Source organism: Colletotrichum costaricense (genome assembly GCF_030867565.1).
Source record: "Colletotrichum costaricense strain IMI 309622 chromosome Unknown Scaffold_5.1, whole genome shotgun sequence".
NCBI lineage: Eukaryota > Fungi > Ascomycota > Sordariomycetes > Glomerellales > Glomerellaceae > Colletotrichum > Colletotrichum costaricense.
The window spans coordinates 1,459,273-1,727,886 of record NW_026848234.1 but is presented as its reverse complement, the minus strand read 5'-3'; the positions used below and the strand labels follow the sequence as shown (position 1 = coordinate 1,727,886).

The window sequence follows — 268,614 nt, the reverse complement described above, 5'->3', positions numbered from 1 at the left end:
CGGGATCAGCCAGACCTCGTTTCTGGGCCCGGTCTTGTCAGTGCCCGCCGCCCAGGCCACGACTTGCGAAGACTCTAGGCGGCCCGGCCAAGGTCAGCGGACGGAAAGGAACTGCTATTGCAGTACTAATGTGCAGCGAGCCACGGATTGTCGAAGGGTGTCCCATGTCACCATCACATTCTGACCCTCGACCGCCCACGCTACTTACTACTATGTATATCCATCCAGTCTCCAGAGCGTTTGGACTCGACCAGGGCACAAAGGATGGGAGGCAAGTACCTAAGGTACATCTAACCCCAATGAAGTGCCTTTTTCTAATTTTTTGATAGTACCTATCCATTTCCAGGCAGCCTACCTTACCTATACATCTCGACAGTCTGCGACTCGGAACTACGATATGCTCGCTCCAGGCCTACCTACTATCGAAAGCTTGCCGAGGGGCTAGCGATGTCTATCAACGCTCTTACGTCATTTACACTGGCCACTGCGACCCGGAAGCTAACCCCACGAAAAAAAAAAAAAAAAAAAAGCATCAGGAACTCGTCAGTCGCCAGTCTACTAACTACGAGCGAGACACGGAGCGACAAGTTCTTCCAACATCAGTGAGAACATCGCTCCTCCTCAACAAAAACATAAGAGTACCAAGAAATCTAGGGATCACGGCGCAAGGCAGCCTTGTGACCAGGCAGATTTGGTGCGGCACGCCATCCGAAGCTAGGAGGGTGGGTGGCTCAGTACAATGACAGGCCGTGACATCCCCGGGCGGCCTTGTCATCCGCCCCTCATCCTTGTCACCCGAGACAGCTGGTCAGCTTTCAAGAAGACAAAGATACCCCGCGGACACATTTCAAGAGGAGGACAGTTCAGGAGAAGGTGAAGAGGTGCGAGAAAGCGCGCGCAGCCCCTGAGGCGGTTTGAGCCGGGTTTGCGCAGCAGGCGCGGAAACGGACAAACGAGTCATCACGCAACCATCCACGCGGAGGCTAGGTATGTGTTAAGGTATTGTTTAACCCTCGGGAGAGGCCAAGCTAGCATTCTTGACATTCTTGACAGATCAGACGGCGTCCGTGGCGCAAGACTTCAAAGATGCATCGCGTCCATCACTCACCGTTTGAACCCTGGAAGCTTCTGCCCCGCATCATCGCAGCCTGGTGTCGTCATGGCACAGGTAGGCAATTACAGTTGCGCCCAATCCCATCGTTCCCCTGCACTATGTGCTGCTAGGCCATATTCTGGAGGCTGGAGTCTCTCGGGAAGCGCGAAGAAACACTCCCAGCGAGAAATGCCCCCACATTGGCCCTGGTCTGGCCTCGTGGTCGATCGAGACGAGGTTGCCCAAGACACTTTCTAGTCGCTACCTTACAAGTCACCAGAGAGCCCAAAACTCCATCGCCAACTCTGTCATCATTTGATTAATTGTTTCGCGGGAGAAAGAAATCGGCGTGTTGGGATGGGCCCTGCTTATCTGCCACGACATGGCGCCCACTGCCAAGTTCCAACTTTCTTTGACTCTGCGAACACTGCTGGGACTCTGGAAGGGAAACCGATTAGTTTCCCCCGGATCTGCTTCCAGGGAATGCTGCCTTAATTTGCTGCATTAAGAGTGTTCTTCCAAGGCCAGTGTGCCATCGGGAAACCTCATCGACATTGGTCCCTTCCAACCAGGCTAAACCGGCACTCGACCATGACCTGCAGGAAAACCCCCCTCCTCTCAGTGGCTCATCTGCACCGCCCACGCGTGCGGCAACGAACTGCTCGCTCGCCGTCTTTGTCCCTATGAAGTACGGAGTTTCCAGAGATCCCGAGGCCTCCCAAGCCTCCCAAGGCCCGGAGGATGGAGCTTGCTGGAGGCGCAGAGCCGCGCGAGTGCCCGCCTGCCCGCGTCCTGTCGCGGCTTGTCGTCGTAGCAGGTTCACCATTGGCCCGGAGGCATTCCATCAGAGATGGGGCTCCACGGCCTGCATCGCCGCGCCTCCCGGGGATCACCGACGTCCCGGGCAGCAGTTGACTGGAACTCTGCCAAGCACGATTCACGTATTCAAGGTTAATGGGGCCTTTTGCTACGAGCATCGAACTAGGTCACAACGCGTGGAACAGAATCGATTTGATGAAAAAGATGTATTGGCATGATAATCAACTATAACCATGGTATCAAAAAATCCAGCCAATCCAACACTCAGGGCCTCAACTGGAAATGTAGATTGCAGGCAAACCTGACCGTCTTGTTAGCCGACTGTATACGTCCAGGACTGAGCAAACAAAAAGGTAACAAGTAATGTCGTTTCAGAATTTTCAGTGTGAATAAAAATCATTTAATAAGATATCAAATACAAATGGAGATTAATCCAAATCATCTTTAAGACGATGGGGAACAGTGTGCATGAAGAAAAAAACATTACATACCTTCAGTGGTGCTAGAGGATCAGACGGCGCCTACAGATTGTTTTCAACCTTTAAAGCCACAAGTAGCCAGACTAAGACTTTCGTGTTGGTTCGTTGGATAATTCCTCTGCTCGCGCGTCTGATCCTCCAGAGGTGTCGGCATATGTTGGTTTTCTTGGTGTTGGACGAGAGGGAAGCTATCTTGAAAAATTCTGCGGCGGCTGCGATTTTATTTATCAGGTGACGTGGGTCAGTGTTATGTAAGCGAGATTTCCGACAGTCTGGCGCACGTTCCACTTTTTCTGGCTCTGAGGCTCTCAGGACTAAACGCTGAGCCAGCTTTCAATACCATGGCAATTTTCATCAAATCCGAAAGTTCCGTCTAGAAGCCATCGGCCTTGAGTTGTCTAGTCAGCTGGTGTCTGAAATCATACTTTCAAGAGCCTAGTTTTTTTTTAGTTTTTTTTTTTTTTTTTTCTTAGAAAAATAAATTAATAAACTCCCTAGCTTGGGTCGCTTTCCAACATGTCTAACTAATGTGAGGCATATGTCAAGCCTCGGTGGGGCTGATGGGACGAGCATCTCAACCACACGGACTTCGTGGGCAGGTTTTGAGGATGTTTATCCGCGGTGAGAAAACCTGGGAAATTCATCAACGGATATTCCGCTGAAAAAGTCTCAGCTGTTGTGGTCAGAACCAGCACGGGTCTGGCTTTGATGTGGCAAAATGGCTCTGCGTGGATATTTATTCGAGAAGTATCTTCCCGCGGTGCTACGAGAGAAGTTCCTCGGACCCTGATTGTAAGCTAACGTTGTATACTGCATGGTTCGTACTTCATGACGAATACCCGAGCTGTTGCAGTACTGAGATTTCTCTGGCCTGTCAACAAACGCAACTTCTTCACTTCCCTACGTGTTGGTCCCGGAGTATGGAATCTCATGGTGGGAGGACCAACCTTCTCTGGGGGCAAAGGGCCTCTTCGGAAGGCTGTGATAGACCATGTGCCTCTTTCCGTGGTTCTTTCTTGGATTTAGGGTTACGACTGCTCCAAGAGGCTGCTATCATCCAGGGGTGGTGAACTGTTTGGGTTCCCAGTGCCGTCTGTTGGTAAGTGTCGCGAAGTTTCATGCACAGTCCTTGAGGTGAGGAGACTTTTGCCAGATGCTGTGTTTGGTATGGATCATTTAACAAGCCATGTGAAGCCTGCCTGTTTCATTTGGCCTGATAGCCGTGATGACTTACCAAGGCAGTCCGTTAGGGCCAAAGACAGCTTTTGGATCAATGTCTCTATAGGTGGCTGTAGCTCTTACCTAGGTAGGTAGCTTAGAAACCTCCGAGAGACCAGTCAGAGATGTTGCCCTGATGGACGTCTCTGATCGTTCGGGGCCGGCTACGGCTCTTCGTCAGTGGAGACAGTCGGCTTTTTCTTAGTACCGTTGAATGGCATTAGGCATGTAAATGGAACCAAGAGCTCATGAAGAATGTCAAGCTCCATACATGATTGCGTGCTTTGCGTGTCAATGGTGCAATACATTCATCCACTACCGACTCCAGGGTAGGAATCTCGTTGACGTTGGTCGATCCGATCCGGCACCCGGTAGCCCCCCACTGACAGGATCCGCGCGACGGACATTATCCGGACCTTGCACGCCGGTTCTCCATCGGCGGGGAGTCATGAAACTGCAGAAATTTCTCCATGGCGAATTCACGCTTGCCGTCATCCCAACATACCCTGGCACTGCAGACTGGACTTAGCAATTGAAGTACACTTGGGGTTGCAAGAAAGGTCACGGCGGGTTTGCTGCTTTCTGAACTTTCTCTCATTGCTCTTTGCTTGAGATTTCCCGATCCTGCCAGCGACCGATCCCCCCCACAGTCAATCACATTGTTTCATGTTCCTGGAAGCATTCCATCCAATCCCGGCTACTCTCCAAATCAAGTAAAGCAGCATTTCCAACAAACCTTCCCAACAGAGTTCCATTCAAGTCAACCAACCGGCACACACCATGAGCAGCCCGCGCTCCCGGCCCCGCTTCTCAGACGATGAAGTCGGCAGAGCACGAGCCAACCCTCCGAACCCGGCATCACCGCCGCCCCCGTACTACTCCGACCCGGACTCAGAAACCACCACCGCCACCGTGGCCACGCCTCGCGAAGACCAACCGCTCCTCCGCGACCCAGCCGCCGCCATCGAGGCCGGCGAGTCATGGAAGCCGCCACGAGGGTTCCTCTGGATCGAGCTGGCTATTATGGCCAACGTCTTCCTCTACGGGTTTGATGGGACCATCACGGCGGCGACGTACGCCGTCATCAGCTCCGAGTTTGACGCCGCGAACACGGCGAGCTGGCTGACGACGTCGTACCTCGTCACCAGCACCGCGTTCCAGCCGCTGTACGGGCGGTTTTCTGACATTTTCGGGCGGAGGGTGTGTTTCTTTGTTAGTAGTATCTCGTTCGGGCTTGGCTGTCTTGGTTGCGGGCTGGCGGGCGACGTGGTGCTTCTCAACTGCATGCGCGCTCTGACTGGGTTTGGAGGCGGTGGTCTTATGACGATGGGTGAGTTTACCAGTCCACTTGCTCTCAAATCTGCCCCCAAAAAAATGCTGCGTCGAAGGGGGACTAATATTGAGAAAATAGCCACGATTGTCAACTCGGACATGATTCCCTTCCGCGAGAGAGGCATGTACCAGGCCCTCCAGAACGGCATGTTCGGCTTCGGCGCCGTGGCTGGTGCTTCGTTTGGTGGCTCCATTGCCGACCACATCGGCTGGCGCTGGTGCTTCTTGCTGCAGGTGCCTGTCTCCATCATGGCACTTACTCTAGGGGCCCTGGTGATCAAGAACCCCGAGGGCGGGTTCGATATTGACACCAACGACTGGAGGGCCATATGGTCAAGGGTGGACGTTTCTGGAGCACTGCTTCTGGTTGTAGCCATCTCCGTGCAGCTCGTCGGCCTGAGCTTGGGCGGCAACGAGCTTCCGTGGGGTAGTCCCATCGTCATCGGCACGCTCGTGGGTAGTGTGCTTTTATTGGCGTTGTTTGTGCTCGTCGAGGCGCGGACAAAGGCCATTCCCGTCATTCCACTGAGGATGCTCCGGGGAAAGTTGCCCATTTTTACGCAGATTTCCAATGTTTGCGCGGGACTCGCGGCGTATGCGGTACGTAGACCTCACATGGACTAGCCATACACTGCTCGAAACGTTGGCTTTATGATTGCTAATATGACTGTGACTATAGTACCTTTTCATGCTTCCGCTCTTCTTCCAGGTAGTGTTGCTTGACTCGGCGACTAAAGCTGGCGCGAGACTGGCGATCCCATCACTTGCCACGCCTCTCGGGGGTCTATTTGCGGGCATTGTCATGTCTCGCTGGGGCAAGCTCATCTGGCTCGTCCGAGCTGGCGCATTCCTGATGCTGTTCGGCAATTCACTCGTCACTGCCCTCCAATTTCAGGACTCGCAGTGGAAGTATCTCGTTTACATCTTTCCAGCGAATTTGGGTCAGGGTATCATCTACCCCGCGATTCTCTTCACGACGCTGGCCTCGTTTGACCACGCCGGTGAGTATCTTCTTGAATTAATCAGTCAATTGTAGCATGAGTCCAACCCAAACTGAACTGACACCGCCTCAATTAACATAGATCACGCAGTTTCAGCTTCTACGGTGTATCTCGTTCGCTCTTTGGGCACAGTCTGGGGCGTGGCGATAACTTCTGCCATCGTGCAGACAACGCTCAGTGTGCGACTACCCGAAGTCCTCGGCGACATCCCCGATAAGTCGAGAGTATGTTTCCTTCCTGTCACTACTAGTATGGTCTTTATGAGTGGAAATGACCCCGTTACTGACAAAAGCTCTTCTCAACTCAGCTCATCGACGAGATTCGGCATTCCGTGACAGCCCTCAAGACCCTACCTGCAGAGGTGCGCTTACCCGCTCGCCATGTCTACTATGAGGGCATCCGGTATGCCTTCGCCGCCTCTACCACGTTTGCCGGAATCGCTCTCATCGCTGCACTTTTCGCAAGCCCGCGCGGTCTGCGTAGCACTCACAAGTAGACCATTGCCGGGCTGAAGGGGCTGACTGCAGCTTCAAGCTCTGTTATACTGTGTAGTGGGACTATGTCAGCAGACCTCTGGGTAAAGAGTATCGAAGCGCGAACACAATTATCAATATGTATTAGCTCTTCGCAAAATACCCAGTTCAAGAAGTCAAAGCATGCCATGAGGGACACTCAGACCGGTATCGACTGAGAAGATATCTGATTTATGGCAACTCAGAGACCCTCTAGTTCTAGCTTACGCAGATAACTTTGTGTGGCACCCAACATTTCTGATTCAATGAAAAGATTATGCCAGCTTCAATCTCTTGGAGGGGAGGCAGTGGGGTGGATCTGCTTGTATCTCTTTAAAGGCGCCTTTCGACAACTGTACATGCTGCTTTCTGGCTTATCATTGGCATCATAGAAACCTCCGGCGCAAGGTCTTTTTTATCGCCAGGCTGGCATATCAATTCAATTTGATTCGTTCGAGCTTGGCTATTGGTGCTACTAGAATACTTTCTTACTTGCCCCCGTATTCGCGCTTATCTACTTACTCCCCGTAGGATCTATGCCCTGGTCTCGTTCAATGTTGCACACAATATGCGCCACTTCCTTTCCCGTTCTACTTTTATCAACCTGCCTTGACTCCTTTTCAGGCTCCGCCACACAACCACACTTGGAACCCAAAGGGTCGCTTGCATACAAAAGAACCCCACGTGAATTGCAACCGATAGACGCCCAACTGCCAGCCTGATCGACTTTTTGACTTGGGAAGGGCTATCGAGACGAATACAACCACTGCAAACTCTCAGTCGGCATGGCATGGCCATCTCCATCCTTCCTCGATGGGTATGACCGGCACGACAGTCTCATTTGCAGTGAAACTTCAACACAGCATCCATAAAAGTGAACAGTGACAAATTGAAATGGTGTAGCCACTCAAGACCATGTCTTGTGTGCTGCCAACTGCGGTGGCCCGTTGGTGAAGCGAGACTGTATCAAAGCCGGGCGCTGAAGTAAATCAATTTTCAAGTCGCACCTGCAAAGCATGTCCCTACTTGATGCTGATCTGGACCGCAGCAAGGCACTGCAAAACCCAAAGAAGGAGGGAGGACTGCACGTCTTCCTGATAGTCCGCCCCCCCCCCCCCTTCAAATGTAATACTCTGTCACAGCCTGATGTCGAAGATCGAGGAAGAGCGCATAAGGAGCGACCCAAACCCATAAGTACCAGGCTCCCACGCTCATTACCGTCTCACTCCCTTACCTCGAGTTTCGGCATTGTGCTCGAGGATCCTGGACACCGGCAAAATGAACATCTTTTCGTTCCTTTTCGTGCTTAGCTTGGCACGGAATGCTTTCGCCGCCGATGGTACCAACACGAAGTTCACATACCCCGTGAAACCGGCCGGTCTTGAAGGCCCCACGTTCGAATCAGGCCAGAATGTCGTCTTCAACTGGACGACAGATGCTGACAAGCTTAACTTGCTTCTGTGGACAAACAAGAACACCCGATCAATCACGTTAGGAAGTTAGTTCTGTCCGAATTAGTATCGCTTGGCTTTGGGCATTGAAGACTAACTACGTTATATCGTTAGAGGGCATCTTGTCCAAGTCCTTCACTTGGACAGTAGACTTTTATGCCTTTTCGAAGACCGATCCACCGAGCGACACTTTCTATTTTCTCGGGCTCTTCGTTGATGGCGCGACGGGCTCTTCAGATCAATCTACAAAATTCTTCATCGCACTACCCGACGGAAGTGAATCCGAGTCCACTTCAACTACAACAATCATCACTCCTTCGCCGACGAGTGATTCGGCAACCACAACTTCATTAGAAAGCTCTTCAGCAACGGCAGCAAGTGTTACTGCGACGTCCGGCTCCGGCACCGAAGGTCTCGGCGCAGGTGCCATAGCCGGTATCGTTATCGGAGCTGTTCTGGGAGTAGGCCTATCCGTTTGTGCAGGAATTCTGCTGGCGAGGAGGAGATACCGGGCGAAAAGCGCCCTTGATGATCAAGGAGCTGACCAGGGAGAAATCTACGTTTCTCCAAAGGTCACTATGGACGCCAAATACCATTCGCCTCCTGTGCAAGAGGCACCCGGAGACGAAAATGTTACTCGGTCACCGCCACCAGTCGAGCTTGGATAGGTCTCACGCGAAAACCAGAAATCTTATGGTCGGGTTCGCCGTATAACCTTGGGCATGGCATTCCCTGCGCCATCGACATTGTGAATTGCTGAAGGACTCAGTAGTTATGAACTGGATTTGCTTTTGCGTACTTGATCATGGCGCATCGCAAAAGACGTCTGAATAATTGAGATATGACAAGATGTAGACGAACGCCTCCATTTTTGGCAAATATTCAATTTCCTTCCTCGATGATCAGTAGAATGTGATGTCAGATTGGAACTCCCTTAGAAAGAAGTTCGGGATGCTGAAGATCTGAGATGGGGTTATTCGCTCGATTTCGTTGCCTGATGAACCCAGCTACTGGCGCTGCCCCAAGTTCAAATCGACTCAGCAAGGAGTCCGATTGTCAACCTTAAGGTCCCTCGCTGCGACCGAGTCGCTCTGTTTCCACTCGGTGACTTCTGAAGTTTGCGACGCGAAGTGTAATAGCGGGCGGCATCGCATAATTGTGAGCAACCCGGTCGGCCGATCGGCCGATGAGACTGGCTGCGCGATCTACCTGCTGGAAGCCGACAGACCCGGTTGCAAAACATCCAGATTGCGCATTTCAAGACACAAATATCACAATTTTTGAGCTTCTTATGATAAGAAGGCTTATCAAAATCCCTCACCGGATGACTCAAGTTTAACATTGTAGTTCAAGTGAAGAGCGATGACGGATACATGTCAAAGTGGCCGAAGTGCCAAGCTTAAAAGACCGGCGATGCTAACAGTTCATCTCCTTCTCATTCTCGAACAGATTAGTTTCAAAGAAAAGATCTGATCCGACAACTACTTTTGTTCCTTTACGAACTGGGAATTGCGCTTTTGAAATGTCCGCAAAAAAGATTCTCGTCCTTGGAAGCGGCCTGGTGGCCAAGCCATGTATCGAATATCTACTTCGCAGTGAGAAGAACAAGTTGACAATAGGTATCCCATTTCACTTCCTTTGGAGACAACCATCAGGTGTAACTCATACTTTTTGTAATAGCTTGTCGAACCCTTTCGACAGCCGAAAGTTTGGTTTCAAATCACCCCCGAGCCAGCGCTATTTCTCTGGATGTGGCATCTCCAGACCTCGATAGCCTTGTGGCATCTCATGACCTGGTAATCTCGCTTGTCCCATTCATTCATCACCAGACCGTTGTCGAAGCAGGCATACGCGGCAAAACTCATGTCGTGACTACAAGCTACGTGTCTCCGGCGATGAGGGAACTGGAATCTGAAGTTAAGGCTGCCGGGATCACTGTTTTGAATGAAGTTGGCCTCGATCCTGGTAGGACATGATTCTTCACAGCACTAAAGATCATTAAGCTCATGCATGAACCCCTAGGAATCGACCACCTCTACGCTATTCGTATCATTGATGAAGTCCATGGCAAGGGAGGAAAAGTACAAGCAACCCGACTACATGTTCACTCACTACCCTTTTTCACTTAGCTAACGAATGCAAACGGCAGATCAAGGAATTCCATTCGTACGCCGGTGGCCTCCCAGCCCCAGAGTGCTCCGACAACCCCCTGCGCTTCAAGTTCTCCTGGTCTCCCCGAGGCTCGCTACTTGCCCAGCTCAATCCGGCATCCTACCTCCAGAATGGTCAGGTCGTTGAGGTTTCCCGCGAGGATCTCATGAAGCAGGCCAAGCCGTACCATGTGATGGACGGGTACTCGTTTCTCGCATATCCTAATCGGGACTCCGTCCCTTTTCGGGAGTTTTATAGAATTCCTGAAGCGGAGACGATTGTGCGCGGGTCGCTGCGGTATGAAGGGAACCCGACTTTCGTGGCGGCGTTGACGAAGCTCGGATTGCTGGACACGCAGCCACTGACATGGCTGGAGAAGGATACTGATGGTTTGATGTTGCGGGAGGTTTTCGGACGGGCTGTTGGTGCTGCCGGGACTGATGAAGAGTAAGTCATTCAAGCAAACATGCTACTAGTTCAGGCTGAAATACTGATGTATCAAAAAGGACACTTACCACCCGCATTGATGAGATTTGCGAAATTCCGGACATCACTGAGAGCAACAGAATCATTGACGGCCTGCGATGGATCGGACTCTTTTCCGACAAGCCGGCAACCCTCCGCGGCAATCTCCTAGACACACTGTGTGCGGAACTCGAAAGGCTCATGAGCTATCAGCCCGATGAGAGAGATCTGGTCATGCTCCAGCACAGATTCATTGTTGAGTGGAAGGATGGTAGTAGAGTAAGCATGCACGCCGCAACTCCCCCCCCCCCTCTCTCCAATCAAGTCAAAATCTGACGGTGACCCGCGTGAATAGGAGACAATCACATCGACACTGGAGCTCTTCGGAGAACCTGGTGGGCATTCAGCCATGGCCAGGACCGTAGGTGTTACCTGCGGTATTGCTACCCAGCTATTACTGGACGGGGAACCTGCTTTGAATGTGCCGGGGGTGTTGGCACCCTACACTTCAGAGATCTGTGACCCCATTCGCAAGTTACTCGAGAAGGAGGGGATTAGCATGGTAGAAAAGACACTCTGATGAGTACGGACGGGAGAACCCCCTTCACGATCGAGATAGCTCCGTAAGACTGGCATCACGCACCATATTGTGGTCAATAAAGGCTCGATCTTTCTTTCGCTTTATCTTGTGTTAGCTTTCGCCAAATCCAAACATCTTGACACTGTTTCTCCAGGCCGCATCAGCAACTTCATCCACACTCAACCCCTTGAGCCCCGCCACGACAAAAGCCACCCTGTCCATGGTACAACTCTCATTTCTCCCCTTCACCATGAGACCCAACTCGAACTTGTCCTTCTTCTTGCTCTGCGGCAAAGCCGACGCGTTACCAAGATACCTCTTCGCCACCTCCGAGCCCGCCGGTATCTCACCCCACGGTGCATCCGTCTCGATTTGTAAGCGCTCCAACGGAATATCGCGCACCATCTCTAAGCTTTCCCTGTCCTGGAAGCTGAAGCCGTTGACACTGACGTCGAAGCCGAGCTCCACCAGGGTTCTCATCTGAGCCGAGGCGCCCACAAAGGAGTGTACCAGCCCGCGGCGGGGGAGGTTAGGGAGGTATAGCTTGATGATCTCCACGAAGTCATCGTACGCAGCGCGACAATGGAGAAACAGGGGCAAATCCAGCTTTTCCTCGACAAAAAGGTCCAACTGCCGCTTAAAAGTACGAATCTGCGCCTCCTTGGACGCGTGGTTCAGGCGGTCATAGTCCAGCCCCAACTCGCCAAACGCAGCCAACGGCGATGGATTGCCTTCCGATGTGGAGCTCAACGTTTCGCGGACGACCTCCGCTAATTTTTTGAAATGACCTTCCTCGCCGCCATCTTCTTCAGCATCGGGCTCTGCGGCGTGATACGGATGGATGCCAATCGTCACGAAACACGTCCCCGCTGGCCGCGATCTGGCAATGGAGAGATTCTTGGCTGCGTCGCTGAGGAACATGCCCGTGAGCATCACCTTGTCGACGCCTGCGGCCGAGGCGCGGTCGAGGACGGCGTCAAAGTCTGGTTGGTGGTATTGTTTTCCCCTGTAGAAGCCGGCGAAATCTTTTGCTGTTGCTGTCACTGCGACCTAGTGTTGGTGTGTGAGATTTAACTTGAAGTCATGATGTAGGCAGATAACAATCGCATGTAGTTTCGTGATGGGGGCTTTGGGGCTCGTGAACTTACATCTGCGAATCGAAGTTTGGTCTTGGGTTTGGGGGGTGCGTTTGCCGGGAAGCCGGCAAGCAGGTCCGACGTCATGACTATGAGTGTTATGACTTATTGGAAAATTACAGGTTGAATTGTGATTTATCCTGACTATATCAGAGGCTTCGACTGAGCGTTAAGCGATCCCATTGATATGTTTTGCTAGCTAGGAGGTGTTTCTCTTAGTCCCTCCTGGGATTCCCCCGTGTTCCCCCCGCTTCGGTGGGAGATAGGCTAGTGGACCCGATGGCTTGGCGGGGCCGGTCTCGGCCGGACCGGCTTTCGGCTCTGGGACCTGCAACGAATTACCTCCAGATGATGAGTATAAGCATTTTCCTAACTTATGATTTATTGGACTAGTCTTTGTTCCACATGTCTCTTTCGCATCTTATCTTGATCCTGCTTTGGTTTTTGGCGTGCAAGTTTCTCGTATCGTTTTGGAGTGATTCGCACAAGAAAAGCATGATTGTTGCAGCAGTTGAGACACTGTATATGTATTTCATAACAAACTTTGATAGATTCTAATGAGACGATCAAGAGACTGTGGCTAGATTGAGGAGTAAGATAAGGTATTGAGCTCATGGAGCCTATTCCTCCTGCGTACGTTGTTGCAACTTCATAGTGGCGCAACGCTTCAAGATGTCAAAACCCAAGTAGTAGATAGTCCATCTCGCGTAGGACATCTCGCGTAGGACGGCACTTGAACATGGCATTAAATAGAACATCCTGTCATACAATGTATACATAGATCCCGCTTCAAGCCAATTCCTTCTCAAGCGCATCAGCCATCTCCCCCAACGTATCAAACTTCCAATCAAACACCTCGCGATCCCTATTCCCCATCACCGCCCCAGGCCTCACAATCCAAGACGACTTGATACCGGCCTCCTTGGCCGGATGGTGATCATGGAACTGACTCTGCGCCGTCTGCAGCACCTGCTCCTTCTCAACCCCAAACCTCTCCTTCACCTCGCGCAGCATATACGTAAAGTTGCGCTGGTCGGGCTTATACGAACCGACATCCTGCGCCGTGACAACAAGATCAAACGGCACGCCCGCCAGCGGCCCCGCGTTGCTGAGCGCAAACGAGTCCCGGTCGACGTTGGAGAGGACGACGAGCTTGTAGTACTTGCCCAGCCGGCGGAGGGCGTCGACCGTGTCCGGGAACGCGGGCCAGGAGCCGACGGAGTCGCCAAATGCCTTTGAGGCTTCGGCGGACGGGGGCGGGGATGCGAGGCCGAGCTTAGCAGCGATTTGGGGGTGGATCGTGGTGAGGAGCTGGGCGTAGGGGAGGTCTGGGGTTCGGGCCTGTTGCGCGGCTTCGCATTCGTGGTAGGTGTCCAGGAGGTGCTTGCGGGTGAAGTCGGTGCGGTTGTTCGCGTCTAGGAGGGGTTGAAGAGCTGTTAGGGCGCCTGTTTCCCAGTCGATCAATGTGCCATAGACGTCAAAGGTTAGGACGCGGAAGTCTTTGAGGCTGGTCATGGTGGAATGGATTTTGGTATTATTGTTATTGTTGATAGGATTCAATCTTTTGGGCGTACTTGTGCGGGGTCAAACCTGATCGGCGGTGTTTAATTGATAGACTGCTGAACCCCAAAGTGCAACTCTCTTTTTATATTTACCAACTTTCGCCGGATTCCACAGACCGGCTCTATCTGCACTTTGAAAAAATAACATTTACTGGCCAGTCTTCTGCTATGGGCATGAAGCTATCGACACGCAAGTAGCCTCCACCTCGCAAGGGCGCGCGATGTCATCATGTCAGTCGGAAAGTGAAGGCGAGGACACGGCCCACCGCTCCGTCCGGATCGCAGTCCGGCCCGATTGGACAATGGCGTTGGGTGGAGTCGCGGCACCGGCCCGGTGACCGGATGTGACCGGCACCGCTTCAGCCTACCGCCGCGTAAGACGGCTGGACTTAGACCTGGAGAACCGAGTTCTTCGATTGCACTGACTTGCGTGCTGCTGGTTCAGGAGTGACGAAATTACTGATCAAGCCTTTGCCCACGAGGAGATCAAATACGTCTAAAAGCCATGTAAGAGCTGGTCAAATTACGACTGAGCTAACAAGCAACCCTACGTTGCGGAATGCCCTGTCACTGGTAGTTTCGATCGGGTAATTTGTTTGGTATCAGTATCGCAATGCGGTTTCTGCCTGCAATCCTTGAGTTCGGCTTATGCCGGGGGATGAATATCAAGATATGTGCTACGTTCAAGGTTCTTGCGACTTTATTGTACAGCAATTTTACACGGCGACTGACAACCAGCGACAGTGTTACTTCCTTACATCTAAACGTCGTGATTGAATGTAGCACTCCCTCAAGCGCAGAAGCTCTGGTTAGCACCTCAGCCTCCAGATACCAGCGAGGTCGCAGGTTGCGCCGGGACGTTTTCCCTCCATGTCCAGACACTCCTAGAGTTCGGAAACGAGATGTGTTTTTGCGTGTATGTGGAAAAATGGGACGTCGTCAAAAGATTGAGGAACCAATGAGGATTGGTACCATTGCATCCCGCAAACTAGTTGTTTCAATGAGGTGCACCACTTTGCTTGCACTGAAAGATCACACAGACCAACAATCGAAGAAGGACAAGCCCTTGTAAGTTGGACCCTGCGGCTCAACCAACCCACGGACATTGGGTCAATCTTGACGTCGCGCGAGCAAAAGTAAGGCTCATCGAGCCCAAGCTCTCAGGTCATGTGTAACACTGTCTAACCAAAGCTGCATAGATACTATGAGCAGTCAGAAATGCTTCAGAGCACTGCTCAACCTTGGCTGACAGTCAACTGCAGCCTCGATGCCTCCAAACACTGGTGCCTGTTTGGCGAGCACATCCAATTGTCCTGTCTGCGCGACGAGCCTCAACTTGAAGAACGCCTTGGGAATATGTCAAGAAGGGTCGCATCAACCTATTTGGGTACTGCAGAGTGGATCTCCCAGCATGTCCTTGGCACGACGTCGCATTGTTCGGTGTGCAATGCTATGCTGCCCGCATTATCGTATGATGGAGAAGAGCCAACACCAGCTCCTCGCCTTGTCGCCAGGCTCGGGCATGTTGATCTAGAGAGTCGTCTGGCACTACGGCTGATGGCCAACCCCTCTTCGTAGGATTCAGAGATCGACCATCCTGGGCAGGGAGACGACTTATAACGATCTTCGGGCTTATGCCATGCCCGGCCGGAAAGCCTCGTATTCGGCTGTCAAGTACTGGAAGGGCTCTCTAGTTCCCCGTTGACGCATTTTTTATACCGATAATGCTGGATAGTGTTACGATCGGTACGGTCGGAAGCTGTGTGATTCGATTGGAAAATCATCGTGCACACAGCTTTACAGCAACTTGAAGGCTGTATTGTCGAAATGATGACTTGTTTATGATTACTGTTCACCGGCAGTTTCAGCGCCGACGAATCTGGTGTTGACGGCGACGATCGCAGCAGCCTTGTGTTCCAAAAATCCGGGACCAACAGAAAAGGGAAGGGTCCAGGGTTCATCTGGATCGTTGAAGAACTCGAGATCCTAGATATATAAGAAACCCTGGTCAGCAATGACTGGCAGACACTCGCCATCCCCGCATGCTCGCCTCGAAGTCGCGAGCGGCGATCGACATGATCTGCACCGCTTGGCTGCTAGAAATCACCGACGCCTTACCTTACCCACCAGGGTTCATCCATGGAGGAAGCTGAATTTGCCAGGAAGCCACGAGGGTAGGTCCCATTCCAGCATGTCCGGAAACGAAGATGGCGATGAGATGGACCTGCAGAAACTGCAGCCTAGTCCCGTCACTGGATCTCGCAGCGAATTGATCCATAGTCGAGAAGTGACTGGCGAATGATGGCCAACAGAAACTCCATTCGAAAAAGGGCGTGCAGTAGAGAGAGAATCAAAAGACTCGATTAAGGTCGTTCCGACGCATATAGCGACTTCCGACGGTGATTCGTGGTTGCAGGTGGCGGGATTATTGCGGACGTGTGAGGCGAACCGTCATGGGGTTGCCGCCGTCCGCCTCACTTTGCCTATCTCCTGCAGGCTCACCACCCCCAACCTGTAAGGTGGAACACACCCAGATGGATGGGTTCCCACCCTGGTGAGAACCGACATTGCAAAGGCCGTATGTGGCGTCTGTCCTTGCATGCAGGCCTTGTAGAGGCAGGTTCTGACGACTGAGAAGCCGGAGCGGTGAGGATACCGACAAGAGCTGTGCCGAAAAGGCAAGACAAAGTGCTCCTTTTGTCTTGCTTGGTGCAATAACATGCCTGGGGAACTCGTAATATCGACTCCGTTGCAGCGTACGAGGATTGGCACCCCGAATCATCGTATTGTTGGCGAAGATAAATACCTTGTTCTTCCTCCTGATCGCCAATATTTCACGATGACTTGCGCCATCTTGCTCGTTCAATGCGCTCAGGCAGACAGCTCATATTTTCCATGCCCAAACATCTGCCATGCCTTCGTCAACAGAGATGAACAGATACTGGATTCCCCGGTTGGATATTCACAAGAAGATCATCACTCAAGAGCTTCCCTATTATCTCGGGCCAGATGCAACGGTCAGGCCGTACACAAATGAGGTGTGAATATCTCATTCACGATGACTGAGACGCCTCTCACAGCACCTACAGGGAGAAGATGGATTCCTCATCACCACTCCAGGCCCTTGCTTGACAGATGTGAGCTTGCCGCTTGGTTCTTTCCCCCATCTTTTGTTCTTCAGCGGTGCAGAATTTGCTGATCATCGTCTCTGCATATAGGAGCAGATCGACGATATCTGTAGGAAGTCCAAAGAAGTATGGGAGCGCCAGGCGGCCATTAGAGCCCAAGAAGCAGACAAGCCCCTCAAAAGACCGTTGCATCAGCCGGTGGTGATATCCCGAGGGTCAAACGACTCGTCAAAAAGGAGACATGACGCACACCGAAGCCACGAGCGACATCGACGTTACGACGACAGGCGGCGGGAGTGAAGTCGGGTGGATCGGTGGAGTCGACTGTGGTGAATGAGATCTCGCATTGGGCCAGGTCTTTGGATCTAGGCATTTGAATATTAAGGCGTTGCAGGCGGTCGGGTTAGCCCTTTCATGCATACGGAAGGAATTTGTGGGATTCGATGATTCGAGGCATGCGCAAAAGGTCGCGTCTCTTGTGAGGGGGGTCGAGTTGTGTGGCCTGGTGGCCGCAGCAAACGGTGGACCCGACCAAACACTCGTTCTTTTGACTGGATGGGCGTCAGGCGAAACGAAGCAGTATTATAACCAGATTTTTGTTTGATTGGGACGAGAAGAGTATGTGTCCCGAAATCACCCAGCAGCAGTCTGCCATCTGGCATTTTTTTGGGGGGGTCCAATGGTAACAGCAAAATCTCCGAGGTTCTTTACGCGCTGCTCCTTTTTGGTATGTGTATGCGGAATTGTTGCAAGAGGCGCGCATCAGAGTGCAGCGCCAGCGGATGCCATGAGCACGCGTTTCCTCAACCAGATACCTAATTGGCGTGTGCTTGCCTTCCAGAATAGACAAGGTGCATTTATACCGGACCAAATCGTCGCTGTGAGCTAGTAGCACATTCATGCGGGCCGAGAATGTTTGTTCAATGGAAACCTTTGACAGGATGGCGTGGCTGACATGATGATCGGACCGTGCTCGGTCGCGAATGCTGAAAGAAAAGCCCATCTTCAGTCCCATTGTAAGATCTCTTATCCATACCTGTTGGTTCGTGGCATGCGTGACGAATTGGACGAGACACGGGAGCCTGGGTGCGGTAGTGAGCATGACACGTCTGCCTACATTGTTACCGAAGCCAATGTCCGCTTCCTCTCAGGTCAGGCGGCAGCTTATGGTAGTAGATGGTGTGCCTCGTCTTCCCCAACGGGTGGCATGGATTCATCTAGACTCTACTTCAAGTTGTTGCGAAGGAAGCTTCGTATCGCTGAAGGTTGAGAGGGCCAGCGGGCCAGAGCATGATTGCCTGGACGGCGGCTATACGTGGTTCACGGGTCGTCCCTTTGGCCCGCGTTCCCGGGGGAGCGGGCGTGAGATAGCCAACCACATTTACCCACTCGCCGATGCGTGTCTGGTTTGAAGTCATGGTACTGAGTAAGAGTTGAATGTCAACCAATACACTGATATCGGATCCTTTGGGGAACCTATGCTCTAGCGTGAGCACAGCTGATTGCGTCGAGTACGCAGTTACACTGATGGCAATTAGTATGGTTACCAACGGACGACTTTTGACATAGGACGAGAGCGAATCATCGATCAAAGTCAGAAGTGGGCGAAAAATATCAAAACTTACCACCCGAGAAATCTGACCTTATCGCCCTGTGGTCGAGCCGGCAAGTCTGACAAGAGACAAAGCTGAGAAGGCAGCGGGCCTCTAGACATGGCTTAGGTGATTGTTAGTTGCTCAGGCCTCGAACAATATGCATCACTGCTTGGCCAAGTCGAAGGTAAGTTCCAGTCAGGTTGTGGATGAAGTGATTTAGACAACGATCATCTGAGGCTGCCGGGTAGTGTATGTCTGAAGGACGTTGTGCGTGAAATCAACTTTGTAGTTTCCCCGGCTACCTTCCTATACGATATAAAGGTAGGTACGAATTACTCACTGAGGCGGAAGGGAACGGTGAATGGCGACAGCTGCTGGCGGCTGCAACTTTGGTCACTGGGCCGCGTGCACTCTAGGTACCTTAGGTAAGGTACTTATCGGTGATAAGATATGTCTTATCTGGATCAACCTTGGAAGTCACCACCAAGGTGGCCTGTCACGCGGGCGTCTCACATGATCGGCTGAACCGCGGCTAAATCAGGCGGCAGCGCTGTTGCTGGGCACAACCGCCGTCATCGCTTGCCCACTAAACGGCGTCGCTGAGCCAGTCGGGAGCTTGCATCATACCTACCTACCGACTACCTATCTGACTCTATCTATCAGCCTTCCAACTATCAACTTGGCGACAACTTGACTTGAGCGAGCCGCGGGTGTTCGTCGCGTGATTTAGAAATTACTGGCAACTCCGCCTATCAGTAGGCCTTCGCTAAATTTGCAGCTCGTTGACGACGACGAGTGCCCGCTTGTTTCCCGTTTCGGTACCCCGCCATCAAACTTCGGTCGAGTGCCACGCAACCCCGGAATACGGCTGCCTTCAAACGATCGCTGCCTGCGCACAACCTCATAAACGACCGGAATCCATTCGATTTACTCGATTAATACTAGCAAACCCGAAACTTCAACACCTCTGATCATGTCTGGCGTCTGGGGCTGGTTTGGCGGTGGTGGTGGCGCCAAGAAGAAGAACGATGCCAAAGATGCAATCCTCGGCCTTAGGGTCCAGCTTGATATGCTGCAAAAGAGAGAGAAGCATCTTCAAACGTTGATGGACGAACAAGATACTATTGCGAGGAAGAACGTCAACACAAACAAGAACGGTAACTTATCTGAGCAATCGAGACTGTGGGGAGACTAGATGCTGACGGGATATCGTAATAGCCGCAAAGGCTGCCTTGCGTCGCAAGAAGGGCCACGAACACAGCCTCGAACAGACTATTTCGCAAATCACGACACTCGAGTCCCAAATCAACGCTATCGAGTCGGCGAATATCAACCGCGAGACGCTGTTGGCGATGGAGAAGGCTGGCCAGGCCATGAAGGGTATTCACGGCAAGCTCACCGTGGACAAGGTGGACCAAACAATGTACGTTTCGAAGGTTGTAAGCCAGTGCGAAAGACAAATGCTGACTACGAGAACAGGGAGGATCTCCGCGAACAAAATGCGCTTAGCGAGGAAATTGTCAACGCTATCACAACGGGCCAGACCGATAACATTATCGACGAGGACCTGGAGGATGAGCTGGATCAAATGCAGCAGGAGGCTTTGGACGAGCAAATGGTGGGCACTGGCACTGTGCCTGTGTCAGACCGCGTTCACCAGATGCCTGCCGCCGCGAACGGACCAAGTAAGGAGATCCCACGTTCTGAGATCATGATAAGAGTGATGTACTGACGTGATAATTCAGTCAAAGGCAAGGCGCAAGCTGTCGAAGAGGACGACGAAGAGGCCGAGCTCCGCAAGCTGCAGGCGGAGATGGCCATGTAAAGGAGTCAGGTGTGAGGCGATCCTGTGGGGATGGCCGAGAACGATGGCATAGCATTCCTGGTTCGGGATGGAGCTTCTAGAGGCTTTGCATGAGAATTGCGGCGCGATGGGATAAGCAGGTCGAACATCACAGCTGCCCAGAGAAGTGGATACCGTACGACACACTCGATATACACGAACATGCTCACTACCAACAACGGATACGACTCCGAAGCGGTCCTCTTTCACATGTTTCTCAGCTACCTGCCCCTCTTTCTCAGACCTGTCTACTGGCGTTGGCGTTTTGGGTTACGTGGGTGCCATTCGATAGGAATCTCGCGGTTGCGGAAGCTGATGGGAGGGAGTTTGACAAGCTTTTCTGGTTTGCTGGAGTGGCACTTTTTACAGTCTACGAGTACTACGCACACCTCACTTTTTTCATAGAAGACATATTGATTGTTGTTGAGAAGCTATTGCAGCACTGGCGCCTTTTCCCTTGCCGGACAAGACAAGATACGTGGGGACTAATGCATCGGAAGCGCTGCCGCGTTGGAGCGATGTGTAGTTCGGTGAGCAAACGGGCGAGAAGCGGGCGAGACATGCTGTCGCCGGCCCACCGGCAGTGCCAAGTTCGCTGTCTCAAAGAGGTCCCCACCGGACCGGGACCGGGACAGGAGCCATTCCTCACGTGTCTCGGCACACCGCCAGTCGTCAGGAGTGACCGATCGCGAGCCGGAGTACTGGTGGCCCACGATCACTCTGCCCTCCGTGGCACTGTTACGGACCTGCTGTGTTGAGGTAGGTGGCGGGTGTCGATTCTGCGGGGCACTCGGCTGCCTCTTTCCGACTCATGTAATTCTATGGACTTATGGACAGGATCTTTGATGTGAACCCGGGACCTTATCATTGTGATCACGATGTGGGCTGGGTCATCGTAAGAGGTCAAATGAGGCTTTCTTACACGATCAATGCAAGCTCGGTCAACGGGCACCGGAGTTTTCTGCGGTGTCTTGCGGATGGAAGTACCAGAAATTTAGGGCGGTTGGGCTGTCAGGAGAGCCTTCGAAGGCCCAGCACAATGAGAATATAGAGGGCCGGAAGAGTGGATTTTTTTCGAGATGCTTTGAAAGTATTTTCCATCACCGTCATGGCGAATTTGCCTACAATATTGGGCTGTGACGGGGACACCGATACATGCTTCTTATCGAGTCCCACATACGCGGCTTATTTGAGCACCTATGGACAGGCTTCACAACTTTTTCTGAGAGCCAAACCTTGGAATGCGCCAACTCAAAGAGTCAGGCCTCAAGGCCGGTCGTTGGTTGTTCGGGTTCTACCAGGGTGCTGGGGCTTACCTAAGTGGGCTCGTGAGGTATCAATGGCCAGGGCAGGCACTGTAAAGTTGCAGGTGTTGGCGCCTGCCACATGCTACACCGAAATTCCCAGCGGTGAGAGCAGGCACGTTAGTGACTCTTATTAAGGTAGTGTAGCAACGTCATTCCCAACACGCTGGCTGTGACGTGACGGCGACCAATGCTTCCTTACCGAAGAAAGTGAAACCATCTTCCTGGCAAAAGCTCGGGTCAGGAGTCAGGACTGCCAACTCAATTTCTTCCCTTGGTCTTCCCTCTTCCGCCTCCTGCAAACATTTTCATGGATGGGTCTTCTTTCGCATAAACAACAAAACAATCGACGATGAGCCTTATCCACCGCAATTGAGCGCCCGTTGTGACAGTCCACGACACCGATCAACAGCTGGTTCAATTCACGACCATGTACCCGACGATTACTTGACCTTCCTGGTAATATCAGTATACGTATCAGCCTCGGAATCGCGATGGCTTCCCTCGCAACCTCGATGCTTCCCCAGCCCAGATGCTGCCAACCCATTCTTTCCATCGGTCACCAGTCTTCGATCATCGGTCCTCAGGTCCGCCCAATACCACCAGCCATGCTGCCTGCCGCCCTCCCAGCGCCCAACCGCCGACTCGTGTACGGCCCCATTGATTCTTTCTCTTATGCCCAGTGGCATGTAGTCGGACCAAGTCGGGTTCTTGCAGGGCACCAATCGCACCGACGCCATCATTGCGGCACACAACCTATGTACGCATCTCCTCGGGCTAGACTGGGCTACTGCACCTCTCAGACACTGACCTCGGGAGGAGCCATGCCATCCCGTCCCATCCCATATCGACGTCGGCCCAACCTCCGCCCACCTTACCAACTCCCTCTCACCAAAATTTTCGCCCGAACACTCCATTCGGCGGTTACATTAGATGGCACAGCAAGTGGTTCCACGGAAGACGCTTTGCTGACATGACATGGTCATCGCGGCATTGTATTCCTCGCATTTGCACGCCGACGTTGCTCCTTACTTCCTCGCAGACAGCCGAAGAAAACAGCCCGTTGCAAGCCGTCGCCCAATCCAAATCCACCACTCTTCTGCTGGTGCTACTGTCACTGTCACTGCAGTCACATCCGCCCCTCCCGCCAGCCGTGGTCCGGGCCTCTACTGCATGGATCTTCACAGACGAGCCTCACCCAGGCGAGCCACGTTGCACCTCGCTGACCGGGGGTTTAATGGCCGATGAGAAACAAACCGCGCTCTACTCCAACCCCCACCATTGACATGCCAGCCGCCGGTGAGCGTCTATCGAAGGAAAGTGCCGGTCAGCGAGTGGCCATGTGCACAATCATAACGGCCTCTCGACGCCTTCTAACTACTTCTAGCCAGACCGCGGCTTCTCCCTTGCCCAGCCTCAGTCTCTTCGAATATCATGAATGACGGGAAGAAGGTTGGGCTTACCCTCCACTATGTTCCAGGAACCACCTTTCCGTCGGCAATCGTTTCCTTATGTCTCGCCAGGCGCGATGAGTACCTGTGCATACAAGGATATGCCTGGCCCTAGTGGACCGGCCCATCGACCTACCCTGCTCCGGCCGCCCGATGCGTGCGAGTGCACTGGGCCGGAAATCGACGACCAGCGCAGCACAGCAATTATTAGCTCATAGCCGCTGAGTGGAGGGATGCTTGACAATTGACACTTCATTGAACCCAAAAAATTCCCTCGTCCTCAGAAGAGTCTTGGGGAGCCTAAGCCCTTTCGAGCCCTTTTCAGGCCAAGTACGAATACATTTGACCTCCTCAGTACTATCCATCCATCGTCGCTTTATGAAGATCATTGGTGGACAGGCGCTGCGCCTTGTTGTTTTGTGGTCTCTCGGTCTATTCCAATGCCTCACCGCAAAGACTGACCCGTAGGCTTCTTTCCCCCATGGCATCCGCAATGATGTTGGCTTCTATAGATAAAAGTCAAGCGACAATACTCATCCGATAGAATCAATGGACTTCGACGGTACGGCGGTAGCGGTATGTCATCTTGAGACTTAGGTACGGCCCTATGAGACTACGAAAAGGGACAAGACCACAAAAAGTAAACCACATATCCCGGGAAAAAATCACCGACGTTCATGCCCGGCCTGGTTGAGCCCGTCTCATTATGCGGGCTGGTCGCTCGCTTCCAATCGCATCGTCGTTGGGCAGCCATCAACCCTCCTCCTTGTCTCCTTGTCCGTCTGATGTCCCAGGTCCAATTCTGTTCCTCTGCCTCGCCTCATGTCACATCATTTATCACATCACTCAAGCTCCCAAAACCCAGAAACCGCACTCCCCAGTCCAACCCAATTGCGACGTGGCGCCAGTGCTTGTTCCGCCTCACTTGAGCCAATGGCCCTCAAGCACGCACGACAGTGATCACTTGGACTCTGAGACTGCCACAATTTGTCTCCATTCGTGGGGACAGCGTGGGGTAGGCCTGTGTCAGGGACCCCTTACTCCCGCACCTTGAACCCTGCTACAGACCAGTGATGCTTGTGATGTTTGGCACTGCTAGGAAAGCTCCCCCCTGCTTCTCGAGAATCTACTTTTCTTCCCACAGTTTAGCCCAATTGTGTCCTCCTGGGATGGTCGTAGTCGGGACGCATCTCGTCACTCTTGGTCCCTTATTTCTCAACTCTATCCAGTGTCAAGCCGAGACAAGAAACCTGTTGCTTCCTTGTCATAACTGCCCATTGCACTTTTGTCTGTTGTTTACACCACAACACGGTCTCACAGGCGACAAGATACCTCACAATACATCCTTTTGAGTCTCGCGATACCAGCCCAAGAGACTCGAACTTCTTACTCCGGCTTGGGCACCGCACTATCACAAGAAAATTGAGAACTTGTCAAGAAAAGAACCCCCAATCTCATCTCTCGCCAACGACAGCCGTCCACGTGCGCCAAAGACAACATCAGACCATCTCCCCGGATCAGCATTGATCAACTTTTGCGAAACAAGGACCCCCATAATCCACGAGTCCTGGAAGCATGAATTCGGAAGAACCAGTCGATTTCTGCCCCTACCGGCAGAACCTTGATTGGAACCATGTCCAAACCCAAGATTTCTCCAACATCCAGTATTTCCAACCTTCAGATTCAGAGCTGGAAAATGGTAAGTCACTTTAGATTGCGCTTTGAGTATTGCATTAGCACGCCTAACCCCTTCATCTTACAGACGGCGACGTATATGCCAATGGCGTGACGTATCCTTCACAACCTGCACAAGCCAGCAGCAGCAGTAAAAAGAGCAAGAAGAAGGCAAAGAAGGACAAGAAGGCAGCACAGTACACCTATGAAGAGCCATCGGCTGTCGCCCCTGAGCTTCCCACGCCTGGACCGCCTCAAGACAACGGCATAGCCGAAGACGAGTGGCCGACACAATCCTCAAAAAAGGACAAGAAGAAGAAGAAGAAGGGCAAAAAGGAGGAAATTGCTGCACCTCCGCCACCTCCGCCTCCGCCACCCGTAGAAGCCGAGCCCGAACCGGAACCTGAGCTTGAACCCGAGCTTGACCCTGAGCCCGAGCCCGAGCCTACGCCTGAACCGATAAAAGAGAAACAGATCGTTGCAGAGGAGGCACCCGTGTCTCCGACGAAGACGAAGGAATCTTCCAAAAAGGACAAGGAAAAGGACAAGAAGAAAGAAAAGAAGAAGAAAAAGAAGGGCAAGGGCGGAAAAGACGCCGAACCAGAGCCGGTCGAGAGCTCAAGATCGATCCCCCCTCCGCCGCCGCCACCCCCGGTAGAGGACGCCAAACCGCCAAAGATGGAGGATGCTCCAGCTCCGCCTCCGGAGACCATCATTGAGGCGAAGGAGGAGCCGCCGGCCGTCGAAGCTGAACTTGAGCCGGCTGCTAACCGAAGCCTGGATGACGCCAAAGTCGATGACACGGTAGCGACGGAAAGATCGCCAGACGCTGCTGAGGCCATTGCAGAGGCAACGGAGTCGGCTGTTGTAGATCCAGCTCCCGCCGAAGCTCCTGTTGAAGCTTCTGTTGAAGCTGCAACAGAAGACAGCCAAGACAACGCAGCCGATGCACCAGCAGAAGTGGCCCCCGAGGCAATAGAGGCTACACCTGAAGCTTCCACTGAGGAGGTTGCAACTGAAGAGCCCACAACAGTTCAAGCAGAGCCTATTGCAGCGGAACCTCAGACCGAGGACACACCACCTGCCGAAGCTGTTCCCGAGGCTTCTGAGGCACAGGCTGAAGCCGAAGCTGACAAGGAAGCGGACAGCAAGCCTGGAGACGCAACTCCTGCCGATGCACCTGCTGATGCAGTCCCCGAAACAACCGCAGAGACACCGGCAGAGGAAAAGTCCGAAGAGTCCGCACCTACACTAGAGGATGCTGCACCTGTTACCGATGAAGTCAAGCCCGAGGAGTCCACAGTCTCAGAGTCGACCCCTAACGCGCCCGCCGATGCAGAGCCTGAGACTGTTGCACCAGCAGAGGAGCCCGCCAGTGAACCTTCAGCTGAGCCTGTATCGGAAGAGGCTGCACCTGTTGCGGATGCTGCGGCTGATGCCACAGTCGAAGCTGAGTCGGGAGACGCTGCTCCCGTCGAGGAGAAAGCAGCTGATGAGGCCCCTGTCGAGTTAAAACCTGACGATTCTGCGCCAGCTCCGGAAGAGACTGCAGCTGCTGAAGAGCCAGTTACTGAGACTTCAGCTGAAGATAAGCCGAAGGACGCTGCTCCTGCGGATGAGCCCGTCACCGAGACTTCCGAAGAGCCAAAACCAGAGGATGCTGCCCCTGCGGAGCCTGCGGCCGAAGCTTCCGTTGACGCCGAGCCTGCGGCAGACGTCGCAGAGGAGGCTCAGCCGGATGACGCTGCCGCTGCTGATGGGCCTGCTACCGATGCTCCTGCCGATGCTCCGATTGATGCTCCGATTGATGCCCCTGTTGACACCACAGCTGAAGAACCCGCGCCTGCGGAAGAACCTGCTGCTGCCGATGTCAAGCCTGAGGACCCCGCCCCCGAGGAGGCACATGTAGAGGCTTCGCCTGAGGAGTCCCCTGCTCCTGCTGCCCCTGCGGCCGAAGAAACTTCCGAGGCCAAGACGGAGGATGCTCCTTTTTCCGAAGAACCGGCTGCCGAACCCGTTGCCGGCGAAGCATCTGATGAACCAGCTCCAGCTGAGCCCTCAGCCGAGCCTTCGGTTGAGGCAGTGGAAGAAACGACCTCCGAGGAGCCAATGCCGGAAGAAGCATCGACGGAGGCAACTACTTCGACGGAGGCCAGTGCTGAAACGGAGGAATCTTCAGTTCCTTCTGAGGTCGCTAAAGAGGCTGAAACAGCCGAGCCTGGACCGGCTGAGATTGATGTCGCTGATGCTCCGGCTGAAGTGGCCGCCGAAACTCCGGCAGCTGAAGAAGCAGTGTCATCAGAAGAGGTCCCGGTTGAAGCTGCGGCTGAGACGCCAGTTGTGGAGGATGCAGCCGAAGCCGCAGTCGTCGGGGCAGATGCTCCCGCGGATGATGCTGTGAAGCCCGAAGAAGCTGAACCAGTTCCCGCTGCCTCAGAGGAAGCACCAGTACCTGATGCTCCGGCTGACGCACCCGAGCCTGCAAAGGTTCCGACTGAGACACCTGATGCTCCAGCTGAAGCAGCTGAAAGCGAAGAATCCTCCCCGGCTGAGACGGCCGACGTCAAGGAAGACGCAGCACCTGCTGTGGCCGAACCTGCGGCTATCCCAGAAGATGCAACAACCACTGATGCAGCTGCTGAAGATCCCAAGTCTGACGACACCACCGTGGAGGCAGAACCAGCAGCACCACAAGAAGAGACTGCCCCGACTAGCGAAGATGCGCCAGTTTCTGTTGGTGCTGATGAAAAGCCCGTTGAGCCAGCCACTGCGGCCGAGCCGGCCGAAGAGCAGCCGGCCGCTGCAGATAAGGAAGCCGACTCGGCAACTCAGACGGCAGAGACCGAGGCCGAGCCTCCGGTCGCTGAGGCGGTCGGGGCAGCAGTCGAAGCAGACGCTGATCCTGCGGGCGCTCCTGAGCCTGTCGTAGAGACAGCAAAGGCTGACGATGCCGAGCCTCCTAAGGAGTCTGAACCCGAAGGTGACGCCGAAGCCTCCAAGAAGGTTGAAGCTGAGCCTTCCACGGAGGTTGCAGAGAGCGCTCAACCTGAACCCCCCAATAAATCAGAGCCCGAGGCCGCGGATGATGCCCCGCCCGATGCTCCGGAGACGGTCGAGACAGCCGCCGAAGAGACAAAAGAGCCTGAGTCAGAACCTGTGCAGGAGGAGGAATCCCCTGCTCCCAAGGAAGAGGACGTCCCTCCTGCAGAACCTGAGGCGGAGGCTCCCGAGGACGAAGAAGATGGCGTTGCAAGCGTTGAACCAGAGGCTTCTGAGCCAGTCGAGGCTGAAGGTGATGCCCTTAAAGAGGCAGCAGTGGAAGCTGCGGCAGATGATGCTGCCGTAGATGAGCCTGCCGCGGTTCCTGAGGTTGAAGCTACGGAGAAGCCTGCTGCGGAAGCTGCGGCAGAGGTTGAGGCTCCTATTGACGCGGCCCCTGAAGACGCTTCTGAGAGCACTGCTGAGGTCGTTCCCGAGACTTCTCCTAAGGATGCTCCCGAAGTCACTCCCGAGGTTGCTCCGGAGGCTGCTCCGGAGGCCGAAACTGAGGCAGCGACAGCTGCAGTTGAAGCTGATGCTACCAAGGCCGCCGAAATTGAGGCTGTTGTTGAGCCTAACACTGCTCCTGAGACTACACCAGTGGAAGCTGAGCCAGCTGCAGCCGAGTCAGAGGCACCGAAAGAGGACGAAGCTGCTGCCACGCCAGAGGATACCCCAGCGGACGCTCCAGAAGCCCCTAAGGAAGCCGATATCGAAACCGCAGACGCTGCTGCCGCTGATGCATCTAGGGATGCCGCCGCCACGGACGACGCAGCTGTCTCAACTGAAGGTATGGACGGATACGAAATCATCAGCGACGGCAAAGAATTTAGTTTCACCGTGGAAATTCTCTCCCCAGGGACCAAGGATACTAAAGAAGAAACAGAACCTGCCGCTGAAGCCGAAGCCACGCCCGAAGATGCCAAAGCTGAAGAGGCAATTTCCGATCCCGCCCCGGAGGAGCCGATTACCGCCGTTGCCGAAGTGGACGCCGAGCTAAAAGCTCCTGAGGAGACCCCAGCCGAACCGCCCGCCGATGCTGCTGAGCCCGAAACCAATCCTGAGGAGCCCAAAGCCGAAGCTGCCGAGACGGAAACCGCACCTGAGCCCGAGACCACCGCGGAGACTGCAGTTGTGGAGCTAGAGGCACCTGCCGCTGCTGAGGATCCCAAGCCGGAGCCGGCGGCTAAGGCAGAACCGGAGTCGACTCCCGAGACTAACGACGAAGTCCCATGTGCGGACCCGGCCCCAGATGCCAAGGAGCTCGAACCGGAGACGACTCCAGATGCACAAGAACCTGAGCCGCCAACTGTGGAAGCTCCAGAGCCCGAGGCCGAGGCCGCCACCGAGACCTCTGCTCCTGCCCCTGAAGAACCTGTTCCGGAGACGGCTGCAGAGACGGCCGAAGATGCTGGTGAGGCGCCTCCTGATGCTGATGCTGCTGCTGCTGCTGCTGCTGCTGCTACTCCCGAACCTGAGGTTCAACCTGAAGACTCCGCCGCGGCTGAGGTCGCGGAGCCTGCGCCCGAAGCAGCTGCTCCCGCGGATCACAACGAACCAGCCGCCAAGGTCGAGGGTGATGCTGAGATTAAGGATTCTGAGCCTGAAGCGCCAGCAGCAGAGCCTGAAGGGGAGACGGCACCAGCTGAGGCAGCGTCTGAGGCCGAGGAGACCAAGGAGCCCGAAGCAGAAGCTGTCCCTGAAGCTTCTTCTGAGGCGAAGGAGGTCGATCCTGCTGCTGAGCCTATCCCCGAAGCTGAACCCGCTGCTGAAGCTGAACCCGCTGCTGAAGCTGAACCCGCTGCTGAAGCTGAACCCGCTGCTGAAGCAGATCCTGCCGCCAAATCTAAAGACGAGGCCGAGGCCGACGTGCCCGCTGTTGCTGAGCTAGAGGAGGCAGCGCCTGTTCCGGAGACTGTGGCCGATGAAGTCAAAGAGCCTGCCGCTGAGCCTGCTACCGAGCCTGCGGCGGAATCCGCTGCGGAAGCTGAGCCATCTTCTGATGTAAAAGAGGCAGAATCCGAGACTGATGCTGTGACTGAAGCAGACGTCAAGGAACCTGAGGGTGAGGCTGCGGCTGAGCCTGATGACGCTCCTGCGACTGAGGCTGTTTCTGAGGTTGAGGTCGCTGCTGAGCCCGCCGCTGCTCCTGAAGCGGAAGCGGCTATCGAAACTCAAGAGCCCGCACCTGAACTCCCTGCTGAGGCAGTGGCTGAGGAACTCGAGTCTGCCCCTGCTCCCCCTGCCGAAGAAGCTGAAGCAACTGAAGCTGAGGTCGAAGTGGCAGAAGCCAAAGAAGCAGAGCCCGCGGCTGAGGCGGAACCTACTACAGAGGCGGAGCCTGCTGCAGACGCCGTTGATCCTGCTCCTGCTCCTGAGTCAAATGACCTTGAACCTGAATCGGAACCTACTCCGGCCGATGCTGCTCCGGCTGAAGAAGCTGCTGATGTTACGGACGCGGTTCCAGAGCCGGAGGCGCCAGCAGCGACCGAAGAGGCCAAAGAACCCGAAACCGCTGCTGTAGAAGTTGCCGCAGCTGAAGTCAACGATCCTCAGCCCCAGACCGAGGTTGTCGAGGAGGCGAAGGATGCTGCCGCTGAGCCGCCTGCCGTCCCAATTGAAGCTGCTCCTGAAACCGAAGAGGCTCAAGCCAATCCGCCCGCTGTGGTGGAGGAACCTGCCGAAGCGGAGCCTGAACCGGTGTCTGAGCCAGCTGCGGAAGAGACAAAGGAGCCTGAACTCGCCGAAGCTCTCGCGGAGGCGAATCACGCTGCCGCAGTTGAAGAAACGCCAGCACCGGAAGCTGAGCCTGCTCAGGAGACTGAGGCCCCCGATGGAGATGCCGCGGCTGAACCGGCTGAAGAGCCTACGCCTGCTGAGGAACCTGCATCGACAGAAGATTCTGCACCTGCGCCTGCGCCTGTTGAGCCAGAGGCACCAGTTGAGCCAGAGGCACCAGTTGAGCCAGAAGCGTCCGCTGAGCCAGAGAAGCCTGATGAAGCAGCAGCTGTTGAAGCTTCTGCTCCGGCCGAAGAGTCTGCACCAGCGGAAGAACCCGCATCAACTGAGGAACCAGCGGTGGCTGAGGAGCCTGCTCCCGCTGAAGAACCTGCACCTGTTGATACAGAAGCGCCCGCGGAGCCGGAAGCTGCTGCAGAAGCTGCTGTTGAAGAATCTGCGCCAGTTGAGGAGCCTGTTCCCGCTGAACCAGAGGCTCCGGCTGAGCCAGAAGCACCAGCTGAGCCAGAGGAGCCTGCTGAAGCAGCTGTTGAGTCTGCTGCAGTTGAAGATGCGGCTGCTGCTGAACCGGACCCACCAGTCGAAGAACCTGTCCCTGTCGAGTCAGAGCCATCTGTCGAGGCAGATGTCGAGGCACCCGCAACGGCTGAAACAGAAGACCACACTGCAGAAATCGCAGCGGCTGCAGTGGCGGCGGCGGCAGTAGCCACGGGAGCGGCGGTGGCGGTGGCAGCAGATGGTGAACAGACGCGGTCTTTGGATGCTGAGGAAAGCAAGGATAGGGTGGGACCAATTGCCTCTGATGCGAGGGAGGCAGAGAAATCAGGTGAGAATTCCCCTCCTTCTCCTAATCCCGATTCCCCCGATGGAGAGGCACGGGAAGGACGGGATGGCCAAGATCCCGAGGACGTCGAACCGGAACCCGTCGCGGAGCCTGCCGAGGACAACGCCCCGGAGCCGGAATCCATGGAACCTGTCGAGGAGAACGAGGAAGTGATGCCCGCCGAAGCTGCCGAAGGAGACGCCCCGGAAGAGCCAACTGCCGAGGTTCAGGAGAGCCAAGATGCGGTCGGCGAAGAGCCTGCTGTTGAGGAAGCTGCCCTACCACCCTCGGACGAGCTACCATCTGCCACTGATGAAGCGTCACCACCATCTGTCGAGGAGCCTTCTGTCGAAGACACCGAGTCACCAGATCAAGACGACGCTGAAGTCGCCGCAGATGAAACGCCCACTGAGCAGCCTTTGGAGGAACCAGCCCTCGAAGACACCACTGTCGAGGCTGAACTCACTGAACTAGCATCGGACGAACCAGCTCCCGCAGAAGAGACAGCTCCAGCCGAACCTGCTTCCGACGAGACCATCTTAACTGAGTCTCCGCCAGAGGAGGCAGTCGCCGAGGAACCTACTCCAGAAGAAGCTTCACCCGAAGAGCCTGTAGCTACAGTAGAAGAATCGGTCGTGGAGGAGCCGCCTCTTGAGGAGGCTCCTGCATCTGAGACTGCTCCCGAGACAATAGCAGAGAAGCCCGAGCAAGTCGAAGATACATCCACAGAGATCGCCGCCGCTTCCGAAGAGGTTCCAGCAGATGCAGTGCCCGAGGAGCCAGCGGCTGAGGAAGCTCCACCAGAAGAGCCAGACCAAGCACCAGAGACTCCAGCTGAATCTGCACCCGAAGAGGCCATCTTAGGGGAGTCCGTCGCTGAGCCCGCCGATGAGCCCGCTGCTGAGCCTGCACCAGAAGTCGTCTCCGAAGAGCCCACCATGGAGGATGCCTCTCCTGGAGAGTCCACACCTGAGCCTGCACCAGCAGAGCCTGCCCCCGAGGAGGCGACTCTGGGTGAAGCTACTCCAGAAGCCACGCCAGAAGACTCCCCAGCAGCCGAGATACCTCCTGAGGACGCCGTTTCTGAGGAGCCTTCTCCAGAGGGGCCTGCCTCTGAAGCGAATTCTCCCGAAGAAGCCATTCCTGAGGAAGCCGTCCCCGAAGAGGTCGCCTCCGCAGAGCCTGCCCCCGAAGTAGCTGCTCCTGAAGAAGTCATTGCCGAGCCCGAAGAAATCACTACCGAGTCTACTCCTGAGGAGCTTACCCCTCAAGAGCCCACTCCCGAAGCTGCGCCTGAGGAGGTTGTCTCTGAAGAAGTCGCCCCTGAAGAAGCTGTTCCCGAAGAGCCTGCTCCCGAAGTTGCTGCTCTTGATGAAACCGTCTCTGAAGAACCTGTCTCCGAGGAGCCTTCTCCTGAGGCGGCGGATGCCGCGCCTATAAAGGTTGAGGAAGCACCCGAAGATACACCGGCAGCCTCCGAAGAACCCGCCTCAGAAGCTCCCGTCAACCCCGATGACACTCCTGAAGACGCCCCTGCAGGAGAACCTGCAGAGCCCGACGCAACTGAGGAGGCATCAACTCTAGAGGCGAACGCCAATGGGCCCGAAGAAACAGTACAGACACCGGATGACAAGGCGGAGCCTGCTGATAGCGACGAGACAATTGATAAGGACGCACTCATTGCTGGAGCCGCCGTCGCTGGTGTTGCTGCTGCAGCTGGCTCGTTTGCTGCCAATGCTATCAAAGACTCAGACGACGAAGCTACGGCTAGAGAAGCTCCCGGTCCCGCTGCAGCAGACGCAATGTCACGTCGCAGCTCATCGGACAAATTGACGCAGACTTTGGATAATATATCGGCCCTGGACACAATCACCATGGCGGACCAAAAGGACTCGGACGTGGACGCCAACTTCAGCCCCGTGCAGCGAGACGGATTCTCGGACTGCGGAACGCAAACCGATGGCTCAGTATGGGGCCTCCGGCCCTCGACTCCCGCCGTGGTTCTCCCTGAGCTTTCCATATCACCGGCCGCCAAGGATAGGGCGAGGGCTCTCAGACGGCAGCGCAAGGTTTCCATCAAGCAAGCGGAGGAACTCATCGCGGCTGCTGTGGTCATCTACGCCACAGCCGAAACTCTTCGTCCACCCATGAGCCCATCATCTCAGAGCAGCTCGCAACTCATCAAGGCAATGCCCAGCTGGGAAAAAATGGACATCAAACCGAAAAAGGCCTTTTTCTGGAGGGTTCTACCAGGCCTTCTTTCCAGACGCAGGAGTACTACCACTACGGGAGCGGATAAAACTAGCAGGCTTGATACTAACTACTTTACAGAGAAGAAGGAAGCAGAGCGCGAGAGGCACCGACGACGACGCCATTCCTCAACCCACCACCCTTCATCATTCTCAAGCCGTAGTCGAGGCGAAGACGAAAGTAGAGACCACGAGAGTAGCAGACGCCACTCGCACGCATCACATCACTCAAGTCGACGACACCGAACTGACAGCGAGCGATCTCTCCGATCCGGCGAATCTGTGCCTCGAAGTCCGCCAGGCCCTATCAAGAGACAAGACAGCGGTTTCGAAGAGAGCCCCCATCCTCATTCCCAGTCCCGTCATCGCAGCGAACGTAGCGAGCGGAGTGGGCGAAGCGAACGGAGCGAGAAGACCGAGAAAAGTGAGAGAAGCCACCACCACCACCACCGCAGTGAGCGTACGCCTGAGGAGCAGGCTGCCCATGATCGACGCAAAGAGGAGCGGCGACTCCGGGAGAAAGAGCGCGAACGCGATGCCGATCGTGACAGACCGAAAGACAGGCACCGCGAAAAGGAGCGCGAGCGCGAACTCCAACGTGAGGTCAACCGCGAGAACGAGGAAAGAGAGCGTTCGCGTCGCAAGGGCAAGGAGCCTGAGACTATCGCCAAATCTGAGGATACGCCCGAGCGCAGTCATCACCGCTCTCGTCGCTACAGCACGTCAGAGTATCAGCGCCCGCACCGCACCCTCAGCAAGAGAGAATCCATGGAGCCTGCGCCAGAGAAGCCCCGGCGATTCTTCAGCGTCAGAGGCGAAGGTACGACCGGATCCAAGTTCCCTCCCCAGGACCCCCCGGCGCCAGCCACGCCAAAGGACGACATGCCAATGGATGACAATGCAGGACGACAAGAGTCTACTCCCACACGCGACACTCCCAAGCGATCGAGCACAACGCGGGACAAGCACAGGCACAGAGACAGATCCGAAGGCGGAGGCGGTGCCAAATTGCAAAAGGTTCGCGACGAGGTCGCCGAAGAAGCTCGCAGAGACGCTCGCAGGGCTGCGGAGAAGGCCGAACGGGCTGCCGCAAAAGCAGCTGAAAGGGCCGAAAGGCATGAGAGAACCGAGAGGGGCGAGAGGGTTGATAGACTCGAGAGACCCGAGAGATCCGAGAGACCTGAGAGGGCTGAGAGGGCTGAGACAGCCGACAAGCCGAGATCAAAGCACTCGGACGACTCTCGGCGCCGCGCTCGTGTGGAAGACAGGAGGAGGGAGGACGACAAGGCTAAAGAGAAGGAGAAGTCAAAAGGGATCAAGGGCGTGTTCAAGCGTCTCTTCAACTAATGACTTGGGATGTGCGTGTAATGATTCTACGACGATGAGTGTACGCGGACCATATGTTTCACGGGAACGGTATTAGAGTGTCATGATTTTTTTTTTTTCTTTTTGAGATTTCTTGGTTATTTGGGAGGCGTTCACTGAGAATGGCTGGATGATGTCTTGATGATCTTGACGATGAATTCCATTTTTTCTAATGGTTAATCGTTTCATGATTAATGTATTTGAGAACTGAATATTAAATGTCTGATGAGCTTTCTTGAATTCACACTGGAAACGGTGTAGTCAATATCTTTGAAATGTGCCTCAATAATAACATGCTGAGAAAACGACAAGAGTCGCGAATGAGACGGATGGCGAGATGTTCTGTGGAAATTGTCCTATCGTGAATCCGCCCGTCGGACTTTCTGCGTGATATTTCCGTCTTGAGTCCGTTGGCGCGCAAGCGGGATGTGGGTTCACCGTTCTCGTGAGTTTCTCTCGTGACCTGGCTGGGCAAATGTCTCGGCCGAGTGAGGTCGCGATGTCCCGCCCCGATCCCCCCCGGCGAGAAAATGTTCTCTGGTGTTGCATCTTACTAAAGAAGTCAATTTGAATTACAATAGAGGTAATCGAAACTATTGAACCTTGTTCAGATGAGCCATCTTGACAGTTTTCGATTCAATGTTCAGGTGTCTCCCTCTGTATTCACGCCGCGGATGTGATACCTAGTGCTCAGGGGTTGATAGGCTCGGGATCCGGATTGTGGGTTTCCGCCCCGCGTTCCTCAGTAGTGTCCTTTGTAAAATGTATGCCTATCTCTTCTCTCTTCAACCTCGAGCGACTCTTTTTTCGCATGTGAAACTCTTGATGTTACTGCAGTCTACTCTTCGCCATGATTCCCAGCCTTATCTTCTCTGCCCTCCGCAATCTACCTTCCTGCCTGCGATACTCCGTAAAGTTCCAGTCCAAAAGACCCGGACACGGAGGGCGCGCCTCCCGGATTGTGGGGCCCAGTCCCTCCCCGCCCGTACCTACCCCCGCCAGCCCGAACGGCCCGCTAGCGGCACTCTTTTCCCACCTCCCCCTTGCCTTTCCCTCCCCCTTCCCCCTTCCCCCTTCCCTTAGTTCTAGTAGTTCCTGACGATCTTTTCCTCCAAAGACCAACCACACAACAATAGCAAGAAAGCAAAATCAAGAAAAAAACAACATCTGGTGACGGAGATGTTTAGTCCATTTGAAGAAGGTCGGTTGGCTAAAAGTACTTGATTCAAACTTACCTCCGTTTTGTTTCTGCACGCACCGGCCACCCCAGTCATGTGGCACGGGAGGTGCTTACCTTACCAGTACCTTACCTCACCTTATGTTTCTTAACCCCCGGGGAAGGGCGGTCCGCGGGCAACATGTCCCGGGATGTGGGGTTTCCCCAGCAGAACGACGTCCATTGACCGCCGGTTCAAGCCTTCAAGGTTCTATCTCTTTACTGTGTAACCGTACTCTCCTCTCCTCTTTCTCGCTCTCATCTCTCTCTCTCTCTCTCTCTCTGGCTGGCTTCTCTTGCCTATATTTTAGGCGGCAGGAACGCTTAGGGTTAAGCGCCCGTCGCCCACTGGCTGCGTATGCTTGACGCTTCTCTGAGGCACGTAGGCGCTCGAGGGTGAGAATTGTAAGAAGACAGATAGATACAGAAAGTGTGTGTGTATGTGCGCCTGCGTGAGCTATGTCAAGGTTGTGTATGCGCGTATATGTGTGTGTGTGTGCCATGTTGGGCCTCACTGCCTCGATCATCGATGAAGATGCATCTCGGCTCGCAGGACTTCCCAAGATCTCGTAAATCCCAGGCAATGAAAACCCGCAAAAACCGATAAACACTTCTCGATGAAACTCTCACAGTTCAAACGCTGACTGGTCCCTCGTTTACGGATGATTCGGTTGTTATCGTTGGGTCTCGTGTCTCGTTCAGCTCATTTAAACTACATACGCGTCCCCCCCGCCTCGGTTGCTGCCGCCAGGGCCGACAAGGTCAAAAAATGAAAAAGGCTTGTTTTCTATCCAAGGGTTCTGGATACAGGGCATTTTGATAAAGATAATCTATCTTTACCCGGCATGGATGATGAAGTAGCGTCTCAAGCCCTATTTTCAAGCGTCAAGCGATGCATGGGTTGTATGGGTTTCTGTTAGTCTTGTTTGTCGGCTATCCAGGCTGCAGCCTTGCGTTGGGGACGGGCTGTGAGAGGTACGGATAGTCACGCGGACACAGAAAACCGATAATTTAGTGCTTCTGCATGTTGCATGTGCATTACCTCTCTGTCCACCCTAGTTTGACACCGGAGAAGCATTACCTATTCAGGTCCCGTTGCCTATCTGCGGACTGCTTGGAAGTTTTTCTGCCCTCTCGAGTTTGTTCGCCTTTCAGAGTGGAGTACCCTGCGAGTATTTACGCGAGAACCATGGCAGTTTGGTAGATAGGCAGACAGAACCGAGGCGTGTCAACGTGGGTTTCGATTTCCACTTTCCAAGGAGCTGGAAGTCGTCAGGTTTTCTGCCCAAGGCTCCGGACGTCGTTGTCGGAAGCCCTTGTTCGACATATCCCCATTGGACCGCTTGAAATGGTTTTCGCAGCTTGTCATCGTGTAAGGCGCATTCTTTGTCAGACTTCTTACCCTTGCCTTGTGGATTCAATATATCCGGTCAAGCTACAAGCATACCTGCAGACACTGCCGCGATGAACCGAACCAGACGTGGGCTCCCTTGTTCCTGGACTTTCTTATTAACGCCGTTGTCTACAGTCTGTAAGCTGACGCCCCTCAAGAGTCTGCAGCGGAAATATGTAACCCCTTCTCGGCTTTCATCTGTTTTCATTTGACCGTTGTTTTGGAATCAGGCCTGTCAAATGTCATATTATGTCAGTCTGTACTTACCGGGCAGGGGACAACAATAGGTGTGGCGTACAGATACTGATATGGGCATCTACTCGGCCCGCTTAGCCTTAGATGAAGAGCCACGCCCCGAAAACGCGTTTTTCCAAGAATTGTTCTGACGCCTGCGTGTCTCCGCCAGGGGAACGAACGCGAGGGGTGTAGGGAAAGGATGGTGTAAGACGACACCGCCCCAAATCTCTCAGCCTTTGGTGATCGGCCATCGCGATGTCGAATTTGAGCAGCCCTCAGCTCAAGATGCATCATATCCCCTGCTAAGAGCTCTTGCGGGCGGTCCCGCCATCCCGTCAGGCCGAGGGCGCTGTACAAGTCTATTCCTTTCGGCCTGGTCCGGATCATCCTCAGCACCCCTCTTCCCGCCCTTTTCAGCTGCCCCCCTCGAAAAGCATATCGAATATCGAGTCTTGCCCTGGACGTATGGACGCGTGTACACACCGGATAGCCAACCTTGTTTGGGAGCAGTAGCCAGCATGTTGCTATCGTGAGAAACTGTCAACTGTCAGTTTCCGGTGTGAGTTCCTGCGTCTCTTGGCAGAAAAAAGGTTGTCTGCATGGCGGGAACCGCGGATGAAAATGGAGGGGTCCTCCAGAAACTCGCCTATCCAGCTTTGACAACCGACGATAGCGGGGCAAGACCGAAGTACCATCCAAGCACCAAAGCAAGAGACGAGGCCGGTGGCAAATTGAAGGTGGCAGTCGATACTTCAGATGCGCATTTTTGATTTTCGAGCCTTGGAGTTTTGGAATGGTTGTCTAATCCACCGTAGCCGCCCGATCCTTGGGTCAGCTGCTAGCGCGAGGCCTCGCTCCCTCTCTAGTCTCTATGTCGGCATATCGGAGAAGTGGCTGGATCCGTTCTTCGTAATATTCAATGCGATTTGTTATAGCGTCGTCGTATTGCATTCCCTGCCGCTCATTTCGATGAATAGCAGAAAAATCGGACGGAGAGGCCATTAGCTTGGCCAGCTCGTGCTATCACGGGCTCCTCGCAACTCTCGTAAACCGCAGTTGTCTAACACCCATGCCGCTTACGAAGGGCAAAAAAGTAAAAAAGCTGTCGATTTTCAATTCGTATTTGACTCATGCGGCTCGTGCGGATGCTCCCGTAAAGTCAAAATTAGAGAAAAGAGCATAGAGCAAGCGGGGTGCAGTTGTGCCAAGACCATGGAGCACGGGGCGGGATATCTCGGTGAACGATCATGGCCCGAGGCCGAGAATCCGCCAAGTCGATGGTTATGGCCGGAACACACGGACCAAGACTTGTTGGTGGCCGAAGGCCGTGATGAGAGCACACGGAAATTTTGTTTGTGGACCTGACTATCCTGTGATAGTGACTGCTTCGCATTAGGATATTGTGACGGAGAAACCCAAGGGGTTGCTTAGATGGTCTGCTGCAGGTGTACGGGTTGCGGGCGTGTCAGGAGTCAAGAGCATAGTATTCGATCCAGGGGAAACGGCGGTGAAAGCAAGTGATCGTATGTATTGCGTCTGGGCCGTATTCGCCGAGTCCTACCACAAAGACAGCGCTTCTTCGAGGTAGTAGACGCTGGGACGTGATTCGGTTCGGCAGATGAAATATTGGCCCATGGACTCCCTGAGCTCTGCAGATGTCTGAATCATTCGCTCTTCTCACTTGAGCAAAGGAAGCCAGCCGTTATGTGGCCGGCATGTGACCTATACGACTAGGTTAGAGTTCCTATACCATCGTATCAGTGGATCGATTGCGAGAATGTTCGGCATGAACCTCGAAGAGGCGGCAGGCAATCCAGAGAGTCTAAGGATTAAGCATATACACTGTTGCTTTTTGGGAGCTCGCAATCCCCCCATGAATGAATTTCGGGAGCAACCGATAAAGTACACACCAACGAACGGCGATCGATGACCCGTCGAGCTGAACTCTGGAAGAAGGTTATCTCGAAGGGGGGTATAGAGGGGCAGAGGCGAAATTTGATGCGAGCGACTTCGGCAGCACCGTGATGGAGAGGTTGGAGATGCCAAGACTTTATTGCCTATTCCGGCCATGGGAGACGAACAAAAATGGAGATCCGGCGATGGCGGCGAATCTCCGGATGACGGTACGGTGTTATCGACGAGATGATGTTACTTGATGGTGACATGTTCTCGCTATTCTGAGGTGGTTGAAGTTGGATGATGGTGGGTTCAAGGAAGATAGCAGAGTGTCGTTCCGTCGATGAGGTGAAGTTTGCTGCAAGCGGCGATGTCGTCGTTACACTGGGCAACCCGCGGATTGAATCCCGCGAGAACGGAGTACTGTGTAGGTGTAGTGAGCGGACGAGGTTTGGGCTGGGAGGAAGTTGCAGTCCGTGGTTGTGGTCGTCGTCGTCGTCGTCGTCGAAATGGCGGCTCAGGGTAGCCCCTGGCGCCGGTGAGCTAAGACATTCCGGTAGTAGTGCCATGCAATGCGGGAACCGGCATTTGTCTAGCGCTGTGCACTGTCCGCTAACGCACCCTTGCGGGGGGCCACGCTGGTGGGCTCTAAAAGAGGTAGCATCCAGAGATGAGGCTTGCGCGGCCAAGCAGGGGTGAAGGGGTGGCAGGACAGACTCAGACTTGGGAACTTGGGATCTTGGGAAGGGGAAGAAGGAGTAAAGTCTGAATGGGTGGATCATTGGGTGACAGGGGAAGTTTCGGAGGCGAGGTTCTTGCCATTGGCACTTTGCGATGTTTTCTGCCATTGTCCACAGTTCATCCTCCTCTCCTCCATCCTCCATGATACCATACATCGATACTCCTCCATCTTCAACCACCCATCATCCATCACCCATCATCCATCACCCATCATACCCCCCTGCTTCAGATACATGTACCCACAAACCCAACAGCAAAACATCGCCAGCCGACATCTTTGACAAGCACATGAGCCTCCCCTCGTGCTCTCGTACCCTGTCAACGCCGCCAAACCCCACTCCCTTCTTGCTCGACAGGACACAAAGACAAGGGTGTATAGCTATCGGGGGAGGGCTCCGTTCTTTCTTCCTCTTCTCACTTGCATAATGGATCCTGCCAACCTACACGAGGCTAGCATCTCACCTGCGTCAGGCGTCCCTCTTCTGTCTGTCTCTCTCTCTCGCGCTATCTCCATACCTATCTCTCCGTCACCAACGGCCAGCCAACCGCCCCTCTCCTGTCTTGAGTGTACCAACCCCCCCTGCTCTTTGCGTGCCTACTGACCATTGATACTCCCTTGGCCCCCCGCAGGGAGCCAGGGACTACGTACGCAATCGCAGTCCGATGGTGCTTCCCGCAAATGGCGCCTAAGCCCGCTACGGAGACTTGACGGGAGCTTCTTCTAATCAAGCATACTTTGCGCGCTTGCAAGATGATAACGAGATTGAATTCAGAGTCTAATTACCAAGAGGAAAAGAGTCGTGCTGATCCGGCACACGAGAAGCGCTCGCTCTCGGTTCTGGTTGCCATTCCAGCCGTGGAAGCTGCTTGATGGTTGATTTCCACGTACTCCGTTGTTCGCAACAGCCCCTCCCTCGTCATCGATAATCGAGATACTGCGGGTGATCCTACATTCGGAACCAGGTCTTGGTCTTGCCGTCCCATGTTCGCACTTCGTCAACTCTTGGGTCTCTCTTCGCGTCTTTCGTCCCGAATCTTGACGATGTGTTTCCCCTGATCAGCCAACGTTCGCCGCTGTCAATGGCACTTAACCCCACGATAGGGGGCTTCCAACGCAGTGAACGCCGCCCAACACACGTGGGACTGGCAAAAACATGCGGCGTTACCGTTGCACTGAGTCCGAGACTTCCCAGCAAGCGCGTCTCAAAGACAGCTTTGCGCGGGGGAGCCAGACGAGCTGCAGCTAGGACGGTAGGACCTGCAAACATCAAACAATTTCCACCGCCGTTGGAGGCTTGACGTTGCTTTTTCCGAGTCAGAGGCTCAACATAGTTGCAAACGCCACCGGTCACCGAATCTCTATTGTTTTACGATTATTTCCCTTCTCCGTGTGTTCCAGCAAGGCTGCAACCTCGTTAGGGTATACAGTATACTCCATTCAGAAGTCTTTGTCTTGGCCACTGGGAAACTAGCCGTGTTGGCTTGAATCTTCTCCATATCACCCTGACCCCCCACCCCACACTTTACTTCCCTTGTCCCTTTTTGACGCGCCCATGCCATATCGAACGGTTTTCGTTTTGACGCCGTTGCATTGGATGACGTTGACCGCGGCCACAATGGGGCCCCGGCGGCTTAAAGGATGGGATATCCTTGCCAAGACGCGTCTGCTCGTCCGCCCATACGCAGCGGAGCAACGCCACAGATTCGGACGTCGAACGGTTCAACAGCAATTTTTGCGCTCTTCTGCTATATCCCGTCTTATCATACTACTGGCCCGATCAGAGCTTTCTCGCCGTCAATGTTTCCATCCAGCCTATTACGCTAACCGCCAACGGGGTTTCCCGCGTAATGCTTGGCTTTCGGCTCTATCTTATTGGGCAGCCAAGATAGGAACATCCCCCTTCTCCCCCATCTAGTTTGGGCACGATGAGGCTCCTAAAGTCTAGGTTTCTTAGTGGTGAGGATCCCTATTAGTCAAACCATGATGCCGAATTAGGCATGGCTCATCTCAAGGACATTTCTCCGGTCCTGATCGCCGTTGAACAAGACAACCCACGGACATGGAAGACGTCAATGTCATTCCATGTTTCGTTCGCTTCGTTCGGAGTAATCCATTGCAGAAGAAACAACGGCGCACGGGGTTCGGGCCTGATGACACTCTGTATCCGTACCCGCGGGGCTAATGCAGCCACACAAGCACGGTTTCGATAGTCCTGCCTGTCTGCTGTAGCCTGTACGGGCTACAGATACGCGTCAGCCAGTTTCGAGCACTTGTTTCGATGGGGAAAGAAGACGCTGACTACAGAGAGAGTCGTAGACGAACCTCATTCTGAATCGACTAAGCATGTGGACGGACTTGGCGATCAACGACAAATCTCCATCTTGTTCCCACCCTCACCGGTGTCTTACTTGCCTAGCCGCCTGAACTTCAGACGAGGGCATGACGGGCCAAGAATATGGGGACCTCTCTTGCCCTGCCTCCTTTGACAAAGCTGCAAATTTCAACGCACATATTCACCGGAATGGCGCCTATATGCAGGCTTACATGATCCATGTAGGACATCCATATCGAACTGGGCTCAGGGGAGGGGAGGGGGGGTTCGTCAAAGTGGCCCACCGGAATAAGGGAAACAACGCCCGACGATGGTTTTCGGCAGCAGAAAGCGAGAAAGTGAGCGCAGCATGGATCCTTGTGACTGACAGCAGACCCTCCTTTTCTCTCAACGTTGGTTTTCGACAAGGGTACCGATTCCTCGTATAGGCACAATGTTCGATAGTTGCCAGCCAAGCATGGAGTTCGTCCACCGGAGTCGATGTCACGGCCGAGCGGCCGAGTAACCGACGACACTCCTCCTTCACATCTCACCAAACCTACCTGGTCGAACGAGCGATGTGCCTCCCATGTGGATGTGGGCGCGCCGTCTCTTCGAGTCAGGGGTGGTCGGCCTCTGGCACCGAACTAGGCCCTCAGAGCGCAACATCGAAGGGAACGCTGCAAGTTGGGATTGCGAATTCAGTGATTCACAATCGGGGTATCTCGTTCTAGCCAAGACGGCGTCAAACTTGGCGAGAGAGACCCTCTATTCGTCCAGCCTGTCTGTTCGTGATGGGCTCGAAAGCTCGTGTTCGATTTCTATAAGACGAGGCAAGTCTGCCCGTCTCTGGAGTGAAAGTTATCTTAGCCACCATCACTCGCTTCTTCAAGCCTCGGTCTTCCTTCCTTCCATCATCATCTTGCCTTCATTCGTTTTTGAGGCAGTTTCTCACACAATCACTCGTTGATTCTCAAACTTTCCAATCGTTTATTCTACATTCGTTCTGTAGTACATCGCTTCTCGCCATGTATAAACGCTCAATTTTAGGATGCTTCGCGCTCCTGTTCCCTGCCTTGATCTCAGGCGCCCCTTCGTCTGCTGCTCCGAGCACACTTGAAAAGCGTCAAGACTGCGTCTTTGACTCCGCCCTCAACCCTTCTTGCTGGGATGGCACCCACGATCTCTCGACCAACTGGTACGAGGAGGCTCCCAACACGGGCGTCATCCGCGAGTACTGGTTCGAGGTCACGAACACCACCATGGCTCCTGACGGCGTTGAGCGCATGGTTCTTTCCATCAACGGAACTGTTCCTGGACCTACCATCATTGCTGACTGGGGTGACACTGTTGGTAAGTGTTTCTGATATCAAGGAGCTTAAGGTGTTTTTGAGTTTACTAACATCATCATCTCAGTCGTCCACGTCAAGAACTCTCTTCAGAACAACGGCACCAGCATTCACTTCCACGGTATCCGCCAGAACTACACCAACGAGGCTGACGGCGTTGCTTCCATCACTCAATGCCCTACTGCTCCCGGCGACTCCATCACCTACACCTGGCACGCTTCCCAGTACGGCACGTCCTGGTACCACAGCCACTTTGCTCTCCAGGCCTGGTAAGATCATTGTTCCACAAAGCTTCGCATCTCTCGACATGAACCTAACAAGCTCGAACAGGAACGGTGTCTTTGGCGGAATGATTGTCCACGGTCCCGCTTCGGCCCCCTACGACGAGGATCTCGGCACAATCGTTCTGAGCGACTGGTTCCACCGCACCACCGACGAGCTTTACGAAGAAGCCGCCAGCAACGGCCCGCCCCGCGCCCAGACCGGTCTCATCAACGGCACAGGCATGTACGACGGCGCCGGCTCCCGCTTCACCACGGCCTTCGAGGCCGGCAAGTCCTACCGCATGCGCCTCGTCAACGCCGCCATCGACACCATGTGGAAGTTCATGGTTGACAACCACACTCTCGAGGTCATCTCGGCCGACTTCGTCCCCATGAACCCTTACAACACCACTGCCGTCTCCATCGGCATCGGCCAGCGCTACGACGTTATCGTCCGCGCCACCGAGAGCACCGGCGACTACTGGCTCCGCGCCATCCCCCAGCTCACCTGCAGTGAGAACGAGAACACGCTCGACATCAAGGGCATCGTCCGCTACGACTCTACTTCCACTGCCGACCCCACTTCCGAGGCGCACACTTACATGGACAACTGCCTCGACGAGAGCATGTCCAACCTCGTTCCTGTTGTCGCTCTCGAAGCCGGCCAGCAGACCTACGACGACACCCTCACCGTCGGTCTCCAGACCGTCAGCAGCCAGTTCAAGTGGACTCTGAACAACAGCACCTTCCTCTCCGACTGGGACTACCCTAGTAAGCCTCCCTTCCACAAATATGCAACGGCAATATGATACTAACATTTGACAACCAGCCGTCGAACAGGTCCTCGGAGGCAACGACACCTTCTCCACCCAGCAAAACATCGTCCACCTCGACCAGGCCAACGTCTGGGTGCACTTCATCATCCAGAACCCCATCGGCCTCGCCCACCCCATCCACCTTCACGGCCACGACTTCTGGGTCCTCGCCCAGGCCACGGGCACCTACGACTCCTCCGTCGCACTGCAGACCGTCAACGCGCCCCGCCGCGACGTCGCCATGCTGCCCGGCTCCGGGTACCTCGTCATCGGATTCTACACCGACAACCCAGGTGTCTGGCTGATGCACTGCCACGTGAGTCCTTTTCGCCGCCCTTCAATACACTTTCGATTTCCCATATACTGACATTATCACAGATTGGCTGGCACACTTCCCTCGGCTTCGCGCTCCAGCTCATCGAGCGTCCCACCGAGATCGCGGCCATCACCAACGAGGATACCCTCAACAGCACCTGCGCCAACTGGAGGACCTATGCCGAGGAGGAGTCTGTTCACCAGGAGGACTCTGGTGTCTAAGTCGCTCCATCTCCGCCCGGTCATCCACTGCACACACGCACACATGCACACACTTCAACACTCTTGCACATAACAAACGACAAATAACGTCATGAAATGTTCTCCTATGTCACAGATCTCCATCTCTTAATCCGGGAGTTTTTGGGTAAACACACAGTAATTGTTTTTTGTACATTCCTTATTTCTCCTATCTTGTATATATAATCATAATACAAAGGTTGCAACCCCATGGAATGCTCTCCAATGGCCGAATCAATGTCTGATTGATGATTTTGTTTGCTTTACCTCATTGCTTTGGCGAATTATTCGGCCCCGGCACTCTAGTCCCCCCCCCCCCCACCCCGGTGTTGTCTGGCTTCGCCGGTCGTCCGGCCCCCGCGGAGCCGCAAGTCTGGGCCGAAAGCTTGGTTCCGCTCGGCTTTCCATCTTGATTAAAGTGCCGAGCCGGTAAAGTGGAACATACCCTCTTGGTCTTTTGTGGAGACGCTCGGTTCCCGTTTCGGTGCCGTGCCGGCCCATGTGCCGGCTTTAGCTGAACACCCCCAATATGTACTCGTAGAGCCGGTCCAATCATGAGATAGACAGACCCAAAACCATGCCGTCATTCGTTTCAATATCCCAACGACCAGTCTGCCAACATGTCGAATTCCGTGGGTAGTTCGCTTGAATTATCTGCGTTATCGACATGATTGGTCACGAGCAGAGATCAAGCTTCTTCGTTCCCATGCGGCACAGCAAAAAAGCTGTCGCCCCCAAAGCTCCCCTTTCGGGTGCCGTCATCGCCCCGAACTCAACCTTTCTTTCTGGCGTAACCCCTTTCACCGCAATCGTTCGATATACATCTTGCAACTTGGTTTCCGCAAATGGTTGCGGAGTTACTCCGCCCCTCCACCCCGGTCATTCGTCTCGACTCCCAGCGCTTCTCCCCCCATTTCCCCGCATCATTTCGCCTCCAACCCCGGATTTCGGATGGTCATGGAATGGATACGTGAACGCTTTTCCGTGCGTGGGGATCTCCTAGGGGCCAACGAGCCGTTTGCATTTCAAGCTTAACGCTGAGCTGTCATTTGGTGCTTTTCTGTTTCTGGACTCTTACTCCGAACGCGAGAACGAAAAATGGAGTCTTGGCTTGATACTCTTCGTATGATGTCGTGTGATTTGATAGGTTGGTAGATTGATGAGGAAAAAAGCAATTAGTGATCGATGCCGAGTGGTTGGGAAAAGGATTCGGATGCAGCTTCATAGATTCACTCGGTTGTTACTCACCTGACATCTCATAGCTTGTCTTTCAACGAGACATATTTCGATGATTCTTCCATCACTGGTGTGTGAGCATTCACTTCGCCATGACTGAGGAGGTCAGTCGGTACTTATCGGACCGATGTCGACTACCGCCGCGGGGACTACTTTGGAGATGCGGAGAGAATACAGTAACGAAGAGCTAGTGGAGAGATCTTCATCACTACAGTCAAGAAGCAGTACCTACTTTCCCCCGGTCTCGATTGTGAATGGCTGGGAATATGTAACCCCATCGCTCAGAGGGGTGGTAGTGGAACGGTGATTATCCCGACATGGGGAAAAGCTGGGACGAAACCACCCATGCATGCCGCTCTTTTCGCTTTTTCCGCTGCGGGAAGCCATGTGCCATATCTGGGGTAATGTGCGGAGTTAAAAAAGAGGTAGGTCCGCTGCGCAATTGAGTTAAAACATCGCCTACTAGTACCTTACTTGAGGACGGGACTACTGTCACGCACATACTCAATCACCAGCGAGACGGAGTGAAACGAAGTGTTCTTGTGAGGGCAGACAGACCCCGAATCAACCGTCCGTCCAATCTACAACTCTCCAAGGAAGGCTCCCCCAAAGATCACGACAACTGTTGGGGGAATAAAGATGGCAGACGGGAAGCAGTCCGAGGTGGACCACGCCTCACTACATCACGAACACCGCGCCGGCGACCTGGAAGATGTGCCGCCAAAGCTCTCTCTCGAAGCCGAGAGGCGCGGGCTGCAGCCGCCGCCCATTGTCGCGGCCATGTCGCATGAATACCGCGTCGAGCTTGAGAAGAAGCTGAAGCGCAAGGTGGACATTCGCTTGCTTCCCATGATTGTTCTTATGTACATCTTGTAAGTAAAGAAAGGAGATTGTTATTCTAATTATTTTTCTCGCAAATACAATGTTGCTTTGCGGTTCTTGGCCGAGAGTATCTGCTGACCTATGAATTCGTAGGAACTACATTGACAGGAACAACATCGCCGCGGCGCGTCTGGCGGGTTTGGAGCGGGATCTCAATCTCGACCCGAATTCGAACCAGTTCCAGACGGCTGTGAGTATCTTGTTTGTCGGATATCTTCTCATGCAGGTGCCTTCGAATCTGTTTCTCAATAAGATTGGGAAGCCTGCGCTGTACCTGCCAACATGTGTAAGTAGGAACTCGCTTATTCCACTTCAGAAACCGTACAATCAAATGCCATTCCATAAATTGCTAACGAAACGCAAATTACAGATGGTAATCTGGGGCGTCATCTCCGCCGCGACAGCCGCCTGCCGCAACTACGCAGGCCTCCTCGTAATCCGCTTCGTCCTCGGCTTCGTCGAGGCCGCTTACTTCCCGGGCTGCCTGTACTACCTCTCCTGCTGGTACACGCGCGAGGAGCTCGGCCTGCGCACGACAATTCTCTACACAGGCTCCCTCATCTCGGGCGCCTTTTCGGGCCTCATCTCGGCGGGTATCACGGGCAACATGGACGGCGCGCGCGGGCTCGGCGCCTGGCAGTGGCTGTTCCTCATCGAAGGGGTCGTGACCGTCGGCGTTGCGTTTGCGGCCTTTTTTGTGCTGCCCAATTTTCCGCGGACGACGTCGTGGTTGAGCGAGGAGGAGACGGCGCTCGCGGTCTGGAGGCTGGAGGAGGATATCGGCGAGGATGATTGGAAGAATAGCGGGGAGCAGACGTTTTGGCACGGGTTCAAGACGGCGTTGGAGGATGTCAAGACGTGGATTCTGGTAAGCCATATTCCCACTCTTCCCTCATTTGCATGGACTAACACACTTTATTCCAGTTGGTCCTCATCTTCTGCATCGTCGCCTCGGCCTCCATCACAAACTTCTTCCCCACCGTCGTCCAGACCCTCGGCTACAACTCCGTAATCTCCCTCCTCCTGACCTGCCCGCCCTACGTTCTCTGCGTCATCACGACCTGCATCAACGCCTGGCACGCCGACCGCACGGGCGAGCGCTACTTCCACATTGTCGTGCCCCTCTGCGTCGCCATGGCGGCCTTCATCCTCGGCGCCGCAACGCACGCGACCGCCCCGCGCTACGTCGCCATGATGCTTCTCGTTCCCGGCGTCTACACGGGCTACACCACGGCGCTGGCCTGGATCAGCAACACCCTGCCGCGCCCTCCCGCCAAGAGAGCCGCCGCGCTGGCGTTTATAAATGCCGTTAGTAACTGCAGTAGTATTTACGCGAGTTACTTGTACCCCAAGAAGGATAGCCCGCAGTACACGGCGGCGTTTATTCACAACTGCGTTGCGTGCTTTATTGCCATTTGCGCGGCGACGGTATTGAGGTTTGTGTTGGTGGGGTTGAATCGCAAGTTGGAGAGGGGGGAGCACGTCGAGGGGGCTATCAATGCTGCGCCGGGAGAGGCGGCGGCGCATGGATTCCGATTCAAGATATGAGCAATTGACATGAATCCTGTCAAAGGAGTGCGCAGATCCAGCAAGGAGAGAAATCAATGTAGGGATTCGCGCTAGACATGACCTGATAGGTTTGTAGATAGTCGTTATTAACCAGCCCGAACAAAAGAAAAGCCAAGTTCGATGTTGAATGATAAGGGTACCCCTGAATAGCCTCCTGCTTACGCAGGTCACAGTAACTTTAATCTTCTATAATGCGGCTGGTAGTCCAGTATTAGGTACGCATCTCAAAACTCCCTGTTATAAGAACTCTTATCAGTCAATTATGTTGTGAATAGACGCTAGAGCCCCAGATGATCAAGCAAACTGTCCACTACGGCTTCAGTATCGTCGGTTGCGAGGGCAGAGTCAACTCATTCGACATCAGGGTAGATGCTCCCTCATCATATCATTCCAATGGCCTTCGTTTCCAAAGATCAAACTAGAGCATCAGGGCTAGAGACGCAAAGCGCACCGGGTCGAAGTTGGGAGACACCATCTCAAGTTGGATTCGCCAATTCTATGGGACATTGCAAAAACATCAGAAGACAAGAACATGAGACCAGCTGGCTCGCTGACCACAGTTTTCGAGGTTTCGAGTCGCGAAGTATCAGTCGGACGACAATGAGCTGACAGCGCTCAGAGAGAAATTCTCCAGAGGTATGTGGGTAGCATTATAATGTACCCGGATGCAACTTTAGGAAATCAACGTTGTTTCAAGGCCATCGAGGTTGTATTGAAGAGATTGTCAGTGTCTGTTTCTCACATGAGCTGTCGAGCCAATCGCAGGTTGAGCAATTTCCCAGGCCAGAGCAAGAGGTGTTACCTAGAATGACGGATTCTTTGAGAGATGGTGCCAGCATCTACGAGACTACGGCCAGACTCAAGAGTTGGTGGAGCGTGAGAGCCAAAAGTGTGAGGAACGATCTCGATTGCCTCACGCACACATTAGTAGGTCAGTCAATGTCACAAGCATGTGACTGCCCAATCATCCTGACGACCAGACGACGTGTGCAGTATAGAGTCAGTGCTGCATGAACATGTTGGACAAAAGACGACAAGCGCAATTAGAACACCTAGATGAGCTGAAACACTTTCATCGCATAGGCTGCCCTCATTGGGGTTCTTCCAACGGCGAATCACTGACACGCTGTCCTTTTCTTCCTCTGCTCTGGAGAAGATGGAGGTCTTGATTGAGTTGGAGGGGGAGAGCCGGTTGATGCGAATTAGAGCTCCCATCCCTGCGCCCATCCAGTACTGCTTATTTTTGAGTTCGTTCTAGAAGACGAGGTTTTCTTCCTGCAGAAGGGTGTCTGGGCTATTTGGTTCTAGTTCTCTGGGCAAGGAGTTTAAAAGTCCGGCTTGGCTGGGCTCGCGATCGTTATTCGGATCAGACCCACGTTTCGGGGTGTCAGTTCGCAGTCGTAGGCTTTTACAACCGGCGGGATGATCCGCCTGTTTGGGTCCAACTTGCTATATGACGGAAGAGTGCAGTACTGGATTGGGTGATTGGTCATGAGGTTCTGACGCCGAGGGCATAACAAGGAAGACGGGCAAGAACATGGGATGACGAACCCAAGTGACTGCTGGAAAAGGATGGGATGTACATGAGAAAGTTCAATAATTCCAATTTCTCATTTCTAGACTTTCCCCATTCGCTTGACAACTTGCTGCTCTGATTACAACTACCACTGCACTTCCTCCATCGTTGACGACCGTGCTACAATGCCACACTGGCGCCGTTGAAACAAGCCCCGAGTTTCGGACCTTTTGCCGGCGGCGGCCGCCGGTGCGGCGTTACAGTGGGAACGCCAGTGCTGAAAAGAGACCGTTTCGGGGTCTTTTCTTCCCAGACCGGATACTTGAGATGTTGAGAGAACCCCTCCCTCCCTGCGCTTGTCTGACAATGTCCTACCGCGTGGGATAGTCCCACGTGTAATGAATGACCTAAATACATTCTAAGGATGGCTTATATAAGTTGTTCTCCTCCATCTGCCATTCCATCTTGGCTACTTAGCTAATGAAGGACGTGCAACATGTCACTTGAATAAACAGACTTTCTTCTGAAAATCAAAAGTCATCACTCAAGACTCCTCCGCGCCCCGTGTCGACATCCATACTTCACTCTCGCTCGGGACACTTGAACTCACGCACTACTCACTTTGTCAACTGAGTTGCCAACTTCGCGAGCATCCTCATTTCTCGGCATCTACCCCGGGTGGGCTTCTCATGCGGAGCACAAACTCCACTAGCGCCAGTTTTCCCCGTCCACATCCTGCTCCGTACCGCGCCGTTCACTTATCGACCTACCTCTCTCGGTAACCACCCTGGGAAGCCTGAACCTAGGCATTACGTACAGGATCATTATATCTTCAACGCTCAAGTTCTGACCTATCCTATTGACTGCTGCTCCTCCTTAACCGACTACCGGCATTATATCCCCCGTCGACTGGACAACCTGATCCCTCTTCATCGGCTAGATTCCCCGAAAACCTGGACCCGGACTAAGGGGGACTAATCTATCTGTGTACCTGTCCTTGCGCATTCCCATCTCCGAACTCGCTGCACATTACGCCCTTGTTTGACAGACGCCATCTACATTTTTCAGAGGTCTCATACAAATCATTGACCTTTGATTATTTATTCTCCCAAAGAAACTGAAACAACATCGCCTTTCATCTCATAATACGTCCTCTGGCCCCCTATTCAGACTTGCCCCGCCATCTCATCATCACCACCGTTCCCTATCGGTTATCGCGATCGATAACCCCGCACCGCGCGCGACTCACCATGCCCCTCACCAGCGAGTCCCTCCACTCGGCGCAAGCAAGCGAATTCTCAAAGTTCGCTAGCCGACGGAGTGTCGTTCACAGCACAAAGGGAATCGTATCATGCACGCAGCCGCTGGCCGCAAAATGCGGTATCGAAATTCTCCAAGCTGGCGGTAATGCCGCTGTAAGTCGCGCCTCACTCTGCCGAGTCAATATATCCACGATCAAGACTAACAGCAAGTGATCAGGATGCCGCCGTTGCAGTTGGTTAGTCGAACCACCCGGTTTATCGGCGTCCTCGAAATGAAGCAATCATTTTGAAAAGTGAAACCAGATCGCTAATGAATATGCCTTGTTTCTAGCTGCCGGACTGAACATGACAGAGCCGTGCTCCACTGGCATCGGCGGTGACATGTTCATCCTCTTCTACGATGCAGCAACCAAGAAGGTCTCGGCCATGAACGGCTCCGGCCGTTCGGCTCAGAAGTCAACGCTCGAGACCATCCGCAAGGACCTCGGCATCAAGGAGGGCGCATCGGGCAAGATCCCCATGAAGAGCGTCCACGCCGTGACCGTCCCCGGTGCCGCCTCAGGCTGGGTCGACACCATTGAGCGTTTTGGCAGCGGCAAGGTCTCCCTCGAGCGTGTGCTGTCCCCGGCTATCGAGCTAGGAGAGAAGGGATTCCCCGTCTCGGAGCTGACGAGCCACTACGTACGTTCTCAAATCTTCTATGATCCCAGATTTCAAGTCGTGTGTAGATAATTATCTAGATGTGGTTACTGAAACCTTTGATAGTGGAACACAGCAGAGCCTCAGATCAGAGAGGCGTCTCCTAACTTTGCAGAGATGTTGAAAAAGGACCCCAAGGCGTCAGACGGCGTGAGAGCGCCCAACCCCGGCGAGATCATGAAGAACCCCACCCTGGCGCAGACCTTCCGCACTCTCGCAAAGGAGGGCAAGAAGGGCTTCTACACGGGGCGCATCGCCGAAGAGCTGGTCAAGGTCGTCAAGGATCTCGGCGGCCACCTGGAACTCGACGATCTGGCCCAGCACCTCGAGCTGGGAAGCGAGCCCGTCGACCCAATCTCACTCAAGTTCAAGCCTGCCCTCCAAAAGGAGGCCAACGGCGCATCTTCCGGCGGCGGCGGCGACGGTGCCGTCGAGGTCTGGGAGCACCCGCCCAACGGCCAGGGCATCGTCGCCCTCATGGCCCTCGGCATCATCCAGGAGCTCCAGGACTCGGGCGTCGTCCCCGCCTGGTCCGCAGAAGACCACAACACGGCGCCCTACCTCCACGCCATCATCGAGGCCCTCCGCCTCGGCTTCACCGACGCGAGCTGGTACGTCACGGACCCCAACGTCGTCACCGTGCCCTCGGCCGGCCTCATCTCGCGCGAGTACTCGGCCGCCCGCGCAAAGCTCTTCGACCCGACAAAGGCCATGCAGAAGCTCCACGTCGGTGAGCCCCCCAAACACGTCTCCCCCGCCCTCCAGAGCAGCGACACCGTCTACTTCTCCGTCTCGGACGAGCACGGCAACGCCGCGTCCTTCATCAACAGCAACTACGGCGGTTTCGGCACCTGCATCATCCCCAAGGGCTGCGGCTTCACGCTGCAGAACCGCGGCGCCAACTTCAGCCTCGACGCGGACCACCCCAACAGGCTGGCGCCCGGGAAGCGGCCCTACCACACCATCATCCCCGGCATGGTGACCAATGCGGCCGACGGGTCGCTGCACAGCGCTTTCGGCGTCATGGGCGGGTTCATGCAGCCCCAGGGCCACGTGCAGGTCCTCCTCGGCCAGCTGGTCGCGGGTCTCACGCCGCAGCAGACGCTCGATGCGCCGCGCGTGTGTATCGTTGCGGGCCTGCCCGAGAGGGACGCCGACTTTGACTGGACTGTCAGCGTGGAGGAGGGCATGCCGGAGGAGACGGTGGAGGGTCTGCGGAAGCTCGGGCACAAGGTTGAGGTGGTTACCGGATCTGAGAGGGGGCTGTTTGGCCGCGGGCAGATCATTAGACATACCGTCGATACGGTTGAGGGGACGGGCGTGTGGTCTGCGGGAAGTGACCCGCGCGGTGACGGTGCTGCGTACCCGGCACTCTAAGGTGCCCTGAGGTCGAGTTTTCAGATAATTTGTAGCCGTAATATTATGACCATGATGTGGAAAATGGGACTGGAGCTAGTCTTCTGTCATTCGAAAGGTACGACTGTCATAGTATTCATCCCATATTCATCATTGAGGTTCCTAGTCACCCGGTCACCGTATATTCGACGCAGCGTTCAAACCTATCACTAAGCGACTCGGGGTAGGTGCCGAGGGGTTCATGGGAGAAGACCCGAGTGTGGATCTCAGTCCCTTCGAACATCATATTTCGACGTTTAGTATTTTGTTCGATCCCATTATCGAGGAACCGTCTTTTGCTTCTTTGAGTCACTTGCCTCCGTGCAGCATGCCAACCAACGATGGTGCCTATCGGTTACAATAGGTTCGCCTTTGGATCTTGATTGCGCGAAAGAATCTCGCTGTATCGAAACGCCAGCCTCTGGGTTTCTCTCGCGATATCTTCACTTGATTGCGTAGGAGGAAAAGGGGATCGCATCGCCGCACCCACCTACCACATCATCCTTTCAACATGACTTTCAGCTGCGTAAAAAGGAGTACATGATTAAAAGTGTTTAGGTCTTTGCCAATAAATACCACTCTATTTCCTCCGGCTATGATCCACGCATAGCTTGCCGCTTTCCTTTAGTATGATACAGTTGTACAATTCTCAACGCTTTTCCAGCGCGGGATTTCTGGCTTTCCTTTGCTCTTACTCCTTCTTCTCGCCCTCGCCCTCGGTCTCGGCAAGGACCTTCTTCTCCTCGAGAAGCTTGGCCAGCTCGCCGTTCTGGTGCATGGAAACGAGAATATCGCACCCGCCGACAAACTCCTTGTCGACGTAGAGTTGGGGGATCGTGGGCCAGTCAGAGAACTCCTTGATACCTATTCACAAACACCAAAGGTCAGCGTTCCGTTCACTCCAATGCAAAAGTCCAGGCCAGCGCGTTTGCTTCGAGTTGCTGTGCAGAGCGTATCGACATACCTTGACGCAGCTCGGGATCGGCCAGGACGTTGAAGGCGGCAAACTTGGAGGGGTCGACGCCCTGGAGGCCGAGGATCTGGATCGAGGCGCGGGAGAAGCCGCACTGGGGGGTCTCGGGGGTTCCCTTCATGAAGAGCACGACGGGCGCGGAGCCGACGGCGTTCTCGATGGCCTGCTTCGTCTCGTCGGAGATGAGGCGGTGCTGGGTGAGGAAGGGGAGCGGGGCCCGGAAGGCGATTGGGCGCGCCGCCGGCCGGACGGCTTGCCTTGCGAAATTCTGTGAAAAGACAAACACACCAATGATTAGCGATTGCGCACCAGGACGGTAAGAGCTGTTAAGACTATTCTTGGAATCGAGTCTGAACTCACTGAGCGGAGGAACGTCCTTGAGAACATATTGGCTGTGGAGTGGGTGTGTTGAAGGGGTGGTCAACGGGGGGAGGCAGTTGATGAGAAATGCGAAAATGTCATGGGATTGCGGAATGGGTGATGTAATCCGAGGTGTGGTTCCCGGTGAGGGAGCTTGGGCCTTTGCTCACCGACGTCACCGACGTCGGACTCCATGTGGGCTGCCCGGAGCGCCAATCAGTGTACGGCAAATGTCATCCCCCCAGCCCAAGCTCACGATACCCATCTCGGGTACTCTGATTCTGACTGCTCTCTCGATCATTCTAAAAGGCGTTGAACGAACGAATCTGCCTGATTGATTACAGTACGCCCCCTTTCTTTTCCTCTCGCTCAGCCCGCTCCAAACCGACGGATCTTCTCCTTCACTATGTGCATACGTAGCACATGCATAGCGATTCGGTCTAACATATCTTGTTGGTTATAGACCCATGGATCATCGTAGGGGTGGGGGGGGGGGGGGGGGCAACTGGGTAACCGCCTTCGTACAGCATGAAAAGATACGTGGAACAAGAACTTGACAGAAGCAATCTAAAAAGAATGCCGTGCTTGCTGGGACTATGTGCTATAACCAAGTCTCCACGCCGTGCCTGTCGTCATCCGCAAGTGGCCTTCTCACTTACTGCTTTCGTTTCTATCTATTTTCTCAATGCCTTGATGGCTAGGTGAGCTAAAGAGAGAACGGTCATACAAATGAGATCAGACACACCAAGAGGACAACCTCATTTGAATTTCTTCCGATAACTTCTTATGTGACACGGTATCACAGGCCAAGCCTTGCCTCCGTCACCTTGACTATGTCCTCCCACGACATCATCGCACCGCCCCCCGTGTCACCGCAAGCAAGCGTCTTCTCAATCGGTCTCAACACCTCAAACCACGACCACTCCTCCTCGAGCACCTTGACCTGCTTTGCAGTGATGGGATGCGCATACATGGCCGAGTTCATCGCGGTAGCCACGAGGATCTTCTTCTTCCGGCCGTCGATGAGTCCATCCGCATCCCATGCTCGGACCACACTCGTCTACAGAAGAATTAGCAACGGTGCAGTACGTAAATATTAGTTGTTCGATGCTCACCAGAAGGTTGTCTGAGAAGCCGTTGACGATTTTAGCCAATGTGTTTGCCGAGAGTGGCGCGATGAGCATTAGATCAGCCCCTGCACGAGTAAGTAGACGTTAGCAAACGCGAGCAAGTGAAAACATGGCACAGAAATATCTCGACTTACACCGCCGCAACTCGATATGCAGAATCGACGAACCCCGCCGCCAAGGTTGCACCCACTCGTCCGCGTCCAAGTGAATGCCTTCAACATTCGGCAGTGCTCTTATTGCGGCAAGAGAGGGCTGCTCCTCTGTTGAACCGTTCAGGAACTCTGTTGCCGAAGCCGTGAGGATGACTCTGATGGCGAGGTTCTTGTGGTGGCCGAGGGCCTTGATGATGTTGGGCAGTTTGATTGTGGCAACCGAGCCGCTGGCGCATAGTAGAAGATGGGTCTTGCCATCGGAGCGGGATGCCGCGACTGCTGCGGCCGGATCGTCTGTGACGCCCACTTTGGACATTTTGAAGTCAAGTTGGACGCTGTAGAGTCTCTGACAGTAACGTATACTAGACAGTGTACGCCGTGGAAAATGGTCGTTGCGGACGCGGAGAGTGCCAAAACGTGGCTATCCGTCGCCTTCCGCGAATAGCGGATTCTCTGATCGTGGCGTGCTTTCGTCAAACTGAAACCAAACTTAAGCCTCTTTTCCTTTCACTTAAAGTGCGTCTAAGGGGGAAGTCGCGCCTCGTTTTGACGGTGCTGCTCAGAGGTTTAGCTTGTGAGTCATATGGGGAATACCGTGATTGAATCTCTCATTCCAATGATCGAGCGAGATGAAACTGAGAGTATATTTCCATGGCATCCTAAAGATGATGATGAAAGCAGGAGATGCTTCAAGATGGCAAAGGTGTAACAAGAGCTCAAGGGTTCAACTGGGTGCTTCTCCACTCTAGAGTCAGAACCAGAAGGAAGACTTACGTGTGAGACCGATTTGCGCGTGTTTCTTGGGACAAAACTGCTATAGTGTTTTGGCTAGACAAGGAGCTTGGCTTGTGAGAATCTGGCACCGATAGCTTATAGATACCTTGGATTCCAGAGTAGTGTGTGAGACGAAGCAAGTTCCGACGGGCTGGGATGTGTAAGTCGAGGCCGTTGGGGACTCGCCGTTCTTAGTAATCTTTCGGAGGTACCTCAATCATGGGATCAGATCGGCCCCACCACCGCGCCGGGACGTTCTGGAATCTTACCAACAGTGCAGCAGCGGGCATTCAACGACGGACGTTTGGCACAAGCAAACAAAGTACACGAACTTCATGCAGGTATTCGTCTTAGAAGCTTCTCAATATTACTGCAACTTGTTTGGACTATAAAAGTGGCGGGGGTCAATCTGAACCAATCTTGGTCCCTCGGACTTCGCTATCCAAGCTGGCTGACAAGATTCTGTGTAAGGTTCTTCTGACTTTGATTCAATCGTCTTACATACTGCCATCAAGTGATCGCACTTTGCAATCAATGGCGAATGTCACTATCATTTCATACTTGCCGACCCAAAAGGGTGCAGAACGGATGAACTGTAGCGATTAGCTAACGCGGTTTGACAGGCAGCGTAGATCTCATTGGCCAATCATGATTAGACCCACGAACCCGGACGTTTTGCGGGGTCCCAAATTTTTTTGACGGAGAGCGCAAGCCCATGTCCGACCAAAAAAATAAAAAGTCCAATTCTTGCACGGCCGAAACACGCATATTCCGAGGGAGCGAGCCACGATTAAAAAAAAAGTATCATGGCGGCGGGCAGCAGCACATCTTCCTCCCTGACGTCAAATACCCTCACATTTGCGCCCGGCATGGCCGCTCAGCTCCCCAACGGCGGCGTCGTCGACGTAAAGGCCCTCTTCGACAACCTGGACGCCCAGAACCGACACGCCTTTCTCCAGCCGCCGCCCGCGATCCCGTCCGCCTCTCTGCAGGTCGTTAAGGACACGCTCGATGCGTTCGCCGGCCAGATTAGCGACGAGCAGCTGCGCCTGCTGAAGGAGGCGACGAAGAAGCGCAAGCGGGCTGACGGCGGCGGCGCGAGACCCGATGTTCTCAAGATTCGCAAGGTCCATGTCGACGGGTTCGAGACGAGCCAGGTCTGGCAGCAGGCCCGTCGTATCATTCAGAGCGCTTTGAACCACTCCAAGGAGACACTACAGGAGCTCGAGGACCGGAATGAGGTTGTCACGAACGAGGACAATGGTTCAGAGAGCTCTATTCTCTCTTTCGAGACGGCTTCCGAAGATATCGACGACGACGAAGAGGGCTCCAGTGACGAGGAAGAGCTGTCAGGCTCTGATCTGGAGGACGTCGAAGAGGACTCTGATGCGGAGGAGCTTGAGGGCTCGGACGTTGAGGGTCTCACGGGTGATCTCGAAGACATGGACGAAGACGACGAGGAAGAAGAGGACGATGAGGAGGAATACGTTGAGGATCCCAACGGTCTCAACGACGGTTTCTTCTCAATCGACGCCTTCAACAAGCAAACCCAGTGGTTCGAAGAGCAGGATGCGCGAGGAGACCCCAACACGGACGCCAACAGCGACGACGAAGATATCGACTGGAACGCCGACCCCATGGCACCATCAGCCAAGTCCAGCTCATCAAAAAACAAGGACACGGACATGGATATGGAAGACGACGCCGGCTCGGACGAGGAGGACTCGGAAGACGACGGGCCCACATTCGGCGACATGGACCTCAACGCCCCCGAGGGTGCCAGTGATGACGAGGACATGGACGACGCCATGGACAACGAGGAGGAGGAGTTCAACGCGAACGGCATCTACTTCAAGGACTTCTTCGCGCCGCCGGCGAAGAAGGCGTCCAAGGACGGCAAATACAAGAAGAACAAGTCCGTGCGGTTCGCGCCCAAGGCAGTCCAGGAGGAGGACGTCGAGCGCGCCATGGCGGACGTCAAGAAGGACCTCTTTGACGACGACTCTGACCACGGAGACGACTCGGACGACGCCCTGTCCGACGCCTCGGCGGGCGACCCGCGGTCGCGCCGGTCCGCGCACGAGAGGCGCCAGGCCAAGCTCGCCGAGGAGATCCGCAAGCTCGAGGCCGAGTCGGTCGCCAAGCGCCAGTGGACCTTGACCGGTGAGGCGTCCGCCGCCGAGCGCCCGATGAACTCGCTGCTCGAGGAGGACATGTCGTTTGAGCACCTGGGCAAGCCCGTCCCCATCATCACGGCCGAGGTCAGCGAGAGCATCGAGGAGCTCATCAAGCGGAGGATCCTGGCGCAGGACTTTGACGAGGTCACCCGGCGCCGGCCCGGCGCGGAGAACATGCCCGAGAACACGCGCCGGGGCCTGGTCGAGCTGGACGACTCCAAGTCCGGCAAGGGCCTGGCGGAGATTTACGAGGAGGAGCACATCAAGAACGCGGACCCGGACAACTACGTCAGCAAGTCGGACGAGAAGCTCGCCAAGGAAGAGGCGGAGATCGAGCGCATGTGGAAGGACCTGAGCGCCAAGCTGGACTCGCTGAGCAACTGGCACTACAAGCCCAAGGCGGCGGCGCCGTCGCTGACGGTGGTGTCGGACGCGGCGACGATCGCGATGGAGGACGCGCAGCCGGCGACGGCGCAGGGGGTCAGCGGCGGGCAGAGCATGATTGCGCCGCAGGAGGTGTACAAGGCCGGCAGGGAGACGGCGGAGAAGGGCGAGGTGGTGCTGGGCAAGAGCGGCCTGCCGATGGCGCGGGAGGAGATGTCGCGGGAGGACAAGGCGCGGCGGCGCCGGCGGGAGAAGGAGAGGATCCGCAAGGCGGGCGGGACGGACAAGAAGCCGCTCAGCAAGAAGGCGCAGATGCAGAAGGACACGATGGCGGATTTGAAGAAGGGCGGGGTCAAGGTGATCAACCGCAAGGGCGAGGTTGTCGGGCTCGACGGGAACAAGGCCAAGGCGGAGGTCAAGGCGACGAGCAGCAGCTTCAAGTTGTAGAGGGGTTCACGAGTCACATCATAGAGCATGTTGTCGCTGCGGTCGACGTCGTCGTCGTCGTCGTCGTCGTCGTTGTCGAGATGTGGAGCAGCTATAGAGGAGGCAACTTTCCGGGACCGGCGTTGAGGCTCACGGGATATTGGAACCGACGTCTGGAGAACAAGACGACAAAAGCTCCAGCGAGTAATTTTCTCATGTATCACAATGCATATAGTACCCGGTCACTTGGGGACGAATCAAAAGTTTGGCAATGGACTTGACATCACTCACTTGCCTACCTACCCTTACCTAGCGGACTAGTTTCCTCGCCTATCTTAAGGTACCTCAAGATAGGTAGGTAAGGTAGGTAAAGGCGTAGCAGGCCATAAAGGCCGACGGTGATTATCGTCGCGCGCGCGCGCGGGGGGAGGTTTGCCAAGGAAGGCATAAGGGAACCAGTCCGCAGCCGGCCGGACGAGATGACAAACAGAAACGGCCAACACGGCTCTGGTACTCCGTATTTCCCGTGTGTCGAACCTTACCTTACTCAAGGGAGCAATCCGACCCGATCCCGGCAGAATCTGCTTAATCAGGGTTCCGAATCGCAGGTTGCAGCAGCGCCGAACAAGTCCGAATGGCGAGGGGGGCCACTGGAGGGGGGTTACAGTCCTGCAGAACTGGACCCCGCGAAAGGGGAGCCCGAGAAGAGCCCAAGGGGGACTTGGTCGGGCAGGGATGAACATCGCCAAGGGGGGGTTATACTTCGTAGTCGACCAATGACCTTGCGGAGAATGCACCTTTGTCAGTTTGGTCAGCGGTCATTCCCACTGTGGCCACGGTGCATTGACCGCGGCGCCGACCGTCAGGTCCCTGTGCGGTCCAGTCCAGTCCATGACTCCCAATTCTTGCCGCCCACACCTTTGGGGGAAGAAAGAGGCTAAGAGAAAAGTCATTACGAGTGAGAATTTGCAGCGGGTATCCGCCGAGGAAATACGAGTTAAAAAGGTAGAAAGGGTGGTTGTTTGGAAATGAGGATTGCAGAATCGCTGGTTGGGCCAATTTGTCCCCATCCCAGAGGTCCTAGGAGTAACTGTACTCCGTATGTACGGAGTAATGCAGCGTCAGCATTTCCAACCACCACCCCCTTGTCGCTTCTGTCACTCTGGCGTCTGCCGTGTCTGCCTTTTTCCCATCTATGTCATGCTCGTGATTGTGAGTGTCAACTTTTTTTTAATTGCGTAGATGGGGGCGGGGATGCTTTTTTAGCCGCCGCTTTCGGACCCCTAAATCCACGGGCACCCTACCTTGCCTTACATATTTGTACCTTGCCTCTTCATTTTCGCCGTAAACGTAAGCACAACAGAGACAAGAGATCTGATAAAGATCTGTAGGCAAAGAATCGTACATCTCCGTCCCAGGACCCTTTTCCCGACGTCCACTTAATTACTTACCTTCCCCCCCCCCCCTCCTCTCCTCCCGCTCCCCTCCCATTACGCGCTCCACGTCCATCGACATACAACAAGAAGGCCTCACTTCAATCCTCGTCTACTCCCGTACCCGACCCCGAACCAAACCCACCGCCAGAACCAGGACCTACGCAATACCGTGTGACAACCCTTGCCAGATTACAGTGTCCACCCCGCCGACCCCTCACCCTTTCCACGCTTATCAAGCACCGCCATCCTACAGTACGTTCACAACCCGCTACACAGTTCTTGTGGTTTTTATTTTTATTTTTTTTTTCTCTCTTGCCGTCCTTCTTGGTCATTGACTAATCCAAGCCAGGAACTTCCTCAAATCAATTCCGCAAAAAGAACGCAACCGCACAACCTCTCTTTATCCTATACAACCTTTCCCGAACCCCCTTCACATTTTCCCCCCCCGTCTCCCACCGACAATCTTCACACACACCGCAAAGAACGAAGAGAAAAAAACACTTCGCACTCCACCAAAAGAGTCACCCATCTCCCCAAAATGGCACCCTCCTTCGTGACCCTCGACACAACCCCCGACTTCGACTTCACCCCCGCCACCACAACCACAACCGCAACCACCGCACCCGCGATGCACTCCCCAACCCGCACCCTCCTCCTCGCGCCCCCCTCCGTAGCGTCCCACCCCCACAAGCTCCAATCCCTCCTCGCAACCCACGACCGCGCCACAACAGACCTCCAGATGCTCGACCGCCTCGCCGCCCGCCTCGTCGCCCTCCCCCCCGCAACCTACGACGCCGTCCTCGTCCTCACAGACGCGGACGGCTCCCGCGTCGAATCCACCGCCCTCCTGGCGCGAGACCGCGGCGCGGTCCTCTCCGCCGTCGCGGAGTCCCTCAAGCCCGGCGCCCACGTCAGGGCGCAAGACGGCGGCAACCTCGCAAACGACCCCGCCGTCGCGCGCGAGGCCGTCCTCGCCGGTCTCGTTTCGGCCGGCGGCGGCTTCACGAAGCCGGACTACGGTGAAGACCAGGTCGTTTCGTTGAGCTTTGGCAACAAGAAGAAGCTCGGCGTCGTCAACGGCGACGGCGCCGTCTCGCTCGACAACGGAGGCGCCGTGTCCTTGAACAGCAAGCCCTCCACCGCGCCCCCGGTCTCCGCGCCCCCCGCGGGCGTAGGCTTCGTCGACTTCAGCGACGACCTCGACATGGACGACGACGGCGACGACGACGACCTCATTGACGAGGACACCCTCCTCACGGACGCAGACCTCTCGCGCCCCATCAACATCCGTACGTCAACTCCCATTCACCCCATTTCCTCTCCCCTCTCTCTCCCTCCCTCTTCAAGGGGGGACCCTCCCCCCAAAGCAGCAACGCAACTAACAAAACCCCCCTCAAAACAGCCCCCGAATGCGCCCCCAAAGCAGGAAAACGCCGCCGCGCCTGCAAAGACTGCACCTGCGGCCTAGCAGAGCGCCTCGCAGCCGAGGACGACGCCGCCCGCGCCTCCGCCGACAAAGCCCTCGCCGCCGCGTCCGCCGCAGTCAAGCTCGGCGCGGACGACCTCGCCGAGGTCGACTTCACCGTCCAAGGAAAAGTAGGCTCCTGCGGGAACTGCGCCCTCGGCGACGCCTTCCGGTGCGACGGCTGCCCCTACATCGGTCTCCCGCCCTTCAAGCCCGGCGAGGAGGTGCGGATCCTCAATAACGATATCCAGTTGTAAAAAAAAAGGCAACTCTTTTCTCCCATCTCACACACTTCAACTGTCAATACTCTTTCTTTTTTCCGGGGACAACAACAACAAGACAATCGACTGGCGTTTACAAAGTCATGGTACGGAAGGGAAAGCCTGGCACATACAACACACACACATATATCCATCTGCAAGATGCACGTCGTTTTACACGAGGGTGTTGGGGGAACATCAAATCATTGGGTGGCGGTTCGGTTCATTGGGCGAACAAAGTCAAATTGGTACTTTTCAAAAGGGCGCTTTCATTTGAGAAAGAGGGCGTTTGGGCGTAGGACAAAATGGACAACTCTAGTCTGATTAGACTTTGAGAAGAGATACAAATCATTGGCATAGGACAAAGGCACGACTCGCATGGGGAAACTGTAGATGCATCCTTCAAGTATCAGGCCGTAGCCAAGACGAAAAATAACCAAATTTTCCCTATGGAACGAAAAAAATATCTTCTTGCTTCTATCCTTATTCAGACATCGCATAAAACTCCGTTTCCGTGCTGAAGCCTAATGTTCATTCATCCTCTGCCCTTTGAAAAAAGATAACCTTCGCTAGACTTTCCATGCATTGTTTGGAGGAGCATCAATGATAGTGTTCGACCTGTGCCAACCTCGCATATCATTGCAAAGCTGCCGTTGACTCTCTTACCGCGCTGAGCGGCTGCCGTTTGCTCTGGAGGGCTTCTCATGAGCCTCATCATCGCTATCGCCTCCCACACTGTAGCGGTCTTTATCCATCGTTGGTGTCGTTACGTGCAAGTCGTCCAGTTCGCTCTCATCGAAATCGCCCGTCTCAACGTCACGACCAGTCCTCCGATCACGGAATCCCTCGAGACCACGCGCGGCGCCTCTTTGAGTGGTAGGAGGGGTGTTGCCCATAATGCCAGAGTATCCCCTGCGCTTGCGGCGCTCCTTCCAGACGTACCAACCCCAAGCACCCGCTGCGATGATAACAATGATGAGGACAATCTCGCCCGAGCGGTAGTATGCCTTCCATTTCGCATCGTCCAGCTTCTTCTGCGTTTCCTCGTCGTCGGAGGTGCTGTTGCCAATGTTGCCGACCGAGGTGGCTGGGCCGGTCTCGCCGTCGAGTCGGGAGTCGGTAGGCGTGCCGCCAACAGAGCTGATGTCGACCTTCATGACACGGTCAAGCATATCGCGACTTCGGCGAGCGTAGTCGAAGGGCACCATGTGAGAAGAGTTGTAGAAGAGAATGTAGGTGAGGTTGCGGGCCTCCTGCCAGAAACCAGCAGCTTCACCCTCGACCGTCCAGTCGCGGCGAGGAGCCCAGTTGCCGGGAGTAAGCTCGAAACCCTTGCCACCATTCCATTCCATGTCGCCAATCATCTGTTCAGTTCCCATGTGGTTGCAGATAAGATCCTCGGCGCCGGAGAACAAAACAATGGGAACCTCCTTGAGGAGATCGGGAAGGAAATCTCTCGACGGTGCAGAGTTGGGAGCTCTGAAAGCGGCACCAACGGCACCGTTGCATTCCTTCCATCCGGTGTTCTTTTGGGGGTTAATGTGCAGGGCGTTGACAACTTCGGTTTTGCGCAAGTAGGGAGTAACGTTGACCAAGTCTGGGGGCCAGTTCATGCCGCACGAGGGGTAGGTGTCGCGGAGGCGAATGTCGTACATGTTGATGCATTCGCGCTCGCCCTTGGAGTTCACCTTGGCGGTCTGCTCGAGCAAGCTCTGCAAGACAGCCTCGCACTCGGAGAAATCGACAGTGTTTGTGACGGCCAGCGAGGTGCGGCAAATGCGCCATTGCTGCTCCAACTTCAACGCGACAGGGGATCCCGTCTCGATGAGCTTCTTCTCGTATGCGTATTTCAAGTAGGCGTCGTATTGCTCCTTGGGAGAAATCCAAGCGTTGCCCATGATCAGGCCCTTGAGCTGCCAAATGTGCTTCGTGCCAGGCTTCTTGTTTCTCTCAAGGATGTGCTTCGCAATGTAAGGAATGTGCTGACCGGCATACGATTCACCAGCGATGTAGAGCTGCAGAGTTGTTAACCCAGTTCTAAGCAGTTGCGTTTCAAATACAGTATACTCACGTCGTCATGTTCGTACTCGGGGAACATGGCAAACCACTTTTCGAGGAATGCAACAAATTGGTCGGCCATCTCGGGGAGCTCGTGCAGATAGCTATCGGTATCGACGTAACTAAAGCCGGTACCGACGGGGTTGTCGACGAAGAGCAGGTTGGCGAACTCGTTCCATGAGCCGTTGTTGTACTCGAGGTTGTCCTTATCCTTGACTCGGTATGGACCGATTTCCATCAGGGCGCCATCCTCGGAACTGCATCCTGGACCGCCGTTCAACCAAATCACAGTGCGCTGCTTGTTGGCGATGTGCTGGTTCTGGAAGTGCCAGAAGAAGAGGTTTCCGTTGTGTTCTGGTGTTACTTCGACGTGGCTGTGATGAAACGCGCGTCAGCTTTGGATAGCTCTCCTGTTTACGAATGCCTCTTCGTTTATTCCACAGGGATCAAAAAGGGAAAATGATGAAGTGCTGCAGGCGCGGCAACTTCGGAGAACAACGTACCCAGCGTGCATCTTAATAAAAGGCTCCTTGGGTGCGCCGGGCAGTTCGTGGACAAAGTAATCGGCGGCGCTCTGGGCGGCGACGGCGGGCGTCCATGATGCCAGCGCAAGCAAGATCGCTGGCACCATCGAGAGGATAGCCATGATGGGGGAAGTGTGTGGCCTCCCCGAGGCTACCTGGGTCGGATTAGGTAGATAGAGTTACGGATGTGTTCCAACCCGCGATTTCATAGAGGCGTCGTCTTTCCCCCCAACAATGAAAAGGTCGAAGAAGAGAAAGTCCACGATCCGTAGCAGGACGGACGCGTGTTTTGCAGATTAAGGTGGTTGTTTGAAGGGAGGGCGGACGTTCGGGAGGGAGAGAAAGATGGGAAAGGAAGGAGAAGTGGAAAAAAAAGAACGATGCGCAAATGGTCAAGGTGCAGTTGGATTGAATTATCCAGGAGTAGGACCTGAGCCGTGGACCCCAAGGCGAGAGAGCGGAAGTTACAGCTCAGATCTGAAATGTGTACTTTCCGTGCCATCCTGTCCCCGAGTCTTCCCCCAGTCGGTTCGATTCGTCCGCCCACCCCCCCGGCCGCGCACTCTTCCCGTTCAATCCTCAGGCTGAGAACCAGTCAGCCAGTCCACTACCATCAGCCATGAGTTACCCCTGCCTGCTGTTCCGCCTACCAAAATAGGCTGGCGCAAGTGGAGGCACTGGAGGGCAAGAGAGAGGGAGTGAGGGAGCGGGCGGGCGTGGGCACAGACGTGGAAGGAATTGGGGTTCCCGTCGCCTTTCCTGTTATCGCCCAGCGGATGGTAGCGCAGCCGAATGGTGCCGCAGGGAACGACGGAGAGAGTCTGCCCTGCTCTGAGCCTGTCGCAAGTCTCCAAACAGGGGCTTCTCTTAGCAGTCTAGACTCTCACTCACGCAAGACTCCAGTGTGTGAAGTCGGTGGCTTCCTCAGCTACCACCACCTTATTGATAGGTACTCCAGAGCCCAGGGAGTACTGCTGCCCATGCCGCCATGCGTGGCGTCCGCTAGGGCTAGTCGGGCGCTCAACGGACCGCGCGTTTCTCGTTTTCGACCGGCTCCCACCGATTACCGGCTTACTGATTGATTATGACGGTGCATTAAAGTGTCGATAGATCAACAATGAACTGAAGTCAAGTCTGTACGACGATGAGATGAACTCACCGATGCAGCTGAGTGTTGAGTGCCGTAGGTAGAGCAAAGACCTCCACCTCCATCTTTTTCTACCTTGGCTTCGTCGATCGAACCCCCTTTTTTGTTTTTATTTTGCTTCTTCTGCCATTCTTTACAACTGCCAGACCGGGACCGACCCGGGATGACATGCTCATCATGCTCAGGAGCCGTCAGGATACCGGTCAGGTTACATGTAGACAGTCATACGCGTGGAACACTAGAAACTCCCCTTGGCACCCATCCGAAGCACAGATCGCCCGGGTTGCTGGGCTCGGAGACCCGGCTTATGTAATACGCTGCTTTCACTGCGTTACCGCGTACGCGCATATCTTCTCCATCTTTTAAAGCATCTGTAACCTGAGACAGCAGCCCGCCCTGTCCGTTCCTCTCCTCTCCGTCTTCGGCCCCTGGTTTAAATAGTGGTATCTGGTATCTGCTCGACGATATGAGGACCCTGAGGAGGACGGAAAGAAGTCCATTTCTTCCCACAAGGACCGCCCCCGGCCCCGACACTCACGGCATGCTCTATGCAACCCCACGATGACAATGCCGAATGAATGGGTATGGGACCGCACCGGCACAGCCGTTGCCAAGTGAAAGCCAACCATGCGGAACCTGCGGAACCAGCCACAGGTCAACTCACGTTCTTTCTGTGTATCTTTTTTAAGTGCCGCGTAGAAGTCGAATGAGTACCTACCTAATAGTGAATAAAACCAAAAGCGGCGTAGGAGGCGTACATGCTAGGGCACGCCTAGGAGCGTTAAGCATCTGGCACCTTGCCGCAAAAGGGTGCCCGCGATGGTTCAAGTGGAGAGCGCCCAGCGGGCAGCCGCCTAGATCTGATCCAGGGCAAGTTCTCAAATAAAAATCAATGGACTCCAAAACAAGCGTTTGACCACAAATTTCAGCCCATTTTCACTTCTCCCACGCCCAGCTAACAGCCTGACACCCCAATCTGTACGCTATTACGCGGCCTGGCCATTCCACCTGAAGCGAGAAGAAACAAAGCAGTTCAGTTTGACAAGTCAGCCCCCTGGTAGTATCAAACACAAAAAAATCGAAACATCCACACAAACCCCTCCCTCCGGGAATACACACCAAAAAAAAAAAAAAAAAATGCCAGGCAAGACGTACATTGTCGAGCACCTCGACCCCGAGCTGGGCCCCTGGTCCGAACTCGAGTACATCGCCATCGCCAGAGAAACCCACGCCGCCGAGGGCACCTTTCTCCTCTCCTCCCTCCCCGCCGGCTTCGTCGCCCCGGAGAAGCTGCAGCAGGTCCCGGCCTTCAAGGCCGAGAACCGGGGCGTCGAGGAGCTCTACGCCGCCGACAAGTCCCGCGTCTGCCTGCTCGACCCCTCCGCCGCCAGCGACCTGAGCCCCGAGGACGGTGAAAAATTCGAGGCCTTCCTTTTCGGTGGCATTTTGGGTACGTCATTCACCCCGATGCGAATTGGTCTCGTGAATCTCATTCCTCGTGGAACTTTTTGCTGATTATTTCCCTCTCTCTCTAGGCGATGACCCCCCAAGAGGTATACTATTCCTTACCATTCCACTCGTGACCTTGGCTTGGTCACATAAATGTCAAACCCCTTCTCGCTAACCCCTGCAGACCGCACCTCCGAGTTGAGGAAGAAGGGTTTCGAAGGCAGACGCCTGGGTCCCACCCAGATGACGACTGACACAGCAGTCCGCGTCACGAGAATCGTTGTCGAGGAGAAGAGTACGTGCCAACCACCCTTCTCCTAGTATCGCATAACTCAATGAGATGCTCACGGGTGACAATAGCACCGCTGGACAAGATTCCTTACGTCACATACCCCGAGCTCAAGTTCAGTGAGCATGAGAGCACCGAGATGCCCTTCAAGTATGTCACGGATAAGGACGGCCAGCCCATTATGCCAGAGGTGAGTTTCAATATTTTCCCATCCCGATACCTCCTCTGCAAGAAGTTCCATGAAATGAGAACTGTGCGAGTCTGACATCTCTCCAGGGCATGGTTGATCTCATCAAGAAGGATGCCGATAAGGCGATTGATGACCTCTTTTAAGATACCACACTACCAATTGAAATTTAATGACCGTCATGAAAACTTGGTGTCCAAATTCTTTGCGTCTCGCGTTTGCGCGTCTTTACCAGATCACCGGCAACTCGGCCATACTTTAAACTCTCAAGTCAATCTAGTACATGCCGGCCGGCATTGACCCGATATCTCAGATCGGTCGCGGTGAGCCTATCTCACATCCTGGGAACCCCAAAATCTCGGGCAGCTTGCCGGATCCCGGACGGACGGCCCGGCCGGCGCACTTGACCCCGCACAAGAGATCGGCCGTCACTCACTCAGATTCCGGGGCGGAAGGCTTCGTCTGGTTGGTCCCATGTCTCGTATCTGGACTGAGCCTCTAGTGAAGTTCAATCCAATCCTATCTACCGATAAACTCCGCTGTCGAAACTACCTCGCATCGTCCTTATCAGTTCGACTTTCCTTTTTCGGCGATCCTAAGCACCTCAAGTTCGAGGTTACATCCTTGCTCCATCAGAGCTTCAATACCCAATCCGCCATCTCATTTATATCTCGACGTCCGCCAAGACCCTCTCTCTCTCTCTCCAAGGGGCTTCCTCATGACTTTCTCCCACACATCGTGACATCTTTGAGTCCTCACCCCTCCCATCATACCTCAACCCACACTCCACCTAAACAGTATCCCCGGGCAGAAAGCGATAAACCATGTCCCACCCGCAAACAACCTTCCGCCAAACGACCTTCACAGCCCCCTCCCTCCTCCGCACCCGCCGCGCCACCGTCTCCCGCACCACAGTCCACGCCCAACTCTCCCAGCTCCGCGCCAACGGCCAGTACGACTGCTTCAAGCTCGGCTGGCACCCCATCTACGACGACCGCTCGCGCTGGCCCGCCCCCCTGCACCTCTTCTGGGACAGCGACGTCGCCAAGTGGATCGAGGGCGCGTGTTACTTCCTCGTGGAAGAGTACGATGTCGAAGTCGACGCCGCCGTGCGGGAGCTCGTTGCCATGATCCGCGGCGCGCAGCATGAGGACGGGTACCTCAACGTTCACTTCTCCGTCGTGGAGCCGGGCAAGAGGTGGACGAATATTCGTGACATGCATGAAATGTAAATCTTCACTCGACGTAACTCAACTTAGAATGAGACTCACAAGGTAAATATAGGTATAACGCCGGCCACCTCATCGAAGCAGCCCTAGCACACAGACAATACTACAGAAACGACCTCCTCATGGAACCCCTCGCAAAATACATCTCCCACATCCACCGCCGCTTCGGCCCCGGCGAGGGCCAGATACGAGCCTACCCGGGCCACCCGGAAATCGAGCTGGCCCTCCTGCGGTGCCACGCGGCGACGGGCAACACCGAGGCCTACGACCTCGCGCGCTTCTTCCTCGAGGAGCGCGGGAACCCGACGGGCCAGGAGGGGAGGCACTACTACGACTGGGAGATGGAGCGGCGCGACGAGCCGCGCTGGAAACGGCCCAACTCGTGGCCCATGGACAGGTCGTACTGGTACTGCCAGGCCCATGTCCCGATCCTCGAGCAGGAGTCCGTCGAGGGGCATGCCGTGAGGGCGATGTACCTCCTCACCGCGGCAGCCGACCTCTTGAATACCTCACGGAAGAGCAGCGGCAGCGCAGCTCCAGCCCGACCCCTGACCGCCGCCCCGGCCTGGCTCGCCGCCCTCCGACGCCTCTGGTCCTCCACAGTCGACAAGAAAATGTACCTCACCGGCGGCGTCGGCGCCGTGGCGCAGTGGGAGGGCTTCGGCATCGACTACTTCCTCCCGCAAGGCCCCGACGAGGGCGGCTGCTACGCCGAGACGTGCGCCTCGGTCGGGGTGATGATGCTCGCGGAGCGCCTGCTGCACGCGGACGGGCCGGAGCCGAACGGCCGGTACGCCGACGTCATGGAGCTGTGCCTGTACAACAACGTCATGACGGCCATGAGCGCCGACGGGAAGGCCTTCACGTACGAGAACCAGCTCGCGAGCTGCGAGGCGGCGAGGAGCGAGAGGGAGGACTGGTTCGTGTGTGCTTGTTGTCCGCCGAATGTGACGAGGCTGTTTGGGAGTTTGGGCGGGTATCTTTGGGATTATGGGGGTGGGAGCGGCGAGGGCGAGGAGGGGGGGACGGGGGCGGCGTTTGTGAATGTGCATTTGTATAGCAGCGCCGAGGTGAAGTTCCCGGTGGACGGCGCCGAGGTCACGTTTTCGCAAAAGTCCAACTGGCCGTGGGAAGGCAACATCCTCTTCCAGCTCAAGGGCGCAGGCTCTCTCAGTGCGACGATCCGACTACGTATCCCAGCCTGGGCGATACAACATGGCCACGTCCTCACGCCTACACCACCGACGGGGACAGCTACGCTCGAAAAGGGAGGCTACCTCCGCCTAGACCCTTCTTACACGGCCTCGAACCCAGTTTTCTCGCTCGACATCGGCGGCGCCGGCTTCGCGCCGCGGTATATCGCGCCCCATCCGTACACCAACCAGCGCACGCTCAGCCTGGCGAGGGGACCGATCGTGTACTGCGTCGAGGACGCCGATCACCCGTGGGAGGAGAATCACTTCAAGGACGTGGGGATCAAGAGGGGGACGGCCGTGGAGGAGGAGTGGAGGGTTGACGAGAAGAGCGGGGAGGGGTATTTCGCGTTGAAGACCACGGGCTGGGAACGGTCGCCTGAGGTTCTGGCGAGGGGCGAGGATGGGGTGGAGAGGGAGCTTGTGTTTGTGCCGTTTTACTTTCGGTCGAATAGGGGCGGTAAGGGACAGATGAGGGTTGGGCTGAGGGACGACGGGAGGTGAATGAAGGGTAAATATTTGTAAGTTGATGTACGTAAGGTATGCAGGATTAAGGTTCGAAACGTGAAGACAAAGGAAGCTATACAACCAGCCACTTGGCCTGAACTATGGAAAGTAAGGCACCTTGCCTTGGAGTAACCAAAAACGCAGCTCATGCTCATCAAGGTGAAAGTGAGGCCGTCTTCTCTTTCCATATAACTCCTATCCGCCCAAAAGCCTCACCTCGCTCGTTCCTTCCACTTCAACGCCCCTTTCCTGCCCTCCCCCTCCCTCACCCGAACAAGGCTGGCCACCATAATACGTAAGGAGTCTATTCACCTCTCCTGTCACCAGCACCCACCCGGCCGATTGGCCGGGTGGTCTACACTCTGACGCAGAGAAGCCAAAACAAATACTCCAATGAAGCCGTGCTGGTCCGAGGGGCGCGCTGTTCGAGTCCGGACAGGGGCGTGAATTCTAGCGTAAGTGATCACCAGCTCCCTTCCCTTCCTTTCCTTTTTGACTTTTTTTTGGGGGTTTTTTATTCTTCTATACTTGGTTGTCTTGATAGTCTGAAGTTGGTGGATAGAATCTTGGTCATTGAAAAATGTGGTGTGTTCTGGTAATCTTGGTGATATCTAGGCAATGTTGCTTCCTTCCTTGCTTTTGGGGTGCTCGTCGAGATTCAGCTGTTGATTCATCTCCCTTAAACGAGATTCTGGTCGTTGAACTCGGACAGTCCACAGCGACATAGAGCTCTTTGCCGAAGCAATCGTCCATAAGCATTCTGAACTAGCAACCTCGAACAGCATCTTGGCTTGGACTCTTTGCGGGGACTACTCTCCTCTCTAATGTAGTGGGATTTCTTCTGTTCACAAGGGGGGCAAGGGGAAACCCGTAGAACCAACCCCATTTGTTTATTCATATTGAGTCACTGAATTCACACAAGGGACAGCTGATGTTGGAATTATTGTCATTCGTAGACAACGTGGTGGCTAGTGTACAAAGGTATTGGCCTGGTCTATTGGGACCAGGTAAGTAAGCGGTACGCGAAGTGCCCGCAACAATGATCATCTCAAAACCCCCGTCCAGTCCTATTATGCATGTTTCCTCAAGACCCACCCCTGTTTCCATGATCCACGGTTTCGTTGATGCAAATGCTAGACCCCAGTTCCTGATAATGCTATGCCGAAAAACAAGATGAAAAAGACCTCTGCCCTGTCACATTCCCCGGGCTGTCTTCGTTTCACCAACCTCTGTCTCACGGGACGAGCCCGAATCCTTGTTTCACTTCCCACGTTCGGCGAGTATTATAACAAAAGAAAATTCCGGGGTTCCTGTTCCCCAGATCCAGCCAAATGTGACTAGAATGTACATGATCCGCATGGCGTTTGCAGATTTAATTGTCGTGCCTGAAAGTGCACTTCTCCCCTCTAGCGCATTTGCCTTGCTGCCAAAAGCTGCAAGGCTTGGTTCCGATGAGAGCCCGATTGACAGGGCGATGGGGAGCGAGCGTGGCGCCGCCAGGAGCGTTGCCCTTGCGGTTCTTGCCCTGCTTACCACCCTTTCCTTCGCGATCACGATCACGGCCACGTTCCCTATCCCGCTCGCGTCCACCGTGATGCTCGAACTCGTCTCTGGTGTCCCGGTCGCTGTAGTCCACAAGCTGGCGCTGAAGGTGAGGAGGAGGCTTATACGAGTTCGCGTCGTGCTCAGGCGGAGACTGTGGAACGACTGGCGGAGGCGGTGCTTGCTGCTGCTGCTGGGGTTGTTGCTGGAGCTGTGCGAGCATCATCAGCTGCTGGTAACCAGTGTCTGATGGGTTCAGCCCATATGCGTTGCCTTGCGCTGCCGGCTGCTGCTGGGCCATCTGAGCGAGCATCGCTTGAAGCTGGGAGTCCTGTGTAGGCTGTGCCGCGGGAGCCGGGGCAGGTGCTGCTTGAGCTGATTGCTGAGGTTGTCCGCCCTGGAGCATGGCCATGTACTGTGCGTATTGTTGCTGTTGCTGGTAGTAAGCTGCCCACTGCTGCTCTTGAGTTTCAGATGCAGCGGGTTGTTGAGTCTGGGCCTCGTTCTGGGGTGCGTTACGAGCCGTATCCTCTGCCTCCTTCCTGGCTCTCGCCGTAACGTCCTTCTGGTATCCGGCCCACCACTCTCTCGTTCTTTCCTGGTCATTTGCCAAGTATGCTGGTGGACTAGTCGCCGGGTATGGCAGTCCTCGCAACGTCTCAGCCGCCTCCTCAACCTGGTCGGCGGCTGCTTGAATGTTTGGGTCCGGGTAATCGTAGCGTCGGTGAGTCTGCGGGGTAGCCGAGTTGAACGGGTTGGCATCACGCCAGGTCTTCACCTCGTCGGAGGTGAGAATGCTGTGGACTTTGTCGTCAAAAGGTATCGCCGGAATAGGCTGCATCTCCACTGCGGGAGGCAGGATCGGCTGCGCGTTCTCCTTGGGCGGTGTCATGTTGTACGGTTCGGGCACCACGGCCGGGGCAATTGGCTTAAGGTTGCCCAAAATCGAGTTGATCTTTGCACCGGGGTCGTCCTTGGCATCAAGGCGCTTGCGAGCATAGTATTGCGCCGCCTCCCAACCGAATGTCTGTGTCTCCTTCCAGCGCTTGTGGATCTCGTCAAATTTCGGCTCACCCTGAGGCAACTGATAGACTTTGCCCTCAGAATCGCTCGTGACTGTCGCAGACTCGGGAGCTGGAGACTTGGGTGTAGGCGGAATGTCGGCAATGTCCATGTAAGTGACCATGAGCTCCCTCTTCTCCCGCTCCTCTATGGCTTTCTGTTCCTCTGTGTGGAAAGTCAGGTTACCGCCACGAGTAACGTAAGACTTGTTGCGAATGTCTTCGGGGATTCCAGAAAGGTCGGCGAGGGTAGGCATGGTCCAAGGCTTCTCTGGCAACTCGTCCTCCTCGTCATCGTCCTCATTGTAATTGCGCTGCTTGAGCATCATTCCCTCGGATCGGTCATCCGCTGCGTCCTTGGTCATATTATCTTCGCCTTCTGCGACCTCTTTGGTGAAAATGCGAATCTCCACCAGCTCTTCAGGGGGCTTGAAGCTGACACGTAGATGGCGGCGGGCCTCTTTACGAAGTCGCTTTGCCTTCTGTTCAGGTGTTTCCGAGATATCTTTCTTGCTCGAATCTTTCGCCTGTGTTGAGGGCCCGTCTGGCTTAGGCGCGGTAATGGAGTCGAGTAGAGAAGCAATGCTGGACAAAGAGGAGCCGCTGGAGACAGCAGCCTTGGGAGCAGACGACCTTGACTCGGGCTTAACCGCCGATGCTGCTGGCTTCTTGTCTACATCCATAGGCGTGGCCGTGTTGGGTCCTTCGGATCTCGAAGGCTCACCCTTAGGGACGTCCCTTGGCCCAACTGGTTTAGGCGCCCGAATTTTGCTGGCAAGGGTAGTGGCTTGCACTGGTCGCTTGACACCAGCAAACTTTGATTGCAGACTTCCGGCAACCGGCTTGACCCCGACCTTGTTACCTAGCACACCACCTGTTGTTGGCTCGACGGCTATTTTCTTGGTAATGCGAGAATCGGTTTCCTCATCCCGGGCTCTCTTGGCAGGAGAGCCATCAATAGGCTTTGCGACCGGTTTGGTGACTTTGCTGACAGGAGCAGCCGACGTTGTCTTCTTGATCTCGACCCCATTGGCTGTTTCTGTGTCTTTCTTAATCCGCGACGCTATCGTACGGACCAGTTCCTTAACCTCAGCATCGCCCTTGTCAGCAAGACGCTTCCGCACGTTCTCGAAGTTGACAGCTTCTGTAACTTTCTTGAACATGCTAATATTTGACATGAATCGAAGAAGAGCCTTGGGCAAAGGTCCGCTGAAATCACCAGCCTTTATGGCGCCTATCAACATGTTGACCAGACTCAAGATGCCCTTCTGATGACCGCCAAAGTTCTCCAGCACGGCCTCATCGCCGTGTTTAGCTGCCGCTTCGCAAACTCGAGTGAAGGTCTCCTTCTTGACGTCGAGCTTTTTGTTCCACTCTGCAATTTCCTTCTCAGGCTTCTTCTCCTTCGTTGCTTGGTCGAGTTCCTGCTTCAAACGGTTCGTCTCCGATCTCAGCTTAATAAAAAACTCACCCAGAGACTGAACGGCGCCAGCAATGAGCGCATTAGTTCTGGTCGCGGAAGGGTCAATGTAAACAATGCCAAGGATGTCCCAGACAGCACCCTCAATAGGGTCTGCTGGCCGCTTCTCAGGACGAATGGGCTTCTTTCGTTCTTCTTCCTCTTCCTTTCGAGCCTTTCTCTGGGCTTTGGATTTGGCGGCCTCGTCGGCCTTGAGCTGTTCCTGGAAGGCGAAGGGGTAGTCGGCGTACTTAGGTCGCCGAAGACCTAAGCTCGTCATCTCACGTTGATATTGGTCGATGAGAGGTCTTGCCTCCGTCTCGCGATCGTCCGGCTTTCCGACAAAGTTTGGAGACGGCTTGTAATTTTCCATGAATCTCCCTTGAATCTCACACGGAAGATCGGGGCGGAGTTCGGGCAAGATACGTCTTCCATTGGGTGACGGCAAAGCGACTAAAGGCGCGAGTCGGTCGTAACTCTTGGGCGGGATCAACTTGGCTGAGCCAGTAGCAACAAGAAACGAAGCTCCGGGAATGGGAGGGAACTGCTTCTTGGATGTGGCGTTGCGTTTCTTAAATTGTGCCAGGAGAGACAATTCTTCCTCGGTGCTAGAAGGCAGGACCAATGTTTCTCCATCTTCTCCCTTTTTGACAGTCGCATCGCCAGGGGAGTCGGCTTGTTCAGGTTCAGGCTCCTTCTTGACGACACGCTTGCGCTTCTTCTGCGGCGCCGGCTCAGGTTGGAGCGCAGGGTCGATGGCATGCGTCTCAGGTTGAGAAACTGGTGCTGCAGCGATGAGCTGCGGTTGTGATGGCTGCAACGGCTGCTGATGGTTGTGCTGCTGCTGCTGTGGTTGCTGCTGCGGCTGTGGCTGCGGCTGTTGTGGTTGAAGTTGACGAGCCGGCGCCGGTGAGGGGACTGGCTTGACCTGGTGTATGGACTGTTGTTGCTGGGCTTGCGGAGATTGCTGAGGTGCCGGATCCTGACCTGGCATCTGCCTTGCAGCAACGGGTTGAAAAGGTGATCTTGCTACAGGCTGAGCATAAGACATTTGCTGAGGGACAAACTTGCTCTGCTGGTATTGCGGCGGTTGATTTTGCTGGAAAGATGGCGGAGGCGTTTGGGTAGAGAATCCCTGGCTGTTTTGTTGACGAGGCGGCTGACCCTGAAAGGGATGAGGTGATTGAGAAAAGACTCTCTCAGGCTGAGCCTGATGTTGTTGAGGTGATGGAACATAGCCCTGAGGAGCGGGTGAGAATGACTGGGGAACAGAGTCGAAGCGCTGCTGCAGCTGCGCCTGGGACTGGTGGCCATGCTGAGGCATGAGTTGAGCCTCGGTATATTGAGGAACATTTCCATTGAACAGCTGATTGGGCTGACCGTTGTATTGGAATTGTTGCTGTGTGAAGTCAGGGGCATGACTGTGGTTGAGGTTGTCGATGTTGGCGTTGTTGAAATCAGCCTTGCTCGGCTGGCCGTATAAGTCTTGGGGGTATTCACTTAAACTAGCCAAGGGGTCTTCTTGGCCAGCGTCTGTGTATGCAGTGTCAAGCGAGAATTGGCCATGGCCGTTATGGAAGTTGCCGTGATTCAATGTCGACATGCCGTTGTGGTTGTTGGCTACGACAGCATGCGCTTGATGTGGTGAAGCATAGAGATTATTCTCGTTTGTGTTGCCCCCCCCTCGTGGGGCAAGTTGTGGGAAAGCATTTTGGTTGGGAATTTGATGCTGCCAATTTTGGGAGGCATCGAACTGGTTGGATCCATCAGGGAACGCGTAGGAGCCCGACCACATATTATTGTGGCCTTGAGCAGAACCCGTCTGGCCATTTTGCTGCCAGTTCTGCATTATATCGGCCTTTTCCTCCGTTATGGAAGAAGACGCACTGAGAGACGATGAAGTTTAGGAAATCCTCATACAATCATTGGTGGAGAGCACTGCACAGCTGGAGCCAATTAGCATCTATCCGATGGAGGTGCACTACTTTTGGCACGCCTTCGAGCTTGACGGTGCAGCAGGGTGATCAGACGAGCGAGGGAAGAAAACTCGACGCTGATTGGGCGCCGCCAGGGATGGAAGCATTTGGGGTATGGGAAAAGAAACTCTTTCAAGAGGTGGGGTGGAGATAAGAGTTTGGAGGAAGTTAAGGTTCGATGGGTGGAATAAAATCTTGATAGGTACTCCTGCCAGCTAAAACTGCTGTCGAGGAACATGAAGTGGAGAAGGACGGGGGTCGGAACGGTTAATTGCCGGCCGTGGGCTTGCAGCTTACCTTGATATGGCAGTGGATGATGGAGGAATACACTAGTCTGAATGCGTCGAAGCGGCAGGGATTGTGGTGTGGTGAATGCGCCGAAGACACAGAACTGCGATGGTAGGGGAATGATGGAGGGCGATCGTGTTGTATCTTGCCTGGAGAGGACTGTAAAAATTGGTTAGCAATCAGGCAACGGCATGGATATGGCAAGACTGCGTGTGTGGTTTGTGTAGGGAGTGTTGATGTGAGATTGACATGTAGAAGTGCGATTTTGATCCCACGACCACTTGGTCTGTAGTGAAATCGCTTGATGCTTTGGTGCCTGTGGAAGGCGCAGTTGATGGAACCCCGGAAGAGCTAGCAGTGCTGGACTGGAGGAGAAGCCAACTCCTGAAGAGCACTTATAGGAGAAGCTGAGAAGGTCGCCCTCTTGCGTAGTTGGAGATGGAAGGCATTGAAGTGTTTGTTGGTAGTTTTCCTGGGTTGCGTGATTGATGGGTGATGGACGCTTGACGCATTGCAGTGAAAATCGACTCCGCGCTGGGAGGTGATTGATTTGGCTTCAATGGCAGACGTTCTTTTCTCAGTGCTTCTGTTTTCCCGCGTGGTTTGTCTGTCTCCTAGCCGACGGCGAGTGGTGAAGGCGAGCTGAGTTGAGGTGGCCAAAAGGTGTTGGGTGGTCCCTTGTTTCCAGTGGGCTACATCCAGCCGGCCGTTCGCTGTGGTGGAGGTCCAAGGCCCGAGACAGCGTAATTCGAGGGGGGGAAGGGTCAGGTGCACTGCCCGTAGACCCGCCCTCTGCACCCAATCCAATATCCCGTCTGTCTGCAACTTGCGCAGCAAGTCTTGAATGGCGAAGTCGAATGGAGTGGGATTGATGTACGCGAAGCTGAAGAGGTGGAGGATGAAAGCCACTCTTCGGAACATCGACAAGTATCCTTGAGAGGAACTGAGTCGTCTGAATTGTCCGGTCTGCTTGCTCTTGGCCCTCATGTATCCCTTTTCGCATGGTGGATGTACCAACCGATGCCCGCCGCGCCGCGGAACAAGGCGTTCTGCTTTGCAAAACATTCTAAACATGAGGTTCACTCGTGTCCTTGTCCACATTTCCACGCGCGTAGTGTCTGCGTCTGCCCCTGATCTGTTCCGACTTTGCAAATTCATCGCTGCACAAGTCCAGTGCGGGTTGAGTTCGAACGCCATGGCTTCATCAAGAATTTTCACTCAAACAAACATCGCCATGTCTGCATCTCCTTTGAGGAGTGGATGGTGACCGGATGATGTTGATGGGAATCGCGCTCATCATGATGGCGGTGTGTTGGACAGATAAGTGGTGATTTGGGGGAAAGGGGAGGTGTTGGGAAGCGTGGGAAAGGGGACAGACAAATGTGAGGTTGGCTTGGGGGGAGAAGTGTATCATACCCTGCAGTTCGTGTCTCTCTCTCTCTTTCTCACTCTCTGTTCAGCGCGACTTATCTTGCCTTCTGAGGAGAGCTGGCTTCGCGACCTTAACGTGGTTCGCAGCGTGGATTGATGAAGGTCGCGCAGATTACAACATGACCGTCGACTGCCCGAAGAAAAGAGCGAGCGCAGACAGTCACAAAAAAGAAGGGGACGAAATGGAACAATCGCCGTAAATCTAAGAAGCGGCAATCAAACAGGCAAGTTAGATGCCCGGTGCCGCCTTCAAAAGTTCCGGAAAATAAAGATCCAGAGTCGCTCAGAATTGTCGCCAGAGGCCCTTTCCGACGCGTCTTCCTGTCGATTATTTTCCGTGCGGTTGGCGATGACTTGTGCTGATGGTGAAGGAGGAAGAAGCGGGATGAGTTGTCGTTGCGGAGGAGGAAAAGCTGGTCATTGTTTCGCAGTGGCCAGTCCAAAGGGAGGCGGGAAGGTCACTTTGTGGCCGCACTTTTTAGGCATGACTGACTGCGAGGTGGGTCTGAGCCAGAAGGGGCCAACACTTTCCAAGTCGGAAAGGGCCACGGACGGACCTGACTTGCCTTGGCTGTGACTGGACAGGGCCCTCGCGCCTACCCAGTTCCGCGCTGCACCTTTTTAGCCACAGGCCTCTGTCGGCAGCTGCGCAACTCAGTTCGCCGGCCCAATCTGCTCTAGCGTGTCTAGGTACCTAGGTGCTGACCTGGCTCTCACCGCCCGTCGGATCACGGAGGCTCAGTACTGCCGTCCCATGACATCGTGCGAGGCAAGTACCAAGGTATCCACTCCAGCACAAGCACAGGGCAGGTCAGCGGAATCATCCAGGAAATGTGGCTAGACGGCACTTTGAGGACACCGATGCTGGAGCCGTGTACGTACCTCTGTCTGTCGCAACAGCAAGACGTCAACCTCGATTGCACAACGCGACCACGGAGAACGATTGATTGAAAAGGCGCAGCATACACGTTTGGTAGCAGTCTCCAGGTCTGGCCTTCATTTTGTATAACCCATCAACACCTCTCCTGCGGCAGCAACAGCTCTCTCAAGCTAGCTAGAGCTGCAAAGCTCCCCCACCATCGTCATGGCAGCGAAGGGCCACTCACTGCGCGATCGCCAGATCTGTACGTCGCATAACCTATTGCGCCCATGTTCTATAGAGAGCTTTGGAGCTAATTAGACCTGAAGCCGCCTTAAAAAAGCTCCTCAGCCTGAACGACTCCTACTCGGATAACGACACCGAGAACACTCAGACCAACGGCGGCGCACTTGGTCCGACAGGCGCAATCATCACCTCGGATGGCGAGCCCTTGTGGAAGGTCCTGGTTTTCGATGACCTTGGCCGCGATGTCATCAGCAGTGTTCTCCGTGTCAGTGATCTGCGAGGGCTAGGAATCACGATGCACATGTAAGGCTACTTGCCTCAAGAGCCCGGTATCCTACTGACGTGAGTCCAGGCACATTGGAGCGTCGAGACATGCTATCCCTGACGTACCCGTCATCTACCTCCTCGAACCTACGGCGCAAAACCTCCAACACATCACCAGCGATCTCCAAAAGGGCCTATACACTCCCGCATACCTAAACTTCTTATCCTCCATCCCTCGACCGCTGCTTGAAGACTTTGCGGAGCAAACGATAACCGCCGGCACATCGGACAACATTGCCAGACTCATGGATCAGTATCTGAACTTCATCGTTGCCGAGCCAGATCTTTTCAACCTGGGTATGCAACGAGACCACACATACTGGGCACTGAACAGCGCAACGACGAATGACGAGGAGCTGGACAGGGTGGTGGACAGGATTGTTAGTGGCCTCTTCAGCGTCATTGTCACCATGGGCGTCATTCCCATCATCCGGTGCCCCAAGGGCGCTGCCGCGGAAATGATCTCCGCCAAGCTTGATCGAAAGCTTCGCGACCACATTCTCAATTCCAAAGAAAACCTCTTCTCTTCAAGCGCCCGCCCAGCGTCGGCAGGAACGCCACAGTCACGACCTGTCCTTATCATTCTCGACCGAAACGTTGATTTAATACCCATGCTTTCCCATTCTTGGACCTACCAATCACTGGTCCACGATGTTTTGAATATGAAGTTGAACCGAATCACGATAGAGACACCCATAGACGAGAACAACCCTGCCAAGGGAAACACCAAGAAGGCTTACGACTTGACGGCGAGCGACTTTTTCTGGACCAAGAATGCGGCTGTGCCGTTCCCTCAAGTAGCCGAGGATATCGACGCCGAGTTGACGAGGTATAAGGAGGATGCGGCGGCAGTCACCAAGAAGACGGGAGTGACAGACCTGGAGGACCTTCAGAATGATACCAGCGCCAGCGCGCAACACCTAAAGGCGGCCATTACCCTCCTGCCGGAACTTCGCGAGCGTAAGGCTGTGCTCGACATGCACATGAATATCTTGGCAGCACTTCTGACCGGCATAAAAAACCGGCAACTCGACAACTTCTTCCAAGTCGAGGAGGGTGCCGCGAAGCAGACCAAGGCTCAAATACTAGAGCTCATCAAGGACAGTGCAAAGGGCGATGAGCCGGTTGACAAGCTGAGATTGTTCGTCATCTGGTATCTTAGCACTGAACAAGACGTCAGCCGGGCGGAGTGGGAAGGCTTCGAGAAAGCTCTGACAGAGTGCGGCGCTGACACAACCTCTCTGCCATACATCCGACAGTAAGTTCCTCCTGACATATCGCTAGTATTTTCTACTCTACTCTTTGGTACTGACCACCCGCTCTTACAGAGTCCGCGCCACCACGAAGATGACCCAGCTCACCACGATTTCCAACCCGACGACGAACCAGGCCGGCTCATCAGACATCTTTGGCCGCTTCTCCTCCATCTCCAACCGCCTCACCGACCGTTTGAAGGAAAGTGGCGTCCCTACTGGCCTATCCTCAAACTTTGAGTCACTCATCGGCGGCATCAAGAACTTCCTCCCCGCCAACCGCGACCTGACAATCACAAAGATTGTCGAGTCCATCATGGACCCCTCCACAGCCGCCAGCTCCGCCATTGCAAAGACGGAAAACTACCTTTACTTTGACCCCCGCTCCGCCAACGCCCGCGGCACCATGCCCCCGCCCAGCGCCATCCGCGCCGGCGCCGGCGGCTCCTCCGCACCGGGCGGTCTCCCCGGCCAAGCCGCAGCCGGCACCGGCGCCAGCTTCGGCCAGCGTCGCCAGGGCTTCTCCGAGGCCGTGGTCTTCACCGTCGGCGGCGGCAGCATGGACGAGTACGGAAACTTGCAGGAGTGGGTTGAGCGGACGGGCGGCGACCGCGCGAGGAGGAGGGTGGTATACGGCAGCACGGAGATTCTCAACGCCGACGAGTTTATCAAGCAGGAGCTCGAGAGACTTGGCAAGGAGGTGGCCTCGTAGAGCGGCGGTCATTGTCCTGGGACTTAAAGTCACTCTATTCAGAAAGTCTGCTCGCTCCCCCCTTGTTCCCTCTGTCCTTCGCCGCGCTGCGGCTATATTAGTGTGAGAGGTTTTCCCCCCCAAAAAGCAGTAAATACGATTCCCAAATTGGTTCAATCATACACTCATGACTAGTGACTTTCTTCTTCTTCTTTTTGCTGCATCGAAGCTCATCCATTCCCATCTGCCTTGCACCCATGAAATCAATAAAAGTTTGAAACGTTTAGACGATCAGGGGACAAGCGACTGAACAACATCCACATCAAGGAGGAAGAGCAACATGTTTCACTCAGACTTCTGAAAACAACGTTGTCAACTTTAAGCATGCATGCAATCACAGCCTTCGTATTCACCGAATCATTGCACAGCCGTTGCGCATGCTCACATCAGATAAAAGTCTTGTTTATTGTCTCGTCATCATTTCCTCAGAAAAACTTGCCCTCGTCTATCTCAACCCGCCTCTCTAAGCCACGTCGCACTCCGCTACCCCGCCAAGAGGCGCCCCATCAAGGTTCACTGCCACCGCTGTCACCCATCAAGGGTGGTGAGACGATGTAGAACCTCGAGAGACATGCAGAAGAATGAGAACGAAAAGAAACTCCAACGAAGACGGGCCCAAGGTGATACTAGAGAACCCGAAACGTAGCGAGAGATGGCGGGTGCGGGTAAAGGCAGGACGAGAGAGGAAAGATAGGGTTGAGCAAGTACAGAAGCGCATGGCAGTTAAATATAAAAGCAAAGTCATTAGAGTTACATCCAACCCCGTGATCGTACTCAAAACATGATGGAGGAGTTCCGGACACTCTTCTCCAAAGTCGTGTTCGCCATCCACATAGCCCTCTTCTCCAAAAGAAAGGGGTGGGTATAATGCTCACGAAACCAAAAGTCGTCAGAAAAGTAATCATCCCCGCTACACATAATGCTCGTAACCACCAGCAATCATACACCTCTGAACATGCGGACGACGAGGAACCACATCGCGCCGATGAACTTGAAAGACGAAAGACCCGCCACTGACCACAACACGACCGACATGTAAATGTTGGCACGGCCGTCCGTATCGTCAGTGGTACTAGCGGTAGGACTTATCCTCTCCAGGCCAGCGGCACTAAGGACGACGGCAGCAAGGCCAAAGTTGGAGATCATCCAAGCCAACACTACGACAGAACGGACACCACGGTAGTAGTCCATTTGAGCCTCAGCCTTTTGCGAGTCCGTTGGGGGCTTAACTTCCTGAACGAACTTGGCGCTAAAGACCTTGAGCTCGCGCTCGTATTGGGCGTTGAGATCAGCCTCATCGGGAAGATCGGTCTTTCCGGAACCATCCTTGGTGCTGACGGTAGGCAGCTTCTCGGCGCCATCGTCACCCTTTGTACCCCACGAAATATCGTGAGTGTTGCAGAATGCGTAGACGTTGAGAATGTTGGTGTAGGTGGGCGTCAGAAGCATGTACTGCGCGAAGGAGGTGATCATGTGCCAGGGGTCAAACATGAGCAGCGAGGCGATCAACCAAATACCGTAAGTCGACATGACGGAAATGATGAGGGTGTAGAAGACCGGGTTCTTGAAGAGATCGCTTACGTTGAAGCCGTTCGAATCGTTGACATCAGCGATAATAGCCTTGACAGCAATAAACACAGCGGCAAACAACAGGTAGCTATGGAGATGTTAGTAAGCTTGCTATCGTTTAGTCACTCGGAATATACTCACATCATTATAAGCGCCCAGAAGTAAACCATTGTGATGTAGTAAGCACCGGAACCGGCTGGACGATTACCCATGGAGAGAACGAAACAGGTCATGAGTGAAATTCCGTAGAGCCAAGTGAAGACGACGCCGAGGATCTCGCCAGTCCTACCGAGCAAGTTGTCCTCGCCCAAACTCGTCGTAAGAATCTTGAAGACCAGGAAGAAGTTACCAATGGCGAACCATGCGAAAATCATGTTAATCGTGTTGAAGACGAATTCGATGAAGAACATGAGCTTTCGCAGGATAGAGTGATCAGACCGGAAGAATTCGTAAAAGTGGGCAATGGCGTAGATAGCGGCGAAGAAGGAACCGTTCAACCAACGACGACGTTGGAGGACAAGCTCCGTGACGGTGTCCGGCACGTCCGTCTCGCCGGTAGCAGACTTAACGTACTGCAGAATCCAATGGCAGTTTCTCTTTGTGACAAGCTCGAAGCAGAGAATACGATCTTCGGCGAGGTACATGTTGGATGTGAAGATACCAGCGCCGGCTCCCTCAAGTTTCTCACCGGCAAAGTACTTCTCCAGTGGACCCTGACCATTCTTGTCATTCTGCAAGGCAACGTAGCGGTAAGCTGAGAAAGCACCAGGCAACACGGAAATGAAGCCAAAGGCGGATTCCAAGGGCTTGTCGAGAATGTTGCTCATCTTGTACTCGAAATTCTGTGTCGCCACCAAGGGGTTGAGGAGGTGCTTGCCGCCCGTGCCTAGAAACCGTCAGTTAGAGATGCCGAAACTGGAAGCAAATTATTTCATCAAACGTACCCAACATGGCCTTGATTTCACCACAAGCGCCGGCGCACATGGGCTCCAGGTCGAATGCCTTCCAAAGGTGGTAAATGGAGTTTCCACCGGGCTTGGTACCAGCATCAATGAGAACACAGATGTTGGGGTCAAGAACGCGGCCGAACGCCTGGAAGAACCATCTGTGGGAGTTGATCTTCTTCGAGTTCTTCTCCTTCAAGCAGAACAGCATCTGAACAGGCTGCTGCTTGGGGACCAGGGTGACGACGTCGTTCTTGATCGTCATGCCGACTTGAGAGGTGTATTCGTAAATATGGGCCGTGACATCCTTGCCGTTGACCTGTTGCTTCGCAATACCCTCCTGGTAGACACCCATACCAGCCAGCAGCGCTCGGGTTCTAGGGTTGATCTTGCCACGACCGTCGCTGACGACACAGACAACAATCTTCTTCCAGGCATCCTTGCCCCAGGTCTTGCTCTCTTTCCGACTGCACATGTACTCGACGTTCTTCAAGACACCAATCATTGTCCGGGCGAACAAGATCTCGTCTTCATTGTACATGGTGACAACGATGAAAAGCTCCGTATGTCTCGGCTTGGAGAAAAGCCTCTGTCTAAGTGTGAAGTTATCGTCGTAGAAGAAGTTGGGATCGCAAGTGGCGGCGGAATAGCGCATGTGTGTAAACTCGTCACGCTCACCGTGGGGAAGCTGGTTAAGCAGCCTTGGGGGCACAGGGCAGTCGAGAACCAAGTTTCCGCGGTATAGCAGGACCTGCTTCACGGTCTTCCACCTCTTGATACCTCCTCCAGCTGGCTGTGGTGTCGGGTTGTCCTGGTATCCTCCATCGGTGGTCATAGTGTCCTGGTGAGGCAGCATTGGCCTGTTGTCATCATACTCGTTGTATCCGGTAGGTTGATCGTAAGGGTGTGCAGGATCGTGTGGTGAAGGCTCGTAAGACTGGTTGTAGTAGGCGTCATGATGCGCTTCCGGGTTGACACCGTAGTCGCCATGGTTGACTGGTGTATCGTAACCGCTCAAGTTGCTAACAGAGTGCTATGTGCGAATGTCTGTTAGTCCAGTTCGATATCAAGGATCTTGGGCATTGCTTACTGCTGCGTTCAGTTGTAATTGATCGCTGGGAGTGCCGTAGCGGCCAGGTGCCATGGGAATATCAAGCTGAGAATGAGGACTAGGGCGTCCATACGGGTCGTCGACATGTTGAGGGGGAGGCTGGTGGTATCCTTGCTGTGCCTGGTTGTTGAATGGGTTGTCCTCTAGTTGATAGCCATGCTGAGCCGGCTGGCCTGGCGAAGGCGTACGATGGTACCGGGGGTCCATCCGGTCGTTGTAGTAATCGTCGTCTACAGGAAGAGAAGGTTAGGTTGGCCGTCTACACAAAGAAGTTGCCGTAAATCGGAAGTAGGATGCTAGGGAGGCAAGAAGGAGGTAGTTGTAGAAGAGGAAAAGAAGCTTGCGCCACGGAAGGTGCGTATTCGTACTTCCTCGATGTACGGATAGTATGCGCCGGACAAGCAAGCTCTTTGACAAAGGCAGTGCGGTCAGGTACGGATGACGAGATGATTTGACCGTAGACCATACATAGGGTAGTAGGGGATTGTTGGGGACAAATCAGGTCTTGGGCTTTGTGCGGGAGGGAGAGGAAGATGTGGGATGAATGACGCCAAGGGTCAATATCAGAAGGGGACCAAGTTACTTGCCTAAACGATTATACGACATGGTTGCGATGGTACGGGGGGTCAATCACAGGAACCAGTGTCTGATGTTTGTGGCCAGGAGAGTCCGTGGGTGGATATGACTATGGATCGGGAAAGACGATTCGCGTCCCTCGGGGAGAGCGGGATGCTGCTTCTTGGGAGGCCGGCGGCGTTGTTGGCAGTGCTGCGGATGCGCCGTGCTGTGCAGATTTGGATCTTGGCCAGTCAGAGACGTTGTATCCGTAGGCGTTAGGTAGATTGAGGTGGGCGCTGGAGGTAGAGAGTGGTGTCGCGGGGGAGAGAGGAAGGAGATGTCGAGGTGGAAAGTGGATAGGATGGGAAAGTTGAGACTGTTCGGCGCTTCTCAGAGAGTCGAGTCGCAGAGTTGCAGTCGCGCAGCAAGACAGTCGCACCTTCTCTCTCTCAGAGTCGTCGGATCGGTCTCTGTCGGCAGTCCAACTTTCAGGTAAGCTGAGCCCCTATTCTTCTTTCTTTCTTGCTCCTGCTTCCCCGTGAGGTAAGGTACTGAGGTACAGTTGTGGTGGGTGAGGTGCGCAAGGTTTTGCTCGTGCTTTCTGGCCTTCCAATCCCAGGCAGGGCAGGGCAGGCTGTTCAAGGAGGTTGCCGGTAGGGTTGCACAGCTCGAGGAGGGCAGTGAGGGCTGTGGTGAGGAATGCGGTATGGCCGCGCGGGTCGGTGCTCAACTCAATGCGCCTGACGGGTTTCGGGGTTGTGGGCGGGAGAGATCCAAAGGGGGGTCCTGTGGTCCTGCTGTGGTCCTATGGGAGGAGTGAATATGTGACTTGTGAGGGAGGTGAGGGAGAGGAGGAGAAGAAGGGATGTGTTCGGTCGAAACGTTGAAAGGTGGGAGAGGTCAAGGAGGACGTCTCTCGAGAAACCTGGGAAGGCACGGTTTCAAGCTGATTGAGCCGTAGCAGATTGTCTGCGGGAGGCAGGGCAGGACGCAGGATGACCAGGATGGGACCCGGGGGGGTTGTGTTGATGGGATGGGACTTTTTTTACTTGGGAAGCGGGAGGAGGAGTACCTTACTGTCACGACTGTGTACCCATGGACAGGGGTAGCGATGGTTGAAGGAGCGACCGCAAGTGCGCAGTTGCCAGTCGCAAACAAGTTGTGGAGGCTTTGAAAGGGAAAGTACCCGTTTACCACCGTTGCGCAGCAGCAGCAGCAGCAGCAGCAACACCAGCAGTCAGCCAGCCAGCTAGCAGCAAGACAAAACAGGCGTGGAGCTGTGCCAGTGCAGTCAGCCTTTTTGCTTTGCTCCAGTAGATCTCATACTGCGTGCTCCATACATAATTACGCGGTATCGGTAAGGCAGTGTGGATTCAAGTTGGAGGAAGGATCCGCAGCTGAGGTATCTTACGGATACTGTACAGTGGTAGGTACCTCTTAGTTTGCGCCATCCAAAATGGAGGTTGAGTTGTCGCGTTTCAAGTGTGGCGCGGCGCCTTTCGCTTCTGTACTCTTGATATCGGCTTAGTGCCAGATTACCTTGCCTCAAGTACCTTACTTGGTGTGCTTAAGAGGATGTGCTTATTCCAACGCCTCCCACTTTCTTGTACCTGATCAAGAGCTTCGAGAAGACTTCTCAAGGTGCGGACAGTGATTTGTGGCCTTCCATCATCGGAGCAATTGGGGGGCGGGTGACGTCGCCGCGGGCCTCACGGGTGGACATTGTCAGGGTCCCCCTTCGGCTCTGAAAGCCTGTCCGCGGATGCCAGCAACCCAAAAATTTGTGAGAGATGGTGGTGGTGGACTGTGGACTGGTGGTGCGTGTGACGAGCTTAGCGGGCTGGCGGGGAGGCTTCCATTTCGGAGAGGGGGGCAACCAACAGTAACACCATGGCGATGGGGGGTCCTGGCTTTCCAGGTTTGGGTGTGAGGGATGCGACTGAGTACGAGCCATGATTGGGTCCCTGAAGCAAAAAAGAAGCCAGGCCGGCATCGTCGAGCAAATGTATGGATGGGATGGCCACGCCAGAGACGACTGCAACTTTTTTATTACATGAAAGTGACGTGAAAATCTGTCCCTAATTTACGGATACATCATACTGCTGTCCAGTGCAGGTACTGCATGGCATGGCAAGCCGTCAAAATGTCTGTCCACCTGTCCGATTTCCCGCCCGGCCTTTCTGTCCGTTCATCTGCCAGACGTTAGTATCACTTTCAACAAGCTTTCGTATTCTCTCTTATACGGTGTGTCTGCATGGTCCGAGTATGAACCCGAATCGATTCCGAATCCAAAGGCTCAGTAAGAAACATACTGGATCGTGACACCTTCCACCCTCGACATGCAAGTCGGAGCCCTCTTGCCTTCCTTCCTTCTTCTCTCCCTCCTTCTCCCGAGCGCAGTCCTGTTCGCTGCGCCGCGCAAGGTACCCGCGACGATCGCCAGAGATTCCAAGCAATCAGCAAGTGCCGCAACAGCCGTTCGTCGCCCATTCGATGTGTCGCGTTCCCGTGGTTGCATGTGCTGCTAGGATCCGTTGTTTAATTCTACGCACCCACGCACCTCATAGAGGGGGCCATCTTCCGAAGCCCATTGACAGGGTAACCGGCGCTTTCCCTTTGATGACCAGGGGTCAAACGCTGTGGAGCCCTCCTTCCTCATCAACGACCACTCACCGTGTCACCTCAGACTTGAAGCATGGGCCATGGGCAACTGCTCCGAAAGGTACCTCGGAGGTACGTATCTCTACAGACAAGCGCATCTTAGAAGTCAGGTCCATTGCGGGGGCTTAACCTTTGCGTGTGTCTCCAAAAATAAAATTAAAAAATATACGCAGTGAGAGAGAGAACTGGAAAGAGAAGACGTACCGACGCCACACCTGCCCCAAGGTGACGACGCCTCCACGGATCACGGCCTCCAACCTGTCGTGCGCCAATGTGCCTGCATGCCTTCCCGTTGCGTCTCCACTTCAAGATTGCTCAGCCTCACTCCTCGGTCTGTTCTTCTCGGATTCGAGCATTCGCCATTCAAACAATTCCCACCATTGGCACTCATTGTCTCAAACACAACCCGCGGAACTTCACAAACCCCAGCGCCCAAAACCTCGCCTCTGTCAGGCCCTCGAGAACCCTGACCTTATGCGCGGAATCTGCCTTCACCGAGAAAAAAGCCACCAACCCGGACCCGGCTCTTTCCCCGCCGACGCCACACACCGACCCGAGCGGCCTTGTTCCCCGCCATTGGGGCTGAATCGCCTCATCCGTTGCCAGAAAACCTGCTGCGGCCACAACAAGTTCACCCGTCGCTGCTATTCGCCTTTCTCGCGCCTATGTAATCCAATGGGCTTCCTCTAGGTCTCCGCCTCCTCTAAGAATGACGCGCCCTCGCTTGAATATCCTAGGAACAGGAAAAAAGAGAGATCTATGGGTATCCGATCCCATCCCATCCCATCTGCCCGTTTTCTAGCGATGCAGATGGAAGGCCTTACCTTACTTTACACTCTTCAACTCGCTTCGCTGACCGAGGCAAGTGGCCTTGCATTGCTGTTTGATCGTCACATGATACCGCCGTCTCCAAGTGGCCAAGCTGTGTCCCCAAAAATCTACTGTCCAGCACTGGAGTATACCTGACTTCCCGTCAATGACGATAATCCGATGTTGTTCCCCAAACTCAAATCAATCCGAACTCAACACCACACCCTCTTTGCCGCACCTCACTGTTGCCATTCTAGACCGAGCCCTTTTCTTTCCCCTCTCTCTGTCCAGTATCTACGGATTTGCGGGCGTCCGTCAGCTCCCTTTCCCCCTCAAAAGCCCATTAGCCTTTTTGCTGTCTGCCGTATTCGGTGCCGCGGTCTCCCTAGTCCCTCAGCTCCCATTTTAGACTTTGGCGGGCCAGCCCGAGGTAAATGCCGTAGCCAGCATCGTCAGATACCACTTGTCAGCGTATCGCGACGGTTGCGACGATGCCAAGTCGTTGGTTCCCGCCCAGTGGAAGTGAAGCCAAGTTGATTCGTCCCTTGTACTGTGAAGGTGCGTGTTTGATGGTGGCTGAGCTTCTGTGGACTGATATGGATTGGGCAATCATATTGCAAAGCTGTGTTTGCGTTCGTAATTATTTTCCTAAATGGCTGCCTAATTATAAGTCGACTGAGTCAAGTAGAGCTAGTGATGAGAGATTCATCGTGCAAACGGGTGTGATTAGCCAAAACCCACGATGGAGAACCTCATCCCTATGCTGATATTCTATGCTTGGTGGCGGGTTCGATATGAATCTCGATCCATCCTACGAGGTCGAAAGGCCGACGTCGAAAAGGATGGCTACTCATCCTGTGGACTGCAGTCTTTCAACTCCATTGTTGTATTGCACCGTCCAAAGTGCAAGAATTGGTATTATTAGGAGGTTGAATACTATCCTCTACACGTCACGACATTCTTCCCAAGAAAGAACAAGCCAGGGCAGTGTGCTTCACTTGACAAAATAAAGAACGATAGGGGCGGTCGTGGCGGTCGTGGCATCTCTCAGCGATATGTTTCTTCTATTTGACCGCGTCGTAAACCTCATAGAGCTCATCGTCGTGAAAAACCACAAGTAAACCAGACATGCCTGCCATCAGAGGACACTCAACATAAGGACAAGGTCTTATAGGTCAAGGCCCAAGTTGGTCGAATTGCCCTTCAAGTCCATCTTCTATGTATCTAGTGGATACGGCAACTTCAATAAGGAGATTAGTCTTCTCTGTGTACCAAGCACGCTGGCTTCGTCTTCTTCGGTGACCACGATAACGATGAGAGAGGAAATAAGCGCACAACCACTAAGATACTTTCCAATCCACCACTGGTGCGTTTTCTGATTGTATACCTGAGCCTTTTTACGCTGTTCTAGCCATGAACTGGCAGGGTCGAACTTGGCGTCTCTCAGACGGCCAACAGCTAGAGGGAGGTTGAGGGAGGAAGAAAGAGGCCAAGACCAAGATTACCAATTGCACATTGGGGGCGACGCGGCCGTCGTCGTCACCTACAGTCTACCGGAGGGGCCTTCCGGCCGCACAGCCACCGGTCAGCGGATCGGAGTGTCCGGGCTTACTCACGGCCGTGTGCGCGGGCTACGCCGCGGATGCGCTGCTCTGGTCGTGATCATTAAGTTGTGCCCAACGACACAATGGGAGGGGAGTAGGGTTCTTTCCAAACTTCGCATCGCGAGGGAGACGAGCAGCTGTCCAGAGCGGGGAAGGATGCGTTATTTCTGAATGCTACTGCCTGAGGCAATGGCGCGAGTAGACATCCTGCTGCACTTGCAATTGATTGTGAACATTGAATGTTTTAACTTCCCAGTGTTCTCTGTGTAGATGTTTCCTACATCCGTGGCGCAAGGTGAAGAAAACATTGAAACTAGGCGAGATCGTCTTGGTCCCCTTGGACATGGATCTGACCTTAGTGCAAAGGTACTTACACTGCAGAGTGCGGACAGAGTATCCAACACGCCGTTTTGTGATAACCGTTTCCAACGGAAAGAAAAGAAGCGTTTCAACGAAATGAAGGGGAGGATTGCGGGGGGTTACAACGGGCGCCGGGGGAGCACCGGCGACTAAGTTCTTTTTCGGACCCCAAACCTGTACACTAAAACGGGGACCCCTCCAGAAAATTAGTATTAGTGAATTTAATGCTGATGATTACCGTTGCGGGATCATCAAACATTTGACATGGGGGGGTTAACATGGAATTGGGAAATTTGAAATTGGAGGGAAACTCTCAATGGTTCCGGGTGATGGATGTTTGCAGAGAAGGAAGCATGTGCCTGCGAATGAACGTTGAGGCCACCAATAGAGGCCTGGAGCTTGTTTCTGTGAACCTCGGTCGGAAACAGGTACGACGTACGAAGTACTTGCAATGAAAACGCCTCGCCCATCATTGCGCGATGATGATATCCCCGTATGGGTCTTGTTTAATTTGCGCTGGGCAAAGCGAGGCCATGGGCCTGGAAGATGTGCATGGGTTGGTTGGTTCCTCCTGCCTTATCTGCAAACACTGACATTTTGTCAAGATCCGGCATGATCTTCCCGTGTTCCCACAGTAATCCTCCGTGCGACACAACGGAGCCGGCTGGGGTCCTCCTACGGGCGGATTCCGGGGCGGTTGCGGGTCATATGACAATCGTTCCGAATGCTGGACAACGCTGCTCATGGCAGGTACGAGATGGGCTTTCTGTTCCTCGCCTCGCCGTGACAACGCACAGTATCTCTATGAAACGTCTTCGCTTTTGATGTTGGCTATGGTGTAGTTCATGAAGGCTAACCAGACTACCCTCTGCAACAAGGTGGCGTATAAGTCACTTGGTAACGAAGAATCAGGCATGTGGACGCGGCCTCAACTTGAATAGCAGAGGCTCGTCAATGGATATCCGACTTTGAGTACCGGCTTTTAATGACTTATACCGGGGGTCTTGACTTATCAGGGACTCATTTCTTTGTTTCTACATGTTGTTGTGTCTAATTTTTTGCGAATCGAACTCTATGGCACACGTTTCTGTGAAAGCAGGAAACTCGCCAGTCAAATGTACCAGTCAACAAGTGTGCCTTGCGAATGATTACTTGTATATCTATGTTCATAGATAAGTACAGATGGCTCTCGCAAATATCATTCAAGATCTACGACAGATGGTGATTGCTGTGTAAAATCACTGGTAAATCTCTCTCTCTCTCTCCAAAAGGTTGTATTCAACAAGTCTTTTGGCGAAGACGCCCGCTGTTCCATGAATCTAGTGAGCATCTGGGGTTGATCATGTTTCCTCACCGACGTCTCTCGAGAATGTTCCAAGAGAACCTTAATTTATGACACTTTCCCGCTGTCTGCGCCAAGTGTCTGCAACACAGCGTCGTCAGAAAGAATTACACATCTTGTAAGAACAATCTAGCTTCAAGTGATTCATAAAACATCAGATGCAGTTTGACTTTGCTCTACTTCGACAGGAGGCTTGATAGGCGTCTTTTCAAGTGTGAGGTATGGAGGAACCCCGGACATGGGCTAGTTTGGCACCGAAATCCCAGACCGTAGCGTTGTACATCATTTATGTTTGAGGGTCGAATTTCTTCTCATATCTTCCGCACACCAATCTTGACCTGCGATTCGTTCATGGCAGAAATGCATAGCCTCTCGCACAAAACATCCTTTGCCTTGGCCTTTCATGCGAGCTATCTGACTGAATCTAAAGCCCCAATCGTTTCTGAATTATGGGCTTGTGGTATCTTTGTCTGGATGTCCGGCGTTGCTTAAGCGGTCTCGTCCCGCTACCTCCGCTGCGTTATTTCAACATCGCAGTTTTGGCCTGAAGCTACGAATGAGTAGAACGTGGTTCCTGTGCGACGATTCTATTACGGATTTATGCCCTTCTTCCGCGCTCGCGGCCCCTTTGGGTCTATCATGAGTCAATTTGAACCTTCCCTTGGTTGTAATAGCTTGATGGGAGGTCTATAGCAAATACCAAAACCAGCTCGATATCTTGCGTGACGGCGACCACTCAAACAGACATCAGGGAGGCTGATAGGAGGGTGAATGAGAGGAGTTGAGGAAGCATAGAAGCATACCTCCCGAACGAACTCGAAGGGGGGGGGATGCCCAAAATGTGGTCAGACAACATCGTAACTTTTTGTGGACATCGAGCTCAGCTAGCTGGCTATTGCAACTCCTTAGAACACCGTATTGGCCTCATATCCTCACTCCGTTTTCATACCTCAAACCCTGTCTTGCCATGACCAGGACAAAGCAACAAAACAAATCCGAACGAAGCGCGCAACTTTTGATCTCAATAACGCCTGCCCCCTTGCCCTCACTCGGAACTCGAACTCGAATCGAACTGTTCACTTCCCGTTTCCTCATTAGACTCAGACTCGTTGTCGTCATCCTTGTCACTCGAATCCGATTCCTAGTCCGACTCCTCGTCACTAGTGGCCTCGATGTTGGACTTCTTAGCTCGTGACTTCTCCTTGGCCGCGGGCTTCGGGGCCTCGACGGCAGTGGGAGCGCCACCGTCCTCCTCAACGTCCTCGACGTCGTGGCCCATGGCACGCAGCTTCTCGCTGATAGCGGGCATGGCCTTGACAAGGGCCTCGTACTGGGGCACCGTGAGGGAGATGCCCTTCTTGCCTGGCAGCATGTCGCCGTCCTTTTCGTAGAACTCGCGAATGTTGACAAAGGTGGTGTTCTTGAATTGAGAGAGGCCTATACGGCGCTTGTTGGAGAGCTGTAAAGGGGAAGAGAGGCGTGTTAGGAGGCCAAGCTACGAGGTGTATCAAGTTAGACATTGAACTCACATCCCAGAAAGGGTTGCCATCCTTATCGACCCCATCTGTGCTTGCGCCATTCTTTGCGGTCTTGGTCTTCTTGTTGGACTTGGTGATGACCTCATCCTCGGAGTCGCTGCGCGAGTCGCGTGGGGCAGCGCGTTTAGTACCCTTGGTGAATGGCATGATTGACTGGACGTTCGCTAAATTCGCGGTACCAATGGGTGATATGGTAGGTGAGATTGTGGCTTAACGTAAGGCTAGAAAGATTGGCGCGATTGTCAAGGCTGAATTGGAGAAGTTGAGGATGTCTGATGTGTTATCAATCGCATGCACAATGAGTTGTCACCAACACTGCAGGCGCGTTGTGGTATGTCGAGTAAAGTGGTCTGCCGCGACTTTGGACAGGTGACGTAATCGGCCTCGCATAGACATGTGACGCGAGGGCACGTGATGGCCAACAGCCCAGGTTTCTTAGGTAAGCCCTCCTAGGATGGTAGTTTGGAAGATATGGTTACTTTCCGGGGGAGACGTTGCACGCCAAGGACGGGAGGGAGTTTGGGGATAATTTTGCGGCGCAGAGCACTAAAAGACGTTCATCTCCAACATTGAGACCCTGTCGCGTCACTCTACCTACCTTATGCAAGGGATATCGTTATCTTGTCTCACGTCGAGCGCGCATCTGCCGCCTCCTGAACCAGCTGAACCAGAATGGTCCTTCCACCGCTGCTTGAGATGTGTTTCAACCCCATATTCTGTCCATCTGTCCATCTGATTCTGCACCGCACTGCCCCTCCCTTTCCCCTATTCAATGCTCATGATCCCATGCCTATGGAGTACAGACTTAACAAGTATGCTGCAATTATTGACGATCCAACAGACGGTTTTAATAAACAAGTGGAATCAGAGCAGACAGAGTGGACAGACATTGCCCAGAAACACGGGGATTTTCTACTAGCGACTGGACCGGTACAGGGGTTTCGTCACTAAAATTAGGAGTCTAGAGCTTTGGCGAATATTTTGAGCACATCTGCGTTCCCATTCAAGGCGGGCCAATTTGCTAGAAGCTCCACCGTGGACGTCAACAAGAATTCGCTTCCCGTCCTCCCCCAGTCCCATCAGCGCTTAGGCCCCCCTAAAACGAGATCTGATTCTGGTTCTGGTTCTGGTTCACTTCAAGTCGGCGCACGCCTTTTTTTTCTTTCTGCTGGACTTTTTTCGAAACACTACCGTTCATAGCTGCGTGTGGCTGACGAGAAACCACCTTACGGAAAGGTCGGCCAACTGTCCTCTGCCAACTTTTTTTTTTAGAGCTTGCGCCTGCAGCTGACGACGACCGCCGTTTGCTGCTCTTGCTCTTTGCTTACGGTCAGGAGCCTTCTCGACTTTGCTTCTTACTTTACTCGATTAATGCACGCTTGGTCTTCACCTCCAGCGCCAGGGATGTGAGAGAGAGAGTGCGGCCCCCGAAATCAATAGACCGACGAACTAAGCAAACATGGACTCGACGCCGGCCGAAGTGCATCCACCGGGCGGCGCATCTCCCGTCGCCGACGAGAAGCTCCCGGCTACTGGAACAACAACGGCAACGACTACAACGACACCATCTACAATCCTCCCTGCGACTGAAGAGAAAGCGACAATTGCCTCTGCTCCCTCAACAGCAGCGGCAGCCATTCCGGAAGCGCAGCAGCCGGGTGGAAAGGTTGAAGAAGAAGATAACTTGGTTACCAAAGTACTCAAGTTCTTGTCGACCGCGACACCCGAGACTCTAGGTGCTGTTGCAGTCGGCCTGGCAGCTTCGACATACTTCATTCTTGGAAAGGTTGGACTCGTCCTGATCGGCGCTTTTGGTGGTATTGTCGCCTTCATTTCGTACGAAGCGCGCCATCCAGAGGTGTCCCGGGCGGTCCGAGGCGAGAAGGGAATTGACGTGCTTCAGCGCCTGGCGTTGGTCAAGATCGCAGAGCCACCCAAGAACGACGAGGAGGAGGAAGACCGACTTATCCATGGATTCGACGATTTTCAGCCCGAGACGCGAGAGGCGTTGACTGGCTTGGTGGACGCCGTCATCCGCGACTACGTCAAGTGGTGGTATAACCCGATTCTTCCGACGGACAGCTCGTTCCCTCTTTCCTGTCGGAGACTCCTCAACTCGTTTCTCCTCTCCGTGTCGAACCACCTCTACCGCAAACGACCCGCCGATTCCTTCCTCGACTTCATGACCAATGCGTCGTCCATGTTCATCGTCTTCCTTTCCGAGTTGTCCTCTGCCTTCACCGACCAGAACAACGAACCGAACTCGACAGCCCCAGAGGTCATCTCCAAGTACCTCGAAGAAAACCCCAACTCGAATCTGGCCAACCTTCTGAGTCGGTCTCAACAGGCTGCAAAATTCCACAATGTCGCAGACGACCTCCTTGGGTTTCTGGAACGGTCGGCATACAATTGCGACCCTGCTCGCGTGTTCCTCCGGGAAATCCTGGCAGGAGTCATTCTTGAGATGACCTTACAGTCATGCTCGTCGCCGGAGTGGATCAATGCCTGGATCGTCTACCTGTTGGAAGCCGGAGAACCGGACTTTAGTCAGGCTATCGACGTTGGCATGCAGACGGGTCCCGAGGCAGCTACTGCCAGCGCTGCCAGCGCGGTCAGCAATGCGAACGCCTTCATTGATATTGACGGAAACGTCGGCAACATCGCCCTGACCAAGGGAAACCGCAACTCTTTAGATATGGAACGCGAGCGCCGCAAAGGATCATTGGTCTCACACAAGAAACAGCTCAGCAAAGCTGATGAAGAGATGGAAGAAGCTATGGAGGAGATGAAGCGAATGAACGCTCTGATCGCCGAAGAAGAAGCTAAGAGAGTCAAGACGCGACAGAGCGTTGACTCGGCGTCTAAACCGACAGTACAGACTACCGAGGGCAACATTGTGTCTTCCCCCGGGGAGCTGTCACCGAGGTCCTTGTCTTCCGCGGAGAAGCCGTCAACGAATGGTTCGAGTGGGTCGAATGAGTCCGACGTTTCTAAGCGGGAAAGCATGCACTCGCCTGTCACGGACTCTTCCAGCCAGAAGTCGTCGCCGAAACAGCCTTCATCCAAACACGCCTCTAGCGGGAGCGCATCCCAATTTTTGAACTTTGACCAGATCGTGCCGCCCGCGAAGGAGGAGCCCGAGGTTCCTGAGGAAAGCTCTCGCAAGCTTCCTCTGACACTGCACAACGCTACCATCACTCTGTATGAGGATGGCAACGACAATAACCGTATCCGAAGCAAGCCCAATTGGGACTACATGGTTCAGATTGAGCCATCTTCGTCTCACTACCCCGGCTGGATGATTGTGAGGCAGTACTCTGACTTTGAGACTCTGCACGAGATCTTGAGACGTATTGCAAACATTTCGGGCGTGACAGCTTTTACCGAGCAGCATGCTGCGCTTCCTAACTGGAAGTCGCACACGCGGGCGTCGCTACGTGGTGAACTGGAGCGCTATGTGAAGGACGCCTGTTGGTATAAGTCACTCGCAGAGAGCGAGGGCATGAAACGCTTCCTTGAGAAAGATTCAGGCCACGGCCACAGCAACTCCAAGTCAGGTCTCCCATGGGACACGGTTGGCAAGAACATGTTGGACGTCTTGACATTGGGTCCCAAGGGTGCCATGGAGGGCGGCAAGGCAGTGTTTGGCGGCGTGACTGGCATGTTCAACAACATCGGTCTTGGCCCAAGAAAGAACACCGCATCCTCGTTGTCGGAAATTCAAACAACAAATCATCGCTGGTCTACGGGAACACCACCAAGGATGGACAGTACTACCAGTCTAAACGCAGCACTGACTTCGCCGACGACTGGAGTGGGTCCTCGGAAGGGCCGGGACAGTCTTGACAGCCAAAGATCTTCGATTGTCTCAACCCAGCCAGGCAAGATCGCCCCTATGGAACGACGACCTAGCTTTGACCCCCGAGGCGATACCGAGGCAGACAGCCTCAAGCCTCGTTCCGATCGCTGGGAGAGGAACACTCCAAGTGCTACTGGCAGTCGCGAACATAGTAGAGCCTCGAGCTTGGCGCCTTTGCAGTCACCCGCCCTTCGATCTCCCTCATCCACGAGCCTCGATGTCATGAACCTTCAGTACCTACCTCCGCCGCCGGACGAGATGCCTGAAGACTACCAGTCGCCTACTCAAGGGGACATGCAGGCTAAGATGGACGAAGTCATTTCCCCGCGCAACTCTATGGGGGCTCTTTCGCCGGGTCTTCCGCAGACGCAGTCGAAGAAGAAGGAGGCGAAGCCTGCACGCCAATACTCTCCTCTTCAGGAGCAGGAAACCAATGTGGCTGTTGAGCTGGTCTTCGCAATTATTAATGAGATGTACACGCTCTCATCCGCTTGGAACATTCGACGAACTCTGCTAGCTGCAGCAAAGTCGTTCCTTTTGCGACCTGGTAACCCGTCCTTGATCGCGATCCAAAAGATGATGCAAGAATCCGTCATCGACGCCAACACCAAGGACGAAGGACTCGCATACCACCTTCGCAAGCTGAGAGAGAATACGATGCCGACTGATGAGGAGCGGGCCACCTGGCCTGCCGAGATGACAGAGGAGGAGAAGGAGAAACTGCGCATCAAGGCACGCAACCTCCTGATCAAACGAGGTGTTCCGGCTGCTTTGTCTGGCGTTATGGGACAGGCAGCGACGACCGACGCATTGGGACGTATCTTTGACAGTCTTCAGATCCAAGAGGTGGCGCGGGGCTTCATGTTTGGCATGATGCTCCAGGCTGTGAGGGTCGTCACCCACTAGTCTCTACCATTTTTCATCCCTTTGGCGCCGGCGCGATACACACTTTTTGTACCAACAATCGGATACGAAGACGAGAGAGCGCAGCGCAGAGCAGTCGCTGTTTGTAAGACTATGTGATATGAAAGACACGGAAACGACCGTTGCCAGGCAACTTGGCATCGCTGGGGACGAGAACAAGATTACTATACATACATACTTAATAATTGACGGACATATATACACATCAAGAATCTATTGACTGCGTTCTTTGACTGGTGACCATTACTTCGCTTGAAGCCATAGGGCAGACGACTCTGCTTGAACCGCTCCCTCAAAGGGGCGAAATAAGGACGAGATCCCCTGGAAAAGCAAGTAAGGAGTACTCTTCGTCTTCGCATTAGGTATTTGTAGAGAAAGATGGCATACCGACCCGTGACCACATAGGTAGCCGTACTGATGATACCTCAGACACTTTACAAAGGCTTCATCCCATGGCATATTCCACCGCCTGAATACACAAAAAAACCATATAGGTCCCGCCAACTCCAATCCTGTCACCAGCCAGCAGGCGCCCGTCTAGGTCGACAGGTCAGGTCAAACTGGCTGGGTGGTGGGATGGCTCAAGGTCAATGATCAAATTCTACGCCCAATAGCCTACTCGACGACAGGCTCCGAGTTCGAGTTCGATTCCCAGCATGAGCACCAAGAGATTAGCCCCCAATTCGTCACCGGGGGGAGGGGGTGAACTATTTTCTTTTTAGTTCGTCATCCCAATTAATTTTCTTTTGATAGCTTTACACTATCTATCTAGTACTTCAACACATACTTCGAATGCGACTGCTTCCCCACTGCATTACCTCAACAGCTGGGAGTGCAAGAACGCCTCCACTCAATTAGCATGTCACCACCGTCCACTGCTCCACGGGTGCGGAAGGCGGGGTAGATCACGCTAGTAGTGGGGTGCGGAGCTCCTAAGCTCCTTATCTTATCGGCAACGCCCTCCGTTGTAAGGTACCTTAGGTATCCCGTTGACGTCGATACCTACCGATATCATTTGTCATCGGATCATCGTGTTCAATTCATGATCTTTAGTCTTCGTCTATACCATTAAACTCTGCTTCAAACTCTGTTTCAGCCTTGCAAGGACGCTCTCTGATAGTTTCAATTGCAAAAGTGAACCAAGACTCCTGCCTGAATAATCTTCGAGAACTCACTCCAACATCCTTGAGGTCTACCGTCATAATGGCTTCAGACTCACGAGACCGCGGCATCCGCATCGCCATCGACCGCGGCGGTACCTTCACCGACTGCGTCGGCGAGCTCAATGGGAAAGAGACAATCATCAAGCTCCTATCCGAAGACCCAGCCAACTATGAAGATGCGCCCCTCGAGGGAATCCGGCGCATCATGTCGCACTTCCTCGGAAGGGAAATCCCCCGCGGCGAGGCCCTCGACACAAAGAGAATCGATTCCATCCGCATGGGAACCACCGTAGCCACGAACGCTTTGCTGGAGCGCAAGGGCGAGAAGATCGCCATGGTCGTGACAAAGGGGTTCAAGGACTGCCTCGCCATCGGCAACCAGAGCAGGCCCAAGATCTTTGACTTGGCGATTCGGAAGCCGGATGTGCTGTATGAGAGGGTCGTCGAGGTTGATGAGCGCGTTACGCTGGAGGATTATGCGGAGGACCCGACGAGGCATTTGACTGAAGTGTCTGCCAAGGCTGGAACGCCAGAGGCAGCTCGAGAGGAGCTTGTTCAGGGGACCTCGGGGGAGGCTGTGAGGATATTGCAGCGTCCCGAGGCACAAACTATCAAGAGTCAGTTGCAGGAGGTCTACGACTCGGGTATCCGCAGTATTGCGGTGTGTTTAATGCACGGCTACACCTTCCCCGACCACGAAGCCTTGGTCGGCAAGATTGCAAAGGAAATTGGTTTCAAACACATTTCTCTCAGTCACGAACTCATGCCCATGATCAAGCTGGTCTCGCGAGCGACATCTGTTTGCGCGGATGCATATCTGACGCCAGCAATCAAAAAGTACATCTCGGGTTTCCAGGCTGGATTCGAAGGTGGTCTGGGGACGAGGAGCGTTCAGCAAGAAGAAGGTACCAAGGGCGCCCGATGCGAGTTCATGCAAAGCGACGGCGGCCTGGTTGACGTGGAGAACTTCACCGGACTCAAAGCCATTCTATCCGGTCCGGCCGGCGGTGTTGTGGGATACGCCATCACGTCGTACGATGAAGAGACAAAGATCCCCGTGATTGGATTCGACATGGGCGGCACGAGCACCGACGTCTCTCGGTTCGGCGAGGGGCGGTACGAGCATGTGTTTGAGACGACCACCGCTGGTGTGACTATTCAGTCGCCGCAGCTGGACATCAACACGGTCGCAGCGGGCGGCGGCTCTATGCTTTTCTGGAAGAATGGGCTGTTTGTCGTGGGGCCGGAGTCTGCCGGCGCGCATCCGGGTCCAGCGTGTTATAGAAAGGGGGGCCCGGCGACTGTGACTGATGCTAATCTCTACCTTGGTCGTTTGCTTCCTGAGTTCTTTCCCAAGATCTTTGGCGAGAATGAAGATCAGGGTCTTGATCCTGAGGCCAGCAAGAAGGTCCTGCAGGGACTGGCAGACCAGGTAAACAAGGAGACTGGAAAGAGTATGAGCGTCGACGAGGTGGCGTACGGATTCTTGACCGTTGCGAATGAGACTATGACGAGACCCATCAGGTCCATTACGGAAGCCAAGGGCCACGATTCTTCCAAGCACCGCTTGGCGACATTTGGTGGTGCCGGCGGACAGCACGCTGTTGCCATTGCCGAGGCTCTCGGTATTCAGCAAATTCTCATCCATAGGTACTCTTCTGTACTATCAGCCTACGGCATGGCACTTGCGGACGTCGTGGACGAGCGCCAGGAGCCCGATTCCAAGGTCTGGGAGTACCCCAGCAAGGCAGTGGACGAGCTGAAGAGCAAGATGGAGAAGCTCAAGGACAAGTCCCGCAAGGCATTACGCGACCAGGGCTTCGATGAGAAGGAAATCGTGTTTGAGGAGTACCTCAACATGAGGTACCGGGGTACCGAGTCGGCGTTGATGATTATCAGGCCCGATCAGGACGAGCAGAAGGACGCAAAGGAATGGGACTATGGCACGGCCTTTATCCAGCAGCACCGTTACGAGTTTGGGTTCACCCTCGACGATCGAGATATTATTGTCGATGACGTGCGCGTTCGCGGTATTGGAAAGAGCTTTAGGCATGCGGAGAAGACGGTGGACCAGCAGTTCAAGGAGTTGAAGCGCACAGATGTGGAGCAGAGCAAGGCGCATAACCGACAGCAGGTGTATTTCGAGGAAGGCCGACTCGATACCCCGGTGTACAAGCTTGAGGACTTGGGCACCGGCGAGACTATTAGGGGACCTGCCATGCTCGCTGATGGTACGCAGACCATTGTGGTTACGCCAAAAGCTACTGCGCTGGTTCTTGATACCCACGTCGTGATTGACATTGAGAAGGAAGGATCTAAAGAAGATGGGTGTGTAAGATCAAGACTGATGCGAAAGCATGAAGCTGACCTGTGATTATAGGGCGTCAAAGAACCAAGGCGAACGAGAAGTCGACCCGATTATGCTGAGCATTTTCGGTCATCGATTCATGGCTATTGCAGAACAAATGGGCAGAGCACTCCAGAAAACCAGTGTCAGCACGAACGTCAAGGAGAGACTCGATTTCTCCTGCGCCATCTTTGACGCGACGGGCGGTCTCGTAGCTAATGCACCCCATCTTCCCGTTCATCTGGGCTCAATGTCCACCTGCGTCAAGCGGCAAGCCGAAATCTGGAAAGGTGATTTGAAGAAGGGCGACGTCATCATATCCAATCATCCTTCTTACGGAGGTACCCATTTGCCAGACATCACCCTCGTGATGCCGGCTTTCAACGACAATGGCGACAAGATCCTCTTCTACGCGGCCTCGAGAGCGCATCATGCGGATATCGGAGGAATCACGGCTGGTAGTATGCCCCCTCACTCAAAGGAGCTGTTTCAGGAGGGCGCTGCAATCAAGAGCGAGAAGCTTGTTAGCGAAGGACGTTTCGATGAAAAGAGAGTGACGGAGTTGTTGTATAACGAGCCTGCCCAATACCCCGGATGCAGCGGAACCCGCTGCCTAGCCGATAACATCAATGACCTGAGAGCCCAGGTCTCGGCGAATCAGAAAGGTATCGCGCTGATTGAGGGCCTAATTGCGGAGTACGGTGAGGAGACTGTGCAGTTCTACATGGTTCACATCCAGAACAACGCTGAGCTGTGCGTCCGCACCCTACTGAAGGTAGTCAGTAAGCGATTCGAAGGTAAAGACCTGCAGGCGGTGGACTTCATGGACGATGGCAGCCCGATTCGTCTCAAGGTCACTATCGACGCCGACAAGGGCGAGGCGGTGTTTGATTTTGAGGGCACCGGACCCGAAGTCTACGGCAACGTCAACGCCCCCGAGGCCGTGACGTACAGCGCGATCATCTACTGCCTTCGGTGTCTCATTTCGGAGGACATACCACTGAACCAGGGATGCCTAAAGCCCATCAACGTCAAGATTCCGCCTAAATCGCTTCTGTCACCATCAGACGGCGCGGCGGTTGTAGGCGGCAACGTCCTGACGAGCCAGCGCGTGACGGACGTCATCTTCAAAGCCTTCCAGGCGTGTGCGGCGAGTCAGGGCGACTGCAATAACCTTACGTTCGGGTTCGGCGGCAACGTGACGGGGCAGAAGGAGGTGAAGGGGTTCGGGTACTACGAGACGATTGCGGGCGGCAGCGGCGCGGGACCGACCTGGGAGGGTACGAGTGGTGTGCACACGCACATGACGAATACCCGTATTACCGACTCGGAAGTATTTGAGAGGCGGTATCCTGTGATCTTGAGGGAATTTTCATTGAGGAAGGGGTCTGGTGGTGACGGGCAGCATCGGGGCGGTGATGGCGTCGTGAGGGATATTGAGTTCCGGATTCCTGTGCAGGTGTCGATTCTGAGCGAGAGGCGGGTGTATAGACCGTATGGGCTCGCTGGTGGCGAAGACGCTGAGGCTGGATTGAATGTGTGGGTGAGGAAAGTTGAGAAGGGGAGCTGGGAGAAGTCGTTGAAGAGATTGAAGGGTGCTGCTGGGGAGGCCAAGGGAGACGAGGAGGTGGAGTATGAGGAGCGGAGGTTTAATCTCGGAGCGAAGAATAGCGCGCCGATGAAGCCTGGGGAGAGGATTATCATCAACACGCCTGGTGGTGGCGGTTGGGGTAAGGTTGGGGCTGAGAAGGGGGTTAGTAGCAAGAAAGATCCGACGGATGGATGGAGGAAGGGCAGTCATGCGAATAGGGAGGATACTGCTCTGCAGGTCTAGGAGGGGCTTCGATGGGAATCTCTTAGGGTCGTTTCGAAGTGAGCTCGTTTGTGTGTAGGTAGGAAAGCCCCAGTCACATTGACCTTGCCGAATGGCTCGGCCTACGTACAAAATGAGGATGGTTGTGTGAATCTTGGTCGCTTTATCCGCAATCAACTTCGTTAGTGTCGTCGGTGTCTAGATTTTGAAGTACGCTATGGTCTTTGACTTTGCAAAGATCACGTCCCTTTGCTCTCCATCATGTTGACACGTCGGTTGGTATTCCCATTATACCTATTAGGAAAGGGGCATCTCCGTAGACCTTTATCTGTCCAGAGCGAGATGTTCAATGTGGAATAAAAAAAAAAGCTGAGGGCCTGTGATGTTTTGATTGGAGTCGACTCTGCTGACTTAGGTTGTTTAAGGTAGAATGAGGTAGCCGCTTCGCGCTTATCGGCGGGTCTCGAGGCACTCACTCACACCATGATTACTCTTAGATGTACTTCCAACGCGTCCAAGTGTGCCCGCTGTTAACAAGGAATCCAGAATACCATTGGACTTTTACATCATCACGAGACAAATATTTACTCGGAATAGTTGAGATATGCGAGCCCTAATTACTCGCCTTAGGGAACAGTAAGCATCAAGAACATGGTCACAGGTTGTATGTTAAGCAATCCCTTCTGTATTCCTACTCTATTATACTGAGAAGAATATCTCCCAGGGACTACCGACTACTTGTAGTAGTAATGATCCTCCATTCCATCTCTCACGCCCATCGAGGAGTCTCAAGCCTCCATCGCGATTGTGGCAGTAGGCATCTGAGCCTCAGCCGTCGGAGTCACGGCGGTGTCGAACAGACTCATCTGAGTCTGAATAGTGAAGTCCGCCCTGCTTTCAGCAGTGGGCGTAGGCTCGACTCGCTCCTCTATGCTGGGGTTGGCGGTCTGCAGCGGCAGGGAAGGAGGTTCAGCTTGTTTGATGCTCTCCTTTGCGGCCTCGTCGAGCATGAGGGGCTCGGAATCTTGCTCATTCTTGTCCCCCACGACGTGGGAGTTGTCCACCTTGTCGGCTCTGTCACCTGTGCGGCGGTTGGCGAAGGATGTGGAGTCTCCGAGCTCGCGGCTCTCAATGAGCTTGAGGGCCGGGAGGGCCCAGTTCCAGGCCACGGCCTCGTCGGTTGGGATGGCCTTGGCTGCGGTGTCGTGGGTGAGAGTGAGTGTGGGTGCGGCGATGGCGGAGCTGCTGGGTGCTGGAGTGGCCAGGGTGCTGAAGGTATTGCTTATGGTTGGGACAACCAGAGCTGGGGTCTCAATGGAAGAGGGAGTAGAAACGTTCTCCTCTTCTTTGATGTTGGAACCGTCTTCCTTGCCCTTGATGTTCGACTTCATGAGGTCGAGGGCGGTTGCTGCCCAGTCCCAGTTCATTGCCTCAGATGGGACGTTGTCCGAAGAAGAGGGTGCAGCAACGGCGATTGTAGAGGAGCTGCTGACGACTGAACTGATAGTAGGAGTGGGGGTAATGCCAGTAGTGGTGGGAATAGCCCCGACTGGGATAGCGATGGCTGAGGTTGTGGCAGCAAGGGCCAGGGTGAGAAAGTAGAGAGTAGAAGTCTGAGAAGGCATCTTGAAGACTTTGGTTGGTTGGTTGTTTGTTTGGAGTTGGGTATGTAAGTCGATGAGTTGTGGTAGTGTGTAAGTGAGAGATGATCGATCAAATTGAACAAGATGTGTGATGTATTGGGTTGAGAGACTGATGAGACTCTGTTCCCTGAAGGGACTTGGGCTCGTCTATATAGCTTTCTTGAAGAGAAATTTCGGAGAAAGCTTTTAGGAAACCCCAGAGTCACGAGAAGGACCGTAAAACGTCAGCCATCATGGTGTCTTTATAAGGTTGCATTCCCAAGCAAGGACACAAGGTTGCGGACAATCGTTGCGGGTGCCAGGGCAAGGTTCAGATACCTTGCGGGTAGGCCAAGAAGGTTCGGCCACATCAGAGCCGTTGCAGAACGGCTAAGTCTTTCAGGCATATCACATCGTGGAAATATCTCGAAGCTTGGGAATGAGTTCTCTAGAGGGTAGTCGAGTACAAGCAGGAACGTCGGCGCATTTGAAAAGTCGTAATGCAAGGTAATCAAGCTCTATTGAGACCTACAATATGGCACTTCAATCCACCTGCTATCCAGCCCTACGCACCTCATCTAGGCAACTCAGTGTCGGTCCTCGGTGGTAGCGGCTTGCGCTTTACCCCTCCTGAGAACGACCTTGTCTCTGCCCTTGCGGGTCTTTGATCTTCATGACCATCTCCAATAGTGCTTAAGCTGATGTAGCTGCTGTCATTTACCAAGTTCCTCGAGGAATTGAACCGTTCTTGACCTCCGGGAGGTGTGAGAGGTGGATTTTCTTCGTTGAGCACGACCTTATACTGATTGTCTATTCGCTTGCCGACCCCGAGCTCAATGCCAACTGAAAGAGTCAGAAAGTCAGCCCTTATGTCATACTTCAAGAGCCCAGGCTCCACGTTTTATCTTGCCAGAGGCAAACTTACAAATGTTGTAGTAAATATACTTAGATAGTACTGGCGCCCACACAAGCACCGCAACGACCTGGCCAAACGTCCACTGATTTTTCTTGCCCATTGTTGATCGAACAAAATCGTGGACTTGGGCCACATTAGCGAATAGAGAAGTAGCCATTATCAACACCAGGAAAGCCCATAATAGCTTCCCCAAGACGGACCAAACAGTGAAAACCCATGCAGGTATCCGAATCTTGCGCTTTTCGAGAGCCTGACGAGCCGAGTCTTTCACCTTGCGTAGACGAGGGGTGTTTCCAAGATGATCCGCTGTCAGGAATACCATGACTGCTGTGTAAATAACAAAATAGGTGCTTTTGTCGCTCGACTGTAGATACCCGTCGGCAAAGTAGTAATCGCCATTGCCGAACTGCATACACGTTTGTAGGATACTCCGCTGCCCGCCGCACTCCACGAGCTCCAGATCGTGATCCGAGGTGGAGGAGGACGGTGCCGGGAGGCTGAGCATCTGGATGATGGCGCATAGGACATAGACAATGACTGTCAGTATGAATGTGTACCACCAGTACATACCCCTCCGCTGCATGATGGCCTGCGTGATGAGGACCAGCAGCGTGTTTGCCGTGGCGAACGCCTTGGCGGCGCCGACGTCGACTCGGATGGCGAGAGACTCGCTGTTCATGATGACCATGGTAAGGGTCGCTGCCTCAATTGCCATGACGAAGAAGGCCTGCGTCTCCTGGAACTCAACCATGGCTGAACACAGGGCAACGGAAAAACGCGTCGAGCGTAGATGTGTCAAGGTCGAGCGAAGGCGGTCAATTTCCGCGTCGGAACGTCGGCGGCATTTCCTGAAGAACCACCTGATGACGCGTAGCATGCTGAAAAAGGTTGAGGAGTCTGGTTGGTGAGGGAGGAGGCCGCAGAAGATGAAGAACCAGATGCATAGTGCAACTTGTATGTAGTACGATACGGCAATCTATCGTATTGTCAGCCCAGAGTCCTCCCCCTGTCAGAATCAACAGCTTCTCTTACCCCAGGGCCAGCAATATCAGCTTCTGGTTCTTTCGTCAGGAAGGAACACAAGGAAGTGAGACCACTCAATACCACGTCCATACTGCCGGCTACCGCTTGACTCTCTTTAAGCTTCGCGACCTCCGGATCACAGTCTCCCAAGGGGTTGTTGCCAGTACAAGATGCTTCGACGCAGCTGACGATTGCTTGGATTACTCGCGAGGCATTGAACTTGTCTAGAGATCCAAAGTTGATTTTTGAATTTGCTTCTTTGACAGTCTTGTCGGCGACGAAATCATGATTCTGCACAAGTAACGCTGAAGTCGCAATGGCGGCACAGCCGTAGGAGTTTGGAGCCGAGCCATGGAACAGGAATTTCGGATCGTAACAGTCTCTCTGGGCGTCTATTGATTCAGACCTCCAAACGGTTGGAAGTTCGACAGTTATGGGACCAGCCGAGTCCTTCGAGTTGTAGATGTTGTACACCATCTGAGGCCAACGTGGTCCGCCAGCCTGGTAAGCATAGCTGCCAAAGTCCATCCCAAGGTTGTGGTTAGCCGCCATGTCGGACTGCTGTGTCGGCCTTTGGCGACGTGATTGGAAATGAGGCTGCTCCCAGAATCTGATCAAGATCGCTCAACTTAGGCAAATATCGTCAGATGAAGACCTCAGCCTGCCATTTACTTGACATCGCTGATGGTGGCGCCTGCGACTGATGAGCCAAAACTCGAAGTTTTGAGCTCCCAGGATGTTCATATGAAGACACTATATATCAAATATTCAACCGGCGGCAAATTGTGCCACAGTCGCGCAGCTGCGACATTCCTTCCAGCCCCCCGTTCAAGATCCTCATCGTGACCAGGCTACATGCTTACATGCATATCGTGTGCGTCGCACCGCGCAGGATCACAGCCAATTAGCGCGCGAAGGAATATCGTCAAAATCAGGCTGCGGGGGCCAGAAAGCTCCCTTGATCCAATAGATATGAAGAAAAAGTCTCGATTGTATGCCAGGGACCGGAACGTTTATTTTTGCACACATCTTGTGTCTCACTGTCACTCAAGTTCGGCATCGCCCATCTCAGCCTTCTCGGGTGCCGCATAGGCAATAGTAATCTAGGAGTATCGTATAACGCACGACTGCTGAATTCTCTTTGCACACAGTAGAACGCATGCTGAGCCGCATAGTACCATTTACCGTCGGCTTCGTGACCGGGACACCAGTGTGGTAGGAATGTACTGACCATCTTGTAGCGGTCGACCGGGTGCTTCTCAGGCTTTTCCAGAGGTTGCCTCGAGTCCTCTAGACCATACGGACAAATCAAGCAACAAAAAGATGTTCAATCCGTCGGATTCTAGTTGTTTTTTGATAAGACGCGATGGGATTCAGAGGAATTCAGCTAGTGAAGTGCCTATTGGGGAAGATGTACCGTTGAAATGATTTGCCGGGCAGGTAAGTAAGTACCGTGCTTGGCATTCTGCCATGAGATGATTCCCAGCCGGGGCTGTCGTTTAGTATAAAAATACCTCCAAGAGATCCTGTGGTAAGCTCCCCAAGCAAGACATGTGCTCTTTTTTCTTGTATCTCGGAGAGGAGTCATTGATTGACGAAGTGGCCGGAGGTCTACGATCGGACAAGGAACCAAGGAGACCATCTCACTTTGTCTACTCCCAAGACAAACTCTCACTGGCCAGACTTAACCCCAGTTCCTATCCAAACCTCTCGGCTCTTGACCCCTATTCCACATCGAATACCTCACGCCAGACGGACGATACAAAATACTGATTTTCATTTCCGTCAAGTTCTTGGGTATGATACATGTGACATCCATTCGCTTAAAGGGGGGCTTAACTTAACCTAACCTCGCCGTCCAGAGTCCACATATCAATCATTGCTCATTTCCTGCGTCACCGCTCAGCACGACAGAATGTGGTTTGTCCGCTATCCAACTCGTGGAACGGAAATGCTTAAATAGGAAAACGGAACTAGAGAAGGAAGAAAGAAAACATCAAACGAGATATTAGTAAATGCGGGCTCGCTCGAATTCATATTCTCAAGCACGCGCCTATCCGATTTACACCGAAGCACGCACCTATACACGGCAACAGAGAGAGCTCTTGATCTACGGACGGCCATACTGGCTGCTTTTCTCCGTCACCATCGATGAGAAGCAGACTTGCAAGTCTCAAACTTCTAGAGGAAGCAGTCTTCAAAGCTGAAAATCGAATGGAATCAAGTCTGGCCAACAACATACAATTCTTGACTTCACAGTAAGCACGGGGAAATAAAACTTCAAGCTGGGGTACACAATTTCCTTGATAATGTACTACGTTTCCCTAATTCCTCCCAATGTAACTTCTACAACTGTACTTTTTATTCGGATCCTCCTCCCTCTCGCCCTGTCTCTCAGAGCCTCGGCCTCTGCCTCACTCTCCATCAATCCTCACAAATCCGCCCTCCTAGTGAGGATACGCAGTACACATAATCCCCAGGGACCTCGAGAGGAAACGAGTGAAGAAGAAAAACAAAACCAAAATAACAAAAATAGTGTCCCAACGCCGAGCCAAAAGAGCAATGCTATGCCTTACCTTTCTTTTTTGTGTCGCTACGCGAAACCCCAACACTCCATCACATGTATGTCTGTTACAGACAAACAAGACATACACTTTCTCTCCGTCTAGTATAAGACTCAGACCAAATAACGGAGAATAAAAAACAAAAACACATGCTATGGCATTCTTCCATAATCCCTTTCAGTTGCGTTTCCATCATTGACCTCATTTGGCGTTGGTAGACTTATGGGTCTCCAGGGCGCTTGCCAGCGCCTTGGCAAAGTCCTCCGTCTTGACTTGCACCATCCAGGTCTCGAGGCCGTTGCCCGTCTCGTTCGAGGTCGTGAGCTTGACGTACTTCTTGTCCGCCTTGTATGTCTCAGAAGGCAGAACAGAGCGGTTGAGCACGACGTGCCCGCGAGGCTCCGCGCGCAGCAGCATGCGCACCGCGCCAGTGTTCTTGTGCTTCAGGACACGGAACGGGCCGACACCCTTGGTTGACCAAGGGCTCTTGTTCTTGGGCTTATCGTCGCCGCTGTCCTTGTCTTCTTCGGATCCGGCCGGAATGAACTTCATAATCTTGGCGCGAACGTCGTGGAGTACTTCCTCGTCTTCTTCGCCAGGGCCACCCTCAGTAAGCTTGAGCTGCTCGTGAGGCTTGCCATCAGCATCGTCGCCTTCGCCACCAGCGGCCTTGTCGGCTTCCGTAGTCGGCTCGGGAGTGCCAGTGGCAGGAGTCGTAGCTAGGCTGGAGGCACCACCAAAGTTAAAGGGTGAATTAGTGCCAGTGGTAGAGGCACCCGCGGGGGGGTTCAGGTTACCGAACATACCACCAGAGGGAGGCTGGGCAGGCTTGGCACCGCCAAAGAGGTTGCTCGTAGGCGCCGGGGTTGACGCTCCAAAGAGCGGCTTCTGAGACGCAGGTGCCTGAGCACTGGCAGATCCATTAGCGGCACCGAAGGTAAAGGTGGGAGTCGAAGCAGCAGGGGCAGCAGGCTGAGCGGGAGCGCCGCCTCCAAACTGGAAGGGACTGCTGCTTGCCGCCGCAGGTGCAGGCGCGGACGAGCCACCGCCAAACTGGAACGGCGTAGAACTGCTCGAGGGGGCGGAAGATCCGCCGCCACCAAAGTTAAACATGCCGCCGGCCGAAGGCGCGGGAGCAGAACCCGAGCCGCCGCCGTTAGCAGATGCGAAGGGGTTGTTGAAGCTCGTGCCGCCACCGCCGGCGCTGAAGGTAAAGGATGAACCTCCGCCAGAGCCGAAGCTTGGAGGACCGCTAGAGCCGCCGTTTGTCTGAGGCGCAGGCGCAGCGCCGCCGAAGGGGTTAGCTGGGGCTGCACTCTGGGATCCACCAAAGTTGAACATGCCACCAGATGGTGCGGCCGGGGCAGAGGGAGCGGGTGCGTTGAACTGTCTCTTCGCTGGTGGGCCATCCTGCTTTATGGGGCTACCACCGAAGGGAGAACCAGCGGACTCGGTCGGCTTGCTGGCGCCGAAGCTGAAGGCAGGAGCCGCAGTGGGCGCGGGAGCAAACTGCGGGGCCTTGGAACCCTCGTCATTGGGCTTAGCACCGAAAAGGTTGGAGGTGCTCGACGCGGGTGCCGGGGCACCAAAGAGAGGGTTCGACTGGAAAGGAGTCGAAGTGCTCGATGTGCTGGCGCCGAAGAGGGGTTTAGCCGGTTCGGGGGCGGGAGTCTCCTGAGGCTTGCTGCCGCCAAAGAGTGTCGATGACTGCATGACGGAGCCCGCAGGCTTGTCTTGGGAACCAAAAAGGTTTGAAGCTGGGGCGGCAGGCTTGGGCTCTTCCGCTTTGGGAGCGGAAGCACCAAACGCGAAAGTCGGCGCAGCAGCCGCCTTGGGAGCTGCCTCGTCCTTCTTGGGTGCCTCAAACGGCTTCGACTGGAACCCGGAGAAGCCGCCAAAGGGGGACTTGGAAGGGCGCTGTGAGTCGTTCTCCTTGTCGGACTCCGCGCCCTTGTCCTCCTCAGGAGCAGACCGCTTCTCGGCCTTGGGCTTCTCATCTTGCTTCGGGGCGCCGAACAAGTTGGATGCAGGAGCTGCAGGAGCTGTAGGCTTAGCACCGAAGATGGAGCTCGATCCGTTTGTGGACGCACCGAAAAGTCCATTGCTAGGCGCAGGGTTGGCATTGAATTTGATCGGGGAGTTGGGGTTCCAGGTGGCGTTGACCGGGGCCGGAGCAGCCTCCTTGGCCGGCGCAAAAGCTGGTTTTTCAGGGGCCGGGGCCGGCTCAGCCGAGTCCGCGCGGAGAGGCTGTCCATTGTTGCCCTTAGTCACGCGGTCGAACAGACTCTTAGTCCCGGAGGGCGTAGTCTCCCGGGCGTCGGACGAAGTGCTGGAAGGAGCAGTCGCGGCGCCAGCAGAGAATAGAGGCTTCTTAGCACCAAAGAGGTTGGACGCTGGCTGGCCCAACGGCGTTTCGGCACCACCACTAGCGGCAACGCTGGGTTCCGCCTCGTCATCGGAATCAGTCTCACTCTCTGCGTCGGCCTCCACACCGCTGTTCTTTGCCGAACTGGCATCAGACAGGTAGCCAAAGATGTTGGATGCCTGGGCAGGCTTGAGCTGTTTCTCGAAAACAGAGCGCGACAGGTCGTTGTTGGCGGGCTTGGGCGCCGCTCCGAAGAGGCTGCTGGGCTTGGCTTCCGCAGCCTTGGGGGCGGAGGCAGGGGCAGGTGCGGCCTTGGGCGTTGAAGAAGGGCCTTGGTTGTTGGCAATCTTTTCGAACATGCTCTTGGTAGCTGAGGGTGTCGAGGTAGACTTCTGCAACTTGCTGGGCTGGTTCTCATCCGACTCATCCTCAACAGTTGCCTTCCTCTTGTTCTTGACCGTAGCCGGCGTCGCCGGCTCTTCATCCTCTCTGTCCACAAGGCGCCTCTTGTTATTCTTATTGGGAGACGCGGACGAAAGGGCCGCGTCCTTGGGAGTCAGCTGGTCTTCAGCCTTGCGCTTGGAACGAGTAGTCTGCCTGGATGGGCTGGCATCCGCAACTTCCTCCTCGGGCTCAGGCAACCCATGTGCGGACCTCCACTTCTTTAAAACCTCCTCTGAGGGCTTGACGTTCTTGAACTCGTACAAGCCATATCTGAGCATAATCAAGCTCCGGCTCTTTTCGAATTCCTTTGCAAAGTTCATGATGTTGAGCTTCCAATCCTTCTTGGTGAAGATCTCGTTGGCGGCATATTTCAGGCGGCGAAGATCGAGAACGCAAAATAGCTGACGGCGCTGCAAGTCGTCGTACTCGGCCGGAACCAAGTGGCTGAGGTACTGGTCGGCGTACACGGTACCCTTAGCTTCGAGCTCAGGGGGGATATCTCGCGCGAGGACTTCGCCAGACAATTCGGGAGGCGGGGAAGGGATGCGCATCTGGAAGAGATCGGCCGAGGTTGATTTGGCTGCCATGCCGCGAGGAGTCGCCTGGGCGATGTTCTCTCGATAGACCTTTTGAGAAGCCGGAGTCGCGCCGGGCGCGAAGACTTTCTTGGCGGTGCTCGCGGGCAAGCTCGGAGCGAAGGGGGTAGTGTTGGAGCTTGCGCTCAGAGTAGAGGAGCGGAAGAGGTTGCTCGCGGTGGAGATGGTGCTCGCGTTGAGGTTGCTCGATGGCATGGGGTCGCGATTCAAGACTCTCTGCGATGGAGCAGTCTTGGGGGTGCCGAGTCGCTTGTTCGGGTTCAGAGGCGAAGCTTGGTAGCTACGGTTCGCGAATTTGAGCGACGGACGGGGCCGCGGGGTGCTGTTTCTTTGGTCCATGATGATGTGCGACGACCAAAGAATCGATTTCTGGATTATAATTAGTCGTTGGTGATGAGGTTTGCGCCGGTCGACTCGGTCTCGGGGGGAGAGTCGCGTCTCGATTCACGCAGGATTCGCAGACAAAGCCAGGCGGGCAAGGAAAGGAAAGCAGGCGCAACTGCGAGAAGTAACTGCTGAGGGTAGATGCGATTGGATTGAGAAAAACGCTCAATGATGGCTGAAGCTTCGACTGCAACAAAACGCGATGGCGCAGCGATCAAGAAAGTGATGCTGAACAGCGCATCCAACACGCCTTTGATGGTAGTCTGGCTGGCAAAAGCACAGGAAGATTTTGGTGCTGGATGATTTTTGGTGTGGCTCGACCGGGCGACGGGTGACGGGGCCAGCTATTGGGAAAAAAACCAGGCCACACCTCAGTGCAGGGGGGCGCGAGCACGGCCGGGAAAGAGTGGGTCAGCTTTCTGCCGTCACTCAACCTCAGGCCAGCGTCACCGCCCTCAATTGGTCGCAAGTTGCGGATACCTAAAGTGCGAAGGAAGTGGCAGGTGCAACTGCGACAGAGACTGGGCGCTTCTGGTTGGTGGTCGGCGCTTGCAATTTTTCCTAGGGCGTTCCCCAGAACCCGGTCTTTCCTCAGGTCCCGCGTCACGATCCTCCAGCTTTCAACCAGTCGAACGAATGGAAGCTATGAGTAGCACTACGTACCTTCCCAGTGGTACCTTCTCAATGAACCTTAGGTAATTAACGTAGGTACGACGGAGCATTCGCTGGCCCAGGCGTTTTCCTCGAGTCTGCTGAGTCAGCTCACACCATGTGGCCCGTATCCAACCATACGAGACAGGTGTGCAGCTTGACTGCAACATACACCTTCGAATCTGCTGCACTCCTGACCCTTTTGCGTCTGCACCAAGAGACGTATGTCTGGCTGGTGCGACTGCGACACTGAAACCAGGGGAACACGGTTCCCCATATCGGACTGCAGCCTGGCTCACGAGACACTCACAAGTACCGAGACCCTGTAGCTTCTGCTTTGGTAAGCCAGCCTAAATCTAGCCATGTCTACTCGCTGGCACTCTTCAAGTCATGGGTATGCATATAAAGGGCATCGACTGGTCACCGCAGGCTTGTTCTCCATACGGTCAATAGTACCCAATCAACTATTGGCTAGATCCGGCTCACCACGGCCGGAGCCAGGAATGCACGTGAAGATGGCGGCGCCGGTGCTCCGACCCCTGATGGGCCTCCTGACTCGGGGCGGCAATACTCGGGGATTTCCACCATCTGAGGTCCAGCACCGTTGACGTTGCGGTCGAAGTCACGGAAACAATGATGATCTATGAAGCGCATCGGACGTCCGTTTAAAAAAAGAAACCTGACATTCGTAGAGTGCCAGCCTTTTTTTTCCGGGGGCATATCCATAGTTCAGTCCCGACGTCGAGAGATTCTTTCGTCCTTCAATGTCCCGCTACGATAGTCGGCCTCAGAGGCTATCACATGCTTTCCCCACGGCGTACACCATAATGAATAAACTGATAAATTAGCACTACCGACTCTCTCGCAACTTTCCAAATGGATAACCCGTCAGCTTCACGGCAACGAATAACTGTCAAAGCGCTTATTGATTGATCATGGTCTCATTTCCTACGGCAACGCTACGTTTGGCGCGCATCCAGGTGCCAGCACTACTTGCCGGCCCAACTGGTAGGTTATGATACAGGGTATTACCAACAACGCAATATCCATTGCGACGCACATTTACAACTTGGCCTTGGACTGGGCCTTCTTCAGGATGGGCTCCATCCTGGTGGCCTTCATGACGTCGCCCTTGATCTTGAGCTTGCCGGACATGAAGAGCTTCTGGGCGTTAGCCTTGCCCTGGACGAGGTTGCCAAAGTCGGCGTCGGACAGAGACAGGGTGACTGAGTCGAGGTTAGTATTAACTGGCTGTATTGGAGAGGGAAGCACTCCACGCGCGGGTGACATACCGGTGGGCTTCTCGCCGGTGCCCTTGGCGACCGCGCCCTTCTCCTTGAGGTCAATGTGCCAGCTATCGGTCTCGCCGGCAGAGTTCTTCAGGGTGAAGGCGAAGATGGCGTTGCCCTGCTTGATGGCGTCCTTGCGGTCGGGCTCGCTGGAGCCGAGCGCATCGTTGATGGCGTCGAAGGCGGCCGAGGAAGGGAACTTGTCTAGAGGAAAGCAGCCAGAGTCAGTGCTGGGAACGATTGAGACCGAGACCGAGACATCCTGTTGGAGAGTCACGTACCGTTGGCGAGACCCATTGTGGTTATAGGATAGAGATACTTGGTGTAGAATGAGTCGAGATGGTATATATGATTGACAGTTGGATGTGATAGATCGCGAAAAGATTGCCGAAACGTGGGGGAAGGGACTCGGGATAGTTTAAGTAGTGAACAAAAAGGTGTCAACGGTAAGCCGTGCGTCGGAGGTTGGGGTCGTCGGACGGAGGAATAAAGAAACAGAGAGGAACGGAGGCGGAGTGATGGAAAGCTACTTGGCTAAGCGCACCGCAGCAATGACGCTCAGTCGTCGCATGTGAACCTCGGCGATTTAGCAGCACACGGCAGGGCGTCATGTGCCCGCGCGTGTCCTCACTGCTTGAGGTAGGTAAGGTAGCAACCTTAGGGAATTAGTGGGTCGTTCTTCCCCATGGTCCACCTAAGTTCCTAACCGTATTCCGTGTGGAAGGAACCTACCTGACCCCAGCCAGGTGCAGCCATATCCACCGCACCCCTGCACTTATCCTGCCTTCTTGGGGGATTCTTCTTCCACTCCCGCACGCTTCATGCCAGTTCCATTTCATGGGGGCCGACTGGCGCGCATTGGGCCGCTGGAGAAACGCACCGCGGTAGCGCCAACGGAGACTCGTGGATACTTCGTTTCGTCATTTACGGTTACTTCGACCTTCGAGGTAATCCGTACCTTACCTTACTGGACTTTCCATCATGAGGGTGTCACGGACGGCAGGCGGCCACAATCGAACGGAGCACAGGCGCTGCCACGAAGGGACACACATCACACGTAGCCACTCGTCCTTTACCACTCATCATCAACCTTGACAGTTGGGTTCTAGAATAGCCATCTTCGATACGGTTTCCGATTCACGAACTGTGACCAGAGTGCCCCAGCCACAGCGCCACAGAAGACCTTGCTTTCGTTGATTTTCAACCTGCAATGCCCACGCCCACACCCATGTTGCACTATCTACCTCGATTCCACAGCATGCTTCAAGTCTACCGGCGCTGGACAGTGACAACGATCCATGGGGGCGCTGATCCCATTACCTATTGCCATGGATCTGATTCCGGCCCTCGCCAACGACTGTCTTGAGCGCCTTGCCGGTTACATGCCAGCTACATGCCGCAGGGAACAATCCCCGTTCTTCGCTGTGCTCCAGCTAGCGTTCGTCATGTCTCGTAGAAACCGAGGCTCCAAAGGAAAACACGAGGGAAACAAGACTCGATCAAGTTCGATCAAAGGCCCAAAACAAGACGGCACATACATAACAATGCAAGACATCCCGACTCTATGGTTCATTTCTCCCCGAAACAAGCTTCAGACGACCTTACAATACCCGAATCGCTTTCCGCATTCGGACTCAATTCATGCTTTGCTTCCCTGATGGTTCGCCACGATCTCTGATTGCGACCTCTCTCGTTGATGGCCAGTCAGATGCTGCAGATCCCCAACATTCGTCCCAAGCTTCTCTTCAATCTGGCAGCAGCCGAGGGAAGTCAAATTGGGGTAACACCCCAGAAGCCCTTGCTCCGGATTGGGGCAGCACCCACGAGAACGAGTCCGAGTGCGGTGAGCTGTCATGTAGTGTGCATGAGAACAAAAGCCCCAGGCACACATCAAGATCCAGGCACAGAAGGGGACCTCGGCTCGAAACCACCATCGAAAGAGGCTGAAAGACCTCGTACGGCACGGGTTGATCAACGTTTCGGGAGTTTGGCAGTTCGTCCGACCCCGGCTTTGAGTACTGTTTGTGCGGATATGCTACCAAGGTCCTGCGTCGAAACGTGCCTCCTCCGCCCATTGGTGCCACAACATGCGAACCCCTGTCTGAACTCCAGGAAGAGCCGTCAATACTATTACCTCCCGATGCAGATACGTTGGCTAAACCGCATTTGCCATTAATGTTCAAGTCAAAGCCACGCTAGCGGCCGAACATACTACAGCTGACAAGGCCGCGGCGAATCATCCTCAACATCCCGTTGACTTGTCCAACATCTTTCTCCGCAACGTGTATGTTGACCTGACATGTTCGCAACGGTTGCCGAGTCCACCAGTTGGATCGGAACGCACTGCGAAGTCCACTTGGATGAACAAGACGATTGATGTGGGGAGAGACGCACTGTCAAGCCGTCCTCCTGTTAAATCTTGTCTGCTTGATGAGTGACCTCGAGCTGCAGCGGACGATGTGCGCCCAGCAAAAACCTGCTCTACTAAGTCGTCTGACCTGCGATCGTATATACTGTCCCCGATATCTCAATGGCAAGTCGATGAGCATTGGACATATCGTGGCCATCATTTATTGACACTTATCACAGTCCTTTTCTACGTCCACTTTAGGCGCAGTTGAGTTCCCACATACGCAAGAACTTTTGCCGCTGGGCATCTTTCCTTGGATCTTGAATTCCAAATCTACATCCTCCCCCCAATATTTACACGAAGTCTCAATTATACCACAAGACGCCACTCAGCCTTCCCTAGGCTTTCAAGCTGCCGTATCCCGAAGATACGCGGCAAGGACGCCTCCCCATCCACCAGTGTTATCGCTCGCAAACACCTCCCAGATGACGCCCCCAGTCTTGTCGTACAGCAGCGCGGTGGTGCTCTTGGTGCTCAGGCCGAACCAGTACGTCGACTTGGCGCCGTCAGCGTAAGCCTGGTTGGTCATGCAGTTGCCGCCCGTGTTCTCGCACTGCGCGTTCTGCCACTGGTTGTCGTTCATCTTGTTGAAGAACACCCACAGCGCGGAGCCGTGGATCACCACCTTGGAGCTGCCCGTCATGTAGTGGCCCCACGATCGGTGGCATCGGTCGTTGTTGCCTTGTCCCTGGGCTGCGCAGTTGCTGAAATCCGGGTCACCGAAAGCTGGTTTTACGCTGTGGCCGAAGAGAATTAGCCATCCAGAGTATTGACACATTTCGGACCAAGAGCATGAAGCCATGGATTGTGGCGGGGGTTGACTTACGACCACGGGCTGGGTGCTCTCTGGGGAGTCCCCTCACCCTGCCAATACGCAGACTCCGTCTGCTCCAAGCTGATGTACACATTCTGCGCGTTGTGGAGGTTATACTGATACAAGACGCAGTGCTCGAAGCTCGTTCCCACCAGCCACGTGGGCTTGGTGCTCTCGATGAGCGCGCCCCTGCCGACGGCAATGTTCTGCGCGGCGCCGCCGTCGAGCGAGTGGTCCGCCACCCAGCCCCACACGTTCTCGAGGTACGCACTCGCCGTGGAGGTGACGTGCATGAGCGCAAAGGCGGCCTTGCACGCGCCCGGGTCCGCGCCGCCGCAGTTCGTGTTGGTGAGCGAGTGCTTCGTGCCGCCGACGCGGAAGACGCTGCTCCAGATACCGACGTCGCCGGGCCGCGCGCCGGCCATGTTGATCTGGACTAGGGTCGCGCCCTGGAGGACGTCGGCTACCTCGACCGTGATGTCGGTGATTTGGGCGACGCCCGTCTCGCCGGGGTTGCCGACCCTGAGGATGGGCTGAGGGTCGTCCGGGTTCCAAAAATTTGATCCGATGCCTATTCTCAAGTCAGTAACCGGTTTCACGGGACTCTAGTGGTTCAGACATGACCTACCGTTGATGATGCTGAGCGTCTCACCGACCAGTCTTGTTCCGGGGGGCACATAGATCGTCTCCTCGGTGCGGTAGATGCCCTGCGGCACAAAGATGATCTTGCACCCCTTGTATTTTTGCAAGATGGCGTTGATGCTCGGCCCGTCATTGTGGCTGTTGTCACCGTACACGGGGTACTGCGCATCGCCCTTCAAACTCACAAACTGATCCAGCGCATACTTCTCATACTGCGGCAGCGGCGCGGTAAAGTACTTATCCCCGGAAACCAGCGCGGCGGGCCGGTCAATGGGGTACACGGTTCCCTTTTGCAGGTTATTCGAGTTGACGTACCCCATGACCCACGTCTGCCCGGCCGTCACAGAGTCCTTGCGTAGCGTCGATCCATCGCTCGCAGACTTGACGGCCGCGGTGCTCTCGCCGCCAACCTGGAAGTTGTCGAGGACCAGAGAATTCTGGCCGTAGCCCGTCACGAGGTTGTTGACGCCGGCGTTGCAGGAGGATTCTACCCTGGAATCGACGACGGAGACCATGCCCGCCGTGTTGCGGCCCATGTCGATGCCAAAGTTGCAGTTTGCGAAGGTGGCGCCCTGGACGACGGCGACCCAGACGTGGTCGACGGAGATGCCGACGTTGCAGCCGTTGAAGGAGAGGTTCTTAAATTGGTATTGCTGGCCGTTGACTTTGATGCCGATGGCGCCGCCTTCGAATTGCTGGGCGCACTGTTAGTTTCTTCGGAAAACTCGAGGGCTTCCTCGATGCATTTCAAGCCGGGGAAAGGCTGTTCACAACCAAAAGAGAGAAAGGAAGACGGAGAAAAGGCGAGAGAGACTTACACAATCGCTGATCAAGATTCCAGAACCGCCCTGCGCCATAGTAACACCAACATGGCTCGAGAAATTCGGCATGCGCACTTTGACATTCGTCAACGAGCACCCCTGCGACACGCTCCAGTCCATCCCGACGGCCGCGACGCCGGTGCCAATCTCGGTGGTGTCAATCACCAAGTTCCGCACCGCCATGTAGAAATTCTTTGTCGCGGACCCGTCGCCCTGGTGGGAGTCATACCCGTTGATCACGGGTTGCTCGCCGAGCGCCGGATCGGCGATGAGCACGGGCGGGTTGAGGGCGTCGCCGACGAGGTAAGTCGTCACGAGCATCTGGATCGGCTTCTTGATGCGGTACCGGCCGGGCGGGACGTAGATGTAGGCTGGGCGGGTTGTTACCGTGTTACCTGTGCGGCTCCATGCTGTTTGTACGGTTTTTTGTCAGTTACATGATTTCAACAATATCTTTTCCCCTCAGATGAGTTGGAGTATGTATATATCGAAGCATGAGTTAAAGAAAAGGCCAGGTAGTATCTTACCTTCAATGGCAAAGTTAAAGGCATCAGACGAGTCCTGGATGCCCGTGTTATCGGCGCCGTACTGGACCGCCGTCCGGTAGTACTGGTACGTCGAGTCCGTGCTCGTAGGCGCCGTGCCGTTGTGGCCGATGGCGGCGCGCCACCAGGTGGAGGGGTTACTCTCTACGGGGCCGGAACACGTCTGTTGTCTCGAGTCCAGGACGACGGCGGCGGCGGCGGCATGCGCATCGTGGGGGTGCTGCTGGTGCGGGTGGGCGGCCCCGAGGCCCAGGAGGGCGAGGAGGGTGAGCAGCTTCATGATGCGATGTGATCTGGAGAAGCTTCTTGCTTTGTGAGGAGGGGGGGGAAAGGTCCTCGAAGGAGTGGGTAGACGGTGCCTCTGTCTTTTCAGGTCATTGAGTCTCCGATGGTTGGGACATGATCGGGTCTTTAAAGAGGCGATTTAGGATCGCGCGCCCACGGCCCAGGGAATTCTTCGTCCTGCGCTGGTGCCGCTCATCGTCATCAAACTATCCCGTGCGAAATTCCGTATCCTGAGATTTCTGTCCAAGTCGCACTAACACGCGACCCCCCCCTGTGCCATGTATCCGTAGTTCTTATTTCTCTCCTGCATGTGTATGAATAATCGCCCAAACCACGCTCATTACCGCAAATCTGCGACAAGGGGGCCCAGCAGCCCAGATCGTGGGCTGCAACGGCCCCACCTCACACACACGGGTGCGAGATGGGGTTCGTCCCATAGAAAGAAGAAGCACATCAGAAAACTAAGAATTTTGGGGCTGATGTGAGATGCTTGGTGAATCAGGACCCGACTTCTTTCCAAACACTCCCCCCCTGACCAGTATTACTGAGCTAGTTTTACTGCGGTAGTCTCACTAGCCTATTACATGCAGGTCTAATAGCCAATTCGGAGCGGGTACGGGCATACTAGCTTTGCGGGTTTAGGTTGCTTCTTTTGCAGTTAGGCTCTAGGCACCAGAATTTCGTTGACAGGGGGGTGGTTCCTTTTCGATCAACACCTTTCTGCAAGACTGCCGACGAGCAGGGCCAGGAGCTGTGGGAAACATAGAGATAGATGGAGAGAGAAAGGCGGTGATGATTCTTGATTACTTGCCTAGTCCGACAAAGGCACAAGGTAGAGGTCTATTTTAAGAAATGATTATGGGGAGGGAGGGAAAGCTTAGTTGAGAGCTTTTTTTGACTCCTTGGAGGGGTCTTGGCGGATTAGATGGGTTCGTCAAATCGTGCAGAAAATGACTGATGGCTTGGAGAACACTTGAACCACGTTATGGGATTTTCATGAGGTTACAATATTGAATTTGGTGCATGCTTTGATCCAATCAGAGTTGTTCGCTCGTTTGCGCTGACTTGTGACAGTTGCCCTGGTCGTGATCATGGCTTCTGAATGTCTCTTGGCTACCTTATCTTGAGTGGTCAATCGGTTGACAACACCTACGGCTTTTGAACTGACCTTGGGACATGGAAGCAGCCCATGAAAGAACGAGATTACCTTCCACTTTTGATCAACGTTCAAATATGCCTCACACCCATGCGGAGGCTCCTGCGAGGTCATCGTTCGTCCTATCTATTTATGTCTAAAGTATCCGCATCGCAAATTCTCGGGCAATTATAGTACCGTGGTGTCGGTTGGGATAGTTTCCGGGCCGGAAGTGAGGATGTACTCACGTCTTTACTCTGGGGCTAGAGGGCTTCTGACATCCTTCGATGGCAACCTTGGACTATCGTCCACGGGAGAGTTGTGGGGAGCCAACCCTCCTAGTGACTTCAAATTGCGTAGCTACACTTGAGTCATCTTGGGTTATCAACACAAGATAGCCTGTAATAGGATTTATAGGAAACTGTCAATTTTCAACTTCAAGAGTCAAGGCTAGTCAATAACTTTTCAACCGAATGTTGGCCCTTGCCTCTCCATGCCGAACACAACTTGTTAAGCTGATAGACCTCAGCGATCTCATACTTCAACGGTTGGCTTATGGCAATACATTCAGCTAGTCAACTTCTTCGTCCATTACTTGTGTGATAGTATGATAGTTTGCTCTTTTCACAACCCTGGCCATTACCTTGGGGTTCGCAGAAACAAAATAGCAGAGAGCTTGTATTCTTGCGTATCTATCGCAGACTTGCGCTTCACACATTACATCACCAGACATTATACTACCCAAATCCTTCGGAGCTATAGGGTCTCGCTGGCTTCAAGTCCAGCGCCTGTTTGTGGCGAGCGCCGACATAATCGCGCATGATCTCGAAAGCGCACAACAACGGTATTCATCCTTGAGCCAAGTTCTCGAGAGCATCTTGGGCGTCTCGTTGTACTGGTTAGGGGCAGTGTAGTATTCACCACGGAATCATTGGCCTGTAGTTCTAAGCGGTCGAGAAAGCCGTCCTTTGATGAGGTCTAGGCGAGAATATATGAGCGAACACCAGGGCGGTCGAATTCGACGCAATACAGAGAGACGAGGCATTGAGACGCGACTGTCTAAAAAGAGACGGCGGGAGGTGCACCGCTGAGGACTAGCGAGGCAAGTCTTAGTACGTATATATCCTTGGACTTGGGCCAGCGAGCCGGGCATGTAGATCACCGGCTAGAAGCGTATAGGATATTTCCTTGTCCAAAGCTCCTGCAAGAACAAGTTGATACGGCGAACATGGCGAGACCATAGCCCGCGAAATTGTCGTCTAAGGAGGAATAGTTGACATTTGTTACTTGCTGTCTGGAACTGAGAGTGGTTTGTCTATCCGCAACCGTACCAACTCGTCTCTTATGTTGACCCCCGAGCCCCGTCATATGCTTTTGAGTGCCCATCCTTCTACTTATGCCGCAGTAAAATACAGTAGTAGTATACAATCCGGCGCTTGCCACAATGCAGCCTCTGACAAAGGAATATCGACGACAATGGTGCTGTCTGCCAGGCGAGGTACTATACAAGTCCGCTGTGTGTGATTCGACTCAAAGATGCCACTCGGGGAGAGCAAAGTCTCGATCCTTAGGCCAGTTCTCCGTCCTGCAGGAGTGAGTTAGTTAGCAATTATACGCTTGAGCATTGTTCAAGAGCAAAAGTTGCATACCTTGTCGTCAAGAGAACCGTCATGCGCTTCCTCCTCTCCACACTCTCCTCGGCCTCCGTCAGGCGCAGCCACTCATCGAGCAACTTCCTCAGCTCCTCATCCCCGCGACCGGCGCAGTCGATACCGCGCTCGGTAGCCGCAATTTTGACCTCCTGCTCCTCCAACGCGGCCGCGCCCCCGTCGCGCGCGAGCAACCTGTCATCTCCTTCCAGGAAAGCCATCCGCAGCTTGCCCTTGGTCGCCCACATACCCGGCGGGACAAACCCAATCTTATCCCACATCATGCCCGGCATGTGCAGGCTGCGCAGCACATGTTTCCTCGCCGGGGCCCTCGCAGCCGTGCCCTGCGCGCCCGCGACGCCCAGCGGCGCAGCCCGCTCAAAGTCGGCAAACGACTTGTGCCGGCGCTCCTCCGCCTGCGAGAAGCTGGCGTCGATCTGCCGCGGCAGGCGACACGTGTACGGCACGACGCCGTCGACGAAGATGACGATGAGCGGGGTGAATTCCCCACACACCAAGAGGACGAGACCGAACAGGGGCACGCGGAGAACGTCGTGGCGCACGCGCCAGAGGAGCACCCAGTCGGCGCGCGAGAAGCCCTTGGGGATGACGCCCGGCGTGAAGACGGAAGGCGAGCGGAAGCCTTCGACGGAGGTGCTCTTTGCGCGGATGACGTCTTGGATGTGGCGGCGGTTGGAGAAGACGGCTTTGAGACCCGTCTTGTAGAACTTGATGTAGGCTTTGCCCGTCTGGATGAGGTGGCCAAATTTTGAGGCGTCGGGTTTCTTCTCGGGGAGTTCGAGGGCCGCTGGGCGGGAGGAGGCGATGGCGTTGACCTTGTCTCTGTTCGCGGTGGAGGAGTAGGAGGGTTCGGAGGGCGTGAGGGAGCTCGCTAGCCGACGGTAGGGGGTCGCTTGTCGCGCGATCGAGGTGAGGAGGAAGGATGTGTGGACGGGGCTGCTGCTGCTGTTGCAGAGGGAAGACGGAGCGCGCAGGGCGCGCAGCGTCGTACCGTGGTTCATTGCATGAGACGTGTGAGAAAAGTTGCGGTTAGTAGGGAAACTTCAGGGTTGAAGGTTGCGAGTTTGAGGTTCGTGAAGGGGGGGGTTCGGACCGGGTCGCGCGGGACGCCAAAGGGCATGGCCAAAATATCGATTTTAATTAAAGAAAAATGGGCAATTGGTTTCGTCACTCATTACAGCTACAAGCTTATCGCTTATCGGCGCGCTTGACCCCTTGCCTCGGCCCCATCCGCAACTCCACCCACCGCGTCGGGTCCGGGGAGCGGCCGCTCTCGCCGAATCAGGCTTTGCCGTTTCCCCTTGGCGTGACTATTCAGTTCTGGCTATTGGACAGTCGAGCTGGATTGTTGGGGTGATCATTCATCTCTTTGAGTATGGTCTTCGAACGTTTCCACGTGCTGCAACCGAAAGCTTCTTTCCGATATTGTGCCTACTTGTCTACCTCGAACCAGACTGCTCGCAACCTTACTCAAGGACATACTTTATTCGAGAGAAACTAACAGTATCGGCTCACCATCAGACAGCTTTTAGTAGAATTTCGGCGTATGCGTTTTCTGTTTTTGCCTTCGCTGATTGCTCGTAGAGCTGTTTCTACAAGCCAGGCCAATCGAAGAGTCCCTAGTGCTACGAGTCTGCTATTTTAGTGAGTTGTCGAGCTTGTAAACAGACATTGAGAGAAACCGCCGCAATTTTCACTCTGTATTGTCGCAAATGAAGAGTTACAAGAGTCCCTTTATGGCAATCATGCTGCTTTTGCGCAGACATGCCCGTACGTGCCCAATTAGGTCGCTGACCAAAGTGGTCTATCTGCAGAGAGCCGAAATCACAACCCTAGAATTGCGGATCATTCTGTGGGTCAACGCAAACACTTCTTGAGGCATTTTTTCGCGCTCGACTTCCACACCGAGCAAGGCTCAGCCTTGGTCACTCCCCTTGGTGTAGTTGGTTCATCACGTTCGACTGTAATTGTTCATCTATTGTCATCGAAAGGTCTCTAGTTCGATTCTGGAAGGGGAGAACCACATCTTTTGCCTTTTTGGCTGTTGACGATATCTTGATTTTGCTTCAGAGCGATGTTGGGTTGCGTGGGCGTGTTTTTGAGTTGTGCTTTGTGGCCGTTGGATATTGTGGAATTAGTGGTTTTTTGTTCAAAGATCTTTTGTTGTCTTTTCAACTAGCTGGGAGTTACTTGAGCTTCCCATGCCTCCCACGTACTTGGGACTCACATATGAATGGTATCAAGAGGAGGTTGTGAACCTCGCGACATGAGCAAGCTTGGATTCGATCTCAGTCCTATCATGACCGGAACCTACTATAATCGCTTTGAGCCCCCGCGTACATAACGGACAGAAGACTTGCAGCTACATTAGAACTGTGATGGAAAGGCGACCCGCGTCAAACCAATCTCGATCAACCATTCCTGGTCCCATTTCAACCCATCCCGTCCCGTCCCTCACCCATTCACTCAAGCACCAAGCCCAAACCACCGCCGAAACCACCCGACAGCCTGATCCTCCGCCCTCATCCCGAACTCCGCCTGCCGCTGATCATTCGGGTTCCCCCTCACAGCAAACCCATGCGTGGCACCGACGTACTCCACAATCTCAAAGTCCTCCCCCTTCTTCCCCAGCACGCTCTTGGCCTCCACCATCCGCGCCCGCGGCATCATCATGTCGTCGTCCCCGTTCGCCACGCTCAGCGGCAGCACCACCTTCTCCAGGTCGCCCGGCAACGTGAGGAAGCTCGGGTGCGCCGTGAACCCGCAGTCGATGAGCCTCTCACCGCCAAACGGTCCCGCGGCGAGCTGGGAGAGCAGGACGGTGAACTTTCCGCCCCAGCAGAAGCCCGCGACGCCGATTTTGGTATCTTTCTTGGCGGGTGCCTCACCGGCGGAGGAGGACGTTGAGGTGGACGGACGGGGAGGGAGGGGAGACGGCGGCGAGAGGCGGACGGCGCGGAGGTAGTTCTCTATGCGCGGGACGACGACGCTGGAGCGGGTGGCGATGACGAGGGGGATGAAGTAGCGCAGCATCGTTGCGACCATGACGGGCGCGATGACGAAGTATTTTCTCCACCACGACTTTTCGGCCTCCATTTTGTCGGTCATGGCGAGTGCGGTCGCTGGGATGGCGTAGCCTTTTTGGTTACACGTGGTGTCAGTGGGTTCGTGACATAGAGGGGCGCATGAGAGTTCACGACATCGCGGCCTGAGCATCATGATGTCCCACCCATTTCCTTCTCTGCCTGCTCGCCCGGGACATCACACCGATCACCAAGACAGTCAGGCCAAGTACGGGTGATTACAACGTAGAAGCCAAAGGCAGTCCCACGAAGCAAAACCAACGAAAGAAAGAATGACCCTTCTAAAAAAAACAAAAAAAAACAAAAAAAACTCACCATTCATCAACTCAGGAAGCAGCACAACCGCCGGGATCCTATTCGCATACGCATCCGCCAGCGCGCGCGTATTCTGCAGCTCCCAGCCCATTGCGTCCGGCAAAATCACGACGACGCCCGCGGGCTCGCCGCGGCCCGGCTCCGGGCGCGCGACGTACGTCGGCAGGCCGTAGACGGTCTCCACGGTGCCCTTGAGCTCAGTGTCGCCGCGGAGTGTGCCCTTGAAGCAGTCGGCGCAGAAGCGGGGGGCCTGGTGTTGTTGCGGTTCCGACGACATTGTGTCCATGTAGTAAGTTGGATGTGTTGCTCAATTGGTGGAGAGTGAAGAGGTCAAGTTTTTGGTTATTCGGGGGAAAGCTGCCTGCCTTATGGACGGGGCGAGATACGCGTTGGGTAGATTTGAGCTCTCCCTTGATGCGACAGCTTCTGGTGTAGGCCGGAGGGTCAATTGCCAGTCGACTAAATGTACGAAAAACGAAGGTGCCCGCAATGTTTGACGCAGTGAAAGGAAGAGTAGAGACCAAGGCGGGAAGGACGTTATCTCTATATTCTATAGAGACTACCTCAGGTCCCAAAACACCTCAAGCTCCTGCAGAGCTAACCTCAGCTCAACTAAACTGAGCTTGCAAAAGGGAGCTGTCACACCAGCGGGCACGCGGGGTCGGCGGAGAATGAGATCATGGACGGAGTTTCATCCGAATCCGACCCCCGACCTAGATTCCTACCTCAGCAAGCTTGGATACTACAGCCTACTAGGCTTGTAGGGGACGTTCGTACTCTGAGAACAAATCACAATGATCAATCGGGAATGGCTGCTCCTCGGCTCGCTTCAACATCACGTTTCCCTCGCGCATGCATGTCGATCGATCTATACCTAGATATCCCGCCGCCCGCCCGCCCGCGTAGCCGGTCTGCGCCAACCACGTAGCTTCCTCACCATACACGAGCATATTAGCGTGGTGCTGTGCTACCCTTCCATTCTCGTAGCCATCATGGGAGTCGGCACGCTCGGTTTCTTAGCGGAATAGATACCCAGCGATCGGAGAGCAACAAAACGGGATCGGACCTGAAATAGACCATTTCTCGGAACTCATCAAGTGCGAAAGGCAGACTTTCCCCACTCGGAGCCGGCCGGTGGCACCTCGATTCCTCCGTCTTCTCCATCAAAGACCTTTAGGGCCGGGGCGGGAATGTAGCACTTTTTTTTTTCTTTGGGTTGCTGACAAAAAACTCGGGTCCGAAGGGAGAGGAAATTGGACTCACCGAGGTGTGGAGGTGTAGCTCACCGAGAAGGAAATGACGTGATTGGACCAGAGGATTTCAACACACAATTTCCCGTCTCAACTCAACAACCCATCTATGCTTGGTCATATTGACTCACCAACCTAGCCTCGACTTCCCTACCTACTTTACCCAGGGAAGATAGCTTTGAGCTTGGCTTATCCCCACACTCTCATTTGTACTCAATACTGTAGATCTTCCGGCAATAATGGTGAGCACATCTCATATCCCTTGAGCGCACTACCAAAATCTACTAAGCCCTACCTTACCTTACTCTGTCGGTGTATACTGACGAGTGTGAAAAACGACAGGTCCACGCCGACGCCTCAAACTTCGCCAATGGCGTGACGAAGGAGGAGGCCTATGAGCAGGTCCTCATCCAAGCCGAAGGCCTCCTCGACGGCCAAAGAAACTGGGTAAGCCTATTTATTTCCACTCCCGTATTCACATAGTCCGCACCTCTCATACATATTCTCTCAATCTCTCCATCTGATCCCTCATCTCTTCAAACTCATAAACATTGCAATACCATCATACTCGACTGGAATCTCAGACTAACTTTCTCATAGGTTGCGTAAGTCTAAACACTTGACCCTAGCAAGGCCGTTCTCCCATCCTCGTCCTCATTTCTGGGACGTGATACAAAGCGTGAGGAAAAACCAAAAGAGACTAACCTCACATTCCTACATCGACAGCAACCTCGCAAACACGGCCTCCCTCCTCTGGCACGCATACCACTCCCTCCCCGCCCCCTCAAACGCAGTAAACTGGGCAGGTTTCTACGTCCTCGACCCTTCCACCTCGACCTCACCCTCATCCGCCAAACAATCCCTCATCCTGGGCCCCTTCATGGGCAAAGTCGCCTGCCAACAAATCCCCTTTGGCCGCGGCGTCTGCGGCGCCGCCGCCGCCACGCGCCAGACCCAGCTCGTGGCCGACGTCGATGCCTTTCCGGGGCACATTGCGTGTGATGGGGATAGCAGGAGCGAGGTCGTCGTGCCGATCGTCGTCGAGGACAAGTTGGTGGCGATTATTGACGTGGACTGTGCGGAGAGAGATGGGTTCGACGAGGTTGATCGGGTTTGGTTGGAGAGGCTTGCTGGGTTGCTTGCGGGGGGTTGTGATTGGTAGGAGTGGAGATGAAGATACAGGGTGAAGAGGGGGGTGAAGATGAGGATAAGGACGAGGATGAAGAAGAAGATGAGGATGAAGACGGGGAGATTGGATGAAGTGATTAGAATGAAGAGGGTGGTAAGAGGGTGAAAGAAGGGAAATGATGAGTTGGGGCGGGAGTCTCATGGGATCAAAAGAGAGGAACGGAAATCGTCTGCGGATGAGAGAGAGAGAGAGAGAGAGAGAGAGAGAGAGAGAGAGAGAGAGAGAGAGGAAGAGAAGATGCGGATTACTCATGGCATTGGATGAGAAAAGGAGCAAAAAGATTTACACGGAGTTGGCGACAACAGGCACCCGACGGAAGGGACACGGAGTTATCTCAACATAGAATCACTTGTGATGTTGGTCACAGGGCAGAACATATTGGACTCAACAAAATATATTGAGCAACGCTAGAGTCAACCTCTGCGTCTTACGACTAAAAACTTTTTAAAAACTTTTTTTTTGGGTTCCCATCTATTGACATTCCCGCCAAACATTCTCCCTATCCTTTCCATCCCAAGCCCCCGCACCCGCCCTCCCCCCATGAGTTCATGAATCCATGTCTTTTCGTGGTTTGCGTTATATTCACACGCACGCAGCATTTACTCGAGAGCCTTCTTGGCAAAGTTGGGCAGGACGAACGCGGCCTTGTGGATGTCGGCGTTGTAGTACTTGCACAGCTTCTCCTCCTCCTCGGCGGACCACTTGCGGAGGGGCTCCTTGACGTTGCGGCCGGCGTCCTTGGTGCAGACCATGAAGCCGATCTGGCCGCTGGGGTAGGTGGGGATGGTGGTGTAGGCGTACTCGGCGACGGGGAAGATCTCCTTGCAGTCCTTCTTGAGCTTGGAGATGAGGGGCATGTGGAGCCACTGGTTCTCGGCTGTTTGGTGTATGCTGTTAGCTAGTCCTGGTCTCTAGATTTAACAGTAGAGTCGTCAAGAATCAAGAATCAGGAGCGCCTTCCGACAGAGAGTCAGGCTGAATGAGCGCCGACAGAAAAGGGGGAGGAAGGAGGATAACAGTCTCGAGTAGGCGCAACACTTTGAAAGAATAGACAAAGGAGAGTTCAAAGCGTATCCAGGTTCACACAACCCAGTCTCACCGGCATGCCACTGGGCATTATACCGGTATCTCGTAGGGAGAATCGAGGACAGGCCCAAAGAAAGATGAAGAAGCAGGCAACGCTACTCGGTAGTAGTGGTGTCTGCGGCGTTGTCTTGTCTTTTCTTCAGAGACCCGAGACTTCCTTGATTCCCCTCGATATTCCTGAACAAATGGGAACGTACAACCTTGGGTAGTGATGACACCGCCCTCCCTCAGGGCGTCGTGGAGGAGCTGGAAGTAGGGCTTCTGGAAGAGGGACTCGGCGGGGCCCTCGGGGTCGGAGGAGTCGGTGATGATAACGTCAAAGGTGTTCTTGTACTCCTCGAGGAACTTGAAGCCGTCGCCGACGTGGGTCTTGGACTTGGGGTGGTCGAAGCCGACGGCCATGTTGGGGAGGTACTGCTTGGACAGGCGGATGACGGCCTCGTCAATGTCGCAGAGGATGGCCTCCTCGACGCACTCGTGCTTGACGACCTCGCGGAGGACACCGCCGTCGCCGCCGCCGATGACGAGGACCTTCTTGGGGTTGGGGTGGGAGTTCATGGCCAGGTGGGTAATCATCTCCTGGTAGGAGAACTCGTCACGCTCGGTGGCCTGGATGACGTTGTCCAGGACCAGGACCATGCCGTAGTCGGTGGACTCGAAGATGAGGACATCCTGGTACTGGGACTTCTCGTGGTGAATGACCTTCTTGACCTTGAGGGTCATGGCCTGGCCTGTGGCAGGTTGTCAGCATGCCCGGCGTCCTCTCATCCTCACGATGCTTGGGTTGAGGGGGTGTGGGTGACTTACCGGGCCACATGTTGGAGATCTCACGGAACCAGCCATCTGTACATCATTTCATCAGGTTAGCGCGAGGTCTCGACTCGTTCATCTCATTTGTTTCCAAAAAAGGGCATCATCTTGTCGCATCCACTTTTGTCAGTCAGTCTGTCTGTGTGTTCTGTGTCATTGCCGATCCCGAAAAGTGCCGTGCCCGGAGCAGCCATAAGCCGGCATATTTGCAATGTACAAATGTCGCCTCAGCAAGAGAGGTATGCCGTATTCAATAAACGATCTGCAAAACCAAGAGACGAGGTTTCTCGGTTTCTCCTGACGAATTGCTTAACCGAAAGTGGCATGAAGAATAGCGCATGCGCGCTCAGACGGTGGAGGAGCCAGGGCTGAAGGTGTTTTTAGGGGACCCGGAAGAGGACGGATAAGCCACCCGTCAATAGTTGCGGGAGGTTTCGTTGGCGATTGACCAGGTGCAGGCAGTCCGCACGGCACAAAGTCCGTCTGCCAATTGAGCCAATGAAGGGGCCCGCTTCCCGGTTGCGATATTCTCCGTCTTCCGTTGCGTGGGCTCTTAGCGAAGAAACCCCCCCAAGGTTCCCAAGGGCCCCAAGGTGACGACAGGCGGGGTGCTCAAGACGTTTTTTGTATGGCGGGGTATTCTGAGACGGGTGCGTACAGAGGTCGGAAGAGCCAGTAATGAGCATCGACCAGCAGGACAGAGTAATAAGTAGCATACACCCAATGCCAACGATAGCAGACGGATGCCGGGCAGCCGCAGACAGAAAGGCAGACAGACAAACAGACAAACACACAACAACAGACAGAGATCTGCTTGAGTAAGGGAGGGGAGGGATGGATGGATGGATGGAAAGACGGGGATTGGACCGCACGAACCTTGGATGGTAGGATGGGCAATTTCGCTCATTTTGACGGTAGACGGGGGTTTGGCAGGGCTACTGTGTAGATTGTGTAGATATCGACAGGTCGGCAGAGGCACAAGCAATCGAGATAGATGATGCTGGTGCAGGCGTAGTAGTTGAGAAGGGAGGGGTGTTATATGACGAAGAAAAGCCAGGATGGAAAAGTTGAGATTGTCTGATATCAAAATGTGCGTTGACGTCGTGGGAGAGAAGAGGTGTTGTGCTGGTTGGCCTGCCGATGTGCGGTGTGTGCTGGGCCTGCAGAGAGAGAATCTGTACCAGTACCCATGGAAGGTGCGCGCGCGCTCCCCCGCCGTCAACAAGCGTTGGTGCGGGCAAGGCGAGCGAAAAAAAAAAAAAAAAAAAAAAAAAAGGCGCTGCAAGAAAATTTTTGTGGCTCCGGGGGTGGCCTCGTTTTGAAAATTCGGGGCTCCAATTTTCCAGTGCATCACGGACAACTCACGGTGAGGCCTATTGGCTCGTTGGCCAAAGCCCACCAGATGGCACTTTGAATGGAGCATCGAGATTTCCTCAATCTCTCTCACCATCACCAGACGCACTTCGATCCTGTTCATGTCAGTGCGTCAGTCAGGTTCCTGACTCTGCCCACATCAGTGTCTTAATACCAGCACAATACATTCGTGACCTTGCCTTTAATTGCCCTGCCAGGCCGAGCACGTCCGTCGTATTCGACATTGTCAACAGTAATAATACCAACCAGAGTCATGGATCGATCCATTATCCGGGTGCACACAAATGCCATGTTCCCATGGCTCTGGGTTGAACGATTAGCAATCCGACCTGGACGATTGACAGCCCAGAGATTCCCAGACCGTCCATCCCTTCCTTCGCGGGCTGTCTCACGAATGCAGCCTGTCAACCCCATGTGCCGGCCCAACTCTTCCTGCCCAGTCGGTCCGTTGCACACCAACAACGACGCTTATCGCGAAGGGAGCACCTGTCGGCCGGTGCTACCGACGACACGAAGCCAAACCAGGATTTCATGCTTGTGAATTTGGAACCGGGAGTCTGAGTCCTCTGGGCTCTCGGACTGAGCCTTGTCCAGAGCTTCACTCCGACCTTCGTCATCGGCTTTGCGGGCCACTTCCCAGAGTCAACAAGCCCTGAGGGAATTATCCGCTATCCGCTGCTGTACGCATACTACAGGCACGGAGAAGGAATATGCGGCGTACGACGTGCGACGTGCGACGTGCCTTTGCAGAAAACGTGGCGAGCCAGGATCAACAGCCCAAACCTCTTTGGTTTTGTCCCTCTTTTCCTTTTGGCTTCTTGTCCCTTCCTCTGCGTCTCTCGCTTGCTGCTTGCTGCTTTTCTTGATACTGAACGGCATGTCAAATCCGAACAGTCCCCCACAGACCTCGCCTCCCTGCTCCACCTGCTCACCGGGAATCAACAGCGTTCATGTCTCGCCCGGTTGTCGCCGGATCAAGACAGTAAAGATCATCTCTCCACCACCCGTCAGATGTAACAGCTTATTTGGTTTTGACAGCCCGCCTACTGATAGACGAGACGAGATGAAACGGAACTATCCTTTTGCAACTGGGTATCCGTAGTCAAGCAGATAGTGTAGGTAATCCGTACCTAGGGATCCGTACCCTATGAAGTCAATACATCAGCCTGCCCTAGAGACCGTGCTGAGGTAGTAGGCTGCGATGGACCTTACCCAGACAAAGTCAAACAGCAAGTCTTCGGACTTTGGTAGTCGAGGCTGAGGAACTCGCCCACAGATGTTATCCACAGCAGGCTGGGTCAGTTTGGCGAGCTAATTGACAAGTACGCTCACTAAGCGGTTCGATTCTTCAGCGGTAGCGAGACACAACCCGAAGAACCTGCCTGCCGCCTGAGAAAAGACCTGCGCGTGCCGGGCAAGAATTGGCTGAGCCCAGCCATGAACCCTTCGCCGATGTAAAGATATAGGCCCGACATGGGCCCATCCTCACCTAAGTCCATACAAAAGTACGCCTTTCCCGTTTCTCACCAATGCCATGGTTATTTTCATGCTGCCGGCCGCCGTGGTTTGCACCAGCTGCCGCGATCGAGCGACGGCCTCGCACTACGTGCCGAGGTCGAAAGTTAGTAACCTTCGGTTATGCAAGACATAGAAACCCACTGCCCACTGTCTCCAACTGCATCGCGACTGTGCCTCTTTTTGTCCCTTGCTGTACATGTCGTTGAGTATGGGTGTTGGAAAAGAAGCAGGAAACTTTGCAACTGTGATACAGCGTGTTGCAGGCCATATCGTCTCATCTCTCCTGTCGCAGCCGCCATCATCAAAGAACCTTCTTATCGGAAAATAAATGCCAGCTTGAAGGTCTGGCATCTTAAGTGTAACACAATGTTCAGCCTCCATCACCTCAGCTCCCTCAGCTTCCCCTACCCACCAGGAACGAGGGTGAGAGCGATGGGCACTGTTAACACAATGATCAGCAATCACACACCAAAACATCGTCTACCATCGCAGTCCTGAACCCATCGATGTTGCTTTGATCCTGCATGAACCATAATCGCCTGTGGCAGGGCCAGTCCCGAGACCAGACATGAGGGAAAAAAAACTCTTTCATAACATGCAACGTCTCTACCGAGAGCGGTGTCTGTAATATCCAATCGAGTCCCATTATGGCTGATGCAATGCCATGCCAGACGCCGGTGCAGAAACCTTGAACCCAATTGGGAGAAACAAAACGTTTGGTGCGGGATGCTAGTCCATGCGGTGCAGCGCGTGACAGAGCTTCCCATTCCAAAGTTTACTTCAAAGTGTTTGAGGTCAATCTGCGGGCACTTCTGCCTCTCGTGGAGTCTGGTTGTACCTGTTGCTTGCCTCCGGGGCCCTGTCCTGTGCGACTAACCCATCTAGCGGTTTTCTGTCGTCCATCATACCACTCCTTCGGATCGCGGCTTGCCATTAGACGGATCTGAAAATTAGTTCCACCATCCTACACGCCATCTGCTCATTCGACTACTTTGCTTTACCGTCGTCTTTGTTGCCCTTTACACCGTGATATAACCGTCTGAGGGGTGGTCTGGCGGGGACCTGTTCGTTCAGCCATATTCATTCTGACCGCCCGCATCCGGCAGGGACTTCGTCGCCACGTGGTGAAAGGCGCTCTCGTCAACAGGGCTTCTTGAGACGTCGAGACCGCACCATCTCGGGCGATGTCAAGAGTAATATGGGCTGATATCTTTGTTGAAGGACTTGCCCAGTTGTGCTGGCTCTGGTAAAGCCTTGGCCGTTGCTTCTACAAGGCAGAGAGCCTAGCCCTAGGGCCCAAGCAATCCTTGAAAGCTGCAACAAAATTTCCGGCGGCGAAGTACTCGATCTTGGTGTAGCCTCCGTTGGACTGCGGCTCTGGCGCGGACGGCAGTCTTCTTGCAGCGCATCTGAGTCCATTCTTGCTCCTGTCAAGTCTCCGAGAGGCAAAATCTAAGATGTCCCGTCCATTTGGTCCAAGATCTTTGTAAGGTCCATGCTCGCGTTGCGCCAGCTACTTCTCGAACATATTGGGCAAAGCAGGTGCGGCTCAGGAAACGTGCGTTGATCTGGCTCATCGACGTTCAAGGATCCCCGTCAGAAAAGCCACGAGTTGTGCAATCCATCCACAAACGGCCCCCCTGTCGAACAAAACGAGCTGCTCCTCTCATCCTTGCAAGAGCCACGCCAGGAGGCCCGGGATCATGAAGAAGGATCCCAGCCCACTGGAGCATTCGTTTCTGCGGGACTCTTCCGTCGATGCTGCAGGTCCCCTTTAGCGGCCCGCAGAATCAGCGCTCATTTTCCCACTGGAGCCTGCAATGCTGATCTGAATTATTGTTGGGGAAAAGTCTAGCAGAATGCGACCCTGGGGCAAGACGAGAGACTGCCAGAGTCGTGTTCTACTGGCGGCGTTGCAATTGCATGAATCAGGGGGTGACATGCTTTCCCCGAGAGCGGACGTGTTCGGCCAGGACCCCCGCTATTCGAAACGAAAAGCTGGCATCATGGTTGTGCCATGCGTTGGAAGAAGGCTTGACTGCAGAGAAAACATTGTTACCTATCGAAAGCGGAAGCATTGGCCAAAGCTCTTCGCGGATAGAATGTCGTCGTATGGCAGATGGAGGAAGGTCCAATACTTGATGTGGCTGCGTGGCGAGCCGCTAGATATGGAAGCAACGAAAGAGGCGTCGTCGAGTGGGGACGTGTTTCCGCAAGCAACATGTAGCGATGACCTGCTGAAGGGCGAGGCGCGAGCTGGCTACGGCTGCGGGTGCGACGGCGGGTTCGCGCACGAGAAGGAGGCAGACGAAGAGCTCGGTCCACGAGGCGTTTCCGGAGTAGGGGCTCAATTGGGGTTTTGTGGCAGCGATCTGGTGTCACGCAGGGGCCTGGAGGATCGAAGTGGCTCTGTCTTTCCGTCTGTTGTGTGGAATGCCACGATGACGCTCCATACTGAGAACGGATACTCAGCCAAATTGAAGGCTCAACTGGAGCCTTTGATTGATGCGCTGCCCAGGTGTTATTTGACAGCACAGCCAACAGCAACTGAGCCATTGATTGGTCCATGGTGTGAACGGGATGGCCGCGGATCTGTCGCAGTCCTATGTTGATTGTGGGCGGAGCCCGTTAATCTTTTGAGTTTGAAGCATATCGAACAAGTCTTTGAAGGTGGTGTAGGTATCCGCAGGTGAGGGCAGGATGAGACAGGCGACGCGGATTGGGGTGGTGTTTTGGCGGCAGACCAGACGGTTCGAGGTTGAGAGTTGTTGAATCGACGCGGCCATGTGCCATTGTACTCTGAATCTGCAAGAGTCTATTGGCTTTCGGCTTGTTTGCTGTGACCGTTGGCTTCTCTCCTTGTGCATGAAGTTATGAGGCATGGCAGTTTGCAGCTCGCAACCTGCATTTCTGGGACACTCCGGCCCAACATTGTGCATGCGAAAGGGTGTGCGTCAAACCATGACATAGGTCTTCTTCGAAAGCACGTCCAGACTGGCGACTAGAGATTATTCGAGTGGCTGCTAGCACCTAGGGAACTCAGCCAGAAAGCTTACGTTGTGGCTGCTGAGAGGTAGGTATTCGATATATAGATGCATTTGTGGTGCCTTGAGGAGCATGACATGAGTGTCGAGAGGGTTGTGAGGGTCGCGTGCGAAGCACTGGGGGATGCGGCGAAGTCGATCCTCGATGAGGGTCAAAGAGAGGGCATTCATGAGATGGTTCGTTCGGCTGGGTCCCGAGGAACTGTCCGGCTCCGAGAAGAAGAAGAAGTAGTTTCAACGAGCCATTGGATTGGTTGAGCGACGGATGAAATGTCTGAGATGATGGCGGACTGAATATCTGACCAAAGAGAAAGAGGTATCAGAGGTGGTGAAGCCTGAAGACGGCATTCGTAGCTTTGCACAGAGGAGACGAGGATTGGCGTGCCTTCATGCCTGTGTACTAAGGCGACCGGAGTCACTGGACAGTGGACGGTGCGACGGGGAACTGGAGGTGGCTTGCTTTCTAATGCAAGTGCAAGGAAGGCGCGGACAGACTTGAGAGTACCCCAGCACAAGTAGCTGCCAAGTCTCGTGAGCTGCAATTCTGCGGCAAGAGCGGGCCGGGATGACAAGACGAATCAGACCGGCGATACAAGCCAGGTACGTCAGGAAATGGACCCACTTGCATCCCGTTCTTCTCTTGCCTTAGGTGGAAATCTAGAGCAAGGTACGTACTCGGGACATGCAAGTTGAGGCAGGTACTGCTACCACCCCGGCTCAAGAGTTCCGCATGTTCCTGTTCCCGCTCTCCTGTTCATGTCGCATTTCTTTTTCTTTTTTGCTTTCCAACGGATAAGCTATGCTGCAGCTCTAGCTCTAGCAAAGGTCTGTTGGTTAGAATGAATTCGGTCATACGGGTACAGCGAGGTAGCATCGAAGGTGGTCGGACTGGCATTCCATAGAGTCAGGGTCGTGATCGACGTCGTGGCGGTGGTGGTGGTGGGCGTTTGTTGTGCGGCTATTCACCTTTGCAGTGCAGCAGTTCAGAGTCTACTCAGTACTACCACAGTACGCCATGCATGGAGGAACACGGGTACAGAGAATAATCATTCAATCTGGACTAGATAATCCATGCTTCCATAGACACAGCAAAGTCGCATCAACCCTGTTCTGCTTGCTTGCCCATGCCATTGCCAGGAGTCAAGCCCAAGGACAAGCATACGTACCCATACCCCGGACCAGCAGTTGCGTGACTCTCTTTCCCGTCTAACCAATGTACGAAGCGAGGTACCTTTACCCTGCCTGACCACCACAAGGTACTTTGCGTATCCAGCCGTCCTCGGTTCATACCTACTCTATCCGTACATACCATGGCCACGGCAAGTGATGGAACGGGGCACGATGGTACCTTGTCAACGGAGACCATCGACGGAGGCAAGGACGAGGGAGGCACGGAGGGTACCAAGTGTTGACAGCTAATGAAATTGAATCAGGTAATAAGCACATAATGTACTCCGTACCTTACGGATACCATGAGGTGAGGAGCATGGAGCACAGAGCACGGAGCGCTCCAGATGAATGAGGTGAGGTGACTGAGCAGGTCCCAGGTCCCAGGAGCAAGAGCAGTAGGTAGTGAAGAGGGCGGTACTTCATAGTTTGCTCTCTGTGCGTGCGTTTGGGTACCAAGTATCCCCGTACGGATACAGCACTTTGGCTTGTTCTTCTTCTTCTGCTGCAGAACAACCTGTCTGCTTCGTCTACTTCGACTTCTCTTTCTCGCTCTCTTCCTCCTCTTCTCCTATTTGCTTCCAATCTTCCTTCCCCGTTCCGTGCGTGTCCGCCGTCTTCCTCGATCCTTCTCCCAGCACTTGGCTACCCTCATCACATCAATCTCGCTTGGTCATCACCAACATAGCTTAACAGCCTCTGTGTGTCACTGTCACGTCTCGTCTCGTCTGGCCTCAGCTTCTTGTCTGCTCCTCACATCATCGTCGCCATCGTTCCTTTCTCCAATTCCTGCGCTAGCCCGTTAGTTCTCTCCCCTGACCCGCCATTGGCCTCGCTGGGCAGCAAAAACACCTGAGCAGGAGGATTAACATTAGCAACCCGCAGCTCACCGGGCGTCCGCTACGAACGCCCCCTAGAGTCTTAGCGGTTTTTGTTTTTCTCTGACCTGCCAGCGGGAACAAGAACAAAACCGACAAAAGCTTCCTCTGCCCACTCCCGCCCGTCTTATTCCTCAAACCTGGACCTCCAAAAGGTGTACAGCCAGAGACAGGCACGCCGCAGAGCACTGCACCACCACACCACACCGCACCGCACCGCACTTCATACCTACGGGCAGGCATTGCATTTCGATTCTTCTACCCACGCCGTCCGCCCTCGCCGTCGCTCCCGTCGCCTTGTTGTCTCGACTCGACTCGACTCGACTTCCAATCTCTCTTTCCCCCCATCCTCCCCGCCTTGCGCCTTGCGCTTCACCTGCGTCACGCTGAGATTACGATCCAAATCGACCCTTTTTCTTCCATCCCGGCCCGGTCAACCTCTCATCGCTCTTATCTTCGTCTCTTCGTCTGATCTTGCCGACCTTCAACGCCCTCGGACCATTGCGAGACCGTTCCAATCCTACCTGGACCTCGACGCGAATTCCTCCAAGAACCCTCCTCCCCGGAACTAGCTGCTCGCATTTCTTCTTCCACCTCGTTTTCGCCTTAGACCGTTACCATCTCCACCGGTCCGCCTCATTGATTGTTTCTCGGTTTCTGCCCACACTTTTTTCTTACCGACTGAACGCGTTACTTTCTTTTCTTTTTTGCCCCAACGCTTGTTCAGCGTCACCGCGCCGGCTCCTTCGTGCACCCAAATTATTCGGCGATAAACGTCCCTACACCAATATGTGTTTCGGGGCTCGAACAAAAGATGACGGCGGTGGTGCTCGTTCGCGCGACCTCGACCGCATGATCCGACAAGATGAGAAGCGCCTATCGAAAGAAGTTAAGCTGTTGTTGCTGGGTATGTTGACGCGATCGCTAACTAGCACAATGCATCTGTTCGTGCGCTGACTTTGTTATCATTTGCACAGGTGCCGGAGAATCTGGAAAATCCACTGTCCTGAAGCAAATGAAGTTGATTTACGCACAAGGTTTCAGCAAGAACGAGAAGCTCGAATGGAAGCCGGTCGTGTTCAACAACATTGTACAATCATTCCGTTTGATCCAAGATGCCATGACCGAAATGGGAATCGAGTTCAGCAACCCCGAAAATGAGGCAAGCGACCCCCGATAAAGCTCATGTTGACGCCAATTGAGTGCGACAACCTCGAGACATCCTGTCACTCTTCGTGCGTGCAATGAATAGAACGGCCCGGCTAACACATGGTGTCTCTTACAGAAGCACATGGCGCATATCTTGGTGGAACACGAGATCAACGCCCAAGACCCTCTCCCGCGCGATTACCTGCAACCTGTCAAAGAACTCTGGGTCGACAGTGGTGTCAAGCAGGCAATAGCAAAGGGCAACGAGTTCGCCCTCCACGACAACCTGGCATAGTAAGCATACTGTCGCACCACCTGCCTTTGCAGACAATATGGCTAACCGATATAGCTTCTGTGACGATTTGGACCGCATTTGGGATGCGAGCTACGAGCCCACAGACCAAGATTTGTTGCGATCAAGACTGCGAACCACGGGAATCACCGAAACGGTTTTCGACCTCGGTCAACTGACATACCGCATGTTCGACGTCGGTGGCCAACGTTCAGAACGGAAGAAGTGGATCCACTGCTTCGAAAATGTCAATTGCTTGCTCTTCCTTGTCGCCATCAGCGGATACGATCAATGTTTGGTCGAGGACAAGGATGGCGTAAGTGTGACCGAGTCTATTTTTTCTCGCTTTCTGTCAAGCTGACCAACACAACAGAACCAAATGAACGAAGCGCTCATGCTCTGGGAGTCGATTGCCAACTCGCACTGGTTCACGAAGTCTGCCCTTATCCTCTTTCTGAACAAGATGGATCTCTTCAAGGAGAAGCTCCCTAACAACCCAATCACGTCGCACGGTTTCACGGATTACCACGGCCCCGCCGAAGACTGGAAGTCTGCCAGCAAGTACTTCTTGGACAAGTTCCGCGCCCTCAACCGAAACACCGAGAAGGAAATTTACGGACATTTCACGAACGCCACTGATACGAACCTGCTCAAGATCACGATGGGCTCGGTCCAGGATATGATTATCCAGCGCAACCTCAAGCAGCTGATACTATAAGGCAGAGCCAGCGATATTGGGTCACCAGGTGGCCTAAGATTATCCTCAACCCCCCACCCCACGGCATGCATGAAACATGCCAACTCTAATCGATACCCGCGGTCTTTCCGGCTTTCCTAAGCTCATCACGGCCCCGCCCGGCGGCGCTAGTCATTCACGACGATTGCCACTTTGTCGTATATTTGCGATTACACGCCTGGGCCTCCCGGTCGCGATACATCAGCGAGTCCATTGCGGACGCCGGCACCGATATGGATGTATATTACTCCACTTCCTTTGTGTCTAATTTCTCGTCATCTATTGTTCATATGCCGGCGTTGGTCTGAACAGAGAGTTTGGCAAAAAAAATTGTGGCTGGATCACTCAGCTATTTTTTTTTGCATATTATTATCATCACAGCGGTCGTTGGTACCGCGCAGCCGAGGCCAGTAGAAGAACAGTAAACAAACCACTGAGAGTGGTCCCAACTCGGAGCTTCAAGGTTGAGGCTCATGGGAAGAAAGGAAAGAAGGCGGAGCAGGTTGCGAAGGGTGGTTAGTATGAGACGAAACGGGAGCGAGTGGAGAGAGAGGCCGAGCAGAATTGGATTCGCGTAACGATGGATTGATACCTAATCAAGTGTTTCAAAGCTTTGCCGCTCACATTGGGGGTCAGGGGAAAGACATGTGTGTGGATTTATGCTGCGAGGCGGAAGCGCCGCGGGCTACAGAGCAAGCAGCTATCTCATTTACAAGAGAAAAGGAAAAAATCAGATAAAACATGTTAAAAATTCCGTCTGATGACCGCCCAATGCGTATGCTCTAAATATGTAAAGGGATCTTGTTCGATGGAGTTTATTTTCGGTCGAGCCTCCAATGCCTGACACTCTTCGCATTGAAGAAACATCAGCCTCAATTTTAAGCTTTCATGTAGGAGTGGCATATCCGACCCAAGGAGTTGGGTTGGGACCAGACTGCAACGGTTATTGATACTATGTCGTGCTCTCACCGATAACCGGCGTCCGGGAGAATTGGACCGGACTGGGCTTGTCATGGTTTCGGATTTTGTGATACCCCAAACATGAGCTTACAAAGAAGATGTTTCACGCGGGGGAAGCAAGAGCTGATTTGGCCGGACGAACGTCGCCAGGCAGGCTGCCGAAAAAAAAAAAGATTCAGCTGTTTATCGGGAGGAAGAGAGATTGGGGTAAGTAAGGGTGCGTGCCTGTTACAACGTCGTTGGGGATTTCTGATTTTCCTTTCTTTTGCATTCTATCTCAGCCCGTCGCCTGGTGTAAAGCAAGAAAGGCGGCGGCGGACGGCCAACCGGTGTATCGTGAGGTTACCGATTGCCTGGGTTCATTCGATGGTATGTAAGTTGACCTGGAATGTAAGGTGTGGCACGGGAATCGCAAACGAGTCTTGGTTAGGTTCCGATGCTGCTGGGTTAGGTGGGTTCAGTTTGCGTGCCACGGTAAAGCTGTAGCCCGGTTCCCGTAGCGTTGAGATCTGGGATCTTTGTTGGGGTATGGAATGTCTGTTTTGGATTGCTCCCTAGCTTATAAGCTACGTAGAAACATTCCTTACCTACTCGGCCCGGGAGAGTGTAGGTGGGAGGGTATTCATCACCATGGGGGATGGTAGGCATGGCGATGGAGTCTATGTGTCTTGTGTTTCGGGTATGGAGGGATGGATTTGGAGGATTGAATCGATTCTACTTGATGAGGTCTGTGTGATTCGAGGTGGCATACTTCAACTGGTCTTGTAGATCTCAAAAACGACAATGAGAATTCTGAAGGCACTAGCCGTATATCAATTAGATAATACAATACTGCGTACTATATATGGAGGCGTGATGATGAGCAAGGGTCCTTCTTGATCACGGAGTAAGGAATGTCCAAGGAGAAAACAAAGTGATTAGCGGCGGCTGAACGCGGTGGAGTCCAAGGTAAAGGCCGATCGGAGCCGGGCCGAAGCAATTCAATTTCCCGATAACAGATCGGACAATTCGGAGCCGTGGAAGTTACCTCGCACTGTGGGGATTCGTCTCTCCGAATGCTACAAACACAGTGCGAGATGTCGTCAATAGCCGAACCCCAGGGATGAGCTCCGACCGCGAAGCCCGTCACGGCAGCTACCCCGCCGTTATCGTTCCTCCCCCCACCACCACCACCGCGCCGAACCAAACGTCACTCGCAAGTCGCAACCCCCTCCGCTTCGGAAAGCACATAGCCCTTCCTTCCAACATACAATGCGCCTCGCCCTCCGCACCCTACGCACCCTATCAACAACAATCACCAACTCTCCTGCCCACCGCCTCGTCCCCTTTGGCAACTTTCATCGCAACGTCCGCAAGATGTCGTCCCTCCCGTCCCCGGTGCTCAAGAAGCCCGTCAAGCTAGCCTGCATCCAGCTCGCCTCGGGCGCCGACAAGGCCGCCAACCTCGCCAACGCCCGCGCCAAGGTCCTCGAGGCCAGCGCCGCCGGCGCCAAAATCGTCGTCCTGCCCGAGTGCTTCAACTCGCCCTACGGGTGCGACTACTTCCCAAAGTACGCCGAGACCCTGCTCCCGTCCCCGCCCACCAAGGAACAGAGCCCCAGCTTCCACGCGCTGGCGGCCATGGCGAGCGAGAGCGGGAGCTACCTCGTCGGTGGCTCCGTCCCGGAGCTGGATGCCGAGACGGGGAAATTCTACAACACGAGTTTGATCTTTTCGCCCGAGGGGAAGTTGTTGGCGACGCATCGCAAGGTGCATCTGTTCGATATCGATATCCCGGGCAAGATCACCTTCAAGGAGAGCGAGGTGTTGAGCCCCGGCGACCAGGTCACCGTCGTGGACCTCCCCGAGTACGGGCGGATCTCTGTGGCCATCTGCTACGACGTGCGATTCCCCGAGCTGGCGGCCATCGCCGCGCGCCGGGGATGCTTCGCGCTCGTGTACCCGGGCGCCTTCAACTTGACGACGGGGCCGATGCACTGGCGGCTGCTGGGGCAGGGGAGGGCGGTGGATAACCAGATTTACGTGGCCATGTGCAGTCCGGCGCGGGACATGGGCGCGACGTACCACGCTTGGGGACACTCGTTGATTATCGACCCGATGGCGAATGTGCTTGTTGAGGCGGAGGAGGGGGAGGGAACCGTTGCGTGGGAGTTGGAGGGTGAGAAGATTGAGGAGGCGAGGAGGAATATTCCTATTAATTCGCAGAGGAGGTTTGATGTATATCCTGATGTTAGTCAGGGAAAGCAATGAGGATGGTATGGGATGGGATGGATGTTTGGTGTAAGAGAGTTTCAAAGAGATGATGATGTGTGTTTGTTGAAGCTGGTGGAGCAGATTAGGTGCATATAGAAAGGGGTTCGAGGGGTGTCGGCTCCATGTATACCACTGTGGCGCATACAAAAGATGGTCGGGTGGGAGGAAAGACTTCAGCTTAGGTATTACGTGCATCAATGACATCTGCCTTACATTTCAAGCAGAGTTATTTGCGGGATATCACGGTGATTGAGGGATCTCGTAGACGTTGATCAGTTGAAGCTCCACTGCATGTCAGCCTCGAGATATCGAGGGCTACTCACCGTCATCCAAGCAGGTGATCATGATGATCTTCAGCCCTCACTGTGGAGCAGCCAAAGTCTGGGCCTATCTATCGGTCTTCAGAACATGAGGAATACTCATACAGCCAGTGATTCTGTCTATTGTCTTTGTCCAAGATACAGGATGGAGGGAACCACGAGGATCGTAGACCATCAAGGCTTTGATCCCAAAACAAACACCACCATGCATCGACTTTGGCTTTACCTATAAGACAGACGTAATCTGGTCTTAATAGTGTAAGGGAATCCAAATCAACTCAATAATAGCCCTCATGGCAGGTCTGAAGGAATTCCTCTTCTGCCGTCACAGCTGAAAAATGACCGCTTTGGCATCCCATTTGCAGCCGAAACAATCATTAGAAACGAAGCCAAGAGAAAAACGTACATCTATCTTCATCTCTTCAAAGCCGTCTGAACCCTAGTCTTACACTCATAACACAGACTCGCCCCATTGACCCTTGCAATCGCCGCCTCGTGCGGCATCAACGTCGCCATCTTGGCCTGGAACGCAATCGACGCCGCAACCACGAACTCGCTAGGCAACTGGCCCGCAAGCCTCTCCCACGAAGCCGGCGAACAGTTTTGCACAAACAGATCCCGCAACCTCTCCATCAACCCCTCGACGTCGTCGTCTCTCCTCCGGTGAAGGCTCGCCAGCGCGACGTAGCCGTTGGCGAAGTTGAAAACCCACCACTCGGCGCCGTGTTGCTGCTGTGCATCACCGCCTCCGCCGCCGCCGCCGCAGCTGCCGCCGAGCTTCGTGGCCCCGACGTCGAGCGTCTCGCGGATGGCGGTGGACACTTTCCCCAGAAGCAGGTCGTCGTGGAAGCGGTCGCAGAGGGACCACATGTCGACGAGCTCCGTCAGGTCGTGCGGGGTGTGCATGTCGCAGGGTTTCAGGGAGAAGGGGGAGACCTCGTAGTAGACGGCGTCCTCGCCCGGGTGGTCCGCCGCGTTGCGGCGGCAGCGTTTGACGCGCTGGGCCGTGAGGCGGGTGAAGTAGCATAGTTTCACGTAGGTGCCTAGGGTCAGCGGGCTGATGCTGACGTTGACTTCGCCGTCGTTTTCGTCTGCGTTGTCGTCGGTGTCGTTGAGGTCGATTGTGTTTGTGTGGGATTCGGCGAAGGGTCCGTCGAGGCAGCGTTGGAAGTATTTTGAGGACTCGACTAGGAGGGACTTGTGGATTGCAAAGGACTGGTCTGAGGTCTTGAGCCAGATTATGGTTTGGGGTTGCCTTGGTCTCTGGTCAGTGGGAAAAGTGACTCAACTTCTCTTCTATCATGGACGCTTTCGGACAGAACGAGATAATGCTGTGACTTCACTCGCAACAACTCAACAGCACAAACACAATTACAGCTAGATATCAGATCAAATCGCTTTTCAGCTTGTTGACTCACCGTAAGAGAGAACCCGCATCGCTCAATTCATCAGGTCTTGGCGCTCCTCGGTCAAGTGTGGTATTCATGGTGCATATGTTTCTGCAGGTACATTCGCCAATCTGAGATCAGAACACGAATGTGAGAGTGGGAGAATGAAGTAGCAAAAAAGCCAATTCAAAGTGGCGGTCGACCCCGCGCGGGATACGGCCTCGGTAAAAGAGCTTGTTCAACTCATCTAATGTTTGGGACCCAATCGGGTGGGTTATCTTGACTCGATCATGCGCGGGTGAAGGGATGATCTTTCAGCTACATTACATTTCCATCGACGGAATCTCGCTCCACAACTGGATTACAGCTTGTCATCAAGCACACTATGTTCTGACGTCACAGTCATACGGTTCTTCGGTAACCTTGTACCGTGATCTGTCTTTACCTTATCTACAGACAGCTGTCTCCGGTCACAGTTTGGTTTGGGTAGAGAGCTCTGATACTCAGAGGCTATGTTCTCATCGTTAGTCGATGTATTCAGTTTGTCTGGCGGTTGATATACTTACATTCGCGAAGAAACCCTGGGGATCGTACTTGGACTTGATTTGAGACAGCTTTGCGACATTGGCGCCGTAGTACGAATCAAGCGGAGGGGTGGAAATCGTGTCATCCATGTAGCCCGAGTAACTCGCCATTCTGTTGTCACTCTCATCAGTCACTCATTCTCATCAGGCTCAAAACACAGCAAGAACGAAGAAGAACTCACCCAACAAGAGGACGCAGGTAATCCTCCAGGCTCTTGAACCATTTCACATAGCCAGCATGGACCTTCTCATCCGCGGAGCTGGACACGATGAACTCCATGTGCGAATACGCCTGCTCGCGCCACGCAAACGCCGCATCGCCCGCGACCGAAATGTTCCACGCGTGCCACTCGATCCAACCCTGCGCCGCGTCGTCGAGCTCGTCGATCCGCGAGATGGCGTTCTTCATCGTCTCGTCAGTGAGCAGCTTATCTTTTTGGACCATGAAGGATTTCGACAGGCGGATGAAGCGCGCCCAGGGTTGCGCGGGGGGTAGCTCGGGCGCTTTTGTCGTCTCGTTGTAAGTGAAGTTTGCGTAACCCGGGATCTGGACGAACGGCTGCTGGATCGTGTTGACGACAAACGGCGCGACTTGCGCAACGGCCTCGTCGGCGCCGCACTCGTTGACGCCGTAGCCGAAGAGGCGGGCGTTGATGGTGTTGCACCCGCCCGAGATGTACGCCGCCGGTTTGCCGATACCCAGGAGCCCGGAGGCGTTCACCATGCCCTGCAGCTTTTCGAGGGTGCAGCCGTAGCACCATCCAATCACGTCGGTGCGGTTCTTGTACAAGTTCACCTGCGAGCTGAGGGCGCTGTCCGCGCGGGGCGCCCACTCATGGAACGTCTTTGCGATATCGAACCGCGTGTCGGAGCCGTTCCACTGCAGGTACACCATGGCGGACCGGGGGAACTCGTACATGCGCAGCGTCCACTCGATGACGATGCCGTAGGATCCGCCGCCGCCGCCGCGGATGGCGAAGAAGAGGTCGGCGTTTTCGTCGCGGGAGGCCGTTACGATGCAGCCGTCCGAGGTGACTACCTTTGCGGACTCGACGTTGTCGACGCCGAGGCCGTTTTGGCGCATCTGCATGTTGAAGCCGCCCGCGGAGAGGAAGCCCGAGATGCCGACTGTGGGGCAGATGCCGCCCGTCCAGTCGAGGCCTTGCTGGCCGAGGGCCGTGTAGAGGGCGCCGAAGCGGATGCCGGCGCCGACGGTGGCGGTCTTTTTGTCTGCTGCGATGTTGACGTAGTCGATGTGGGTGATGTCGATGACGAGGGCATCTTGGAGGGCGGAGTATCCGAGGAAGCTGTGCAAAGTAAGTTGCTTTGAACTCACCGAGGGCAGGTTTGGAGATGTTGAATGCTTACTGGTGACCACCGGTTCTGGGGACTGCTTTGATGCCACTCGTCTTTGCGCATTGGATCAAGGGTGCAACTTCATATGGCTTTTCTGCGTAAGCAATCAACACTGGCATCTGTGTAAACCTGTTGACCATATGGTAAGCACTGTGTCCTGAACTTTGAGGCAGTATACTGGTCTCACTGGATGGCCTCTCCGATTCTCGCATCGTGGTATGTAGGATCAGTCGGTGTCACGATGCGCAGAGCCGCGTTCCCTCCAAAGACCTCCTCCACACATGATTTGAGGGCGTCTCTTTTGATCCGAGGTGCGGCAAGGACTGCCTGCGCAGAAAACGCAGCGAGGAGAAGTGACAGCTGCATGGCGAGGAGCTATGGCGGGTTGGCTGATTCGTTGACGAGGAGGATGGTCTGTGGTTGCTGGTAGGGCAGGAAGGAGTTCTTCCGGAAGGTCGCGGGTGACTGTTAAATACATTGCGCCGATGATCTTTTGGGCCCCCTTCTCCCCTGCTTCGCAGACCACAAGATCGAGGATATGTACAGCCCTCTTTCCTCCGTCTTGGTCCTTAGTTGGCAAAAGTATAATACGAAGCACAATCGGTCGATAGTCAAACGAGACGCCAAGGATTAAATTAGCGAAATGGACTTCCAAGAACAAAGTCCGGCTTGGGTAAGAGTGGCTGTGATATGTTGGATGCTGTTACCTAGGCTCCTCCGCTAAGGGACGGATGGGAGCCCCGGGGTGGATCCCGCCGCAACGGCCGGTGGTAAGATGTGATTGGCTGAGAAGGCACAGCCTCCGTCCGAGTCAACACGGAAGACTCCGGAGAACATCGGAAGTATGCTTTGTAAAAGAAGAACAGCCAACAGCTCTTGACTGGCTTGACTCTTAATTTCGGTGGCTCTTTGAATCGTGAAATAGGCCAGGATACCTCGAGCGAGCAACCGCATAATCCAACATTTTGGCGATCGGCACTCTATGTTGGCATGATAAGATCACCAGACAGCACAAAAGGATCGTGTCAACATTAGTCTTAATTTCGTCGAGGCATTTGCAATTATGTCGATTTTAAGATAAGAGTTTACGGTATGCGAAGAGAAGAAAAAGGGCAGAAAGGCGGGCTGGCAGTATCTAGACAGTTTCCCAATCGCCTGAAGAGACTCGTTGATCAGAGCACAGAGTGTTCTTCAACACGTCAAACTGAGCATGGGGTGCATAAAAACGATCGCTGGATCTAGATTTCGCTGCGATTTTGATGCAAAACCTCTCAAAGCTTCTTTCACTTATCTCCAGACCACTGGCCCTACCAGTATCTCATTTTAGGTGAGCCTACCAACTATGCGTGCGTTCAGAGGGCCCTTCAGTAATAGCAAGAAATGAAAGCCCACAATACTCGGAATGAAAGTAAACCATGAGTTGTCAGAGTATAAGAATGAAAACCACCAGAATTAGACGATAACATGGGCGAAGACAGCTGTTGCCAAAGAGACCAGCGTCGCTACGTGATGGCACCAGGAATTGGGTTAGGACTGGAGGGTTTATCGTCGAAAATATATTCTGGGTCGACCCTCATCCTCCATATGAAAGATGTAGACATATCCACTCAAAGTGTCACGCGACATCGACAGGGTAAGAGCAGTTCTATAGTCCGTTTGCGTATGTTCACGGCACAGCAATCCACCCGGACCTTCGGAGAGGGCATTGCATGACGTACGCCACCGGGATTCGACGGTGAAATAAAGTGAACCGTCGTCCTGAGAGATGTTCTAGAAGCTCTCAATGCGACATCTGTTGCATCGTGCAACCGCAAATTCCAAGGGGAAGGGTACTTGGCCAAATGTGATGCAGACAATATACGAGAAACATCCAACTAGCATGTTTACCTCCGACGAAGCCAAGCCATCAAAAAGCTTCCGGCGGAGTCCTCTCTTACGCGTTTGAACAATTATTAAACGCTTCTTTGCTAAAAGTGATCGGCGGAACGCTAGCAGCATGGGTCTTATGAGATCGAGATGTCCAAGGCGCAGGCGGACCTTGGCCGCGCACCCATGACTCCTCAAGCTCTCTCCGTAGTCCGAACCCAGGGAAGAGGAGCCCAACTTCGTATAATCCATATGTGAAAGTGATTCCATTGAGTTAGACTTCATCCATGCCATGCTCGAGGATCGGCGGAGTCAGGCGCTCGCGATCTCCGACGGGCTGAAGCATATCGACGAGGAGATAATGGGAGTCACATCTGACTGCTCCCGCAAATCCTCAAGCTGAAATAGTCATGTGCAGGATCTTCAAGTCACGGGATTTTAAGCTTGATGCAAAGAATATCTTAGAGTATTCATGCATGAGCCACTTCAAGCCACAGTTTCGATGGAGCGGCTCATACCCCAGATCGACGAGGCTAAATCATCCCTTGAGCCCAACGCCTGGACATCACCGCATTCCGAGGCCTTTCGGAGGGACGTTTTGTTTACCCACCGGAGCAAGAAAGTCGACCTTCACCGACAAGTCAACATGTTTCGGGTGGCCTTGGCTACGCGATGGAGTTCATCTCAACATCCACCACGAAGGTAATTGTTGTTTTGTTGTTGTCTCGTTGGCTTCGGACGGACCTCCGCCGTCGGGCATCTCTCAGTGTTCATGGAGATTGGTAATTTGCTGAACTTAAGAAAGACTCGTGCCCTCCAGATCCTTTTTCCTGGACGAGTCCACCAATATTTCTCGTTATTTTCTCTCTTCGAGTGTATCCGCGAGCCCGTCTGGCTCATACACCAGTCACACTCGTTTCTCCGCCGGTCCAGTCGTCGTTCACTCCTCGAATGATGTTGATTCTTCCAGCACTGTTGGTCGCAGTAATACTTCTAGCAAGATGGTATTCCAAGCCTAGGACGATCCCCGCCTACAAAGGCGAGGGCTTCTTCTCCTTCCTCAGCGACGCCCACGACTACGCAGTCAAGCCCATCTCGCTCATCCGTCGAGCTCAATCCCAATGCGGTAATATCTTCTCGATTCAGATCCTAACGGTCCACAATGTCTGGCTTCGTGGAAATGAGCTCAACAAGGCTTATCTCGACATGCCCGAGAAGGCTTGGTCTTTCGGCCACGGAATGGTGAGGTCACCCTTCTCCCAGATAAGCCACCTCGACCCCAGATTTTGAGACATTTTAAAAAGTAGGACTTGTCTCAACTCACATGTGATTGTTAGGGAATATTTCTCAACAAGATACTCGACCCTGGATACATGGATAACGTCAGGGTCATGGTCGGCTCCCTCAGCCGGTACATCAACCGCGCCACGGCTCAGGCGCACATGGCCAAGTGTACCGTGGAGGAGACGCACCGCTGCGCACTTGAGTGGACGACCAAGCCCGATGTGGAGCTCTTTGACGGCGTGTCCGAATTGACGCACAAGGTCATTGTCAGAACGTTGATGGGCGATGACTTTTACAAGTCGAGCGAAGAGCTCTTGGGCTTATTGCACGCGATGGAGTCCGATATTGGCAGCATCTGGTCCTTTGTGCTGCCCGACTGGGTGCCTCACCCCCCGGCGAGGAGGTTGCATCGCGCTCGTGAGCGCGTGAAGGAGATCTTTTGGGAAAAGCTTAGCCAGCGACACGTCGCGGCGAAGAATGGTGACCTCGAGACTGACCTGCCGGACTACATCACGCACACGCTGCACGAACAGAGCATGGCGCCTTTGAGGCACTTTCTTCCTTCTCATCACACTGTTTTGATGTTTGCTGCTCACACTTCCACAGTCGCTGCGATCTCGTGGGTCGTGGTATGCGTATGTATAGTCTTCATCTCTTCACGTGAATGAGCAGCAAAACTGACAAACGCCTCTCAGCTTTTACGCCATCCCGATGTCATGGCAGCCGTGAAGAGAGATGCCCGTAACGGAAATACAGACTCGGCGCTTCTACAGGCCTGTATCAAGGAGACGATGCGCTACTATGCAGGCATGAAGTGCCTCCGACTCGCGATGCAGGAAGTGCCTGTCCCAGGTACGGATATTATCGTGCCAAAGGGCTCAGTCGTGTCCATCTCGCCCTACTTGACGCACCACGACCCCGCCAATTATCCGAACCCGGACACCTGGATGCCCGGACGTTGGCTCAATGCCGAGAACAAGCTTGTTAACCTCGAAGAAAAGGACGGCAACAGTGTGAAGAGCATGCTATTTGGCGGCGGCAGCCATCGATGTCCAGGAGAGAAGATGGCCATGATCATTGTGACGCAGACCTTAACGACGCTGTTGCGGTCCTACGATGTTACCTGGGCTTCGCCGGACCAGCCTCGGACTGTTGACTTTGAAGACCTCGATTTTGACAAGGTTGGCTCCCCTTGGCTGAAGGTAGGCCGTCCAATAGTCTCGGAGACATCTAGGTCGCTTTGCTGACATCTTATCAGGGTGACTTGAAAGTGAAGGTTTCTAGGAGAAAGTGGCCCGAGATTATGGCGGGATGTTGAGATTATTGTAGTGCACGACGGTTATATGAGTAGAATTAGTAGTCCACCATAATGAGCGATGGGCATTTGGCATTATTGGATTAGAGAATCAATGAAGTTATGATCATTAGACCTCTCTGTAAGCTGGAAATCACCGTTGCGAACACTGTATCATAAAACATGTCTCCTACTTGTGCCTCGTTCGCACCCGGATCAGACGCTCTACTTGGGAGCTGGATAGGAATGAATTATGTTTATCGTCGGCCGGTGTGCGCCATTGACGCTCTTGATCTGCCGACGACATTGCATACTCTTAGCACTCGTGATCACCAAGCTTCGCCGAGTAAAATTGAGTTTGGTCACCTTTCAGCGTTACACGAATGCAACGTAGTTTAAACTTCTGGGACATTGACCTGCCTGTCAGCAGAAAATCTCCGTGGAGGAGGAGACATGCATCCAGATGGGGGCGGAGGCCAGTCCTCTTTCATCCGGAAGAAGCAGGGATTGGGGAATCTAAGCGTGCCTCTATACCTCCGCGAGCTTAAGCAATATGTCGGAGAGGGGCACGGAGATGGAGAATGTAAACAAAGACTGCAGCTCTTTTCGACGTTCGTTGTTTACTTTCTGCTGGCTCCTCCTTCCGATCGAGATTCGCAATGCTTCGACCAAGCCTTGTTGCGCAGCCGCCAAGCCATATAATCCCATCAACTGCCCCGCCGCTAGGAGCTAAGATGAGGACTACGTCAATGAGGCATGAAAAAAAGAAACACGTTTTAGAAAGATGACTTGCTCCCCGAATTCCTACATGCCTGATGGTGATGGTGATGCTGAGCATTATGAATAGCTTCAGGATAAAGTTAATGCAGTTTTGTGAGCTACTAGAGTAAATGCCTAAGATATGTCTAATTTACCGACGCACCAATACAATTCGACCCGTAGATGAAATCAACTCCAAACGCCCTCAATAATGCCGCCAATAACACCGTAAATCACATTGCCATCCATCGCTTTCAATGCATGCGCGCCTTAAAGCACAAATTCCAACAGTAAACAAAAACAAGTAATGAAGCCGCCAGGACTTCAACCAGGAAGGCAACCTCCAAAATGCCATGATCATGCCAGACCCTGCAAACACTTTCTGAAAATACCGCTCAGCTCGCCCACGTGCTGTGGCTCGAACGCGCCATCGTGGTCGCCGCTGAAGGGCACCGTCTCAAACTTGGCAAACTTGTCCGCCTCCCAGCACATGGCCTTCTCGCGCATGACGGAGCGGACAAAGATGACGCCCTCGCGCTCACGCTGGGTAAGGTTGGGGTCGTCGAACGGGTCGGGCTTGCACTTGATGAGGACGGTGTGGAAGTCGGAGACGCCGTCCTTGGGGAGCAGCTGGCCCGGCTCGACGGTCGAGATGAGGCCGAGGCCTTTGTGGATGTGCTTCTTGATCTTTTGTAGAAAGTCACGGACCTGATCCGGCTCGTTGTCGTCGTCCAATTCTTCGTCTTCTTCGTCCTCGTCGCCTTCTTCTCCATCTTCCTGTTTGGCGACCTCGAGGTCGTGAGCTGCTGTCAGGATCTCGGCGTCGATTTGATCCTCGGTAGGAAAGTCTTCCAGCATTCGATTCTGCTCGGGGCAGTATTCTGATCCGGCGTCACTGCTGCAAGCTGGTGACCCTGGAGTGCTCGGGGACCAAGCCGGGCTATCATCTTCGTAATCGCTCGAAGTGCTGCTGGAGTATGAGACCTCCGTTGTAAAGGTTCCCCATGTACTCGTTCGGTTCTCGCTAGGGGTCAGGTAGTCTCCGAACTCGCTCTCGCTCATGACGGGCGACCCGATTGGAGAACAGTCGGCGTCCATCAGTCTAATGTCGGCAGCAACGGTTCTGGTGAAGGTAAGGTGGGTGAGGGAGCGGTGATCCTTGGCGCTGGGGAACGAGGGGAAGGTCTCTGGGTTGGCCGAGTCAAGCATGATTACCTTTGTAACCTTTTCTCCCTGGTCGCGCAGAACCATGGCCATGTTCATGGCGATCATACCGCCCATTGACCATCCTCCTAATAAGTAAGGACCCATTGGCTGGACTTCTTTGATCTTCTCAACGTAGAGTGCAGCGAGGTCTCGCAATGTTTCGGGAAATTCAAAGTCATCGCCTCCAGGGCAATGCATAGGGGAAGTGATGCCGTATACTGGCCTCTCATCGTCTTCGCTAAGAGCTTCAAGGCGGAGAAAGGGTAGTGCGAGCCCTGAGATGGCGTGGCATATGAAAAATGGTGTAAGGTGGGAGTCTTCGTCTCCTTGGAGAAGAGTGATAACCTCCATGTTGGTAATAGCGATGTGGATAAATATGAGTAATATGATGAGATGAGTAAGAGACGGTAGTTGTCGTGATTTGAGCGAAAGCAGAGAGCAATTAGTCTTGGCAGAAAGCTGGGCTTTGGTGAGTAAAAGTAAAATATCTTTTGATTTTGAATGAGGCCGGTCAACCGGCGAGATGCTCACGAGAACCTTTGACGACCGAATGCGCCGAGAAGCTTGTTGATGACCTTCTGGAAGCACTTTTCAGCCTCCTCGAAGACCAAGTCTTATATCGAACATTGCAAACTGAATCCGTGATGGCAAAAAGTTGCAAACCGTGATGCAAAGTGGCGATGAACTCTCACGACCGAGATGACGATGTCAGTCTCCAGCCGTGCTGGATGGTGTTCCAGAGAAGGTTCATCTCGTAGCCTTGAAGCGTGGAACCGCTCCGATAGTAACAAAAGATGCTAAGGAGATGGCACGGATACCCAAAGGACCACTTCCAGGCGCCATCCGCTTCTCCTTTAGAGTCACCGGAGGTTCTCCATGGAACACTGGACGACCACGGCGGTGACTAGGAGGGCCAGCGCGTGGCGAGTGATTGATCCGCAGCCGTTGAAACGACAGAAGGCTGTTCCCCAGATGCTCCTTAGTGTCCTGCGTCGTTGGAGTTAACCATGGCATCGGTCTTCGGGAAACTTCATGAGCGCGACGCACACGAGCGTTGACAGCTTGATTGGATCGAGATCCGTGGTAGGGGTTCCTGTTTGATGTCGTGTGCTACCATGACGACATCGCGACAACAACAGTAGTCTCGAAAGAGATGCGTGGGTGTGTCTCCGGCAGTGGAACCTCGTCCCAGATTGTCGGGTATGCGGCAACTTTGGTGAAGTCGTTTACTACTCCTGTTCATTTCTTCCTTCGTCCCCATGATTCTGACCGCACATATGTCGTTAGGCTTCACTCACATTCAAAACAAAGAGACATGGAGAACCCAGACGAGATGCAAGACGAGTGCTGTCGATCTCACGGAGACCAAGTGTGGCTTGGCCACTAGTCACTCCGCAAAAATAAACCTTCTTGTTCTCCCGAATTGGAGTTTTGTTCAATGACACTGAAGCCTCCGAGAAGGGACGGAAACGGAGATCAGGGCCACGCTGACTGCCAGACTTCCTCGGGACCACCTCCGAAGAGAGGAAATGCTTAAGAAGGAGGATCTGATCACAGTCTTGTGGCATTTTTAAACTCATCAGCTCACTCCTTTCCCTCACCCATTTCTCATAATAGACCTTCATCCTCCTGTCAAGCGCTTGCTCCGAGATCCATCCCATAACATCGACAAGATGCAGCTCTCCAAGTTTGCAGTACTGCTGCCACTCTTGGCCGGCTCTACTGAAGCAGGCAAGATGAGGGCCCCTCGCAGCTGGGCCGCCGATCGTTACGATATGCAACTCACCTGGAACCAGTTCGGTTTCCTCTCCCACCAGAAGATCGGTAATCCTCCTCAGGAAATCCCCATCTTTGTGGACTGGACCTGGATCAGCCAGTACATCCTCTCGCCCAAGTGCTACGGAGAAGAAAACGACCCCGCGGCCTGCCTCAACGTGCAGCAGCTCTACTACGACCCGGCCAAGTCGACATCTCACCGAGACGCATCTAAGCGTTTTCCTAGCCGCACTTGGCTACCCAACCACTTCTTCTTCTGGGAGCCTCTCACGGTCGACTATGCGCAAGATGCTGTCCAGATCGGTCCGGTGACTTCAAACTCCATCATGCAGTTCTCTGATACCAACTTTGATCTCTCTGCTTTCCCGTACCCCTTCACTGGAGTTTTGGGTCTCTCCCCTGTTTTCAAGGGTGACAATGGTACGCGATCAAGAGTTGTAGATGAAGCTTCTCATATGACACTTTGAACTGACTCGTTTCCAGCTTCTTTCCAGTCGCCATTCTACCAGCAGTGGAAGGCCGGCCAATGGAAGAACCCGACCATCAGCTTCGTCTACTGCTACGAAGAGTCCATGAAACCCACCTGCGGTGGCAGCGACGGCCTCCAGTCCTTTGGCGGCATCATGGACCAGGTCGTCAAGGACAGCGAGATTTACTGGTACGCAAACTACGTCTTCCCCGACGTCAACACGCTTGCCTTTGAGTACTCTCCGGGTTTGTACAACTACTGGGCCACGCCCCTCGACTCGCTCTGGATCGGCGACGAGCTGCAGCCCACGGAACCCACGTCCAACAGCTCGGGCAAAGCTTCCATCTTCGACCACGCCTCGTACGGGCGCGGCATCCCACTGACCCCCAACGCGTACGACAAGCTCGTCAACCTGACGGGCGGCCAGCCGCTCACGCTCGAGGACCCCACCATCATCAACAACGGCAACCAGTCCATGTACTCCGTCGACTGCGGCAACGTCGCCTCGTTCCCCACCGTGAGCTACAAGTTTGCTGGACACGACAAGGTCTGGACCAACACGCCGAAGCACTACGTCGAGACGCTGCCGGACGGGAGGTGCGCTCTGAATGTGCGCGCCATGGCGACCGGCGACAGGTTCATTGGAAACTTTGGCGAGACGTTCTTCAAGGACAAGGTCGCTATTATGGTATGTTTCCGCCATATTATTCCGTCAGTGATGATGTCCGCGGTACTAACGGTTGCTCCAGAACTTTGAGACCCTTCAGGTCGGTATCGCTGAGATCCAGTGGTAGGCAATCCAGTCTGTGTCATATTCGACTGCTCGTGGGATTGACGAAGTCAGGCCCTCGGCATAAGGTACTCCTGAAGGCCATGGGGTCACCTCAGGACTAATGAATCGAACCCTCGGTTCTCGCGTGGGAGTTGAGTGCTAGAATGCATATTTGTGGAGTAACGGCGTAGAATATCCAGATTTGTAGAGGTGTGACCCAATAATACTCAGAAACGGGTTGTTCTTTTCGCGACATCTTGGTCGTTTCCCTAAGGATGGATCGTGCATGCCCCTACACAGCAGTGTATCTGGGAGATTCCTGGTGGCTTGAGGGAGATCTCTGCTCAAAGCGGCATTGGGGCTTATTCAAGAAGCGAGCAGGCACCGACTGTTTCTAATTTCGGAACTGCCGGATCCATGTGGGAATCTATCCGGAAAGAGTGGATCCCGGCCCGGCCCCGAACGGGAGTCGCCTTTTTGGGTTCCTGGGGGGCTGGCTTCCCCATCCCCTAAGTTGATCTCCAACGTTCGTGTACATTGCCTTACGGAATACGGCGTTGTTTTCGAATGATTACAAAGTTCCTTCGGTTTAGAATGATCACTGTAACCATGAAGCATCAGTGGCTTTCCATCGAAGTTCCCAGTCACCGTGCCGCTTGCTGGAGCACTGCCTCATCCTTCTGACGCCTCTACAACCACGAAAAGCGACAGCTCTAAGTAAACAATTCAGGGTCTCTTGGAAATAGCAATGTTTTGGTAGATCAAGATATTTGAGTAGGAAAATATTGTCGCAGCACAAGAAATTGGTTGAAGTCGCGATGGAGAGTCGTGTTTGACACCTGGATACCCTTAAGGAAGTAGTTGAGAGATGTCTAAAGCGATTAATGAGACTCGAGGCAAACCTGACTGCTATTGCTACAAAGAGGTTCTTTTGAATGGACTGCCATATCTGATCATATATGACTTACCAGGACCGGACTCGAGAGTTGCTTGGTTTAGCATCGTCAATTTCTAGGGCAAGTAGACTAAAATCAGAACAGAAGTAATCAAGGCAGCAGGGAAATTTCAATCTCCAGTAAAATGGGGAATTTCCAAGCTCGTTTGATTAGGGAATTCCATCACCAGTGTGATGCGGCACTCTTAGCAGTTTCCGGCACGAGAGTTGAAGAACATGACTTGATGCCTGTTTTGATATTTACGTGTTCCCCTGCACCTCCGCGTACCCCTCGAACTAACGGACCGGCCGCCGCTGAGGTCCTGTCCGGAATGGTGCGGCACAGCCCCCGGAGCCGGAATCCACATCGCAGTCCACCAAGTCTAATAAAGAACAGACCCGGCCGGCCTAAGCCTTAGAAACTTCCGTCTTAGCTCTTGGCCCATCTTTTTCGTCGATTATTCCGCTCCAAGACGGCCGGGGCACCTGGGTAGTTGAATGCCGAAGGAACGCGGATAAACAGTGGCGTCTCTATCCTATGATTGGATCTCACCGCGATCTTTCGAGACACGTTGAGTGAATAATACATAAGACGCCTCTCAACTGCCATGAAAGCCGATGGAACTGCACTGCTCATATAGAAACCTATCATCCTTCGTTCGGCCCGACACTATAGGGGAAGCGCCAAACAGGCAACTCAGACATCATCATCATCCTCTCGAGGGGGAACGTTACATACCTAAGTCCCGCATCCTTCCCCATTCTCAACCATGTCATCATCTCCAGTCGACGCCGAGGTCCTCATCGTCGGTGCCGGCATCGGCGGTCTCACGCTGGCAGCCATCCTCTCGCGCCTCGACATCTCGTGCAAGGTCCTCGAGCGAAGCGACGTGCTGCGCCCCGTCGGCGCGGGCATTTCGCTCTCGCCCAACGGCCTACGCATGCTCGATCAACTCGGCGTGTACGAGAAAGTGCTGGAAGCGGGCCAGAAGCTGCGGAAAGTGCAAATCTGGCGCGGTAATAAGCTCTGGAATACGGTGGACTGGGCGGGCTGCGAGGCCAAGTTCGGGTATCCGGTCATGTCCTTGGAGCGTCACCACTTTCACAGACTACTCTTTGATGCTGCGGAAGGCGGTGATATCGTGCATTTCGGCACAAAGATTGTTGATGTCATTGACGATCCGAGCGAGTCCTTCGTCAGGGTGGTCTCTGATGAGGGGAAAGAGTTCCGGGCTCACGTCGTTGTCGGTGCTGATGGGATACGGTCTGTTATCCGGAGATGCCTGGCTCGAGACGCTGGCCTCAAGGAGGCCAACACAATCAAGTTCACAGGGCGTGTCCACATGAGTGGCATCACTGCTCCGCTGGACCATCTTAGTACTCAGGACCTCGGTGTCGCCAACTGGATGCTCTACGAAAACTCGACTCTCACAACTTGGCCATGCCCCGACAACCGACAATGGTTTATCGGCGTCACGGTACGAAAAGTCCTCCGTACTCCTACGCATGCCGGTAGGGGTGGCCCTCAGCTAATCTTGGCAACAAAACAGAAAACCGACGAGAAGGTTGATAATGATCGGTCTATCTGGAGTAACTGTGACGAAGATACCATCAATTCAGTCTACGGAGACAAGTTCCACCCGTTCGCGGAGAAAGGAGAGTTTAGAGATGGTAAGTCAGAAAGCTGAATCCCTCCCATTTCGCTGACGACATTGCCGGGTGGCTTGAAGGAACGCCCAAATCTGACGTGTTGTTGTTCTAGTTGTCGAAAAGAACGAGCGTATCCTTGCCTGCAATATGTTCCAAGAAGTTGAGTTCCCTTCAATGGCCCGAGGCAGAGTCTGTCTTATCGGCGACTGTAAGCTCTTCCTCTTCTGTCTTCCCTATCTTTCCATGATTCTCATCAAAGGTTGTTTGTGATGGAGGATTGAACCCGCTAACTGGTTCCAACAGCCGCGCACAGCATGACCAGTGCCTTGTACGTATTTGCGGAAACGCGCGCGCCCCTCTCAAAATCCCTCCGTTGCAGATCACGGAGCCTAGTCTGGAAGCTAAGCATCTAGCTTGGGGCTGCTCCCCCGGGAAAGGCTTTCCCAACCATTCCTCTCCCTAGTTCCAACGGCATTTTACTGACTTTTGGCAACTTTCTTGAACAGTGGCCAGGGCGGAAACCTAGCGTGAGTTTCCCCATGCTTGAGATCGAGATTGAGACGCGAATGTGATTGAAGATGCTAATCCGAGGTGTTTCCAAACGCAGAATTGAAGATGCGGCGGTTCTGGCTAGCCTAATCCAGGAAAATCGAGGGTCTTTGGAGCAGAAAGTAGAACCAATCCTCCAGAAGTACAGCCAGATGCGAGAAAAGAGGGCAAAGGAAGTGGTCAAGTTCAGTTTCCGCTTTATTTTACTACACGGAGCCTTTCTACCCTACGGCATTGGACCGTTGCTGCGGTGGTTGATCTATGCTTTTCTGCCCGGCGGCGCCTGGCTATGGTTTCTCGAGTTTCTGTATGGGTTCCAACCCACTGTACCACATTTAGACTTTGCATCGACAAAGACATGAGTGAGAGAAGAACGTTTATTATTCTGCCTAGCTCGTATGGGTCTATCTCTTTTGGGAATGCAGTTGTTCAAGATTGATGTTTCACTCATTCTGGAGTAATCGCCCGAAAGTTCTATTACGAATAGCTGTTGGATCGGATTCAGCGGGTGCCTGGAGGGGAAAGACAAGACACACAGCCACGGGCGGGCTCACAAAGTCGGTCTTTTCTTGTCTTTCGCGCTGCGTGGGGGGAAACAGGGATATCGTTCGAGAGGCAGGGATTTCAATTACACTAAGACTATTCTGGCTGGATAACGACTTTGACTTGCAGGAGTACCCGTGAATACACGCAGTTGCAAAAGGACTCTTGTCGCTGCCTCAAAGTAGTCGTGTACCTCCGCGCTTGTTGTTGTTGTGCAGCTTTTTGCATAACTTGAGGGCGGCGCAGCAAGCGCGACGAGGTCGGCTAACTCGTCTTGGAGTCGGACTCGAGTTGCCGACTTTTGGCCCCCAAGACTAGTAAGATTGAGGCAGAGTAAGTCGGGTACATGTAAACATGTGCGAAGTCGAAAAGCCCGTCCCACAACCGCAACCACACAATGTCCAAACCTGATGGGCTTTTGCTGATGGGAGTAAAATTGACATGTACATTGTCAGTTTCCCAAAGTCGCACCCCATGGTCAACCACAAAACACCCCCCTTCTTACATCAACACCTCCTCCGTTGACTGTTCACCCCCCTCGAAGCCTCCCCGACACTGTGCATTCTAACCCCAGTTTGCATCCTTCAACGGTACCTTGCCTCGTCTCATCTTATTCCAACACTGGCTTACTCTGCAGACTGAAGTTATAACATCTCAAAGAAACCACCAACCACGACAATGGACCATGTTGGTATCAGACTTTGCCACTGCAGACGAAAGGGTTGAAGAAGACGAGTGACGCAGCTTTTCAAGACTCCCTCTTTTCTGCTTCAAGCCTTTCAAGCCTCCCTCATCTATCCAGACTACCACCAATCGTAGTCGGCGGCGGCTCAACCCAATAACCCACCGTCTATCTCTCGCTTTCCTCCTGCATTGGTATCGATATACTATTGTACAAATAGAACCAATGTGTATTGTATAATATCGTTTCCCTGTTTCTTTATCAACTCCCAAGACCTAAACAACTATACCCCATCATGTCTCTCACATCCCGACACCCGCTCCGCAAGAGCTGCAGCTTCTGCCGCGCACGCAAGATCAAGTGCAGCAACGAGACCATCTGCGAAGCCTGCCGCAAGCAAAATGTCGACTGCGTCTACGATTGGGACTCGCGGCCGCCAAAGACCCGCACCGTATCCCAAGACATGAGCAGAAACAACAGCACCGGCGGCGACAGCACCGGCGTCCCTGTACAACAGCGCCAGCGAGCCTCAACGGGTGGTTCGCCGCATTCCACGACCATTATGGAGGAGCCTGCACAGATGGAGGGTACCGGTGGTGCGGCGCCCGTGGCCCTCATGGGCGGCGGCGAAGACGTGGCTACCATGCTCAACAGCATGTTTATCGAAAACTTTGGCGAGAACCCGACGCCTGGGCCCAAGTCGAACCCGTGGCAGGAGAGGATATCGGCGTACAACCAGACTCTGCGCTTGACTTTACAGGATCGTAGCGAGAATGTTGTCAACTCGAAGTTCAGTCATCGGGATGTTAAGGTATGGGTCCCAAACTCCCTTCTGGATTGCACGAAGCTAACTTGACTCAAGTACACCGGCATCTTGCAGCTTCTCACGCACGACTTAGTCGGTCTTGTAGTTGATAAGTTTGGCGGGTTGGGATCCATCTTCATGGAACAGGGCGGCGGTAGATTCTATCTCACAGGACTCGCGAGCGACGCCACACCATCAATGTTCGATACAACACCGACAGGACCGAGCCCCTTGACCGACTACGGCACTCGACAGATTGGACAGCTGGTCGACGTGTGGTACAGCGTCCACCCTCTCTCCTTTCTCGTTTCCAAGACCCTTCTTCTTCGCGAACTGAGAGACGGCACACACGACGAGGTCCTTCTGGCAGTGATCCTCGCCGACGCCTCCTTCTCTCTCGGCGACGAAGTTGCCATGGCACGAGGACACGTCCTCCTCCGATGGGCCTCAGCCCAACTCCAGAACCGACCCATCTCGACCCGGGTCAGCCAACCGGGCATGCCCGGCGCCGGCATCTCTCTCCCCGGCATCAGCACGGCACAGGTCCTCATGCTCCTGGGCTGGAACAGCCTCTGCCAAGGGCAGATTAAGCGCGCCACGTGCTACATCGGTCTCTCCGGCCGCCTGGCGACCGAGATCAAGGACACCATCTCGGCTTCCTCGGCGCCCCTGACGACGAGCCGCATCAACGGCATCGACGTCTGCGAGGTCGAAAAGGAGATCGTCGCCTACCTCTACTGGACGACCTACACCCTCACCCTCTGGACCTTTTTGCAAATGGGCACCCACTTCTCGCAGCTCCTCCCAACGAGCCTCACCTCCATCTTCCTTCCCGTCGACGAGACCTCGTCCGTGCTGATGCGCCTGGACGAGGTCTCAGACAACTTCTCCACGCTGCAGAAGCAGAAGAGCATGATCAAGGAGATGTGGCCTCTCGCCCACATCGCCTCCATCACGGCCTACATCTTCGCCCTCTACCCGCAGGAGCCCGACCCCAACGAGACGGTTAGCACCAACTTCTGGCAGGAGGCGCCCCTGCTCGCACTCCAGCGCATCCAGCAGGGCAGCACGCCCCAGGACATGGAGTGCGTCTGCCGCGAGGTCTACCGTGTCCTGATGGAGAGCATCCACCTCCTCAACCGCCAGGTTGCCCACGCGCCCTCCCGCTCCCTCGTGCTGTCAGTGTACCACACCATGGCCATCCACCTCCTCTTCCCGGCCATCCTCCCCGGCGCCCCGCCTCCGGCAGAGCCCTTTTCCCTCACGGCCGAGACCGTCGAGCGCTTCATCGGCTCAGCGCAGGAGCTCGTGGGAATCATGCTTCAGATCGCGGAGCAGACATCGCAAGAAGGCCCCGTCATCATGCCCGCACAAAGCAAAAACTCTTTCCCCGACGTCTTCTGCCTGGCACTAGACACCTGCGCCCGTGGCCTCTCCTTCATCTACGCGCAAAAGCAAGCCGGCGTCCTCAACATGGAGCCGCAAATGATTGCCGTCTACGAAGGCCGCCTCGAAGCCCTGGCATCCCGCCTCCTAGGTATCGCGGCCTCCGACTTCCTCTCCCCCGGCGGTCAGGTCCGCGCCATCAAGAAGCACCTCAAGGCCGTCATGCGCGCGTTCGGCGGCAACGTTAGCAGAAGCAGCAGCAAGAGCAACAGGAACAGCACGGGGAGCGGCATGAGCATCCCGATCAGCATCAGCCACCACGCGCGCTCCGACTCGTACGCATCTTCCTCGTCCACCACGACGCACTCCATGTCGCGCCGCAACTCCTCCCTCCCGCATACCCCGCCCCAGCATCACCACGACCACCCGTTCTCGGGGGCCCCGACGGCCGTGGACTCGGCCTCGTCCTTCATCAGCCCCATGGACACGTCCATGATGCCGTCCGTCTCGTCGTCTTCGTCCGCGGACGACTCCATGACCTCGACGAGCGAGCTCGCGACCCCGTTCAACCCTTTCAGCCCCGGAGACAGTCACAGTCACAACAAGCACCAACAGCAACAGCAACAGCATGACTGGCGCGCCGCAGACGAGCTGTTCGCTCACGTCATGGACCCCGCGGCGCTGGGGGCCCCGACGGGGGATCACCACCTCACGCTCGCGGACCTGGTGGACTGCCAGGCTGGCGCGGCGGGTTGGTTCCCTGACCACAGCGGCGGGCAGATGCTCGTCGACTTTGACATGGGGGCGGCGGCCAACTGGGAGTGGCCGTCTGTGAACGACATGGGTGGTGGTGGCGGCGGTCACGATGCGGGGATGACTGCGGCAGCGGCCGCGGTGGGGAGCGACATGGACGCCATGTTTTACAACTATTTCAAGAAATGATGGGGAGGATGTGATGCGTTGGAAGTATCCGTATGCCTTTCCATCTTTCTTGTTTCGTCTTTTTTCATGACTTGATGAAGAATGGTTTTCTTTTCTTTACTCCCCTTGCCATTTTCTTGGTATTTCTTGCATTGGGCTCGAAGGGGAGCGAGCCAGACAGCACACCCCCTTACTCCCTTGTACAGGATCGATTTCATTTGGGGGTCCCTTGGAACGGGACCGTGTCTTCAACAGCTTCTTCCTTATTCACTGCATAGCTCCCAGCTAGACGGGCAGACAGGCAGCCTTCATTCGCCGGCAAGGCATTCTTCCTTTTTTTTCCTTGATCTCCTTTTGTTTCACATCACATGGCTTAGATGGTTTCGGCGGGGTTGGGCATATTGACAACAATTCGGCGTTCAAGAGGTTCCGGGCTTACATTTCTTTCACATCCTGTCTTTCTTTCTTTTCTTTCACTCACACAATGTGCTACTTTCTGAGCAAGCAGAACGAATGGGGGACAGCTAGGAAGAAACATGGTACGAAAATTGGAAAGGGATCGAAGAATGAGGGTTGCATTGGCTCGCCATCTGCTGGGAGCGCCAAGGGAAAAGGGCGCTAGGAAGGGCGAGAACCAGAGACAGAATTGTGTGTTGGAATTGGACGGATTGTAGGGCTTGGCAGCTGGAGACATAGTTCAAGACAGCAGCAGCAAAAAACCAAATCCCAAAGTTTACCTTACTGTGCACCGCGGGCCACTCAGCCCAACGCAACAGACATGCAGTCATTCCTAGTGCAACGTCGGCGAGCAAGGGTCCGAATCCGTTTTGTGGATACCGGGGGGGGGGGGGCCGGGATGCGGTAGGGATCGTACGGGAGGGAAGTGGATCATCTTGAGTAAGGTGTGCACATATTCCGTAGAGTAAGTAGGTATCTTACACGGTGTCAGATCTCTCGGAGGAGAAGAACTGAGATGGTTGGACGGGAAGGATTCGAAGGATTTGGAGGGGGGGTGGGGGGAGAGAAGAGAAGGATTCGGGGCGTGGGGGAAGACTCGCTTCCCTTTGTGGGTTCTGTGTGGTACTTGGCTTGGTTCCTTTTCATTTCTCCCTTTGTGTGTTATGGGAGACACATCTTCTGTGAGCCTGTGGAGTTGTAGCCATGGAACATACACACTCAAGCTATAAGCCGTTTATCATACCAGAAGAAATTCAATACCATTTTGTGACTGATGGAATAGAGTAGATGCTAAACGGAAATGAGGCCAAACTAAGACCCAAAAACAGTGTGCTTCAAACCACGACCCCCAAGATAGAAATATACGGAACTTTCGAAAATTGAGTTTCATAATATTCCGTACTTGTAAACCTAATGCACACCTAATTGGAAGAACCAATACCGATAGTTTGACGTTTGATAGCCCTACGGCAAGCGATGGAAGGCGCGTCTAATCGAGAAGGGTGCGCCACGGCGGTAGTCTCGTCAATCGTATTCATCGTATCAGCCATCCAACAAGCAAGATGCCAAGCACTGCTTATCTAAACGTGAAGGGCACATGAATCATGAAGGTCTTCCTGACTGTGAGATTCCCAAGTCATGTAAGTGAAGGAGCGCCACCGCCGTCACCCGAGCCGGGCTGGTCAGCAACCGGATATGTAGGTAGGCAGGTAAGAAGGGCGGTACTGACCTACACCTCGGGAATCCTATGGGAGCGAACTTGCAGAAAGAGCCAGCTTTGGAACGGATACGGTAACCGGTGAGCTGTGCTGTTCTCCCCGAGGGCAGGCGGTGCAGTTCATGTTTAGAGGCAATCCGGTATGTGCTTAAACGATCTCTGTTAACCGGGATAGGAATACGATTGACGCAGGCGCGCGGGCGGCTGATGATAGCGGCAATGCTGTACAGCAAGAGATAGGCAGGCAGGTAAGGTTCTTTCGGAGCTCACATCCAGAGACCCGGACGAAAGCTTTCTTGAAAGTGGAAAATGAAAGATACGTCTAGTCCCGACAAAGGGCGGCGGCTGGCCATTGCTTCTGCTGATCCCTAGTGACAAGCTTCTGGACAACTGGGTCTTTCCTACTAGCACCCACGTGCTCGAGATGGAACTCTCGCTGGCCAAGGCTCTGATTTTACTGCAGTGACAAAGTCAAACCATTGCTTGGCATTTTGCCTATCAATGCTTGATCCAATCCCTGCGCGCTTTATGAGATACCTATGTGTTTTCTTGGCTAGCACTGGAAGTCTCGCAGCCCTCGCCACAGATAGACGGAGGAGTTCGTTGCAACTGAATTGGGGGATTTTCGACATGCCCAAGATGATGTGGATGACCCAATTTACCTTAGTATGAGAGCCGCCGATATTTCACCAACGCACCGCCAGGTGCCGGAATCGGCCTTCCTAGTCTCGGCTCCTGAACCACAACAGGATGATAAGCGTTATCTTTGGCGCGCTGTTTTCCCGCCTCTATTTCTAATTGCCGCGTGGCTGTATCCCATTCCTCCCGCTCTCAAGCGCAGAGAGGAAGAGGGAGGAGCACGACGGTTGTGAGAGGATCGCGCGCTTTTCCCCTAGTGGTAAATGCGGGGCAGCCATCCAGAATTGGCTAATTAGGTACGATTCGCGAGGGAGGAGGGCTCCCGTTAGAAACGTTGGAGAGTGTTAAGAGCAACCAAGAAATGAATGACGGGTGACCAAGAATTCACCGTAAATACCATGCCGTTTTCTGAATCCTTCCTTCACAAGCGAGACGGAGAAGGATGTAAACCTGGAAGTAGAACGTCTGTGGCGTGCTTCCTCCCGATGATGTGATTTGTCGCCTAACCGCGCGAAAGCCAATGAGCACCAGGATAGTCGCGCAATGAGGAAACTACTGGGGCTCACTCCACGAACGGCTCGCTTCGTGTGCCAGTTTGTTTCTCGACCAGGCAGCACCTTACTTCGCCGTTGACTGCAATTGAAGATCTTGTCCTGAATGACAGCCGAGCTTGTAATTTCGAGAAACATTTGCCTGATGGCCAAAATCCGCAGAGGCGAGGTGCAGCAGTACCTACCTACTACGGGATCCGCAACTTCCTCAACGGGAAGTGGCCAAGGCAGCCGCGCTGGGTGCCGATGCCGGTCAGAAAGCGGAGCCCGGTCGCGGGTCCGAAGTGGGTCTCTCGCATCAGGCCACCCCCTTCCCCTCCGCCCCTGTTCAGCCACACTCAATTGCAACAACGCAAAGAGAACCTTCCTTCTCATCAGCATCACCCAAAAGCAGACATAGCGAGGCCGCAGATTACACGAATTGCGGCAATCTTCTCTCGTTTTGTTTCAGCATGGATTCATTGCAACGGAGTGAACAACTTCCCTTCAATTATTCAGTTACCTCCACGTCCGATAAACACCCCTGCATTATCTCTCACGCCGAGTGGACGATTCGGACTCACGCTCGAAAGAAAGTTTCTGCCTGAACATACCCTAGTCGCCAAGAGGGCCAACCTTGACTTCTGGGCACCCCTCTGTGCCCTGGTTCTGCAAGCAAGGGGGGAAAGCAGAAGGGGACGGGAGGGGGCTTCCAAGGTTGCCGCATGCGCATGCACTCAACTGCTTCTGTGGACCAAAGCTTTCAAGAAACTGACGATGTCACGGCGGCCGACCTAGATGATGAAAGGCAAGAGCCCATCTTGGAGCCGCATGATGTGATAGTCCCCCAAGGTCTTCAGCCTCAGCCCTGGATGCTGGGTGTTGATGATCACCGCTGCATCCAACCAAAGGAGCTGCTGCTATGTACATGCAACTCGACTCAGATCATCATCAGGCAGGACTAGGGGGGGCTTTTGGGGGCACATCGGATTCCTCGGACTCGGTTCTGTTATTGGAAACCCAGGTGCTTAGCAGAAAGGTTTTGAGGAACGGAAAGAAATCCAGCCAATGTGCAACTTCTCAAGTAGAGTAAACCAACACCTACAATGGACCAACGTGCCCTCCGACACTAACAAAACCTTCGCCCCCGTCGGCCGTCTAGATACGGCCGCACCACCTCGGCGGAGGGGAGTCAGTAGCTGGCGATTCTTGTGAAAGAAAGCATTGGAGAGGAGATGTCTTCAAGCGGAGGAAGGAATTCGTTTCAGCATCACTAAAACTCTTTAACGCACTTAAGGTACCATACCGGCATACCTTGGTGATGCTCCCCAGACTCTCGTCTCCGTCAATGACGTCGAGCAGGGCCCTCGTCCCCTGATCCCTGGTGACTAACCCCAATGGGCCGTGCACATGGATCTATTTCGGGAGATCCCCTCGTCGGCGGGTCCCGTTTTTCCGTCGCTGAAATGGAAGGGTACGGGGGTCCTGTCTGCTCCACCCGCTGGGCAGCAGCGCCCTCACAGTGTTTCCTGCCTCTGCCATCATCTGCGTCCCACGTTTCCTGCCCCCAATTGTTTGACACACAAGGCAAGCCCGTCCAGTCAGTCCACCATTGCCTTCGCCATGATTCCTCATCTCTCCCACCTCGTCGTCACACTCCCCAGCTGCTCGCACTCCCGTCCACCGAAGCTCTTAGCATTTGCCGTTTCCATCACCTCACCCCGGACCTTTGCCGCATAGCAGACCAACTGAGTCTTGACGCTTCACCTGCGGGGCGACCAAGCCCACATCAAAGACGGCCTGATCGAAAAGCCCGTCTTAGGCGACCTACCTTTGTCAGGGTCGCCATGTACGTTGGCTTCTGCAACCCCCAAAGCGCTGAAACGGCCCCCCTTCTGGACTTCGTGCATCGGCTGGGTCATCGGGCCACAGCAGCGCCGTACGCAACAGAATCGAAGCACGCACTATTGCACACGACCTGGGCCGAACAACAATCGTCTGTCTCAATGTCGTGGCATCCCGAGCATTCGACGCCTGATGCCGCGGGGCCAACACCAATCTTCCAAGCCGTTATACGTTCCACAGCAGCGCCGCCACAACGCGGGACAGCCACTTGAGATCGGATGAAAGAAGAGTACGACCTGAGGCAAGGCCTGGCTTGGGATGAACCAAAGTCCATCCGCAACGAACGCTGGCCACTCAGGCTGCTTATTTCTGCCGCGAAACGGGTTACGAGAACCCTACTTTCAACGTCCACAGCTTACCTCTCCTACCTCCCTTACCTGAGGTAGGTAGGTGTACCCCGGCCACCCAATCCTCCCAGACACGCCGAAATAGTCCAGTCGGTTTCCAACAACCTAACAGCCTTCAACAAACAAACTTCTCACCAGCGTAGATCTATATCCTTTACGAGGGTCACAGCAACTCGACCGTCGCAACCGCAACCCAACAGCACCACTGCCCCCATCCTTCACGGTACGCCAGCCGTGCCAGCTCAACAACGCACCTGTCGCCTAGTGTCTCCGGCTACTCGGTGGTCCGGCTTTCCCCCTCATACTACATTCCGGCATCTCACCACAGTGCAGTCGTGTAGTGCTCGAGGCACCAAGGTTCTCACCTCATCCCGGGTCGACTTCTTACCCGATACTCCAGACCTCTCACACAAACATATTCGCAAGGGAGCTGAGTCTTCATGCCACCTACTGTCCAAATCGAGAAAGCGCGCGCTCACTCATCCCGCGCCGCCCATCCACGGCTTACGAGAGCACCTCCGCGTCACCTCATACTGCTGCTCTCAGGTCCCCGCTCCTTCCTCCCTTTGAATTCGACGCGGCCAGAGACTATCCCAACGATCTTCGGTCCAATGCGGAAAGCATTTCGAAGTAGAGTAAACCTGCGCATGATCTCGGGGACGAATCAACAAGAGCCCCTCGCATAGTCTTATTAGGACTTTCGTACTCGGTGATATTTCCAATGCAGCATCTCGAAGGATACCTCCGTTCTGAGATTGATGACAACTACAGTTTCACACCTATAGTTCGGGGCCTTTCGACAGTCATACCGGTCAGATGGTGGTCCACCAAAGACAATTCCTCCATCTCCACTGTCTTCGCCTATTGGGGCCGCATTGAGACTCAGGCAGGGTCTTTGCAACTCCTTGACAGCGTAGATCTTTCCCACTCAGTCTTATCAGGCCGAAATCCAAAGTGGCCCCATCTCGCCATCACGGAGAACCCCCGACGTTTCTCGCTGCCTTTGACCATCTCCACCTGGCCCTTGGTACTGAATGATGGCCGACTGCGAGGGCAAGACACTCACAGCACCGAGCATTGTCTGTTTCAAACAAGACTCCAACATGCGAATTGGTTACAGTGCAGTCTGGGGGTGCTAAACAGCGTTACATGGCCCCGTCGAACCCAAGAACAAGGCTTAGGCTTGCCCCCCAAGCCTCTGCTCCCAGCGTTCTGGATCGCATGAAGTTCGCTAATGCTACTGCTGCTGTTGCTACTCTTGTCCACAGTTATTCTCGTCTTGCCAAGGCATCTATACTGCAACACGGACTTGAGTGCTGACCCGATCAACCGGATTGTCGCTATACCCCCACTGCAAGTCACATCAACGCCAGAAGCCTCTGTTGACGCGAGAAATCATCCAAAGATGGAGACGAGCCGCCCATAGAGTAAGGAAGCTTCGATCCTCCGTCGCAAGCGTCCAGAAATGGAGACACATCGCCTTGAAGGGCCCCCCGAATGTGACCCTGAGGCGTGTTGGTTTTTCTCTCCAGGCCGCTGGCCAGCTGGCAAATCCTCCCAGTAGAGGATCACAACAACAAGACTTGTCTTCTTGGCACTTGATTTGCAGATGTGAACCAAGACTAGTCAAAAAACGAAGGAGCCAAGGCCCTCCTTCTCCAGTAGGGATTACCCCCGTAGATCTTTGCAAAGAAACAACAGTCCAGCTATTTTCAGCCATTGACAGTGGCTTGTAAGCGAGCCCCGATTAACAGTACGGATAGCAAGTCCGTAGAGCTGAGCCGATTTGGTGTGGCTGGGGAGATGCGGCTAGTGCCGAGCTGCAGATTGGTCGCTGGGGTGGCCCATGATGGACAACGAGCTAGGATCTGCTGCCCCTTCAACTGAATCCTCTCTACAGCATACCCCTCAAGTGGATGGGAACTATGTGTTATTAAAGCAAGCGATGCTTATAATTCAGTTTACTTGACGCTGTAATCTCTAATAGCCCAGGTGTCGCTATTCTCGATGACCGCTGATGAAAACCATCAATCTCGCCATCATTCAACCTCGACCTGACTTTGCTTTGAATGCCAAGTCAAGTCTACGTTGTAATTGTAGCAATGCCTTCCAAACTGCCGCAAATACCATATTGGTACAGCCAATGGCCGGCGTCAAATCTGCTGATTGTCCAGCCTGACTGCGTGTTTCCCTCCCGGCCAACTCGTACCGCCTCAACTCCACATGGCTTGGTGTATGTAAGTAAGGTCGGCCTCACAATCAGACTGGAACTGTAGAGTTCCTTGTTGCATTTATCGCTGATTGCATACTCCATTTCAATCTTGTCGTCATATGGCGTCCTGGGTGGAAAGTTTACCTTGGGCTGGTCCCAGTCTCGAGATAAAAAGCTGCTCATACTGCTGTGCAGACTGCTGCTTGGGTCGCACTCGCTGGACGAATCATAGCTGCTGGTATCACTACCTTCACTGCCGTAAGGCAGCTCCCGGAGAAATATCTCGTTGTCGTGAACTTCCTCACTGACCATCCCCATGAACCATAAGTAAAGAGGTCTTACTTCCGTTGCCAGCTGGTCGGAAGTATCATCGATCTGCTCGTCAATGGAAAGAGAACCGACGCTAATGAGGCGCGGTTTGCGTTTCGGCGGAGATGCGGCGAAGCGCATGCGCAAGGCGTCGAATATATGACAAATGCCTGCTTCGCTGATGTAGACGTCGCACTTGTCGCCCTCCCCTGCTGAGATCTCCTAAGTCCTGAAGCCCCCAATGCCGTAGACAACTGTGTGTACGGGCTCTCCTTGAAGATCCTCTGGGAACAGGGCTTCAGCTGCAGTTTCTGGGGTCAAGTCTGCTGTGACAACTGTCATGCGGCCAAGGTATTCCGTTTGAAAGTCATCCGCGTCGTCAAACATCTCCAGGAGACTTGCCTTGCACCTGACATCTGAAGCAGTCAACTCTAAGCATCCACAAGAGGGGAGTGTAGGGCATGAGAGCCTTAAGAAAACACGGAATTTGGGCATGCTATGTCGCGTGTAGACTTGAGAGGTATATCCGTCACTTACACACATGGCAGAATATTGACGTATCCCGAAGAGCATGCATCAGACATCTGAACACGGTGTACCCCGTTGCTCCAAAGAAAGCGACGTGATGCATCTTCCGGTGGATATAGAATGGAAAGGACGACTGGATGCTCAGGTGCAAACCGGGGCCGAATTTGATAGGGTGGTGTGGGATGAAGCTGTATCGGACTTGATCGTTGACCGGTCGGCCAAGCACATTGGAATGATGGCTTGCCATTTTCGCGGACGTGAAACACTGCAGCAGAGATCCTGCCGCAGAAAAGCCCCGATCTGAGGATTTGATTCGATGTTGTAAGGGCCCGGTAAACAGTGGCGAAGCTATATAGACCCTGGTTGGTGGTGGACGCAAATAGGTGCGGCGGTGATGAGTTCGAGGCACGGTAGCTACGCGAGGACCGCGAGTGTAAAGAAAATAGCCCACGAGAAGACTTATGGAGCTGGCACCAAAGTTTAGAGACGGATGGCGAGCCATGGCAAAGCGAATTGTGGGTTAAGCATACCCGAAACGGATGGGAAGATGGCGATTGACTGCTGGTGGACGGTGATGTGTTGTTGATACGAAGGAAGAGGCACAGCGGGAAAATCTCCAAGAGGCGCACATTAGGTTCGCTCCCAAGCTGCTGATTGAGTCTTCCAGCGGACGGAAGGATGAAGCCATCGATATCGGTCCGTTGGAAGGAAGGACCCCAGTAAGATACTCAACCTACTGCTCTAGCAGAGCGTGATTGCAAAGTACTTACCTTGGAAAGCATCACCAACAAAGAGGAGAGTTGAAGTTGCGGAAGGATGACTGAGCAGGCGGAACCCCGGATAGAATCTGAGCGGTGATCCAAAACGAGAAGCACCATTCCTCACCAAAGCTATACACCGTGAGGTGGTGCCATGCCAGTCAGGAAGCGCCAGAGTCTCCGTAGCTGTCGAGGGGTGTGGCAGGACTAGTCTGGTCTGACCTCGAAATGGAAAGATCGTCGAAGGCGAAGGAAGCATCACACAGAGCAGGGGAGATACCTGCCCTGTCTCAGGATGTACGCCCTGAATCGAGGTATCTGCACTCCGATGTAAGCGCGGAAGGCTTCTTCTGCGACCATGACCTCGGCGGCGTGGTGGCTTGAGAGAGACACTCGACGCTGGCTGCCTTATGGGTCTGGAGAACGGGTACACGATGTAGGTAGCAAGGTAGCAACGGCGGCCAATGCAGTGCCATGCGGGACGAGTGCGAGAGACACAAAAGCCATAGACGCAGTGTATGCGGTAATTCGATACACAGCACAGGGCTGAGATGACATGCTGCTATGTCGCTTCGGCTTGGCCTGCAGGTGGAATTCCCTCACAGTGGACTGCGTTCAGCAGCGGAAGCGGTGCAATTTCCCACATTGTCACGTTGTGTTTCAGGTCTTGTCGGTATCAACTGATGACCAAGTTGTGGGATTCTAAGCAGAAATTAGTAGTTAACATTGATTGACAGGGGACAGATCACGGAGTTTGGGTGTTCAAAGACCGAATAGAGATGATGGTCGGAGGTGTGGACAGACGAAAAGAGGATGAGGATGTTGATCATGTCAGGATGCCATGTGGATTCGGTCCCGAAGAAGGCAAAACGAAGCAAAACGTGTAAATAGTGAAAACCCAAGAGAATAGCATAGTGGAGAAAATGCGTGCCAGCAGGAGTCGGGAATTCCATTGTGAGTTGGAACTTGAGGTTATTCTGTTGCCTGCTGGGAGCAGCGGGACGGTGCAGGGCACGATGAGACGTTGATGCTGCGAAGATGCACCAACAGGCCCGGCTGTGTTCGCTGCCCGCCTCTCCGCCCCAGAAACCCCCTCAAGGTGCTGGGTGCGGGACACTGTGTCGTTTACTGTGTTCGGGAAGGATTCTGCCTGAGGGGTGAGGAACGAAGGAGTACACCTGGGTGTCGACTTAGTTGGGGCGGAACCTCGGAGCGCGCAAGGGTCGCTTATCGAGCCAATGGAACACAAAGGCCTTCCCCGCTTACTCCGGGTCCACTTATAGCCCCGGTCATCCCAGATCCCGTCCTGACTGCGGCAAGCCACAACACAGCGCCCCAAGAGTCCGTGACTAAGCCGAAGATTCGCCAGTGAAGCAACCAGCTCTGCTTCTCAAATCATCCTCTCACGTTCAGCTTCTCGTATTGTACGGATACGCACGCAGAATGCACGCAGTACCTATTCGCAGCTCAGTCATCATGTCAGACTCGCAGCTATCATCACCCGCTGCATGTCCTCGGCCAAGACGAGACAGCTGAATCAGTAGGCAATCAACACTCAAATGTCTCAACTCGGGGCGGTCAAATCCGTGAGCTTGGGATTCGTTACCACCCGATTGCGAATCAAATGGGAGACCAGTTCCACGAACCCAGACGAGACAAAGACGAGATGGGACGAAAGCTCAATGCAACTTTGACAACCGCAGCGTCTGTAGTGTAAAGAAGAGATCTGCTAGAGCAAGACACAACCGAAAGCCAAGTTTCTTAATTCTACGCGCCATGGATTGTCTCCGCCTCAGTCAGCATTGCTTGAGCACCTGAGCTGTTCGTTCGACCGACCCTCGCCGATCCTATACATACGTCAATCAATCTCCTCAATTGGCGAATCCAATGGTCCTTTGGCATAACTTCCCGTTCCACTTGTGCAAATCGTGCAGATACTTTCAGCGACTTCGCCCTTGTACCTCGTATGTACCGTAGGATGAACCCCTGAAAAGCCACCATCTGACAAGGGAAGGATGGGCGGCATGACATCCACACAGACGCTGCCCCGTCCCAACTCTCCACCTCTCCGAACCTCGTTCAAAGCCATCCCCCGTTTGGGACTTCGTCTTTCTTCAATCACTCGTTGCAGAGGCTGTCCTGTATCATTCAAGGCGCGGCTGTGAGGCGCTCTCCGCGATACACGCTCGTCTATTCGTCAGCCCTATCATCTCCGTCTTGCCGCTAAACATTGGCATCCGCGCTTCTGCGTTCCGTCTTACCCTTGTGTTTGTTGCCTACCCTTTTGCCATGGGTTCGGCCAGCAATGCCTCCGTCAACATGCACCAGACTGCGCCGCGGCTATCGATGCCTCCACTTGCATCATGAGCACCGAAATAGTAGCCTCCGGAGTCACTCGGAGGCTCACAACTGACCGGAACCTGTCTCCGGACAACTTCGGAAATCTTCAACGCGATACTCTGACTGAGGAGCCGAAAGTGCTCCATTGCGCAGAGACGGCCTTGCATACCTCCAATGGCAGGCACCAATATCCAGAGGAGCTCCATGGTCGATAGGGGAGCATCAACATCCTCTCTTCAAACATATAAGCTTGGGTTACAGTTCGTCTCAATCTCTTTTCCTCATCACTCTCAACACATCATCTCTCATAGACTCAGTTCGACTCTTCACTTCATGATCTTCAACCAGCAAAGTATCGCAGAGTTCCAGTTTCAGGGTTCTCTCACCTCAACCATTACCTTTTGATTCAGAGCATCCTACTTGTTCGCGGAAGATTCCATTTCTTCCCTTGTCCCTGAACTCAACTCTCGATACTTGATATCAACTTTTCCCCTTCCTGATAGCTGGCCATTTACCTTCAATCACGAAACACAATCGACAATCATCTTTGTCGACCACTTCCTCAGCAGACCAAAGAATCCAGCCAAGCACACCAAGCTCATCTAAATCTAGCTTTTCCAGCTTCGCAACCGATCAAAATGTCTGCCCGAGTCAACGCCACTGAGAATGACCCCACCGTCATCGTCGGCCTTGCTTGCCGAGTCCCTGGCGCTTCCAACCCCAGCAAGCTCTGGGACCACATTGCCGCTCAGCGAGATGTCCAGCGCAAGATGCCCGAGGACCGCTTCAACGTAGACAACTACTGTGAGTGCCTTGGTCCTCTCTGAACCAATTCACAGAGACTAACACTGTTCGCAGACCACCCTGATGGCACCCGCAAGGGAACCGTGAGTTGATGACTTCATACAAGACGCAACATCTGTAGACTAACGCATTGATTCTAGACGAACGCTCGCTTCGGCTACTTCCTTGAGCAGGATATTGCTGAATTCGACAACTCCTTCTTCGGCATTTCTGGAAAGGAAGCCGATGCCATGGACCCTCAGCAACGTCTGTTGCTCGAGGTCGTCTACGAGGCCTTGGAGAACGCTGGTATTACTCTTCAGGACATTAGCGGCTCTCAGACTTCTGTCTTCTGCGGTAGCTTCACCAACGACTATCTTTCCATGACTGGCAAGGACTTGACGGCGAACTACCCCATGTACCACGCCACTGGTACCGGTAACGCCATTCTGTCCAACAGGATCTCGTACTTCTACAACTTGCACGGAACCTCCATCACTCTTGATACCGCCTGCTCGTCTTCTCTTGTCTGCTTCCATCTCGGGTACGTTCGCGATCGTGTGGCTCTCTCTCGTGCTACAGCTAACATGCTTCCTTCCCTAGCAACCAATCGCTGAAGAATGGCGAGGCTGACATCTCCATCGTTGTTGGCTCTGCTCTCCACTTTGACTCCAACATCTACATCACAATGACGGACCTTGGCATGCTGTCTACAGATGGCCGCTGCCGCGCTTTTGATGCTTCAGGAAGCGGCTACGTCCGTGGTGAGGGAATCTGCGCAGCCATCCTCAAGCGCCAGAGCGCCGCTGAGACTGCTGGCGACAACATTCGCGCCATCGTTAGAGCTACTGGAAGCAACCACGACGGCCGAAAGAACGGTATCACTTTGCCCAACAGTGTTGCCCAGGAGGACCTCATTCGTTCTACCTACGAGCAGGCCGGTCTCAACCCGCTGCACACACAATACTTCGAGGCACACGGTACCGGCACTGCCGCAGGTGACCCGATCGAGACCCGTGCCATCGGAGCAGTCTTCTCCCCCGGCCGCAGCAACCCTTTGTACGTCGGCTCCGTCAAGACCAACATTGGTCACCTTGAGGGTGCCTCAGGTCTTGCAGGCCTGATCAAGACTACTCTTGCGCTTGAGAACGGACAGATCCCCCCTAACATGCACTTCAACAACCCGAACCCGAAGATCATGTTCGATGACTGGAAGATCGCTGTTCCTACCAAGATGACTCCTTGGGAGGTGCCAGAGGGTATTGCCCGAAGAGCCTCAATCAACTCTTTCGGCTATGGTGGTACCAATGGACACGTTGTCTTGGAAGAGTACAAGAAGAACGCTGCCCCCAAGACCCGCTCTGTCACGGCCATCGAGAACGGTGTCCACGCTCGCCCGTACCTCGTTCCGCTTACCTCTCACTCCGCCAAGGCTGGTGAGCTCACCGAGGAGACACTGAAGAAGTACCTTGAGCAGGGAGATGTCAACGTCGCCGACCTTTGCTACAGTCTGGCCACGCGCCGCACTCTTCACGGCCAGCGTTCTTTCGTTGTTGCCAATGATTCAGCATCACTAGCCGAGCAGTTGACCATTGCCCGCCCTGCCGCCAAGTGGACTCTGGCCAACAAGTCTTCCCCCAGACTTGGCTTCATCTTCACCGGCCAGGGTGCCCAGTGGTTTGCCATGGGTCGCCAATTGATCGAGGAGAGCCCCCTGTTCCGCCAGAGCCTGAAGCGCTGCGACAGCATTCTTCAGGCGCTCCCCGACAGGCCCGAGTGGTCCATCCTCGAGGAACTCTGCAAGACCAAGGAGACTACTCTTCTTGGCGAGACTCTCTACTCTCAGACCATCTGCACTGCACTGCAGCTCGCCTTGCTCGAAGTTCTTAAGGCCTGGGGCATCACTCCCTCCGCTGTCGTCGGTCACTCCTCGGGTGAGATGGCCGCTGCCGCTGCTGCCGGTATCTTGACCTTTGAGAACGCCCTCATTGCTGCCTACTACCGCGGTCGCTACATGTCCGCCCCCAATGAGAACGGAAAGCCTGGTGGTATGATGGCTGTCGGCCTCACTGAGGCCAAGGCTCTCGAGGAGCTCAAGCCCTACAAGGGTCGCCTTTGCATCGCCGCTGTCAACTCCCCAAGCACGATGACGATCAGTGGTGACGAGGATGCTATTCTCGAGCTCAAGGACAGCCTTACCGAGAAGAAGGTCTTCGTCCGGCAGCTTATCGTCAAGCAGGCCTTCCACAGCCACCACATGAACGCCTTGGCTGGTGCATACGAGAACGCGCTCAAGAACTGCAAGACCTTCACTACCCAGAAGCCTACTTGCCGCATGTTCTCCAGTGTCACCTCTCGCCTGGCTGACTACGAGTCAATGGGACCCAAGTACTGGGCCACTAACATGACCAACGCTGTCCGCTTCTCTGACGCTCTCACCGGCATTCTTCTCGACGAGGAAGATGAGCAAAATGTTGACGTCCTGATTGAGCTTGGCCCTCACCCTGCCCTGAAGGGCCCTGCTCGCCAGACCACTCAGTCTCTGAAGCTTGACCTGCCTTACATCGGCTCGCTGACTCGTGGTGTTCCCGACTTCGAAGGACTGCTCAACCTTGCCGGTACATTGTTCTCTCTCGGTTACCCTGTCGATCTCATTGCCGCCAACCAGAACTTGAGCCTGGGAGCGGATGGCAGTCTTGTCAAGGTTGACACCGGATCCAAGCTCAACGACCTCCCGACCTACACCTGGGACCACCGCAGATACTGGACCGAAACCCGCTACCTCAAAGAGCACCGTCTTCGCAAGTACCGCCACAGCCTTCTCGGTCACATCATCCCTGGTTCTATCGCCAAGAACCCCAAGTGGAGAAACTACCTGCGTCTGAAGGAGCTTCCCTGGCTCCAGGAGCACGTGGTTGATGGCAAGGTTGTCTTCCCTGGTGCTGGTTACATCAGCATGGCTATTGAGGCTGCTCTTCGTGTTGATGAGGTCGAGAGCGCCAAGATGATCTTTGTCAAGGATATCGTCATCAAGAACGCCCTTCTTCTCCCCGAGACCGATGATGGCGTCGAGATCTTGCTGGAGCTGAAGCCTGTTACGCTTTCCGCCAAGAGCCACTCGGAGACCTGGTACGAGTTTGCCTGCTACTCGTATGACGAGAACAGCAACTGCACCCAGCACTGCCACGGTCTTATTAGCACCGAGAAGGGAGAGCCGGCCCCTGTTCCTGAGCCTATCTCTGGCTCGGTCAACCTCGGCGAGCTGCTCAAGAAGACAAACCGATCCGTCACCAGCGGCCAATTCTACAACCAGCTTGCCGGTCTCGGTCTCGAGTACGGCGAGAAGTTCCGTCTTTTGAGCGGTTCTGTTGAATCAGGCCCAGGTTTCGCTCTGAGCGACCTCAAGTTCGACCCAAGCGCTCTTCCCCAGGAGCGAGGTGACGAGACTGTTGTCCACCCGACCCTTCTCGATGCTTTCTTCCACGTCATCTTCAACGCCATTGAGTCTCGCCTCGGTCGCCCTCTCGATGAGCCCTATGTGCCCTCCTTCTTCAGAACCTTGAAGATCTCTGGCCAGTTCTTCTCGTGGGCTCAATCCACTGAGGCTAAGAGCTTCCAGGTCGCGTCTTTCACCCAGCTTCCGTCTCCCCGTGTGGCAATTAACGACATGATCATGCAGAACGCAAGCGGTCAGCTGATGATGGAGATTGGTGGTCTTGAGGTCACTTCCCTCGGCCGCGAGATGCCAGAGGGCAGCGGCCCTCGCACCCTCTTCTACCAACAGAGATGGCAACCTTGCTTCGACTTGCTCGGCAACGCAAAGGGCAAGAGCCTCAGCGATATTGTCGATATCTTTGCGCACCAGTACCCTGACAGCAAGATTCTTCACATCACCTCGGATGTCGAGAAGTCGAAGCATGTTCTCTCCGCCCTTGGCGGCACCAAGAGTGAGCGCCGCAGATTCCACAACATGGATGTGTGGTCTCTCAACGGTGCGAAGCTCGGCGAGGAGTTCGAGACCTTGTCCAACAACACGAACAACCTCGTAAACATTGTCGAGCCCCAGCCCGATAGCTACGATCTCGTCATCGTCAGCGAGACCGGCTCAATCAATGCTGTTCCTTTCATGAAAGACACCGGTTGCATCATCTTTGATGGCCAGAAGGGATCGGTTGCTGCCGACCTTTCCGAGGTCTTCTCTAGCCCGATCTGCACCGCTCTGCAGAAGAAGAAGACCGCGGCGCCCCTGACTGGTCCCATCTCAGTCGTCATGCCCTCTGGTGACGTCTCTCCTCGTGCGCTGGCCATCTACAACGCTTTCGAGTCTGCTTTCGGCGGCCGCATTATCACGAGCACCTTCCCCGAGATTGCCGAAGCTGGTCTGTCTGCGGTGGCTGATGATGTTGTTGTTCTGGCCACACTCGACGAGATCATTGACAATGAGTTGATGTTCTCAGGTGTTCAGGCCCTTCTGGGAGCCATCCAGAAGAATGTCATCTGGCCCCTTGAAGGTGCTACCTTCGAGTCCGAGAGACCCGATCTTGCCATGATCATTGGTCTTGTCCGCACTGCTCGCAGCGAAAACGACTCTTCTCGCAACGTCACCTTCGACTTTGGCAAGAACACCGCTGCCGAGACTGTCGCCTCGAACATCCTTCGTGCACTTGACGCTAGCTTGACCGAGGATGAGCTTGCAGAGCGCAACGGCGTTGTCTACATCCCTCGTGTCGAAGCCGACGATGGTCGCAACTCCAAGCTTCGCAACGGACCTGCTCGTGAGCCTCGCTTGGAGGCTTTCGGCGAGCGTCGGCCTCTCAAGCTGACCTTTGGCAAGGTCGGTCTTTTGGACACGCTTCACTTTGCCGAAGACGAGGAGATTATTGACACCGAGCTCGCTGCTGATGAGCTTGAGATTGAGGTCAAGGCATCTGCCATCAACTTCCGTGATCTCGCTGCGTCTCTCGGTATCATCGACGACTACAAGCTTGGTGATGAATGCGCTGGTATCGTCTTGCGCGTCGGCTCCGAAGTCAAGGACTACAACGTCGGTGACCGTGTGGTCGCCTGGAGACCTGGCCAGGGCGCCCACCGCGCCATTTGCCGCAACCCCGCCACTCTCTGCCACAAGATCGATGCCAACATGTCTTTCACCGATGCCGCTGCTCTGCCTTGCATTCTCACTACCGCTTACTACTCCCTTCTCGACACCGCTCGTCTTCAGAAGGGTGAGACCGTCCTCATCCACGCCGCCGCTGGAGGTGTCGGACAGATGGCTGTTCAGATTGCCCAGCGCGTGGGCGCCCGCGTCCTCGTCACGGTCGGATCCCCTGCCAAACGCCAGCTCATGAAGGAAGTCTACGGCATCAGCGAGGACTGCATGTTCTCTTCCCGTGACGACACATTCGCAGCCGGTGTCATGCGCGCCACGGATGGCAAGGGTGTTGATGTCGTCCTCAACTCCCTCGCAGGCAACCTTCTTAAGGAGACTTGGGGCTGCCTCAACGCTTTCGGTCGCTTCATTGAGATCGGAAAGCGTGACATTCACGAGAACACCAAGCTCGACATGTCTCCCTACCGCAAGAACGTCATGTTTGCCTCGGTGGATCTAATCACCATGTTCGAGAGGAATAAGTCACTTGGCGCTCGCGTCTTCAGCGAGTGCTGCGAGTTGGTGAACAAGGGAGAGATCAAGCTGCCTGCAATCCTCGAGGTTTCTTACCAGGATGTCATCAAGGGTTTCCGTCTTTTGCAGATGGGCAAGCACGCCGGCAAGATTGTCCTGTGCCCTTCCAAGGATGATATGGTTCCCGTCATGCCTACTAGCTTCCGCAACACCATGCTCTTCAGCTCCGAGAAGACCTACCTCCTTGTCGGTGGTCTCGGCGGTCTTGGACGAACCCTCGCACAATGGATGGTTCGCAAGGGAGCTACCAAGCTTGCCTTCCTTTCTCGCTCTGGTGCTGACAAGCCAGAGGCACAGGCCACCGTCGACTGGCTGGTGGAGCGTGGCATCGAGGCCAACGTTTACCGCGGCGACGTCGCTAAGCTTGCCGATGTGCGCGCTTGCGTGGAGGGCATCAGCAACCTCGGCGGTATCTTCCAGGCCGCCATGGTTCTGCAGGATGTTCCTCTCGAGACCATGAGCTACTCGCAGTGGAAGCGCTGTGTTGAGCCCAAGGTTCTCGGTGCGAAGAACCTTCACGAGGCCTCCCTGGGTGTTGACCTCGATTTCTTCGTGTGCTTCTCTTCCGTTGCCACGGTTCTCGGCTCCAAGGCGCAAGCGAACTACTCGGCCGCCAATGCCTTCCTTGACGCTTTCATGCGCCACCGTCGCGAGATGGGTCTTGCCGGTACTACCATGAACGTCGGCGCCGTCTCCGGTGTTGGTGTCGTCAGCGAGAACGCTGCACTTGCCAAGATCATGGAGCGCTTGGGCATGGACCCCATCAACGAGGAGGAGCTCCTTTACCAGCTCGAGGAGGCTGTCAAGGGTGACCGCAGTGTCAAGACCACGGCCCGCGGCGTCGATGCCCACCAGATCATGACGGGTGTCGGCCTCATCAAGCCCGATGTCTACTGGGCGGCCAAGCCTCTTCTGAAAAACTTGTACTCCAACCACGACTTTGGTGGCTCCGGAGCTGCCGGCAAGAGCCAGAAGAACGTCATGGCTATGCTTCGCGAAGAGTCTGACCCTGAGAAGCGCACCGAGATTGTTCTCGATAACTTCCTCGACAAGATCGCCCAGGTCCTTGCCACTCCTAAGGAGTCCATCATTCCTTCCAACCCTCTTTCTGCCTATGGTCTCGATTCCATCGTCGCCGTTGAGTTCAGAAAGCACTTCCGCAAGGAGATCCAGGTGGACATTGCTCTCTTCGACATCTTGGGCGCCGCCAGCATTACTGCCCTTGTCCAGAAGGCTGCCAAGATGATTGTTCTTACTTCCGCTGCCAAGGAGGCCGGTCCTGCCGATGCAAAGGCGGAGAAGAGCAAAGGTGCCGATGCCGAGAGCGCGGAGAAGTCTGCAGAGACCTCTGCCATGGCCTCTGGCGAGATGACCAAGACCAAGACTTCTGCCGGTACTCCCATCGCTCTGTCTACCTTCCAGTCTCGCCTCTGGTTCGTTCACTCATTCCTGGAGGACAAGTCCTTCCTCAACCTGCCCATCGTCATGAAGATCAAGGGAAGACCTGACTTGGCCGCACTTCGCACCACCATGTACGAGCTCGTCTCTCGCAACCCCTCGATGCGTACCAGCTACTTCGAGGGTGACGAGTTCGCCCAGCAGGAGATTCTTGAGGACTTTGATGTCGATGTCTCCTTCCGTGATCTCTCTGGGGAAGCCGACCCCGAGCAGGCTCTTGAGGAGTTTGTCAAGTACAACCGCAAGATCGAGATGAACGTTGAAGAGGTAGGTCTAGCAGTACCCCATTCCTTACGACTCATACTGATATGCATATAGGGCGAGGTTTCCAGCTTCTCACTGGCCAAGCTTTCCGAGGACGACTGGGCCTTCATCTGCATGATTCACCACATCTCTATCGACAGAGGTAGCATGAAGGGCATGATGAGCCAGTTTGTTTCCCTCTACGATGCTACTGTTCAAGGCAAGGACCTCTCGACCGTTCCCTCGCCCGAGTTCTCCTACGTCGACTTCTCCATCTGGCACAACGCCCGTCTCGCCTCTGATCTCATGCGACCTGATCTCGACTGGTGGAAGGAGCGCCTTGCTGGTATCCCCCAGGCCAGCAAGCTGCTGCCCTTTGCCAAGTGCGAACGTCCTCAGCGATCTGACCCGCGCCGTCTGGCCCTCAAGACCAACTTGAACTCCAAGTTGTTTGCTCGCATGAAGCGTCTCGCCGCACAGGCCAACGGAACCCCCTTCCACTTCATCCTCGCTGCCTTCAGGGCTTTTCTCTTCCGCTACACGCAAGAGAAGGATCTTGTCCTGCTCATGGTCGATGGCAACAGGCCCCACACGGATGCTGAAGACATCAACGGATTCTTTGTCAACTTGGTCCCCATCCGAGTCGAGGATGACTGTGAGGGAGCGACCTTCGACCAGCTCTTTGCCAACTGCAAGCAGCGAGCTCTGGAGAGCTTGGCTCACTCTGGTGTTCCTTTCGACACTGTTGTCGATATCTTGGGCGCGAAGAAGACTCCCAGCCACATGCCCGTCGGCCAGATCGCCGTCAACTACCAGGTCAGCTGAACTCCATAGCATCAAGTCTAATACCTCTTACTAACAATACATAGATCCACGGCCCAACTCCTACGTACTCTACCTCCGACTTCCAGATCAACAGCATGGTGACGGACGACATTCCCACTGCGGCCGACATGCAGCTTGAGGCACTTGAGACGTCTGACCACGCTCTGGACCTGCGCATCGAGTACTCCACCGCACTCTACAGCGAGGCAGACATGGAGCGCTTCCTTGACAACTTCCTCACCTTCCTGTCTGGTTGCATCAAGGACCACCGCCAGCCCATCGAGGAGGTCGGCATGTGTGGCGAGATTGAGCTCAAGACGTTGGCAAACGAGTTTTGGAACACTGAGACCCGCGAGAACCAGTGGGAGGGAAAGAGCGTGTTGGTACGGAAATAAGCGTGTCCTATGAAACCTACAAAGTATTTTAGCTAATACTTTTTCTCTTTAATAAAGGACAAAATCTCCCAAATGGCACTCGAGCATCCCCAGAACACCGCGATCAAGACGTCTGACGGCTACAGCATCACGTACAAGCAACTGATCCAAGACGCGACCAGCGTGGCCTCGGAGCTTCTTCAAGCAGGCGTCAATCCCGGTGACCGCATCGCATTGCTCGCTTTCCCCGGCGTCGATGCCATTGTCGGTCAGATTGCATCTCTCATGACCAGGAGCTGCTACGTCGCTCTCGACACCGACTTTGCCCAAGATCGTCTCTCCTTCATGATCTCGGACGCCGGTAGCCGGGTTCTTCTCGTTGGACCTGGAGCTGAGTCCCTTGCCAGTGACCTCACTTCCAAGGCCGTTGTTGCCCCCAAGATTATCAGGATTACTGAAGCCGTCGGTGCTGCCAACACTTCGACCCATTTCAGCCCTCGCCAGGCTCAGGATCCTTTCTACATGATTTACACCTCTGTAAGTCGCAATCCTTCACTGAGTGGTACTAAAGATTAATGGATTTTGCAGGGAAGTACCGGTACGCCTAAAGGAGTTCTCCTGACCGAGGAGAACACCCACCAGATGCTTGCGACCCTGAACAAGGACTACTGCTTCACTTCCAAGGATAGATTCCTCCACCAATCATCCATGTCTTTTGATCTCTCGATTGTGCAAATCTACTCCGCTCTGACGGCCGGCGCGACTTGCCTGATTGCTGCATGGGAGACTCGCAAGGACCCTCATGGCCTTGCTTCTTTCATGGCGACCGAGGCTGTCACGACCACCTACTTCACCCCGACCCAGTTTGCCCTCCTTCTTGATCTCAACACGGAGGCACTCAAGAAGTGCAACAACTACCGCGTCGCTTACTTTGCAGGAGAGAGATTGCCCGTCCGCGTAGCTCGCAGCTTCTACGACCTGAAGACCCCTGCGACCCTCTAGTAAGTAGAACGGTATTTGCTGCAAGTATCTGGAGTCAGAGGCTAATCATATCACAGCAACACCTGGTCCCCATCTGAGCTCATCGTTCAAACGTCCATCGCCAAGATTGAGTACCCCGCTGATGGCGAAGTCAGCCTTCCCATCGGCTTTCCCATGGATAACTGCCGCCACTACATCCTCGATACCAAGGGAAACCCTCTCCCCGCTGGCATGGTCGGTGAGCTGGTTGTTGGTGGTTCCCAAGTCGGTGCCGGCTACCTCAACCGCCCCGAAATCAACGCCAAGTCCTTTGTTGAGAACCCTTTCGCCAGCGTCGAGGATCGCAAGCGAGGCTGGACTAGAATGTTCAAGACGGGCGACCGTGGCTGCTTCCGTACTTCTGACAAGCAGCTTGAATTCCATGGCCGCATTGCCGGTGATAAGCAGATCAAGCTCCGAGGCTTCCGCGTCGATCTCGGCGAGGTCGAGCAGCGCATCTTCCAGGAGTCGCAGTCGCAACTCGTTGATATTGCCGTCATTGCTCGTACCATCGAGGCCGGCCAGGAAGACCTTCAGCTGATTGCCTACGTGGTGCCCAAGAAGGCACTCAGTGCCGACGAGAAGCAGACATTCGTCTCGACCATTCACCGCAAGATCAAGCCCCATCTCAACGGTACGTGATCTAATGCCTTTCCACGATGAAAAGATTTCTAACACTCGTCACAGATTACATGCTCCCCAACGCCTACAACTTCCTGACTAAGCTGCCTGTGACCATTGGCGGAAAGGTTGACCGCCGCAATCTCCTTAGCAGAGACCTTGAGCTTCTCTACCCGACAACTGCTACTACTGCCAAGCCTACTGGCGCAGCCAACGGCGCTTCTTCCAGTGCTGGCGACCTTGAAACCTCTGTCATGGGTCTCTTCCGCGGTATCCTGGGAGACAAGTACTCGGATGTGAACGACAACTTTTTCCAGCGAGGTGGTCACTCCATCCTCCTCGTCCGTCTCCAGGCCAAGATCAAGAAGCAGTACAAGATCGCGCCCACTCTGCCCCAGATGATCAAGGAGCCCACCGCAGCCGCTGTCTGCGCCTTCATCCGCCGCAACAAGGGCGATGGTTCCGGCGGCAAGGCGGGGTTTGAGAACGTCATCAGCTGGAACGTCGAGACCAAGCTCCCCAACGACGGCCGCTACATCCCGCGGTACGGCGCCCCGCGCGTCGACCGTGATGAGCTCTCCAAGTTTCTGATCACCGGCGGCGAGTCCTTTATCGGATTGCACTTGCTCGCTGAGATCTTGGCCAGCAAGCCCAATGCCACCGTCTACCTTCTCGGATCGATGGAGCGGATCGAGACCTCCGTCGTCGTGAGCGAGCTGGCCAAGTACGGCCTCATCAACGACCACAGCAAGAAGGGCGTCGTCTTGACCGAGAAGGACGTTCTCGGCCGCATCAAAATCGTTCCCGGCACCCTCTCGCAGCCCAGCTTCGGCCTCAGCAAGTCAGCCTTCCGCATTCTGGGCCAGACCGTTGAGGCAATCTACCACCTGGGCGGCCACGTCTCCCTCCTCAAGACCTACTCCTTCCTGAAGCCCGTTAACGTCGCCCCCATCTTCGACCTCATCCGCCTCGCCGGTACGGGCGACCACCTCTCCGAGATCCACTACCTGAGCACCTGGTCCGTCGCGCACCTGCAGTCCTGGTCCCAGTCCAAGCGCACCCGCGCCGACTACGTCACGGCCGAGGAGGACATGTCCCACTTCCAGCCGCCGACCGAGGACGAGTTCGGCTACTTCAAGTCCCGCTGGGTCGCCGAGAACCTCCTGTGCCACGCCGCGTCCCGCGGGTTCCCCGTCACAATCACCCGCGCCTCCGCCGTCACGGGCTCCTCCCACAACGGCAACCTCGACCCGGCCGATGAGTTCACCCTCCGCATGATCCTCAGCATGATCGAGTCCGCCAAGGTCCCGCAGATCGGCCAGCCCAAGCAGCCCGGCTTCGCCGTCGACGTCGTCCCCGTGGATTACCTCGCCCAGGGCTTCCTCGCGCTCACCTCAGAGAAGGAGGCTCTCGCCTCGTCCTCCGGTGCAGCCAACTACAACAAGCCGCACATCTACCACATTGGCAACCACTCGCCCCTCAAGCTCGCCGACCTGCCCGAGATCGTGGCGACGCTGCGGCCCGACGGCAAGCGCGGCGAGGTCGTCTCGCTCGACGAGTGGCTCACGTCCATGGACAAGGGCAACGCTGACGAGGCGGCCGTGCGCAACACCGTCCTGAAGGAGTACCTCGCGACGGGCTACGTCATGTTCTCGCTCGACAACAGCAAGACGGCGGCCTTGTTGGAGAACCTGGTGCCCGGGCTCGACGAGAAGTGTCCTGCCGTGGACGCCGCGTTCCTCGGCCAGTTGTGGCAGAGGATTAAGAAGGCTGAGGCCGGGGCTCAGGCGTAAAGGTGTGAAGAGTGCCCGTGATGAGTGGGCCTTGAACTCTCTGCCTGACGTGTGAGATCTGAGGCTGAAGAACATGATGGCTGGTTGGTTGGGTGTATTATATTGTGCGGGTGGAGGTTGTACGATGTATGGCAGTAGTTCTCCTTTTTTCTATTTTCTTTTTTGTCTGCATAAACCCAAGATCGTAATGTTTTTTTGTATTAATATCAAGACTGTATTTGTATCAGGGCTGGACGGAGTCGTCTTTTCAATTACTAGAACTAGATTGTAAAATGATGTTATCTTGTATCAAATTTGGTGCCAACTTTCCCATGACATGTGAACGTGCGAGGCATGGAAATGTAGATGCTCATCTTTTTAGACGGGACTTCGAGCAAAAAGGTACGTACCTTTCCAGGCTCCGCAGAGATGGGTACCTAGGTACCTCAGGTGAGCGGGGTGGCGGGGTCATCTCGGTGTGACCGGTGAGCGATAAGCGCATGGGTACCCACTGAAATTTTCTTTGGGTTCCATGTTCCTTCGTTCCCCGTCGCCTTCGCAACAGCTGCTTTTTCCCTTCTTCACCGTCGCCCGAGTTGAAGGATTCGAGGCCGGAACACTCGACACATTTACCCACGCACTATCTACGACCTTTCTACCAGATGAGATAAGGCGGTTTTGGGAAACGACTTGAGACAACGGCCGCTTTTCCTGAATCATTCATTCCCTCCACTGCGAACGAGAAAAGACCTTCAAACCCCCAAGTACCGTCCCGGCCGGAACCATACGATAAACGAACTACACACACACACACACATCCAAAGATGGCACAAGGCGGCGTCAAATCCGCCTCGCGCCCCGCGCCGACGGGCAAACCCAAAAACAAGCAGCTCAAGAACGCCTCGCGCGTAGCCAAGCCCCAAAAGGCCAAAGCACACTCCTCGGCGGACAAGATGCAGAAGAAGATGGCCGCGGGGCTGACGTCGCGGACGGAGAAGCTGCTGGGCGAGAGGGCGGGCCACCTGGAGCTCATTGGCAAGGGGAAGAAGGCGAAGGAGGACAAGAAGGGTAAGGGGGGGCTGCAGGCGACTAAGGGCGGGAGTCGCAAGTATGGTTAAGACCTGTCCACTATTGAGAGATCTCGCAGAGGAAGAAGTGGCGGGAAAACGAGAGGGGTGTTGGTTTCCTGTGTGATTTTTCTCCTGTGGGGTAGAGGCTTTGCACGGCTGAGAGAGGATGGTGGATGGCTAGGCGGTGGCGGGCATGAAGCCGGGTGGGCGCAACGACAACTCTGAGGGAAAGCTCTAGGGTGAGCCCGGTGTTCGACAGATCTGCCTTGAACGAGGCGATAACTACGACAAGGAAAGGGGGGTTAACGACTAGATACCATCACATAATCGACAAACATGTTTTCTGTTCCAACACCGAATATTGCAATCACAGGTGCCGGTTCCTTCTGGCGAATCTCCCTTGATCTCGGAGCTACAAGGTGAAGGGCACGGTCAAGAAGGATACCGTAGAGGCATGGTGGCTCTGTTGGACATGCTCTTAGAGTCTACGTCAGGCGAATGGGTATCCTGTGCGACGATCAATCGCGGCAGATTGCATGACCTGCGGCCTTCAGATGTCTTCCCGACAGCAATCCTCCATATCCCCCACACCTATGTTTGGAAGCCTCAGCCGAACATCCTTCCAAAGAAGCGCGATTATTCCAAACCTGTAACTTACTGCCACAGGAGCAGTTTCGACTCGTCCACGTACTGCTGACATACTTTGGTGATGAGGAATGCATGTGCCACGGGCCAATGCAAAGACTCGCTTGGTGCAGCGTCTCGAAATTTGCTGAAAGATGGCCATTTTTTGGTGCGATCATCTTGTCGATGATGCATGACGACCAAATATGGTTCATACAAGAAACTTATGAAAAAAGGGCGATCAAAAGTCAACTCGAAGGCAGGATCTTTTTCAAAGAGAGAAAAGAAAAAAACAAGCTATCCATGGCATTATGTAGGACCGTGAGCCAACATACGATAGAATCATACCGCTCGGCCATCGACTACAACGGACGGTGCTTGTTGAGAGATACACCGTCTTGGTACCTATCACTGATCGGATGAGGCCCACAAGATGCGTGAGGCGGGCAGGGAGTATTGATTTCCCCGAAGGAATAATCTCAAATCAGGGCAGGACGGTGAGTTTGATCTCAAAACCTCAGATCCACTGTTAAGGACGCTGTCGGTGACCATGACTCTCAAGAATGCCATATATGTTGGCGAAAAGAATATCGTGGAAATCAGCAGCGGAAAGCACCTTTGACAACCTAGCAGGGATTGAAGGATGACTGCAGCTACAAAGTACACGACGGCTGGCATATATAGAGAGCTCCTAAATGCTCAATTTTCAACACCTCACGTGCCAAACCCATCTCGTTGAGAGTACGTAGGTAGAGGTGGAAACCCCTTGAACCAACGATCACTGTTCCGGGCACATACCCGGCTTCGGCGCCGCTGAATCCGGAGTGGGGCCCGACGAGAGCTATCATTATCATCGTGCACTGGCCCACCACTGTAACCCCGCGTCCCCGCAGTCATCGCTAACCGCCTAATTCCATCGTAAACCGCCGGTCACTCAAGAACCCCTCCATCACTACACCGGAGCCGACCGACCGGAGGGAATATCACGGATGCCTGCCTATCTCGTCGACACTGAGTCCACATCTTCGGAACCTTGAACGATATCTCATAAAGCTCAATCCCGCCGTTACTCAACTCACCACCTTCACCCTCTCTCCCCGCTTCTCCCGCCCTCTTATCTCAGTGCTCACAAAGAACCCCGCATCATCCGCTCAACATGTCTCTCTCAAACGAAGATTGGGAGGAGCTCCGCCAAGACATCCCATCCGTCTCTGACCCGTTCATCACACAGTACATTAAAGGCCGTGACGCCCTCATCGCGCAAGAGCACAAGAGCCGCGCCGACGCCTCCTTCAAGGCCGCCGCGTCCCCCATTGCCCGGCGCGCAGCAGACATCGTCTCCCGCATCCGCGACGAGGAGAAGCGGACGATATGGAACGCCCAGACGGAGGAGGACCTCGCCACTACCGAAGGCCTGGCGCCCTTCCCGGGCATGATGTTCACGCTCGCCAAGCAGCGCCTCGAGACGACCCGGCTGTGGCGCATTGTGCAGAGGTTGCCAAAGGGTTCGCTTCTTCACTCACACTTGGACGCCATGGTGGACTTTGACTTTTTGTTCGATGTCCTGCTCAAGACGCCCGGAATTCACTTTGCTGCGGACGAGCCCCTGTCCAACGAGCCGGCGAGGTCGAATGCTAGCGTACATTTTCGGTACAGAAAGGCGGAGACGAGTTCAAAGCCCGTCTGGGAGGATGGCTATGTCCCGGGCGAGTTTCGTCTATTGACCACGGCGGCGGATGAGTATCCCGATGACGGAAGGACGGGGTTCCTCAAGTGGCTCAAGGCGCGCTGCACAATCACCTTGACGGACACGTATGAGCAGCATCACGGCATCGACGCTGTCTGGCGTAAATTCACCTCGTGCTTTGGCGTCACCAACACTATTATTCACTACGAGCCAATCTTCCGTGCTTTCCTCAAGAGATTGATGGCGTCTCTGTTGGCAGACGGCATCTACTGGATCGAGCTGAGGTAAATGAATCGTCCTTGTCACACATCGAAAGGTGATGTACTGACCCTAAATAGATTCACGTGGCCGCTCAATTACTGCCGCGACCAGCAAGAAGAACCGGAAAAGGACTACAACCACATGTTCCAAGTAATGGAAGAAGAGCTCGCCCTATTCAAATCCGACCCGGCCCACGCCGCCTTCTGGGGCTTCCGCACCATCTGGACCACCATCCGCCACCTCCCCGTTCGCGACATCATCGAGAGCATGGACAACTGCATCACCACCAAGATCTCCTGGCCCCACCTCATCGCCGGCTACGACCTCGTCGGCCAAGAAGACCTCGGCCGGCCCCTCCGCGACCTCCTCCCGGAACTCTTCTGGTTCCGCAAGCAGTGTGCCCAGGAAGGCGTCAACCTCCCCTTCTTCTTCCACGCCGGCGAGACCCTCGGCGACGGCGACGAGACGGACCAGAACCTCTACGACGCCATCCTCCTCGGCACGCGGCGCATCGGTCACGGCTTCTCCCTCTACAAGCACCCGCTGCTCATCGACATGATCAAGGAGAAACGCATCCTCGTCGAGTCATGCCCCATCTCCAACGAGGTCCTCCGCCTCTGCGGCTCCATCATGTCGCACCCACTGCCCGCGCTGCTCTCGCGCGGCGTCTCGTGCGCGCTGTGCAACGACGACCCGGCCATGCTGGGCCAGGACACGGCGGGCATGTCGCACGATTACTGGCAGGCGCTGCAGGGGTGGGAGAACGTCGGCCTGCTCGGGCTGGGATCCATGGCGGAGAACAGCGTGCGGTGGTCCGCCTTTGAGGACGAGACGCCGGCGGAGTGGACCGAGGGGATCAAGCAGGCGAGCCTGGGGTCCGGTATCAAGGCGCAGAGGCTCAAGTTGTGGGAGACGGAGTGGGAGAAGTTCTGTCTTTGGGTCGTGGATGAGTATGGTGACGAGGCGGACAAGGCGTGAGCGTGAGGGGAGGAAATGAGGGTTAGGAGTGTAGCGAGTTTCTGTGAGGGGGTGTCGTCCAGTGGACTGTGACGTTACTCTGGGCGAAGTTACACCCTTGCTTTCAACAATCGAGACGGCGCGGCGTGTGGGGGTTGGTCGCGGAGGGAGAGGGCGTCTGAAAGCGAACGAGGCAAAGGCAAAACCGGGTTTTCGGCACGGGCGAAACGGGGATATGGGAAACAATGGAATTTTCAAAAGAGCGCTATGACTATTGGTTGAGGGGTTCAAACGGGAAGGGCTCACATTCAACACCACGGATACATCATTAAAGGGCATTCAACGCGGCTCTGGGATTGAGAGAAATAGACAAGGGGGAGAGGGGTAAGGGGTTTAGAACCGAGTGTGCGGTTAGACTACAACCCTCCAGAAAGGGCAGGGTGGAAAGTTTTTGGCGGTCCATATTAGCCCTTCAATATCACTATTGCGAACCATTTTTTCTTGTGGCTAGTTCGGAGTGATGTCGGCAGCTTTATGGGTTGACTAGACGATGGATGTAGGTCACCGTCATGAGGCTGAAGTTTGCAAAAGGTCCCGAGGCATATCAAAATACCATACATTTACGCGCGTGCAATTCATCATCACCACTTTCTCCCTCCGTCCGGCAGCGCGGCCTAAACTACCGCTTCTGGATAACCGTAACAGAACCAGGTTCTCGTCTAGCTTGGCCGGCATATTAGGAACAATATGCAGTGTGACGGGAAGGATGGGCAGTAACCAATAAAAGGCCATTACCGCGCCGCCGGAGCTGCTGGCGAAAAGGGTAGGTCGGGTGTCAGCATCAGCCATCAGCAATAGCGGATTCCGGGATCTTGGAAACAACAAGACGCAGGCTACCTTGTAAGGCGAATTTGAGAGACAGAGTTACCTGGCACCTGGGACCGGGTGCATCTACCGGATCGATCCTAATCTTTCAAGAGGCTGGAGCATGTATCTTGGACAGCGTACGGTGTCCTAGGACACAGGCTCGATTACATTGTGCCTTGAGCTTTCGCGTCGGGGGTTGAACCCCTTTTTGGGGCGAAGGATGCATGCATTCTCTACGATGGTACCCTCCAGATCACTACATCCTGTCATCTTACTGGGCCGATGAGGCCTCCTTTCACCAGGGTCGCCTCGCTGCAATCTCGAATACCAGGGTTTTGGGATAGCAGTTTCTTGTGCGTTTGTCGAGGACAAGCTGGTCATTTTTCGCGATATTGAAGTCAAACGTAGCTGTAGAGGAATCGAGGAATGATACTGTTGTATAAGGCGAGGACTCAGTAGTCCGACAATGATTCACGATAGTCTGGCCCTTGGCTTGGGTTCGGGTCTGGTATCCAGGGCACTTCCTTGGAGATACTGTTTGAGATGGTCCATTTTAGTCAGATCAGAATAGAGATGGTATGCTAAAGATACAATGAGAAAGTGGCCCATCACTGCGATTAAATGCGTAAATTCTCTTGGCACAATACAAAGCGAAGAGAAAGTTGCCGTCTATGATCCTGGGCCCCAGTTTGATTCGAGCCACGACCTGAAACTCACGGGTCGAAAGTCGACTGCTTCATTCAAGTTGGCCTGACGAAAGTCATATCGACCATCCGCCGTAGCTATCAGTCGCTGTATATTCCACCACTGGTTCCAATTCTGACGTTGCTCGTAATGTGTAAGCTCGCTCTGGAGCTTGGAGTACTTTCGAGTTCGCAAGGTGAACGCCACTATCATTTTATTAGCCCGTACAGTCTCATCATTCCTCTAGAGTAGGGGGACGAAAGATCACTCACCACCTCTCACGTTGCTGCATTTTGCAAATATGTCTCGAACCGACATCCTGTCCCCTCTCATCTTGAACTCGCGGGGCCACGTGCCCGGGCCCAGCTCGATGGCAGCGGCAACAAACCGAGCCACGTCGGCAACGGAGGTCATGCAGACCTGCACAGGCCGTCCAGAGCCGTTCGTCTCAACAATATCCGCGGACGCGTTCCCGACATCGACAAGGTAGACCCCCTGACTCCCAATCGTAGCGCGGGCTCCCATGCCATACTCTGCCAGCCCGCCCGGCGCAAAGCGCTCGTACAGGACGCCGCAGGAGAAGACCGTGTACTCCATCTTGCGAGACTTTGAACTGGCGCAGTGTTTTAGCAGCTCGATGGCTTCGGAGGAGCCGTAGTCGAGGGGGTCTTGGCCGGACGATGGGCGGTGGGATATCGAGCCTTCAAACTCTGCGGGGACGAAGAGGCGGACGCGGGCGTGGCGCGCGGCGTGGATGACGTTGATTTGTTCTTGGCCGCGTATCGTTGATATGACGAGGTCGATGCCCTTGAGGGCGAAACGGAGTCTTTCAGCGTCGTCGTAGTCTACTACCGCGACTTGACAGTCGTAGCGTTCCTCCAGCTCTGGTTTTGACTGTGAACTTCGCGTTAGTGACCTGGTATGCTCATATTTTCCTCATTACCTACTTCTCTTGACAGAATGATTACGGGGTTCGCTGTTTGCGTGATGTGATGGGCTAGGATAGCTGCGAAGCCTCCACCACCCACGATAGCTATTCTCATCATGACTGTGGTATGTAGCGTGTGAAACAGATCGAGACTGATGAGAGTTAATCTTCAGGATTCGGATCTGTTCAGGTTTTGTAATTTATTTTTCACCACTATTAAGTTTCAGAATTGAACTTGCCTCAAAGATGTTCATTCTTGTAATGAGATTGCCATGGTAAACGACGGAGAGTGCCGATGTACAGACCACACCACTAGAGCATGTGCGAAGTGACTCAAAGACGTTATTGGGATACGACTGGCTGTTTCGATACAAGGCAACAACAAGAAAAGGTCCATACGAGCATATCAGTAGCCAATCCTGCGTCCAAAGCCGAAGCTCTAGCGACTAGAGGTCAACTTCGAATTCGATAGGGTTCGATAGTTGACGTGGACAGGAGACGACTCTCGTCTCGACGTTGTAAGCCAAGAGAACAGAGAGACGCCTTGAAGTGACTTTGAGAAGGTGGTGGGGTCCGAGTTTGCGTTCAAGTTCACAACGACATCGTAATCGAGGGTGACGCCTGCTGACTTGCAGACCGGTGAGGGCAGCGGACAGAGGATAGCTGGACTAGCGGAAAACAATCGACTCCTACGGAGACGGAAATCGACTTTCCAAAGGCGGCCTTCACAGGGTGTACCTAATGCCAATACTGCCAACAGGACGTTGAGGGTGCCGTTTAGCATGCACCGCAGGTACCTGACTGCGTGGGGAAAAGGCGCAGTGCCTTGAGCCGATGTCCCAGATGACCGGGTTGCAGGACGGCTAATTTCATCCCGCTGCGGCACGGCTGCGGGTATCAGAGACACCTCGTATCTTGCTTCAGATCTTGATACGAATAGCGATTTCTGTTCCTGAATCTTGTTGTTTTCGTTGGTTACATGAAAGTACGAGCTCACGTTGACTCAAGAGAGAGAGAGATGGACGAGACCCAGACTCAATGGAACAGATGTTGATGATTTTGGTTCGCGTACAACAGGAAACGAGTACTTTGCGTCAGAAGATTGAAGCTCAAGGCGGCGAACATAGTCCCGTAGTTTGCAGAGATATCATTGTTTCCCGGGGTAGGTTGGGTGGGGGGTCGGAGCCAAGCATGTGAGCAGGAAACGACGGTCTCCAGGTTGAACTCGACACCCGAGGCAGATGACCGAGTCCGCCTGCATGTTCGATATGCTGCCTCAATGGATGATTGAAATGCGCCTTACGAGCTGGTGTGGTGTGAGAATCTCCGCCTTGGACTTTCCGCTATCGAATGGGAGGTTCCAGCTCGGGCTTCACGGGGAAATACCTCCACCTCACCGAGCCTCATCCGGGGGGATGAAACAAGGTCAGCGCTGTGAAATAATCAGGATTGTAGAGTAATGTAACGGCAGCTAGCGTAGCAGTGCCGTAGCTGTGCAGATGATTGGGAACCTGGCAACCTCGAGTCGAAAGAGATTCGAGTCGAGATGGACGACGTGCCACTCAAGGGTGCCATTGGCGCACACCCCTGCCCGGGAGAACAGGCTACCCTGCGCAAGACTCAGCCACGAGACCTGGGTGCCTAAGTCGTAGCATTGAATGTCAATTGAAAGTACTTGAGCAAACACCTGCAATCGAGAAGAGTATCTGGTGGCATGGCGACCCAGAAGTAGGTACTTTGATGAGGGAGGGGAGTTGAGAGATCGAGGTGGGGTCCGTTTCGGTACGTAGTCTCATCCAATCGTTCAGCCCTATGCATATGTGCCTCAGGATATTCCTCGGGGATCGCACGGTCCAGTCGCACGAACAGTCAGGGGGACCCCCGACGAAGCCGTCTTCCTCCGGGCATCATCAACCAGGAACCAGTTATGTATGTTCATCAATCACCCGGCAGGAACCGGACTGGCCCAGCCGCCTCGTAATTACTCATTGCGTACTTATCTTGGCATGTCAAGACAGCAATGCCTATACGCCTAGTCATGCCCCTCGGCAAGTCAACTTGAGTAAGGGCGTTGACGGCATTTCATCTGGGCAGACTGATCTGAGAACTACTACACCTTATCCCGCCATTGGACTGAACCCTGAAGTGGCGAAAACGTCTCATGAGGACCAATGTTCTAGCCGATGGTACATATGATTCGCCTGTAACTGACACTTTATGATGTGACCCTGCCAGTAAATTTGTTGTTATTCTAGTAGGTTGTGCGACCTGAAATTAGTCACCAGATTCCATCGCTTAGCAATATGACATTCTGCAAATTCACAAAGAAGGTTAAATGCGGTAGATGAGGACCATTAACTTGATATGACGTGGTTATTGCCTTCCTAAGCAAGACTAAATCTTTCGCCCTGAAGAAAAACCTTGGGATAGCGAGCTAATTCGTCACTCAGTGTGCGTTGACGTTTACGCAATCCCTTCGTATAGAGCATTTACTATCTTTAGATGGATATTTTGCTGGAATTGGTTTATGTTAACGAAACGGCTGGGTTTCTATGATGCGCTACGTAATGCCGATACGATGGCTAGGAAAGCAAGAGAAAGGTGGATTGAATCTATCATTGCGTTTCTAGGTGATCAATTGCTTAGGACACGCCTCGTCGTGGATTGCTTGATACAACCGGTCCAGCTCTGAGTCCCGCATGCGTCACGAGGTGCTCGAATACTAGAAGTAGAACAATTCATTCACGGAAAGCCTAGGCCTAGGTGCAAAGAACCCCCTTTACTAGAGCTCACTGGCTCGTTGACTCTTGTCCATGATCGTGACCACGACGAAGTCGCATCCGCGTCCACCAATGAGAGCAAGAGGCTGCTATTTCTCGAATTGCTCCCGTGATTCACATATGCATGGGCTTCTTTCGCGTGTGGGGGTTCTAGGCAGGATATTTCAGGCAGAAAGCTAACCCAAGCCATTGAGGTCAATACCTGTAAGGTACGATGAAGGCGGTCCTTGACATGGCAATCTGCGATGTCGAAAGTGAATCATCCGCGACAGCGCAGACGCGCCCTTCGTGCATTGCTTGCCTGCCAATTATGGCAAACGAGTGTGCCTGGGGGAAGAATTGGATGCGACTCGTTCTTGATTGGAGCGCGGAGCTCAGACCACAGGGGGTCTCGGTGAGTTCGGTGAAAGGCCACTTCCCGCCCAGCCCCGCCCCCCTCACCTTTCGGATAAGATAATGATCCGTTGCCCTAGAATTTCGCTGCCACTTTTTCCTACACCCACAACTGAAATCCACTTCTGGGCTGGGAAAAAGTTTCGTGAAGTGTCAAGCTCCATCTCAATCTGTCAATTCTCCCCTCCCCTCACCACAACCACTTCAACCAAACGCAGGATCAAACTTCTTTGCGTCCATCACATCCGTCCAAAATGGCTCCTCAAGCAGTACGTACATGACAACACCGCTTTGCTGTTGGCCCAGCCCAATTTCCTCTTCTCCTCTGGAAAATGAGAGGAAATTGGGCGGCGGCGTGAAACAGTAGGCTAACGTCATGTTCCCCAAATTCTAGGCGATCAAGCGCACCGGCAAGGGCAAGAACCAGAAGGTTACCAAGAAGTTCATCATCAACGCTTCCCAGCCCGCCTCCGACAAGATCTTCGACGTCGCTGCCTTCGAGAAGTTCCTCCAGGACAAGATCAAGGTTGAGGGTCGCGTCGGCAACCTCGGCGACCAGGTTCAGATCTCCCAGCAGGGTGAGGGCAAGATTGAGATCATTGCCCACAACGAGCTCTCCGGCCGTTACCTCAAGTACCTGTAGGTTTTCTTCTTGATCTTGTGTCGCGCTGGCGACAATTTTTATCATGTAAGGACAACTTACTGACATTATTGTTCCACCCCACAGCACCAAGAAGTTCCTCAAGAAGCAGCAGCTCCGTGACTGGCTCCGTGTCGTCTCCACCTCCAAGGGTGTTTACGAGCTCAAGTTCTTCAACGTCGTTAACGACGAGGCTGATGAGGACGACGAGTAAACAGTTTCTATGCACTAGTCAGGTTAAGGTTACTTGGGTCGGCATGGCACTGGAAATTTGGCAAGGTTAAAAGGGAATACCAAAAGTTAGCACCTTCGTGTGCTTGTTGATCTGCCACATGTGGTCCTCCTTTGTTCGTGAATGATTGCGATGTTATGCTTTGAGGTGCGATTCTGATTCCGATCCTGGGTATCCTGCTGTCTATCTATGGTTATCGGTGCCCCTCGTGCAAATGTCTCGTCTATACCTTACGGCAATGTAATCACCCACACATCTACTCTGGCAGAGCCCGCATAACACCCTCGAATGCAACCAACGCCATGGCATTAGCCGGGAACGCCCTCAAGAAACACGGCAAGAACCCACGCCAGTATCCCTTCCACCCCGTCTCCCTATACACCGCCGTCGCAGCGTCCTTCCACCTCCTGAACTTTGGCGTCCCGTCGTTGAGCCCACCACCAAGGGAATCCGTCATGATGCGCTGCTTGATCACGTCCGACGGGTAACTCGTCAACCAGAAAATCTGCGCGCTCAGCCCGCCCGCCCAGAAATTCACCGCCGGCGCACTGAGGTTCGTGTTCTTCTTAAAGTACTTTGAAAACACATCATAGCTGCCCCACCAGCAGAAGAAAAACCCGCGAAACAGCAACGTCGCGCTGAGGCCGTGATACACGCCCCGGACGCCGTGGTTCGCGTAGATCTTGCGCAGACAGTCGACGGGCCCGCTGTACAGCCGCTCGGCTTTGTTGGCGGCGTACTGGATCTGCAGGCGCGCCTTCACGTGCTCGACGGGCGCGGCGATGAAGCTGACGGTGCTGCCCGCCATGATGCCCGCGATACCGTGGCCGTATGACGGTAAGTTGTCGACGGCGCCGACGCGGAAGAGGCGCTCGGCGACGAGGCGGCGGTAGACCGTCAGCGAGCCCAGCATGACCGAGTCCATGAACATCCAGCCCACCAGCGGAGGGGTCGCGCCCTTGTAGAGGCCCGGGATGCCCTCGTTCCGTAGCGTTTGGCCTACGCATTGGAGGGGGCCGCTGAAGCGCGAGGCGTCTGTTGTTTGGAGGCGGACTTTGATTGTGTCGAAGGGGTGGCCGACTTCGCAGTTTCAGTACGGTATTCAAATCTCAGAATGTAGAGTGACAAACCAGTGAGCTTGGCGATTCCTGAAAACACTCCGGCGACAAAGCCTTTGTAGTTTTTTACGGCTGCCTTGGGCTCTTCCCTCACGTCTGCCACCATGATGTTTGAGTGAGGGGGGCTCGTGGTCGTTGTGAGATTGCGCGCGGCCGCCATCGCCTTTAATTGAACCCCAAGAACTGGCACTCGGCGTTCACGTCTGTTGCGGTCGTCGGGGCCAAAAAGAGGCCTTGGTTAAAAGAGAGGTGTTCTATCTCCCCTTCTATCGCGACGTGTCGGGCCTTATACACGATCCATCCCACGAAGAAGCTAAGTTGCGAAGTGAAGCGAAGCGACTGTTCGTGTCTCGCTCTTCATGAATCATGAAGCTCATCGATTCTCGCTAAGCAAAAAAGGAGCCGATTCCGGGGGACGTGGGGGAGCTACTAATCGCATCGAAGCTCGCGCTGATTGGTCAGCTCAAAGCGCATGGCGCATCCCCTGGCACCAGATTTCCTTGTACGGATAGAGGGGACTCAGTCTCCATCATTCCTTCACGGGGTTATCGGGGAACGAAGCCCGAAGTTTTCACGTTGTGGCTTCAGCCTTCTCGTCAGAATAGGAAACGGTAATTACGGATGGTTCGGTGCGGATTGCTGTTGAGATTGTAACCTGTGGTTTCGATCTTGTCATTATGATTTGGTTGCATCAATATCACAGCTCGTAGCAGTTGCCATTTCCACCAACATTGACAGCTTACAGTGAAAATGGACATTCATGACTAGCTTAGATAGAGTGTATAAGACCCGACCGTTCATGGCGAGTGAGTGGTGCATTGCAGGAGCTATAGTGTTGATATAACATTGCTTTTCCTGTGGAAACTCCAACTACCTTACGATATATCAGCACAGTAAGCTCTCTCTGTTCTGAAACTTGTGAATCGATGCGCTCTTTGCTTAGTGAGAAGCTCCTTTTCAGGCATGGAAAGCACCATCATCGCGAAATCTCGAAATCGAGAAAGATCGAACTAGCCAACTTGTATCGCATGCATTGACAGTGATCAAGAATTCTTCGACGGTTTGCTGCCGCATTAGCACGTGCCTAGAACTTTCATCACACTTGAGATGAGGTTTTCAGCAATGTACCTGAGTTGAAGAAATTTGAGAGCAGAAAATCATCGTACAATCTGTGCACCTGAAGAGCTGTGTAAGTACATTGTTTCCCATGTTAGGTGGGTGATGTAATTTGGCAGCTAACTGCCTGCCCTCAGGAAATTAGACAGGGGTCCAGAGCTTCCTCACTCCAACCCCCCGAGCTCCCAGCGCTGACGTCACGTGGAGTTCACCTTCACCCGAACACCTGCGCATCCCACCACCAGACGGGACAGGGCATTCTGGTGAACCGTTTCTGCAACACCACGCTCCGAGTTTGCCCAAAACTCGCAAACCTCCCAACATCACGACGCAGCCCGAATAATCGACCACCATGAAAGCGATTTACGCCTTCCCGGCGACACTCGCCCTCGTCTACCGAGCTTGGTCGCACCAATCCCTGACCCCCGCAGGCATTGTCGCCGCCGTTATTACAGCTATCGCCCACGCGTACCACCCGTGGAACCTGCCATTCGCGCTGCTTTGCACTTTCTTCCTCGCTGGAACAAGAGCAACAAAGGTACGGCTAGCTCCCTTGTTGCAACGAAACGCCAAATGCTAAATCTACTCCAGGTCAAACACGATGTCAAGGCACAAATGACGATGGCCTCGCGCGGCACATCAGGAGGCGAAGGAGCACGCACCCACGTCCAAGGTCGGTTCAATAGTAGCTCCTCCGAGCTCTTCAGCGCAGTATAGCTAACTTCTCTCCGCTTTGATAGTCTTCGCCAACTCGCTCATGGCCACATGTCTCTCCCTCCTGCACGCCTACCAACTTAACAAGCGCAAGGACGCAATCCTCGACACCACGACACCGAACCCCTCGGGCACACTCTGCTTCTCCTGGGGCGGCGACCTCCTCGTGATCGGCATCATCGCAAACTACGCCGCTGTCGCCGCCGACACCTTCAGCTCCGAGCTAGGAATCCTGGCCAAGGGTGAGCCCCGCCTCATCACGTCCCCGACCCTGCGCAAGGTCCCGCGCGGCACAAACGGAGGCGTGACGCCCCTCGGCATCGCTGCCGGCGCCCTCGGCTCCATGATAATTGTCACGGCCTCCATGGTCTTCCTCCCCCTTTGCGGGGACGACAGCGCCGGCAAAGTCGGCGGCGGCCTCGGCGCCTGGACCACGCAGCAGCGCTCGACCTTTATGCTGGGCATGACCCTATGGGGTGTCCTGGGAAGTCTGCTCGACAGCGTGCTAGGCGCCGTCTTTCAGCGCTCCGTGCGAGATGTGCGGACCGGCAAGATCGTCGAGGGCGAGGGCGGCGCAAAGGTTCTCATCGCCAGCGATCCGGCCGACCACGCCGACAAGAACCAGAAGCGCGCCACCGTCAAGGCCGCGGCGCTCCACGGGGAGGGCAAGAGCGCTGTTGAGAAGATGGCGGAGAACGCTGACGTCAACGCTCTCGAGACGAGCGATGCGAAGAAGAGGTATGCTCCCGAGGAGAAGCATCGCAAGCCTACCGTGGGCGACGCCAAACCCTCGCGGGTTGTGGAGACTGGGTGGGACTTGCTGGATAACAATGACGTGAACTTCCTGATGGCGTTCACCATGAGCATCGGCGCCATGGGCGTGGCGAGCTGGTACTGGGGTATTCCTATCGAGACGATACTCGACCTGTAGGCTAGAATACTATTGACACGTTCTGCACATCATCTCGAAGAAGTTCGAATGCGCCATGTAAGTGAATGCATCACAGTACCATCCAAATTATCCTTCCCTTGCCCCGTACCTCTTCTGGACGTCGTGATGTGCCTCAAACTACCGTTCTATACTCGATGTCAGCCTCCTGCGTTGTGACGGGTACATGGTACGCGTAACTCCTGACAACATGGCGTTTAAGGCATGGTTAACATTAGCGTCTGTACCCAGTTACTGTTCTCAATACAACACTTCTACACACCTCTCTCGTGATACTAGTATCTCAAACTTAATTTTCACGCGCAAGGGACTCGGCCGGTACGTGCGTCGCATCTGAGTGCCGACTATCAAAAACAAAGCAATCATAAACATGTTGAATTCTCAGTAGGGTAGAGGGCAAAAAAGAGGTCATCGATAGGGAATCGAACCAAAAAGCGAAGCCTCTGGTTGAAGGGTGGTCGAGGAAGAACGGTTTCCACTGGCGCCCCCTTAGCCCCTCGGCCACCTGCCCCTTTCACTTCAGGTTGTGTTCAGATGAGGAGAGAAGTGACCTGAATATCGTCCGCCTCCTCTTTTTCCAGGTAGATTGGATGGGCGGCGGGTCATTGACTGTATATACTGGCATGAATAAAACGGGAAGATAGTATTATACTAACCGAATAACCAAGCGGTCAGTTCACCTTGGGGCAGAAAGAAAAAAGGTCAGCAGTGGAGAGTCGAACCAAAAGTGTAGCGAAGGTTGAAGAGTGATCTCGAAAGAACGGATTCCACTGGCGCCTCCTTAACCCCTCGACCACCTGCCCCTTCCACTTCTCATTATGACAGAGATGGAGGAGAAGTGATCCAAGTACCATCCCCTCACCTTCCTGCAAGATCTATAGGGATGCTAGCTCATTGACCGCGTACTGACATGAATACCGACCTTGATATCATCTCATATAACCAGCAAAAGAGATTATCTTCACTCCCTCGCCCACGCCTTAGCAATATCCCCCAAAACCCTCGTCACAACCTCAAAATCCCTCTCAACATCAACCCTCCAACTGCCAACAGCAACCCTTACAGCCTTCCTCCCCTTCCAACTCGTCCCGCTAACATACACCTCCCTCGTGCCATTGATCCTCCCCACAAGCTCCTCATTCAATCCCTCATCTCTCGCGCGAAACAGCACAACCATATGCGTCATCCCCTCGATATCCCATGCCCCCTCGGGAAGCAGCTCATACGCCTTCGAAGCTCGTATCCACACCGCCAACTTCCGCGCAAGCACAACCATGCGGCCCAGGATCGCCGCCAGCCCTCTCCGCCCTTCGGACCGGAGGACGGCGTAGGCCGGTAACGCCCGGAAGCGGCGTGAGTTCTCGAGGCCGATGTTCAAGGGTGAGGGGATGGCGGAGGCGCCGGCCGAGGAGAGGTAGGCTGCGTTTGGGTTCGTGAAGACAGCTGTTTGGGTTGGGAGGATGCGGCAGAAGAACATGCCGCAGTCGTAGGGCTTGATATTCCATAGGACATCAGTTTTACTCCATACAGCGCGAAAGGAAGAGGGAGAGGGGGGGGGGGGGAGAGGTCTATAGGGGTGCCTGATGCGAACGTACCACGTTCAGAAGTTTGTGTCCGTCCACGGTGATGCTATCCGCGAGTTCCAGCCCCGAAGCCATCTCTCGAATCTTTGCAAACTCGGGCTTCGCCTCGAGAGCCCTCGCAAAGATGCCAAAAGCTGTCAAACCAACAATCGTCAGCAAAATCTCACCACCTTCTCACTACAAACCCACACAAAGAAAAAAGACAGCAACGGAAAAAGCTCACCACCATCGACATGAATCCACGCCCCAAACCGATCAGCCAACCCCCTCAACCTCTCCATCTCCCCCTTCCCCCCCGTCGCGAACCTCCCCGTATTCACCTCGCCCGCGCTCACCGCAATGATACTCACCACCCCATCCTCCTCTCCCTCCCGCAACACCCTCTCCACACCCTCCAAATCCAACCTCCACGGTTCGTCAGCGCTCAGCGGCAACTCTGCAACATTGGCTCTCCCGACGCCCACCACACTCGCCGCTTTGGAAAGCGAACTGTGCCCCATGCTCGTCAACACCCTCACCCCCTTCACCCCGGCACTCACACACGCGCCCAACAGCCCTTGCTCTCCTACCTTCCCGCCCCGTTTCGCAATCACATATTCCCTCCCGCACGCGAGGCCGAGGATGTTACTCGCCGTCGCGCCGGTGGTGAACGTCTTCCCCTTCCATACCTCCTCTCCTTCACCGCCGCCGCTTCCGTCCTCGAGCCCCAACACGTCAGCAAGCATCCCCAACGCAACGCTCTCCACCTCCGTAGCGACGGTCTGCTCCGGTAAATGCACCTGCACATTCTGATCCAGCGCCGAGACGATATTGTCAGCCGCCTCGGCGACGGGGAGGGTCCCGCCGGTGACGAAGCCGTAGTACCGTCCGCTGCGCGCCTGGCCGTTGAGGGCGGGGACGATGTCCGTCAGGATGTGGGTTAGGGTTGCTTCGGTGCCGAGGGGGGCGAGGTAGGTTCCATCATTGTCTTTCTCCTCTCCCTTTGCGCTGGCACCGGTGCTGGCACCCGTGCTGTGAGATGATGGTCGTCGGGGTAGAGAAGCCGATGCGGCGGCGAGGGAGGCCCGGGATGGAAGTGTGGGGGGGTCGGACCCGTCTGGGATGGCGCCGCGGAGCCGGGCTTGGAAGGACGGGGATGTCATATTTTTGTGTGGTGAGCTTGGTCGGGGTAAAGTGTGTGGGGGGATCCGGGGTTGAGGGTAAGTAAGTTTGTAGAAAACCTGGAAGTAGCTACAAGAAATGTAAATCAACAGCTCAAGTATGGCCTATCAATGGTTTGTAGGTCATGCAACGAGAAATCGTATTTTCGAGCTAAGAAGTGTAAGGTACAGACAGCTTGGCGCGCACCCGGCGAGGTTTTTGTGGCTTCCCGGGATTTGACTCATCGCCCCGTTGCGGCGTTTGAATCATCGGCCTCGGCCTTGCGTCCTTTAGCGGAACTTTTGGGAGATTTCGGCGAAATCCTACCGGAATCTCACGGAAAAGCGACATACTCGGAACTACGGCATAAGGTCTGGTGTGGAGTCGATAAGAGACCGCCGCCGCAAGGGTTCCGATCTCGGCACATCATCCCATCGGGTCGGCGTAACCCCGTCGAGTCCCGGCCGTGTCCTTTTCGGTCTCGGTCAGTTTCCCCGCGGGGGTTTAGACAGCAAGCGTCTTTCTTCGCATAAAGAAAGCTACGTCGGTGGACGTAACTCAAATAGCACAAAGAACAGATGACACACAAAGTCAAAACGATATCAAAACACACAAAGAACGAATTTGGTATACGCGTGCAGGGGAGAACCCTCCGCAGGTCATGGTAGTCTAGAAACGAGCAAATCGTGGCATGCGAAAAATTTCGGACATCGTCTCGAATCGATAGTTTTATCTTACAAAAAAACGAAGAAGAGCAAAAGAGAAGCATGTATTTACAAGAAGAATCAAGACCCCGCGACACCCTCCTATAGGCCTTTTCACATGTGCCGCGCGCTTAGACTGGCAAACGCGTCTGGGCTGTGTCGCCCGTTCGTCCACTGCATATCCGTAAATGCCATGCTCTCGCGACTGACACCCGCCTTGCGCGGCCCGACGGTATTCGCTACGGGAGCCGCCATCACCTGTTGTGGTGGCGGCGGCGGCGATGACATGCCTCCACCACCGCCGCCGCCATTCATCAAAAAGGGGTTCTTGCTTCCTGCTACCATGGACCCACTCGCTGCGTCTTGGCTCTGCTGCTGAGATGCTGCGACTTCGGGGTGTACCTCTGGCGTCTGCGCCTGGGTCTGGGGTGCAAAGGGCTGAGGTGCCAGCTGCGGTTGGCTGTACAGTGCCAAGATCGAAGCCTTGTCGGGCCGTTGAGGTTGCAGGGGCTGCTGTTGATACTGAGCCTGTGCCGTAGGAGCCTGATATTGTTGCTGCGGCATCTTCTGTTGCTGAAACGGGTGTTGCGGTTGCTGCTGGAACGGCTGCTGAACCAATTGCTGAGCCGGTTGCTGGTAAACGTTTTGTTGCTGCTGCTGATAGGGGTTCTGTTGCTGCTGCCCAAACGCCGGCTGCTCTTGCTGAAATGGTTGCTGGTACATCTGCTGCTGCTGTGGTACCTGCTGTTGCCCCGTAGGTTGCGAGCCTAGTTGTGCAAAGAAGGGGTTGCTGCTCTGTGGTGTCATCGTCTGCGGAGAGTCCATGTAAAAGTTCGATTGCGACTGCTCGGGTATCTGGCCTAGCGAAGGCGATTGGATTCTTGTCGGAGATCGAGTAAACGGGTTGTTCGCATATGGGCTTGACGATGGCCCTGTGTTGACTGCAAGGTTTTGTTGCTGCTGAGGCTGCGCCTGGTTCGTGAGGAATGGGTTGTAGCCCGTTGCCTGCGGCTGGATGGGTTGGGGATAGGTCATATTACTATTAAAGCTCATGGGGTTGTAGTTTTGCTGCTGATGCTGCTGCGGAATGGGAGGCGTCATGGACTGCTGGTACGTTTGCTGAGGCTGAGCAAACGGCTGGGAAGCCGGCAATCCGCCCGTGTGGTGCGGAAATAGGGGTTGCGCTGGAGCGAGGGACATGCTGCCGAAAGCCTGGGCGATATCTTGCTGCTGTTGCGTGGGAGCTCCGAAGGGGTTGTTCGCGTAGGGGTTTTTGTTCTGGAGCGTGCCGGTCGATTGGGAAGATTGCGGCTGCGGCGGCAGCATGTCGAAGGGGTTGTTGCTCGAGGCTGTCGAGGGCGACTGGGGGTGATCACTGAACGTCTGATGCGGTGCAGATAATCCACTAGACGTTGACAGGTTCGCGTGCGAGCGTGTCGCGCGCAAAGAGCTCTCACGAGGCCCTGTCAAAGAAGGTGACCGTCTATCGCTCTCGCCTAACCGCACCAGTGTCTCAATTGCGCGCTCCAGGTTTCCGTTCACGCCCTTCAACACCATAGCATTGCGCTGGCCATCGGAGAATCCCATGTCCCTCAGACTGGCCAATTTCCTTTCTGTATCTTCCTGCTCGTACGAAACGCTTGCGCCAAACACCTTGGAGGGCTTGTTCGGCAGATCGCTGGGCGAGGGACTTCGCGGCTCGCGGGGACTCGACATGGTATTACGCAATGACGAATCCTTTCTCAGCCGAGACGATAGCGGGAAGATTGACGAGGCAGATCTGAACCCAAACTTTCCTCCCGACTTTGGTGGTAGCGGCGGAGGAACGCCTTCATCTGAAAGGCCCGAATGTTGCTTCCTCGTGGGGATGGGGATGTTGTTCATGTATTTGGTGCGGATAAATCGTTCCATGGCGGAATCAGCTTCGTCGGCATCGACAGGAACGGGAGGTCTCTTGTTATCGGGGTTGTAAATCTGGTTGGACCTAACGTTTCCGACCTTTTTCATATTCTGCGAAGGTTTGGTCAGGGGCGACAAATCTCGACATGGGGTATGCATTTGCACAAACCTCCACTTGTTCATTAGACCAGCTGTCCATGCTCAAGGATTTCACCTTTGAGATATGAGTTCCCAACTTTCGATGGATAGCGGCACATCTCATGCAAAGGAACACGCCCAGCTATAGTCGCACGTCAGTCTCGCTCGTCAAAGTGACCGCCCCAATCGAATGAGAATCGTATCGATGGGGGCGCATGAGGGAGAATAGTCGCGCTTACACTCCAAGAGGCCCATGCTGCGAACTACTGTCAGTTTTTGGCCCACGGTCTGAGCGGCGGGAGAGGGAGCACAGTTGCACTTACCTGGGTTCCGCGCCTGGCAGTCGGCGCACAAGTTGTTCCCCGGTACGGACTGGACCAGATCGTGAAGGACCTTTTCGTTACGCGCCTGCTGGCGCTTGCTCAGGACACCGGCCATGGTCGGGTAGGGTACTGTGTGCAACGGTCGACGTTGGCGGCAGCGTGTGTCGTCGGGGCGCGGTTTGGTGGTTTGGCGGTTTCGTAGGAAACAAGTTTGGGTTGGACAAGGCGCGGGTCGTCCAGATCGGAAGGCAGATCGAGGGGTTCTCTTCGGGCCAACCAGGGGCGGGCGGCGGCAGGTAATTGGGCGGAAAGATGGGTTTTAGGAAGGGGTATTAAGAAACAAGGTGTACCATGAAAATTATGCACTGGGGAAGAGGGAGCCCGATGTCGAAGGTGGAAAGGGAAACGCGACGACAAACATGGCCTCAATCATGCGTAGAGGAGGCTGAGGAAGACGGACACCAGCGTCGGAGAGCGAGACGGAATGAATGGGATTGCTGATGGCGGCGGACCAGGCTGCATCCGAGAAGGGAGCAAGAAGAAATGGCCGTTTGTCGACTTTGGGATCGAATTGTTTTAGATGGCCTCGGCGGCGCAATGGAGCAACAAAAGAATGCCCTCAGCAATCAAAGACGATGGGATGCTCCACATGTGCTGCCCAAAATGATGTGTGTGTCTTGGTAAGACCTTGTGAGCCTTTTCGTAAGTAATAGTGCGCGACTCAGGAAAAAAGGAGAGACGATCAACCTGCAAAGAAGCACCGGATAGCATACAGGTGCAAGCAGCAAGCAGCAAGCCCAGCAGCAAGAGGGGAAAGAAAGGCCCAGAGGTGGAGGGAGTCGGCCGTCTAGCCCAAAGAGGATAGTGCCAATGGACCTTGGGCTTGTGGAGGGGGGGCTCAGGGGCGCAGGCTAGGTGGTGATGGGTCTGGACAAAGAAGCCTGCCACTTCCTACGTAGTCATCCTGTGGGAGGCGGGAGAGACTGGGAGAGTGAGCGGCGAAGGAAAACAAATAAAAATAAATAATATCACAATAATATCAGAGGGGTCGGTGCTGGTCCCTGGTGCTGGGTGCTGGGTGCTGGGTGGTACTTGGTTGGACTGGCATCGTGGGAGGAACGCGTGGAAGTGGGTTCGGGGCCCCTCCACGCTCGGCTATCCGCGAATTACGGCCCCGGCTCACCTCCCGTCGTCATCTTGGGCCATTGGTTCCCGTCACGGGCCAGTGAAGCCCAGCCTGCTCAGAAGGGCCCGACATTGATCCGGTGGTGCCGCGGGTCCGGGTGCTGCCGAGCGCAATGTACGTACCTACTACGTAGATACTCATGGCACGCCCGACGATATCACACAGCTTTGATGCGCCTATTGAATAGGAGAGGCCGTCTGTGAACTTGAAAGTCTTTCTTTTTGCTGCTGTCATTCACACTTTGTCGATTGATCAACTCGGTCAACTGCACCTGCTCGAGTGCCACTCGCTGATCCCGTTTCCAACGCTGTGGTGCTGCTGCCAGATCGTAGCGATCGTTTCAGCTGCTGCACGTTGCCTTGTGCCACCGGCTCATAACGGCTATTAGGTAGCATGAGATGCTGTCTGACCTCATCCCTCGCCTTGACAGTTTTCGTATCGAGACTCGTCTGCCGATGCCTCTGCCTATGTGCTTCGCTCTTCTCCCTCGGCCTACGGATGTCTCACCTGTTCAGGATTCATACCCATACTGTGCCAACGCAATACCATCAAGGGTAGGTAGTCAGCATGGCAGACTGATAGCTATCCGACGAGGCCGAGCCAGGGTGGTTCGGGGATGCCACTGTGTATTATTGTGTCTGGTAGATGAAGTGCGGCTCACCCGGCCAATCAGCTCAAGTCAGCAGATGCTCATCCGCGATTGCCGACCTGCCGCCATTCCCTAATTCAAGGTCCTCAGCTCGCAGCTCGGGGTCTATCATGCGACCGTTTCAACGCTCTGTTCTTGCGCAATATGACGTCGGGTTGTGACTGCAAGAAACTTCCGTGGCGGTGGGATACGAAAAGTCGGTTCTGCACATGTTCTGCGCACCCAGTGACCCAGAACTTGCGAGGTGATTTTGAATATCGTAGGAGTTACGACAATTTCCTGTTGTTCTGAGCTATTTTGAATCGTAAATTTCGGCTCCCCGGAATGGCAATCTCGGGTTGGTCGATAAGGCTGAGAATCCGAGCGATTAACGGGCGGAAAGATGGCTCTGCTATTCTAAGGTACGTTGTGCGGGCGTTGGACTTACACCTAGGCAGAGGATTCGTTCGGAATAGGCTATGTTATCCGTAGCTAGTATACTTACACACATACGCGGGTTGCCGTATCGCATCGTGTCTGTTATGTTGGCTACCGCTTGGTGTATACTTTGTACGGAGCGTCCGCCTATTGGTACTTGATCTACCTACAGAAAAATTACCTAGCTCCCAGCTGGCACATGCTTGACATACATTCAAGTTCCATCAGGTTTGCCTTACCAGCACAACGGTCCCCCGCCGCATTGGTTAGCGTAAAACAGCCCAGCCACGACGTCGGGACTCTCGTCCTCCACCGACCGGGCACCTGCCACTCTGCTTTCGCCCGCGCGGCCGTCCGCGGCTTACTTGTAACTTGGCATGCCGGCACAACCGCACAGCCCGTTTGTTGTCAGGGCCAGCCAGTCACAAGCCTCGCTGTCTTTTTCCGAATGACGTCCCGCCCCCAACCAACCGTTCGGCGGCCAGGGTATACCTGAATTCGCGCGCCTGTGAAAAGTCGTGGTGGTGCGGGTGAGGTGCGAGGTACGAGGTACGATGTGTGGCTGGGTAGTCTTGGGACGTGGGCCACTGAGTGAGTTGTCCAAAAAAGACATCTCACCCCAATAAGGTACCTAGTTGCCCGTGCTGGTGGGCCATGTCCGCGGTGCTCTCAGGCCCGTTCCGCGTACTTTATGTACCCGTACTCCGTACACGACCTTATTAGGCCCGTACCTGGGGGGGAGCTCACCCACTTTGACATGCTGCAGCAGCTCTACCTACCTACCTCTGACCAGGGGTGACATTTGTTTCTCCCGCAGCACCCATCTCTCTTCTCTCCCTCTCATCCCATTGAATTATTTCCAAATCTCCTTTGCCATCCACACCATGCCCCTTCAATAACCTTGCGACCTGCACTGGAACGAGAACGTAATCGGGCACTCAATTTCGAATTCCTTTGCGAAAACCAACCCACAGCTCAAGCTCCTATTCCAACCCGCAAAAATGGCGGGCATTGAGCAGTTGGAGATCCATAGCAAGGTACGTGAGTCGTCACTGTCCCCGGCCTTCCCCTTCCCCCTCCGCCAACGCCCTTGACCACAGGCAGCGGCGCATCTTCATGCTTCTCCTCTCGATGCTGATAGCTTTCTCCAAATAGTCCTACATCGTGCGATGGGTCAAAGTCGACGAAGGCCACACAATATCTTGGAGCGTCCAACCACACAAAAAGTCCATGTGCGTACCTCAATCCCTTACCCCCCCCCCCCCCCCCCCCCCCCCCCCCCCCCCCCCCCCCCCCCCCCCCCCCCCCCCCCCCTCCCTCTCCCCCCCCGTCACCGTCGGAGCAGTAGCCCCCCCCCCCCCCCCCGCCCCCCCCCCCCCCCCCCCCCCCCCCCCCCCTTCTACATCTCTCCTCTTCTGCGTCTCCAATTCCGACACGTGCTTATCAGTCGCCGAGGCAGTAACTTTGGAATCGTGAAGCACCCCGGAGCTGGCGCCGCCGGCCTCATTACGAATCAGAACGACGATGCCGCCGCCCCCGGATCTTTTACCTCTGGCGTCGCCGAGCCCAAGAAACCATTTGCTAGGAGGGATTCGAGCACAGCCGAAGAGCAGCTCGCCAACAAGGGATTCATACCCATAAAATGGCATGGGAAATGCGATGCGGATAAGGTATCGACCGGTACGTGGGATGTGCCAAAGGGCCAGGGCGGCATGTTCGGCTTGGTGTTCGACAACACCTTTTCGAAGCAGATCTCCAAGACGGCTACCTTCGTCCTCCTCACCTACCCGACTGGTGCACCGCCTCAGACTACAGCCCAGAACTTCCCGAACTTGCAGGCCGGAGCGAATGCGAACACCAGCAAGACGAGTTTGCCTCAGATGAGCGCCGTCACATCTGCCTCTCAAGACAGCCTCCATAGCCACGTTGCCGCGGGACGTCCGACGTCAGCCTCCGGCCGCAGCGATGGAAATGCCAACTACCATACAGGAATTCTGCACAAGAGACGGAGGAAGAAGGGCCAGGGTTATGCGCGCAGATTCTTCTCGCTGGATTATTCCTCCTGCACCCTCTCGTATTACTACAACCGCAACTCGTCTGCCCTCCGCGGTGCCATTCCTCTTAGCCTTGCTGCCATCGCAGCCGATGAGCGCCGTAGGGAAATTAACATTGACTCGGGCGCCGAGATCTGGCATCTGCGAGCGTCCAACGCCAAGGAATTCAACGATTGGGCCAAGGCCTTGGAGAAGGCGAGTCGTGCGGCGAGGGGCGTGGAGGAGCAGCAACCCAACACACTCAACCCCAGAACAACGCCGCTGAGGGTCAACACGACACATTTGAAGCCTACGCAGTCAAGCTTGGAGGAAGATCGCGAATGGCAGCAGGTCGAGACCCTAGTGAGTCGCATGGTCGGCACCAGGGACGCTCTTCGTCGCCTGGTCAAGGACATGTCAAACCAAAGGCCTCTTAGCATGGCTGCTTCGACATTCTTGTCACCAGGCACCTTGGGTGAGGAACCGGACAGCTACTTCACACCTCCCACAGCGACAGAACAGCCGCAAAGGCGCCCATTCTGGAAGCGCAAGTCAAGTAACGCTACACCGACAGCATCCACGCCCCAAGCGCATCATGCCGCCGCCGCTGCTGCTCTTGCTGTTCCTTCTCCGGGTACTGTCACGACAACTATCAGTGCAAATGGACCCCGCCACTCAAAGTCAAAGTCAAAATCGTCTGTCCATGAAGAAAAGAGCACACAAGAGCATTGTGCGGCACTCCTCAACGATCTCGATTCCGTTGTGTCTGAGTTTACAACCTTGATTGTGAACAGCAAGCGCCGACGATCTCCCGCTCCACTTTCTGCAGCACCCTCTAGAAGAAGTATGGAGACAGTGTCGACGGAAGAGTTCTTCGACGCAGAAGCCGGTGAGACAAGCTCGCAGATCGTCAGGATTGCCCAGAGCGAAGATGAAAGCCCAGACTCGGAGGCGGATGAACGTTTGAGTGACTCTTCCTCCATCTCTTCGGCCCAGGAGGATGAGGCTATAGGCTCCGAGGACACCGATTGCTACCCAGCGAAGCCCAAGAGCTTGTCGCCGTTACCGGTAGATATCTCCGTTGAGAGACGAACCAAGGTTCCGCCGGCTTTGGTGCAGCCTCCTAGTCTGATTGCATTTGTGCGGAAGAATGTTGGCAAGGATCTTAGCACGATCAGTATGCCCGTATCCGCGAACGAACCTATCTCACTACTTCAGCGCGTTGCAGAACAGCTGGAATACGCCCAGCTGCTTGACCAAGCTGCTCAGCAGAAGGAGGCCAAGGAACGTCTCCTATACATTACGGCATTCGCAGTGTCGCAATTCAGCACTGGCCGCGCAAAGGAACGCGCTATTCGGAAACCCTTCAACCCCCTTCTGGGCGAGACATATGAAATGCTGCGAACCGAGCAGGAAGTACCCGGAGGTTTCCGGTTGCTGGTTGAAAAGGTTTGCCATCGTCCCGTCAGACTCGCCATGCAGGCCGACTCTGCCAGCTGGTCCTTCAGCCAGTCCCCCGCGCCGTCGCAGAAGTTCTGGGGCAAGAGTGCCGAAATTACTACGGAAGGCCGCGTTCGTGTCGCGCTTCGACTCCCAGATGGCACGGACGAGCTGTATTCCTGGACGCATGCCACAATGTTCTTGCGCAACGTGGTAATGGGAGAAAAGTACGTGGAGCCGGTTGGTGTCATGCAGATCTGCAACGATTCTTCTGGAGCCAAGGCCTCGGTCGAGTTCAGGAGCAAGGGAATGTTTGGCGGACGAGGCGAAGATGTTCAGGTTGAGACATATGGACCGGACGGGGTACACACCGGCAGCAGCCTCTCCGGCACGTGGACCAACGGCCTCCGCGTCGTCGAAGCCGGCAAAGGGGCGGGCCGGGAGATCTGGAGCGTCGGCAAGCTCGTTGACAATGCGGCCAATACCTACGGAATGACCACTTTCGCCGCGGCCCTCAACGAGGTGACGGAGATTGAGAAGGGCAGGCTACCCCCGACAGACAGCCGACTCCGACCGGACCAGCGTCTGGCCGAGAAGGGCGATCTCGACCAGGCTGAGGAGTGGAAGGTGAAGCTGGAGGAGGCGCAGCGCGCCCGGCGTCGGGTGCTGGAGGAGAAGGGCGAGGAGCATAAGCCCAAGTGGTTTGTCAAGGTCGGTCAGGGCCCGGAGGGCGAGGAGGTGTGGAAGCTGAGGACGGGTAAGGACTCATATTGGGAGGAGAGGTCCAAGGGGACGTGGAACGGGTTGGAGGAGATTTTTGCTGGGTAGAGACGGATGGCGAGGCTCATGGTGTTTTAGAAAAGTGAAGCGCAGAAGCGGCTCCCAGGCGTTTTCGAGCGGGTTGTTCAGCCCTACCCCTTTACTTCCCTCCTATTCGAGTTCTTCTTCTGGATTATGATGGTGATTTTTTCATTCAAGAGGTGGTCGACGATAGCGCGTTGGCGAGCGAAGATGATAAGAAAACTGTTTTGGGTGCTTGAAGCTTAATCCCGTTGCATGAGTTCTTCTACGTGATTGGTGCCACCGTTTTCCCAATCTCCTTCTCGGATGCCCGGTTTCGATCATGTGCGGGACGACTCCTATACGATGGTTTGATATTCGGTCTGCGTGAGGCATCGAGGTCTCCTCAGGTGATGAGATGGAGAACCAGCAGAGTTGGGCCTGAGCCTAGCGTCGGTGCAAACTTTGAAAAAGGCTGCAGAGAGGGAGGCTACAACAGATCGGAGTCGATTCCGTAAGGTCTTGGTATGGAAGGGGAGGTAGGTAGATTACCTGAAGATCCAGATGTCAAACTCCTGATAGTCCCGGGCATCTTCTGACGCGGAGCGTTGTCGGGAAAGATAATATCGTCGGACCTCTTTGTTGATGGGCATGCGAGCGGTCTTTGACTGACTTGTGCATTGTTGCTTCAATGAGCCTGACAGCAGACTGTTCGACTGGGATTTGATGGTATAAAAGGCCTTTGGTACAAGTCATAGAAAGGCTCTGTATGCATGATACACATCTGCTCGGGCGGCACAGCACTTTGTGGCAATTCCTCTTTGTGAGAGGTGTTCTGTTTTGATAACGTCTAAACTTTCTCCATGGCCAGGCCAAGGCATTGCTCTCTCAGAGCTCTAGTTCCCTTTCATCACTTGTATCATCTGTAATGAATACATGGTCTTCATATGACGCTACCTAACAAAGCTTAGTTCTTTCGAATCGTCCTGGTTATTATATGTTCAATATATCGTCGTGGACGAATACGTACGCTTCTGACGACGATAATTAGTTAAGGATGGTATGGGTGTGGTTATGCGGACATGTATAGAGTAGAACAAGCGCCACCACAAGTGACTTTCCAAAGGTAGCAAGCAGCATCTTGAACATGAGGCCTGCTCCAAATGCCGAAAGAACTGCGCCAGTTGTCGTGCGGAAACTCGTACCGTAAAGGCGACTATGAGATTAGTGTACCCGTATGGCAAGATATAGGCTAGGCAGCTTGGATGGCGTAGCCAAGTCTGTTCTTAAATAAGAGTTGACGCCCTAGAGAAGGTACGACGATCATTTTGGATAGACAGCTGGTCAGCGAGGATCCGGATCCTCCTCTCGGTAGGCAGTTCACTTCGACTGTAGCTGTTGTACTAAAGCGACGAGGCACTCATATAAAGGGTTAAGTCAGGATGCTTAGTATAGCCGATACACCCACCTTCTTGTCAGCATTTCTAGTTGAGAATGTATTCGGCATGTGATACGTATCGGACACGAACTAACGAGTCGTAAATATCGAATGAGGCCAGGAGACTGTAGATTATAGTCAGAAGGTCGGACTTACAAGGAGAACTAAGCCCGGCTAGCTACGTCAAGATCTACATCAGTCGTATGCTAGCACATACTGCGTACGAAACGCTGAGAGATGTCGACTTCAGAACGATGCCAGCGTAGAGCTTACCTTTTAAGATATGTACCTGAGCTATGACGAAACCGAAAATCTTCCATAACCTCCTGTCGTTGGCCGAAATCTCTCATTAGAATCGTGGACGCCGAAAACTTCAAGTGGAAAGGAGAGACCAGTGTCCTTCAGCAATACTTCGCCTAGGATACTTCTCTAAAGGACCAAAGCTTGATCAGCCAAAAATCACATCGCTCCTCGCTGAGACTCTTTCCCTCGACCAAAGATGACTCGCTTCCGCCCCGCTTTCCCCGCCGTAGTCCCCGGTCCGGGCGGAAACCCGGGGGGTTGCCCAGGCCTCTCCCGGGTCCTGTCCAGGTGCGAATATTTTTTGAGTTTTCTCGCAAACTACTAAGAATGCGAGACCGATCAATGCCAAGCCAAAAGCACGGAGAAGCCCGATAGCAAATAGAATGAAATGGCTAGGCTGCCGGCCTAAGGCTGAGGAGATCGCCCCATTTACGTACGCGGTGTTATAAACCTGCGTGGTTCGAATAAAGTAGAGAGGACTGCCGAGTTGGCAAGTCTAATTGATTGATTGACGAGTCAGGTTCATAATTTTTTTATTCTGTAGGCCTGTTGCATGGAACCGTGGGCAACTTTCGCCTACGCTCTTGACGCTAATGAAGGTTTAATAGACTGATCATCTAGGGGATCTGGGTCATAGGAGTAGGATGAACCAAATGAGAGGAGTGTCGTTGGGAAGGTTGGTACTTTACATATAAGCTTAAGGAAGCAAGCGCGTCAGAAAGTCTGCTTCAAGTCATCAAGAGTCTCTTTCCATTTCAGCCTGCTACTCCCAACGTACTCTCCATCTCTATTCACAAATTTCAACAACCCCTCATAAAAATGCGTTTCTTCCTCGTATTCCTTCTCGCTGCGATGCAGCTCTGCGGCGTCAACGCCATCTTGCGTCTCCAGAAGTGCGGCACAGCGTTTGACAAGAACGTGAGTCCTCCGATCCAAGTAACCTCGAGGCAACTGTCCTGCCAAAGAAGGACTTCTCTTAGGGCTAGGCTCATCTAGCCTTCTGTCTCGTGTGCGCGCGAAACATTTGATGCTAATTGGCGATGTTAGTGGGTGTCGAACTGTAGTCCCACGGATCAGGATGGCTGCTACAAGTTGTGCAGCAACAAGGTAAGTTCTTGCGCCAAATTCCTCCTTACAAAAATGACTCTACCCCGGGTTGTGTGTGATTTAGAGAGCATTCTTCTGACGTTGAACGTAGTGTCGCACGGCTAGTGGAAGATGGATGGCGAACGGCGCCGACTGCGATTGCTATTGTTAGGAGAGAGACAATCGGAGCGCAATTCACATTCATATCCATAGCGTATCTTCTTCTCAATAAAACGAATCGCACTTGTTTTGGAAGCATGATTCAGAGCAGGCTGCGTGAATCGACAATCATCACGAAGTCCCCATGCCGTGCGCATGCATTCTTGCCGCGACGTTCTTTAAATGCGCAACGCTCATGACTCTCAGGTCTCCTTACGTGAAGCTACGGAGAAAGTCACCTAGATTCTCTAAATTGGATAAGCAAGCCTATGAATGCATCCCAGAATTGTCCTGCTCTTACGGGCTTTACCATGCACCAGTTCAACGGCATCCCGGCGACATGGTTCTATTCGGCCGCAGAGTGTCGTTGATCAGCCTTCACTGCTGATATGACTGAAAGTGACGCACCGTGTTATACAAGGTCAACTTCCACCTCCTCTTCTAATACCTGCCGCCCTTCACAGCCGAGAAACCGACACCTATACCCCAGAGAATGCCATGCAGGCCAACTAAGATTTCGAAAGCAAGGAAAGAGCTAGAAACTTCTAAAGAGACATTTGGGTACTTTCAAACCCGGTGCGCCTTCTTATGTTTCATTTAGCGCAACCTGTGCCGCATGTCGCGACAGCGGCGTCCACAACTCATAACTCACACCACAACCACCCAAAACTCATCACCACCACTCTCTCTTCACGACAACACAAAAATAGGTCTTACAGGGCAAAATAAAGACTCCTCGACGGGGAATTGAACCCCGGTCCCCTGCGAATCGTCGGAAATTCGATGACAAGCAGATATCCTCACCACTAGACTATCGGGGATGTTGTGGTTGAAGCCCCTCTCACAACGACTATGGTGGGCGACAACCCCACTGCACAACTGGGACTTGATGATGAGTAGGGACAGAAGAGATTTCATCAGTATATTTCAGTGGAATGAGAAAAAGTGAGAAAGGCGGGATATACGGGTTGAGGGATGGGATGATCACAGGTCCTGTGTACGACGCAATCGGCTGTCTCACATCCTGATTGCCACCAACTCAACCAACTCGACATATCAAGGAATAGAGATGAGATTGCAACCTGAAAATAGCTGAGATCTCTTTTTGAATCCGTCTCGCTGAGCTTTCATCCAGTCACTACGAGTTAGGAATCAACTTTGACCAACCTGAATCAAGTCCGGAGAGGGGTAGAGCTTTGCACAAAATACAGACTGACGGGTCCAGCTATTCGAGCTTGCTCTCAATGCGCCTTTAGAAAGAGGCGCTGTGGCCCTTGTATTCTGCATCTTACGCCGATAGACTGGCAACGTGACCACTGGAAATCGGGCAAGTAACAACATGAGCCAAACTTTACGTTTTTGAAACTGCGAACAACTCGTTATGATCCTCCGGGCAATTAAAGGTCTCTTCTCATAGCTGAATTCACTTTCTTTCTTTCTCATCGCTGTCGCTCAACTCCCGGACCTAAGCTCTGGAAGGAATTCGTCCGACTACATGACTAAGATTCGAGAGAAGAGTCTGGCGATGGAGACGACTAATAATCGTCGGATGAATTCAGAGGCACCAAAAAACTGATCCCTCCTACTCTAGGTAATGACGGGAGAGCTGGCCGTGGCAATCTTTCGTACAACCAACCTTACTCGATAGTCAAAAGCTGTGCTCATTACTTGCCAGTTGGGGCGCACCCCCTGAGATTAACATAAAAAGGAAATCCCTAGTGCTCGTATTGAATTTGCCAAAGGTCTTGATCTAACGTGATATTCAAGGGAAACCTACTTTATCCCATTGACTCTGTCGTGCTATCTCATCGTCACCCTATCGTCGAGTAGATTCTCTCGATCTAAATCTCTGATTAGATGACAAGGTAGAGCCATTCGATCGGAGCGGGAGGATTTCACACTCATGGAATGGGGTCAAGAAGAGACCGAACAAACAATTCGACCGCGGCCCCCTCATCACCATATCAAGGCAATAATCACCCAAAGCTCTTGAACTCATTCCCAAAAACCCCGGGTGATACCAATCTAGCATAAAATCTGACCGACGAGGTTTTTGAATAACGGAGCTCCGTCGGGGGGACGACACGTCGCGATCAAGAGCAAAATTGAGACGAAAGAGAGAAACGCTTGGGCTCTTTGAGTGCAAGCCTCTGAGGCAAGGTCACCCCTCACCTTCTTCCATATTAAGAGTTAATAGGATTCTGAGCTCTTTCCAACAGAAGTGATTTGGAAGCAATATAGCGAATTGTGGAAGAAGTTCAGATGATAGCGTTGCGATTCATCGCTTTCGCCGGATGAAATGTCTGTATACCCGAGGCTGAGATTGAGGTGTTGTACTCTTCACATGCTTCCAGTTGTCAAGGGGATACAAAACCAATGTGAAGAGTGGGTGTTCCATTCTGTAATCAAGTTGTGAGAGTTAGGAACTTTCTTTGCCCCGCCTTGGTTCACATCCTGCCCAGGATTAACATGTCTCCGGCAAGGATTTGAGTTCTTGACGAGTGAACTGTGGAAGATATTGTGAGGGACTGAGAATAATTTGCGCATTGCTTCGAAAAACTGATCTCAATAAGTAGCGGAGAATCAGAAGGGAGTCAATATAAATCGAAGTCTGCCTTGGTAGAATATCAAAATGCAAGAATCTACGTGGGCTTTAATACTGGGCAGGTTGGTCTACCAGCTTCTCGAGTCTGAAATACGGAGGCTTCATTTGGCAGAGACTCCTTAGATCTCAGTGTTCTCATGCTTGCTTTCGAGAGAGCTGATTGTCAATTCAATTGAGTTCCCGCGGAGGCACCTGAGATGTTATCTCTGGTTTAATTCTCCTCGCAACTTCGAGGTTCCGCATCAAGGATTCCAGCTGCACCCTAATTGACACCACGTAGCTGTCGACCGTGACTAGCCCCCTGGGACACCTTATTTCACAAAAAGGGAAAGAATGAAGTTCTTTTCTGAAGCACGGTCAACCAAGACCTCGTGTTCGAGGGGGGGGGGGGGCGCACTAGGCCGCCCGCATGCTCGCCCGCTCATCGACCTTCCACCATAGGTCTCGGCGCCACCACCGAGTCATCCCGTGATCCGTCGTCGCGGCGACGACGAGGTCCCGTCACCGTGGACCGGCTTTTATTGAGTATCGAATAAGAGAAAATATACGATTTTCCAAGAGACGTCAAAGTGAACAGGGCAGAAGCAAGGGCAGCGGCGGTGGGGACCAGACATCGTGTTACGCAAGCTAGTGACCGAGCGAACGCTGGAAGGAACCGGTTTCAGATTATTCGGGAAACCTGACTTTGTGGGGTGGTTTAGTGTCGAAAAAGCAGACTAGGCTGTTGAAGCACAGAGTGTGTGTTGTGATCAAAGCGCGCCGAGGAGACCCAGCCTCGTGGTTTGCCGGGTGTCAGAGCAACGGTCGAAATGCCTTGGGGATGTTGACAGCAGCCAACATCATTGTCTGCAGACAATTGAGATTAGTACTGTCCCCGCGTATCCCGTCGGACTGGTTACCTTTAGTTAAGAAGCACGGAGCCGTGGAGAGTCCCTTGCGGTGACCAAGTTTTCGGATGGAAAATTCGGGCCCTGGAAGCGGGAATTCGGAATCCTAAAAGTGCCGTATTGCCGTGTCGCGAATGACTTACCAAATGATGCCTTAGTTGAAAGCACTGCAGGGCTCTCGGGCTTTCTCAACATTCAATTGTTAAACACCGAACCATCGAGGACTCGGACCTGAGAGCGGGTCCTCCGGTGGTTGCCCCGATATCCCCACATTTACGGGTCATGAAGTCGGCGATCCGGTCGGAGGTTGCTCATCGGCGCGGAGACTCCAAGAAGCGCCGCTCAGAGGTCGGGCGATCGACTGAATCAGGCGACAATTTTCCATATTGATCCAAGACACTAGGCGCCACTGGTGGTCAGCAGTCTCATTGCTCCGACGTAGCACCTTGAGAATTGTCAGCCAGCCCTCCGATCCATAGGTATTGGCCATCATCCTTTGGCTGCGTCAATCAATGCCCTGCAACCCCAGGGCCGTTAAGCAATGAGGCCGTCAGCTGGACGCTCTCCCCGCTGTGGTATGGCATCGATAAGCAACAGGCAATCCAAGTAAGCTGAGTGTTGAATGGACCAACTTCTCTTTGTCGTCAGCCACAGTGGTGAGGATGGGGACCAGGGGTTCCTGCAAGGCTCGGTGAATGATAGACGCTAGGGGCGGGATGCTCCCCATCCATCCACTCACGAGGCAAGGCTTGGCCGCTAGGCGGCGCGCTCAGCAATATTTCCGTCTAGGGCGCATGCACGATGCTGAGGTGTGCATCAGCCTCTGCGTTGCATCTGCGTCTGGGTACTTTCCACAAGATGTTGTTGCCTTGAAAGAGGAGCCTTTAGGTAACTTCGCCAGGATCGTCAGGAAGCTGGATATGTCGGGCTCGGCACTCAAACTAGGCGGTGTCCAGGGGGAGTATCAAGCTGACCGTATTTCTGAATGTTGACGCCTCCACTAGTATTAATGTTCAGCGTCGATTGCTGATTAGCCGTAAGCCGTCAAACAAGGTGATTGTCTCTGTTGGAATGCACAACTTCGCTAGCTGCATTGAAATGCAGTATTTCTTGGGCGCCTGGCATCGAGTAACTTGAGCCACCAATATGGGTTGTACAACACGAGTAGCACTTAAACTCATTACTGGACTTGGATGAGATACTGAGGCTCTGGGCCAGCGGTATTGGGGAAACCTTGAAACCTTTTTGCTGTGAGGACGCCAGCTTTGTTGCACCAAAGTAGTAGAGCTGGGCTCACTGAGGTACTTCATGCTCCGTCTGAGATGACTTGAAAGATTTCGTTAAGAATGTAGTTGAGTGACACCTAGTTGAGTGACACCAGCCGTTGAAGCTTAGTTAGCAGGAAGAAGAAACACAGCTCAGGCTGGCGACAGGGTATACAACGAGCTAGGATGGTCCGGTCGAAGCGAGAGGCAGCGACGAGCTAGACGGAAATATGGGCAGCGGGGATTGCAGAAACAGAGAGAATCATCAAAGAGAGAGACATTTGGTCTTCTATGATCCGTGCATATGCGTGTATAGAATCCCTCTGCTAAGTGGCTCAGCTGTTGAGTAAGGCCTGGGGTAATCAAGCGTTTTCCCAATTCATCCAGCTCAGCTTTGCTTAGGCTGCTCCAATGTGCAGGATTCTCGAGGCCCCAAAGCAGGTTTGACGTGTTCTCCAAGGGATCTTTTCTTACCTGCATGAAGTAAAAGAGGCTCGCAAGGTCTGGCTCAAGCCAACACTTCTCTCCATGGAATGGTGGCGGAGGTACCTCAACCAGCATGTGTAACGCAGAACTGTAGACAGACGCCGCGGTACTGGCCCGTGCCGTTGAGAAGCTTCGGCAGCGCGAATTTGGCCAGCCGATCAAGCGGAATCCACGGGCGGATGTGTCTTGGATGGACGGGAACCTCTAAACGCGCCGTTCGGACCAGGCTGGCGAGTGACAAAATTGTATGCTGTCAAACGAGTAGCCATTCTCGGGCGGATGTCAGGGGAGTTGAATAGTGGTGAGTGGGCCATCAAGCGAAGGGAGAAGTGCCACTAGGCTGTTAGTCCAGGGCATGCTTGACAAGCCGGGGGCCCGGAACTCTTGTTTACGTGCTAGTTAGGGCCATGTCATGACAAGGCATGTCGCATTTAATTAGCGGGCAATCAGATGGATGGTCGATCTGGGTCAAGGATGCCGAGGGTTGTTGCAACGGCATCCAAGTAATAGTGCTGCAGGTGCCGAAGTGGTGGTCGCATCTCGCCTTAGCCCTTGGATGGTGTGGCTTACGGGCCACCTGAAAAGCCAGGGCGCCGTTCTGTTAGACTGTACGGAGTACGGATGGTCGTGTTCGGTGAGGTGGATGATCGCACTCCACAACGACAAGAAGTGAATGTCGAGTACTGAGGAGACCGACTTTGCGATTGCAGACGGCAGAGAAACTGCTGGTCTCACTCGTGAACTGTATGCAGTGCCATGAACTGGACATGGCCACATGGGAGGCATGGACACTTTAGGTGACGTCGGCGTTTCTATTGCGTGATATTCAGAGATCATCAAACCCGCAAAGTGTGCCAGACGCGGATGAAGTCCGTGGCCTTGTCATTCCTGTCAAACCGATTGTTCATAAAGGTTGAAACTTCTGATTATGTGAATCTAGTCGCCATTACAGAGCCAAAGAAGCGGTCCACGGTCTTCGAAGGGGGTCGCAATGAACGGACTGGGCGGGCCGGAAACTCAGTGTTTTCTGTTCGAAACTGATACAGGTACTACTTCTGGAAATAAAGTAGAAGAGGTCAGTGACACGAACAGACAAAGTGGTGATGTAAGCTATAGGCGACGAAGGTCTCGGACTCGGACTCAAAGACGGCAACCTTGAAAGCCGGCCCAATAGTAAAGATGGTGCCGGTCAAGGTAGGTTTCGTGAACGGATAGAACCCACTAGGATCTTCGGCTGGCAACAAGTCGGTTAATGGTGCCGTGGTCGATCACTGATCTGTTGATCCCCGACTAGGTACTCGTACGGATACAATCCCTGTGTTGCCGGCCTGATCACGACGGTTTTCGTAGTTGAAGCTTGGTTGCAGTCCCCTGGCCGCCGTTTTGGCGTAAGTGTAGTGGGACGATAAGGACAAACGGACTGGAAGGTGAATCTGATGCTACTGCAACTAAGGTAAGGCGCACCGGTCCAAGAAGGACCAAGCCTCTTGGACCGACGGTAAGTGCAGCTGCAAGCTTCTTCCCAATGCTCTTTTCTATTTTGAGGGTGGGAAAGGGGAACGGGGAAACGGGAGAAGAGGGGCCCTCAGGTTGGAGGGGAATACGATCCCGCCAGCGCTAATGCGGGAGGAAATTTCCCATCTCAAGGCACTTGGCTCTCCTCCTTCTCAACCATCTCCACGTAAGGTAAGGTACGGAGTACTGAGCTACCTACCGACTGCCTTAGTCTACGGATGTATGGGATGCTGCCTTCAGTACCGTGGTAAGGTAAGTAAGTATCTTACTCAATGGAACTGTGGGAATGAGCTGAGAGTCTCAGGCATAAGCATATCCTCCGATACGTACCGTCATCCGTCCCATTGTCTAGAACGTTTCCTCCAACAACAACAACTTTCACCTTACTCGGACGCTTCCAAGTTGACAATATCTTCATCCATACACGCTTACTCGCACGATCCCGACAACGCACTGCTTACATGCGCATGGGCCAACGCCAGCAAGGCAAGGCAGTATGACTACAGCTGGCTTGTGCATATTCCCTGCCCTGCCAAGTTGGCAGCTTGGCTCTGCTGCGCCCATAACCAACTTTCGCCCCAGCTGAATCAGAAATCTACGGGTTTCAACATGCCAGTGCGGTACTCGCGAGGTCGTCTGTCTAGTCTGATTCAGCCAACGATAATCCCGGCCGGCGGTCTGTCTTCTTTGTTCCTTAGCGCCAGCTCATCATTGGCCTGACACGTTTCTTGCAGACCGCGATGCCACTACAGCGGCCGGTGTATGTATCTTGACCATCCACAGAGAGGGACGGTAATCAGACAATACCCATACACAGGCACACCCGTGGGCGTACACTCTCAAATGGTCGTACCTTTCACCGCAGCACAGAAGCCTTGTCGTACACGGCAAGGCCCAAAAGCTTCCGAATTGAAAGTCAAGTGGTCACCGGGCGGCACTTGGAACCCAATTCTTGACCATAACGGCAGCACAAATGGACTTTTTTTTGGGCCTAACACAAAGACCTGGTTCACCTGGTTCAACAACCCCAATCTTGGCTCTCCTACGAGACAGATCCACACACGTTGAGGTAATCCACACTCTTCGACGCCACCGCAAAGAGGTTTAGGATACTGGTAGCAAATTCTTGATTCACTTCTCATCCAACGTCTGTTTGTTGCCAAGATGGCGGAACTGCACATTGCCCGCGCTCGCAGGCTTCTTGGGACGAAAAATCCGGCGGACGGAATCCGGCGACCATCCCATCTCACTAGAGCGTTCCTTTCCTCGGCTCTAGATTCGCACAAAACGACGGCCCAACCTCGAGAGGGTAAAGTCTACCGCCATGACGTCGGCATGTACCTGAGCGCTTCGGCCGAACTAGACTCGCAACCTCGCGCTTTCCCCCTACACCCACAACTCGAACACTGACTCTTGAAAGTGGGTGGTAGCTTGCTCCTGCGCAGAGAGTGGTCTGCTTGCCGAAGAACCGTCTTACGCTTCCTTCGACATGGGCCGGAACTCTCGTTCTCGCAAGGCGCCCGAGTCAAACTGTTGTGGCCTGCAAGTTCAGCCTCGACGGATTGCCTATCAAGTCGCTGTTTAAAGATCTCTTATGAGGTTTTGTCTCTTCATGACCAGGGATTCGCGCCAGCACTTCCTGCTGTGTTCCTTGTAGCCTCCCCGGTTCATTTCCTTACCCTGCAGAAAGCCCTTCTTGCATGGTGGCGTATAATCACCACCCAATTGTAGACATATCCAGTGATTGTCAACTATTCTCATCAACTCTTCTGCTTAGCTAGCGCACCCCGGATGGCACCAGGGCTTTGGTCAACCGCATATTGAGCACGTCTGATGACCCCCTTGCTTTCTTAGTGAGAGGTGTAACCTTAGATTGCTCATGCACTTCTTTCCCTCGCGTACAGCTCACGAATTTCTTCTTTCAAGTGCTCAGGAATACACGGCCGTGTTGCCGGTGTCTCAAGAGCCCCGAGTAGATAGTCACCGGCCCTAGTCATGGATATTGACTGTTGTCCCGACACTCATTCGTCTGAGGACCTGCCATACCGTGCTCTCTCGTGCCCACCTGCCCACGAGTTGATCATACGAACCATCCTAGATAGCCTTGACAGGGTCTCGTCCCCCTCCCCTAGCTCGCTGCATCTAACGGACATCCGATCATGCATCGAGCTAGTCCCAAGCTGTGGCTTATACGCCTGGCCATGCCCGACTCCAATACATGCCATGTGCAAGCAGTCAGCACAACGCCATATGTCATCCAGGCCGCCGTTCTGCTCCGGTGGCCCGTCTCGCGTCGACCGAGCATCGATCGACTTTTGGCAAACCCAAGCCCGGCACCATGTCAGAACATCACCTCTACCAAGCAGCCGGGGCCGGCCAGTCCAAGAGAAGGCTGCAGCGTCCAGATTCCACCCTTCCCACGCTCTGGCCATCCAAATCCTCCTCGTGTCATTCAGCCTGTATAAGTTCTCTTGCTCTCCCTCTTCGGATTATGATACGAGATCTTACTCTTCACTCGCGCCTTTCCCTTCCCTTCTTTCCCCCCTGCATTCGTACTTCCTTCCTCCACTCGTTCGCCGGAAGAGTAACCATAATTACTTAATTTTCACTCGCTAGACCAGGTCTGTCTAGTCTTGAGTGCCCAATATGTTGCGGTCTCTCTTCGCCTTGGCTTGGGCCAACACTGCCCTTGCCGCGACTGTGACCTACAACTGGGAGGCCACTTGGGTCAACGCTGCCCCTCTCAATGTCTCAAGGGCTGTCATTGGTATCAATGGCCAATGGCCTTGCCCCAAGATCGAGGCCACTGTGGGAGACACCGTCGTTGTTCACCTTACCAACAAACTTGGCAACCAGACCACCGGTATTCACTTTCATGGCATCGACCAAGTCAGCACCAACTGGATGGACGGCCCCAGCATGGTTACTCAATGCCCTCTCCCTCCGGATATGACCATGACCTACTCGTTCACTGTAAGTCAAATCAACACGAAGATCTGGTCCTTAGAGCGTAGCTAACCAAATCATATAGGCTGATACGGGCGGTACATACTGGTGGCACTCCCACAACATGGGCCAGTATCCCGACGGCATGCGTGGTCCCCTGATTATTCACGACCCGGCGGACCCCTATGCTGGGCAATACGACGAGGAGTACATCCTGTCTGTTTCAGACTGGTAAGTGCTGCATGAGAATGCGAGTGAGACTTCTAGACTAATTCGATGCAGGTACAACTCGGAGACCATTCCTCTAGTGCAGAACATGCTGCTTCCGTCCAACACTCGCTTCGCGCCCCCTATCCCTGACAACATGGTCGTCAACGATGGACTCGGCGCCAAGTTCAAGTTCGAGAAGGGAAAGACCTACCGCATCCGCATGATCAACTTCGCCGCCTTTGCTTCCTTCATGATTCACTTCGACTCTCATGACATGAACGTCATTATGTCCGATGCTGCCTACATCAAGCAGAAGACCTCATACATGCTGCGCATTGCTCCCGCTCAGCGTTATGATGTTCTCATCAAGTGTATTGACCGCGATAACCGCAACTATGGTTTCCTCATCGCCGCCGATATCAATCGCGACTACAGCAATAAGGACTTTGCTCAGAGCTGGCCCTTCAACTACACCGGACAACTGGTCATGTTCCCTGACAGGGCCTTCGGTTCCGACGTTGTCAAGGAATGGCGCCCGTCTGACGATGCCGTCTTCGAGCCCTATGGAGACGTTGCTATCCTCCCTGCCGCGACCAAGATCTTCCAGTACGACTGGGCGTTCTGCTTCGACAAGAACGGCATCCCCCGCGCTTGCGTAAACGGCACCCCCTACGTCGACCAGAAGGTGCCCACCCTCTACACGGCTTCCACCACCGGCGAGAACAACACCAACCCCCTCGTCTACGGTGCCGTCCACCCCTTCATCGTGAACTACGGTGACATCGTCGACATCGTCGTCAACAACAACAACGAGGCCAACCACCCCTTCCACCTCCACGGCCACCACTTCCAGGTCGTCAGACGCCCCGCTTCCGGCACGGGCGTCTGGCCCGGCGTCGCCCGCGCCCGCCTCAACCAGAAGCCCCCGCGCCGCGACACCGTCACCGTCATGGGCAACTCCCACGCCGTTCTGCGCTTCGAGGCCAAGAACCCTGGCGTCTATCTCTTCCACTGCCACATTGAGTGGCACGTAGAGATGGGTCTCACCGCTACCATTATCGAGGCTCCTGAGAGGCTCCGCAACCTCACCATCCCTGATGACCACAAGGCTGCCTGCCGCGCTCAGGGTATCCCCACTGCTGGCAACGCTGCCGGTAACACGGCCAACGTGCTTGACCAGACTGGCATGAACCTCGAGCCTTTCCCCACGTACACTGGGTAAGTTTTCCCCCCTTCCTGTTCGTCAATAGCGTTTCGATCTCTTTCAGAATTCTTGAAAACTGACACTCTGCCGTAGTGCCGCCTACAACCCTCCCGCCTCGCCGCCCACCAAGCGTTACAACGCTCCAGCCCACCCTCCTGCTCAGCTCCGTGGACGCACCATCCGCCGCACCGGTCTCTCGAAGTAACAGAGACCTGACACCTCATCTCTCCTACTATTTTTTCTTCTTTTCTTCTTTTCTTGAATGGGACTCCCAGTACCATTCACGTAAATAGTACCCATGATGCCATGTGGATATGCATAGGACTTATTGTTTTGTCGGAGTTCATGACGATGATGATGAAGGGGGACGGGTGAGGGTGGGTGATGAGAAGGTTCAGTCGGGCTAATATGTAATAACGGCCGCTCTGCTACGAGCGACTTCTTCCACTGCCTCTTCTTTCATCCATCTGTCTCGCTCCCCTTGTGGTGTGGCGTTTTGGTAGCGCCGAAGTTTGGCATGGGAGGTCTGACGATCCTGGTAGATTGAGATGAATTCCTTTGAGAAATTTAGATGATGGGGACGTTGGAGGTATTAAAACATAAATAGGTGGGAAAATATGGGGATAATGAGAAGGAAGTTGTTGACTCTCGCCATCTTGACTTCTTGCAGTGACCATGAATTCTCTTGGCTTGTCGAACTTTCAGAGGTTGAGCCATGACCGCAGGAGTGGGCCGTTAGAACTTGTCTCGTTGCCCTTGACAGGTGTGTGTCAATCGATTGGACTCTCTGGTCTGCAGAAGTGAAGAAAGCAGAACAGGTAGGGTATGCCGGCGCGAAAGTTCGGATGGCATTGACGCATGTCGATATTGTTGATGCCGAGGCTGGTCGGTCATACGGCGGAGCGTGAACAATTTCGATTCCCCAAAGACCTCGACATCTCCCCAATCATCAAAAATTTGAGAAAGATGGCTGTGGAGCGTCCAACGAGCTCCGCAAGACCTAATTCTGTGGCGTAGGTAAGGCTGTCAAGATTCGGATGGGCGAGGAAGGAGTATGCGGTCTGGTTGATCAGCCCACGTCTTCATATTTCCCGAATCTTGTTGAATGTTGCCGCCTGATATTCACCATATTCCTCAAAAAGGAAGACGCCTCGGATTTTGTCGGAATGTCCGTCCCAGGACTGTATGATCTCATAGAGACTACAATGGAAAACGGAGACAGGAACTGGGAGAAGGATGCCAGACAATAACGTGCCCATCTCGTGCGATTCCGTATTTTTGAAGGGTTTGAAACGAAACAATCAGAGGTGAAGGAAGGGCAAAACACGCGACTCTGCGTGCCAGAACTTCGGATGAAAGCTGTTATTAGGCAAGAAAGCGATGGCTTCCGGACGAACACCACCATGTAGGACGACGAACTCCCCCCCATACAGCAGACAGTCAGTCATGTCGCTGTGAAAGAGCGTTTCACCACCATGTTTCGTGGGATGTTTGTCATGAGGGGTTTCTTGAGTGGATTCATACGGAAGGAAGAGGTAAGGAGAACAAATCCCTGGGATGAGATCGACTGAGTGCCTTATAAAGTGTCGTTTGGCGAGCAAATTTTGTGCAACTCTATGAGGTAGTTTGCGCGCATTTGAGGCAGATTCTGATTGTGGGAGAGAGCGCGCGTGCATTACGGCTCCGGTGTTGGTGTGCGCGCAACCACCACCGACGCGCTTGAACCGTTCTCTGTAATGTGGCGTTGGCGTGAATCTCGTCCGTAAAGAAGTCTAGTCTGGAAAGACCGAGGAGAGAGAGTCTTCGCGGATGTTGCCGAGAGTCGACCCTTGAGAGCTTGACTGGTCTGTAAAGCTAGCCTCAATTGGGTGGGTGATGCTAACAGGCCTCACATCGCATGCCAGGTCGGATCGACGCGGAGGTGATTTTGGTGAGAAGAAGACGCAGGATTTGGGGATCTTGGTAGGCTGTGAGGATGAATCTGGTGCCTGGATATTGTTCCGGGGGCTTTTGAGTCATAGATCAGATGTTCGGAGTTGTGATGGTTTTCGTGGACTTGGTGCAAGTGGCAGACCCGATTTGTCGGATTGAAAAGTGGTAAATGTCGTGAGATAAATCGAGACTTCCGTTCCCACGACTAATTTGCCGTGCATGAGAGGGAGCCGTGATGAACTGGCCATGAATTATCGACACTCCGCACAGAAAAATTCCCTAGTCCCTTGATTGTTGCCGTTATTGACGTACTGAGTCCAGTAGCCGAGCAGTATCCTCAAGGGCAAGAGGTCTCCTCCATCCAAGAAACGTCTCAGGCGGGGTCCTGAGAGTCGAACAGCGATCCATATTCTCTCTTTTGAAGACGAAATCAGAGGAGGGAGGGATTACGGATGAAGATGAGGAACATCGTCCACTTCGCAGCGACCCGTTGCCGTCTGCTCATCTTGCACGAATGAATTTGAGAGTGCCTGGGAGGCGTGGCGTAGCTTTGCGGTGCCGGCGTGATTTCCAACCATTAGTTTCTGTTTCAATGCAGAGAGGGAAAGTATCCGAGGTAGCAGCATAAAGCTTCGCGGTGATGTAGCTGGAAAACTGATGTGATGATGATCGGCGATCAAAGATATTCGAGAATCATGAGAGAAATGGTATCATCGTGCGTAGTATCTGGGACATCATTGGCAGGTTGAGGTTCCATACTTCTTCGGGATGGGTAGTGAGAGATAAGGGAAGTAATAGCGAATAAGATCGAAAGGATGAAAGAGATAAAAGTCGATGAGACGGTAGCCGCGATACTGTCAGATGCCAGCTACAGAGGAGGTCGGGTAAGGGGGAAGGGGAGTATTTCGAAGAACGAAAGATACAACAACACAACAAAAAGAGTAGAAGAAAGATGGAAAGAAGCGATTGGTAATAGGACAGTTTTGCCACCCTACCTCGAGTTATATACCTTTGATCTTCACTGCAGGAAAGCAAGACCAAGGGCGCGCGGTTCGGCGTGCCCTACCACGCCAGTGCAACCTCCGTGATCTGCATCTCTGGAAACCCGATGCAGACCTCTCTGGACCTCTAATGGGCTGTTGCTTGCCCTACGGTGTATGCGTGTGTCCATCTGTACTAGACCTATGTGTGCGTGTGTATATGTGTGTGTGTGTGTGTTCCATCTGGCGCCCCCTGCCTACATCAGAACATGCACCGTCATGTCTCGGACATGAGAGAGGCCAATCCACACGAAGCACACACTCACAAGTACGTGTAACGCAAAAAAAGACAAGAGGAAGAACAAGGCTTCCTCGCAATAAAGTTTCCGATGCGCAGTGTTGGGGGCGGTCAAGTTCCTGGAGCACGGCATGGATGGTGGCCCTACACATACGAGGAAGGGAAGTAAGCAGAGATCGGCCTTTGCCCTTCGGTGATGCAACGTGATGAAATTGACGATATCCAAGGACAGCTCAAAAACCGCGAGATGACCAGGGGACGGAAGCGTGGGGACGACGAGCTTCGCCCAGTCCACCCGAAGATAAGAAAGTGAGTGGAGGTAATGTTTTGAGGAATCCCCCACAGCTGAGAAGAGAATGATGCCATATCGTGATACCTTCCCAGTTCCGGTCAACTTGGTTGGAAACTGAGTATGTGATAGGCTCTAGAAATGGCAGTAAGAAACCCGAGACAAGCTTAGAAAAGTTGGGAAACACAAAAGAGCAGGAAGGATTCCGGGATACGACACCGGAGAGAAAGAGGAACCCATCAGTCCCTTCCCATTCGTCACGTTCCTCTCAACAACCTGTCTCGCAACCGGAGCTGACGCATGTCATCCCGCAGCGGCACCGAAGAAGCTTGACCGCTTTCCCATCTTACCTGCTCTCTTACATGGCTGGTAAGGTTTGGATTGAGGAAAGATGAAAAGGGGGGGGAGCGGACTGTACACCTTGATTCTGATGAGAACTGTGTATCATTGAGATAGCAAAGAGACACAGAGGGAGTAGAGCCAGGGGGGGGGGGGGGGCAATAACACGGGAAACAAAACACGGCCATGCTCCCCCAGAGAGAAGATGAACAACCAGCGTCCATGGGGTTCTTCTCAAACTCTGCCCCAGTTCGCCGGAACCACGAACTGGCTGACACAGACTGGGCTGGCCTGACCCGAACATGACTGGTTCCCATCTCCACGGGTTCGAAGAAAACGAAACCTAACAAGGGGAGAGCGGGAAGACGGGAATCTAGCGGGATCCGTCGAAGAACCCGTTTGAAACATTCAAAGCCGTGACAGTCACTAAGAAAAGACAGGAAAAGAAGAAAGGGAGGCCTTGGTGGTCGTGGTCCGTTCTCTCTCTCTCTCTCTCCGTAGTTTGGGTCTCGGGAAGATATCACCACATCACTGTGGGGGGGGGGGGGGGGGTGTCTTCTTGCCTCTATGATCCTTGAAAAAGGGCGTGGGAAGTTTTGTAAGCCAAGTAACATAACAAGGAACCAGAGATGAAGAAACCACGGTCTCTCTCGGATGTAATTTGGATCCAAAAGATAGCATGTAATCAGGTTCGGTCTCGTTTCCGCTGCTCATTCGCGGGGTACCACAACGATGGGATTCGAGGTTCATGTTCCAAGGCCCAGAGGTCCAAAGGAGAAAAACAGAAAAAAAGAGGGGATGAAAACCAAGAAAAGAGGTCAACCCGGGGAGGCAGCCCAAGTGCCTTGAGACACAGAGACAGCAAGAAGAGAAAGGGAAGAAACAGAGTTGACACCAAAACAAAAAAAAAGGACTCTAGTCAGCAACAACGCCCCCCTCAATCCCAACTCTTGATTCGTTCAAAGACAAAGTGCGTGAGACATTGGCTGCTGTCCTCGTTCGTTCGTCTCTTACTTTTCCCAATGTTCGTGTCAGAATCTGTACGCCTCGGGGGAATGGGCTGAGCGCAGGCGCGCGGGCGGCGGGGCGTGTGTAAGCCCTGGCACCTAAGCACCAGCCAAAGTGTACGTATGCGTATGTGTGCGTGCGTGTGTATGAGTGCAGGCTTGCAGGACTGGACATACGGTTTCTGCGTGTTCGTCCAATTGCAAAGAACGCTGCAAGGCGGTGGGCACGACCATGTTTACCTTTTGACTTACATGGCTGTTGCTGCTCCTGCTGCTGGAGGGTGAGGACGGGCAGTCATACATACACACACAGGAACCATAGACACACAGGCAACTAGAGAGACGCACACACAGGGAGTGCTTGTATTCGATGCGTTATGATTCTTGATAAGCAAGACAGCCAAATAGACAAATTCGATAGTCCGTGGGCTACGGACACTTTCGGACTTAGGAGGGGGGTCTGCGTCCAAGATACAATCAACGGCTTGATGGACTTTCGGTAATGTCCAGATCGGATAGATCACAACATTCTCGGGGCTTTGATAAGAGTGCTGGATGAGTATTGTGGTATCCGGGCTCTAGAGTTGACCCGTTTCCCGTCTCGAATAGAAGTAGCGGCTTTCTTACATGCTAATTTAGTAGAGAACGTGAGTAACATGCCAACTCTGACAGAAACCTAGTCCTAGAGCTCCATGTAGAGCAATGACGGCATAGTAACTAATCAAGGGATCTTGTTCGTGATGATAGACCCAAATACTAAGCAGCCAGGGCACGTTGTGTCTTCACATGTATATCGTAGATTTACGAACCTTTGAGGAAGAAGTTTGAGCAATCCCAGTCCCCCGGGACTCGATAAACCTCCAACGGTCAAGACAAGTCAAGAGAGGAAGAGACTCCCAGCGCAAGATCTCCTGATCCTCAAACGAGATCTTCTGAATGTCCCGAGAACTTGAGATCGAAACAAACGAGACGAAAGAAAAAGCCCAAAAGCACACATAACTCTAGAGACTTAACAGCAAGCGGTCAGCATCATTCAACCGAGATGTGTCCCCCGAGCCGAGCGGCATAGGAGTAAACCGCAGGCTTGGAGCCGGGAGAAACGCCGTTCTCGTCCGTTCGTCCCATGCCCTTTCCCGACGTAGGGCAGAAACTGGGAAGAAAAGAGAGGCCCCCCGTACCAAGCGGCGCCCCGGCACTACGGGAACTTGGATAAAGTTGGATCTGGCAGGAGCCAAGATGCGTCCTGCAGAAGGAGGGGCGTGTGAGATCCACGAAAAGCAGGTTGTTATTCGTCTTATTCCGTGGCCCTGGGGGGTATAACGATAAGGTTCTTGTCTGGAGAGTCAAAAGTCCATACAGAGCTGGGGACAGGATGTAAGTATGCATATGGAAGCCATGGCCAGGAAAGAGAGAGGAAGCCCTGCACGCCCGATGTTCGGACAAGCATGCGCCAGCCAAGGACCGAAGTTCGGGTGGTCAGACAGGAATAAGACGCCCGATTTCAAGATTGTGTGGGTAGTTGTGAGAATATGCCCGTTGATGGGGCTGAAAGCTTATGCCTGGAGTTGAGTCGCTGGTGGACAGCGAAAACAAGCCATGCTCATGTCCTCATAGGACCGAATGCGCTTCCTGGGTCAGGCCCTCTGAGACATGGGGAACACAGTCAGAAGCAGAAAACAAGGTAGAAGACTACTCCTTGAGAGACTGTATGGCGGTTCCACTGACAAGGGGCGGACAGATAAGGCTGATGAAGAAGCTGCTGGACAACGTAGCATCGCCAGACAACTGCAACCTAGAGGCGCAGGCCTTCTTCCAAACTGAGCCTCGGCAGAACAGAATAAATATGCAGCCACGTCTATCATTTTCGTGTAATAGTCCACTCGGATCGATCGGTTGACATACTAGAGGAAAGCCCCGAAGGCCACAGATTTGGCCTTGCGGGTATGGCGCCAGCTTGGGTCGTTATCAATTTGCTTTGCCAGATGTGCCTAGCTTGTGGCTTTTTCCACAAAGATGGCCTGATTGTCAGATGTCAGGTAAGCAAACAGCTGGAAACCCGTAGTTTGAAGTGATTGGATAGGAAGAGATGAGAGTAGTTGAGGTTGCCTAAACCGCCAACCTACTGCTTCTAGAAAAGCAGTCTTGGACCAGAAGTCCATGTCTCGAAATGTCCGTAGGAATATGAGAAAGGCCAAAGACTTGTATCCTGGAGAAACGAGATCAAATAGATGATCTTCGAGTTCACCTTCCGAGGCAAGCCAGTTCGAGCCCTAGAAATACATCTGAGGTTAACAATATTCCCCGAAGAACGCAGCACCTAGTGTCAGTGTCTAATTACTAGAACCCGTTGTCAAGAAAAGTCTCACCAGATCTCGACGTCTACTTAGTGGGAGCTGCTTACAAACATTGGTTCACGCTGCCACGGCAAGGATAGAGCAGGTCTTAAGCTCGACCGAGTCCAAGCTTGTTCGCGTACAACGAGTTCCAGGGGCTTCTATTTCGAGAGGTATGCTAACCGCGGAAGGATTCGATCGCAGGACTGAGGTATTCCTCCGGGATGATTACGAGGAAGGTGTCTCGACTAGCCCGGGAGCACGTCCGGGCCATAGGCTTGCAGAATAGCCGAGCGACCGTAAGGAAGACACTTCGAGGCGGGGGACGTTCTGGAAAATGATCGGTGCTGCGGATGGGAGTGTGCATGTATGACAGAAGAGTGTCCACCATATTGATGAATGTCTAGTGCCACGGAATTCAGAGGACAAGCGGTTGGTGGTAGAGCCGACCCTACTCCCTGTCAGAACCATTAGCCGGTATGAACAAGAAAAGTGAATATCGATAACCTCAAAGTGCCTTAGAGGCACCCCTCTGGCCTGAAAGATCTTCAGAGAGTGTGTTCATGGTAATACAGAAGCGTCATCGTTTTTTGAAATACGACGGAGAGATTTGCAGCCTGGCAGGTCCGAATCGTCAGCAAGAGTATGGGATGGTCGTATGTACCTGGTTAATGATTCCTATGATATGCAGGCTTCGGTAGTTCAAGGGAGCAGCACCGGGTCAGCTAGGCGTGGTTTATCAGCATCACCACTACACATTGGCAAAACTGCAGTAGTTCTGCAATAAAAACAGCGATCAAATTGGCAAGAGCCCCCGTCGAGGTTAGACGCGCTAGAGGGACGAAGCAAGGCACGCCATGCAGGCGTGGTCGGACGTCCGATAGCACAGCCGCACTGGATTTGTGAGTGGGTTTTTTTTGGACTGCCCTTCCTCCTCCCCGCCTTGGATACCGGCCGGAGCCTCAGGTAAACTTGCGCGCTTCTTGGGCCCACCAAGGTAAGTCGGACGGGCGAGCGGCTGCATTTCATGGACCCATTGTTGATGGTTTGACGCAGGCAAAGCTTGCAGCGTTCGCCGTGGAAGCCGGCGCAAAGCTGCACTTGGATTCCGGCACGGAAGCACCATCTTGGGCCAAATTCGGCGTTGAGGAGCATTCCAGACCGGAACGTCGGTACTCCAAGCAGGAATAATCGTTTGGGCTGCCGTACTCGGACTTGGAGACGAAGCAGAGTTGCATAGTGTTCCACCTGGACCGTTTGGGCACCGTTGGCCAACAATGGAGTCCGGATGCACGGAGAGAGATGACTCGTTATTGGCAGGAGGCCCAAGGCTGTGGCTCATGGCGGCACCTTGTTGCAGAGCTTCCCGGTCGAGATAGAAATGACGTTGATGTGTCTCACATACTGCTATCCATACTTTGGGACTTGGGAGAGTTGCGAGGTAGCACAGAGAGGGCGTTCGACCATACCAAGGCAATAGGCCTGTTGTGGTAAATGCGATCGACCAACACCATTGCTGTTGGGCTCATGCATAGCTCCAGGAGGCTGGCTGAAGGGATAGAGCCGGCATGAGACGACAAGCCGCGGCGCCGATTCCGATCGTTTGCCCTCCGGACAGATGTATAGCGTCTTGCGGTGAACCAGGACCAACACCTAGCCGGGTGCAGATTGCTCTCGGAGTTGAGTAATGGTGGAGGGTACTCCGGCACTGGGCAGAGAATACATCCCGCCGTAGGTCTTAGTAGCCAAGCCATCAAATCTATTTCTGTGAGGGAGTACGGATAGGATTTACGATGCCCGTTTGTCTCCTGCTAGTGATTAGTCGCGTTTCGTTTCCTTTTCTTCTATTGGGGAGGGGACCGTTGGAGATCAGCATGCCGCTAGGCACGAAGACAAGCATCGCAGGCTAAGGCCGTGTCAAGCAAGGTAAGCTGTTCCCCGAAAGGTAAAGTGCGAGATGGAAAAGGGGAAGGGCGTGAAGCGGGGTGTGAAATCTGGCGATGTGCTGCGATGACAGGATTCGACCCCCGCGTGTCCGGCTTCGTCAAGTGAAGCCAAAGTGAGTGAGTGATTTCGAGATAAGGAGGCTCAGTCCCGATGCGGTGAGATGAGTTGTTGGACAGAGTGAGTTAACACGTCCAGTGTAGGTGAGCGCCGGCCGGGAAAGGATTGTCCTTGTCTCCGAGAGCCTGGGCTTGGTGAGCCCTCCCCCACCATCTCTTCCTCCCCTCCTTCCCTCCGTATTTTGGGTTTTGGGCGCCGGGAGGATGCGACAGTGCCCTGGGCTCGTACAACATAAGGTATCTTAGGCGCTGTGAGTCGATAAAAGCCACATCGTGTGTTGTGTACTAGTACCCATTGCTACCACTGTACTCTGTACTGCCCCATGAAGAAGGAATCCCTTGTCGCTGGTGGCAACGGGGATAGCATAGACAGCGGGCCGCCCTCGGATAAAGCTGGCTGCTAAGGTTCGGTGGTGAAGCAGTGGTCTTAGTGGAGGATTTGCAGTAGAAGAGCGAAAGGCACCTAAGAAGAGCCTGTGGCCAGTTACTGAGGTTTGGATTAGTGGTCAGAACTTCCATTCTAGGGTGCCATTTGGGCTGCGCGGACTCGCCGGCGATTTTGTGATTGGTTCACCTACGACTTGACATCCGCTAGAGCATCCCACCACATCTCCATTGTCGTCCTTGTTTTCACCTTGCCCGTAGACAAACAAGACGACAGCTCGCACCTTGTGGAAAGCATCACGAAGGTCTATTTCGAACAATGTCCTTGTTCTGACCATATCCTGTGCCGTGCAATGTGGGATCCCGAAGGCCTGGGCAATTCAAGACAGCAGTTGCAATGCGAATCGACGAACAATATCCCATGGCGGCCCGTCCATCATCGCAATCAATACCAGGAAAAGAACGAGAAGGTCAGCTTGTTTCTCGTGTGCATACAATTCTGCATCTGCAAGTCATCCATTTCTAGCTTGCCGTCAAGATGGATGATTTCGAGACTCGGGCATTCGGTGGCCGCCCAATGCTCCGTCCGCACAATGTATGACTGTCGCCTAGGCATCGGATCCTCATTAGATAGCTACATGAGGATCTTCGCAGATGGTTTCCTCCTGGCAGAACGTCGTCGAGATCCGTCTCAAATACGGGCTTCTGCAAAGTACCACTATCGCCTCAGATATCAGTCGAACATGGTCTTCGTCGACCATGGGGCGCCGACCAACGTTGGGTCTGGGTGGCCTGAAGAGGCTTAACGCGGTAGCCCGGTTGAGCTTGGCTGTGCGCCACCAAGCCCGTCCGTCCCCGCTGCTCAAGACGGCCGACTTTCAGGTGAGCATTGCACCGACTAGACGTATCTCGTCCATACCCAACCACTTATCTGGCAGCAGCACGATATGGACAGTGGACCAGGTTACTGACTGACCGCGACTGGGGCACAACCTGCTCCGAGACGCCGCATCCAAGAGTGTCTCTCGTTTGCCCAACTGCCCACTGGGGCGGAACAGAGGCAGGCGCTAGGTATTGGGATGAATGACCAGATAAGGCATGCATTCCACATATGTGCCGCGTTGAACGTCTTTGCGAGGAATATGGCGTACGGGCCGACTAGGACCACGCCCTTTCCATCCTCCACGGTGGCCAATGCCCACGCCCCTCTCATCACAGCGATGCTGGAGTTCACAAGCCAAGACAGCAGGGAAGCATGGTATTCTGGAAACTGAAGCTTGTCAGAGTCAGCCTGAAGAGGCAGGCAATGAGCCGTTGCAAGTACCGGCCAATCTCAAAGCCTGCAAACGTTGAATGAAGGAAGATAAGGTAGCGAGAGCGAATTTGGGACTGCATATCAAATCGAAAAATGTCCTGTGCTAAGCCATGCAGTGCAGCACCGTATACCGTACTTCGCATTCTGGGGCGATTTATCATTGTGTTGCGGTCGTCGTTCTGGTCGTCAGCCTGATATTGCCTAGGATGTGTGTAAGTTGCCTGGACCAGATCCTGAGCAAACATAAACGATGAAAGACATGATCGGATTTGGTTTGGCCGTTGTCCGTCGGACCGTTGATTCGGATACCACTTGTGGCTTCCAGGTTATTCTGGAAAAAGGAAGAAATAGGTCGGTGCTGAGAGCCGGGAGAGCCGATTAAGGTGCTTGTGAAAGAAGCATCTGAATTCCAGCACAGCTGAGCAAAGGGCCCAAGACAGAGGAAAGTAAGGTGAGGCATGGGGCGAGTGCGTGGATGCGTACGAGTGTGTCGGTCTGTTCTATCACTGTCCGTCTTTGCCATCCGAGTGTTTCCAAACGGCATGTGCCATGTATCGGATGAAAGCGATGTCCTCTAGGACGTGTGGCACCGTGCTGACGCAGGCTGTTTTGCCAGCGGTGCTTGTGTTTGGTAATCGAATGTTTGGAATACAGACACAGAGGGCCTAGAGTAGAGACGAAGCCGACTGGAGTGGCGCTTGAGTGGTACGAGTGGGGACGTTTGTTCAAACTCCAGAGCGCGTTCCTGTTCCTGCCGCCGCCGTCGCCGCGCTTGTGCTTCTGCGAGAGGCTCCGCGAGAGCTTCCGCCAGGGCGTACAGTGAGTGCATGGAGGTAGTGGTGTAGGTAATTAGGTGCAGCGTGCGCGCGCGCGCGTGTCCGGTGGAACGGTGGAAGTCGACTATGCCCACAATAGACGATGGCCTGTTCGACGGTCGAGGTCGAAGCACGGCATCCGGGAAGATAGTGGAGATTTGGCTCGAGAGGCGGCCCATGGCACGGCGTGGCAAGGGAGCTGGCAGATGGAGTCAAGGAGATGATCTGCAGTCCCCTCTCACTAAGAAGAGGTCGAGGCTCTGAACCGGCTCCAGAGAATAGGAATAAGCGTAAGGGGAAACGACGCCAAATGGGACCCCTTGCCTCGACGCCTTACTAGAAGAGGCAAGGCTGCGGAAGGGGATGCGAGCCCCGAGAGACAAGGCCACGAGTGCCACGCTTGCCCTGACCAAGGTTCGCCGTGTGGCCGTGTACGTACCGGAACCAGGTTCACGAAGTGGAAGGGAAGAACGATAGACCTGGCGACAATAGAAAAGGGATCTTCCCGGAACATCCATGGCCCGCACCGCACCGTCCGCACATTTTTTGCCTTCCAACTCCAACCCTACCTACTGGCTGTATCCGGAGTTCCCAGGTACGAAGTAAGGTACTGCCAAAGGTACATTGACCGTGTACTGAGGTACGTGTTGCTGACCGACCATCATCGAGAGGCGATGATTGACCTACCCATAAGAGGTGAGTGGACTTGTGTTTGGGGACCTGCGTTGGCCTCGTTTCTTTTGGGAACGGTACAGTCCAGTATCAGTGACCGTTTCTCTGGATAAAGACCGGCTGAACAGTCTATGCTTTCCCAGATGCAGCTAAAGAATGGAGAAACAAGCTTCCCATAACGATACCTTCCTCGGTACCGGGCGCTGTAACTTGCATATTCACTATGAATAGGGATATGGATGTCGATGTAGGGATAGGTACACTACGGGAGTACCTTACTCGGAAGGGCGTGGTAGGTATCAAGAATATCCGCTTTCCTGCTGAGGTAGGTAAGTCAAGAGACAGCTATTCTGGGTACCACAGTTTTCAGGTGAAGGGGCGGTACGTTCCTCTCCTGTTCTGACATGAGCATGATGAGGTGGACGGGAATAGCACTGGGTGGATTGGTAGGAGCTGGGCGGTGTTAAGGTGCCACGGTGCGTGGGCAGGAAAAGAGAGGAAGGCGTTTGACGACAACACCCTCACTTTGCAAGTTGTGCCCACTTTGATCGGTACGTGCCCACCTGTTGGCCCTACCGGACGTGGGGTGAGGTGAGGTGAGATCGAAAGGTGGTGCTCTTCCCCCTTGCCCATTTACTTGCCGGGGCCCGAGACCCCACTCTTGCACCAAAAGGGGCAACGGTGGGCAATGGAAGAAGGAAGCGATCCACCTTGCTTACCTATCCGAGCTTGGTACGTATCGGAATCAGGAACGTATCTTTTCAATCGATGAAGGAAGGAACATGGAGTGCGGTGGTGGGCGTCGTCCAACTTCCTTGAGAGCCGCAAGCCGCAAGCCGCAAGCCGCAGCCCACCACTTGCCCGCATCCCGTCCGCCGCCGTTCTCCCCCACCACCGTCAAGTCCGACGACGTCAGCCAGGGCAGGGCAGTTGTGTCTTTTTCTCCGAACTTCACCCAGCAACGTCTCGCATCCTTCTTCCAGCCCGTCAGCCTCTTCTGCCATCTCTAACTGGACATCCATCCACCAGTGCTCGCGATAGATCACCAAACGTCGATATGCATTCTATCTAAATCCGACACATCAGCAACCATTGCCATTTAATCCTTCGCCTCTTCTCTTCCAAACGCCAAAATCATGATCATCCATTGGTCCTGAAGCCCCCAAAAAGGAGGGGGCGTGGGGCGTGTCGGTTTGGTTTCTATCTCTGGGTTCATCTCGCTTTGGCAATGTCCATGGGGATGTCCGTCGGACAAAGCGTCGACCCAGCGCCCACCCCCACAACCACGACCACAATCGCACACAGTCCGCATCCCGCAATCCGCAATCGACCTACCCAACGCCCATTCACCCTGTTTACGCGCTCTCCATCCGAGCTCTTCTCTTGGAATCCGACAGGCCTGCCGCCCGCCGAATTGCCTGACACGCCGTTCAACTCCATGTGGGGAAGCCGCATCGCGAGCTGTGAGAGACCCAGTCTGCGCACCCGGCCTGGCTCGTATTGCGCAGTTTCACCAGACCGTTTCTACCATGGTGCCGTATGCTGCTGCCCTGCGTGGCCATGTTTCGTATCTTTGCTCTGCTTACCTTCTTCAGTACTCTCCTCATGACATCTGGTGCAGGCTCGACGTGGTCCGGTCTCGACGTCCCTCTGATGCCAGCCCTGCTCCCAGGTTGACGCCTTTCCAGCACCCTCGATCACGCCTAACGAGGTAATCTTGGTGCTTACCCTTAACGGACCGTCTTCTTCTCAAACCCGTTTCACCGCTTTCGATCGTGTTCTTGCTGTTAACGCTTCCGAGATCGAAACTCGTTTTCTTTCGACTGCCATGCGAGCTTGCTCGAAACTCGTCCCGTAAGGTAACTCACGACGCTGCTATTGTACAGCCCTGCGCTACCTGCCTACCCTATACGGTAGTATATCATGGCTTCTGGACAGGTAGACCAGGCAACACTCCTGGTGTCATCACGTCATGTTTGGCCAAGGTGTACTTGACATGCTCCACCGACAGGTACACTTACTACTGCTTACTTCCAACTCGAGATATGTGCCATCCAAGAAGCCCGAGTCACGAGTAATCGATACACGAGCCGGTACATTCTCTATCCCTCTCTCCACGGCGCCGGCCTGGGCGTGTGGATCCTCGAGTGTGAGAAACATTGGCAAAAAGCGTGAGCCAAATTCCGCTCTGCCTTGCTTCCGCTCGAGTTGCCGCGCTGCGGCCCATTGCGGTCCTTCCTCTGTCTGTCCGGCTGCCCGTTCACTCAGCATAGATGAATTGGAGTAGGGAAGCCCGTGTGGCGGCCTTGATCGCTTGCCCTGAACCAATGGGTCTCGACCGAAGCGGCAAGACACTGAAAATCATCCATGAACTTCGGTCACCGAGGATTCTCAGGGCCGGACTGACGCTAGCCACCCGGGCGAGAGAAGGATGGGCCCTAGTGCGAACGAAGGGAAGGGGGTGCACGGGGGCGTGCGGATACTTGGGATGGATTCTGTCCACGCACCCCTCCCCTTTTACCTCACTCCCTCTCTTACCAGCATGTGTTGCATGTTGTGATTGATACCACTATCCATCAGCCATGACATTGACAGCTGGGTTGAGTAACTCGGGAGGTGGTCTGTTATTGGATTGGTGTGCACACCCGTTGCCCGTCCTGTCTCGAGCCCATCTCAGTCATATAAGTTCAAGAGACTCTCCCCTACAGACATACTCTTTTTTCCAGACCATCGGAACCTCATCACCCTAGGAAATCTATGTCGACAACCCTTCAAGATGGCCGACATGATGTCTTATCTCCTCTTCGGAGATCAGTCACTTGATACCCATGGATTTCTCGCCGAGTTCTGCCGTTCAGGGAATCCGAGCACCCTTGCGAAGACGTTCCTCGACCAGGCTGGCCAGGCTTTGAGGGAGGAGATCGATGGTTTGGGGAAGTTGGAACGGTCGAAGCTCCCCACGTTCCTGACGCTCCGCCAACTCAACGAGCGTTACCACGCCCAGAGCATCAAGCATCCTGGTATCGACAGCGCCCTCTTGTGTATCACCCAGTTGGCCCATTACATCGAGTACGTCGCCTGGACAACTAGCCAAAGTTCTTTCTGTGACATCTCCACTAACAAGCGTGTAGCCGCCACGAAAAGGAGCCGCAAGATGTCTCTGTCCACGAACACACTTTCTTCATGGGTCTTTGCACGGGGCTTTTCGCCGCCGCTGCTATCGCCTCGACCCCTTCAGTCTCTACCTTGATACCCCTTGCCGTTCAGGTAGTCCTCATGGCCTTCCGAACCGGCACCCACGTCGGCTCGTTGGCTGAGAGGCTTAGCCCGCCGGTCGGTCAATCTGAACCCTGGACACACATCCTTCCCGGCCTGAAGGAATCCGAAGCCAAAGAGGCACTTACTAATTTCCATGAATCTAATGTAAGCCTCATTTTTCAAGAGTCCCGTCTCATCTACGGCCTCTAACCTTGCCACAGTATATCCCCGTCGCCAGCCAAGCATACGTTAGCGCTGTGTCGGCATCAAGTCTGGCAATCTCAGGACCGCCGGCTACCCTCAAGGCCCTTGAGGACCAGAATGTCTTCGGCGTCAAGCCGACGGCTATTCCCGTCTACGGACCCTACCACGCATCACACCTTCACGGTACCGCAGATATCGAGAAGATCCTGCGCCTCAACGACCCCAAGGTCGCCGAAATTCTGGCTAAGACGAAGCCTCGCTCTGCCATCATGTCAGGCACCAAGGGCATTTGGTTCGCCGAGACCGACACCAAGTCTCTCATCAAGGCCGTCACACACGAGTGCCTCATTGATGTGCTTCAATTCCAGAAAGGCATTGAGGGATGCATCGAGACTGCTCGCGACTTCGAGGGGTCAACTTGCCTCGTTATCCCCTTCGGCCCCACACACAATGCCGAGACTCTTTCCAAGTTGATCAAGGACAAGACACAGTTGGACGTTACCGTCCGCCCTGGACCTAGAATCCAGAGAGAAAGCTACAACTCTCCTATTGGCAACCACGGCTCTAGCGGAAAGTGCAAGCTGGCCATCGTTGGTATGGCCGGTCGTTTCCCCGACGCCGCCAGCCACGAGAAGCTATGGGAGCTTCTTTCCAAGGGTCTGGATGTGCACAGGGTCGTGCCTGCGGATCGTTTCCCGGTCGCAACCCATTACGATATTACCGGCAAGGCTGTGAACACCAGTCACAGTCAATACGGTTGCTGGATTGAGAACCCGGGATACTTCGATCCCCGTTTCTTCAACATGTCTCCCCGTGAGGCGTTCCAGACCGACCCCATGCAGCGTATGGCCCTGACTACCGCCTACGAGGCCCTCGAGATGTGCGGATATGTGCCCAACAGGACACCCTCTACAAGATTGGACCGTATTGGTACTTTCTACGGCCAGACCTCTGACGATTGGCGTGAAATCAACGCCGCTCAGGAGGTCGACACCTACTACATTACTGGTGGTGTCAGAGCCTTCGGCCCCGGTCGCATCAACTACCACTTTGGCTTCAGTGGTCCTAGTTTGAACGTCGACACGGCCTGCTCGTCCAGTGCCGCTGCCCTCAACGTTGCCTGCAACTCTCTGTGGGTGAAGGACTGTGACACCGCCATCGTCGGTGGTCTGTCTTGCATGACCAACCCGGATATTTTCGCAGGTCTGTCGCGTGGCCAGTTCCTGTCCAAGACCGGACCCTGCGCCACTTTCGACAACGGCGCCGATGGCTACTGCCGTGCTGACGGCTGTGCCTCCGTCATTGTCAAGCGTCTGGATGATGCCGTCGCTGACAAGGATAATATCTTGGCTGTGATTTTGGGCACCGCGACCAACCACTCTGCTGATGCCATTTCCATCACTCACCCCCACGGACCTACCCAGTCTATCTTGTCGAGGCACATTCTCGACGAGGCTGGTGTTGACCCTCTTGACGTTGATTACGTCGAGATGCACGGTACTGGCACCCAGGCCGGTGACGGCACTGAGATGCTTTCAGTTACCAACGTCTTCGCTCCTGCTGACCGCAAGAGAGCTGCTGACCGCCCTCTGTACCTGGGTGCTGTCAAGTCCAACATTGGACACGGAGAAGCTGCTTCTGGTGTCACTGCCCTTACCAAGGTGCTGATGATGATGAAGAAGAACGCGATTCCTCCTCACGTCGGTATCAAGAAGGAGATCAACAAGGGTTTCCCCAAGGACCTTTCAGAGCGCAATGTCAACATTGCATTCCACCTCACTCCCTTCAAGAGGAGAGATGGTAAGCCCAGACGCATCTTCGTCAACAACTTCAGTGCTGCTGGTGGCAACACTGGTCTCCTTTTGGAGGACGCACCCCTTGCGGCCAATGCTGAGGCCGATCCTCGCAGTGTCCAGGTCGTTACTGTCACCGGCAAGTCCAAGGCTGCCATGATCCGCAACGCCGAGAGACTTGTTGGCTGGATGGAACAGAACCCCGAGACTCCTCTTGCTCACGTGGCCTACACCACCACTGCCCGTCGCATCCAGCACTACTGGCGCATGAACGTTGCTGCTTCAGACCTCCCTGAGGCCCAGCGTCTGCTCAAGGACAGACTCAAGGAGAACTTCACTCCTATCTCTACCCAGCAGCCCAAGGTTGCCTTCATGTTCACGGGACAGGGCTCTCACTATGCTGGTCTCGGCAAGGACCTGTACGCCCATTATCACGTCTTCCGCGATAGCATCGACGAGTTCAACCAGCTCGCCCAGATTCATGGCTTCCCCAGCTTCCTGTCCTTGATCGACGGTAGCGAGCCCGACGTTACTAAGCTGTCCCCAGTTGTTGTGCAGCTTGGCCTCTGCTGCTTCGAGATGGCTCTCACCCGTCTCTGGGCTTCCTGGGGCATTCTGCCCAGCGCTGTCATGGGTCATTCCCTGGGCGAGTATGCTGCTCTCAACGCCGCAGGAGTCCTGTCTGCCAGCGACACTATCTACCTTGTTGGAGCTCGCGCCCAGCTTTTGGTCCAGAAGTGCACCGCCGGCACTCACGCCATGCTTGCTGTCACAGGCCCTGTGGAGGCTGTCATGGAGGCTCTTGGCGCCCAGGCTGAGGCTGTCAACGTTGCTTGCATCAACGGTCCCCGCGAGACCGTCCTCAGCGGTGCTGCCGCCAAGATCTCCGAGATCTCCTCGCACCTTGGTACTGCTGGCTTCAAGTGCACTCAGCTCAAGGTGCCCTTCGCCTTCCACTCTGCCCAGGTTGATCCTATCTTGGATGACTTCGAGACCCTTGCTCGCTCCGTGAGCTTCGACATGCCACGCGTGCCCATTATCTCGCCTCTCCTTGGCAAGATGGTCGAGCACGAGCCAGTCAACGCTGCTTACCTCCGCAACCACGCCCGTGACGCCGTCAACTTCCTTGGCGGCCTTGTCCACGCCCAGCAGTCTGGCGCTGTTGATGAGAAGACTGTTTGGCTTGAGGTCGGCCCTCACCCCGTCCTTGCCAACTTTGTCAAGTCTTCCTTCGGCATCAGCACCATTGCTGTGCCCACCCTCCGTCGCAACGAGCCTACCTACAAGATTCTTAGCAACACTCTGTGCGCTCTCCACACTGCTGGTATCAATTTGGACTGGGATGAGTTCCACCGCGACTTCACCAACTGCACTCGTCTTCTGGATCTTCCCACCTACTCTTTCGACGAGAAGAACTACTGGCTCCAGTACACTGGTGATTGGTGTCTTACCAAGAACCGTGGTCCTTCCGCTGTCAAGGCTCCCCTCCAAATCGAGCCTGCCAGGCCCAAGCTATCGACCACCTCCATTCATGCTGTCACCAACGAGGACGTCAAGGGCGATATCGCTCTCATCGAGACCGAGACCAACCTGTCGAGGCCCGACACCCGCCCTCTCGTTGAGGGTCACTTGTGCAACGGCGCACCCTTGTGCCCTTCTACTCTCTACGCCGATATGGCCATGACCGTTGCAGACTACGCTTACAAGATGCTTCGTCCCGACACCGAGAACATTGGATTGAATGTTGCCAACGTCGAGGTGCCCAAGACCCTCATCTTCAACGACAAGCTTGATGCTCATATCTTGCGAACCACTGTTACTGCCAACGCAACGCTCGGCTACGCCGATGTCAGCTTCCACACTGGAGAGGGTGCCAAGAAGACCGAGCACGCCACTTGCAAGGTCGTGTACGGCAGCACTGAGCAGTGGGCTGACGAGTTCGAGCGTGTCAGCTACCTCATCAAGGGTCGCATCGATGCTCTTGAGGAGGCCGAGAGGCAAGGCAAGGCTTCTAAGATTGGCCGTGGCCTGACTTACAAGCTTTTCACTGCTCTGGTTGACTACGATACCAAGTACCAGGGTATGGAAGAGGTCATTCTTGACAGCAAGACTTGTGAAGCCACCGCCAAGGTCAGCTTCCAGACTACCGACAGAGATGGAGACTTCTTCTTCAACCCCTACTGGATTGACAGTTGTTGCCACATTTCTGGCTTCATCATCAACGGTACTGATGCCATTGACTCTCGCGAGCAAGTCTTCATCTCCCACGGATGGGGCTCTATGAGATTCACGGAGAAGCTCGATAAGACCAAGACTTACCGCTCCTACGTCCGCATGCAGCCTGTCAAGGGCACCAAGATGATGGCTGGTGATGCGTACGTCTTTGACGGCGACCGCATCATTGGTGTTGCTGGCGATGTTAAGTTCCAGTCCATCCCTCGCAAGGTCCTTAACATGGTTCTTCCTCCTCGTGGTCGTGCTGCGGCAGGTGCTGCACCTGCTACTGCGGCCACGGCACCCAAGGCTGCTGCCCCTGCCAAGGCTGCTCCCGTCAAGGAGAAGAGCGGCAAGGAGAAGGCCTCCAAGCAGGTCACTGCAAGCAACCTCAAAGCTGTCAACGCCAAGCTCTCCAAGCGCTCCGTCGTCCAAGATGTGTTTGACATCCTAGCGAAGGAAGTTGGTGTTACCCAAGATGAACTCGCTGACAACATCGCCTTCACTGATCTGGGCTGTGACTCACTGATGGCTTTGACCGTCTCCGGCAGAATGCGTGAGGAGCTTGATATCGACATTGACTCTCACGCTTTCGTCGAGTATCCCACCATCGGAGCTTTCAAGATCTTCCTTGGCCAGTTCGAGAGCCCGGACCGAAAGGATAGTTACGTCCAGGACTCTGGTGATTCTAGCGGCTCTGTCTCCGAGACTCCCGAGCTTGAGTCTGATTCCAACGTCACTACTCCCTACGAGGAGAGCGACCGTTCAGTCAAGGGCGATGCTCAGGAGGAGGATTGTGATGATCTTCAGAACATCCTTCGTGAAACCATTGCCACCGAGATGGGTGTCGAGGTTGAGGAGATTATCGCCGCTCCTGACTTGGCTGCTCTGGGCATGGACTCTCTGATGAGTTTGTCAATCCTCGGCACTCTCCGTGAGAAGTCTGGCCAGGACATTCCCAACGATCTCTTCGTCACAAACCCCTCTCTCTTGGAGGTCGAGAAGGCTCTTGGCATTGGCCCAAAGCCGAAGGCCGCCGCCGCACCCAAGCCTGCAAAGGCTGCTCCTGTCGCTCGGCGGGAGAAGGTGGAGCCTACCAGAGAGATTAACACTCACCCTGGTAACACCACTGCCTCCATCACCAAGCCCCCTCCACCAAGAGAGATCATTGACAACTACCCTCACCGCAAGGCGACTTCCATCCTTCTCCAAGGCAGCACCCGCACTGCCACCAAGAACCTTTGGATGGTTCCCGACGGCAGTGGTTGCGCGACTTCCTATACCGAGATCAGCCAGGTCTCCACCCAGTGGGCTGTCTGGGGTCTCTTCTCCCCCTTCATGAAGACGCCCGAGGAGTACAAGTGCGGTGTCTACGGCATGGCCTCCAAGTTCATCGAAGCCATGAAAGCAAGACAGCCGAAAGGTCCCTACTCCTTGGCCGGCTGGTCTGCGGGCGGTGTCATCGCCTACGAGATTGTCAACCAGCTCACCAAGGCCGGCGAGAGTGTCGAGAACCTCATCATCATCGATGCTCCCTGCCCCATCACCATTGAGCCTCTCCCCAAGAGTCTCCACGCCTGGTTCGCCTCCATCGGCCTGCTCGGCGAGGGTGACGACGACAACAAGAAGATTCCCTCATGGCTCCTTCCTCACTTCGCCGCCAGTGTCACTGCCCTTAGCAACTACACTGCGGAGCCCATCCCCAAGGACAAGTGCCCCAACGTCATGGCCATCTGGTGCGAGGACGGTGTCTGCCACTTGCCATCCGACCCTCGCCCTGACCCCTACCCTACGGGTCACGCACTCTTCCTTCTGGACAACAGAACCGACTTTGGTGCCAACCGTTGGGATGAGTACCTGGACATCAACAAGTTCAGGACCAGGCACATGCCTGGCAACCACTTCTCCATGATGCATGGCGATTATGTAAGTCTTTAGTCCTCTACCTCATATCCATCCATCAACTAACCAAGTTTCCCAGGCCAAACAACTTGGACAGTTCATTCGTGAAGCGGTTTGCGAGTAAGGAACTACATAGCGGAGCATGAGCATACGCGCATTGCAGGGTATAGAAGGGACACAGGACATCACATGACGACGCGAGCATGATATGAGACTGACTTTACTTTTCCTTTTACTACATTGTTCTTTTCTTGTCATCATTTTTCTTTTTTCTGTCTTAACATTTGATATCCGCTCCCTGTACAAGTGCGACCGGCATACATCTACGAATCATTCCTTATTTACGTCAAAGGGAAGGGATAACTGGAAGGGTGGGAAATGGAAGAAAGGGGGGAGGATACTTACACTACGAGGGGCGTAACTGTCTCATAATGCTCGGCCTTTTTCTTATCTGTCACGATCTTCTTGTCTTTCCTTACAACCACAACATGGCTTTTGGTGTTTAGTGTTTTTCATTGATTTTTTCGAACGGTCCATAGATTGGTACGCTTCAGCCGTACTCACCAACAAGATAGCAGTACTTTGAGTTCAATACACAAAGTCAAAACAACTTGCGTACCGCTTTGCCAAGTGAGTGAATCTTTACTGACCAAGTCTATCGACCTTGGAAAGCCCTTGCCTATTTCATCCAATCTTTTGACATGAAATTGCCAGTCTTGTCAGAATTTGTCTCATCCCAACTTCGCACTCTTAATTCTTCGCTGCGACTTCGCCGTCACAGGGGTTCTCCAATGTTCCAGAGGTTCCAGCAGAGAGAGGTGTGGGTTGTAGGGCGGTCTTAATGCGGCCATCACTTCGCGCATCGTGTGTTCCTTGCTTTTCGCGTTAGATACTTGCGACGATGGGGGTGCATCCCCTGCTTCCGATTCCACGTTCCCAATATCTTCACAAGTTTTTTTTTTTTTCTAGGTTTTCTTTTTGCCTTTTGTCCCGCCATGCTCATACTTCCTACTTTTCCCAAGGGCCAAGAACATCAGTTAGTCTCCATCTTCTGCGTACTTGTACTTGACGAGGAGAAGCTCGTTTTGCACACCCCGTTCCTGTTCAATTTTGGCCATCGGGATTTTCTGTCAAAAGCAAACCCCTTCTCGTCGATCTCGACGATGGTCTTCAAGATATATGCCCATACTTCCGATCCGCCCCACCGCATGTTCCTCTAGATGGGATCATCCATGATGCTCGGCCGGACCCTTGGATTATATCTCTTTCGCCCAGAACCCACCTACCCTCATCCATACCTACCCACTTCCCTTTCCGATCCCATCGCGCATTATAGCATCTCCAACTCGTTCCCCCCCCCAGAACGCCATACACGGCAATCATCTCGTCTCGTGCATGGAGACAAAGAACAGTTGACACAGCCATGTCCTTGCCCCCCTCCCGATTCGTAGATCCTCTCCCCAAGGCACACCAGATTTCTTGTGTGAAGATTCTCGCCCGTCCCAATTACCCAAATCTGGTCTTTCCCTCCTTCTCTATCCGCGCCCCTCCTCCCTCCCCTACCCGCCAACGTCATGGCAGGGCAGACGTAAAACGAAAGGCAAAGCGAAAACCGGCGATGCGATTACGGCGACAAACTTTAAAGTACGGCTTATCCCCCCCGCGAGACGCATTTGTGTGACGGAACGATAGATCCAGGCCTCATCTATGTGCTGACCCAGGGTTTTCCGATTTTGATCAAGTAGCTATCGCGATCTTCCGCTGGAATGGAATCCGCATCGTATCGTTCGTACAATGTGACGCCTGCGAATCCCATTCGGAAGACAAGACGACGGCATCTCTCTGCCAGCTCAGGAGTCGCCCTCCCAATGAAACCCGAATCCCGGGCCTGGGTTGTAGGCGACATATGCATGATACGAAAACCGGATAACGTGATAATTTGCGCTGGGCCACACGAAATGAAGCAAATCTACCTGGAAACCGGATAGTGCAACCATTCTAAGATCTCGCTGTATGTGTTTTCGAAGCACTGCTCCCCAAAAAAAGCAGCACGCGGTCGCGGTTGTGATGGCATTGCCGGGAGACATCTTCGACTCCGGTTCCGTCTCAGGGCCGAGTGCCAACCACCCAATAAGTGTCTCGCGAAGTAACATCGAGATGTTGCTTTACCAATACAATTACGTTTTCCAAGAAAGCATCCCACCGCTCCTGAGCGCTATCAGCATCCTAATCAACAAGCTGGTGTAAACATACCTTTAGTCTTCTCTGATTCTTGCAACTCGTCGCCATTGTCGACCCCGAGTCCGAATCCGTGATATGGTATCCGACAAAGTGGTCGAAAAGACCACAACCACATTCCAATGTCCCATGTACCATTGGTACATTGGCACTACATGTGCCACTCTGTACCCGATACCACAAGATGGTCTCAAATGCCACATGACCCTCCCTTTCCTCCCCCTTCGACTCTGCCCCGGATTCCCTCCCGAGTCAATGTCGAGCGAGACCTAGGCGTTCCAAATTTCCCTCTGACCATTCACTTTCCCTACCCCCCCTCCTCTTCACCTTCTTCACTGCTGGGGTTAGGTAGTGTTCTGGATCAAGGGCCGTAGTGCCGCTGACCACCCGTGTCTGTCTCAGAAGCCTTTGAGTGTCGACACTGTCTTGGAAGGGATACCACGTGCATATCCGCCAGGCACATGACCACGCGTGTGCGCGCGCGTTTGTAAGCATAGACATATCTCTCCGGGGTCTCTGAAGAACAGAATCGCGCCGCGAGGAACAGTGATCTTCACCACAGCCTGCTGCAGTCTCTTGCTGTACTCGATGGACACTCCTATATTGTGTCTTGTTTCGTCATCTCGCCATAACACATCCATGGTACGGAGTACAATGATTACATAGACCTAGACCTGTTGAGTGAGACAGGTCAGACTATAGCCCCGGCCTCGCCTGCATCTTGCATTTTCGCAGGGAGCAGCAAGTGTGAGTGATTGAGAGATCCCCTCAAGACGTAGCTGTCATCTGGTGTGGCAACAACTGATGCGGGCGCGAAGGCAGGCATCAGTAGCTACGAGGGCAAGGGGATCGGGTGCCCAAAGAAACCACCGGCCTAGCCGTGTAAGAATACTTTGCGCATTGGAACCTGCATCGATTATCTTCCGCTCGTACCCGTCGACTTCCGCCTGCATGTACAATCTGCACTATCGTCCTCGTGGGGTTTTGAAAGGAACACTACTCCTGTCCAAGAGGGGGGCTGCGATTTATCCAGGCGCCCGCCTTCGGCGAGCGGCAACATCGACGTCGCATTTGCCGGGTCGATCATATCCGCCCACATGGAGGCCCTTCCATGCGGCTCCCCGTCGGTGAGCACCCACTGAGTTGAACACAAGCTCAATTCAGCACAGCATGGTCATCAACAACGCGTATCATGTCAAACGCTTCCATGATCCTTTTCAAGAACCCATTTTTGGGGTCGGGATATTTGTATTGTATTCGACAGCATCGCCAAGCTGCGGGTAGAAAGAGGAATCTCATTTCTCGTCATATGGTTCCTTGTATGACATGCGAGGTGATTCAAAAGCACCATGAGGCCAGTCAATGACCAGTGCAATCAGTAAAAATCCATGTAAATTGCCACAAAAGTATCGGTAAGTCGCCATCTCGAGTCCTGTGACCGGGACTATCGACTGTTGTATCACACCTCTGCGATACGAGAGTTCCGGCTGGAGGGACCTGGGGAGATAGCCACGTCGCTGCAGCAGAGAAAGAACGCGACCCTTGGTACACCAGTTCCCTTTGCTTCACGAGGGCGCTACCGAATGGATGGTAGAGGCGTGGAAGCGGCACGGGTCGCTGTCTGGTGCTATGTAACCGACACTCGTCGGTCTTGATCCAATGCATTCCCCCGTACCGACGCAACTAGTGCATCGTGGGATGGCCAGTCGCACCGCGAGCTGCGAGTGCTGTCGCTCCCTTTCGTACGTAATTGAGATGGCAAGATAGCCTTAGGCCCCATCGCTTCGCCAAATGTCCTCGTCATGACGCCTACATCCGGCGCTGCCGCACCAGCATCGCGGAGAAGAAAGGGCCCTAATATCGCGTCTCAATTGAAGCTCGCGCTCGGTCTGGAGACAGAATAGGTTCTCTCTGCATGCTCCATTCTCGCCTTCGACTACACGACTCTGATATCGGAACCTACACGGAACTTATGTGGCGGTCGCACTGCCGTACAATTCTGCGAAGTTTTGGAGCAGCAAGCCGTTTGTGTATCGTTCAGCGAGACAACGTCCTTTCAAGTCTCCGATTGAATATCACAGCCGACCTATGAGGCAATGGGGTGATTATCAATGTGTCAATTGCGAAGAAACCCAAGCAACGTCGAGAAATCGACATGCTGGTTCGCAAATCGTCTGTTGGCTTGGTGGTAAGCTCGACGGTACCCTCCCCGAGTGAGTGCAAAGATTAATATTCTGACCGGCCGAGCATTGCCAGGTAGGGGCTACGGATAGCTGCTTGTTAGCGGCTGCCTCACGCTTGCCTTTGTTCTCATACGCCGTGTTCGCGACATTCGAGATGAGGATCACGAACTACAGAGGCCTCTTTGCCTCGCAAACTTGACGGAGGCCACGCGAAAGGATAAGGCTCTTAGAGCGCGTGGCAACACATCGTATTCCGCTGGAAGGAATAATCTGAAAGCATGCTGCCGTCATACGAGGAAGAGTAGGATATTGCCTTTGTCGTTTCTTTTGACCTTGCATGCCTAAGCGCACCCGAAGGCCTTAGTACGCTCCGGTGGAGGATACTGAAATAAACGGCGATACGGTGAAAGCGCTAGCTTGGGGCCGGACGGGAGCGTTTAATCGGCCGCTTCTGTGCTAGGAGTTGGCTGGACAGCGATGGGTGAGAGGGCAATATCACGTGCCTGGTGAACCTCCTTGACTGACTTGGTTCGCACCATCGCTGTAGTCTGTTCGTCTGTGCCGTCCGGGTGCCCATTGTTGTTGATGGTCGAAACCATAGGAACGCGGAGCCAGGATGACTATATCCTTGGAACCACTGGGAGTCCTATTTCCAGCCACACCAGCCTTTTTGGGCCTTGAATAGGAAGTTCGAGAACACGTATGTCGCAGTTGCTGTGCGGCCGAAGATAAGGTGCCTGAACGCTCACTGTCGTCTGGATACACGACGTTTCTCAGTGCGCTCATCCCTGGGTAGGATCAAACACAGGCTGGTGAGAATGAGATCCCTTCCGGGGCTCAGAGACGATATCGGCCAGTTGCTGGTGCTTACCGCTATACGGGACAGTAGCATCACAAATTCTTGGTGTAACTGTCATCAAACTCCACATGCGGATCTGCGGCGGCTTGCATTTCATCTGGTTGCGCAACCAAGACAGTCGAGTTGTTGGGCGTAAATAACGAATAATCAGCCAATAGTGAAAGTCCGGTGCGCCAAAGTCTGCTGGAATAAGCAACAATTGTGCATAGAGGACGATTGATTTGGAGGGACGAGCCGTCACCCAGTCGGATCTTTCATTTCGGGGCCGATATCGTTGTTGTCAGTGTTTTGAACATAGACACCATCAATCAAACAGGCGGGTAATAGCGATGAGTTGCCAGCGCATGGATCAGACTCCACCGGGAGCAGGAGCAAGCAAAGGAACCTGGTTGTTGTTGCGGGGTTATTGGCGCCCGCAAAGTACATCCATTGATCTGTGGATCAGAAGAGACGCACTTGCAAAATTGCAAGATCTGTCGAGTCTCAAGGCCGACTTGACCCTTGCGCTGTCAGAGTCCCCAGATTCGTCCGAAACATGACATGATCGACGTTGGAAGGCCTCGTTTGGTGGAGATCTCACCAGAACTGGCCAAAGTGGAAGCCCGTGCGAGATTTTGGCTGTCAATGGTATCGACTTGTCTCTATCCGAAAGCAGGCATTTGAGGGACAAGGGCTGAAGGGGAATTGTAGTCCACTGGAACTTAGCGTTGAGCTTGTTTGCTTTGCTCGAAGAAATCCAAAGAATTGTTTCGCAATGAGGCACCCCTCCTTTCTTTAGTTGATGGATCGGTAGAACGGTGTCTCAGTTAATCAAGATGCGTTGTTGGATACAATGAGAAAGATTCTGCTGGTTGTCGGCTTTGTAGATTGCCTGCGAGAGTCCTAATCCGGAATGTCATGCTGTCTGTCTTTGGGCGACTGGACAGTGTCTTGAAACAACTTTGCGCGCGCTAAGATTGGTAGGCTTTGGGTCTTTGTATGCCTGATATCCGTACTCAACCCCACGTATCGACGCCACGCTCGAACGTTGAGGGCTGATGCTTCAGAATAGCTCTAGCGTTGCTTGGAAAGGGACGAGAACACACCTCGGGGAGCCACGTCGCGGCCCATAACTCCGAGTATGATGTCATCTTCTGTTGATATGTTTTCGACAAGGACCTAAGAGTTCCCAAATTTGAACCGGCAGCTTATCAAGGAACTGTTGGACTGGAAGGGCTTCCATTCTATTGGTAGGGCGAAGACCACGCCAGACGCCAACTTGTTTCCTTTGGCCGTGGCTGACATCTCTCAGCTCTGCTCGAAATGAGGATCACTGCCCTTTGGGGAGGGCTATTGCTCCTTTTGTGGTGTATGAGAACGACATGCTAATCAGCAACGGTCGCTATGACTGACTTGGTAACCTAACGTCCAGGCGTCAGGTTCTTGGTGTCTTATTAGAGTCGTGGACCGTACTAATCTTGAAGCCATGAGTGGGGGATTTCCCCCAACCTCACCGTTCGGATGATGCTGACCCAACTCCGGGACTGGGGGACCAATCAAAGCTGGTATGCTGAAAGCGCGATAGGGTCGTAAGGAACGGTGAAGGACAACGCGCTTTCATAAGGACAGGGATGTCATCATATAACATTTGCCGGGTTTACTGGCTGTCTCGCTTCTCGGGAGATATCCGCGGGGCAATGGCACAAGACACTATTGAGGGCGATCGTCGCCGTATGTAGATGCCGGACCGCTGTCATCTTCAGCCTCACTTGCCCCAATTCTCCGATGACTCCCTAAGTAGAGGGAGAAAAGGAATGGCTTGATTGAGGAAAAAACTAGACAAGCGACTTTGGCCACTGCTTTGCTATTTTCTGCGTCCTGTCCTCGGTGGTGTCAACTCTCGACATCATTTGGCATGCAAGCCGTCCAGTCCAGGTGCACGGCCACCAAACTCGAGGCTTTACAGAATGGGAAGTATGTTCTGTACTTTGTCATATTTGGTGCCATTGAAGAACTGAAGTGGCGTTACTCAGTCCTGGGGTATGGCGACAGTATGCTGGCTGAACGATCGACGCAATCGGCCGCCCGTTGGCGAGCTATTGCCGTTCTGGGTCCTAATGGCTGCTGTGGCATTGTGACGTCGCACGGGGTCTGCAGACGCGGCTTGCAAATAGCAGGGAAGTGCGATGAGAGATCAACGGTGTCGAGGTCTCGGGTATTGTTGCTGTCTTCGCACTCATTTGTTCGTCTTAGACACCGGGTCTTTCGATTGGCGATTAGCGATTGACGGTTGAGCTTTGATCTGGTACAGTAAGATCAAACAGGCTGTTGAGGGTAGTGTGTCTCACTGTCTCGAACAATGGTGGAGTTATCGTCTTGGTCGGAGACATGAAGAGATATCTCGGCACATGGGTATCGTCGATCCGGCATCCGAATGTGGGCCTTGGTGTGCTGTGGCCTTGGGTTTTGGGCGTTACTGCAACAACCTTGGCAGTGAACCGCCTGCTTCAGTTGGTCATGAGTATTCAAGACGACAGGCGTCCAATGAGTGGTGGACTAGGTCGACGAGCGAACCAAGATTCCCAACGGAGGTCCGAGGAAAGACAGGGGCCTCGAGATTGTGCATTAGGTCGAAGAGGTTGGGTAAGTAGCCATTTGGCTGGCTTGACGCAGCATGAGATCCTGACAGCTGCAAAAACGAAAGTACAGGGCGGAAGAGGAGGAGGAGGTTGCAGCTAAGCAGTTGGCACGTAATCCTCGTCGGAGGCGCTGGGAGGAGTACTTGGCAGGTGAAGCGGCCGTGAGTTTGGCTCTGTGCGTCTGGGTGCAGGCGTAGGCAGAAGCTGAGGGAGGTGGGATGCCGTGCGGTGCAATGCAAGGCAGGCTCAAGCTGATGCTCGTGCTGATGATGGAGGAGGCAATGCTATCGATGGTGAAGCCGTTGGCGTTTGCTAATGGATGGCACTGATGGTGATTGATGGTGGTTCCGGGAGGCGATGAGAGGAGCGTGTTGCTGCGGGTTGCACGGGTACAGGATGGTGCAGTTCCTGGGACGACGGCAGCAGTTTGTGTTTCGAAACATGGGATTCTAGAAATCGGGGGGAAGAACCACAGACGATGTTGGAGCAGCATTGATGGTAGCCAAAGAATGCCGAGTCGATCGAGGGTAGGTTGATTTACGATGTCAGGTTGCAGTGCCGTCGTGTCGGAGCATGGTCCGGGTGTGACGGGAGAGTAAGGAAAAGGCAACCTCAGTCCCAACGGCAAGGGACGTGGAAGGAGCCAAAGGAGCGCAAAGGGAGACCTTGCGCGAGCGCACCTTACCGGAAATGGAATCGACCAAGAAAGAAGAAAAAGTTACGGTAAGGTAGCGACTGCCTTGGTCTTCAGGAAAATTTACACGAGGAAGGCACAGAGGTGAGCGAGCCACGAGCGTGATGGGGACAGAATGGAGGACGTGCCTGCCGTCGGGGTGCCTGGTCACCTTAGGGCAGGTTGTCTGCCCGCGCCTGCCCTGAGCTGGAAGAAGTGGGTCAATCCCCAGGACTCTTCCTCCTTAGGTACGCAGTAAGGCAAGTCCAGTCCACTTGAGGGGACGGAAAGCATAACCGCCCGTCGTGTGGTGTTCCCTGCCGTTCCTGCCGTCCCCATCGCCCCGCCTCCTTCCTTGTGCTCCGTCTTTTCCCACGGCCGCGGTGCGCTTCCGTGCCGTGTCAAGTGGGTCTCGGCCATTTTCTCTGCTGGGGTGATTCCTAAGGCAACCCCCATCGCGGTAAAGTAACTTGTACATGATCTTACCTTTTACCATTGAGAGAAGCTACCTCACCTGCTACACCTCACTAAAGTGAGCTTCTATTTTTTCACCCTCCTTCAGGCAGCCCGACATGTGCTCAAGGCATCAGCTCTGTGCTGTGCATGTCCTGAGATCAGCTAGAAAGAACCACCATGCATGCCTTGGGTCCCAAATTCATGCTGGGGTAAGAGCGATTCTTACATATGTGTAACGTAGGTAGATACTGGGATGCTCCGCTTCCTTGCTTCCTTTACCTCCGACTTGGCCACGCAATTCAATCCGTCTCCAAAGGATCCGATTCTGACTCGAACCTGCGTCGTCGATGCTTTCCCAGGATACCTACCAAGGCCACTTTGACCACCATAGAATAAGACTAGAAATCGGCAAACTCACCTCATAACTTCTGTCACACCAGAGTCTAGAAGCGGCTCTCGGGGGGCTGGGACCTCCCTTTTCCGTACCTTATCATTTCCGCGGATAAGGTAAGGCAAGGTAAAGGTAAGGTAGCTGAGGTGCTCTGAGCTCTGTGCGGGAGCCCCGGGCCACTGGCCAGCAGTTTGACTGATGCAGTACGCTGCGAGAGTTTCGGCAGACGTCAACGTGTCGTTTGTCTCCTCCTGTTCGTCTCAGGAACTGCGGGAATTGCGTGTTCCCGTCAATCGTCGTGGTGAGACGCTGGGAACTCTGCGGCGCCCTGGGCGCGGCGGCGAAGGCGGCCTCTGCTCGGCGACACTTCAGCCACCTTGGCTGACAGGAGGGGGACAGCCATCAATGCTGTCGAAGCAGCAGTAGTTCTGAATCGCTGCCTCATCCGAATCATGTTGGGAGGCAAGCGGGATAGCGCCATGAAGAAAACTGCCCAGAGGGTCTAGGGGTGATGGGAAAACTTAGGAACATAGTCTCAAAGAGGAAAGCAGAACGTGGAAACACGATGCGCCTTGGCTTCAAGTGGCTTCGGACCTTCGGACCACAACGGCCACAGCTGTTATGAATAAGACGAGGTTTGAGAAAGAAAGAGTCGTAGATGGATGACGAGCACACTTCATGTCGGAAAGCGGAGAAGAGGGCATTCAACCAAACTCTTTTTGCAAGAAGCTCATAGGATACGAAGAAATCTGAATCACGATAACGGGCCGTAAGATTGGCAGTTCGCCAAGCGTGGACGCCACTTGGTGGGTGAGCTCCTCGTCTCTGATCATATCTGCTATCCGGAGCTTCGAAGTCTTTGCTTTATCTCGGCCGATGTTCCGGTACTTTGCGTCCAACACGAATGGGACCGTTGCTAGCCAACCTACCCTGCGATGTCTCTCCATGGGCCTCGTATTTGTCCGAGTACGTACATAGCTTGCTGGTCAACTGGAGAAAGCAGTCTATGCACACAATCGTGCATCTTATACACAAAATGTTATGCCTGGGAACATGAGGACGTTGTATGTTGGAACCGGGTGACAAGTTGTCATGGTTTTGGATCTGAATCCGAATCTGAATCCGGAGCGAGACACAAGACAGGAAACAAACGCTTTGTCCGCAACCCGTGGCTTTGCAGGAGTCAGTCGTACTTTATTTTGCCTGTCACGGAGACGGGAAAGAAAAGGAAATAGCATCTGGCGGCTGTTCCTAGGTACTCTAGTCTCTGATCCGCAGTCAAGGAGACCACATGCACATTGGATACATGTGCATCAAGAGTAAGAAGCGTGCATGTTGCTTACATTGGACACTGGCAGCATATTCGGGTACCGTCTTGCCAGGACTACGTATGGCTATCAGCACAGTGTCTGAAGTTTGCATGTCACGCAATGTTCCATGGAGTCATGTCGAGAGCGTTGGCGTGTTGTAGATTGTGCTCCAAGATTCCATACAATCAAGGCAGTTCGTATATCCATGTATCTGAAATCAAAGACTAAATCAAATCAGTGTAAGCAAGGTGAGCAAGTCTCGGTCAGGTATTAGCAAGAGACGAAGATTTGGAAGGGAGAGGCAAAGGCAGGGAAGGGAAACCTTGAATACACACCACGGAAGCCGCCCAATTGCTGGTTACGTGCCTCTCTGTGTGAGGTCCAAGCTTCTTCCCGCAGGAGGAGGCAAGATACGTACTCGGTGAAAGGAGGCAGGGGGGCAAGGGCGAGGGGGAGAGATCTCACCCCATCCGCACCGTTTACTCAGGGACCCCCTGTCTCTGGAATTACAGGGGTCTTCGTTCCCCCCTGCTCGTGTCGTGCATGGTTAGGCTCGTGGCCTCACCCTATCTTTACCCTCGCCTTTTTGGAGAACTGGGGACGAGTGCGAGGTACCTTAGGTATGGATGGGAAGTTGTGAAGAAGACTTGAGAGGCAGCGAACAGCAACCTGAACCACCTAACCTAAGGTAAGGTAGACCACTGACCAAGGCAGAGGCAGTGGAAGCTCTAAGGCAAGCGAGATATCGCGATGCTGCATGAGGCATGAGGCATGAGTGAGTGGCACATTTAGAGGAAGTGTGGGCCAATATGAAGACGCTATCGGCGACTTAATGAGGGCACATTGCAGCTGAAAAAGCTGCAGAATTACGGTGATCCCACGAAACAATGAGAGACGGGTAGGAGGAGGAGGAGGAGGAGGAGGGGGAGGAGGACCTCGTAGTCGAGTCACATGGCCATGGAGAATGGTAGACACGGAGAGATTTCCTCGAAACAAGGCGCCGAAGAATACCAGCTAAGCACCTTGAGCAAGGTGAAGCGGACATGTTTCTGGGTCTTATCGGTTGGCCGCCTCTTCCTTTTCCTCACGTTACACATTCATTGTTCCGTACCAAGGTCATCAGGTATGTGGGTATCATCACAAAGACAACGATTGATGAAGAACAAACATCCGTAAGGTAGGGATACCTTATTACCGTGAGGTAAGGAAGGTAAGCGACCTGATACGTGCCTCTCAAAGGAGAATTCACGGACGGCCTGTCATGGCGAGGGTAATAAGGCACATGGAGAGAGAGTGTGAGAGAAAGAGTGAGAGAAAGAGAAAGGCACAGAGAAACGGTACTTGAAACGAGGTACATGTTGGAACCGTCATCTTACCTAAGCCCACAGGCCCACGTCCAATCATCTACCGTCGCCCGAGGTACCGTTCGCTGTTGTCATCTTTTTGCCCAGGCAAGGCCCCAAGGCGGCAAGGCCCCCCTTCTGGGCGCGGTTGACTTTCCCATCACCCCATTCGCCCTCTTGGAAAAGGTACTTTGTCTTTTTCCACCTCACCCTCTCTCACCTCCACTGGGAGTCTGGGACTTCACACACCCGAATCTGACTCTGACATGCCACTTCACCTCAATTGCCCTTCGCTCTTCGTTTGTTCCTCTGTTTCTTAACTATGTTTTTTTTATTTTACCCCAAAGACATGGATTGCTCTTAGCTTCTTTTCCGCCTCTCCACCTTCACCTCCAACTCCCCGACATCATCACCTCTCGCCCGTACCCGCGGCCCCCGTGTCAACCGTGTCTTTCAACTTTGCAGTCCGTCCCTCGCTACCGAGTTCCCCCTTGTCCATCGTCTTTCCAAGCTCGTCCTCCCGCTCGCCCTTCTTCTTCGTCGTCCTCGCACACACATTCGTCCTCGGACCAATGCCTGGTCTGTTCCAACTGGCCGAGCCAATCAGCCCCAGCGTGCGAGCACATCCGCCTGCCGTCGGTTGCCCGGCATACTCCCCTACGGAGAGGCCCAAAGGAAAGTATCTCGTCCCTCTTTTGTTGATCAAGGTACAGTCCCGTCTTCTTGAGCCTTCGATTCTTCTCCCCGAAGCAACGTCCACCCCTAACCTACGGCCTATCCTGATCCCTGCACATGGCTTCTTGTTCCTATCTCAGTTCCACTGTCCACTCCACCAGCTTGGTTCGGACCTGGGTCTGATCGAGCTGATCGGATACCTTACTGCCCACAGATACGCCTGGACCCTTCTGGCCTTGCTCTGCCTTACCTCACCTCACCTTGCCTCGCCTTGCTTTGCCTCGCTGTAGAATCTTACCGTACCGTTCTATCTTCCGTGCTTGCGGAGCTTCACCTTCCACAAGGCACTTGGAAGACTCACTGTATCCATACCAAGTTAGAAAACCGTGTGTGGACATGGCATGCTGAGCATAATCCACAGTAAAGGTAGCCCGCGTCATCACCCTCTGCTCCCACTTCCTTGTCCCAGTCGCTGTTTCTGACCATTTTGCTTTTTACCACGCCAACTTGGAACGAACCGTTTACTACCGTCCCACCTCTTTGCCTTATC

The 268,614-nt window shown here is 54.1% G+C and overlaps 79 protein-coding genes across 79 annotated transcripts in view; 42 read left to right on the top strand and 37 right to left on the bottom strand.

Moving 5' to 3' along the window:
* Positions 1–2,130, top strand: part of CCOS01_05707 (uncharacterized protein) — a gene marked incomplete at both ends in the record, with an annotated part of 2,204 nt that extends 74 nt beyond the window's left edge. Inside the window, 5 exons of the mRNA XM_060453884.1 lie at positions 1–92; positions 229–284; positions 805–881; positions 1,054–1,168; positions 1,666–2,130. The exon at positions 1–92 is cut by the window's left edge and continues 74 nt beyond it. Of these exons, the coding sequence (XP_060315656.1) occupies positions 1–92; positions 229–284; positions 805–881; positions 1,054–1,168; positions 1,666–2,130 (805 nt within the window). The remainder of the gene's footprint in view (positions 93–228; positions 285–804; positions 882–1,053; positions 1,169–1,665) is intronic.
* A 2,259-nt stretch (positions 2,131–4,389) lies between these two features.
* Positions 4,390–6,438, top strand: CCOS01_05706 (major facilitator superfamily transporter; the record flags this gene model as incomplete). Its single annotated transcript, XM_060453883.1, has 5 exons — positions 4,390–4,939; positions 5,021–5,541; positions 5,621–5,942; positions 6,024–6,166; positions 6,250–6,438. The coding sequence occupies 5 exons, from the start codon at positions 4,390–4,392 to the stop codon at positions 6,436–6,438; spliced, it is 1,725 nt and encodes a 574-aa protein (XP_060315655.1).
* A 1,294-nt stretch (positions 6,439–7,732) lies between these two features.
* CCOS01_05705 (uncharacterized protein) lies at positions 7,733–8,573 on the top strand (the record flags this gene model as incomplete). Its single annotated transcript, XM_060453882.1, has 2 exons — positions 7,733–7,952; positions 8,020–8,573. 2 exons carry the CDS (start codon positions 7,733–7,735, stop codon positions 8,571–8,573), a joined length of 774 nt encoding a protein of 257 aa, XP_060315654.1.
* An 854-nt stretch (positions 8,574–9,427) lies between these two features.
* Positions 9,428–11,101, top strand: CCOS01_05704 (saccharopine dehydrogenase; the record flags this gene model as incomplete). Its single annotated transcript, XM_060453881.1, has 6 exons — positions 9,428–9,562; positions 9,735–9,870; positions 9,928–9,986; positions 10,055–10,503; positions 10,563–10,800; positions 10,877–11,101. The coding sequence occupies 6 exons, from the start codon at positions 9,428–9,430 to the stop codon at positions 11,099–11,101; spliced, it is 1,242 nt and encodes a 413-aa protein (XP_060315653.1).
* Positions 11,102–11,212: 111 nt separating this feature from the next.
* Positions 11,213–12,324, bottom strand: CCOS01_05703 (TatD family hydrolase; the record flags this gene model as incomplete). Its single annotated transcript, XM_060453880.1, has 2 exons — positions 11,213–12,151; positions 12,250–12,324. The coding sequence occupies 2 exons, from the start codon at positions 12,322–12,324 to the stop codon at positions 11,213–11,215; spliced, it is 1,014 nt and encodes a 337-aa protein (XP_060315652.1).
* Positions 12,325–13,026: 702 nt separating this feature from the next.
* On the bottom strand, positions 13,027–13,752 carry CCOS01_05702 (haloacid dehalogenase; the record flags this gene model as incomplete). The annotated part of the gene is made up of 1 exon (XM_060453879.1): positions 13,027–13,752. The coding sequence occupies one exon, from the start codon at positions 13,750–13,752 to the stop codon at positions 13,027–13,029; it is 726 nt and encodes a 241-aa protein (XP_060315651.1).
* A 2,959-nt stretch (positions 13,753–16,711) lies between these two features.
* CCOS01_05701 (uncharacterized protein) lies at positions 16,712–17,227 on the top strand (the record flags this gene model as incomplete). Its single annotated transcript, XM_060453878.1, has 3 exons — positions 16,712–16,837; positions 16,889–16,936; positions 17,018–17,227. The coding sequence occupies 3 exons, from the start codon at positions 16,712–16,714 to the stop codon at positions 17,225–17,227; spliced, it is 384 nt and encodes a 127-aa protein (XP_060315650.1).
* Positions 17,228–18,156: 929 nt separating this feature from the next.
* On the bottom strand, positions 18,157–18,641 carry CCOS01_05700 (uncharacterized protein; the record flags this gene model as incomplete). Its single annotated transcript, XM_060453877.1, has 3 exons — positions 18,157–18,330; positions 18,379–18,451; positions 18,553–18,641. 3 exons carry the CDS (start codon positions 18,639–18,641, stop codon positions 18,157–18,159), a joined length of 336 nt encoding a protein of 111 aa, XP_060315649.1.
* An 854-nt stretch (positions 18,642–19,495) lies between these two features.
* On the top strand, positions 19,496–20,347 carry CCOS01_05699 (Snf7 family protein; the record flags this gene model as incomplete). Its single annotated transcript, XM_060453876.1, has 4 exons — positions 19,496–19,679; positions 19,741–19,945; positions 20,002–20,207; positions 20,268–20,347. The coding sequence occupies 4 exons, from the start codon at positions 19,496–19,498 to the stop codon at positions 20,345–20,347; spliced, it is 675 nt and encodes a 224-aa protein (XP_060315648.1).
* Positions 20,348–20,436: 89 nt separating this feature from the next.
* Positions 20,437–21,123, top strand: CCOS01_05698 (uncharacterized protein; the record flags this gene model as incomplete). The annotated part of the gene is made up of 1 exon (XM_060453875.1): positions 20,437–21,123. The coding sequence occupies one exon, from the start codon at positions 20,437–20,439 to the stop codon at positions 21,121–21,123; it is 687 nt and encodes a 228-aa protein (XP_060315647.1).
* Positions 21,124–22,112: 989 nt separating this feature from the next.
* CCOS01_05697 (uncharacterized protein) lies at positions 22,113–22,412 on the bottom strand (the record flags this gene model as incomplete). The annotated part of the gene is made up of 1 exon (XM_060453874.1): positions 22,113–22,412. The coding sequence occupies one exon, from the start codon at positions 22,410–22,412 to the stop codon at positions 22,113–22,115; it is 300 nt and encodes a 99-aa protein (XP_060315646.1).
* CCOS01_05696 (uncharacterized protein) lies at positions 22,164–22,646 on the top strand (the record flags this gene model as incomplete). Its single annotated transcript, XM_060453873.1, has 1 exon — positions 22,164–22,646. The coding sequence occupies one exon, from the start codon at positions 22,164–22,166 to the stop codon at positions 22,644–22,646; it is 483 nt and encodes a 160-aa protein (XP_060315645.1).
* Positions 22,647–24,695: 2,049 nt separating this feature from the next.
* CCOS01_05695 (uncharacterized protein) lies at positions 24,696–34,991 on the top strand (the record flags this gene model as incomplete). Its single annotated transcript, XM_060453872.1, has 2 exons — positions 24,696–24,819; positions 24,883–34,991. 2 exons carry the CDS (start codon positions 24,696–24,698, stop codon positions 34,989–34,991), a joined length of 10,233 nt encoding a protein of 3,410 aa, XP_060315644.1.
* A 4,921-nt stretch (positions 34,992–39,912) lies between these two features.
* On the bottom strand, positions 39,913–40,320 carry CCOS01_05694 (uncharacterized protein; the record flags this gene model as incomplete). Its single annotated transcript, XM_060453871.1, has 1 exon — positions 39,913–40,320. The coding sequence occupies one exon, from the start codon at positions 40,318–40,320 to the stop codon at positions 39,913–39,915; it is 408 nt and encodes a 135-aa protein (XP_060315643.1).
* Positions 40,321–41,439: 1,119 nt separating this feature from the next.
* CCOS01_05693 (uncharacterized protein) lies at positions 41,440–42,052 on the bottom strand (the record flags this gene model as incomplete). The annotated part of the gene is made up of 2 exons (XM_060453870.1): positions 41,440–41,851; positions 41,904–42,052. 2 exons carry the CDS (start codon positions 42,050–42,052, stop codon positions 41,440–41,442), a joined length of 561 nt encoding a protein of 186 aa, XP_060315642.1.
* Positions 42,053–43,832: 1,780 nt separating this feature from the next.
* CCOS01_05692 (multicopper oxidase) lies at positions 43,833–45,768 on the top strand (the record flags this gene model as incomplete). Its single annotated transcript, XM_060453869.1, has 5 exons — positions 43,833–44,157; positions 44,221–44,422; positions 44,484–45,187; positions 45,246–45,547; positions 45,610–45,768. 5 exons carry the CDS (start codon positions 43,833–43,835, stop codon positions 45,766–45,768), a joined length of 1,692 nt encoding a protein of 563 aa, XP_060315641.1.
* A 1,893-nt stretch (positions 45,769–47,661) lies between these two features.
* CCOS01_05691 (pantothenate transporter liz1) lies at positions 47,662–49,452 on the top strand (the record flags this gene model as incomplete). Its single annotated transcript, XM_060453868.1, has 4 exons — positions 47,662–47,894; positions 47,998–48,190; positions 48,275–48,772; positions 48,829–49,452. The coding sequence occupies 4 exons, from the start codon at positions 47,662–47,664 to the stop codon at positions 49,450–49,452; spliced, it is 1,548 nt and encodes a 515-aa protein (XP_060315640.1).
* A 2,787-nt stretch (positions 49,453–52,239) lies between these two features.
* CCOS01_05690 (gamma-glutamyltranspeptidase) lies at positions 52,240–54,327 on the top strand (the record flags this gene model as incomplete). The annotated part of the gene is made up of 4 exons (XM_060453867.1): positions 52,240–52,404; positions 52,469–52,487; positions 52,583–52,932; positions 53,017–54,327. 4 exons carry the CDS (start codon positions 52,240–52,242, stop codon positions 54,325–54,327), a joined length of 1,845 nt encoding a protein of 614 aa, XP_060315639.1.
* Positions 54,328–55,036: 709 nt separating this feature from the next.
* CCOS01_05689 (glutaredoxin) lies at positions 55,037–55,705 on the bottom strand (the record flags this gene model as incomplete). The annotated part of the gene is made up of 3 exons (XM_060453866.1): positions 55,037–55,209; positions 55,310–55,586; positions 55,679–55,705. The coding sequence occupies 3 exons, from the start codon at positions 55,703–55,705 to the stop codon at positions 55,037–55,039; spliced, it is 477 nt and encodes a 158-aa protein (XP_060315638.1).
* Positions 55,706–56,477: 772 nt separating this feature from the next.
* On the bottom strand, positions 56,478–57,276 carry CCOS01_05688 (flavoprotein; the record flags this gene model as incomplete). The annotated part of the gene is made up of 3 exons (XM_060453865.1): positions 56,478–56,738; positions 56,794–56,873; positions 56,943–57,276. 3 exons carry the CDS (start codon positions 57,274–57,276, stop codon positions 56,478–56,480), a joined length of 675 nt encoding a protein of 224 aa, XP_060315637.1.
* Positions 57,277–58,540: 1,264 nt separating this feature from the next.
* CCOS01_05687 (U3 small nucleolar ribonucleoprotein Mpp10) lies at positions 58,541–60,742 on the top strand (the record flags this gene model as incomplete). The annotated part of the gene is made up of 1 exon (XM_060453864.1): positions 58,541–60,742. The coding sequence occupies one exon, from the start codon at positions 58,541–58,543 to the stop codon at positions 60,740–60,742; it is 2,202 nt and encodes a 733-aa protein (XP_060315636.1).
* A 1,953-nt stretch (positions 60,743–62,695) lies between these two features.
* CCOS01_05686 (anamorsin family protein) lies at positions 62,696–63,879 on the top strand (the record flags this gene model as incomplete). Its single annotated transcript, XM_060453863.1, has 2 exons — positions 62,696–63,446; positions 63,560–63,879. The coding sequence occupies 2 exons, from the start codon at positions 62,696–62,698 to the stop codon at positions 63,877–63,879; spliced, it is 1,071 nt and encodes a 356-aa protein (XP_060315635.1).
* A 665-nt stretch (positions 63,880–64,544) lies between these two features.
* On the bottom strand, positions 64,545–66,586 carry CCOS01_05685 (serine carboxypeptidase; the record flags this gene model as incomplete). Its single annotated transcript, XM_060453862.1, has 3 exons — positions 64,545–65,897; positions 65,954–66,314; positions 66,444–66,586. 3 exons carry the CDS (start codon positions 66,584–66,586, stop codon positions 64,545–64,547), a joined length of 1,857 nt encoding a protein of 618 aa, XP_060315634.1.
* Positions 66,587–68,748: 2,162 nt separating this feature from the next.
* On the top strand, positions 68,749–69,682 carry CCOS01_05684 (uncharacterized protein; the record flags this gene model as incomplete). The annotated part of the gene is made up of 4 exons (XM_060453861.1): positions 68,749–69,061; positions 69,245–69,355; positions 69,421–69,539; positions 69,626–69,682. 4 exons carry the CDS (start codon positions 68,749–68,751, stop codon positions 69,680–69,682), a joined length of 600 nt encoding a protein of 199 aa, XP_060315633.1.
* A 678-nt stretch (positions 69,683–70,360) lies between these two features.
* On the top strand, positions 70,361–72,462 carry CCOS01_05683 (uncharacterized protein; the record flags this gene model as incomplete). The annotated part of the gene is made up of 2 exons (XM_060453860.1): positions 70,361–70,764; positions 70,821–72,462. 2 exons carry the CDS (start codon positions 70,361–70,363, stop codon positions 72,460–72,462), a joined length of 2,046 nt encoding a protein of 681 aa, XP_060315632.1.
* Positions 72,463–73,837: 1,375 nt separating this feature from the next.
* CCOS01_05682 (uncharacterized protein) lies at positions 73,838–78,376 on the bottom strand (the record flags this gene model as incomplete). Its single annotated transcript, XM_060453859.1, has 1 exon — positions 73,838–78,376. The coding sequence occupies one exon, from the start codon at positions 78,374–78,376 to the stop codon at positions 73,838–73,840; it is 4,539 nt and encodes a 1,512-aa protein (XP_060315631.1).
* A 2,930-nt stretch (positions 78,377–81,306) lies between these two features.
* On the top strand, positions 81,307–83,616 carry CCOS01_05681 (Sec1 family protein; the record flags this gene model as incomplete). Its single annotated transcript, XM_060453858.1, has 4 exons — positions 81,307–81,346; positions 81,411–81,630; positions 81,680–82,909; positions 82,980–83,616. The coding sequence occupies 4 exons, from the start codon at positions 81,307–81,309 to the stop codon at positions 83,614–83,616; spliced, it is 2,127 nt and encodes a 708-aa protein (XP_060315630.1).
* Positions 83,617–84,594: 978 nt separating this feature from the next.
* On the bottom strand, positions 84,595–87,486 carry CCOS01_05680 (chitin synthase I; the record flags this gene model as incomplete). The annotated part of the gene is made up of 4 exons (XM_060453857.1): positions 84,595–85,312; positions 85,366–86,110; positions 86,169–87,201; positions 87,259–87,486. The coding sequence occupies 4 exons, from the start codon at positions 87,484–87,486 to the stop codon at positions 84,595–84,597; spliced, it is 2,724 nt and encodes a 907-aa protein (XP_060315629.1).
* A 3,288-nt stretch (positions 87,487–90,774) lies between these two features.
* CCOS01_05679 (uncharacterized protein) lies at positions 90,775–91,188 on the top strand (the record flags this gene model as incomplete). Its single annotated transcript, XM_060453856.1, has 1 exon — positions 90,775–91,188. A coding segment is annotated over one exon (414 nt), but the record flags the coding sequence as incomplete, so codon positions are not given.
* Positions 91,189–95,755: 4,567 nt separating this feature from the next.
* Positions 95,756–96,299, bottom strand: CCOS01_05678 (transcriptional Coactivator p15; the record flags this gene model as incomplete). Its single annotated transcript, XM_060453855.1, has 2 exons — positions 95,756–96,073; positions 96,144–96,299. The coding sequence occupies 2 exons, from the start codon at positions 96,297–96,299 to the stop codon at positions 95,756–95,758; spliced, it is 474 nt and encodes a 157-aa protein (XP_060315627.1).
* Positions 96,300–97,611: 1,312 nt separating this feature from the next.
* Positions 97,612–100,917, top strand: CCOS01_05677 (uncharacterized protein; the record flags this gene model as incomplete). The annotated part of the gene is made up of 1 exon (XM_060453854.1): positions 97,612–100,917. The coding sequence occupies one exon, from the start codon at positions 97,612–97,614 to the stop codon at positions 100,915–100,917; it is 3,306 nt and encodes a 1,101-aa protein (XP_060315626.1).
* Positions 100,918–102,138: 1,221 nt separating this feature from the next.
* Positions 102,139–106,279, top strand: CCOS01_05676 (hydantoinase B/oxoprolinase; the record flags this gene model as incomplete). The annotated part of the gene is made up of 2 exons (XM_060453853.1): positions 102,139–104,426; positions 104,479–106,279. 2 exons carry the CDS (start codon positions 102,139–102,141, stop codon positions 106,277–106,279), a joined length of 4,089 nt encoding a protein of 1,362 aa, XP_060315625.1.
* A 767-nt stretch (positions 106,280–107,046) lies between these two features.
* Positions 107,047–107,883, bottom strand: CCOS01_05675 (uncharacterized protein; the record flags this gene model as incomplete). The annotated part of the gene is made up of 1 exon (XM_060453852.1): positions 107,047–107,883. One exon carries the CDS (start codon positions 107,881–107,883, stop codon positions 107,047–107,049), a length of 837 nt encoding a protein of 278 aa, XP_060315624.1.
* Positions 107,884–108,454: 571 nt separating this feature from the next.
* Positions 108,455–110,371, bottom strand: CCOS01_05674 (uncharacterized protein; the record flags this gene model as incomplete). Its single annotated transcript, XM_060453851.1, has 3 exons — positions 108,455–108,723; positions 108,806–109,772; positions 109,829–110,371. 3 exons carry the CDS (start codon positions 110,369–110,371, stop codon positions 108,455–108,457), a joined length of 1,779 nt encoding a protein of 592 aa, XP_060315623.1.
* Positions 110,372–112,584: 2,213 nt separating this feature from the next.
* On the bottom strand, positions 112,585–116,127 carry CCOS01_05673 (RanBP1 domain-containing protein; the record flags this gene model as incomplete). The annotated part of the gene is made up of 1 exon (XM_060453850.1): positions 112,585–116,127. The coding sequence occupies one exon, from the start codon at positions 116,125–116,127 to the stop codon at positions 112,585–112,587; it is 3,543 nt and encodes a 1,180-aa protein (XP_060315622.1).
* Positions 116,128–116,168: 41 nt separating this feature from the next.
* Positions 116,169–117,477, bottom strand: CCOS01_05672 (uncharacterized protein; the record flags this gene model as incomplete). Its single annotated transcript, XM_060453849.1, has 4 exons — positions 116,169–116,516; positions 116,996–117,072; positions 117,134–117,155; positions 117,310–117,477. 4 exons carry the CDS (start codon positions 117,475–117,477, stop codon positions 116,169–116,171), a joined length of 615 nt encoding a protein of 204 aa, XP_060315621.1.
* Positions 117,478–117,885: 408 nt separating this feature from the next.
* On the bottom strand, positions 117,886–118,409 carry CCOS01_05671 (SCP-2 sterol transfer family protein; the record flags this gene model as incomplete). The annotated part of the gene is made up of 3 exons (XM_060453848.1): positions 117,886–118,049; positions 118,116–118,316; positions 118,394–118,409. The coding sequence occupies 3 exons, from the start codon at positions 118,407–118,409 to the stop codon at positions 117,886–117,888; spliced, it is 381 nt and encodes a 126-aa protein (XP_060315620.1).
* A 1,031-nt stretch (positions 118,410–119,440) lies between these two features.
* Positions 119,441–120,059, top strand: CCOS01_05670 (uncharacterized protein; the record flags this gene model as incomplete). Its single annotated transcript, XM_060453847.1, has 2 exons — positions 119,441–119,650; positions 119,694–120,059. 2 exons carry the CDS (start codon positions 119,441–119,443, stop codon positions 120,057–120,059), a joined length of 576 nt encoding a protein of 191 aa, XP_060315619.1.
* An 809-nt stretch (positions 120,060–120,868) lies between these two features.
* Positions 120,869–123,624, bottom strand: CCOS01_05669 (uncharacterized protein; the record flags this gene model as incomplete). The annotated part of the gene is made up of 5 exons (XM_060453846.1): positions 120,869–121,259; positions 121,349–121,907; positions 121,965–122,673; positions 122,797–123,209; positions 123,327–123,624. The coding sequence occupies 5 exons, from the start codon at positions 123,622–123,624 to the stop codon at positions 120,869–120,871; spliced, it is 2,370 nt and encodes a 789-aa protein (XP_060315618.1).
* A 2,670-nt stretch (positions 123,625–126,294) lies between these two features.
* Positions 126,295–127,435, bottom strand: CCOS01_05668 (uncharacterized protein; the record flags this gene model as incomplete). The annotated part of the gene is made up of 2 exons (XM_060453845.1): positions 126,295–126,349; positions 126,414–127,435. 2 exons carry the CDS (start codon positions 127,433–127,435, stop codon positions 126,295–126,297), a joined length of 1,077 nt encoding a protein of 358 aa, XP_060315617.1.
* A 1,465-nt stretch (positions 127,436–128,900) lies between these two features.
* Positions 128,901–130,118, bottom strand: CCOS01_05667 (dienelactone hydrolase; the record flags this gene model as incomplete). Its single annotated transcript, XM_060453844.1, has 2 exons — positions 128,901–129,571; positions 129,833–130,118. 2 exons carry the CDS (start codon positions 130,116–130,118, stop codon positions 128,901–128,903), a joined length of 957 nt encoding a protein of 318 aa, XP_060315616.1.
* A 393-nt stretch (positions 130,119–130,511) lies between these two features.
* Positions 130,512–132,244, top strand: CCOS01_05666 (GAF domain-containing protein; the record flags this gene model as incomplete). The annotated part of the gene is made up of 4 exons (XM_060453843.1): positions 130,512–130,601; positions 131,425–131,529; positions 131,712–131,749; positions 131,809–132,244. The coding sequence occupies 4 exons, from the start codon at positions 130,512–130,514 to the stop codon at positions 132,242–132,244; spliced, it is 669 nt and encodes a 222-aa protein (XP_060315615.1).
* A 626-nt stretch (positions 132,245–132,870) lies between these two features.
* Positions 132,871–134,174, bottom strand: CCOS01_05665 (spermidine synthase; the record flags this gene model as incomplete). The annotated part of the gene is made up of 3 exons (XM_060453842.1): positions 132,871–133,148; positions 133,555–134,088; positions 134,165–134,174. The coding sequence occupies 3 exons, from the start codon at positions 134,172–134,174 to the stop codon at positions 132,871–132,873; spliced, it is 822 nt and encodes a 273-aa protein (XP_060315614.1).
* A 1,779-nt stretch (positions 134,175–135,953) lies between these two features.
* CCOS01_05664 (uncharacterized protein) lies at positions 135,954–136,558 on the top strand (the record flags this gene model as incomplete). The annotated part of the gene is made up of 2 exons (XM_060453841.1): positions 135,954–136,034; positions 136,136–136,558. 2 exons carry the CDS (start codon positions 135,954–135,956, stop codon positions 136,556–136,558), a joined length of 504 nt encoding a protein of 167 aa, XP_060315613.1.
* Positions 136,559–137,143: 585 nt separating this feature from the next.
* Positions 137,144–137,825, bottom strand: CCOS01_05663 (uncharacterized protein; the record flags this gene model as incomplete). Its single annotated transcript, XM_060453840.1, has 2 exons — positions 137,144–137,498; positions 137,560–137,825. Coding segments are annotated over 2 exons (621 nt in total), but the record flags the coding sequence as incomplete, so codon positions are not given.
* Positions 137,826–142,937: 5,112 nt separating this feature from the next.
* Positions 142,938–144,307, top strand: CCOS01_05662 (guanine nucleotide-binding protein alpha-2 subunit; the record flags this gene model as incomplete). The annotated part of the gene is made up of 5 exons (XM_060453839.1): positions 142,938–143,055; positions 143,126–143,238; positions 143,434–143,591; positions 143,647–143,905; positions 143,963–144,307. 5 exons carry the CDS (start codon positions 142,938–142,940, stop codon positions 144,305–144,307), a joined length of 993 nt encoding a protein of 330 aa, XP_060315611.1.
* A 2,229-nt stretch (positions 144,308–146,536) lies between these two features.
* On the top strand, positions 146,537–147,535 carry CCOS01_05661 (carbon-nitrogen hydrolase; the record flags this gene model as incomplete). Its single annotated transcript, XM_060453838.1, has 1 exon — positions 146,537–147,535. The coding sequence occupies one exon, from the start codon at positions 146,537–146,539 to the stop codon at positions 147,533–147,535; it is 999 nt and encodes a 332-aa protein (XP_060315610.1).
* Positions 147,536–148,272: 737 nt separating this feature from the next.
* On the bottom strand, positions 148,273–151,552 carry CCOS01_05660 (uncharacterized protein; the record flags this gene model as incomplete). The annotated part of the gene is made up of 6 exons (XM_060453837.1): positions 148,273–149,113; positions 149,701–149,756; positions 149,813–149,942; positions 150,013–151,137; positions 151,199–151,315; positions 151,374–151,552. 6 exons carry the CDS (start codon positions 151,550–151,552, stop codon positions 148,273–148,275), a joined length of 2,448 nt encoding a protein of 815 aa, XP_060315609.1.
* A 2,451-nt stretch (positions 151,553–154,003) lies between these two features.
* On the top strand, positions 154,004–155,654 carry CCOS01_05659 (uncharacterized protein; the record flags this gene model as incomplete). The annotated part of the gene is made up of 4 exons (XM_060453836.1): positions 154,004–154,294; positions 154,390–154,971; positions 155,032–155,538; positions 155,595–155,654. The coding sequence occupies 4 exons, from the start codon at positions 154,004–154,006 to the stop codon at positions 155,652–155,654; spliced, it is 1,440 nt and encodes a 479-aa protein (XP_060315608.1).
* Positions 155,655–156,746: 1,092 nt separating this feature from the next.
* On the bottom strand, positions 156,747–157,946 carry CCOS01_05658 (uncharacterized protein; the record flags this gene model as incomplete). Its single annotated transcript, XM_060453835.1, has 1 exon — positions 156,747–157,946. The coding sequence occupies one exon, from the start codon at positions 157,944–157,946 to the stop codon at positions 156,747–156,749; it is 1,200 nt and encodes a 399-aa protein (XP_060315607.1).
* A 396-nt stretch (positions 157,947–158,342) lies between these two features.
* Positions 158,343–158,609, bottom strand: CCOS01_05657 (uncharacterized protein; the record flags this gene model as incomplete). Its single annotated transcript, XM_060453834.1, has 1 exon — positions 158,343–158,609. The coding sequence occupies one exon, from the start codon at positions 158,607–158,609 to the stop codon at positions 158,343–158,345; it is 267 nt and encodes an 88-aa protein (XP_060315606.1).
* A 659-nt stretch (positions 158,610–159,268) lies between these two features.
* CCOS01_05656 (uncharacterized protein) lies at positions 159,269–160,634 on the top strand (the record flags this gene model as incomplete). The annotated part of the gene is made up of 3 exons (XM_060453833.1): positions 159,269–159,791; positions 159,855–160,528; positions 160,590–160,634. The coding sequence occupies 3 exons, from the start codon at positions 159,269–159,271 to the stop codon at positions 160,632–160,634; spliced, it is 1,242 nt and encodes a 413-aa protein (XP_060315605.1).
* Positions 160,635–162,316: 1,682 nt separating this feature from the next.
* Positions 162,317–164,107, top strand: CCOS01_05655 (uncharacterized protein; the record flags this gene model as incomplete). The annotated part of the gene is made up of 6 exons (XM_060453832.1): positions 162,317–163,024; positions 163,097–163,217; positions 163,309–163,404; positions 163,500–163,524; positions 163,703–163,723; positions 163,804–164,107. 6 exons carry the CDS (start codon positions 162,317–162,319, stop codon positions 164,105–164,107), a joined length of 1,275 nt encoding a protein of 424 aa, XP_060315604.1.
* Positions 164,108–165,265: 1,158 nt separating this feature from the next.
* Positions 165,266–168,103, top strand: CCOS01_05654 (uncharacterized protein; the record flags this gene model as incomplete). The annotated part of the gene is made up of 2 exons (XM_060453831.1): positions 165,266–165,781; positions 165,833–168,103. 2 exons carry the CDS (start codon positions 165,266–165,268, stop codon positions 168,101–168,103), a joined length of 2,787 nt encoding a protein of 928 aa, XP_060315603.1.
* Positions 168,104–175,261: 7,158 nt separating this feature from the next.
* Positions 175,262–175,840, bottom strand: CCOS01_05653 (uncharacterized protein; the record flags this gene model as incomplete). Its single annotated transcript, XM_060453830.1, has 1 exon — positions 175,262–175,840. One exon carries the CDS (start codon positions 175,838–175,840, stop codon positions 175,262–175,264), a length of 579 nt encoding a protein of 192 aa, XP_060315602.1.
* An 81-nt stretch (positions 175,841–175,921) lies between these two features.
* CCOS01_05652 (uncharacterized protein) lies at positions 175,922–176,915 on the bottom strand (the record flags this gene model as incomplete). Its single annotated transcript, XM_060453829.1, has 3 exons — positions 175,922–176,115; positions 176,237–176,694; positions 176,758–176,915. The coding sequence occupies 3 exons, from the start codon at positions 176,913–176,915 to the stop codon at positions 175,922–175,924; spliced, it is 810 nt and encodes a 269-aa protein (XP_060315601.1).
* A 360-nt stretch (positions 176,916–177,275) lies between these two features.
* CCOS01_05651 (uncharacterized protein) lies at positions 177,276–177,461 on the bottom strand (the record flags this gene model as incomplete). The annotated part of the gene is made up of 1 exon (XM_060453828.1): positions 177,276–177,461. The coding sequence occupies one exon, from the start codon at positions 177,459–177,461 to the stop codon at positions 177,276–177,278; it is 186 nt and encodes a 61-aa protein (XP_060315600.1).
* A 350-nt stretch (positions 177,462–177,811) lies between these two features.
* CCOS01_05650 (uncharacterized protein) lies at positions 177,812–178,198 on the bottom strand (the record flags this gene model as incomplete). The annotated part of the gene is made up of 1 exon (XM_060453827.1): positions 177,812–178,198. A coding segment is annotated over one exon (387 nt), but the record flags the coding sequence as incomplete, so codon positions are not given.
* A 1,765-nt stretch (positions 178,199–179,963) lies between these two features.
* CCOS01_05649 (beta-ketoacyl synthase domain-containing protein) lies at positions 179,964–192,125 on the top strand (the record flags this gene model as incomplete). The annotated part of the gene is made up of 10 exons (XM_060453826.1): positions 179,964–180,129; positions 180,184–180,212; positions 180,270–180,652; positions 180,712–187,516; positions 187,568–188,308; positions 188,362–188,700; positions 188,770–189,228; positions 189,280–189,692; positions 189,750–190,345; positions 190,399–192,125. 10 exons carry the CDS (start codon positions 179,964–179,966, stop codon positions 192,123–192,125), a joined length of 11,658 nt encoding a protein of 3,885 aa, XP_060315598.1.
* Positions 192,126–192,928: 803 nt separating this feature from the next.
* CCOS01_05648 (uncharacterized protein) lies at positions 192,929–193,222 on the top strand (the record flags this gene model as incomplete). Its single annotated transcript, XM_060453825.1, has 1 exon — positions 192,929–193,222. One exon carries the CDS (start codon positions 192,929–192,931, stop codon positions 193,220–193,222), a length of 294 nt encoding a protein of 97 aa, XP_060315597.1.
* A 1,732-nt stretch (positions 193,223–194,954) lies between these two features.
* CCOS01_05647 (adenosine/AMP deaminase) lies at positions 194,955–196,724 on the top strand (the record flags this gene model as incomplete). Its single annotated transcript, XM_060453824.1, has 2 exons — positions 194,955–195,769; positions 195,824–196,724. 2 exons carry the CDS (start codon positions 194,955–194,957, stop codon positions 196,722–196,724), a joined length of 1,716 nt encoding a protein of 571 aa, XP_060315596.1.
* Positions 196,725–198,239: 1,515 nt separating this feature from the next.
* Positions 198,240–199,300, bottom strand: CCOS01_05646 (isoflavone reductase; the record flags this gene model as incomplete). The annotated part of the gene is made up of 3 exons (XM_060453823.1): positions 198,240–198,460; positions 198,527–199,148; positions 199,202–199,300. The coding sequence occupies 3 exons, from the start codon at positions 199,298–199,300 to the stop codon at positions 198,240–198,242; spliced, it is 942 nt and encodes a 313-aa protein (XP_060315595.1).
* Positions 199,301–200,465: 1,165 nt separating this feature from the next.
* CCOS01_05645 (uncharacterized protein) lies at positions 200,466–200,834 on the top strand (the record flags this gene model as incomplete). Its single annotated transcript, XM_060453822.1, has 2 exons — positions 200,466–200,607; positions 200,674–200,834. 2 exons carry the CDS (start codon positions 200,466–200,468, stop codon positions 200,832–200,834), a joined length of 303 nt encoding a protein of 100 aa, XP_060315594.1.
* Positions 200,835–202,609: 1,775 nt separating this feature from the next.
* Positions 202,610–203,209, top strand: CCOS01_05644 (ribosomal L22e family protein; the record flags this gene model as incomplete). The annotated part of the gene is made up of 3 exons (XM_060453821.1): positions 202,610–202,624; positions 202,750–202,994; positions 203,083–203,209. The coding sequence occupies 3 exons, from the start codon at positions 202,610–202,612 to the stop codon at positions 203,207–203,209; spliced, it is 387 nt and encodes a 128-aa protein (XP_060315593.1).
* A 274-nt stretch (positions 203,210–203,483) lies between these two features.
* On the bottom strand, positions 203,484–204,505 carry CCOS01_05643 (uncharacterized protein; the record flags this gene model as incomplete). Its single annotated transcript, XM_060453820.1, has 2 exons — positions 203,484–204,307; positions 204,358–204,505. The coding sequence occupies 2 exons, from the start codon at positions 204,503–204,505 to the stop codon at positions 203,484–203,486; spliced, it is 972 nt and encodes a 323-aa protein (XP_060315592.1).
* Positions 204,506–205,813: 1,308 nt separating this feature from the next.
* Positions 205,814–207,106, top strand: CCOS01_05642 (integral membrane protein DUF92; the record flags this gene model as incomplete). Its single annotated transcript, XM_060453819.1, has 3 exons — positions 205,814–205,999; positions 206,053–206,134; positions 206,202–207,106. 3 exons carry the CDS (start codon positions 205,814–205,816, stop codon positions 207,104–207,106), a joined length of 1,173 nt encoding a protein of 390 aa, XP_060315591.1.
* Positions 207,107–208,085: 979 nt separating this feature from the next.
* CCOS01_05641 (pyridoxal-dependent decarboxylase) lies at positions 208,086–209,849 on the bottom strand (the record flags this gene model as incomplete). Its single annotated transcript, XM_060453818.1, has 3 exons — positions 208,086–208,616; positions 208,720–208,841; positions 208,931–209,849. The coding sequence occupies 3 exons, from the start codon at positions 209,847–209,849 to the stop codon at positions 208,086–208,088; spliced, it is 1,572 nt and encodes a 523-aa protein (XP_060315590.1).
* Positions 209,850–210,665: 816 nt separating this feature from the next.
* On the bottom strand, positions 210,666–213,026 carry CCOS01_05640 (UBA/TS-N domain-containing protein; the record flags this gene model as incomplete). Its single annotated transcript, XM_060453817.1, has 4 exons — positions 210,666–212,561; positions 212,620–212,730; positions 212,828–212,844; positions 212,912–213,026. The coding sequence occupies 4 exons, from the start codon at positions 213,024–213,026 to the stop codon at positions 210,666–210,668; spliced, it is 2,139 nt and encodes a 712-aa protein (XP_060315589.1).
* Positions 213,027–214,552: 1,526 nt separating this feature from the next.
* On the top strand, positions 214,553–214,822 carry CCOS01_05639 (uncharacterized protein; the record flags this gene model as incomplete). The annotated part of the gene is made up of 1 exon (XM_060453816.1): positions 214,553–214,822. The coding sequence occupies one exon, from the start codon at positions 214,553–214,555 to the stop codon at positions 214,820–214,822; it is 270 nt and encodes an 89-aa protein (XP_060315588.1).
* A 1,342-nt stretch (positions 214,823–216,164) lies between these two features.
* On the top strand, positions 216,165–219,464 carry CCOS01_05638 (oxysterol-binding protein; the record flags this gene model as incomplete). Its single annotated transcript, XM_060453815.1, has 3 exons — positions 216,165–216,200; positions 216,319–216,395; positions 216,611–219,464. 3 exons carry the CDS (start codon positions 216,165–216,167, stop codon positions 219,462–219,464), a joined length of 2,967 nt encoding a protein of 988 aa, XP_060315587.1.
* Positions 219,465–221,976: 2,512 nt separating this feature from the next.
* Positions 221,977–222,415, top strand: CCOS01_05637 (uncharacterized protein; the record flags this gene model as incomplete). The annotated part of the gene is made up of 3 exons (XM_060453814.1): positions 221,977–222,075; positions 222,205–222,264; positions 222,356–222,415. The coding sequence occupies 3 exons, from the start codon at positions 221,977–221,979 to the stop codon at positions 222,413–222,415; spliced, it is 219 nt and encodes a 72-aa protein (XP_060315586.1).
* Positions 222,416–231,806: 9,391 nt separating this feature from the next.
* Positions 231,807–233,725, top strand: CCOS01_05636 (multicopper oxidase; the record flags this gene model as incomplete). The annotated part of the gene is made up of 4 exons (XM_060453813.1): positions 231,807–232,133; positions 232,192–232,337; positions 232,389–233,534; positions 233,614–233,725. 4 exons carry the CDS (start codon positions 231,807–231,809, stop codon positions 233,723–233,725), a joined length of 1,731 nt encoding a protein of 576 aa, XP_060315585.1.
* A 1,567-nt stretch (positions 233,726–235,292) lies between these two features.
* CCOS01_05635 (uncharacterized protein) lies at positions 235,293–236,030 on the bottom strand (the record flags this gene model as incomplete). Its single annotated transcript, XM_060453812.1, has 3 exons — positions 235,293–235,508; positions 235,765–235,837; positions 235,903–236,030. 3 exons carry the CDS (start codon positions 236,028–236,030, stop codon positions 235,293–235,295), a joined length of 417 nt encoding a protein of 138 aa, XP_060315584.1.
* A 5,500-nt stretch (positions 236,031–241,530) lies between these two features.
* CCOS01_05634 (uncharacterized protein) lies at positions 241,531–242,227 on the bottom strand (the record flags this gene model as incomplete). The annotated part of the gene is made up of 2 exons (XM_060453811.1): positions 241,531–241,946; positions 242,104–242,227. 2 exons carry the CDS (start codon positions 242,225–242,227, stop codon positions 241,531–241,533), a joined length of 540 nt encoding a protein of 179 aa, XP_060315583.1.
* Positions 242,228–243,683: 1,456 nt separating this feature from the next.
* On the top strand, positions 243,684–244,120 carry CCOS01_05633 (uncharacterized protein; the record flags this gene model as incomplete). Its single annotated transcript, XM_060453810.1, has 2 exons — positions 243,684–243,740; positions 243,800–244,120. 2 exons carry the CDS (start codon positions 243,684–243,686, stop codon positions 244,118–244,120), a joined length of 378 nt encoding a protein of 125 aa, XP_060315582.1.
* Positions 244,121–248,723: 4,603 nt separating this feature from the next.
* On the top strand, positions 248,724–255,442 carry CCOS01_05632 (beta-ketoacyl synthase; the record flags this gene model as incomplete). The annotated part of the gene is made up of 4 exons (XM_060453809.1): positions 248,724–249,016; positions 249,079–249,370; positions 249,427–255,342; positions 255,398–255,442. 4 exons carry the CDS (start codon positions 248,724–248,726, stop codon positions 255,440–255,442), a joined length of 6,546 nt encoding a protein of 2,181 aa, XP_060315581.1.
* Positions 255,443–260,151: 4,709 nt separating this feature from the next.
* On the bottom strand, positions 260,152–260,668 carry CCOS01_05631 (uncharacterized protein; the record flags this gene model as incomplete). The annotated part of the gene is made up of 3 exons (XM_060453808.1): positions 260,152–260,366; positions 260,517–260,612; positions 260,662–260,668. The coding sequence occupies 3 exons, from the start codon at positions 260,666–260,668 to the stop codon at positions 260,152–260,154; spliced, it is 318 nt and encodes a 105-aa protein (XP_060315580.1).
* A 2,534-nt stretch (positions 260,669–263,202) lies between these two features.
* On the bottom strand, positions 263,203–263,709 carry CCOS01_05630 (uncharacterized protein; the record flags this gene model as incomplete). Its single annotated transcript, XM_060453807.1, has 1 exon — positions 263,203–263,709. The coding sequence occupies one exon, from the start codon at positions 263,707–263,709 to the stop codon at positions 263,203–263,205; it is 507 nt and encodes a 168-aa protein (XP_060315579.1).
* Positions 263,710–267,089: 3,380 nt separating this feature from the next.
* Positions 267,090–268,354, top strand: CCOS01_05629 (uncharacterized protein; the record flags this gene model as incomplete). The annotated part of the gene is made up of 3 exons (XM_060453806.1): positions 267,090–267,169; positions 267,208–267,247; positions 267,737–268,354. The coding sequence occupies 3 exons, from the start codon at positions 267,090–267,092 to the stop codon at positions 268,352–268,354; spliced, it is 738 nt and encodes a 245-aa protein (XP_060315578.1).
* Between the last annotated feature and the right edge of the window lie 260 nt (positions 268,355–268,614).